This window comes from Aythya fuligula, chromosome 1 (assembly GCF_009819795.1).
Source record: "Aythya fuligula isolate bAytFul2 chromosome 1, bAytFul2.pri, whole genome shotgun sequence".
Taxonomy (NCBI): domain Eukaryota; kingdom Metazoa; phylum Chordata; class Aves; order Anseriformes; family Anatidae; genus Aythya; species Aythya fuligula.
Genome location: NC_045559.1, coordinates 197,732,337 through 198,020,694, shown reverse-complemented (window position 1 = coordinate 198,020,694; position 288,358 = coordinate 197,732,337). Strand labels below are relative to the sequence as shown.

At 39.2% G+C, this 288,358-nt stretch overlaps 3 protein-coding genes across 5 annotated transcripts in view; 1 reads left to right on the top strand and 2 right to left on the bottom strand.

Annotated features, from left to right (window-relative positions):
• The window catches only part of GRM5 (glutamate metabotropic receptor 5), a 278,368-nt gene extending 267,570 nt beyond the window's left edge, over window positions 1-10,798 (bottom strand). For both annotated transcript variants that reach the window (XM_032208117.1, XM_032208118.1), the window contains exons 1-2: window positions 10,595-10,798; window positions 2,100-2,984 (exon numbers count right to left, since the gene is read on the bottom strand). In XM_032208117.1, the coding sequence (XP_032064008.1) occupies window positions 2,100-2,778 (679 nt within the window). In that variant the 5' untranslated portion in view covers window positions 2,779-2,984; window positions 10,595-10,798. The remainder of the gene's footprint in view (window positions 1-2,099; window positions 2,985-10,594) is intronic.
• Window positions 10,799-43,090: 32,292 nt separating this feature from the next.
• On the top strand, window positions 43,091-95,074 carry TYR (tyrosinase). The gene is made up of 5 exons (XM_032206816.1): window positions 43,091-43,909; window positions 53,937-54,153; window positions 64,148-64,295; window positions 85,491-85,672; window positions 94,851-95,074. Exons 1-5 carry the CDS (start codon window positions 43,091-43,093, stop codon window positions 95,072-95,074), a joined length of 1,590 nt encoding a protein of 529 aa, XP_032062707.1.
• A 14,942-nt stretch (window positions 95,075-110,016) lies between these two features.
• NOX4 (NADPH oxidase 4) lies at window positions 110,017-227,277 on the bottom strand. 2 transcript variants are annotated; one of them, XM_032199976.1, is made up of 19 exons: window positions 227,221-227,277; window positions 226,526-226,621; window positions 213,234-213,344; window positions 212,153-212,237; window positions 211,356-211,453; window positions 209,372-209,399; window positions 206,116-206,188; window positions 201,537-201,617; window positions 196,892-197,120; window positions 194,729-194,893; window positions 194,517-194,579; window positions 177,371-177,431; window positions 155,076-155,157; window positions 130,993-131,112; window positions 127,519-127,627; window positions 126,918-126,986; window positions 124,724-124,824; window positions 119,569-119,658; window positions 110,017-113,502 (listed from the first exon to the last, which is right to left on the bottom strand). In XM_032199976.1, the coding sequence occupies exons 1-19, from the start codon at window positions 227,275-227,277 to the stop codon at window positions 113,475-113,477; spliced, it is 1,746 nt and encodes a 581-aa protein (XP_032055867.1). In that variant the 3' UTR covers window positions 110,017-113,474. The 2 variants fall into 2 exon arrangements, with proteins under 2 accessions (XP_032055867.1, XP_032055857.1); XM_032199966.1 differs by lacking the exon at window positions 110,017-113,502 and having other exon boundaries at window positions 118,655-119,658.
• Window positions 227,278-288,358: the final 61,081 nt, after the last annotated feature.

Sequence of the window (288,358 nt, the reverse complement as noted above, 5' to 3'; positions counted from 1 at the left end):
TGAGACCTCAGGTATTAACTTAATGGTACCACCTATCTTGTCCACATCAATATAGACAGAAGTAGGCACATCTTACTGATGAAATATATCATTCACCTGTTTTTATTCACATCCAGCTCCCCTGGCATTTATTACTTTTGTCTTATAGCATATCTCCAGCTTTTATTCTTGCGTCCTTATTCACTTCTTTCCAACGCACAGTGCGAAGTTCCTCTGCCATGAGATTAACATGCCATATGTTACCATCTGCTCCAAGTAGTGTCCATGTGAAGCTGCAAAAGTATTCTCACTCTGTGCACTCAGACCTCAATGTAAGCTTGACAGTTCCCAAACTGAATACATAAGCATCCCTGCTCAATAGCAGAAGTGTAAAAGTTGTTCATAACAAAAATTAGATGAGTCATCAAAAGTCCTCGGAATACACAAACTTAAACTAATGCAGCACATCACTGGCAACGTTTTTGACCATGATGTTATTCAAACACATTTGTGCAATGAAGGCTGCACACTAAACCATGCCAAAGGCATCAGCTGGCACAGAGTAGTTTCATTACATGATATGGTGTATGGTGATTTGTACATTATTATATTAAACTGCTAATATATTCATGCATCCTCACAGAAAACAGACTGAAGTTGTTTACCAGTCTTATCATGATGGAAGGATGGGTACAACAACCTGCATCTAAATTTTAACCTGTATTATATATATATATATATATATAATATATATATATATATTATAATATATATATATTATGTATATATACACACATATTTTAGGAGGAAAATGATCCCTAAATACTTGTATCAGACCAACATCACCCCAAAAAGGCCTTTGAACATGAAGTCTGCCAGAGAAGCATACTTTGTGTGTGGGAAGGACAATCTGCTTTCTATTGGTTGTAATAAAGCCAGCAGCATCTGCTGCTGTTCAGCAATGCTGTCACCACTACTCAATCTCTTAATAACATTTTACATTCTCCAGATCATATTCTGCGCCTTCCATTTCAGGTTCATCTGTTTGAGCAGAGGTGAGATCCTAAAATTCATCACAGAATGTAATTCCAGAAAACGCATTACATTGTGGTGCCATTAGAGAGGGACTGGTAAAATTTGCTCTTAAGGCAGTATGAAATTCTAGTCACTTAGAGAAAGATGAAACCACTCAAGTCTGTCAATACAAGGGATAATGAATTCAGGCAATCTTTTCCATTTCTTCTCCCTTTAATCATACTCTTCTGAGCATTAGGCAAAAAGCTTAAGCTCTATCTCAAATAAATAAAAAGAGGGAAGCAATATAGCACATAGTTCTGATTTTCTGGACTCCTGATGGTGTGTGAAGAAGATGCAAGGAGACTTCCCTTGCTCGCTTCCAAAACCAATGACCAGATGCAGAGCAAGAAGTGGCTAAGTGGCTGCAATACTCCATGGGGTACTATAAAAAGGACAGAAATAGTGTTGATCTCAAAAAGCCAGGACAACTTGCATTCAGATATTAGCCAGAACCTCAGGTCTTCTGTTATTTGTGCTTCTGTGGCTCAGATACTACAGGAAATATTCCGGTTCAGCTACAGTTTCAAATGGTGATTTATCTCTCTTCTGTACTAAAAAAACCAGATACTTTCTTATTACACATTGATACCAATGTACTTAAAATGATCATTCCACATAAATATACTGATTAATATAGATTAATAAAAATAGATAATAGATAATTAATGTAGATTAATAAAAATAAATAAATGCCAACTACATTAAGTTAAGGTCACTTACAAAACTCCAGAGTAAACATGTTTAATAACAAGTGGCTTTGTAGACCACACAGTCCTGTGTTTCAAACTGTTTTCAGTGGTTAATCAACAGGATGCTACTTCACCCTCAGGAATGTGAAATCACTATTAACTGAAATAAAAGTCTATGCAGTTGACAACTGCCTGGGGAAAAAAATAAATAAATAAATAATCAAATTATCAACATCTAGATATTTGATCACATCAAAGTAGTTCAAAGGCATTTGTACATAATAATAATAATAATAATAATAATAATAATAATAATAATAATAATAAACAATAATAATAACAACCACCTCTTACCTTCAGTATGTACAGCAGAAACATAGGTCCAGTTATAGCGCTTGACAATGTCCACCATAGCCCGTGCTTGCTGTGCATCAGATGGCACAACTCTCATAAAATACTTGAACAGAGTTTTGTCACTTAGGTCCATGCTTGTAGCAGAATAAGCAATCTGAGGTATATTGAAAAGCTGCAACAAGTTCTGTACCTGGATAGCAACTGAGCTAGAGCCAGGGCCAATGACACCAACAATAGGTTTCTTGGAGCGGAAAGATGATGAAGATCCATCCACACATCGCACCATCCCTTCCTCTTCTTCTGATGAAATAAGAGAGTCCCTTATAAACTCAATGCTCTGCTCCAGAGCCACAGCAGAATGCCAACAAGAGTCCCTTATTTCACATCCTAGCGTGATATTTGGCAACAGTGTGGGGTCCAAATTAATTCTGTCAAGGGTATGTAGCATTGCCTCCACTCTCTGAATGCCATACTGCTCTCTTACCTCTCCACATTTCCTTTCATGAACCTTGTCAACTGTTGGTTGATGGTGGACAGAGAACAGAGCTCCAATGATAATATCACCAGGCATGTGTGCTACTACCCTTCTTTCATTGGCCTGTGCAGAAACCAAAAGCCCAACGTTCCCACAGACATCTTCCTTCAATAACAGGATTGCAAGGAACAGCAAAAGGATCATTTTAGGAAATGGTTTAGGCTGGTAGAGACAACATGGTGCAACAAAAAAAAAAATGGAGAGCTGGTGAAAAGCAGTTAAATCTTTTAGATAAAAGGAGCAGAATGCTGATGATTAACCAGGAGTTTGTATGTATTCTCTAAGGAGTCGCCATCATCTCCAGGTAGACAGCTATGCGGAGCTGCGCACGTGATCATAATCCTCATAACCTTCAAAAATGAATAAGAGAAAGAGTTTTAAAATTAGCAATAAAGTCAGCTTTGTAATCTGTTCTGAAGTTGTACTTATTCCTACTGTTGTCAATGACTGTAATACATTTCTTTCCACCATTTTCAAGTTGGAAAACTTTGTTATGCTTCAGTGTTTCACAGTCTTATGCTTGTACTTGTGCTGTTATAAATCAGTGTCTCTCTCTTTGACACTCTTGTTTAAAAACTCTTTTGTGAAACATTTTCACAAGCACAAAAGGCAGACAAGTATTACATTCCAAAGAAAGATGCTACCACATCTAATGTGTGTCTTTGAAAGCAGCCCTCTTATTTACAGGTGTTTTTTATCTCACAAATGCATACAACACACTAATGTACCTTGGGCCATGTTATCAACTACAGCACTAGGAAACTTCTACTGTTAAATAAAGCCTTTCTTGAAATATGTTAAGAAAAGAAGAATATGTCTCTTCCAAACTGAAAATGTGTTTTTTTGTAGTTGTTGTTGTTGTTTGTCACCCTCAACATGAAACCAATGATCTTTTAAAATAAGTTAAGATTAAGAAAACTGATGTCTTCATTAATATTTTTGTTCATTTCAGCAGTGAATGTTTCAGCAGAGGAACAACAGATTCTTTACAATTCTAAAACAGCAAATCAGCGTGAAATCTTTTTAACTGATTTTAAATCAGCAAAAAAATGTGGTTAATGGAACTTGAAAACATACTTGAAAATGTTCTGTACCTAACAGTGGATTTACAATAATCTGCTTCTCATTTTAAATATAATGCTTAAACAATAGTTTGATCAGGTCTTGATCACAGACCACATTAAAGTATTGTCTGTTGCTCTACTCCTACCAGTGGATCTATTGACAGTACAGAAAGTTGAGCACACTCTTAAATCTTGGAAGATGCTGAGCTAGTTAGTGAACTGCATGCCCAGTCTCATTATTGAAAAAAAAAAAAAAAAAAAAAAAAAAAAAAAAAAAAAAAAGCTGCAGAATCCTGGGGCAAAGCCTGATCTCAGTTTTACTCACATAAATCTTTCTAATGTAATAAAAAAGAATATAGGAGTTTTGATACATTTCAGATCCACAGATCCACTAGTCATTTATAATCCATTAACATAACTCTAACAGTGCTCAGATGTTGCAAAATGAAAGAAACCCTTTGCCATGGGAAATCTGCTGCTGCTGCTTCCAAGGTTCAAAATCTGGCAGGAGTTTAATCTTGAATTTACCACTTGCAGCTAGATCATTCAATACAGTACCACAATTACAATCTTCCTGATTCTACAGATGAGAGAGTGAAATCTAAAAACATTTTCCTGCTTGAGGTTAGCCTTGTTTAGTTGTTATTGTACCTTGACATCTATAGATTTTAAAGTATTTACACAGAGGAGATCATGCAATAGTTTCAGTGAGTATTCCCAAATGAAATCCAATCTTTAAAAACATTTCATAGAAATGGTCTTGTAATATCAATTGCAATATTAATAAGTTCATGTAGTATTTATTTCTAGAAATAAAAAAGTGATAATAATGAAATTGGGTTAAGACAACTGTAGAATGCTTCAACAGGTTTTTTTATTTGTTTGTTTGTGAGGAGCTGGCTTATCAATACTGTAACCCCTTGCCACTGTTGAATAACAACAGTTCAATTCAGGTTAATTACTCTCTAATTACAGAATATAACTACCGCTTATGTATTCTAGTTGTTTGTTCTGTGGCTCTGAAGACGACACTGCATAATTTGTAAACAGTCTGAAAGATGAATGACAGGGCATGTCTTTGTACGATATCATAGCTATTAAATTCCTATACTTCCAAGTAATTTAATGTTTTATCACTTTATTAAAATATTTTAAATATTTATTAACTTATTAGCATTTTAACAGACATAGTACTCTGCTATTTAAAACATGGATGCTTAATTTTCTGAGCTCTTCAAATTAAAGCTACATGTACAGAGCACAACTATATTGAGATCAAATGCTAGCCTTGCCTCAGACTGTAACTGGATATACAATTTGATGTATTTTTATAACCTAGCTGCCTATGCAGCTGCATATGCACAAATAGAGAGAGACTGGGTGGGGTGGAGTGAGCTTATGACTCAAAAAGAATCCAGTCTTTATCCACCATTTTAATTCTACAGCACACATTCCGAGGATTCTGGTCAGGTTTACTGATACTGTTCTTGGACTTACATTTTTCGGTTAAACAATTTCTATATAGGGTATATGGGAAAGAGAGGGCAGGGACATTTTTATCAGCTTCACTCCAATGAACAACTGTTTGCTCTTCTCTGTCCACTGTTGTATCTATCAGTATAAAACTACAGGATAAAGAATGAAGTAAAGCTGAAGGTATCCTTTATAATTCTAGTTCAAAAATAACAGCAGATATCAGGGCTAAGGTGTTCCTAGGGCCCAAGACCATCTTAAAAGCAGTCACATCCTTCCACTCCATGGCATCCAAGGGAAAAGAAGGGGCCAGATACTGACTGGAGTTGTTCCAGAATTAATGAACTGTCTTCTCATACCCTGCTGTACTACATTGAAATTCAATTTACTTGAGATTTTCAATGTTGTTACTAATTGCACCAAGCAAACTACTTATGTTATGTAGTATTAGGCTTAGGACTCAAAAGTATCTGAAGTCAATGTCTTCAGTGGGCTTTCATGATACGGTGAAGCAACCTGAAATTGATACAGACATGGTTAAGTGAGCCTACAAAATTACTATGGATTTGCATTTGTATAACAGAGATCTGGTTCTGTGGTCTTACTCCTGCTCTTATAATCCTAAAAATCATGGAATGGCTGAGGTGGGAAGGAACCTCTGGAGGTCATCTGGTCCATCTAACCTCATGAAAGCAAGTTCAGCTAAAGCAGGTAAATCAGAATCATGTCCATTCAGGTTTTGAATACCTCCAAGGTTGGAGACTCCACAGTTTTTCTGGGCAGCCAGTGTCTGAGCACACTGAAAATAATGAGGGGTTTTTGTTTGTTTGGTTGGTTGGTTTGGTTTGTTTTGTTTGTTTTCCTGTTATATTTAAACAGAATTTCCTGTATTTCAGTTTGTGCCCATTGCCTGTCATTCTTCCCTAGATATCACTGGATATGCCAGAGGTGCCATAGGGGTAGTTAGGTAACGTATTGCATTCTAGGACAAAAGATGGCTGAGCAGTGAGTTGATAGACTAAGCACACAAATTACATTTCCTGGAGAACTCCATTCCTCCCTGAAAAGAGGGTGGCCAAGGGATCTATCTGTTCAAATGTACTGCTATCTTATTCCCAGAGAATCACATACAAGTCATTCCACATTTTGATTCCATTCTTTCCTCCTACTGGAAGTTTATTTTTACAAGCAGTATGATTACCAGAACAAAATGAAGTAAAAATTTCAGAAGCTTAAATATAATTCCTGTGTTAAATGGGAGGGAGTTAAAAGGAGTTTCCTTAAACCTTACAGGGAGTTTCACATGCTATAGACTTCAGATTGAGAACAGTGATATCAACAGCATCATAGACAGAGAACTCTTGAACATATGCATAAAGTAGTAGAAATTGTTTCCAAATTAATGATTTACCTGCATTTACTTGTTTTCATTGATGGACAAGCAAATCAAGATGCACAGCATTTAGGGTCAAATTTATTTTTCACACTGTTTAGCATCAAGGGAGTTACTACTATTTTACTGAAAGATGGACAAAATTGAATCAGGCACTTAATTACTGGTGTATCAAGGTTCCTATCACATTTCAGATATGAATCTAGCTATAAACTAATCTTGAAGTCACAACAATAGCTGACATGCACTTGAGTCTCAGTCCTTTGCTGCACTAGCTTCACACTTGGAACAACTGCGGAAATGTTAAGGTGAAAATATAATTCTGCCTATCTGGTCTTTGTGTACTCTTGCTCTAGTTGAAAACTTAAGGGCTACTCAGGTGACTGAAGACACAGATATGATGAAGCATTCAACACATTTCTCTAACCTTTGTTCTCCCTGGCAGGAAAAACTTTATGCCAATCTCTGTCAGGAGAAATTCTCAGCTGTTCCTTTAGAGCAGACTTCCAGCTACTTCATGTTGAGGTTTAACTGAGCAGAAAATGAGGATCTGTAATATTCCATGAAAGATCATCTATTTCTTAAAATGCTTTATTTCATCCTCAAACACAAGTCCATCTATAATTACTGTCTGTATAGACCAAAACAAACAGAAAGAGCTCTAATATCCAACTGTGTTAATTAAAACGTGATAAAAAATCCCACAGCAGTTCACAGAGGGCTAATTTCCACTATGTTTGTGGCTGAGAATTTATACATGGGGCACATCTGACTTTTCATAAGGTCTTCTACTACAGCAGGTGTAACTGTTTAAACCCTTTCCTGTGACTTACACTATTATAGCAGCGCCCACTAGTGACCCCAGAGTGAAGGACCTGTCTTTTTTTACAGTGAATTCTTTTGGCTGTGTGGTTTCTACAGGTAAAATGAAACTCGGCAAAGGGAGGTTTTGATTTCAGGTATTTTTTATCAGGAAAAAAAAAAAAAAAAAAAAGGAGCAAAAGAGAAATATTTTCTTTCAGACTTCTTATTGGTTATATTTTTGTAAGCTTATAACTTGTAGTTTATAGTCTCTAAATCTTCAGGCAGATTTAAATAATGAAAATAAAATTCAAGATTATTGGACCACAGAACAGTGCTGTGATGAAATGAGAACCCAGGGCCTGATCCAGGAAAGCACTTGGAAATATGCTGCATGCTAAACACATGAAGAATGCTGATGATTTATCATCTGTTAAAAAATACATAAGTTTAGCATCTCCTTAAAGGATTTCCCCAATCAGAAAAATCACAAAAAAAAAAGATGGCCCCAAAATCCATTGATTTTCAGTGACAAATTTACTTATAATCTATGTATATATAGCCTACAACCATGTACCTGCCAATGAAAGCCTTTCTAGGCATTTATTTACAGCACGCAATGCAATTAATTCTGTGCTATCAGATGTGAGATAATAAATATCAATATAGGCATAGATATGAATAAAATCAATATGTCCCAAGGAACTAAACCAGGTTCCATCATCATAGAAGACAAGCAGGCAGCAACTGAATTACTGGTCCAAAGTCAGCCCTGATACTTTTCTTGCAGTGAAGATCTTTGGGAGACAGAAGATGGAACAACCTTAGAAAAGTGATTATATAAGTAGAAAGACCTCTCAGCTCTTATCAACAGGGAACAATGGGAGCAAACAGTGCACATTTAGGATGCTAAGCTTTTGATCAATTCTTATGACAATTGGCTTTGCAAACACTAAGCATTGGGTTCAAACTATTCTGGCTACCTTATTCCCAATGTTATAAAAAGGTTCAAATTCCAGAAGGTCCCACACACTCACTCCTCAGAGGTAATTCTATTTGTTCACACAAAACCTGATGCACTCTTTAGTTGCAAAACATGAATATGAACACACTAATATGTTTTGAGACTGCTACTGCCACTCAACTTTTCCATTCACTAAAAAAAATTAATAATAAAATAATAAAAAAATTCAGCTCCATGAATTACAGCAGGTTTTGGATCAAGCTCTTTGACAAAAGAAACAGCCTTATACAACAGGAGAGACTATGAAACAGTTTTCTGCAATTTGACTTAGATATAGAAGAAAACTAAGCAGCACAGAAGATTTCTAACCATTTGGTCAGAGCAGCCACAGAAAATAACAGACTAGTAGGCAGATCTCATGCATGCCTTCATAGATAATAAACATAGAAGGCTATAATTATCAGCAAGATCCTTGGCAATCAGAGGAAGTTCTTCCCTATATTCTCACACGCACACACACTTTCTGGTTAATGAAATATTTTTTTTTTCTATTGTGTAGGTGCTTAACATCACAGTAAAACTTGCAGTTCTGCTGAATATACTACTTATTACTGCTATACCACATGATGCAGAAACTAATAGCTCTGGTGTGATTTCAGCTGTAATCCGAGACATTTTAATAATTAGCAAAACTGTATGATCTGGAGGAAGTGATCAAGGAAAAGCAATAACAATTCCAAAAAAGAAAAAAAAATGCCACCACCACCACCACCAAACAAACAAACAAACAAACAAAAAAAACATCATAAGAACATCTATCTTCTAGCAAGTCACAACAAGAGTAGCATTGGAGTGGCATTCCAGTACTACCACAATATAAAACAAACAAAAAGATGATACATTGGCTGGCAAATAAAACAACAAAGAACCTATATAGAGACACCATAAATATTCTCTGATCAGTTGAAATAGCGATTAATGCTGGCGTCCCTGATCATATAGCACATATATTATCATGTAGTTAAAGTCTTTGAAAATGCGCAGAATGTTAGTGTGTGATAGAGATGTTTAGGAATACTGTGATAATAATAATAATAAAGATATAGAGAATGAAAAGAACTCAGCATTTAACTCCATTATACACTTTCTCATTTCAGGGTTGCTTAAAGTGATGTAATTTCAAAACAGTCCTCTGACACTGTGCTTTAGAGCTGGTCCTCCTGCTTTGTCCTCAGGACTAGCAGAAAAAAAACGCTCGGTCGCTCCCCAGGTCCCAGCCACCCCTACCTACCAGAAAGCCCTTGTCGAGAGGGGGAGAGGTCGAATGGCAGGAGCACGAGGGGAGCAAAGGAGCCCCGCGGTGCGGCGCAGCGCTGCTGCGGGCACCTGGCGGGGCGGGCGCCGGCCCCGGCTCTGTCCATGGTGCTGAGCAGCACCAGCACCAGCGCTCACCTCATCGGAGGTTTTTTTGGGGAAGGGGTTAAAAAATAATCTGAAAATCAACCAGTGGTTAAAAAATGCCACGGTGGTCACTGTTGTTTTGCAGAACCACTTTTTGTTATAAATGCATTGGGTGCTCAGAGCTGGGTCGGAGAGGAAACTATTGGACAAGGTTAACTCCCGGAATAGCTACCTGTGCTGCTACAACTGTGTGGCTGGGCATGCACACGTATATGTGTGCATGCACACCGGTTCTTAGGTCTCTGTCTCCCCAGTGGTGTCACACTCGGTTCGTAATGTATCATTTTTGCACGTAGAGGCATTAGCTCCCATTATTAAATAAGGATCAGATGGGAGTTGCCAAGCAGAGCCAAAGTGATTTGTCCCAAGGTCACACAGAAAAGTCCACGGATGGGCTCAGCCTGGCTGTCTCCGAAAAAAAACAAATACATCCCATTTTCATTCTCCCTTTCTGGCAAGGCAAATCCCCAGCGGTGAATGGAAGGGATATATCACACGCATCACCAAGCCCAGGTATTGCAGCACCCCAATTACCTTCTGCCCCACATACACCCCACTCCTCGGGAGGGGTCAGTGCCCACTGCCCTCCAGTGCCCCAACCTCCAGGTACCTCAGCAGCCTCTGAAGGTGTGCCCCATAGGCTGCTTTGCCTGCCCCTCAATAGCCTTGCTTGTCCTCCGGCAACCAGGGCACGGAGCAATAGCAGGAAGGAGGGAGGGAGGGGAAAGAGTTCCTCCTGCATCCACAGGGTTTCTGTCCGCAACCGGGGGTTCACAAATCCCTTCTCCCACCCCGCAGGATTACCTTGTCTGTGGGAGCAATCGTTCCTTCCTACGGTGGCGTCAAAGCAGTCCTTTCGGTAGCAGCAATCAAGACGGGTAGAGGTAGGCACCTCCTATTTTCAGCCACGGCAGAGATAGCATTCCTCGCAACAGACCTTCTGGAGCTGAATAATCCTCAAATGCCTCTGCAAAGATCACCAGCAGGTGAGCCCCACTCGGCTAGCATTGTCACTCCTCCAGCTATGGGCACATCCTGTTTTCTTCTGATCACAGGCAAACGCTGAGCACCGAGAATCCTTCCCCCGCGCATGCATGCACACACACACACGCCATGCAACACGCTGCTCGCTCAGCATCGCCCAAGTCTCATTTGCAAGAGGCGTGAATGGTCCCTGGATTTAAGCGGGGAGGAGGGGGAGCGAGAGGCGTGAGGAGGAGGAATAAACAAACAAACAATGAAACAACAGATGGGGCTTTGCTCCCTGCCACCACAGCCTTGGTCAGCCGAAATACTTGCTGCGGCTGACCCACCGGCTTAAACACCTCAGCCCCTCCTCACTTCTAGACGGCAGCAACCTCTCTGCATTTATAAGGGGTTAATCCTGCTTTTTGCCCCGCAGGGAGATCTCTCCAGGTGCTCGGAAGGTTGAAAGTCCCCCCACCTTTATGGACACCTCCCTGCCGCACCCCTCCTTTCCTGTCAGGCGTTCGGCTCCGAACACCATGACCGAAAAAAAAAAAAAAAAAAAAAAAAAAAAAAAAAAAAAAAGACCTTCTTCGGGAGAGTCTGTTTTAAACCGAGTCGAGAGGAAGAGCTCACCCCTTCAGTCTCGGCGGGGTTTTAGGGAATTCACTCCGCCAAAGTTTCGCCTCCCCTCGGGGACCGCGCTGCACGGTGGCTCCTGCACCTGCGGGGCTGGGGGGGGGCAGAAGGGGGGCTCGCAGGGAGAGAGCCGGGCGCCAGAGCAACTTTTTAGTGCCACCAAGTGGCACAGATCCCTCTAGGAAAGCGAGCAGCCTGCCAGTCCTGGGTTCTGCCTGCTGCTCCTTGGCAAGGGGAGAGAGGGGGTGCGAGAGCAGCGACCCCCTCCACATCCACCCACGTCCAGGGCTACCAAGCACAAAGGAAGGGCTACCTGCCACTGGAAGGGCAAGCTGCCCTCTCCCTTCCTTGTCTTGGCTGCAAGACGACAGCACCAGGCACGGCGAGAAGAGGAGCAGTGCACCGGCCAAGGGCAGCCGGGGCTGCCAGCCCTGCCGGAGGGACGTGCCCCCCTGCTATCTCCCCACCCTTCCGGGCTGCCTTCGTTTGTCCCCACGGCAAGAGTCATTTGCACCCTTCTTGTTCATCTCCTTTTCCCCCCTCCCGGAGTTCCCCCCGGGCTCCCTGGACCCCTGGGCGCTGCCGTTCACTGACAGCCCCCCGCCTCCACAGCCAGCACCCCTGGAACCGTTCCTGCAGCCCCAAGGGTGGAATTCCTCGTCGCCTATCTTCTGCCCCCGAGCTCTGCGCCCTCCATCTCTTCAGCTTCCCCACCTCCCCCCAAAAAAACCCTCAGCACCTCCCTGTCCTGCTAACTACGAGCTTCCCACACATGCACCTTTCCTCGGTTAGCCCTTCCCTCCCGGAGCCGGCTGAGGCTTTACTTTCCTTTCCAGCATCCCTGCATACTCCCAAGGCTTTCTCCCTCCCTCTCTCCTCCTCCTCCTCACGTCTTAGCCCTACACACCCCGGTCCTGCTCTCATTCACACTCAGCTGTCCTGCTCCTCTCCCACCGGCTGCAGCACACTGCCCGGAGCGAGCAGGGACCCACAGCACAGGGTCGGGCAAGATGGTTCTGGAGGGATTTTGGAGGTGTGGGTAGGGGTGTGAGTGCGTGAGGGGTCCTAGATGGCCTGAGCCGCAACAAACTCATCACCTCCCAGCACTCTCGCAGCGGCAGTGGCAAACGGCAACAAACCATCGCAACACAACGCCGGACGGAGATCATCTCTTAATTCAAAGATATTCTTAGTAAATAAATAAATAAATGTAAAATAAATAAATAAAAAAGCAAATGCCATTTAAGTAAGAGCTGATCTGGCATTTAAAAGGCTGCTGGGTCCAACCATTTATTAGGCTGTATTTGCAGGGGAGGATTAGCTCGTGCATCCATTTTCAAGAATTAACAGCCATTCTCTGCCGCTGCACCACAGTTTGGCACTCTCTGCTGGTTCCCCCCTCTTTGGGTTGCTGCTTAAAATATTATATATTATTTATTTATTTATTTATTTTTTAAATGAATACTGAATGACCTAAATCCTGGCTGCTACTTGTCATGGCTCCCACAGAATGACTGCACTGATGCACTGACACATTCAAGCTGCACCTCTGCCCAGCTGGGGTAGCTTTGATAAAGTTGTTGGGGAGCAGGGGAAGAGGGATTGTCTTGCTATGGCTCCATCTATGCTCCTAATCCTGTGATCCTTTTACTGCTGTCTCTCTAACACCAGATTCCCAGTTTGACCACCCCTTTCATCCCAAGGGGTGAAGGATAGGAATGCCATTTGGGCTTGCCAGGTGCAGTGCCTGGCCTCTTTCTCCTTCACATCCTCCTTCAGTCCCAGCCTAGAACTGGCTGGAAGCCCATCAGCCAGCACCTGCTTCATATTTTCCCTCAGCTTTCCTGGCTTCTGTTGCCACTGACACCATTGCAGCAGCCACCCCTTAAAGCAGAGGGCACTGTGAGCATGTGTGCATGTGGCTCCAGCCATTTGTTTCCCCTACTCTGCTCCAAGGGACTTTGGGGGGTTGCCTCTTGAAGGTATGGGGGTAGATTATATGAGAGGGGAGAGCTCAGTAGTTACAAGGGCTTCCCACTACTGCTAGTACCCTGGTCAGGTGATGAAGAAGGAGCATCCTTATTCCTCATCCCCACACCCATGCTGTTCTCAGACATCATCTTCCCACCCAAAAGAGTATGAGCTGTGAAATTAATGGAAACCCAGCAATTTCAGGCTGGAGACAGATTAAAATACGGGCCAGATACCTATAGAGAAGGGGCAGATATCTACAGAGAAGGCACAGATCAGAAAAAGGAGGATAAGGATGGGTCTGTAGAAGGGGAAGGGGAGTAAAGTGTAATTCCAGTGCACAACATTCCTGGAAAGAAGCAGTGTTAGGGATCTGCAGAAAGGGGAGATGCTGTTGCTCAGCTGGGCTGTCACAGCAGTTCTTGGTCTCACAGAGACCGTGTGTGTGATGAAGGATTCAGAAAGCAGCCACCTCTCATTGGTAATGGAGACACCCAGCTGGCTGGGATGATGGTGGGTGGCTGCAGCAGGTGAGGGAGAGGATCCCCACACAAGCAGAACACACAGATTCACATGGATGCAGCGACACTGGATGCAAAGCAGCTCCCACACACATATCCCCAAGGACTCCCCGTGAGTCAGAGCCCAGAGTTCACTGTGCCAGATGTTTGGAGCAGCTGGATCAAGGATTAAAAGAGGCAAACAGAATGGATGGGGGTGGCCATGGCACTTATATTCTTAATGCTTCACACTGACATTTTAAACGGGTTCCCTATAAATACAAATATATAAGGCTCTTTACCTTTGCTCTCTTCCTTCCCATCCTCCTCTCCCTTCATTATCATCTATCTTGCAGAACCCATAAAAGTAGTCACTGCCTTTTCAACTGATGGTAGATTATTTTTTCCCTACCAGGAATTTTTTTCCTCTTATTCTGATACTATTTTAAAAATAAATAAAACGAAAGCTTCCTGTGCCACTTTGTAACGTCATCAGTAAAAAATAAGCATATCAGTACCTGGATGAAGAGATATAATGACTACATTTTCTGAGCCCACTACTAGCAACGTTCATTATTTCTGCAACAGTAGCATCTATGGACACTAACACATTAGGCAAATCTGCACATGCTCTGAAACTCCACTCTGAGGAGTTGATCCATACAGAAAATCACAGAGGTAAAAAAAAGTATGAAGTCTCCAGGTATGATCAGTATCTTCAAAGAGCATTCTAACCATTCCACCACTCTAAGACTAAAAGCAATGAAGCTGAAGGACTACTAATTTGAATTCTCTTCAGTTCTAAAATTAATAAACCTGTGGGACACTGGTAGCACAAAGACAGAGTGTGGACAAGAAGGTGAGATCATGAAAATGATCCAGATGCTGCTTTTTTACAAAGTTGTCTGTAATATAGGCATAAGCATAAGCATAATAAGAATATGATTTTATTTATATATGTAAAACCTAATCAAAACAACACTATTTACTCCCTACTAGAAAAGGAGGTGAAGATGGAGCAAGGTGGGAATCTATCAGTCTAGCATGCTTATAGTTCCTGATATAATTAAAATCAAGATAATTATTATTGGTTCCCAGGAAAGTGTATGAATGGCAAGTCTACAATGCAAAAGGAGAGTTTAAAAGTGCAAATTATGCTTTACAACACATTGTAAAAGAAAATAGTAGTCGGCCAGTGCATAATAAGGGTGCTACTCTCAGAATCCTTATTTGGTGTTGCCCTTCAAACCTCAAGGAAAGTGATGGTCTGGCTTTATATGTCTATTTTGTAGAGATTTGCAAATAAACTATATGCTCTCTTTAGACTAAATATGGGGAAATAGGTTTTTGTAGTGTGCAGTTCACCTGACCTACCTTAAACATTTATTTTAGGGTGATGAAGAAAGAGGCATGGCTGCTTCTCTTCACAGATTCTGAGGGGTACCTATTCCTCATAAGTATATCTGTGTTGTGCTGGTGTGCATTTAAGGAATCTATGAGTAATTTTTGGCTCTTGGCTGTGCGTAGGTGTAAATGAGGAACTGAAATGCCCAATGCTGCCAAGACTGTTCTAGTTCTGTGCAAGGAAATGGCCCAGCTCTTAGTATCTGGGAAGACTCAGAAATCCCAGACTGAGCCTGGCTGTGACACTACTTCAGTGTTACGCAGTCCTTGGGTAAGTATCCTTATGCTTGCAGATTGGAGGTGTCTGTCCTTTCTTGGTCTGTCTCTTGTGTCCATTATTAGAAAACAGGGCAAGGGAGAGTAAGACCAGAATACAGACCTCTGAGAAGGATTCATGCAAGAATAGTGTGAAAAGAGAAGCACAAACTTGTACATATCTACAGAGATTTCAGTGAGTAATGGGATGTGTCAAATACAACTAAAAGATGCCCCCAGATTGGCCTACAAATCATTATTTAGGAGAATTAAACCAGTTTGCAGGACATCTGAATATAAATCTAACACAAATTTTTTAATTTATTCTATGGAATTGTTCTAGATGTCCTCCCTTTAATTTCTTCTTTGCTCTTTCCATTCCATGTCTAAAGTGGCAGGATTTGCCAAAATGGGTAGAACTTTCACAGCAATAGAGCTCTCAGATTCATATTAATTCAGGGTCAGTAACTCCAACTGAGGAAATTTGACTTACATTTTACCTTTATGAATAAAGCTATTATTCCTATTAGTCAAGGTCTCTATGAAGTTATTTTGCTATAAACATGTTCAATTTTGTAAAATTAATTTTTAAATGTGATTTCTTCTGCTTTTCTCTATTATTTTCCATATCTTTATGTTAAATATGTATGCATTTTATGTCTATCTACCATCTCAGAGGCAATTCCCATCATTGTTTTCCACTAAAGGATTCCAGTGCCCTTGAAAAAATAGACTTAAAACTCATGTATGAGGATTTTAGTTAAAGGCAATCAGAATGGAAACATTAAAATGAGAGTTTGGGGTACACATAGACTTCAATACTGAAATTTGCAGAAATGAAGGTGACTCTCCATTAAAAAATAAATAAATAAATAAATAAATAAATATTAAAAAATTGTGTCATTCAAAATCTGAAACTGGTTTTCCTATTTCTATTCAGCGTGTTCAGATCTGAGTGGGGGAGTGCTTCTAATAAGGTTGGAAGAATGTGAAACCTCCAATTATGCTGCCATGTGATATGCTATCATTGCTCTGCAGTGAGAGTAGAGTATTGAGTGAGTGAAACTCAATTGGTAGGTTCCTGCGTGGTTTTGAACTCACCACTGTTTACATCTGCACTCCAGACCGGCATCTTCTGCTGAACAGCAGAGAGATGATGGGGACAGGATTTTTGATTTTGCAAAGCCACCAAAACTATTCATAATGACATCAGATCTTTGCCATTGTAATTGATTCATATGAAAACAGAGCAGGGGAGATGTAGGTTCTGAAACTGGTTCTTCCATGGGAACTTTGTTCATCACAGTACCCAAAATTTGCTCAAATATAACATATATCAGAGATACAGAATATGTTTTTTATAGACGAATTTTATTTCCATTGTTGAGAACCACCCTTTGGTTGAAGAGACACCCTCAGGACTACCCTGCATGGAAACAAACATAACGGAATGAAAACATGATGACTTTCAGGTGAACAAAACTGTCCTCCAAATGAAAGTGGCAAAACATTACTGCAGTGATACATACTAGTCACTCCACTGGTGAATTTCAGCTGAAGCAGTGTTGTTTCTAGCTATTTTTGGCCAGCTAATTCCTCCCGCTGACACAGTGGTTTGATTCCTGTTCCCTCCATGAACAAAGGAGGTTGGCAAAAGACTGGGAAATACGTAGCACAAAACAGTCTTGCTCCAGCAGAAACACAGACTAGAATCAGCACGTGGCTGCTTGGCAGTCCACTTACCACAGAAGGTGACTTGGAGCCAGCTCTGCCTCCTTCCTTGTAGTTCTTTCTGTGCAAAACATCAGGTGGGAAAGATAACTTGTAAAAGACACAAGAGACATAGTCACAAAATAATTTCAGCCTTTCTCTCCTTCCTGTAGAGCATCAAAGGAGATTAAAAAAAAAAAAAAAAAAAGAGAGAGAGAGAAAGAAGTAAACCCATCAGTAACCAAAAAGGGTCATATGTTTGGTATGCAGCCTGAAATTACAAATCCCCAATACTGCTTTTCCAGGTAAACAATTATTGTAGTTACCATAGGAACACTGAGTGGACAAAAAGTCTTTGTATTTTGAAGATGACTACTTCTCTGACACCAACAAAGAGAATGTATGTTGTTCAGAAATTTATAGTTTCTGCTCAAATTAAGTTTTTGCATGGCCCACTGAAGAAGCAGGTTCACAGCTTTTTTTATTTTATTGGCATGACTTCAAGCAGTGAGCAAGCTCTTGAGATTGTGAACCAGGTTCATTCCAGAAACGGAAGAGGTTGGAGAAGTAAATGAGTAATTACATGACTGTAAACTATAGTTAAATACCAAATGTATTTCTGATCACTTACATATTGATCTCTTTTTCCCATTAGGTAAATCTATCTATACAAGCAGCCCAAAAGCTTGTTCTGTCAAAGTGTGTGGTGCTCACAGTAGCCATCCTTTCTCTATGTAACAGGATAGATTTTTTTCTTTGAATATCATTGCCAACTAAAAGGAAATATAACAAAAGGAAAAGCAGCTTGGGTGTTGGGTGCTATATGATATTTTATGTCTAGCACAGCTTTGTTAAAATAAATTAAAAAACAAACAAAAAAAAAAACACAGTAGGACAGTCATTTATAATTAGTGTTTTCTCAATATCTCTTCTGTCTTCTTCACTGATGGTCAGAACAGTTAAGCCATGGTACTGTGCTGGCTGGATAATTTCATTGCTCATGAATCAAAATTATTTTCCAGTAATGTCTGATAAGCTTAGGGATTGCTTGTGGGTACATAGTGGGATTCTCCCCATCAAACATGTACTATGGTAATGTGATTTTCAACTCTAGTTGTCCATACTCCCTTCATAATCAATGGAGAACTGGTACTTGGGTGATGCAATTAGTCTCATTCCTGTGCAGGTTTCAGATAAATTTACCATAAAAATGACTGATTTGTGGAAGCAAGACTATCTAGCCAAGGAGCAGCTACTTCCATTATGAATTGGTACAGTTAGGTGACAGGAAGACCTAATGCTAAATGCTTTTCATTAAACAAGAGAAAAAAAAAGCATTTAAAAATTACCCTGTTAAGCTGTGGTGGCTTCACACTGATGACTAGCTAAACCCCACCATACTGTTCCCTCACTTTAACTCCTCAAAAGAACATCTGATGAAAATATGATGAAAAGGGTCTTAAGGGTTGAGATAAGGACAGGGAGAACACTCAACAACTATCATCATGGGCAAAACAGACTTAGCATAAGGGACATTAGCGTAATTTATTACCTATCACTAGCAGACTAGATCAGTGAGAATTAAAAGCAACATAAAACCACCCTCCATCCATGTTCTTCCACCTCCTCCCCCCAAGCGGCACAGGGGAACAGAGAATTGGGGCTGCTGTCAGTCCTTCATGCTTCATCTCCGTTGCTCCTTCATGGTCACTCTCTGCCCCTGCTCCATGTGGGGTCCCTCCCACGGGATGCCGTCCTTCCTGAACTGAGCCTGTGGGGGCTGCCCACAGGCTGCAGCTCTTCAGGAACTGCACCCACATGGCTTTGTACCACAGGGTCCATCCATCAGGAGCAAACAACTCCAGCATGGGTCCCCCGTGGCTGGGCGGCAGCTCCCCCCAGATCCCTGGAGTGGGCTGGAGCTGGCTCTGATCTGACATGGGGCAGTTCCTGGGCTCTGCCCACAGAGACCACCCCTGCAGCCCCCCTGCTACCAAAATCTTGACATGGAATCCCAATATATAGGTAATTGTCAATATAGGTATAAACTTCTGTTTAGGGGGAGGAGGAGTGAGCAGAACAACTGTCTGCTTTTTCCCCAGCATGGGCCACTAGCTGAATATGAAGTTTAAATGTTCACTTTTCCACTTTTTCTGTGTTTAAACATTCGGCTGTGGAGTAAAGTAGCTCAGAGACCTAGTGTACTCAAGAGCACTCCAGTGTTCATTTGAACAACCTACCCAATCGTTCATATTTCTAATGCAGCTACTCCCACAGCATTAAGCTGATAGAAGTGCTTATCATAATATAGACCCACTGATATTCCCTATATGTATTCTGAAACCATATGAGAAATCCCACTGTGGCCCCAAGAAGTTCTGAGACAGAATTTCAGACTTAAATATGATGAAAAAAGAAATATATGAAAAAAAGATTTGGTTAGAATTTTGACTCTAGAGAAAGGTTGATGGATGGACATTTGGATCATCTCTGAGGACAGTAGAATTTTAAAAATTGTAAAGAAAGAGTAAAGGTACACCGAAACCCTTCTTTCTCCCCCTGTGCTTTGGTAGAAAGAAATAGTCTCAATTTTAGATCTAAAAAATACCAGTACAGATCTATTACTCTGATATAAGAAAGGTACAGGAAATTCACAAAGTTTTCTAGTAGCTACCTAGAAAAGGCTAGATGTTTTTATCATGCCAGTGAAAGCACGCTGATGAGGGTAAGGGGAAAAGAAATGAGTCATTATGTCAAGTCAACAAAGATGCTTATCATGTACATTTACTGCACCCTTATTTATTACACTTATTTATTACCCTTATTATTTATGGGCCATATACACGTAGTTGCATAAAGCAAATATCCTTACTGTAGAGGAACTGTGCACTCCCTGTTTCCTACTCTTTTCTTAAAGGAGGTAGTTTCTTGTTAAGAAAATAAATTTAGAAAGGAAGTAGTCAAAATCTGCCATACCCTATTTACCTGATGGGAAGCTGGAGTAAGAAGAACACATGCCTAGCTTAAATTTCATAATATCCACAGCCTGTGCTAGGACAGAAAAATACTTATTCCCATACAGGCAGATGGTTTCTTCATTGGTCCTGTCAGTACCCACTGAATAAATGAAAACAAAGAAAAATAAAGGACCAGATATGACAGAGAGAAACAGCTTCATCTCTTGTGGCTGGAGGACATGACATGCCATTTGGTTACATGCAATGATTAAATTGCCATAACAGCTATGAATATGTTGCAGGAAAAAACAAACCAAACAAACAAACAAACAAAAAAAAAAAAAAAAAAAAAAAACAACAACAAAACAGAATTGTTTTAAGCAGAGATATAACCTTATGCTGTACAGAAAAATAAAACAACCCACAACTTTCAGTCAGCAAGTCAAAGTTCAATATATAAAGTGGCCTCAGAACCTTACTTTGTCCACTGGTCTATTCTAATCACAGTGGAAGGAGTAAAACACAAGTCTCATAGCATGGTCAATTAGTTTGTTAAGACCATGTTTGAGCAGACAGCTTCATTCTATGGTGATGCTTGTAGTTTTCCATTAAACAGCTTCAGTTTTCTAGGCTTTTTACGAATACTGGTACTACTTATATTTCCAAATAAAGCACCATGAATTTGCTTACATGGCATTTAATAGTTTGGAAACCAAGGATGTAAAAGCTTGCAGCCTGTCTCTGAGATTGACACTACTGGCATTATTCTTTCAGTAGCATGAGGAGACCTGTGAATTCTCCAGAAATACTCATTAACAATCTCAGTCAAGAAATAAATCTAAAGAACAAGAGTTAAGTGTGGAGGAAGACTGTGAAGACACTGAAGATAGTACAATCAGTTTGGTAATGATGTGCTAATTTAAAGAAGACAGAGAATATACATTGCCAAATTATCTTTGTAATGCGATTCAAGAAATTCTTTCCAACTGTAACAAGTTTGTTGCTTGTGTTGACCGAAAACAAATTAGTCCTGTAGCCAGAAGCTTATTCTTATTCTAAGATTATTTCTACAACACATGAGAGAGTTTTAAAATAACATTAGGAAAATCACTTTAGCCATCAAAATATTCAGGACTTTGTCCTTACAATTCAGCATAGTACCTAAGCATGCTACCAGATCACTTGAACTGATAGGCAGTATTTATCTCACCTCACTTTGGTCTTCTGTAATATAGATTCTTTATTTTTTCTACAACTCTGTTCATGCCAAGATGCAATGTCAAGATATAATTAAACAAACTACATTCCCTTTTCAAAAATCATAAGCTATAAGACACAGAACTTTGCTCTGTTGCAGCCCTATAAACTGCAGTCCTCTGGGGTTTTAATATCACAACTGTCCATGTAAATTAAGTTTTATGGGTTTGCTACTATTCCAAAGCCCTGCAGATTATCATCTTGCTGTGTGACCTTCTCCTGAACCTGTTAAAATAATCAGGATTTTGATATAAGTGGAAAAACAAAATAAGAAGTAGTTAGCTCTACATATTTTAGAGCTCTCCTTTTCCTCACTTTCATATCATTTCTGTGATTTTCATGGGGACATTGAAATGTCAGTCTTTCAATGTTGTCATTATTTTGGGGGGGATGGGGAGAGAGGAAGAAGGAGAAAGGAGAGTGGGGGGAAGACACAGGACACAGATGGATGCCACTATCAGTTTCCAGAGTATGAAATGAAAAATGCTCAAGTAGACCCTTAGATAGTAAGCAGTAGAATCTCCCCCCATACACACACACAGATACAAACGCAAACACACATACACACACACACACATAAATATCAAATGTGGCAAGTGCAGATAGAAGTCCCTATGGTCATCAGGAGGCAGAAGCAGTTAGTACATCTTCATTTTACAGAACTGGGAACTTAAACTCACTTTACTGGTCAACAGAATAGCAAAGAGATTACTCCAACCTTCATCTAAGCCTACAGACCAGTTATACAAGAAAGCATGAACCTTTGATTTTTGGAATTAGCTTCTTGTTTATAATTAGGATGACAAAATTAATAAATTAAATCAGAAAACTTGTCTTCCAAAGCTAAGACTGTAAAAATGCCCTTCTATTGTAGTCCCATTAGTTTGACCATGTTGTTTAGGATTGTCATGAAAAAAAAAAAAGATTTTATTAATTTTACTTAACTTTTTGCCTTAACTGAAATATAACATACAGCAAGAGTCATCCCTGATTATCCCTTTTAATGGACACACTGTAAAAGAACTCCAGAATTTCTGGGGAAAAAAAAAAAAAAAAAAAAAAGAAAGAAAAAAAAAGAAAAAAAAAAAAAGCCATTTTTATATCGGGGTTCCTTTTAATGGAGACAGAACACTGAGCCCAGTCTGGCAGACTCACTGTATCTTTCCTAAAAGCATTGAGCTGCTGTCAAGTGCTTACCATCCAAGGCTAAGTTTGTATGGAGGAACTGATATTATTTATAAAACACTATCATGGGACATTGTAGATCTAGAGTTGGTTTCTAACAGTTCATAGCAGTTTTCTATGTGATCTTTGGTGTGTCATCTTTTTTTAGTTCACTTCATAACTCAGTGTCTGTAACTCCATAGAAGGAATTCATCTAGAGCTCTTCTAGACTTCAATCATGATGATTTTAAAGGATGGCTTCTTAGGTTTTTTGTTTGCTTTTGTTCTGTTTGTTTGTTTGTTTTTATGTTTGTTTGTTTGTTTTCCCCATAAGAACATGCAAATTACACAGATTTATTAAAAAAAAAAAAAAAAAAAAAAAAGGGTTTTAATTGGTTTTATATTTAAAAAAATATTTTTTGTAATAAATCCTAAATAGGTAACAATTGCAAACAATAACAAACAATAATGAAATAAAAGTTAATAAATTAAATACAGCATTCCAAAAGAGTTCAGAAACTGAATATATTCAAAACTTACAGACAATGGATATGCTGGAAATAAAAGAATGACTCAAAAAAATGTAGCAGAATAGTAAAAGTCTGTTTACACTTGTTATTCTACTATTTACTGTCTACTCCAAAGGATAGTATTGTAAAGCAAATATATTGACGAGTTTTTGACATTCAGATGCTCTAGAGATAGGAGGCATACATGGATATCCTGCTCTGATGAGTTCTCCTGTTCTACATGAGAACACAAAGTTGGAATCTCTGAACCTTCTTACAGTTATGGTTGCAGAAAGAACATGCAAAAGTTCTTTTAACATTTAGAGACCTAGTAATTGTGTTTTCTTGTTGCCTCTTCCCTAGACTTGTCACAGAAATAAATATATAAATAAACAAACAGGAAAAAAAAAAGACTTTTACTCAGAATGAGTACTGAGATGCAGACCTCAATATATTTTTTCCACGTGTACGAAAAAGCCATTTGTTCTGCAATAAAAGCTGTTTGATATGTTGCCTCAAAAGCACTACAAGAAAGCTGATAACATACTTCACCATTTTAGAGACAGCAAGGACCACGCATGCTCCATGCAGTTATCACCTAGGAAACAAATGATTGCATCTTATTTTTGGCATAAAGCTGTAGGTGTACGAAAGATCTGAAATGTGCTCCCACACAGTACTGAACTCATTCCTCATGATGCCAACAAGAGTAATGAGTGGAGCTGTTGGGAAGCACCTCCTAGCGGTAGCCAGAGAACCACCCACGGGTACTAGACATTATGTCAGGGCTCCTCACCGCATGCATTCCCCAAGAACACTGTGTTACGGCCTGCATAATGCAGAAGTCAGGCCAGGCAATCATAATAGGCTCTTTGGGCTGAAGATCTCCTAATAAAATCTGTGAGGCACCCAGAAGCAGCGTGCATCAAGATGTAAAAGCATTCAAATGGATTTTAATGAAACAATTAATTTAAGTGCTCTTCAGATCTTGATGTAAATTGCCTCTGCATCACAGCTTTACAGCGGGTTGCCTAATAAATTGATAGATTTTAAGGCCAGAAGGGACCATTACAATCATCTAACCTGACTGTTTGTATAGTACAGGTCAGAGAATCTCAGCCGGAAATTCTGTAAGTAAAGCCAGTAATTCTGGATTAAGCAAGAGCATCTATTCTTGAAAGCCTTCCAAATTTAATTTAAAGATTTTAAACAATATCCACCAAAAGTCCCAGATAAATAGAGTAATGAGACTTTATCATAACTCAGTGTTAGCATCTTATTTTTAATCTTTAGTTTCTGGATTTTTACCTAATGCATCATTTCATGCAAACAGCTTGCAATATAACTAACCTACCTGGAAATAACTTGATTATGAAGTCTTGTGCAGATCTGCCAATCACAAACTATGTATGTTTACCTTTCCCTCTTTTTTTTTCTTTTCTTTTTTTTTTTTTTTTTTTTTCTCTGCCTGAAGAGCCATCTCTATAACATTCTTAACAGAGACAAGTTTGCCCTCACTTTGGTTCTGTGGATCAGGTTTTACTACAGGGGGAAAGTCTGCAAAGCAGTATCAGGCATAAATTTATAGGGAAATGGTTACTTTACACTGTCTGTCCACACGGGCATGTTTAGCATAATAACAAAATGGTGATTAATTCCTCTTTCAGAAAGGAGTGAGCTCCTGCACTACTCATTCACAATATTCCTTATTTCACAGTGGCTTTCCTCCACAGAAAAGCCCACCATGCAAAACTATGTCTCAGCCTAACCTTAACAAAAATATGTGCCACCTCATAGCAGGAAAGATCACTTAGGATTTGTACCCAGAAAGAAAATAGAGTGACCCCTTCTAGAGAGCTGCACATTAAAATGGATGATGTTTTTATTGAATATAATAGAATAATAAAGATAGGTACCATTTAATAACATAGTCTGCCACCATTATAATTTGTAGAGTTCACTCCATCTGCATTGTGATGGTCCTTCCGCTAATAGGAAGATGAACTTTTTCTTTTTGTCTATACAGTGCCTGGCACAACAGGATATATGATTAGGGATAAATGCATGTTGCTATAGCAGAAATAAAAAATGCTAACCATAGTTTACTTCATTGGGACTCAGTGTACACATATGGTCTGTCCATATGGAGCTGATTTCTTGATGAGTTCCTTTATGTGGAGAACCTTATGGGTTCATCGATAGAAAATGTGAAATTTTCAGTAAGGGAAGTAAGTAGAGAAGCAAAAAGTAAAGCTGATGGCCAGAGGCCATAATGTTATTTTTCCTTTCAAATTTCACAAATTAAAAACAATGAAAAAATCAGCCACCCAGAAATTAAAGTCATGACTGCCTTGTTGATCATTAATTTTGGATACCACTTTGTGTCAAACAGTGTTAATGCTATAACCAAGACATATGCTAATAGAATTAATAGCTACAATAAATGATCCAGTGTGGGGAGGGCCACTTCTCTTTTTAAGCAAAATAATAGATAGCTCTATTCCAGCCTGATAATATTTCACAGCTTATAAACTACTGCTTGGTAGGCTGAGGTTAAAGCGAGCATCTAAAAATTCCATGTCCTGAGACATCTGCAAAATGGTTTCATCTTTGCAAAAGAGAAAGCACACAAATCGATGTTAATTACAACATTCATATTTCTGACATAGTCAAATGCCTTTGAAGCTTAATGATAACAACAAAGCTGAAATGAGCACAGGGAATGTAGCAAGATGGAGCTGAAACAAAGATCAAGTGATAGGAAAGCAGAATATTTCTGGCATCTAAACCACCACTTTGAAAGTCTCTGTCCATGGAAATAAGCTTGACCTCCCTCCAGAATGATTTTGCTCCTATTTTTGCAAACAACTCTCTTCAGAAAAGCTGTGCAGCTTTTCCTGCTGCTTCAGTGCCGGGTTTGTAGTGAAAGTGAAGTTATCACAAAGTAAAGATCAAAGACGATATTTTTACTTGGACAGTGATGACTTTTTATGAAAAGCTACAAGCTAAATAACTAGAGCTCTGTAGGTAGGTTTGAAGAGGTATAGATGTATATAATGGGTCACAGCTAAGATGTCTGCCTCTGCAGCCTTTATTAGAATTATTGTGTATTTCCATACATGCCTAAGTAAAGCAGACTCCAGAAATCCCATACTAGGACTGCAGTTACTCCTATAATTAACGGTATTTGTTCATTTTCATTTTGACATTCTGTTGTCACTGTTTACAGCAAACTGTCCTAACCCCCTGCTTTTCTTGCAGTTTTCAAACTGCCTTAATGTAATTACGTTAAAATTGTGTTACAACTGAAAACAAGTCACACAATACTCTTTATTCCTGAGTCAGATTTTCTTCCTAATCCCTTGTTTGAAATGCACTCAGCAGAGTTATTCAGAAGCATCTGTCATTTACATTCATCTTTCAGGAACTATCACTTTTCAAGTAAAACAGCTTCAGAAGTGACCACCTAGTTCTTGCCCCTGGGCTGTTCAACACATACCTATATTCCACAGAGACGCTTGTATGGGATACTGTGAAACCGGAGTATGTGAAAGACAATACAAAGATGTCCACCTCTTGACAACCCTTATAATTAATATCTATCTATCTATCTATCTATCTATCTATCTATCTATTTATCTATCTATTAAGAGAGAAAAAAAGGGGAGGTGAAGGATACCTGGTGTCTGACAGCACATTCTGACCAGCACCCACACACTGAAAGACTGTCATGCACAAGCACAGGAGATTTCATGGCAATGGGCATGTTTTTCATGTACATGTATGTGTGTTGTGATGAATGCAGAACTGCTCTGGTTTCATATTGAATTTCATAATTATAATATTTAATTTTTTGTTGACTTTTTGCTTAGTAAGAGAGATGGATTGTAAAATGTCTCCTCTACAGTAGCCAGAGTCATAACATGTATTAAGTGAAATGATCTATTACACAGGCCATGGTACTATAAGACTGGAAGTGTCACTTTGTAATTAAAGTGTCAGAACAGCTGGGAAGATTTATAAGGATGATATAATGAAATTATTATTCTAAGGTTTGTCTGTTTCTTGTAAATTTTGTCTGCCACTGGCATGTGCATTAGCCATGTGATATTTATAGCATGGGCTTTCCAAGCATAGTTTCAGGGATTAATGTATGAAAAATTAATGTATAAATCTTTGAAAATCAGATTAGTAGGATACAATAATAAGAATATTGTCAAAATAAGAATAATGGCCTGGCTTCCCAATGTGTTAATTCTATTTTGTGGGGCTCTGAAGACATAGCACAGGTTTAAATGTGTTATGCCTTACACATAACACTGTTGGATCTAGCTGAGTGCAGATTCATTTTGCCCAAGGGAGTCCTCCTGTGGAGCACAAGCTAAAAGCATTGAGGATGTGGCAAAGCAGAGGGAAAGGTGAGTTCACAAATGGTGATACTTATTGCTCACAACGGTGCTTCAAAGCTACACACATAAGTAAATATACATCACTTCTTTAAAGGATTTCAAGCTCTACTCTGAGACAATTCTTCATGCAGTTAACATGTTCAACATACATGTAAACATGGTGTTCTACTTATGTCACTACTACAACGTATTTCCAAATGCTTTTCAAGTGCTGAGTTTATTCTTCACAACTTATAAACACCATAAAAAAAGAACATAAACTAGTTAGTAAGATTCTGTTTCAGATCACGACTCTTTCATGTACATATCAACACAAGAGCTGGGTGTCTAACTTTCTTCCACTTCTGCCATGGATATGTAGGGCAGGAGGCAATTGTCTGCAGATAGGTATCTGCTAATATATGGAAAACAATGGCGTGTTTGAGACTGCACTGGTCTGGCAAAACAGCATGGGAGGTGAGGGAAGGATGTGACAGTACACCACTGGGATATCCTCAAGACTAGAAAGGCACTGGGTGCCTACAGTTCAGTGGTTGAATCTCTCCTAGTCAATGTGTCTGGTGGCACCCATGGAGAGATGAATAGATTCCTACAGACATATTCAGTTGTTCAGAAAAATGGCATCTGGAGCCATTTGAGAAGCCTTAGGCTATTTCACCAGGTTTCCAGCTGCTTTTTGCAGAAGGTGCCAACCTGCCTGGTGGCATATTCTTCTAACCCTCTCCATCTAAAATTGCTCAGCTACATTCAAGGAACTAAATCCTTACCTTACCCATGACACCTCCATAGAGTTACCTGTATGCAGGTATCTAAATTCATGCATCTTAACTTGCAAAATAAATTGCATCTGTCAGATATCATTCTTGTTTTTCAAGAGGCCACACAAGCCCTTTAAATTCTAAAAACAAACATTGCAAGAAAATGTCAAAATAAATCTGTTTTAATTTGAAACTTAGCAATTTATGAAACATTTTGCACATGAGTTTGCTTGTGTGTTTGTTTGTTCTGAAGCCAGATTGTGTGTCTTCAGATCTCTGAACAAATCTTTAAAAGAAAGAAAGTCATTTTTTTCTTTGATAAATATAGATTTGGTCACTCCATACCAAACACAATTTCAGTTTGAATAACAGTGAAAAACATAAGAGGAAATTAAGACAGATCAAGATTCATGTTGAGTATTTTTAATAAAATATGTGGATTTTTCATTTTCAAATGGCATTGCAGGCAACCTTTCAATAAACTGAAATGTAGCAAAACAATTTTAGATGAATTGTGTTCAGCCCAAAATGTAATGAAAGGTTTGGGATTTTTGTGAGAAAAAATAATTTTATTTCTTTTTCTTTTGAACTACGGTGAATTATTTTTTTTCCCAATGGGGGAAAGGGAGAATGAGGGGGGATGATTCCCTGCAAAGAGGGAAGAGAGGTGGAATACTACTGAAGATAACAGTAACTATTAATTATACTTATCCTCCAAAAAAGAGGATCCTCAGCCTTCTCTATATTGATGTATTTTTAATGAGCCTTTAAGTGAGCCCTCTTCCATTTTAATTGTTCTCAAAAGTCTCTCCTCTATCCCAGCATAATATGTGAAAATGTGAAATAGCACTAAGCAAACTGATGCAAAAAATAAAAATAAAATATAAATAAAATAAGTAAATAAATAAATATTAATGGTTCCAGGCATAAAAAAGTGGTAATGTAGTTATTATTCTATTTTCTACATTCCCAAGAACTACACAGAAACTGCAAAATCAGTCTCAAAAATCCTGATTCATCCTTGTTGTTTTTTTTTTTTAAGATAATCTTTAGACATTTACTAGACATTGCTTTACACACTATAATATTTAATGAAAATTACCTTTTTTTTTCATTTACACAATTTTTATGAACAACATATTCCATATCTTAAAAGCTTTTTTACTTTTTCCAAATATTACCTCTTCCAATATAATTTTTACTAAATTTAAATTTGAAACCACTGTGACATATTTTTATTTTTGCCAAAAATACTTTTTTAAATATATGTTTTCAGTAACTGGAGAAATGTCTTGGTCTTTAAACATACCACAAAAGCTGATCAATAAAAGAAACAAACCCTCTGGATGATTGCATTTTATTGATTTATCAAAATACTAATTATTTTCCAAGTTTTTCAGGATTTTTTCTTCATCTTTAACAATTCAGGTTTGTTTGTTTGTTTGTTTGTTTGTTTGTTTGTTTGTTTTTTAAACAGGCACAGTTTTTCTGTGGAGAAACAATTTGTACATTACAGATTATCTTGTATATCTACCTATTATAAGTGACATAGTACATATGGTAATGTTTAATGGTACACACACAGACACATATGTGCAAATGTAAATGTGCTACAGACTTCCTTTACAGTAAACAGAAAGAAACAGGTTCTTATAGCATGCAATACAGATCATCATGAAACCATCTGAAAAGGTCATACAGATTACAACTAAAATTGTCCTTATGTCCTTATGTGTCCTTATGTCCTAAAATTGTCCACTGATTATAAAACCTTGTAGTAACTTACTAAAACGTGTGCTTCTACAGTGCTAGCAATACATGGTATTTTTTTAAAATGAAAGTGATTTTAGCAAATAAATACTCCAAATTAAGGCTATTCAACATTATTAACCTTGGGGGGGGGGGGGGGGGGGGGGGGGAAGTTACTTATGCCTTGCCTTGTAATCATAATGGAGGGTGAGGAAGCTGAGGAATTAAAATGACATACTGGAAGAAGATTCCTATAGAGTTCAGTCTGAAAACCTACTGCTGTAGCTCTCAGCAAGGAAAAGACTTGAAATGAGTCCAGGCGTGAATTTCAGCTTGGCACTCCCAAAGATATCCTCTTTGTTTGTTGTTTCCATAGTAATTTCATTCTGAAGTCAACATATCTATGTACTCTTTCCGTGAAAAATGGATATTTTAGTTTAAATCATTCTTCACATCTTCAGTAATATTCTTATAGATTTTTTTTTGTTTGTTTATGATATTGAGCTTTTCTTTCTGTTTGCAAAAAATATACTGTTCATTAGAAGGAAAGGCTACCTACCTCTTAATACTGTTTGTATTCCAAAATCTTGTCTAGAAACAAAATAAAGATTAAAGAACAAGTGATACTACAGGAATCTGTCTCCTCTGATTTGTCAGTACTTAAAAGTATATAGGCAACACAGCTTGCATTTAAAAGTGAGAGCATTTTTCTAGTCATTAAAAAGATGATTTGTATAAAATTGATGTAAACTGATCAGTATAGCTAAAAAAAAACGCACAGACAAGTTCATTTTTGTGATAGATGTCTTGGGCAACTCAATCAACAGCTCATTCAGGGTTGTTTTTATTTCTGTCACTTTTAAGAAATAGGAAAATGTTTCAGTGAAGCTGAATGGAAAACAGTTCCATAATGGTGGGCAGCACATGGCATCTTTGCTGGATTCAAGGACTGCTTGGGCTTGGTCTGGTGAAGTAATGCATGGTTTAATGCAAGGTTAAGATCACTCTTCTTGCATCAGATGTCTGTGTTTTGTTTGAAACAAAACAAAAAACACCACTGCTGCACAACAACAGCTGGGGGAGTGAGAAGTCAGAAGCAGCCTTGCAGACCTTGGTGGAGCTGGCTGTCCCCCTGTGGCCCATGGGTCCCACATGGAGCAGATCTCCACACTGCAGCCTGTGGAGGAGCCCCCGGTGGAGCAGGTGGGTGTGGCCTGGAGGAGGCTGCAGCCCATGGAGAGCCCCCTCAGGAGCAGGCCCCGGGCTGGAGCTGCAGCCCGTGGAGAGGAGCCCACGCAGGAGCAGGAGGTCTGGGGAGAGCTGCTGCCCACCCATGGGGGACCCATGCTGGAGCAGTTTGCTCCTGAAGAAAGGACCCCGTGGGACGGAGCCATGTGGGCGAAGTTCCTGAAGAGCTGCAGCCTGTAGGCAGCCCTCGCAGACTCAGTTCAGGAAGGACAGCATCTCCCTGTGCTTATCTGAACCCTTGAGCCCTTTTCATTCGATTTTCTCCCCCTTTCCCTTTGAGAAGGGGAAATGAGAGAGCAGATGTGGAAGAGCTCAGCTGCCCAGCTGGGTAAAACCAGCACTGAAATTTGAATAGTTAATATAAAACATCTAGTATGGGAAACATCTCACCAAATTTTGGATGTTTATAATGCAGATATTGTAGAGGTAAATAGCCTAAGATCCCACAATAAAAAATGGAATTTATAATAATGGTATAATAATTAAAGGTGGATGTGTATTTCATTTACATTATTTTAGGTATTTGCTTTATTTTATGATGAGGTAATTTAAATTCTAAAATATTCCTCAATTCTTTGTAATTTTGTTATTGTTATTAGTTTTGCTAAAAATTCCTAAACTTAAAAGAGGATTTGTGTGGCCTTGTGACATGTTGCTTCATCTCTCTTCACTTCAGTTTCTTTACCTTTAAATGAAGGCAAAATAACTATATGGTATGCTAATACATAAAATAAAATATATTTATACTTCTTAACCATTTCCAGTTCTCTGGGTGACATAAATTATTCAAGGCACTTACAGGAATGTGTTGATCACACCATGTATGAATGCATACAAGAACAGTTAAAAAATGTAGTGCACTAGCAGACTAGTTTGGTGATTATTAGCTTTTCCTTGTCATGTCCAAGTATATGAGCCTATTATTAATTTAGCTAATATAAACTTTGGCTCAAAAGAAAAGCATCTGGGGTAACAAGGCTCCATAGAAACTCATGGCTACGTATTTGTAGTATCAGGAATCTGTTCTTCCTTCTAGATTTTAGTTAGCACAAATTTATAGGAATTATCTGTGGCCCAATTCCAATGAAGCTAATTGGGACACCTTAGAGGTGCAACCTGATTTGATGTATCAGGGTGAAAGGACTAGTAGAGTTCAACCCCACGGTATTAAGGATGACGCAGGAACCAAAGGGTAAAATCCCATGGCTTAAGTTACAGAAAAGGTCAGACAAGGAGACATTATTGCCAATTTAGTCTTCAAAATGACAGAGTTCTGAGGTTTTCCCCATGGTATCAAACTGTTTCAGGCAGCAGTTTCACAACCCATATAAATGATATAGATAACAAGAAGGAAGAAAACACAGTGAGAGCAAAAGTATTGTTCTATCACTTCACTGCTGTTACCATATATATTTTGCAGAAGTGGCAGTGTGTATGGGGCATGGGAATGTGTTGAGTGAAGGGAAGGAAGGATTTGCCTCTTCGCTTCCCTGATAAACTATACTGCAAGGTCTGTATGCTAAATACAGTTGCAGAACTGACATGCTTCTTTGCATGGATGAATTCTATCCACTAATCTTCTAACATGCAGGGTATGTGAGCAATAAAAAAAATAAAATAAAATAAAATAAAATAAAAGTAATCCATGCAAAACATCAGTAATCTGACTAGAAAGGCTCAAGTCTGAATTTTTCAAGCACTGAAAGAGAAAAAAAAAAGCTTTGCCCCCATGAAACAACGATATTCCCAAAAGCAGAGGAGAACTAATGCTTACTTTTAGTTCTAGGAGATCCCAAAATATCAGACCTAGAAAATTTGAGACATCACTGCATATAGAAAAGCTAAAGGAAAATGTTTTTAGGGATTTCCGAGCTTTATATATTTTCCATAGTGGAATCTTATAGCAGAAATCTCGAAGGACCCTGAACCGAGGCTGTCTAGGCTTTTAAGCAACACGTGCAAAATAATCAATATAAAATATCCAAAAATATGGGCCCCTGAAGTAATAATTTTTACAAAATAGATTGAATTCCAACTCTCTCTTCACTGATGTTTGACCAATAGTGGTGTAAGTGGGGCAATTAAAATTAATTACATACATATTGTCAGTAATTTTCATGCTATGGCCCCACTTTTGGTACTCTTCTCATGGTGTTCTCATCATTCCTCAGTGGTGAAGATTTCTTTGTTTATGCTGAAAGGCATATGCATATTGCTTTGCAGTTTCCACATGTTTAAACGCATTTTTACTGACATAACATTAAATGTGTTTTTGTCCTTTGTGACTGGAAGACCAAGTTCAAAATAAATCTGACTCAACGCTAAATCAAACTAAAATTTACTAACATATGTGAAGCTTCTTCCAGCAGAATCTTCTTGGTGTCTGATACTGAATTTATTTTCAAAGTAAAATAATTCGTTTCTGTTGTCAGTTGAAATGTCTCTAAATGACTAGTTCTACATCAGTACAAACCACTAAAATTTAACTGTTACTGAAATACTATTCTTTTGTCATACTCCACCACTATGTATCAGCTTGTTTTCCCCAACCACCTAGCAAACACAAGCAAAACATAGTACCTGTATGTTTAGAAAGTAGATAAATATTTCATGTAGGGAGATAAACACATTGTGTCTATTTTATCTAAGGACAGGAAAATTGGTGACAAAAAGATCCAGGCCATAAGCATGAGGATTTTGCTATGTTTTCTGTATTCTTGTAAACATATAAGGAATTATATAAAGTTCCCTTCAGAAATTCACTCTGAAGTCTTTACTTCTCTCACTTCCCAAGTGATCCGCTAAATCACTGCTTTCAGAACTCAGTCAGTCCTTTGCACTTACAGAAATTAGCCTTTTGATGCTACAAGGTTTTTTGATTAGCCACAAGGTTTTTTGATTAGCCACAAGACTTTTGATGGTCTTGACGGATTTGCCTTTTTGTCCAAACCATATTTTGACAAAAAGACTTTAATGTTTAGGCCAAGTCTATCACATGTGACTAGTCACAAAGGTTAGTTTAAACATTCTGGTTATAAGAATCTCTTACACATATATCAGAAATACTAAACATATTTTCTCTGAAATCTGTTTAATTTGTCTCAATTAATACCTTAGTACTTTGCACAACTGATGCATCCCTTGCTTCCCAAACTGTTTATTTTTGGTTTCTTCTACATGTATGTTCTCTGGCTTGAGGAGAAGAAAGGACTTCAAGAAACATACTTGGCCATTCATTTCTTCCAACTTTCTTTCTAGATAAATCTCCAAAGACCTGTAAGTGGTGCAAAGATAGTTATAATATCAGTGTGAATCACTTGGAAGAAATCTGTTTTGCTGGCAACAAAAACTATTTTTTTTTTCATCCAGCTGTTTGCTTTTTATTCTGAAAAAATGAAAATAGGCCTACTTTTCATTTCTAAAAAAAAAAAAAAAAGAAAAAAAAATAACAAATTTTGTATATATTAATTATTCAAGGATCCTTGCTGTTGAATATGAAGGAGATACATGTTGTAATACGTGTTTCCTCAGAGGGATTGTGGAGTCCTTCAAGAGCCTCCCGGACATGGTCCTGGTTACCCTGCTCTGGGTATCCCTGCTTGAGCAGGGGTTGGAGAAGGTGGCCTCTAGAGGTCCCTTCCAACCTCAGCCATTCTGAGATTCTGCGAGACTTGTGTTGTAGTAGAGACCAGAAAAAAGGATGGTGAACTCTGTGCTAAACATAATGCGATCTTCAGTGGGGCAGTATTTAATTTGTATTTGTCATAGGAGTGGTCAAACCAAGGGATTGCATTGTTCAGTATCCTGCCCCTACTACGGGCTGTAGCCAGCAACACAACAATGCCTGAAGAGGCATTTCTCTGGGGTGATCTAGCATCCTCAGACAATTTAGAGCTCAAAGTCTTCTGGAGCCAGAGTTAGTGTCTTTGCACTGAACTTGGCTTCATAAATTTTTCTTCCTGAATTTGCCTGGTCAGTTTTTCTACTTATGAATATTTTCATTAGCAAAGGATCTAGCATATTAACTATAACTTACATGAAGAAAGATCTCTTTTTGCATTTTTTGAACATACTACCTCCTAACGGCAAAGAATGAGAAACATAAAAAGTCATTCCTAATTTACCTCTTTGTAACTCAAAACCATCAGCTATTATCAGAATCACTGAACGTTACTCTGAGGATTTTTTTTTTCCCCAAACTCCAAGACATTTTGTTCTTTATTCAGAAAGTTTGCAGCATGAGAAACTGAGTTTCCTATCTGCAATTTGCATTAAATTGAAATTGAATGTCAAGGTCTTATTTATATATTTATTTAGCTGTGGATTAATTAGTGAAGTTCTACAAAGAAAGTCAAATTCAGTACAATTTGATTCTTCATTAGTGATTATTTGGATGTCGGGTGGAAATCAGAGACTACATCTAATATTTGAGTCTTTTGTGTAGCTGGGCCTTTGAGTATTGTCAGACATTTATGGAAGGTTAATAAGATTTTTTTGAATTCTAAACAATGTATGTCTTTTTCCTTTATCTTCCATATGCTTTAGAGAGGTTTAAATTAATAGAAATGTGAGTGGAGCTATTATAATTGCCTACTTTATCATCTGCATTTTCTCTCTGCAGTGATCTGGGACTGAAGAACCACATGATCTTCTCCACTCTGCAGAGCATGGGGAGCAGATGTGGGCCATTCTCCTGCAGGCACATTGGACTTGTAGGTCGGCTTGTTCTTGTCCATTGCATCTCAAGAGGCCTTTCCTTGAAAATCTTGCCATAATAAGCAGATATGCAGGTAGCAGGCTGGGAGGTTAGGGAACATTTATTTTCCACTGATTCTTACGGTGGCTCAAGTTTCCATGTCTGCTGTGTATTATAGTCTCAGACAGCCTGGTTTTATCTGATCTGGTCCTTCTACTGCAGTTACAAACATAAGGGGGGGGCAGGTAAAGCAAAAACTATGGACATTAAGAACCTATTCAAAATAAAAAGACGTGATGTTTAAGGAGTTCTGTGATGTACCTGAAGATTTAATCAGCCAAGGTGCTCTTAAAGCCCAAAGGAGATAAAGCTTATTACAGATTAGGACAGTATTCAAAGGAAAAAATCAGAGTGCAACAAATGAGATTAATTTCTTCTGTACATATTTTCTCCATTCAAACTAGCCACATTTAATCACATTTCCAGTACTTTTTATCTTTAAAAGATATTACATATATTATATATTATATGAAATAGTCCATTATCTTTTCCCATCCAAAAAGTTTGGATTTATACTGGCAAATCTCTGGAATACATTTTAAAATGGCTGTAGAACTTTCCTCATCATTTTTGAGTGTTCAAAGGAACTTTTTTTTTTTTTTTTTTTTTTGTATTTTGAAAGGACCGATTTATAACCAACATGAAGTATGATTAAACATAAAATAAATAAATAAATATATGTGAACTAATCTGATGCATAGGTGGTCCCCCATCTATCTGCAAGCAATGGCAGGGCTTCATGGAATCCCAGCTGTGCTTGGCTCAAGAAGTTATATGAGGTGAACTCCACCTCAGAGAGTCCCAGCTAGTTTGTACACACATACCTGTTCTGACTGATTCTCCCATTCCTTTCCCAAATTTAGTTTTTGACACTAAAGAACTGTTTGTCTTACTGCCAGGAGTATCTGAGACCTGCCCTTGTGCTAAATGTCACTCTTGTGTTTTTTTAATAAACCATTTGATTAACCTTTTTTTTTTTCTTCTTTTTTTTCTTTTTTTTTTTTTTTTTTCCCCAATACATGCACACAAACAACAGACAGCTACTAGTAGTTTATTACTCTTTCCTGTCTCTGCAGAGCTGGATAAATGGAGCAGGACAAGCCTGTAAGAAGGGCCTAGAGGCATCCAGGAATAGAGTAGCACTTATTACACACAGCTCTTTCTGAAGAGGAGCCAAGCACGGTGGGCAACCCCAGAGGAAGGTCTGTTCATCTGTCCCACAAATACTGCCCCCACACACAGGTCAACCTGCAGAGAGGTAGGTTTATCAGAGAATACAGAAAAGGAGGAGTAAGATGATAGGTTATAACAGCAAAACTAAGATTCTGCAGCTGATGGAGACTCAGCAGTGGGGTACCTGCCGCAAGGACTAAGAATGCAGTTTAGCAGAATGGGAGAGTTAAGCCTGAGAGCTCTCCAAGAGAGCAAAGTCTGGCCTTGTTTCTCCTCAAGCTGTTTCCACTGCTGGTTTTGCATGAGTTAGAGTGTTTGTCTGACCCCTCAGCAGGGCAGTTCCCCTTGGAAAATAAGCAGAACATTAACCCAGCAAAAAATATTGATAGTTTCCTGGCAGGCTGCTGAAAACTTTCTGTGCTTTCAGCCTCAGTGAGCTGTTAGATGAAACGGGGATTTCCTGAACCACCACACTATTATCCACCTAGTTAAACCTGGGCCCTAGCCTGCTATCAAGGCCAAATTCACGTATCAGCCAGAGTAGTAAAAAATTGTTCGGTGTTTTTCATCTGAAAGCTCACTTACCAAAATTTCCACTCTTCCCAGCATGCTCCCAAAACACAGAAACCAGTCTGTCTTTCAGCTCTGAGCTGAAAGCAGAAGTATAAATGGAGTGTAACAAAATTATAGAAAATATTCAGAAATTCTTCAGCATCCCCCTTAGCTGCTGTCTTGTCATCAAGACTGATAGGTATCAGATAGGTTTTGTGTAGCCCGCAGGAAAGATCGAAATCATATAGATTGATAGGGTAGCAGCCACTTTAACGCTGTCCACAGGAAAACTGATCTTTGTCTTTTGCTACTGTTTGTTACTTTATTGCTCTGATTACATTAACATCTCTTCTCCCTTGCTTTGGATAGCAGATCAGAGACTCCCTTTTTCATATTCCTACATATTTACTGTAATCCTCAGCCAATGTTTTCAGATCAGTGTGAATTCCTATTTTCTGGTGCACACTGTCTCTAGTGTTCCCAGTATCAGATCAAAATACCATGGGCACGTTAGAAAAGCACTGATACAGTAAAACTCATTGGTTCAATGTCGTTGAAATTTGTAGACTAACTTTGTGCCAGCAGGCTTTGTACCCAGTCAAGTATCATCTGTCCAAACATTTATGTTTCTTCTAGAACATGTATTTCTCTTCTTTGTATGTAATATAAAACCAGCATATAACTACAGCACTAGCTCCATCTTCTCTGTCTGATTTAGCAATGCTGAGACTGGGGATTCATGCACAGAGCAGGATATGTTGTTATTAGGAAGGGGGTTGATGTAATATTGCAGTGATTGCACTTATTAAAATTATGTGATAACATAATTTTAGCCTGGGAAACCAACTACTTCTGTGGATTCTTCTTCAGGAATTCAGGGCTAAGGCTGGCATGGGGTGGCAGGAGTCCTTGGAATTGCTGCACAAGCTAAGCTTAATCAAACTTCGTCTGCACTGAATTTCAGATTTGGGGCCTGTCATCCCACTCATGACTGAATATACCCACGGGTACGTCCGTCAGACCATCAGCTGTGCTGGCTGGATATTAGGCATGCTGCTTTTAAGTTAAAAGTTGATTATTTAGGGCATAGCCCACGGCTATGCTCCTTTCATACATCTGAATGGGTGTTTAAGCCTTATCTTCAAATATCATACCAAAAAGGGTGTGGAGATATTCGTCTTAGGCTAAAAAGCTTGTGGAATTTGTAGTCTGCTTCTCTTAATAAAGAGCTTTGATTCATAGGACTGAACTGAGCCAAATTCTTATTTTCTAATCAGAAACTTTATTTTTTCTCACCTAAGTATTTTAATAAATAAATAAATAAAATAATTAAATAAATAAGATTATAGATAGAAAGTGAATATTTTCCTTTTCCTTGTGTAATGTTTAAATGCCTAGCTTTTTAATGGCTTTTAATGATAGTCAGGACTCTTCTTAAACTTATCTTACTCATTTATCAACAGTTAGAAGACAGACATTTAATTCTAGTTTTAACCACAAAGTAGTATCTATGACATATGCAAAGTCATCATCCTACATCCACCAATGTTTTGCTTCTTCTGGGGGCTAGAAGACAGATTTGGCTCACTGGCAAACCACCGGGAAGAATAATAGCTCCATCTGGCACATGGGACATGGGGCAAGGGGAAGAAAAAACAATGTTTTGTCCTTCAGCTACCTGAAATGCAAGTTCAGCAGGAGCTCAGGCAAACCTCTGAAACCAGGTGCCTTGTGCAGTACATAAGGATGCTGATGCTGAACAACAGCATGTAGCAGGTAAGGATCAGAGAACACAATTTAAGCTTATTGGTTTGTCAGACTGAATTTCCTGGCTGGCTAATAGGCTATCTTTCCTTCCATTTGTCAGTGCTCTCTCATTGTCAAAAGGTCCTTGTACTCATCCGTCTCAAATAGCCATGTATTATTTTACTATTTCTCTCTTTAGAGAAGTTTTTCTCTCCGCTGGAACTGAGCAGCACCAACTTTCTTTGCGTATCCAGCCCTTGTTTCTTAACAGTTTTATACCTGGCTTTTAAAATATTTACAATTAAAAGTGATTCTCCACTTTCCCAACTGAGGTTTCACTGTTTCCCTGCTCAACATAGACAATTGGACCTTAAAAAACACCAAATCTCTAAAAAGTGTTAAGAATGATAGAGATACTATCTTCGCATTATTATGCAGGTGCTAGAAGTTTTTAAACCCCACAAATATTACCTGAAACTTTGATTGCCTCAGCATCAGCAGCCTGAATTTGAAATTTCCTGTGTTATCTTAAATACGTAAAAAATTATCATTTGGAAGATCATCCCTGTCAGACCTGAGGAGGCCAAGAGTTATTTTTATGAGCTGATACTGTTTGTGATTTAGATTGTTCCTTTTCTTTGCCCTTAACTACATAAGAAATCCATGGGTGGTGTCCATGTGAACAGTTTGGTTTAGCAATAGCAACATAGTGCTAAAAGCTGATTCTCACACCACAAGAATGCCAGCATGAGAACTTCAAGAAGATTTCTCACCATGTTTGATGGTTTTCTTACCGATAACTACTGACTTCTCCAGAAAGCACTTAATGACCTTGTAATGAAAGCACAAGTTAGATATTAATTGTGTTACTCCACTAGACTGAAAGAGATACTTTACTGATCTAGTTGCAAAGTTTAGGGTGGAGTTAAAATAAGGACATGAAATAAAGCCCCATGCTAGCTTGTTGTCAAAGACTGCTTCCATGAGACACAAATATAAGGTAATTCATGGTCATTTTTGTTTTGGAATCAAGTAAACTGGGATACAGCCATCAAGCTGTTGTCTTGAGTGTTTTTGGATACAGAAAGCAGCATGCTTTAGCCGTGCATTTGACCCCTGCTCAAATGCAGAGACCCAGATGTGAGAATGAAATCTCTTGGTGCATGCATGCAGTGTGATGATGCTAATCCACTGGAAGAACTCAAGAAAGAATTCTTAGTCAAAAATACTAAATTCAGCTTGCATGAAAACTTCAGCTAGATATGTATTAGATGAAGAGTACATTAAATGAGTGCTGGGATGAAGCACAAGAGGAATGGAAAGTCTCATGAGGTCTTTTAAGTGACAAGAATTTTGCCTGGATGCAACATGTGAGGTGTGATTGGCTCGTGTTTTGGTGATTCTACAGTCATGCACAGGAATAGGAACACATATTGTCTTACTTGGTTAACTCTTATGGCTGCTTATATATGGAAAGCTTGATTTTCCAAATACTATCTGAATCACTCACAATTAATCAAAAGAGGCCTCTGCTCAGCAGTAGGTCAAAAAAGACGTATGCTACTCCTCAGTCACATTTCTCATTCAGAATTTCTCATTCATACAGTTTCACAGGGGATTCCTCTGTTAACTAGCTGTTTCAGAAACTTGTCATATGATAACTGTCAAGGCTTGCATTCTTTTTTTTTTCTTTTTTTTTTTTTCTTTTTCTTTTTAACACTGAACATTAAATCTCCTTTGAATATAGAAGTAAGATATTGAATGTATTTTTTTGTGTATGGTTGTCTGCATGTATTTGAAGGCTTGTCTGGTTCACTCTGAGGCTGTGCCTCAAGGCTTTCCCAGTTCCTCTGGCTTTTCAATGAAAGTTAATATATATATTTTTATCATTATCCTCAGAGATGGGTCCCTTCTCATGTATACCAGTTTTGCACTAGCCTCCATGGGAAGAACACTAAATGAAATAAATTGCAGAGGTTTCTGAAACAGCCAGGCAGAGAGAAAATCAAATAAATCAAGTAACATTTCTGTGATTAAATCTGTTTTACTAACATAGCATGGAAACCAGGGGAATCGGTCAAACAACAGTAAGTATCAGCCTGTGGTTAGAAACTTTTTTTTAAAAACAAAACTAAATAAAAAACAGCTCTTTTCTCATTGTTCTTCCTGCTCCAAGTGCCTCCATCACTGGCTCCCCAGCACCAGGACTAGGGGATAATCTCCCTGAATATCTGAGGCGTAGAAGCCAACAGGATTAAAGCACCTCGTGCTCCTCAGCACGGTCATGTGGTGAGCTGCTGATCCCAGCAAAAGGATTTCTCAGCAGAGTTTTCACTTCATTTCCCTATATGTTGTCCCTGCCTTCCTGACATTCTATGTACCATTCTCAACCATTAGGAAATAATTCACAGTGCCATTAGGAAATAATTCACAGTGCTTTTAGGAAAATAAATTAATTAATTAATTAATTAAAACACTCCTCTAATAACAACGACAGCCGAAGAAAATTGGAAAATCCATGTGCAATTTGCCCAGAAGGAAACCAACTGTTATCCTTTTAATTCAAGGGGCAATTTCAAAGTATGTATAATGTCCAATGTCTCTCATATCAATCCATTAGCTCTGATCAGGCTTTCTTAGAAGAAAAAGGAGGTGGGAGATCTGGAGTAACATACATGTATTGAGCAAACAACATAGATAGGGGATTTTCAGACTTCACAGTGGGAGAAAGACAGAAGTCAAGGCTTGTTTTCCCGGTCTTGCTGAAAGTACTTTTATCAAGTCTGTTGGCAAATTGCCTGTATTCTCCAAAAAACTGCAGAGATTCAGGTGCAGATTTGAGTGTAGTCTTAACCATTAATGTGCTATTGATTCCAGTGGAATTCCACTATTTTTGCTTGAAAAGTTTGTCAGCTCTCTTGTGAAGATACTTTGTCATATGCTAGCCTGGGAAATGTAGCTGATGCTGAAATATGAAAAATGCCATTCAAAATCATTTATTTGGTTTCTGCCCTATATGCACACTTAATATGACCCCAAATTTGTTTGCCTTTTCTTAAAAAAATAAAATGTAGTCTACCCCAAAAACATTTTTTTCATGTTCATATTCACTGTGCTTATTTAATTGGTCAGATTCTTCTGACTTTTTTTAAACAATCATTTACACCAAAGCATACTAGCAACTATTTTGAAGACCCGACAGTTGTTTCTACATCCAAATTTTAATTTTACTTCCTCTCCAATTGCCAGAAGAAAGCAATCATGTGCTAAGCAGAAGATTAAAAATTTGTAATAAATGCCTTTATTTTGAAACCTGTAGGGGGTGGGCGAAAAAGTCAGTTGGCTTCCGCCCAGAACATGTGATAATCAGATTAACTATGAAGTGTATTCTCTGTGTAAATGTGCCCAGGGTAGGAATGGGGAAGGACATTGTAGGGTGTAGTGTAGCAGAAGTCAGCAGTGAAGCGTTCTCAGCAGAAGGGAGAAAATTCTTTCATACCCAGGACATTGCAGGGGTCAGAGAGGGCTCTCCATGCACTGAAGCATAACACTGATGTTCTCCTGCTGTTCTGTGAGGATGTCTCTGTTTGCCATGGGTTTCCTGCTAGTCATCCTTCAGCCATCCACCGGGCAGTTCCCCAGGGCCTGTGCAAACACCCAGAGCTTGCGGAGGAAGGAGTGCTGTCCTCTCTGGGATGGAGATGGGTCCCCTTGTGGAGAGAGTTCCAACAGAGGGGCCTGCCAGGCCATCCTTCTCTCTCAGGCTCCACTGGGGCCACAATTCCCTTTCTCAGGAGTGGATGACAGAGAGGACTGGCCTTCTGTGTTTTACAACCGGACCTGCAAATGTAAAGGTAACTTCATGGGATTCAACTGTGGGGAGTGCAAGTTTGGTTTCTCAGGACTCAACTGCACTGAAAGGCGACTGAGAACAAGAAGAAACATCTTCCAGCTCACCAACAGTGAGAAGGACAAGTTCCTTGCCTACCTTAACTTGGCAAAGAACACCCCCAGCCAGGACTATGTCATTGCCACCGGCACATATACTCAGATGAACAACGGCTCCAACCTCATGTTCAGAAACATCAACATGTATGATCTCTTTGTGTGGATGCATTATTATGCTTCTCGCGACACACTCTTAGGTGGGTCCAATGTGTGGCGGGACATTGATTTTGCCCATGAAGCCCCTGGTTTTCTGCCTTGGCATCGTCTCTTTCTGCTGCTCTGGGAACGTGAGATCCAGAAGATAACAGGTGATGAGAACTTCACCATCCCCTACTGGGATTGGCGAGATGCAGAGGACTGTGTGGTCTGCACGGATGAATACATGGGTGGCAGACATCCAGCTAACCCTAATTTACTCAGCCCAGCATCATTTTTCTCCTCCTGGCAGGTAAGGACAGGACGAGGGGAAAAGATGGGGAAGAAGAAGAAGGGGAGGACAAGGGGAAGGGAAAAGCTGATTGTGTCAGAACTATCCTACCTAACTTTAGGTACTTAATTGAGGTGCACAAGCTGGAGAGAACAAATGATTTTACATGGACTTGATCTTCATTTAGAGCTGTTCATTCATCTCTCTGTCTCTTCTTTGACTGTAGGACTTAGACAGCTTAATTAAGAATAAAAAGTTAGTCTAGAAGGAAGAAAGTCATGATTTTGTGTCCAAGCATGACCTCTAGCAGGCTAAACAGGCTCAGGTCTTCTGAAGCAGCCAGCAAAGATTAAAAAAGGATTTATGTGTGCAAGTTGCTAGCATGTAACCATTGCAAGACAGCTGGTGACTGAATAATGGAAATAGAAGAAAACAGTTCTCAGAGGCTCTACCCCTCTCCGGGTATCTTCCTCCCTGCAAGTGTTAAAAACTATCCAATTAATCTTGTCTGCTTTCAACTTAAATAAACAAACAAATAAATAAGTAGTCTTTAGAGCATGGAAGAAACAGCTGTGTTATTCTCCTCTGTAGCTTAAAAGAAAAATAAGAAGTGATCTCTGTTGCTCAGAGGAACTAAGAAATAAACTCAATAGCTATTCCTGCCACTTAAAAGCACTGCAAGTTAGTCCCTAAACCAAGATTACTGTATATATTCACCTAGGAGATATAGTTGATATTTACCTAGGTTTCATGTATTTGAACTGTGCTATTCTAACAACGGAGGCTTCTAGATGTTTTTAGCCTCTTGCTCATTGCTACCAGTGCCTAGTGACATAAGCTTCCATAGACATATACAATCTTGACAATAGAAACAGTTCCTTCTGGTGCTGAAGTCTATGAGTATATTGGTGTAAATCTTGCTTTGTTCTATTTATTTCTGTACCAGTAGCCTAAACGAAGGTTGAGCAGTTTTAGTGATTTAATGAAAAGTGAAAGAGATACAAGACAGCAGCTCTCAGATTACAAAGCAATGACTAACAGGGCTTAATGTACTGGTTTTCTGTGTTTAATCTTGATTTGTGTCCCCTAAACAACATAGACTGTGTCTATACCTGTAAACTCAATTATTCCTGGGTACTGTAACATACCTATTTTAGGACATTCTTTGGCATACATTTTATATATATTATAAAAATATATGTAAGTAAATATATATATATATATATATATATATATATATATATATATATATATATATATATATATTTATATGTAGTTCTACCCCAAGCAGGTACTTTTCAGGGACCATTTCTGGGAGATTGTTTGCATATAGTTAAACCGTTTGGGAGACAAAGATGGGTTTGCTAGCATAGACGTGGATTGTTCTGTGCCATTTGGTCCTAGTGCCTGGGAACATTCCTGGCCACATTTAATTCACCAGTGTAGGCTTAGCCATAAAATGCATATAGCCAAAACCATGTATTTTGATCCTATATGTAAAGTTTCCACTCATTTCTAACAGTATTTATCTAGATGAACTCTACTAATTTAATTAGATTGCATTACCGGAATGAAGTGGATCTGATGTTGTTCAGTGCTAAACTAAATAAAGAGTTACACGGAAATGGTACAAGTGTTAAAGTGGAATAAATGAAACTGGAATTGAGCTGGCTACCTGTGTCAAGTGAAGCTATCAGTGCAATACACTGGATGAGATAACCAAAGTAGTAGGAGACAGGGACTATAAAGGAATCAGCAAGTTGCAAGAAGTGTTTTCTAAAAGCCCTGGAGGGATCAGATAATTACGTGTAGCTTACTTTTTCAACACTATTATTAATCATATCCAGATTCTTGGAATTTCTCCATCCTTGTAATAAATACACAGACACCTTACCAGTGGTAATGAATATATTTAAGAAATAGTATGTTTATAACTTCTTATTTAAGGTCATTGTCACAAATATACTTGGAAAATAATTGCTTTTTTAATGAGATAAGTTGATTTTAAAATATATTTTTATAACTTTAGTGGGCACAACAATGAAAATTGTGCTATATTTAAAACATATCAATGTCAGCATGTAAAAGCACCTAAGTATTTGCTGAAACTCTCCAAGTAATTTCTGCAAATTGTTGCTTATCACTTACATTTTTCAGTCACTTCTGGAAATAATACACTTTCATCAAAATTTCTGAAACAGGATTATAAAAAAATTTAACTTCAAATAGTGACATTCCCATTTAACTTCTTCTACCTGCTGCCTTATTTAGAGAAAGAATGAACGAGATAGATCAGAGCTGCATTTTCAGTCAGTTCAGGATGAAGATACCACACAAACTGATATTTATTTATTGGCCTTGAATTCAAATTTAAATAATAGCATATGATAGAATAACTTAGTTGATACAGTTCCTTCAAGTAGCACAAAATAAGAGATCAGAATCTCACTTCAGAAAATCAAAAGGGAACAAAAATAGACTTAGCTTCAGCCGGAAAACAGCCATAGACTTGCTGCAGAATATGTTGACTATCCAAGCTCTGTAGCAAAGAAAAAAAAAAAAAAAAAAAAAAAAAAAAAAAAAAGGAGGAGGAGCCAAATATGTGAAGGAATTTAGGCTTTTATAAAACATTCAAAATAAAAAGAGGGCAGAAGAAACCTATTCAATAACACATCTATTATATGGTATCCTTTTATAATTTTAAGTCTCTTTCCAAAGCATAACAAAATAATGTTTGTTACATTAGGAAATTCTGCACAAGATGCAGTTATGGATTTATTTAAAAAAAAAAAAAAAAGCAAAGTGCTTATTTGCAGAAAAGCATCTCTCTCTCTCTCTCTCTTTTTTTTTTTCTTTTTTTTTAAGCCCTAAAGAAAAGAGAAAATACTTTATTCCATTGAGAAGTTGCCATGGCAACATGGATATCCGTGAATACGTGCTGAAATTCTTGCTTTTCCCTTACTTTTTCTTCGGCATGCTGCTGTTACCATTTAGCTGAGTGAATTATCTGTCCCCATTTTTCTCATGTTTGTTATCTAAGTGAAACTTTTGATTTCTGACTCTGTTTTTACCAGCAAGACTATCAGAAATCATTAGTGTTTTTGTTTGTTTGCTTTGTTTATGTTTTAGGGTGGGTGGGAAGGATTTTTTTTATGCTTTCAGTTACTTGTTTGTGATGATTCAAGTGTTGCATTTAGATTTATTTAGGACTGCATGACACCTACTAATGCTTTACCAAGTTTTGCAATTTCATGCTGATTTAACAGAAAGTGAAGTGGCAAATACAGATTTTCCATGACATTCTGAGAGGGTTTTTTTTGTTTTTTGGTTTTGTACTCATTTGTATAATTATTCAAGTTAATGGATTTGCTAAAGAGAGTTATTATGCCTCACTTAAATAGCAATAGATGAAATTCTGCTCTCCACTACACCAGAGATAATTTGGAGAAATTACTGAAGTCAATTAAGAGTTTTCTGCAATTAAAAGCAGAATCTTTACATTGGAAGTTAGCATCAGAGTTTTGGGGTTCCCCCCATGTGCTGGAGAGACAGTGAGGGAAGTGCTGCTTTAGGTTTGTAATAGTGGAAACAAGGCCACACCACTGGCTTCATCCCCCTGAATTTTGTCTCTTTCAAAAGAAGAGTGCCTTGAGAGAAGTAATTATACCGTGTAGAGAACTGTCTGCTCTCAGCCGCACTGGTGTAAGCCTGGAGCCAATTCTTTGCTGCAAGCACCAAGAATTTCCCTTAGCACTTCATTCCATATCACCCTGCTTAGTGATATTTCATATCACCCACTTACACAAACACAAAGCTAGGGAACAAGTTACACAAATAGCAAACGGATACAAGGCTCCTGAACTAATAATGGCAGTACTTTAGATCCATTACCTGGAACATGACTTCATAAGAAATATGAATTTCAGCTATTCAGGTGCAGTTATTTAATTCTAAGCACAGTTTACCAAGGAACTATAATAGTCTGAGGGGAATGTTTGAAGCTCTGTTTTCTGTTCACCATTAAAAGGGTTAAAAAATTTCAAAAATATAAACACCAGAAGCCAACACTTCTTAATTCTTAAACCAGCCAAGCCCTACATCCATCTGCTTGTGGACAGCTGAGTATCTCACAAATTATAACATCCAATTTTTATTGCAACTTATAGGTTTTAGTGTCATCCATAGGCTGGTAAATATATGTATATATATGTGTATATATATATACATATATACACATATATAAATAAATAAAAAAGCCCAAATGGAGCAAATAACTATTAAAATAGAATTTATCAAGACTGATCTCATGATATGCTATCCTCCTCCCCCCAGGGAAGTGGAATCTGCACCCAGCAGGGACAAACAGTTGATCATCCTCTGCCTTTTTATGTTATTATCATCTGAAAGTAACTCCTGTGCTTCCATGGGATCATGGATGGCTAAAAGCAGAGTTTGGCATGTACATGACACTTCTCTAAAATATAGCCACTGTTAATCAGGAATTGTGTAGTGTGAAAAAATAAGCATATTCCAAGGTATAGAAAGAAATAGCTAAGGAATTTCACAAAAAAAAAAAAAAAAAAAAAGATTTTGTTTTGTTTTGTTTTTAATAATGCACCAAAAAAAGAACTTACCTGTAGAAAGATGGGTTTTTGAGAATTTATGTTGGATGTGAATACAACAACTCTAACAGGGCACAGCTTGGAGACAAATAGAGATCAGGGAATCACATTCTGTCAAGCCATTATATTTCATCTGTAATTGACAGCAGAGTTTCCTACTCCAACCAAGCACCATTCTGAGGTGTTGAACCAGATGTAAATTATCCACTAGTTTTGGGCTGCCTCTGAGCAGAGATTAAACTCAGCCAGCCTTTCCTGAAGGATGAGAAAATACCTTGGAGGGCTCGGGTTTGTTTCAGTGCTGTCACTTCATGTTTGTCTCATCTCTTCGAAGCCTGAGTTTTGTAGCTCCTCCAGTAAATGCTTATGCTAGAAGGGTCACAAAGATAATTACATTTCTTTAAAGTTTAACTTCACATTTTATTTATTTATTCATTTATTTATTTAGTTTGCCTGTTTTACTTTTCAATTCCTGGTAATATTCAGGAGTAAATGAAGATTCAGTTATAAAGACACACTGTCTATTACAAACCTTTTGGGCTACTATAGGTACAACACCTTTTAAAGTTCTACCTAAAAAAGTGATATCCCAAAGTATAGTATTACAGTTAGTTCTATTGTAGATCATTTGGGGATTTCCTTGTATTTTTCTCATTTTGTGATTACATTGGCTTCTGCATGCCACTTAATTAGGATTAGATCATGCCAGGCCCAAATGCAGCCAAAATAAATAATTAATTAAATAAAAATAAAAAGTTAACCTCTTTACAATTGCCACATGTTTTAAATCTGGAATGAGGGCTGCACTTTAATGACATTCCCAAGCAAGAACATGTGAATAAATGGAGAAAGACAGAGCAGAGAAAGGCACTGAACCAGTACAAAGTCTCTTTTCAGACCCAGTCTCTTTCTTTTGGGACCCAAGGCTCTGATTTAGGCATCTAGACTTGTTATGGGACAAATAGACACAGGGGAGTGCAGCAAAGAGGACCTGGAAATGCCCACATCCCACCCTTGGGAGAGGCAGGATGTGTCTCACAGACAAGCAAGTCAAGTGGTTGCTCTGGGTGCACTTTGAAGTACATATGTTTAGGCTAGATTAACCTGGAGCATAACACCATGAAAACATGCTGATAGAGCTTCTGGAGAGGTGTGGATTTGGGCTTGGTGAACTTTTGGGTGGTCCTCTGTGGAGTCAGGAGTTCGTCTTGATGATCCTTGTGGGTCCCTTCTGACTTCGGATATTCTGTGCTTTGATTCTATGCTACCCATATTGCAGGTCCCTATGAGCACAGATCATACAAAGCAAGCACAAAGAATTTGTCATCAAAACCCCCAAAGCTTTGAATTTAAAAATAACAGACATAGGACTGAACACTGCCAAAGATTCCTGTAACACAATTCCTTTTATTTAGGCACAGGGTCTGGTCTGTGTAAGCAGTATCATACTAAAAGACAAAAGGGTTTCCCATTTGTGAAAAGGTGCGAGACAGCTGCAACAGTTCCACATGCTTACAGTCTGTTTTCTAAGAAATGATACAAAGAGCTGTGCTAAAGATCTCAGCTGCAGTGCACCAAGGGATTTTTTTATTATTATTTTTTATTTTTTTGGGTGCTACGAGGCCCAGGAATGATGCTGCATATTCTGGACTGCCATCTACTGGCATTTTCTCTCCTAGCTACTTACATACGCTGATCCCCAGAGCATCTTGCTATTTCTCTGGAGCATGTGGATTTATGAATGCAGAAGAGCAGACATTCGGTCTGAGTATGAAACTTTTTACAGGGTGAAGAGATAAATTTGCTCAGGACTGTTCCAAAATGGAATTAGAAAAAAAAAACAAAAAAAACACGTATTTAAGCAGTGTTTTGCTACCAGAAACACCTACTGAATGACAAGAAGGCAATTATGTGACCTATTTTGTGTAAACTTTATGCAGATTAAATCTAGAATAAAAAGTTTGATTGGCCTTTGTTCTGTTACAACTTACACGACACTTTACTGATGAAACAGCAAATAATAGTTTCAGGATAGAACCATATTTTGTAATACCTCAATTATACCTTTCTGGAAAAGCATCCTGGCTAACTTTATGGCCAGCCTTTAATTTGTAGTGCAGAACAAATGGCAGAAGGGCACAGATAAGCATTTTCATTCCTTCCCCTTATGCTGTTATTTCATGAGCATGAGTTAATGGATACCTTATAGCATCTGGCTTCTGTTTGGTTAGTCAGACAGTTAACAAGGGCTACACTGAGACATAAATTGAACAATAACAAAATAAATAGACATTTATAAGCCTCATAACATTAAGAGTTGCATTAAATCACGCTGAAACAGATAAACAAAACACTGGGGAAATGTTCCTTTTTTTAGTATATTTGAGCGCATGCCTGAAGATTGCCCATCTGAATATTTGAGTTTTGAAGGCAACATGAGACTCCTCTTTAGAACGCAACAGGGATGTGTCTCCATGGTGGTGGGAAGAGGATGAAAAGACAGGAGATGACAGGGCAGAGAAGCCAAAAGAAGATCTACATAAGGACTGGAGAAAACAGAGCTAGACAGAAAGCTTGCATGCATGTAGTTTCCAAGCCAAATGCAGATTGGGGAATGGGTTGAGATCCACCAGCCAAGACTCACTTGTTTTCTTCACTAGTGCATTTCTAAGGACATAGGACTGTCCATTCTTTATAAACAAATTACTAGAGCATTTCCCACAGCCTGAAACCCCTGTTTTCCTTTTAACTGTGTTGAACTACAAGAAAACAATCATAAAAACAATAGTATAGCTGTGCTTTGTGTTTATAAATGTAGGTCTTTCCATCTTGCTACATCTCCCTTCCTGGTGAATTCGGAAAAGAAACTTCTTAGAGCTGCCAGGAGGGATCGAGTTCTACACACATGAAACTCTGCTGGATAACCACCTATAGCCTCCAAGGGCATCTCACTAGTTTTAAGAGACTGGGGCAAATATCAGTTAAGAGAGCAGTCTCAATGGATAAATTTCTCTGATAAGCTTTCTTATCTCTTCCAAAAAAAAAAATAAAAAATTATTCATGAGATTCATATTCATAGGAAGCTTATCACTTAAGAACTCCAGCTCCTTAGGAAATCTAGGTTATATCACCAGCTCTGTCACATATTTTCTGTGAATTTGTGGTCAAATCACTTAGAAAAAAAGATATTTCTTATCTCCTTCCAGTCATCCAAAAGTTCATTAGGCAGCAAGGCAGCAAAGCAAGTTGCTTTTGTCTCTGTCTTTAGTGACTTCAGAGGCACATCCATGCCTCCAGGGTGTGATTCAGCCCATCCTAATGCAGAAGCAGAACATTAAGTTGAACACTCTTAATTTTGCTTTCCTTGCTAACTGCAGTATAGAGACAGTTTTAACATTGATTTTTTTTACACATTTTCTTTCATTGACTTAATCAATGGAGAGAGTTTGGTACCCCTTAGAAGTATGCACACCTCACCTACCAGACGTCTGGTTTCAGAGGGTTGAATCACAAGTGGAAGATGCCACTCTCTCTCTATTGATTGCAGAAGTTGCTCTAAAGCTCTGTTTCAATCCAGCAATTTGTACACAGCTACTGCTGGCAAAGTGAATCTCCCACTCAATTCTTTCACTAACAGAGAATCACATGTTCTTCTACCTCATTCACAGCAGAAATGACTGCTTTCAATAACTTTCTTCATTGTTTCTGTCCATGAAACAGGAACACATCTCTGGGATGAAAGAGTTCTAGAGGTTTTAGTGTTACGTATTTTCTCTTAAGATATATCACTCGATATTAAGATCTGTTATTTTTCCATACGGTTTTCTCAATAACCGCATTGATTACCTGTTAACCACAGAATCCTATATTTTGAATAGATCTCTGCTTGTTTGGAGCATTGTTTGGGTGTTTTGGATTTTTGTTTTGTTTTCAGAAAAAAATAATGCAAAGCACTAGATAACACACTTTGTTCAGACTCTCAGCCTCATCTGAGGTACATACGAAACATCTACTGGAAGTTTTGAGCGACCATTATTCTTTTTAATTTTTGTAGACCCCGTCAGCTGTGTCACAAGACAGGACCACCAAACCATCTAGTCCGATCTTCTCCTTGTTATTGTGTCATTATCTTTTCCTCCATCCTCCATTCTGACTGCATGTCAGGCAGGTTTTCCTGAATGTAAAGAAGAAATGGGTGGTAGTACCTGTACTAAGCGCCTACGGGTTTATTTTAGCAGAACATGGGGAAAAAATTAAAATAATAAAATAAAATTAAAATAAAATAAAATGAAATAAAATAAAATAAAATAAAATATAAAATAAATAATGTCCAAGCAGCGGATGCAGTGAGAGCTAGCATATGAGAGTTCTTACGATGACCATGATATTTTCATAGTCATCAGAGGACCTACATCCTTAGGTAACTAATAAGTTGTGGCTTTTAAAAGATTCTGAGCAACACACAAGTAACACTGATGGTCCGTGTGGTCACTTTTAACCCATAGCAAATGTGAAGGAGTTTACAATTATCTGAGTATCATTTAAAGTAACATTGAGCTACTAGTTACTTAACTACTGATTTGAGCATTCTCAAAGTGGACTGGCAGTTTCCACTTCCAGTCATCTGATGGTCATCTGATTAATAATGACTTGTTATGTCATGGTACTTCATGAACCCAGAACATTTATACAAACAGTGCTAGATTCTGACAATATTTAATACTCATATCCCTCTTTCTGCCTCAGGTCCTTTTCCAATACCCATGACTATGGTACCTCAGATTCCAATATAAGTACGTCTCCATAATATTCCTGTGAGGAACGCAGTATTTTCCCATTCTGTACATGAAGTGTCATCAAAACATAGTGAAATTAAGTGATTTGCCCATTTAATCTGACAAAACACAGATTTTTCAGAACAGAAGATAACTTTTTTTCATATTCCAAGTCAACAATTCTCTCCTTCCCACATGGGGAGACAAATCTGCAATTATGGCTTTGTTCAGTAGTCTGCTGAAGCCAAAAACCTCCATTAGCAACTGCAGAAGAAGATTTAACTCCATTTGAGTCCTGCTGCACTGGTTGGTAACACTGAATTTCACTTCAGTGAGCTTTCAAGTGCATAAATACGAACTGATGCCTTAGTCCATATGGACAGCTTCAGACACCCACAAATGTATTATTTCAAAATGTGCACCATTATTAGAGATGTCTTCTGTGAAATATATAATCTCGTATTAAAATCATTCATTAATATAATTAAAATTAATGTATATTGTTGAAAAAAAATACATTGTACATTTCCTTTACTCCTGTCTAAATAATAATAATAATAATAAACAAAGTACCTCTTTTCTGTTTGTTTGTTTGTTTGTTTTTTCTGTTTTTACAACTGCAACTCTGCTAACATAAAGTGTTTTATACAGGTAATCTGTACTCGATCTGAAGAGTACAACAGCCAACAGTCTTTATGCAATGCCACTAGTGAAGGACCTATACTGCGAAATCCTGGGAACAATGACAAATCAAGGACTCCAAGGCTGCCATCTTCAGCTGAAGTTGAATTTTGTCTGTCACTGACTCAATATGAATCTGGATCCATGGATAAAATGGCCAATTACAGCTTCCGGAACACTTTGGAAGGTAACATATTTTATTCTGTTTTGCCATTTCTAACAGTAACTTGAATTCCTATAGGATTAGTGCCTTTAAACTTTATTTTTAGCTGGTTCCATGAAGCAAAACTAAAGGAAAAACTTCCTTCTGTAATAGCAACATAGAAAGAACCATGTTAAAGTTGATAAGAAAATAGAAACTGCAGGCTAGATCAGACCCTAAATCCATCTATGAGATACTGTGTCTGCGATAGTCAGTACCAGGCATAGAAATATAATGTTGCATAAAAAGAGATCCTCTAATAACCTACTTACACATGATCATAATCATGTCCATTTAGGTTACAGGACTGTCTTGGGGTCAACTTTATACCTAAAATGTTACCTTTAGTATCTCTTCCTAAAGCGTTTAGTTATTCCTCATAGTTATCAAACTACCCATCTAGTTATAAAGGTTCCTAATTTGCTAAGAAACATGGATACTTTTGTAAATGGAATAGTTATTCTTAATCATCTATCAACCCAATATCATTTGGATATTGCTAAATTGCTAATAAACAAGGATAGCACATTATAGCTATCAATAAACATTGCTTCTCTGCTGTATTATATAACTACTGAATCAAATAGGACATATTTACATCAATATTCCAGAGCTTTTTGCTTTTGTATTGTAAAAAATACAATATAGGTGTTGGTGTGAGGATAAGAAATCAAAGCTTTTAATATGTTCAGTATTGCTCTTAATGTAGTGTGGAATGCCATAAAGCTGTCTAGGGAGTGGGGGTGCAGTTAATGCAATTATTCCATTAAAAAAATAAATAAATGTGGAATTTGTGTGCTGAAGGCAAAAGAGAATATAGACATTGATTCCAGCTCTGGATATAGTTTTGCTTTCTACCCTTGAAAACAGAAAACAAGTGAAATATGACAAAGAAAAAGGTGACATGACTGAGAAGAATTTTTGTGCATTTTTCTCTATGAAGTATGTAAACAAATTCAAAGAGTAGAATAGAAAGAGTAGAGAAAAAGGAATTGAAGTAAACAAGTCATGAAGTAATGACATGCTGTCAGTATTATAGACAAAAACATAGCCATAGTCTTTGGAAGTTAAGCAGAGCTATGGATATGTTTACTGAGTGGGCAGAATCAAAATGGACTCCTCACTTTCAAAGGCTATATTTCAGTATCATGACTGCTCATTAAATAAGGATAATTCAGTACTTGCATAAAAAGAGGAAAACCTGTGTTTGGTCAAAGTTGAGTCTAAACTGACAGCTAAACAAAGCCATAGATCAAGTACAGCCCTTTGAAGCAAAAATATACAAATAACATTTCCATATTAAATCAACAGTAGCTATTTGAAGAGAAAAAAAAAAAAAAAAAAAAAAAAGTCAATAACATTTGACAGAAATGTACCTACAGCTTCCAGAGAGCAGGAAGTTATTTTAGTTCTAAAATCAGAATCAGTGTTCTGTCTGAATAATTTATCAAACCCTTTCCCTATCATTGTCTCTTTGTCATGTTAATTTCATGGCAGTCATGGTTGATCATGGCTTTATTGCTGTCATCTGTCAGTCATACCATGGAGAGGGTCATACTTTAATCTGAATTGTGGCAATGTTACTGCATCTGAAAGGAGATCTTGTAGATCAAATTTTCCTCTAAGTTCTGTTCTGTTTAACAACCCTTCAGAAGCTGAAGAGTGTTCAGCTTTCTCCTTAGTGAGATGATGAAGCTCCATCTCACCTCCACAATCGTTCAGATGCACTAGGTAGGCACTGTTAGGTTCAGGTGGATTTCATGTGATTTAGACAATTCTTCCAACAGACTGGAGACAAAACTACATGTTACTGAGGAAGGACACAAGTCAAATGTTATCCAGAAGCTTAGGTTATTACAGAAGCAGTGTATATTATCTTGGGTATATATTGCGTGGCTTCTGGATGCATCCATTTAGTCCAAAGCAGGGGCAGAGCAAATTCATTCCTGTCTTATTGGTCCATCCAGATGTGCCTTCCCTAGCATGCACCACAACCCTTTCAGAGCATCTGTATGATCCTTCATGTGATTCAAGGAGGGAAGAGAAGAGATGGAACTCCTTTTCTCTGGCAGTGAAGGCCATTTGCAAGTCCTAGAATCCATATGAAGGGAAACTGGGAGGCTGCAGAGAACCTCAGTAAGGAATGACTGAGGCAATGAATGTCTCCTCCTTAGAAATTTTGTAGACATGAAACCAAAAACCAAAACAATCCAATACTACAGTGCTCTCTCTGCTAGGGGAAATCCTGTTAGGTGACCATGTCCAGCTTCTAGTCCAGCTGCCAGTGCACTTACTAGATGCCTTATGGTTGTTTAACAGCCCAGCTTAAGGAGATCTACAGTGCTCAAGAGCTGTTGTGGAAGAAAATAGTGTAGAAGGCAGAAGTACTGCAGCAGAACATAACTACATGAAAATAACTCCTCCTTTTTCCTTTTAGCCTTATGGTATCTTTTATACTCAAGGACCTAGTCCTAAGATCTGTGGCTCTGTTTGTTTCATGAAAGGCATTTTTTAACCCATTCTTCTAAAAATTGATACTGAAAACTCCAAAAGAATAAGACATTCCCTTCCAGTACAACTACCATTTCCCTCCGTAGTGCTTCCATGGCGAAAGCTGTTTCAGGGCGGTGATTCACTTTAAGGTTTTGGTTTAGCTATTCCTTCCTTCCTTCCTTCCTTCCTTCCTTCCTTCCTTCCTTCCTTCCTTCCTTCCTTCCTTCCTTCCTTCCTTCCTTCCTTCCTTCCTTCCTTCCTTCCTTCCTTCCTTCCTTCCTTCCTTCCTTCCTTCCTTCCTTCCTTCCTTCCTTCCTTTCTTTCTTTCTTTCTTTCTTTCTTTCTTTCTTTCTTTCTTTCTTTCTTTCTTTCTTTCTTTCTTTTTCTTTCCTCCTTTCCTCCTTTCTTTTTTAAGTAAGACAAGGATTCCCATCAAAATCTTGAATCACTCCTTTTCTTCCATATATATAAGCAATTTTGAACGAGTCCTTGTTATAAGTGTAATGTATAAAAGGTAAGACACTAAATGTGTATTAAGTGGCCTCATGGTGTGAAAGCTCTTCTTACCTCAATATTCCACAAGGTTTATCAGCCATAAAATGTCTTTATTTCCATTAACACAAATATGTCTCAATGTACAGGGTTGGACCCCTCTGTTTGTTCTCAATTCATTAAGCATTTTCTTATGCTAATGAGATACATATTGACTTTAATAGTGAACAAACACAGAAAAAAATAATGGCTATGAACAGAATTAGGGTGAGGACTATAACTTGTCCAAATTGACCTACTTTGACAGCACTTTCAGGTGTTTGTTTGTTTGTTTGTTTGTTTGTTTGTTTTCCCAGGTACATTCCTAATTTGTTTTACAATCATTAAAATAGAAAAGTAGCAATAATTACAAAACAGAATTTCAGAACACTAGGCAGATTTTGTCCATCAAATTAAGTTTCCGCCTTCCTGTGTGCAGAAGAAGTTGTAGGGGAAATATACTACTAGTCTCCTGAATATTTTGAGAGACTTTTCTATTCCAATATGCAGCTAACTTGTCTATGGTATCACAGGCTGAAATTCCCCTGTACTACTAGAACTTTAAATAAAGTGCTTTTGATTTTCACTCTTGGTATACAACAGTATACAATAAGCACTCTTATAGCATAAGAGTGCATAATAATAGAACTCTGTTTAAAGAGGTCATCTAAGTTTTTGAAAAAGATAGGAAATAAAACATCTCAGAAAATATCAGCAGATTCCAGAGGACAGTAACCATGATATTACATTTCTTTCCATAAGAATATTTAATTAAAGCTAGTGATTGCTGGAGTGAAACTTTGCCCACAACATTCCATGATGTTGTGGTGATGAGCCTGTCAAAGTGCAAGCCAGACCCATCTCAATAGGTGTTTATCTGTGTTACTATAGTGATGAGCTTATTCCATCAGACATAGTATCGTTCTCAGATTTTTTTTTCCTTTGAGGATATTTTATTTTGGACCTGATGTATTTCAACACTTAATTTTATACTGCAGGTCCATAAACACTTCAGTCTATTCATCTAAAGAGAGACTGAACTGCAATACAACGTCAAGAATATATGTTTAAGGATGGTGGGAAGTTATTAAACTAGCTTTACTGCCAAAACCAAAAACAAACAGATAACAACAACAACAACAAAACACAAAGCCCACTGCTGCCACCAAAAATAAGCACACATATTTTGTTTGCTCCTTTCTTACAAGTGGTCTATTTGTTGTTGTTGTTGCTGTGTACTTTTGCCAAGCTTAAATTCCCATTTTGCTTTCATTGTGCCAGTGCCCACTTCTGTGATGACATTTCTCACAAACCTCCTAATAATCTGTAGTTCCTAACGTTTACTTCCTTTGCTAAGTGAAAATCTTTTCAATCCTTCTTTACTTGTTTACACAAGTTTGTGCCAATACACCTAAGGTCAAATTCTAATCTCTTTTAGATCCAAATAAATCTAAGATAACTCCACTGACTTTAGTGGAGTTACTCAAGACTTACAAAAGATGACCTGAACCGGGCCAGTGACTCTAATGGAGTGGTTCTTGATTTACATTAATGAGAGTTTTGCTACTCAGTTTTAGTTCTGTAATGTAAAAAGCTGTGATCACTTGGAAGAACGAAGCCAGAGTACTCCAGTCCTACTCATGTTGTGTACTTCTGGGCAAAACTTTATGCTCTTCTATGCCTGTTCCACATAAACTGGAACAAAGACAAACACCTTTTTACCCAAGAGGTAGTTATTAGCACCCTTATGAACAGGTGCCAACAAGGCATGATAGATCCTTTTTTAACTAAGAGAAAATAGTGCTATATGGACACAAATGATGTAATTTAAGAGTAGCCATATCTATGTACAGGTAAGGTCAATATTGTTCATCAAAGCATTACCCCACTGAATATGAGCACACAGGCTGTCCTCTTAATCTGGGACAGGACAATTTCTACTTTGACTGAAAACCATCAGGTTAAAGGCAGGTTGCACATTGCTCCTTGAAGAGTAATATTTTAAATAAGGTTTGCTTAAATGAGAAGCACTTTTAACTGTATCAGATACTTCACAGATTCAAGAAGAGAATACAGAAAATCAGTCCACCTTGTAAGCAACAGGTAAGATCAGAAATAGCTTAGCTGACTGCACTTGGAATAGTTGAGCTTCTTCTTTATGCAGTTCAGTTTTGGTGTGACACATTAATACTACCTCCTAAAATTTAAAGATGACCAAAAAGTTTAGAATTTCCCTTTTTTTTGTGAGATAATTCCATATTTGAAAATAATTTATTTATGAAAATTTCAGATAAAAATTAGTGCCTCCTAAGTTTCGTTTTTTAAATTCTAAAACTGTATATCACTTTCATTGTTCATGAATTAACACGTGGTATCAAGTCAAGCCATGTCATAGCATTTCATTGTCTGTCACAATCATGTATCGTTACTGCTATTCTGTCATGAAATAATGGAATAAAACATCAAACACTTCAAAAATGTAATTTTATTTTAATAGGACTTTTTCTGAAATGAGATGTTTTCATGTGGAAAATTTTCTCAGCATTTTCACTGTGATCCATATAGCTAATGAAAAATGGCTTCTCAAAATGAAGTCTTCCAGTAGAAAACTTCTAATTAAAAAAGTTTTAGCCTACAGCCAACATCCCTCACCCAGCTCAAATTCTCAATCTCTGGGTAAATTTATGCAGCACATTGTTAAAGGGCTGGCAAGTCACAGAGGGTCATTATCAGAGAACCAGAAAATCTGTTCAGCCCAGACCACAATGAAGCTCTACAAGAATCATTTTAAGTAAAAACTAGATGGTGACATGGTCTAAATTAAATAACCACAAACTTTCATTTACTATAGCACCTTAGGCCAAATTGCTGTTCCTGTAGATACCTTACTCTGGAAAGATTACAACAATAATGTTGCTTGAGAAAATATGTAAGATTTAACCCTGAAAATTTTCCTTTGACATTGCCAATGGCTGAAAAACATCAGCCTCATAAGCCAAAAGAACATCACTAGCTTCAAAGACAAGTAAGGATATGGCCTTAATTTTTTTATATCTGTATCTTCCTTCCTGTTTTAAAGTAGGTGTATCTGTCTGACCTGAACTTATCTAAAATGTAGAATTTAGACAATTCTAAATTTATTTAAGAAAATATAATCCCCAGGGAGGGTGGGACTAAGTATTCCTGTCGGTTGGAATTGGACGTGCAACAAAGCAACATGCAAAGCAGAATTTGGCCTTTAAAGTTTCTGTTTCCACAACCACAGACCTAGAAAGTCATACAAAACTAAATTTTATTGTATAAGAAAGTCAGTTTTGTGGTTAGGAAAGAAAAAAAAAAAAAGTTTTGCAGTTAACAACAAAAAGGCTAAACTGCTATAAATATCTCAGTGATATTAATGATGTCACAGATTTTAAGCAGTCCCACTAAAACAATCAGAGGAGATAGGATTGTTGGACTGGTTTCTCCATTCCTGTAGCACTGAAGGCTGCTAACACTCTGAAAATTCTGAATACCCTCTGCTAAACATATAGCACTTCGGCCAGTGGCAATGAGCACTTAAGGAAAACACTATTTGCTCACAATATATAAAGCTTTACCCTTGACTTTGTACATGGACTTCTATGGCCTCTTTTATTAGACAGTAAAATCTGTAGTTACCATAATTAAGTACTCTATTAAAGGACATATATCTGCCCCAACTGCACGTTTAATGAGAACCACCTATATATCATATTAAAAATGTTAGGCAGCCTTAATTGTGATTGACATAATTAGCTCCTCCTATAACAAACTTTGTGCTAACTCCCAATCTGATTTAATTTGGCCTGGCTCCAGTGAACCTACTTCAACCTCACTGAATCACTGTCAATGTGATTGACAAAGCTATGAGCAGGAGCAGAAAGTGGTTGAGGCATTGAGCCTGCCAGAGTTCAAGAGCATTTGGACAACACTCTCAGACACATGGTCTGATTTTTTGGGTGATCCTTTGGGGACCCAGGATTTGGACTCAATTATCCTGGTGTGTCCCTTCCAGCTGGGGATATTCTATGATTCAATGATTCTATGATTCTTAAAAAATGTGATTCTTTTCTCATTGAAAAAGGAGCACTGGTAAAATTTTAAGTTACTTCAGTGATGTATCCCCTACTGGCTATTTCTAATACACCATAATTAAATGAGAGTTTAGAAGGATGTCTGAATGTTACAGCTTCCAATACTGGCCAGATGATTTAATAGCTCACTACCACTGGGGGCAATCCTAATTGTCTATGCAATCTCCTCCATCCTCCAGTCAGTCACTTTTTTGGTACCAGCTCCAGTACTCATTATAATCTTATATAAGATACTGTATCTCAGTAGCCTAGAAAATGAATAAAAACAACCCTCAGGGTAGTTTTCTGCCGGGTTAGTGAGTTCAGGGTGGGCCTGACAAGAGCTGCAGTTAATACATAGGAGAGGTGGTGAAGGTACAGCATGGGGCAAGGCAGGCATATGCTCCATTTCAGCTCACTGCTCCTTGTAGATCTGTAGCCTTACATTTGCAATAAAGGTGATTTTTCTGCAGCTACTTCAGCAAAGTGTTCTGTACTTTGAAAAAATTCTCATGTTCTCACATATGATTTTTAATTGGCTCTACCCCACTTCATAGTGTTATCCTGTACAGCTGATTGTCCTGAAGTCTTTTAAAAAGTCTGAGAGAAAAGACTAAGACCTAGGCAAATAAAATAAAGTGATATCACATTATGTTTTTATTCATGATAGCTTTATATGGAGTTTTCATAATAGGATATCATATATTCAAACTTCTCATGTGCGTGGTTAGCCATGATGTCACCTTTGAGACTGACTGAATGCACTCCAGTTAATTGGGAGGTAGGGTTATCAAAGGTGTCTGACTTACAAAGCTCATGATCATTGCAACAAATTGCAGAAATGCAGAAATTCCATTGAAGTTGCCCAGAACCAGAATGTTCTGTATATATTTTTTTTCTAAATTACTAAATAAAACATTTGTAGTGCAATAAGAAATTTTAAGAAGTATCCACATATGGTATAAGACATCTAGCCTTCTGCTTAGACTCTGCATAAAGTTTATATTACCTTTAATATATCATGATGTAGCTGCATATAAGTAGAAGAGTGTTTCAGAATGACATGCAGATAGATCTTTTTCAGTTAACATTCACAGAGATTCACTTTTAAGAGGTATTGCTGCATCAGATGATCTCAGTGATCACCTGCTGTAGCCATCAGTAAGAAAGGTCAAAAACGTTGCCATCAGTTCCTATAAATTCTGGTTAGATTGTCAATGTACATTATTCTTCACAGCATGCTTGGTAATATTTTATCCTATTATTTCCCCTGGGTGACAGCTAGGTAGCATAGTGTTCACCATCAGACAATTTTCTGTGGGCAAGAGTTTCCCTTTGAGAAATTCTGCTCATTGTTGTTTATGTCACCATGCAGTATCTTCAGTAATCCTGTTACACATCTGATGTACTTAACACCTGCAGTTATCTGTATGCATTGACATAATTCTCTCTCCAAAACCCATTAACCCCATCTTGAAGTCTTACAAATTTCATCATAAGCCAGGTCTATCCCCTCCAGCTCTCCTGATTATCTTTTCTTCTCTGAATTCCCTTGAATTTCTCAAAATCCTTGTGATAATGTTGCAATCAAAAAAGATGGATAGTTGTTATCGTATATTATTTCCTAGGTACTATAGCTATGATTTGATCCTTAGTATGATTAGTAAAGGCTTTATGCCAAAAGATTTTCCTCAAGGAGGTTAATAGACAAGGCAAAACCTGATGAGGGAATTTAGAGGTACAAAGAGATGAAAACATCTCACATAGCAGATCAGTCTCAGTGGGGTCTGAAACCCAGGTTTCCAAGTTCATAGAATATGACTCTTCCGATAAAGCATCTCTGAACATGTATCAATTAATAATTTGTGTGTCACAAGATAAGCAAATTCAAAGAGCAAAACAAAACTGAGTACCTGACTTTCATATTATATATGAGGGTTTTGATGAAAAGGTTTTTTTTTTTCAAACTAACTCTAGTTCAGTGCTGTGAATTGAACACCCACTGATGTTAGATTTCCTCCAAAAGAAATATAGTACTAAGACAAAAATTGCCCTGTGATGTGAGTCATTGCAGGAAACAGAAGGACTGTTAGGAGGTTCACTTCAAAAGAATACTGCTGCTCCTCATACAAATGCTAGTTCTTGGTCCAAATAAGTAAATAAAGCGTGTTAAAAGTGTGTGAGGCATTTTCTAAGGAGGAGAGCTAAGAGTCTGGGGGCTGGTCTGTGTGACTATCTCAAAGCCTATATTCTAAGTAGACTCCAAATTAACTGCAGTCCACAAATTTTTAATCCTGCAAGTCTGAATGGAGAAGAAGGTTATTGGTCAATTATTTATTTATCTTTTGTAAAGATAATAGCTTACATTGGGTTGGCACTTATAGATGAAAGAATGTATTCTGTAGAGAAAAATGATATTAAATGACTGCATATGTGATGAGATACAGTAGCCTGTTGTAACTTAGAAATGTGTAAGTATAGAGATAAAAAATAATATTAAAAAATGAATAAATTTACTCAACCTGAATAAATGTATATACATAAATGTCTCCAGGGATTAGGTTTCCTTTTAACAGTCAGACACAATGGACAACAAAATTTAAAAACATAAGACAATTAAGCAGTACATTTGCTGACATGCTGCATTACCTACATGGCAGGAGTTTTAATTTAGCTTATTCTAATTTCATCTTTGCTACGCCTTTGAAATATATTAACACTCCTTTACGTGTTTTCTGAAGCTCTTGTCTAAAAAGCTGAAAGTAAATGAAGTGAAATTAGCTACTTTGATCTTCAGTCTTACTGGAGAAAGAATTATACGCATTGCCATATCAACATATGATTTCCTCTTGAATATACAGGCTTTGCTGATCCACGCACTGCAATATCAAACATATCTCAAAGCGGTTTGCATAATGCACTTCACATCTACATGAATGGCTCCATGTCCCAAGTACAAGGCTCTGCAAATGATCCTATCTTCTTACTACACCATGCTTTTGTTGACAGGTGAGTTTAATTCTTCTTGGTAAACCTAATTTATTTTGTATTTTTACAGTGTAGTTTTCACCTGTATTTCAAAACTGCAAATATTTTACATGCCACTACATGCACAGCATTTTCAGACATGTAGAACCAAGCTCTTATATTACTTGAGAGTGTCTTTCCTAATACGTATTTATGCTCACTGTATTAAATATCACTTGAAAAGTTGACAAATGCATTCAGCTTTTATTACCAAGATAAAAATAGTCCTGCAGTGATGTCACAGTGATTAATATATATGGATGTGTATGTCAAGAAGTTTGGCCCAAAAGTGCATGACTCATTTTAACACAACTATAATCAGTTGGAGTAATTCCTTTACATTCTAAATGTCAGTGCTGTTTTAATTTCTATTCCATAAGGAAAATCCGAGTGTGCTACCCATAAATACAGATTAAAAAAAATAATAATAATAAAAAATCTGTATTTTATTGTGACAAACAAAATTGTGACTGTCTGTTGCTGAAAGAGAAGACTACAGCTGTGCAGATGGAGAGGAAAGCAAACAGAAAGATGTCATGTTTATTAATAAGAAAGGATAGGGAAGCACAATTCTGCAAGAGGAGAGTGAAATTGCTATGCTAGGGAGAGTATTCCAAGATTTAATGGTCATCTTAAAAATTTCTGTATGTCATTATAAAGTATGTGAATGGCTACAATTTGCTGTGTACTGTATTTCACAAAACTGTGAAAGCCAAAGAGTAATAAAAATGGAAGTTGACTAAGCAAGACTGTAAGATACATACCAAAAAATATATATATAAAAATTTAAAAATACGTTAAAAGACAGATTTTTCTAAGCCAGGTTGCTGCCCAGGTAATTTTGAGCAGTAGTAAAGCAGTAATAAAATAATAAATAAATGAATAATAATAAAAAGAACATTCTCTTCAGACCCATTTGTGCAACAAAAGTAAACCATTTTTACACTAATCCAAGATCTAGCCGTATAAAAGTTTTTTTTGTTTGTTTGTTTTTTTTTGGTTTTTTTTTTTTTTTTTAATAGCAGTGCTCCTTTTCTTCAAAACTTGGAACCATTCTCCCTGAGAAATGTTCTTATATGTGTGGAATATTGGCTTGTTCAACCCCCTCTCCCTTTTTGACGCTTTCTGTTTTCTATTAAATTACTCTGTCAAATAGCTACACTATAAAGTTGCACGTTACAGGTTCTGAAGCATTTCATATTTTCTTTCCAATCTTCCTGTACTTTTTCAACATGCACTGACCATACCTTGGCAACTGCAATGCTTAGAACAAAAGAACTGTGACCCACTACATACTTTTGTGAGTCTTTCATCAGTTTGTGTGCTCAGAAACCTACTGAGTGAGACCCTGCCTGCACACAGCTAGACACTTATTCAGATGAAAAAAAATAAAATGGTTTCTTTCTTTGGGTTGCTGAGGCATGCAGCACAGGAGGGATGCAGATTACATCCTCAACACATCATCTTGCAGGGAAGTTCTGTAGTTTCAGGGAGTTTACACCAGAATTCTTATAACAACAAAAAAAATTACTGTATTTGACCAAAATATAGTATATGTGTAAAACAAATTTGAAGTTGGGCTTTTTCTCCTCAGAATACATAATTAATGAGCTTAATGGTTGTGGTTTTTGTACCCAAAAATAGGACATGAAGTCTAAGCAGGTCACTGAGGCATCAGTGGAATGGTTCCTTCAAAGGGTAACCCACCTGTCTTCTGTTCCTTATACACAGGTTATAATTAGCTTTCTGGAGGTGTCAGCTTTGAAACTTTTCTTTGTGGAAAACTTTTGTTCAGAATATTTTTAAAGTTAAATAATGTTGTTTAACTGTATTTAGCATATCCACCCATTGACTGTTTGACAGGATGGATGCACAAGGGTTTCAGGTGTGGTTACAAATTTCAGGTTTGGCACCTGGAAATTAACATTCCAATGTCTAGGCTATTAAAAATGGATCTGTTGAAAATTCAGAGAAAAAAAAAAAAAAAAAAAAAAAAAGAACACAGAAGGGAACACATTATGCTCTGCAATATCAGAAGACATTGTTTTCCTCAGATATTCACACTTGTATAAGACCTACGCATGTCTTAGCTCCCACTCAGTGCAGGGCTTAAGTAGCACCTTGGTCTTCATGCTGACCCCTCCCACATTGGAATTTCAGTTATAGTCATTATAAAACCCTGGAAACACTTTTCATGACTGTAATTGTTATCCATTTTAGAAGGCAAAATTATTTACAAAAGATAACATCATTAAATCCCACTAGTGTTGAGGAAATAAATCACCACACAGGCACCGTGGGGGCAATGCAGAAATCCATGATGCAACCTCATCTGATCTGTGGCAGAAGGAACATTACCAGTGCTCTGCAGCTGCTGTGTACATGGGTTTCAGTACACACAGATGTAAAAACTGATGATAATGCTGCCTTTTGTATAAGTGACAGAAATGCATTAGCATGATTAGGGTTACTTAGCAGCCTTATCCATGACAGATTAATCATGCTTTTAGTTATAATTAATAAGTAGGTGACTGATAGGTACATACAGTACATTTAAAAGAACCCCATTCCTCTCCTACATAGACTTTAAATATGAAGCACTGCAAAGAAATTCTGAGAGGCAGGCAAGAATACAAAGCATAGAGGAAATGGGAGAAACCGTCTACATAAGAAGCAGCATTTTATATTGTTTTTTCATATCAACTTTTCTCATCTGAGGTGGCTTATACAACTGTACAACTGTCACAGCATAGGGCCAGTGTGTTTTTAACTATATAACATTTAAACTAAATCTTCCAGGGAGAGTATCCCCTCCAGGACTTGGTACAGGCATAGAGGGTTGTGAGACAAGGGTTTACTGACAAAGGGTAAAAAAAGACTGGAGTCCAGGAACCACATGTCTGCCAGGTCTTGCAAAGGCAGGGAACAGTTCTGTGTCATGAAACCAAGAAGAGCCTAGTGCTCGGAGCATCCACATAGGACCCAGAAGAGGGATTCCTCACTCTGCTGCAAGTTCCTTGAGTAAAACTGAGCATGTAGTTTTGCTTTGCCAAGATCACATCTGCCGGAGAAGTGTTTTCTGCCCATTGATTTCAACAAGAGGTGCCTAAAGACTTTTGAGGAGCTGTTGATCTGAGCTTCAGCTAACCCATCTGCAAAGTGGGTGATATTAAATGCCTACGCAACAGGGACACTGTCAGAGTAAATGCATTAACGACTGTGAAATGCTCAGTTACGACCATAATAGGAGTGATAGAAGTAAGGCAATAGATCATTGGGACTGATTTTACATAGAAACATATGGTACAGAGGAGGATAAACAAGTGTATACGGAGTCTGCTGACAGGTGTGAGCCAAATGTTAGGAGCTGCTTTCCAAACTGAGCAACAGTAAGCCTCCCATCTGCCACCCCCAGCCTTTCCTGCCCAGGCCTGATACACTAAATGCAGGAAGGATGGAGAGAGCATAGGTGCAGATGAGAAGATCTTTCAGGTGAAAAACAAAGCATTTGTGTGCAATTGTTCTTCTTTTTTAGGTCATTCCCCTACAGCAATGCAGAAATATGAAGGTACCCAGGAAACAGCTTTCTTAGCAATGATAGATCACGCTCCTTGCCCTATTTGCTAGCTAGCAGATTGAGGGATGAAATCCCAGGGCTTGGTAAAAACAGGTGACACCCCTGAAAATTTTTAATTGTTAATTGAATCAGCTGAAAGAAAGGAAGCATGTAAGCAAGCAAGAAAGACAGACAGACAGACAGAAAGACAAAGACAGAAAGACAGAACAAGAGAAAGAGAGAAAGAGAGGAGAGAAAGAAAGAAGGAAAAAAAAAAAAAAAAGAGGAAAAAACTATACATTCAGCAAAAATTAGAGCTTTTTTAGCTCTGTGAAGCATTTCTCTTAATTGCAAATCTCTCTGCCATTCAGATATGCTCTATAGTCAGCACAAGGGAATAGCAAGGGAGGAGTCAACCCACTCAAGCTGGAAGGAGCAGCTGCACAAGCAGTGAAAGCAAGGGCCCACAGTCACAGTTGAGCTCACAATGGTGTTTTCTGTGCTCTGAAAAGGGACCCTTTTCTGTGATGACTCTTTTGGCCTCTACATCCCTATAGTCCCATAGTGGCTTTTTTTTTTCTCCCTGCACATCTGTCCTTTGAATGTTTCTTCCATCTTTCTTCTCGTTTCTGCACTTCAGTATTTTTGTACTTCTCTTGCCCTTGACTTTCACAACTCACCCCAACAAGTTCCCTTGCAAAGAGGAAATAAATAAATAAATAAATAGAGGGAAAATAAGTTGCAATTAAAGATCTTCACACTACTATATACTTGTACAGCTGCTAATTCAATAGGGTCCCAGTTTTCATCTCATTTCTAAGTTCTGCAGTATGGGACAAGGCGCATCATAAGAATACATGTGACTTTCAAAGGCCCTGATTTTAGTACAAGCTCTTTAGAACTGATTTTCTAGAGACATGCAATATGGTGTAGACATTCGTTCTCATGTATCTCTAAAGTTTAGTTTTGTTAGACTACTCATACAGCTAGACAAAGATTGTCAGTTTTAGTATTGCCACCACTGTAGCACCTTTTTAGCCAACTTTCATGAGTAAACACACAGCTCAAAATACTTCTGCAACCATCACTGCATTAATCCAATGCTCTGAACAGATATTTTTCTCTGTTTGTACCCTTCTACTCTTTTGTCGTTCTCTGTCACATCAGACGAACTGCTGTTTTCTATTTTTAAGGCCCTTCATTGCCTGTCCCCAAATCATATCTTATGCATTTCTAAGGAATTCACTTACCCCTCCAATAAGTTTGTGATATCAATCCCTGTCTCACATCTGTTTAGCATTCAGACAAGTCCCTCCATATTCTTCATTGTGGGGAATTGTCCACCCTATACATCCACAGATTCAGTCACTGCTCTCCCTTTTGATGTGAAAATTAAGACATTAATAAGCTGAATCCTTCGCAGTTTCACTGGTGAACCATTGTGCCCTCACTGCATCTTTGTCTAGTTCTCCTTCCATCTGTCTGCATTTATCTGTTGTCCCTTATCCCATGTGTAAATTATAATTATATAATTATAATGACAGTCCCTCTGTCATTAAGGGACTGTCTAATTGCTCTCATCTGTGCAGTGTCTGGCATATTCTTAACCTCTGACTATGATTTTCAGGTATCCAAGCAATAAGAGCAGCAGAAAATAGCAATTGCTTCATTTACAGTTATAAGAAATGTCAATGACAAGAGAGCTGAGCATCTGTGCATTGATCTCGGTTCAGCAGTGACTCCATTGCTTGCTACCACACAGGACTTAATATTTGTATCAAAGAGAGAAAATGTTCAAGTGTTTGTTTGCATGTCTGTGTATATGTGTGCACATGCACTCTGCCAAAAGCAATCCAAGTTAAGCATAAGGACATATAGGGAATGAAGACGCTTGAAATTTCAGACACTTATTTACATACACCCAGCACTCCAGAAGGGTGCAAGAGAAACTCTCCTGCACATCAGCTTCAGAGATCCATGAAAATGCCACTAACTCTGCCTGATCAAGGCAAATTTCCCTGTGTTCAGCAGCATCAGCTGACATAGAGTCTTCTGCAGCATGCTACAACAACACCCACTGCTGCAGTGGCAGAATGGAGCTGGGAGCATTAGGAAATGCCAGACCATGGCTTATCCCAGGATCTAAAAATAAAATGTTCCTTATCACACTGAAAATCAAGTGTTAACTTGGAAAGCATGAATGTAGCAATCTGTTCAAAAGTATATTAGAAACCAAAATCTACACATCCTGAATTGCATGCCAGGAACATCCTATTGTGGACACCGTCAGCCCCTGTGGACTCAATATACTCACTTTCATGTCAATTCTTTCTCCCTTCATTCCTCCCCAAAAAATAGTTAGCATTATGTCAAAAGTGATTTTGTTGGAAAATACTTTAACAAGAGGAAATTTGAATTTCATTCCCAGGAGATGTCAAAATAAAAGCCTCTTATTTTTACTGTGTTTAAGAAACTGAACATTTTCATTTTCTCTTAAATGTTATCTCAGGTTTTGGAAACCAAAAAAAAAAAAAAAAAAAAAAAAAAAAAAAAAAAAAAAGCCATGAGAAAACCCATGTTGTTCTCTTGTTTTGAAATGTTGACAGGAAACAAGAATTTTTTTAGCTCTTAAAAACTATTTGCTTCAAGAATTTGGAATATTCAGAGTGAAATCATTCAAAAAGAATCATTAGAATTTCTTGTAAGGCAAAACTAGGTTCCAGACTTAATACATGAAATAAGAGGCATTCCTTATCCTGAATTGTTCCCAGTCATTTCTTATCCTGAATTGTCTGAACACAAGTAAAGTGTGAAGCCAAGGAAGCATTAACCCCACTATGTATACGGAAACTTTGAGACAATGAAAAAAATGACTTATAGCTGAGATGGAGATTGCAATAAAATGATATATCAGCTAATAATAAAACCATGTAAAAATGGAGAAACTGCATAAACACTAAGCATATGATTAATTTCCTCTCTTGACGTGCACAGCAAGACCTTATTGCTTTCTGAGGTATGTTTGCAAAAAACAATGGCATAGGCTAAAAGTCATATCTTTCTGGAACTGAATGAACTATGGCATGAGAAAAAAAAAAAAAAGAAAAAAGAAAAAAGAGACTGTGTGATAATTGTTAGACAAAGGCAGGTCGAGAGGCTGCCATTAGCAATACACCTCCTCACACAGTCCTTCTGCATCATGTCAGCTCAGTCATGTCATGTCATGTCATGTCAGTCACAGGGTCTGTGCCCAACGCTGTACCTCCTAAGTGCCCCTGTAAAGGCAGTGGATGAGGTGAAGTCTGTGGCATGAAGGTGAAACACGACTAAAGTCCTTCCACTCAGAGAAAGCATGAACATCATAGATCTACTGCAATTCCCAAGGATAAACTAGTACAGCCTTTGTGGGAGAAGCCCCTGGGATTTGCTCCTGACCTTGAGGTGTTCTGCACCACTACCAGAACAGAGCTGAGATGATGGTGTGTAGCAGGACAGTCTGTAATGCTCCAAGATATTACTTTACTTCATAAAAGCTTGTGTTTTCATAATATAGCTTTTGATATTTGACAGCTAGGTGAAACTTTGTGGAAGCTTGTGGATGTGACACTCATCTCGTACTTAGGATACATATCCAGAAATTTCCTTTTGGAAATAAACAACTGGATTACAAAGTGCCACTGCACAAAGAAAGGTATTGTGTTTACAGGGCTGTAGAGATGAGTGGGGTAGGACAATATCAGTGGGAGCTGCATGATTTCAGTGGAACTGTATGCATAAGCTGAGTGTGTGTAAGATGGATAAAGAAAGGGAAAAAAGCTTCAGAAAGAAACAAGGGAAGCAGCATGAAGGTGAGGAACTCTGTGCAGATTATGTTGGCCCTCCTGCCCCAGAGAGTGCTCCAGACTCCTGAGGGAGCAATGAGCACTTACTAGTGCTAGTAAGTACTAGTAGTACTGGAGCTGATACCCTGTCCACACCTAGGCCTGCATCAGAGACAGCAGAAATACTATTTTTTCCCTCTATGGAAAGACACCTTCAGCACTGACTAGGCCGTATTCTTCTTGCCCTACAATGCAGATTTCTTCTGAGCCCCACTCATAGTCAGTAGAGACTTTAGTCTGGGAATCACTGAGCAGTGACCAGCTCAGCTGCAAACATCCCTGCTGAGGTACCTTTTTGTCCTTGGATCAGATGAATCCACTCAAAAAAGTCCACTTTTTATCTGTCTAATACCTAGTACAGAGGGTTCATATAAACTTAAGTTCAGAGATACAGACAACCACAGCACATGGAGTACTTCAGGTATAAGTACTTACTCCTTGTGTACATATGACTGAGGCTGACAAAGTTATCTCCCCACTTTCAAAGCTCTCAGGAGAAATGATTGCACTTCAGTACTGAAAGAGTGGGAAAATCAAGCAAAGAATATTTTAGAAATTATAACAGGGAAGGAGCTGTCTTAATTCTACTTTCCCTCGGGGGCATCTATAAATCTGCAGGAGGACACACACTGCTTCTGTTACCACAAGCCAAGGAGCTGCCCTGGGCTGGTGCTGAGCTGGAGCTGTTAAACCTCACCTCCTAACCTCTTGGGGCTGGTACCATGTTAACCAGCTACTCAGCTTGTTTGATGGAGCTGACTCACTCAAAGTGGGCTCAGTATGTGGGTAGCGTGAGTTCACATCTACTGCAAAATACCATATAAATACCATGGAAAACAGAGTGTAAGTGGGAAGGTTGGGGTGTTGCTGAGAAACACAGCTCCCCAGTATTTCTCCTTTGATATTCCTGTGTCTGGGCTGAAAGGCAAATCACACAGTAAGATACTGAATCTGTACTCTAACTTCTATTTCATTAAGGAAGTTGGGCAGATCCAGCTACTGCAATTGCAAAACACCCAAATGGACACAGAAACAGACATGGAGGGTCACACCACAGGCTCTTCTAACATGTATCATGGCACCAGTGGTGGCCAGAAGCAGAAGGGAGGGAGATGGTTCAACCATCCTCCAGAACACCCCCTTGCATTGTCCATTGAACAGAAGAGGGCTGAGATATATAGTGCACTTGACGCTGCACCTACATCTTGAGTAACCCATGCTCAAGTCCTCTGGCAATCCACAGGTAGGTCATAAAGAATCAGAGGCAGAAAACCAGTAGGAACAAGGAACAGGCTCTGGAGATAAATGCTCTTGGTATCGATTGAACGTATATAAAACCTAAAGTGCTGCTGATCTACCTTGCTTTGGGGAATGGTGAGACAAAGGTTAGACACCTTCTGGATTGCATGTGAAACACAGCAGCTGGCAATCTCACCTGCTATGTCATTATTTAGGCTAGATGTTTCTAATGACCCATTCCGGTCTTAAAAATCAATAGTATAGGAGGTTCAGTTCAAATAGTCCTATTTAAAGTACATGTTTCATATCACTCTTACTGCAAGATTTCGGCTCAGCCAACGCAGTTAAAGAATGGATCACTTTGTACATTACACATTATGCAAGCTATTAGTAGTTTTTAAAAAGAAAGGTTACTTCGCCCTGAAACTTGGCGAGAGCCACATGGTTAGTCTTCACCTATTCTCTTAACACTGGAGGAGGAGAGAGCTCTCTCTGTGACACAGTGATCAAGACAAGCGCTGATGCAGACAGCTAGCATAGCATTGAATTTCCTTCCTGCAGCACTTCTGCAATAATAGCTGCCATAATTGTTCAAATTGTAAAAAATCACAGGAAAACATGGTACTTTTCTCACCCACGTGTACCTACCTTCTATTCATCAAAAGAAATTATCACTTTGCTGCTGTAGATGTGATTTATATATTACATGCCCTTGTGAACCTCAATAATGACAATCTTTCATTCTCCAAAGAAATGAATTACAGAGCACAGGAGTGGGTTACAGTCAGTCCAGCTACTGCCACAGCAGTCCATTTTAATCTGCTTGTTTGCTTTCTCTTCAGGGGAAACTAGGAAACTAGTTATTAAACTTCGGAGCAGCTGGCATTTGTACTATCTCTTATTTCAAGTGATGTTTTTCTGTTAGCTGCAAACAGTGGCAATGACGAACTTTCTCAAGTTAACACAGGAAACATAATACAGCAACAGTTAGCCACCCCCCTTCCCCCCCCCTCCCTCTCCCAGGCTTTTTTTCTCTTCTTCCATGCAAAGCATGGTTACATTTCTATTTCCTTTTTTTTACATTGGACAGAGGACACATCATCATTTCTTATATCTCTTGGTTTTTACAGTGTTGAGCAACACTGGATACCTGCATGTGAATGAGAAACATATACTCAGCCAAAAATTACTCTGGTTCAACAACAAGAGGTGAAACAAAGTTATTTTAAGGAACAAAAACTTATCTTCTGCAACTAGTTAGAGTCATTTCTGACTTTTGTTGGTATAAAACAGGCTGGCTTGACTAAGAAAAGAGTTAAGAATTTAGATCATATATCTGACTGAATCTAACCCCTTCGAAACCTGACGTAAACTCACTGTATTTTCTAGCATAAGTGCAAAATAAGCTTCCACAGGAGATAACTTGCTCTATCAATAACTGAATTATCATGAGGCAATACCTAGTCCACACTAGATAATACTCACATTCACTTTCTACTGCACAGATTCCTACACGATTTCCAACACTCATCTCCTGCCTTTAGTTTCATGAGCAATGTGTCACACTCAGCCTATTGTCTCCTTCTGCAGTTGGAATGAAGCTCCATCAGCAACCCATCAAACATAAGCTGGGCTCAGCACTCCTTGGTTCAGCCTACCTAATTTTCTAAGAAGGGAGAAAACAAGAATCTTTCAGTGAGATTTGTTGAGTGAGAAAGTGGGTTGCAGGGATACTGGCAGGTTAGGGTTTGTGGTATGGGAGCTGTGCTCTGGGCTTATACACAATGGGGTTGGAGCAGCTCTCCTCTTAGAGAGGATCAGCACTTATTCCTACACATGCAGCAGCAATCTCTGCTCAGGACTCTTTTGTCTAAATCCTCTTCAGGTCTCAGGTGTCTGAGCAGCTTTTTCTTACAATAGACTTTGGAGGATCTGAGCAGCCTTTTCTTATTTTGGAGGATCTGCTGCTTTTTGTATTCTAGAAGAAAAACACTTGGAGCACTATGTGATTATTGGAGCAATGACCGGAAGCTGCACAGGCCTTTGCACCCAACTGAACACACTAAACAACAGTGAGAGTTCCAACTGTGTTCTCCAAATGGCTATGGATACTTAAATTTTTTTGACATAAAGAGAAACAATTTCAGCTGAAAAGACTGAAAAATCTTTGTCTTCCCCTAATCCTTAAGAGGTGTAGAGGGCCTTTTTAAAAATAACAGAAAACTGCTCTAAATCACAGTGGAGAGAATATTAAAATATCTCATATCCCCAGCAATTGCAATAGCCTTGAAGATTTCCAAAAAGTGGGACATGAGTAAAGTGGCATTGGTTGTCCTGTAGATGGGGCTGGTCATGATGGACTATACTTTTACTGTCTACTTTCCTCTCATTTCCTCTGTCTGACACTCTCCAAGCACTGAGATTGTGCAATGCCATAAATTAGAACAAAGGAGGTGGAAGGAAACACAGGTGCTTTTGTTGGGATGGTGTAGCAAAGCAGCACCAAGATCCTCAAGCACCACTTGTTTCCCCAGCCCTGGTGGTTCTGTACAAATGATGTGAAGGTGTCAGCATGGTGCACATTTTCATGGCTCATCCAGTGAATGTTCTTTTTGGAGGCAGCCTGCAGTTGATGTTACTTTGGCTGGATAAGCAAGGGTCTTTGTGTTATCTGCACATTGCTCCTCAGCTTTAGAGGTGGTCTGGTCTACTGTGGTCCACAAAAACAAAAAAAAATTCTTTGGCTTAGAAGGTGGAGTAAAGGAAAACAATGAAGCAGGCCAGACCTTCACTGAAAATAAATATTCATACTTCAGAGATACATAATAGATTTACATGATAACATATGCTCCAAGAAAAAATATACAAGCACAGCATTACATGAGGGAACATCTCCACTGGGCTAAAACATCTTTTTTCTGTTTTGTGCAAGTCTGTGTTTAAAGCATGAGGGACTGCCAAATCTGGTAGACCACTAGAGGTAAGTCTACCACAGCTCCATGTTTTCAGGTCCAAACTGTGCTGAGTCTGAACATATTTTCCCAATAGGCACACATACACACAATGCATACAAATGTATTTATATATATATGCATATATGTCTGACACAGATCAACACAGAAAATACAGCACTCACAGATGCCAACAGTACGAACAACCTCATCCTCTTGTCCTCTCTGCTTGACGAGGCTGAAAGCCTGTTAGTCAAAAAATCAGACACATACATACACGTAAAGAGTCTGGATCCCCCAGTAACTGACCTTGGACACCCAGTTTACCCAGTCTCCGGATCCCTTGGTCTCCCCATTGTCTCTCTCACAAGAAGATGCACACACTGGTCTCTCCACTAGCTGGTCCAGGAATTGGCAGAGAGGCAGTGGTGTCACAAGGGCTGGTGGAAGAGAGTCATGCCCAAGGGTGCACATGTACACTGCAACTTGGAAGTGATGGGGGAAGCCTGAAAGTTCCCCAGCAAGCAGGGCTGGGACACAGAACAAGCAGTGAAACCCAGGGCAGTCCTCAGCACTGTTTCAGTGCAGGGGAGACACAGCATTGGAAACCTTGGCTGGGTTTCTTACAATAATTGAGGGCAGCAACTTAATTTTTAATCAGACTTTTACATTATGATAGGTTCAATTTGTTTACAAGCAGCCTGAGAGTCCCTGTACGGTCTTTAGTCAACTAAGAAGTATAAGAAAAAAAAATGACCCTGCAATACAACTGCACACACTGGCAAATAATGCCTTGACTTTACAACCTCAGCTTTAGTAGCTCTTCCAAGACTGAAGCACCGATGCTTCTCCCAAACGCTTGGGATGGGAAAGTACCTGAAGTGATTTTGTAATATCAGGTGACTAGTGCCAACTTTTAAACTGATGACTACTGTATAATCACAGTCCTTGGACTAGCATCTCAGCTTTCCTAAATTTGTTTCTTTTTCATTCTTTTACAAATGCAAATACATGTTGCTTGCCAGATTTCCTTTACAGAATGTCAGGTCTCGTGATAGTGAAATAAATTGTTTAAACGAGATCTACGTAACAACATTCTGCCTTCCTTTTACCATAGTCAGTCTTACCTTGCATTAGTATCACAACAGTAAATCAGGAATGAAAGTCTATATGTCAAGACTGGTGCAACCAGTGATGTGGTACATATTTGAATGTGATAAAGTTATTAGTGGTTTGCAAAGTTGCCCTGTAGCAGCTAAACCCTTAGTACTGGCTGTGTGCACACTTACCAGAGGTTCATGGATTTATCAGGCTAATGAGAAACACAGGCCACTGTTTCACAGCTGCTTTTAATCAGCTTAATCTGGTTCATAACCACCAAAATAAACAGTCCTGCTCACCTCTTTTGAGCATCTGGATGTGCTTGCCCCTGTTCCTCTATTGTACTGGTACTGTCCATTATGCAAAAGCATAATGAATCAGGTCTGGGATTTTATCTCACCTCAGCTATCCTGGAATAAGTGAAAACAAATGAGAAGTTTGGATTTAAAATAAATCAGTTCCTTAATCTTAGTTATAACAAGGTTGTGCAAACACTTATAAGAAATGTGAGGACAAGGGAGTAAGAGGACAGCAAAATTGCATCCTGGGACATACGGTGGCTATGAATCTTCATTGTCTTCCCACTGGGGACACTGCAGGGTTGCATGTGTTTCTGGTCCCCTGGCAGAACTTGTATAAAGGTACCAAACCCTCTTCTTCCCCCCTTTCCTTCTCTTCAGCTGTTCTTAATTGCAAGGTAAAATACACCGGCTTAAACATCTCCTAGAAAAGTTTCCCAAATGGCCAGTTAGGTTTACAATGTCTGTCAGTGTCTCTGCAGTGGTTCAATACAGGGAAATCTTTAATAACAGATATTGGTCTGGTTTCTCCTCCTACACTGCAATTGGTCAAATGTAGCTCTGTGCCTGACTGTGGAGGCACACCATTCGAAAATGGCTCCTAGCGGAGACTCTTCAAAGTCATAAAGAAAATACCTACTCTCATTGTTTTGTTTCACTTTTTTCCAGTTTTTAAGATTTTCTTCTTGCAAGCAGCGTCTCTTTTTTTTCAGATCACACATTAGCTAGAATAGTATGAAGTTATACAGCCTACATATAGCAGTGCTGCTTATACTCTGCTTGATATTTCCCACTGGTAACATAAACCCATTTATTTCTTGACTCATCCTTTCATTAGCTATAATCCCATTCCATATATTATTCATAAAATAATATGAATCCAGAAATATATGTATTGGTGGCCTTTTTTTAATCATCTTCAAATCAATCTTATTGCCTCCACCCCCTTTTAAACCAAGTTTTTTTTTGTTGTTTGTTTGTTTGTTTGTTTGTTTTCCAAATTAATTTTCTGCTATGGCTCATTTCATTTCACTTTGTATAATCTGGTATGTATGAAGCAGAACAAGGAAAATACTCAGGTCTATTTATATGCAATCAAATGAAAGTGATATATCCATATCTTTTACAGATGGCTTTAATTTTCTCTGTTAAAGCACCTTGATGTACTAAAATTCATTGTGAAGGCAAAGTATATTTCCCCAGAATGAAAATTTAAACTACCAAAGCATCAACATACCTGGTGGGAGTCTTTATTACTTTTTACAATATACCAGCTCTTTAAAATAGTAGTACTGGGGAAAAAAAAAAAAAAAAAAAAAAAAATCTAACTGAACTGGAGTTTAAGTGATAGTGTATTTATCATGTTGTTTCAAGGTTTAAATAAAAACTCAGAGCCTTATTTTAGCCTAATAATGTCTAAATCCATTGTATTCTATGACATTAAAATACTGTTTCTTATCATAAAAATAATTTTTGCATAAGCCGTTGATTGTCATAATCTAAGAGTTTTAAAACCTTTAATATTTACTGTAATAAAATTCCAACTACTCTGGAAGTGTAATACAGAGAAATTGAAACTCATTGGGCTTTAAATGTAAGACAGGACCTCTTTCAAATTTCAAATTATTTTCCTATCCCTTCTGGTTCCTTAACCTCTTATTTGGATATGCAGTTTGGGCACTTTAATTACCTCAAGAGAAGGAAGCAGCCTTCCAGACAGAAGCAGTCTTTGCTCTAACCTAGATACACTTAGTTCTTAAGGCCTTTAAAGAAAACCTCTTCCAAGTTACTTTTGCTTGCCATTGAATGAGAATGAAGGGTGTTAGGGCTATCACAAGACTGATTTCCATTTCAGTTAGTCCATTTCCATATTTTAATTTTCTATTTCTTAAGTTCTGATTGTCTGTGACCTTTCTAGGCAGGAGCTGTCACCCTGGCTCCCTGGGTAAGATACCTTCTTACCCATTGCTTGTGCAAAGTACCTCTCACTAAACCACCAAGATATAGAAAGCCAAAGGAATTTGTTTGGGCCACAAGCAACAATTGTTTGAGGGGTTTGGAGAATTTGTTGTTTGGGGAGGATGAAGCTACGATTTAAAGATATGATTTCTAAATATGAAATCTTTCAATGTCTGGATTTGCTCACTCCTCCAAAAGACTTGTGATAGCCAAGCTCAAGTTCTGAGTTCTTTAATCCTATGAAGGATTAAAGAAGGATTAAAGAACTAAGGAGGGAACTGACTTAGACAAAAGGATTTTTCTCTGCACAGTGCCTAGGCGAGTGACCGTGCATTTGTTTCTTCTTTCATTTCCTGTAGCCAAACTGATGTTAAGCCTTGTGTTTCACACAGAAACACTTCTTCCTTTCCCTTTTCCTTCCCCTCTTCTAGTTAATGAGGATTTACTCTCTCTTTTACTCTCTTAGATTCCAGGTTAGGTTCTCCCCATTCACACACCCTGAATAAAATTCCCAATGGATTTCGATTAGTTCTCTCTTTTCCTGTATCCCACTTCATATATCCCACCACTCTCACATCCCATCTGCTCTTTTCAGCATTGCCAGCATCCCCCAAATGACGCCAGTCTAACTAGGAATGCATTGCTAAAAATGTCTCCGTATCTGGAAAACATTACTGCGACCTGTGCAAGTAGCTAATTAGTTGCTCGCCCTCTTTGTCTATGTGGTGAGGAAGAAAGAAGCCGACTAGACTGCTGTAGGATTTAGACAGATATTTCCCTCATTGAGCTTCTGCCCAGTAGCTTTTGGGAGCAGAAGAAATATGGAGATTGGATATCACAGAGTCCTTACTCATTAGACGTCTTTTTGTTACTTTCAGTCTCATCACGACAAAAAAGGAAGGCAAAGTGTAATAAAATGGCCAGTTGTCATTTCAGTTGTCATTTTATTGATAGCCCTGCTTTGTTAGACTGTGGGGCAGGGGAGGATGTAGAGGTGCATATAAAGAAGACATAAAAGCAGTTTTGCCAAAGTAACCAAAAAATCCAAGGAGTTCAAGTCTGCCATTCCGCTACAAACTTGGCTTTTCTACCAGCAACACTGTCACTCCACAAACGGACCAGCTAATTGCATCAGCACTTTGCCTTTTTGTGTGAGCTTTTACTTCTGCACTTCTAAGCTCTTCTTCCAAGTTTGCAGCTGTTGTAAGCATAGAAACATGGAATATGAGAATATATTTTCAAGATATAAGGAAATGACTTACAACATGGCTGTGTTTAAGGGAAGAAAACAAAACCTTCTATCAACAGTGAGTGGAACAACATCTGATGACCAAAATACTGATTTCTCTCTACCACAGAAACCACATGCCCACTATCTGATAGAGCAACCATTTCTGTAGACCAGGACACATGGATGAACATTCAGATGACAAGGAGCTGACAGAGATCTTATGGGTCAGGATTAAAGGGAAGGCAAGGACAGGCAACATAATAGTGGAAGTGTGCTACAGGTCACCTCCTCAGGGAGATCAAGCAGCTGCGGCCCTCTATAGACATACAGAAGCAGCCTCATGTTCACATGCCCTGGTCTTCATGAGGGACTTCAACCACCCCAATATCTGTTGGAGGGACAGCACAGCAGGGCATAGGCAACCCAAGTGGAATACATTGATGACAAATTCCTTCTTCAAGAAATAGAGGAGACAATGAGGAGAGGTGCTATGCTGGACCTCATTCTCACCAACAAGGAGGGGCAGGTGGGAAATGAGAAGCTCAAGGGCAGCCTTGGCTGCAGTGACCATGAAATGGCACAGTTTAGGATCCAGAGAGCAGTGATGAGGCAGCACAGCAAGCTCACTCCCCTGGACTTTTGGAGAGCAGACTGGCTTCTTCAGGGATCTGCTTGAGACAAAGCCCTGAAGGGCAGAGGGGCCCCAGAAACCTCACTAATATTCAAGAATCATCTCTTCCAAGCTTGGGAGTAATGTATCCCAACAAAAAAAATGTTGGGCAAAAACACCAGGAGGCCTGCACAGATGAATAAGGAGCTCCTGGCCAAACTCAAACAGAAAAAGAAGGCCTACAGAGAGTAGAAGCAAGGACAGATAGCCTGAGAGGAATACAGAGACATTGTCTGAACAGCCAGGGATCAGGTTAGGAAACCCAAAACCCTTTTAGAGTTAAATTTGGCCAGGGACATCAAGGGGAACAAGAGAAACTTCTATAGGTACATCAGTGATGAAAGGAAGACTAGGGAAATTGTGGGACCTCTCTGAAAGGAAATGAGAGACCTGGTCACTGAGGATATGGAGAAGGCTGAGGTACTCAATGACTTTTTTGCCTCAGTCTTCAGCAGCAAGAACTCCAGCACATGGCCCAGGCCCAGAAGGCAAAGTCAGGGACTGCGAGAATGATGAACCTCCCACTGTAGGAGAAGATCAAATTTGAGACTATCTAAGGAACCTGAAGGTGCACAGATCCATGGGACCTGATGAGATGCATCCATGGGTCCCAAGGGAAGAGGCAAATGTAATTTTAAAGCCACTGTTCATTGTATTTGAGAAGCCGTGGCAGTCTGATGAAGTTTGCACTAACTGGTAGAGGGGAAAGAGTATTTTTAATTTTTAAAAAGAGAAAAAAGACCCAGGGAACTACAGGCCAGTCAGTCTCACCTCTGTGCCTGGCAAGATCATAGAACAGATTCTCCTGGAAACTCTGCTAAGGTACATGGAAAATAAAGAGGTGACTGGTGAATGTATGAAGAGAGTTAAATGCATCGGTCATGGATGGTCATCACGGGAGTCATAAAATGTAACTCTCTGATAAAAAATTACCTATGATGCCCAACAAGAACTGTTTGGATTTTACAACAATATATATCTTGTTTCACTCTCTCCATGGATTTTCTCTCCAGCTGAATGAACTGGGAGACTTATTTTTCCACCCAGCTGGAAAACCTTTCTTAAAAAGCAAGTGTAAGATTCCTTCTTTCATAACTTTTCTAACAAAATATGGTTAAACCGGGAAATGGCAGTTCATCCTTTTAAATGGAGAGATACAAACAGATGAGATAGTTAAAAAAAAAAAAAAAAAAGGCAAAGAAAAAATATGTATCAAAGATATCAGATTTTTCAGGCAAAAGAATAAAAAAAATGAAGATGAAGATCCTCACCAAAAATACAGAGCATCATGCATTATCTTGCTGAGAAAAGAATGAGTATCGTGAGCCCATCTTACTGAACAAGCTGGGAACAAGCCTTTAAATGGAAAGAATGAATGCAACTTCTTTGAATTACTTTATTAACAAGCAGAATATGATCCTAATATTTCAAAGTGTAAAGAAAAAAAAAAAAAAAAAAGCCAAGGAAATGCAAAGATAAATGCACAAGGCCAGCTATTCTGGAGGGAGTAATGGAAAGTGTGACTCTTAAAACTCAAAGGGCTATTTTTGAGATTTTTATAGTGACATACAGATATGTTAGAGGAAACATATTTATGACATTTTTGTAAAGATTATATTGTTTTATGTTGGCTAAAGGAGGGAACTATTCATAAACAACTCAATTAATTGTGCAACATAACTTATGCATCAGCACAAATCATCATATCATTAATTAGAGACATATGATTGCATCTTAATCTAAGAATCAGCTGCAAGAGCCAGTAATTCAATGCTCCTGCTATGGCTAAGAACAGCTTGGTATCTTATGTGGGAACCACACTGCAAATGAAGGAATCCAAAGCACATATATTCATTTCCATGGAAATGCTTTACATTTGCATTCTATTTAAAAGATTACTGGCCTAAGAATTCTTGAAACTGCTTATGAAACTGCAACGTTTAAGTCATCCAGGGAGAATGCTGCATTTCAGGGCATGTCATGCAAAGCTATTTCAGGTGAATGACAACTTCTAGCTCTGAATTGTGTGCTCATCAACCCTTCAGATTTTTAAAATGTGGTTGCTGAATGTAGCTTCAGCGTTTTCTGAAAAACAGACCCCAAAAAGTACCTCAGACTGAGCATTCAAATGTTAGGGTGTGGACCTTGAAAATCTCATCTAAGTCCTTTCTCTGCCTTCTTAAATTATAATCACATCCTTATAACTTAAGTGCCTCTGTACCTCTAGCAGTCTTACACTGTAGAGAAGAGCTATCTCAGTTCTCATCTACAACTGCTAGGAAAAACAAAAAAAAACAAAACAAAACAAAACAAAGCACTGACAGTAAGGGTGCCTTGCCCAAAACACAAGAGGCAAGCAGTGTAAGGACTGTAGTCCAACACCCTCCCTCTCTCCCACTCCCAAGCTAAACTAGCAGCCTGATTTCCCATACATTGTATGCCTTTTTAAATGATTACTGAATTTCTCTATGCCATTCTCCAAAGATGTAATCTGATTACAGACTTTCTGTTCAAACTTTCTCATAACTGCAGCTGAAGCCTTGATATCATTGTTTAAATTTATCCATTTGAAAGCTTCAGCTGAGCATTATTATTCTGACAAGAGTTTTTCTAGACAGGGCTGATGAAATTAACTGAAGATGAGAGCCACAAATGAAAATCTTAATCAAGATTAATACCTGCATTGTTAAGGGTTGACAAGGTGGATGAACATAGTGATGCTTTCATCTAATAAATCTTTTGATCCTAAAAAAGAACCAAGGTTCTGGCCCAAGCTCTGTTTTGATGAGGGAGAGAGGGTTTTAATTTTGATGGAATAATCGAAGTGTTTCTCAACATTTCTGCCAAATGACAGGAGGTAAAATTCTACCTGCAGAATTCCTGCACGTTCCACTGAGATCCTGATGCTTCAAAGCACTTGCACTTAGGGTCTGTTTTTTGAGATAACTTGAGTCCCTGAACAACTGGTTATTAATTACAGGGGTATGGGGAGCGTGTGTCCTCCAGCCAGTGGCTGGTGTTAGGGAGCAGCCCTTTTATACATGTAAAACACCTTCAATCCTGAGCAACTGTTGAGCCAAGGTTCCAAATAAAGTATAATCTACAAGTCTCTTTAGATCCTTGTATTTTTAAATCCCTCATAATTGATAAATGAGTTCAGTGATCCCTCCCTGAGCTTGATGTCAATAATGCCCTTCTACCGAGTTCTTTTGATGAAGTGTGGACTCCCTTATATTTACATGTAAGATGCCTGCATCTGTTCCCCTGGCAGCACCTTGCCACCTTCCCTGTTCTAACGTGGCATATCCAGGTGTTTGCTGACAAGCCAAGGTGTAAACACAGTGTAAACAGTAGGGAATTTGGGAAAGGTTCTGAGGATTGAATCAAGGTGAAGAATTGAGCAGACAAAGCTCAGGCACAAAGGGAGAAGAACTGAGAATGCTTTGGAGGGTTGTTAATTTTGTTTTCCAAACACATCCAAGAGTTGACTTGAAAATATCAATACAAACTGTTCTGTTTCTATACTGCAGCACTTAAGCTTTCTCCCTCCACATTAAAGAACAGACTTACAAACCTGTGCTAGGAGACAGCTAAAGGAATGAAAATGGAAAAGACCAGCTCAGGTCAGAAGTGTAGATCAAACCTATGGTTACAGAAAGCATCTTTCCTGACAGCTGAACTCCTTTATCAAGTTTTTGGCCTCATATAGCACATCCCTTCTTCCTCAGATATTTCCAGCCCCTCGGTGGTGTCCAATCAGTCATGGTGTAACCACAGTTTAATGCAGGACTGAAAACCTCTAGTTACAGTGGGGAAAAAAAAAAAAAAAAAAAAAAAAAAAAAAGAGAGGGGAGGAGGGAGGAGAGTGAGCAGCTGGGGACAAGACCATCCAGAAAGAGTCAAAAAGTTTCTGAGAGTGACAAGCAAGGACTGAGGTCTTTAAACCTTTTCTCTGTATCCCTCACAACCATATGAATTACTGAACAGAAATTACAGTCAGGTCATAGTGACACAGTGAATTGCATTTAGGGAATTTAAAAGCATATTAGCATATTCAGCCTCTCTAAAGAACTGTAGTCCTTTGCTTTCCAGAGGCTTGAACAGGAACTCAGGTCAAAATAGCTAAACCTAAACTACTTGGAAAGTATTATACAGATAAACAACAGACATTGAATGCCTCTCTGTCTCCAGAGGTCAAGAAAAATGCATCAACCTTTTTTTTTTTTGTTTCTTCAAGAAGAAAATTTCTGTTAATCACCACCATTAATAGACATGTTTTTTCTTCCATAGCATTTTTGAGCGGTGGTTAAGAAGACACAGGCCCATCCTAGAAGTTTACCCAGCAGCCAATGCACCCATCGGCCACAATCGAGAAAATTACATGGTCCCCTTTATTCCTCTTTACAGAAATGGAGAATTTTTTATACCATCAAGAGAGCTGGGGTATGACTATGAGTATCTACAAGAACCAGGTAACACTACAATTTTAAGTCGAATTTGTTGCTTATAACATGGACAGTGACTGCAGAATGACTATATATATATATATAAATATATGTATATAAATCCTTCTATTCCAGTTTTTTTCCATAATATAGTCCTAAGTTGTACCTTCTTGTTTTCATATTTCTCATCTGGTGATATGCAGAGTCAACATAAGACCATTAGAAAAATCCCAATCAAAAATCAGTCACTGACATCATTCTTATCTAGCCTAGCTTCAATAAGGGCTGAATATGACCCAGAGAGTCAACTCATGATTAGAAAAGGGAGGAAAAAGTGCTGGATTTTGAGTCTGCTGTTTACCCAGTGTAGTGGGTTTACGTGGCAAGGTTTTGGTAGCAGGGAGCCATAGGGGTGGTTTCTGTGAGAAAGATCTAGAAGCTGCCCCATGTTTGGGAAGGGCCCCATTGTTTTCCAGATCTGAGCCAATAAGCGATGTTGTTTACGCCTCTGTGAGAGCATATTTAAGACAGGGAAAAAACGCTGCGCCAGACAGCAGCCAGGAGTGAGAGAACAGCCTTGCACGTGCCAAGGTCAGTGTAGAGGGAGGGGGAGAGGTGCTCCAGGCGCCGGAGCAGAAGTCCCCTGCGGCCTGTGGTGAGGACCATGGTGAAGCAGGATGTCCCCCTGCAGCCCATGGAGTACCGCGGTGGAGCAGGGTTCTATGCTGCAGCCTGTGGAGGAGACCACAGTGGAGCAGGTGGCCCTGCACCGACGGAGGCTGTCGCCTGTGGAAGACCCCTGCCGGAGCAGATTCCGGGCCGGACCTGTAGCCCGTGGAGAGGAGACCATGCAGGAGCAGGTGACCTGGCAGGAGCTGCTGCCCGTAGGGGAGCCAGGTTGGAGCAGTTTTCTCCTGAGGGATGGACCCCGTGGTACGGACCCATATCTGGAGCAGTTCTGGAAGAGCTGCTGCCTGTGGGAAGCCCACGCTGGATCAGTTCATCAGGGACTGCATCCCGTGGGTGGGACCCCACAGCACAGGGGACGAGAGTGACCGAGAAGGAGCGGCAAAGAAGAAGTGCTGTAGACTGACCATAACCCCCATTCCCCCATTCCCCTGCACCGCTCGGGGGAAGGAGGTGGAACAGGGTGGATGGGGGGGAAGGTGCTTTTGTTTTTTTTTTCCTTTGTTTTCTCACTTCTCTCACTTGTTAGTTGTAGGCAATAAATCTTACTATCTCCTTATGCCGAGTCTGTTTTGCCCGTTACAATAATTATTGCGTGATTTTCTCGTCCTTATCTCAATCCTTGAGCCCTTTTCACATATTTTCTCCCCATTCCTCTTTGAGGAGGGGGAGTGAGAGAGCGGCTGTGGTGGAGCTCGGCTGCCCACTCAAGCGGAACCACGACACCCAGCTCAATTGATAATGTGCAACATAAATAGAAAAAAGTTGATTTTCAGATTCTAGATGATTTAAGGGACAGCAGATCCAAAGCTCCTTTCTGGTTTACAAATGAAATAAAGCTGATCTCTTAAAACTCCAAAGTAAAATTAATCTGCATACCGAAGACCAACACAGTGTTTGTGCAGCACTTAAAATGGAGACCTGTTGGCCTTGTGCTTGTCCTGTGGTTATTTATACAGCATGCAACTGAATCATTCATAATGTAAATTTAATTTAATTGATTGAGTTTTGCTCTGTTTGGTAATGGTTTTGACTTGCATTGCTGTTCAGAGATGGCTTTGATTTGGGTGTCTTAGCCATTCTCAGGCACTGTGAGGAAAGAGGCCTGTGGGGCTTCAGATACCGGGAAACCTCAGGTAGATCAGATCTTGTGCTTAGGGTAGGGGACTTCATCAGTTTTGCTTGAGTCTCTTTATTGTCTAAGGTAAGGGCTAAATTCTGCTAAAGCTATCAAGTTGCCCAGAACTTAGGATTGCTTGGATACTTTGGCCTAAATCCTTTATAAAATTAGGCCATTGGAATGATCAGACACGTCTCACTGGAATGATCAGACCTGTCTGATGTTCGCCACCACCAAAAGCTACCAGGGTAGTGGGATGCGGTTACCTTTACAGAATATTGGCCACTGAAGGAATAGATTACTATGCATGTTTGCTTCTCCTGTTTTAGGCAGAAAACTTTCTGCTAATGTGTCTCTTCGGTTAAGAGGCAATTAAGAGCTAGAAGTCCAATAATTATAAAGCAAAAGCACTAGGGACATTTTAGCAACACTTAACATTCTTGTTGCTTTTTTTTTTTTTTTTTCTTTTATTGAAATTATATCAGTTCTCAGAAAACCACTGCTTTTCTTATGGATTTTGCTTACCAGTACTGTGAGTACTGTGCTCTCTGTGTACTTGATAAACTGTGAAATCAGGAATTTAGCTTGTTCATTCAATTCTCAGGTAAAATCCAGCTTGCAATTTACAGTCATCCAGAAAATGCATTTTTTTAAACTATTTTATGTGTGAGGAAAGAAATCTTCAACTCTCATAGATGAATGTTAAGACGTTATTTTCATGAAAACACAGAGAAAGAAGTCAATATTTCACCTAACACACCATAAAATATTTGGTCATCTCCATTTATTCAGAGGGAACACAATCTAATAAATATTTCAAATATAATCTCAAAATTATTATTTTGGTCTTATTAGATGCATTTTTGCCTTTTTGCTCATGTCACCACAATTTAGTTCCTAATCAAGATTAGAAATAAATATATATATATTTTAATGAGAGTCACCAGTTTCTGAAAAACACATTATTCCTAGAATCATGCCCCTAAAAAAAAATAAATTTCAAAGCACCATGACAGTCAGAAATGTTGAGTACTGAATTGGTACTGCAAAAGAAAGAAAATGGTAAATTATTTACCATGTAGCAATTCAATTCTATTGCCTCCTGATCTCTTGCCTTTCCCTAGAGGAGTACACAGTCCGTGGAAAATGAAATTCTTATTAAATTCGGCCCACGTTTTTAACACAGAGGTAAGGAAAGTACTTTCTTAATTATTTTGTGAAAAGATAATTCAAAAAGAGTGAATTAGAGAAAACAGTGAAATTCAACCTCATTTAGAAAACCCAGATAATCCTCAGACATTGTTCAGCCTTTTGTTAATCTCACTGACAAAAAGAGAGTTTAAGCTATTTCTTATCTGAAGGGAAGAACTGGTTAGAAGTGGAAAATGGCCTGGAACCACAAAATGCAGATATGGATTTTCTTAGTACTTCAGTGTTTAAACCCATCCTGTTCTCTAGAGAGGAACAATGGGTTAAGAGAAGTATTAGAGTAAACAGGAATTTCTTGATACAGGAGCTGAAGCAGGAAAGCCTGCCAACCCCCCTTGAAATCTCCCTTGTACTCAAGGATGCACAGAAATTTTATGTCTTGGCAGCAAGGGGTTACTAGACAGATAGGAAAAAAAAATAGAAAGAGAAAAACAAACAAACAAACAAACAAAAAATACATACTAGCTGTAAAAATCTGGGTGATCAAGAGGAGGTAACATCTCTGGATGCAGATCATCCAAATGAGGAGGAAGAGGACAAGCAGAGGAACAGGGATAGGACAGAGAGAGGAATGAGCACACCAACCAGGTCTTTTAAAGAAAGCAGCTGGAGGCAAGCAGCAACAGCAGCAGTTCTGAGATGCGGCACCAGCAGCTTGCTAGAGAACAAGTAGGACTATACAGAACATGATGGGGCTGGTTACAAGGAAAAAAAAAACTGGGAAAGAATCCAATGACAAAATGGTATTTTAATGCTAAATTATATTGTTGATCTTCTCATGAGGAAAAGCTGGTGCCTGGAGCCCTGCTTTCCACTGAAAAGCAAATCAATGTGTGACAGTATGTGGCTATTTTAATTGCAGTTTCATTTATTTTTATAAGTATGACAGCCCTGAAGCAGAAGTGGTCACAAATAGTGTAGATGGAAATCCATCCCTCGGGAATCAAAAACACATGTCAGAGCCTGTTTTCTGGGAAGCTGATTTGAGCAGAAACTGAAGCAGACACCCAACTTTGCTTGACATGAGAACCGTGAACTGTAAAACTGCCACAATTGGCATGGCTTACTGAAAATGAACATTTGTTAGCATCAATAAAAGAGATTTGGAAGACTAACGGCACCACCTAGCAATAGCTGTCAAAACAATTTGCTGTGACGAGAACTGTTCCAAGCACTTATCTTTGAAGGTCTAGACTAAGTATTTTCTTTATTATTGTTGTTGTGGTTGTTGCTGGTTGATTTTGTTTCTTTTGTTTGTTTTAGAAATAAGAACAGATAAACTCATAGACACAGCCCTGACTTTTACCCAGAAAATCTCCCTCTTTTAATGGGAACAATTTGATGACCACTCTAAATGTTGCTGGGTGACTCACTTTTTTTTTTTTGGACATTTTAACTAAGGGGCCTTGACACTCAGGGCAAAGAAAGGGATAAAAGCATTGTGATTACAATGCAGAAGGCCAGGTTGCTCATGGATATGTTGCAAGAGAGAGCTCAGATCCAGATTTTGCCTGCAGCTCATTTCTATTTCTGGCTCTTCAGCAGTTTTGTTGCACAATCACAGCCAAGCAACTAGAAAATGTGGCAACTGGCAAATATGTCACCACCACAGAGGGGCTGGGCTGGGTCCCCTTTCTCAAGAGCACACATTGTTGGCCAAGCTGTGAAACAGTGACATTGTGCATGGAAAAGCTTACGATAAAACTGTGGTCTGTGCAACAAAATGTGGATCCTGGGACAAGAGAATGCAATTAAAGGTGACAGTACTGGAGAAATGCTGTCTTGGGAAGTGGTTTACATTTCTGAAATAAATAAAAGATGAGAAGAGTTTGGGTCCCATGATTTTCTTCAGGCAGAGATAAGGAAGTGTAGAATAAGTTTACTTAAAACAGGTGAAACAACCAAAGAAAGCAAGAAGTAAAAAAAATATTCTTTGGAAAGAAGAGTATGAGCAGATTTTTTAACATTTATGTAACAGTGCTTAATGGAGGAGCATAAATATGTGTTTTAAAAGCTGCTTTCTTTTTTTTTTTCCCCCCCTTGGAGCCATTTAGATGTAGGAAACTGTTTTTTGGTGAGTTAGTAACAACTTAATAGCAGATAGCAGATAGTGTTCTCATATCAGGTAACCTATGGACATATCTCACCTTTTTTTGAGAAGTACATGTAAGAAAACTGTGAAAGAGAGGTCCAAGTGTTAACTGAGGTTGTCAAACAAAAAATAAATAAATAAACAGTATTGCTCTATAAATACACTTAGGAAATGTTTATTTATCTTCTTTCAGTACACCAAAGTAATCTGTTTTTACCAGTAATCCACTCTGCGGATGTGTCATCGTTGCCAGTGAGTGGGCAGGAATGCACAGCAATGTTACTATGCAAAAGTAACAGGCAGAGACAACTCTAAATGACTTCAGCATAGAAGGAAAAAAAAAAAAAAAAAAAAACCTGTAAGGCTCTTACCACTCATCTTACCACTCATACAGAAATGTTCTGGTTCTCACTGTTCCTACAGCCAGCCACATGATGTACGATGGGATGGATTATAGTTTTCAGATTTACCTGCCTTAGACTCAAAGTAGAACTGAAAGGGAACAGCTTGAATTTACATCATTAGATACTGTGGTTCTACTGTAAATAACCTACTAACACCCATTGCAGAGCATCTCTTTCTTCCAAGATAGTGGACAATGTCTGAGTCTTTAGACTATCTCTCGTCATCAGAACACATTATGAAAAACTTTCCAAACTAAGAATAAGAAAAATCTAATGAAGTTTGTGAGAGCTGTGAATTTTCCATCACAGCGGGTTCAAATGATCCTACATTAAGGCTGAGGGAGTCTATAACTTGAAATCCCTACCAGATCATCTTCCTTGTTGTTGGTTGTGGAAGTCTCACTAGCATTTCAGTTTGATCATCCAAAAGGATAAAATCAGTGAAACCATCCATACCATATCAAGGAAATGGCAGCAACTAAATGGAAATAACTTAATCACTAAGATGAGAAAAAAAATTGCAATCTTGAGCTGATGTTTGCGTTGTCTCAAAGTTTGCATTAAAATCTGGTGCTCCTTAACTGCCCACTTTAGGGGTAGAAAAGCATACCAAATGGAAGAGAAAGACTGCCAATATACCAGTTGGACATATGGTGATAGAAAATGATAGAAAATTTGTTTATTTCTTGGCTGGACATAATTTTTATTTTCAATTTGTAGAATTATCCCTTGACTTTTCCTTCCTCTAGTTTACATAAAAAGAATATCTAAAATATATAAATATTCTTTCAATAATATTTAAATATTAACTTATTTTTTTCCAGCCTTGGGATCCATTATATCAATAATGTAGTTTGAGATCACCACAAAAGGATGAATCAATAAAAGTTTACATTATTACCCTAAATATAGGAATCACACATTACTTTTTTTCAAAATTACAGTGCTGTAGTTTCCTACTCTCTCAATGACATCCAATGATCTGGGCAAAGGGGACTGTTATTATTTGTAAATTAAAAAGAAAAGTGGGGGGAGAAGAAGGAATAAAGGAAGGAAAGGAAGGAAGGAAGGAAGGAAGGAAGGAAGGAAGGAAGGAAAGAAGGAAGGAAGGAAGGAAGGAAGGAAGGAAGGAAGGAAGGAAGGAAGGAAGGAAGGAAGGAAGGAAGGAAGGAAGGAAGGAAGGAAGGAAGGAAGGAAGGAAGGAAGGAAGGAAAAGTGGAAAAGAAAAAAAGGAAAAAAATGAAAGGGAAAAAGGAAAGAAAAATGGAAATGGAAATGGAAAAGGGAAAGGAAAAGGAAAAGGAAAAGGATCTGATGTATTAAGAGTGAGAAATGTTACGTTGCTGTTACCTAGAGCTAACACTCTTTGAGAAGAAAGAGAACATCAAGAGTGGAATGCTAAGACCGTGATGGAGGTTAATCACTGCTATTTTCCTATCAGAAAGAGCAAGAAGAGGTATTATTGGTGTTAGTCACTAATGGAAGGCTAGATATCAAGCACCAGCATGACCTGGCTTGCTCTTGCTTTGTTATGAACCTAATGACTGAAAGGACAGCTTTAATCAATGGCCATGGCACCTTCCCGTGAGGATTATCCTTTGACTCCAAGCACCAATACAGAAGGAAATGAGCTGGCATTGGCTAATATCTCCCACAACGCAGCTACATGGGAGCTTCACTCCCTTGACACTTTTCCCAGATAGTCACTGTGCTCTTGGGCCTTGCACAGTTAAAGATTAAGGCATTATGGTAGCGTAGTCCTCTAAATTCCAGTTTGCAGGATTTCTGCAGGGCAGCCAGGCCAATCATAGGTTTTTGGTGGTATTTCAGTCACAGACTACAGATTATAGCGTGCCCTGGGGTGCTCCATCCGCTGACACTCAAGGGTTGCCATGGCAACTTTGTGATAGAGAAGACAAGCATCTTTTGTGCAGCAAAAAGAAGTAGAAAATAGGCAGTGGATGCCAGGAGGTGGCTGTTGCCTTTGAGCTAATTACAGAAACTGTACAGACTGAGGTTGAAAGCAAAGAAAGACATGTTTGACAGAATATCAGGATATAATAAAATACATAAATTTCTTCTGAGAGGTACTGCTGTGAAATGCGACAACTCTTCATCTCAAAGTCATGCTGTGTTTTACCAGTGAGAAAGTATTTCAGGTTTCAAAGTTATATTGATGGAGGAGAGAGTCTGTTGAAAGACAATATACAAATTTATGAAGTCACTTAAAAATCCTCACTTACAGATAAATTCAACAAGATGTAGAACTTTGTGATAATTCTTTTTCTATATTATAAAGACCATATCTGTTATGTATTAACTTTCATCTATCACATGCATTCTCCAGTTTGAATAACCAAATTGTTTCTAATTTAGTCATGTTTACAATATAAACCTGATAGATTTGCATTAAAAAACACTGGGATTATGGAGTAAAGCACACAAAGTTAAGAATTGCCAGAATTGTGCTTTTAAGTCATAGTTCACCCTCTAGGCCTGTATCTGTGTACTATTTTTAACTGCACACTATTTTACCTAGACCCCCACCTTACTACACAACCTATCTAGCATTCATTAAGAACCAGATGTCCAAGCCTTTTGAGTTTTGATTTTCTTTTTCTCAGTTAAGCAGTGTGTAGCCTAATATATGATTTATTGAACACTCTTAAAATGTTGTCCTGAAAATGTGTCATCTTGCACTTTTCTTTGTGACAATCACTATAGCAGCTGTGTCCTGCAGGAATATTAATTTATATTCACAATGCAGAGGATTCAGTGAATGGTACCATCCTTCCTTATTTGACAGATGAGAAATGAAGGATTAAAGAGAGAAGGTACCTCATACACAGAGGTTTGCAGAACTATTTCTGAACTTATCAAGAACCTATTTATTTATTTTTAATTCTTAGTGTTATATAGCATTTAAGTGTCTAATGAGGACAGAAACAGAAGGCTGAACATGCAGACTCTTGCAAATCCAATCTCAGAATACAAAATTGGATTAACTTGAAAACAAGGACCAGAAAAGTAAAAACAAAGCATTCCCCAAAATGAAGCCTAGTTGAAGGGAAAAACCAACCAACTCCTGCCTAAAATCAGCCTAAATTGGAATATATCTCAGAAAGTGATTCAGACATCAAATGTGGTTTAAATTTGAAGGTACCCCAAACCAAAATAATCTTTTCAGAGGGCCATTACTTCTACTGAACTGGAAGATGGCAGGAAAATATTTATAATTTTAGGGGGAAGCAGCTGGGGAGAGGTACCGCAGTTGCCAGAGGCTGGGTAAGTATTTTGTGAAAAGATCCTGGTAGGCTTAACCTGTTCTTAAACTCTTACTTGTACTCAGCTTTGGTTATTGTTGTTAACAAGATGCTAACCTAGCAGGACCTTTGGCCATACTTTTTCAAATTGCTCTTGGGTTACATTCTTACAGCTTTCATAAAACCATAAGGAGCACTGGTGATAGTGAACTCTGCTCCTGTCTCGAATACAAAAATGGAGAAATTTTAACTATAAGGACTGAAGGTATTTGTTTAAAATTGTTTTTAACATTCAATTTGTAACAATTTAATATCATTTTTTTACTCTGAACTTTCCAGTATTATCTGTTATACAGCTTCTGTAAACTGATACTACATTGCATCACGTAAAACAACCTCTGTTTTTCTCCTTTTTTTTTTTTTTTTCCAGCACTTGATTCTTTCCAGGAATTTTTAATACCATACCTTGAGCAAGCCCGTCAGATCTGGCCCTGGCTGGTTGGTGCAGCTGTGATTGGAGGTATAGTTACTGCTGTGCTCTCTAGCCTCATTCTGGCCTGCAAGAAGAAAAGAGCAGGAACTTCTCCAGAGATACAACCCTTACTCACAGAAAGTGAAGATTACAACAATATATCTTATCAATCCCATTTCTGAAGACCTCCAGTAACTCAATGATGTTAGTAAGGTGCTAATCAAGCATTCAGTGTTTGATTCATGTTTACAAACACCTTGTTGAGGTGTGCTGTAAAAGCAGGCTGGACAGTTTTGTTCCTCATGCCTCTTGTAATCTCCAGTGTTCCAGTAACTTATCAGATACACTACTCCAAAATCTCTCAGATCCAACATGTTACCATGCCACCCAAGGAACACCTTGTATTTCCAATGCTTGATTAAATAACGCTTCTATGAACCTGACTGCCTTGTGTGTTGGTTATTCAAATGTATAATTCTCTGCTCTTTTATTTGCTTTCTTACATCTGTAGACTCTGATCTTATAGGCCAATCCATGTGAAGAAATTCACAGGGCACAAGTAGGTGCATGGATTTAGTGAGAGGCACCTGACTGCAAGATCAGTGCTACATTCATCCTGTTCTTCAGAGCCTCATAGTTTAGTGAGAGAAATGTGCTGTGTCTCTGAGCAGAGTGAATGACCCAGAGACACATTTTTCTTTTAGGTTATATTTTCCTTCCAGCTCCAGTAATGCCCTGTTTGTCCTTGATTGAACATCAACAGCAGCAAGCGGGCTCTAAGGAACTGCTTCTCACTTGTCTCAAACATTCCAGTTAGTCTTCTGCTATATCATTGTCCATTTGTCTGGGGTGCAGAGGGGTTTTTAGGAGATGAAAACTAGTCTCACTGTGTATATTCCTCTTCAGTTTGACTTATAGTTTTTTATATCATGGTTGACTTATGGTTGCTCAGCATGCACATATTCCATACAAGCAATACATACATGACAGGTATGTAAGTACATGATGAGCCTTAACCCAAAAGGAATGCTAATTTTCAGGGATGGAGACACCAAGTGGCTTTCAGTAGTTCCAAAACACATCTCTAGCAAAAAGTGTAAATTCACACAGTGGTCCCTGTTGCGCTTTAACATTGTTAGGTAGCCAAGCATCACCATGACACTCTCTCACTCCCCCTCCTTAACAGAATGGGAGGAAAATACGATGAAAAAAACCTCATGGGTTGAGATAAAGACAGGTAGATCACTCAACAATGACCATCATGGGCAAAACTGTCACAGTGAAAGGGACATAAATGTAATTTAATGCCAATGAATACCAGACTAGAGCAGTAAGAACTAAAAGCATCTTAAAACCACCTTCCTGCCCCATCCATTCTCTTCCACCTCCTCCCCCCAAGTGGTTCAGGGGAACAGGGAATGGGGGCTGTGGTCAGTCCCTGATGCTTCATCTCCGCCGCTCCTTCACGGTCACTCTCTGCCCCTGCTCCACTTGGGGTCCCTCCCACAGGATGCCATCCTTCCTGAACCGAGCCTGTGGGGGCTGCCCACAGGCTGCAGCTCTTCAAGAACTGCTCCCACATGGCTTCGTATCATGGGGTCCATCCCCCAGGAGCAAACTGCTCCAGCACAGGTCCCCCATGGGGAGCAGCTCCTGCCAGGCCATCTGCTCCTCTCCACAGGTCATTGGGGAATTTCTACTCCGTGACTGGAGCACCTCCTGCCCTCCTTCTGCACTGACCCTGGTGGCTGCAAGGCTGCTTCTCTCAACATTTTCTGACTTCTCTCTCCCAGATATACCTTGCATGTAAACCCAATACAGTCCATAAATGATCTATGTAGTGAGTCTGGCTCAGAGAATTCCCATCACTGCCTGTTCTTCTTTTAAAAAAATAGTGGATCAAGATAAGGTCCATGCATGTGGTGCTGGAGTGACCAGCTCTGCCAATGGCAATACTGTCATCTGAATTTATTCCAGGCATTCAAGATAGTCTTATGGTGAAAGTGGTATATTTAGCCTCTGGGAAATGAAGTCATGAGCACCTTGAAGGATGTGAGGAGTCACAAACAGGTCCAGGGGAGTTGTGAGAGGGCTCAGGGAGGGAAGGTGAGTGGGAAGGAAGTGCAGACACGGCCTCATTGTAAAATGAAGTAAACATGTCCTTTGACCATTGGTCTGAGTGATATTTCCTAGTCAACAAATGACAAGGGACCTCTCAAATAAGCTATTTTCTCTCATAACTGCCTACTGTAAGTATTGTTATGGACCTTTGAAATACATTATTTTTGTATTTTTCATCTGGGCACCTAAATTGATTCATTTCCATTTGGGGGTGATTGCACTGTAATTGGTTTCTGAAGTACAGGAACAACAGTCCTGCTTAACAAACTTAATTTCCTTTTGTTACAAATTTACCCATCTGGTTTATCAAGGGAAGCCAGTAGATGTGGTCTTTTTGAATTTTAGCAAAGTTTATGATACTGTCTCTTACAGTGTCCTTCTGGAAAAAATGTCCAGCTGGACATGTATGATATGCAATGGGTGAACAATTGGCTGATGATTGGGGCTCAAAGGGTTATAGTAAATGGAGTTACATCAGACTGGTGGCCAGATACTAATGGGGTTCAGTGGAGCCCCATTTTAGGGCCAGTTCTATTCAATATTTTTAGAAATGAACTGAATGCAAGGCTCAAATGCATGCTAAGCAAGTTTGAAAATTAGGAGAAAATGTTGGCTTCCTAGAGGGAAGGGAGAGGACTTGCAGTGAGATCTTGACAAATTAAAGAGCTGGGCAATCACCAACAATGTGATATTTAACAAGAGCAAGTGCTGGATTCTGCACCTGAGATTGGGTAATCCTGGCTGTTCACACAGATGTGTGGACAAGTGGCTGGAGTGTAGCCCAGCAGAGAGGTATCTGGGGGTTTGGTTGGTGGTAAGCTCAGTATGTATCAGCAGCGTGCCCTAGCATCCAAAAGAGCCAACTGTATCTTGGAATGCATTAAGCACAGTATAGCTAACCAGTCAAGTGATGTGGTTGTCACATTTTACTCAGAATTGATGTGGCCTTACCTTAAGAACTGTGTACAGTTTGGGGCTTGACCACATAAGAAAGATATTATTGGAATGAGTATAAAGGACTGAAGGAGGGCTACAAAGATGGTGAAGGGTCCATATGAGGAGCAGCTGAGGTCTCTTGGTTTGTTCAGCCCAGAGCAGAGCAGGCTGAGGGGAGGCCTCATGGCAACCTGCAGCTCCCTCATGAGGGGAGTGGAGGGGCAGGCTCTCTGCTCTCAGTGACAGGACCCAAGGGAATGGCATGGAGCTGGGACAGGGGAGGGTCAGGCTGGGTGTTAGGGAAAGGTTCTGCACCCAGAGGGAGGTTGGGCACTGGGACAGGCTCCCCAGGGTAGTGGTCAGGGCACTGAGCCTGCCTGAGTTCAAGAAGTGTTTGGACAATGCTTTAAGATATAAGGCTTGATTCTGGGGAGATCCAGTGTGGAGCCAGGAGTTGGTCTCAATGATCCTTGTGGGTCCTTTCCGACTCAGGGTATTTTTTGATTCTAAGACAACTCTTTATAGGGCAGAGACACAGAAACAAAAGGGGCTGGGAACATTTGTTGAGAAGGGTCCTCCCAAAACAGAGGGTTATATAGAGGATGTGCTTCTGAGATTTCTCACATCAAAGTGTTAATAACCCTCTACTCCTGTGGCAATCCTGCTTTCAAGGAGCATACAAGGACATCTGCAGTCTCCCAGCTATCTGTCTCTGAACTGTAACAATCGCATAAACTGACCAAGTGGAAGGTGGAAATCCCATTAACGAGAGAAGGAAAGCTCACCATTGACACCCTCAAATCTAACCATATCCCATCCCCAGGAGCTAAGTGATTGACTTGTGCCCACTGAAGCTGCTCCACTGCTCTGATTAAGGAAGGCATGGACTGAAATTGCCTCCATCTCAGCAAAGCGAAAGCCTTTTGTTTTCCTTTGTGAAAAACTCTGGTGCCAAATCCAAAAGATTATTTTCCTATGGCTTATGACCGATGAGCTGAGATACTAGTAGATGAATGCTTTCCAGTATCTTAGAAAGTACTAAAAATAAACAGATTGCATGGAATCTTAAATGATTCCTGGCATTGAGGCACAGAGAGGAATAAAGGAATTATATTATGATAATATTTCAAATGGTCAGTTCAGTCATTTAATTTATATTTTGTATAATCCAGAATACCCTATTGGTAGAAATAAATACTAGCAGCAGAATTTAAACAGCCATATTTAAATTTTGACTTCATAAATGTTAATTGGCTTTGAAGTCTGATAAACAGAAAGATTTTATGCAGTCTATTAGAGAATTCTCCACAAATTCTACAAGTAGCAACTATTTGTTTTATTTCTCTGAAGTACTTTAACTAATTAAAATGTGAAGAAAAAATGTCTGATATGCCCATGTTAAAAAAAAAAAAAAAAAAAAAAAAAAAAAAAAAGCAAACAACCTTTGGTTCTCAGTGATTCCTCTAAAAACCTTGCTTGATGTGTTCAGCAACCAAGGTTTGGCTAAATATATCTTTCTTGACTCTAGTATTTTTATCCTTCTGAACAAATACAAAAAAAAAAAAAAAAAAAAAAAAAAAAAAAAGTAACTATTTCTGTAAAGATCTCTAGGTGCAAAGAAGGGTGGAATTAAAATTAAAAAGTGGTTTTATTTTATTATTATTATTATTTTAAGCTGTAACTTTTTGCAGACACCTAAGCAGCACAATAGTTTAGGAATCCTGGACTCCACACTCGGACTCAGCTCTAGTGGGCAGATGGAGAGCTGGGAGTACACAAACTGTGGAAGCCACAGCAGAGTTAAGATCTACACACTTTAAATCTATGGAGGCAGCATGAAAATCCCATGAACTCCCAGGGTCTTTGCAGGCAGAGATATATCTCCTGCAGAAACTCTGCAGCTGGTAAAGTTCTGTGCTTCCCCTTGTTTCACTGTGGTTTATTGTTTTATTGGAAGTTTGTTGAAAGCAATGCCCATCTGCACAATATTTCCGTCAGTAAAATGTTGTTTTTATTTGGAAGGATGTTCTGATTGAAAAATCCTAACTGTATTAAGCAAGTTTATCTTGGCCTCTGCAATATTGCATGGGCACTTTATATCTGTGGTGATATAAAGGCTGAAGAGGCTACCTCATTTTTCATATCTGCTAAGGTCATTTTTAGCAAAAGTCAACCCCTTGAAAAGGCCATGGCCAGCAGGCATTTCCGATCCAATTCCTCAGTTGTTGGTGTCTTTGCTACAGAAAATCTTCACCAGCATACCACCCTTGACCACAGCAACTCCTCGTGTGCGGAAGGATGAAAGTGAAGCTTTGGATCACTATGTCTTCTAAATCATTTTTTCCCCCCTCTCAGCTCCTGGCCATCTCTTCATGCCCCAAAGCACTGAATTCGTAATTCATACCCCATGATCAAAGCTTGTGACCTACAAGTAAAGATCTCTTTATACTCTACTCATTTTTTTTCCAGAACTTCTACCAATTCCCAGGCAAGCTTTTTCCTTTCCTTTTTCTTCAGAGGAGGATCTAACAGCTTCTTTTCTGCCCCCCAGAAATTTCATCACAGAGACCTCACGCTAACACCAGGTGATGAAAGGGAATTTGTTTCTCTTTCATTCTTGTAGACATATAGCCTAGCCATTTTCCCCTTTAATTCCCATTCTCTGTTTGACCTGGAGTTCATGTCTGTTTTGACAGGGGACAAACAAGGTAGCCCTGTTTCAAACAGTCAACATGTTCTGTGGCAGGGACTAAACAGTACAGTGTCTATTAATCTAAGTAACTAGAACAAGGTTAACACAAGCAACACATCCCTGTTCTTTCTATTATTGTGGGGTTCATACTTAGACCACTGTCTCAATGATAGTTTGGAGACAAAACTCTCTGTAAGCATATCTGACTCTGAGCAATGTAAACCCCACTGGACCTCCTTCTGATCAAGCTGTTCAGATTCTTCCAGACTGAGAAGTGAACACCACTGGGAGGTGGGGATTCACTTAAGCAATATTAAAGCAACTATTCTGGGACAGGATAAATTGTCTTGCAGACATGCATCCTTCCCATAGACTTTTTGGAGGACCTTAGGTGCTACCTTCAACCTGACACCTAGTTTGAGGATGGTTCAGGAAGGAGAGGATTCTTAAAGCACCTTGGCATGAAAAGTTTTTTGGCACACCTCACCCACACTTGCACGGTATGTGCTTTCTACCTACAAAGTGAATAGCACATTCCCTTTCTTCTCAGGGCCATGTTCAGGCTCATGCTTACTCCTCAGACATACATACATAAGTTACATGTTGAAGGACCAACCTCTCCTTTTTGTAGATGCTTCTCTGAGATGAATGTAGGAGCTCCTGCTTTGCTTTAAACGGGGATTCTCTGAAGGTACTTGTCAGATGAGGATCACACCAGTGTCTAGGGATGTATCATGTTGCTTCACATAATGAAACAAAAATACTGTATGGCTGTCATTCAGTAATCTATAGGATACTTACCTCGCTACTTCATTACTCAGTACAGTATGGCTCTCGCCTTTGTAGGAGGAGACTGTTACCTCTGTGGAGTCTTCCATTTTCTCTCCTTCATCTCTTTCTTTCCCAGAATGTTAAGAGTCACATTTTATCAAGACAGGACTACGAGCAGCTGTCAATATTTTTCTTTCTGTTTTCCCTCCTGCCTTTTCCCAAAATTTGTTTTTAGCACCTGTCCTCTCCATCGAGCTACATCTGTAATTCACCATCTGTGTATACAAACGTGTGTAGGGATGCAAGTCATTTTGAATTAGTCTCCATAGTGAGCTGAAAATTGGCAGCAATGAGACCTTGTCATTGCAAATGGTCTTTTCCTGTAATTTTTGTAATAAGCTCTGAATTAGAAATGAAGTTGCTATTATGAGTATAGAAAACCAACCTATTTCTGCATATCCATCTTGCAGCCATTAGGCTTTCTGATAACCCATTTTTTAATATATGAACAGTTCCCCATGAGTCTGCCTGCTACCTCCTCTTCTTGAGGACATCAGGCGGGCAGAACTCATGGAGCCAAAAAGTTCTGGAAATCATTGGATCAGGGAAAATAAACATGGAGACTACTTCTTTTCCTGCTCACAGAGAAAAAAAATCCCCTTTGAAAGAAGAACAATTCAGCAATAAACATTAATTATAGACCCTAGCTTTGGCCTGGCACTATGGATCATCAGCCTTTCTGCACCTTGATTCAGACTTATGTGGCTTTACTCTTCTGTCACCACATGCTGCACTGATCTGTCCTTCAGAGATGGGCTCAGTGGTGGAATTGTCCTGCCTTACTGAGGTTGGTATGGCAATGGCAATGCAAGGCAGCCCACAGGGTTGGTCCCTAGCCATTGCTGTCTGAGTGAGAAATATAGGTTTTAAAGGAATTTGGATGTATAAAAACACCTCCCTGGTTTTTATTACTGTTTTCAAGTAAAAGAGCCATGCTCCAGCAATAATAAGCAAACAAGGTATTTTCAGGTGGATTACATATTGTGGACAAATTTTCACACATTTTTCTGCAATCATAACAATGTTAAAATGCTTCTGGTTTGAATTGCTTCTCGGAAAAACCTAAGCACAACCATTTTACAGTGCTACATTTTCTAACTGCTGTACATCTTTCCAAGCACTTCTGACAACAGTGTCATAAATATGAATAAGGGAAAATAGTCTGCAGAGCCTCTTAACTCTTAGGGCAAAGCCATGCACCAGGCTGTCCTTGCCTCGCATACCAATACAACCCTCCTTGTAATCAGATTCTGTTTTTCTCCACCAGCAACTGATGCTGATGAGCTTCTTTACGACATTAAGGATATTACTCACCTTCATTCCTCTGTGCAAGCCATTATAAATAAATAGTCCATACGCCCCAATGAAGAAAATACATTTCTGGAAAAAGTGCTAAAAGCTTATGCTCTTTGCAAGCAAAGACAAGAACACTGCAAAAATGTGCTGGCTATTTTGTCACAGAGCTGAACATGTCAGGAAGATCTCCTAATAAGGACTTGAAGGCTTGGGCTGTCTTCTCATAAATTTACTGGGAGATTGGCATGGTGGAAAATACTAGTCTATTAATGATGCTCTGTTAAATTTGCTGTGGGCTGATTGCATTGTCAGGTGACCTGACTATACCGAATGAAATATATATATGGTTAGATAGCTGGAAAAGTATCAAATGGCTGAGATCATTACAGTATCTGTATATGGAACTATTTATTGGTGCAATTATGAGCCATGACTTTTTTTTTTATTATTTTTTATTACTGAAGCCTGAAGCACAATGCATATTTGTTTACATGGCAAGGTTTTGGTAGCAAGGGGGATGCAGGGGTGGCCTCTGTGAGCAGAGCCCAGCAGCTGCCCAGTGTCAGATCAGAGCCAGCTCCAGATGGCTCCAAAAGGGACCCACTGCTAGCCAGAGAAGAGCCATGAGTGACACTGGTTGGACCTCTGGGACAGCAGAGTTAAGGAAGGAGAAATCTGCTGTGCTACAGCAGCTGTGAGAGTGGGGTGAGAGCTGAGAGAGAAGCAACCCTGCAACCCCAAGGTGAGTGCAGCAGGAGGGCAGGAGGTGCTCCAGGCATGCAGCACAAGTTCCCCTGCGGCCCGTGGAGAGGCCCCTGGTGGAGCAGGCTGTCCCCCTGCAGCCCATGGGTCCCACATGGAGCAGATCTCCATGCTGCAGCCCGTGGAGGAGTCCCCGGTGCAGCAGGTGGATGTGGCCTGGAGGAGGCTGCGGCCCATGGAGAGCCCCCTCAGGAGCAGACCCCGGGCCGGAGCTGCAGCCCGTGGAGAGGAGCCCACACAGGAGCAGGGGGTCTGGGGGGAGCTGCCGCCCACCCATGGGGGACCCGTGCTGGAGCAGTTTGCTCCTGGGGGATGGACCCCGTGGGACGGAGCCATGTGGGAGCAGTTCCTGAAGAGCTGCAGCCTGTGGGCAGCCCCCACAGGCTCGGTTCAGGAAGGATGGCATCCTGTGGGAAGGACCCCACATGGAGCAGAGGCAGAGAGGGACTGTGAAGGAGCAGCAGAGATGAAGCATCAGGGACTGACCGCAGCCACCATTCCCCATTGCCTTGCGCCACTCCTCGTGGAACATGTGGAAGATAATGGATTGGGGAAGGTGGTTTTAGTTTGCTTTTAGTTTCTCTCTGTTCTAGTCTGCTAGCGATAGACAATAAATTACATTAATTTCTCTATGCTGAGTCTGTTTTGCCCTTGATGATCATTGTTGAGTGATCTCCCTGGCCTTATCTCAACCCTTGAGTCCTTTTCATTGCATTTTCACCTGTACTTTCTTTGAGGAGTGGGAGTGAGAAGGCGGTTGTGGTGGATTTCAACTGCCCAGCAGGGTAAAACCACCACAACATCGTAATGTGATAAAGCTACAACCATTAGCTGACAGCAAGAAACATACATTCATGGTGTCAGAGAGGTGCTATATAAATGTATTTTTACTATTTTAGTGAAAGTTGTACAACATGCATGTATATATGTGTGCATACAGCTGTATGTGTGTAGACAAGCCCTATAAGGACTCTTTTTCCTGCTCTCCTTTCATATGGGTGACATTACAGACATTGTATAAAGAGAAGGTGAATCTGGTTTGTCAAATCAGAACAGTAGCCATTTGTTTTCACTCTGACCTTGTTAATTAATGCCACAGTGACCACAGGAGACATAGGCCAGCAAAGAATCTGGGCTTCATGTCCTGTTAAAGCACCATGGACTTGAGAAGCTGCTTTAAAATTCTTAGTAGTTTTTTAATTCTACAGTCTGAAGTCCCAGTTATTTAATCCAGAGGGTTGACTGTCAAAGTACCAACCTCCCATTAGCATTCAGGGAAAATCAGGCTCTCGACAACTCTCATTTAGGTGCCTAAATCAAAATGAGACATTTTTGTCTTCCATTCTGCTATCAGACAAGTTGCTTGGAACTTTTAAAAATGAAGTCACTTATATAAAAGAAGAACTTACTCCTTTCAGTGGTACAAAGATGCTTAAATCCACAAGGCTAGATAGCCAGGCTTAAAAATTATGGTCTTTTGTCTCATCCTAGGAGACATGGTATTCTAGCACCCTGAACAGGGATGCCTTCAGGGAGGTTGCCACTTTAGAAAATGTGTATAGAGGTATGGATATGCGTGACAGATCAGGGAATCACTGCAGTCATCATAGTTAAGGTGCCATTATGCTACAAGAAGATGCATCACTGTATATAGTTAGAGGAAGGCTTGTTTGGAAAATGTATCTAAAGAAATATCAGAAACTTTGAGCTAACAAAATTAATTTCCAGGAAAAGCAGAATGGTTTTTGAGGAGGGAGACAGGACAAGTTGTTGGTTATTCAGACCATCAGTCATCTGTCAACAATGCACAATTTCATATTAGAAAGTGCAGTTATTAAGCTCAGTCTAATGCAAATGCATATGCTAAACAAGACATCATAAAGGGTAATGACAAATCACGGAGCTATTCAATTCATGGGAATTAAATTTGGGAGGAGTTGGAAAAGGGAAACAGATGAAAATTGCAGATTATGTGAACTCATCTCACATACAAAAATGATAATGGGTTTTCAAGAGAAACAATCCAAGTTGCACTGACTGCAAATTATTTCAGTGTGCCAATCTTCAGCCTTCCTGAAACATCCAGTTGCATTTAATGCCTTTTTGGGCACATGTAAGTTTAAGTATTATGCTCACTGCGATGAACAGGGCTCTAATTGGATGGTATGGCTGTTCACCAGCTCTTAGGAGTCTGGTGGGACCAGCATCAGGGTACAGATCCCTTTCACCTCAAAATTCAGAATCAGAAACAGGTGAGGAACCACCTGTGTGTGCTCCTCAAATACTCTCAATTTTGTAACATGTACTCACTCCTTCTTCAGCTGATCCTCTGGATAAGATACTGCAGGAGCTAGTTCACACCTAAAGATTTTGTATCCTGAAATGCAAAAAGCCAGGTCAAGTGAGCCAGACCTCCTTGCAGGTCTTCAAAGGCTTTCACATCTCCCTAGTGGTTATACAAGAAAAGTGTTCATTTACTTTAGGAAATCTGGTACATTAACTAACTGAAATCTGTGAGAGGTTGGCACCTGAGCTAAGGGGACAGCTGCTGTTCAGCCCCTGGCTGCTGTTTTTTACCTCTAGAAAGGCTCACCTGTTTCTGTGAGCAATCTCTGCCTGTCATTGCCCACCCTTCTGCTCACTGTGATAACAAGAATTTATCATGATCAATGATGCCTATACAGAGGTGAAAAGGAGACGAGGAAACAGAATATTTGGCTTATGATAGAAAAACATCAAAAGGCTGCAGAACTTTGCTTGTTGTCCAGTGCAAGGAGAGCTCCCCTTGTTGCTTCAGCATTTTTAGCTAGGCTTTGTCAAAATAAATAGTGGCCCAGTTTTTGTGCTCCCCCTCCCTTACTCTTGTTCCAACAATGAGATTTTCCTCCTGACCAAATGCATTTGTGAAATGTGCCATTTCCCATAAAAACTCTCCAAATAGCAGACAGAGAATCAAAGCTCATGAGTGAAAACACATTTTTGCCAGACCTCATTACTTGGCCAGGGTAAGGTGAACGGGGATATTATTCTAAATGAAAAACACTGTAATTTGAAAATATTGGTATTTCCTATGATAACTCTGCCCAGCATGCCATCGACACTGTGTTAAGTATAAACAAACACTTTATCCATTTCCACTGCTCAAAACCTCCTTCACTGGTAATGTTAACTTCCTGTACATGTTTATACCATAACAAATGAGAATAAAGGAGAAGGAATTGAAGGAATTGAAATATTTTTTTTTCTTCTCATCTTGCCACATTTAAACTCCTCATCATGGAGGGATGGTACCCTTCTGTCAGCATTTTATCAACACCACTCTGGAAAGAGAATGTGACAAATACAACCTTGAGATTGATATATGCAGTTTAATTGTGTATCCTTACTTCTCAAAAATAAATAATGAACCAGAACTTTTGACAGCAATTCTGAAAACTCAAGAGTCTATACACTTTTTTTTTTTTTTTCCACTGAAATAATACATGTTTTACATGGAATTTTCATGAAAAAACATAACACTGCCAATGCAGAAATAATTAGGTGGACAGTTACCAGGACATTCAACATTTTGCAGAGTGATTGAGTGGGTGCCTTGGACCTTGGTGCACCACCAAAACTCCTAACAACATTTCTGAGAAGTGGATTATGAATTTTAAAACAATTTGGTTTCAGATACGCTGTAAAATCGGCAGTGTCTTGAAGATCATAGTAAAATATCAGCTCTCTATTAAGTTCTATCAAAAGCAATGTGGTCTGAGCAGGTACTTCAAATAAAACACACTGTAAAATACTTTACCAGACTGAGCAGACTAAAGCAAATGCCCACTTTGCTTCACTCAGTTAGGACCTCAAGTGCTCATATTAAGTCAGAAGGATTTCTATACACTTCTGGTATGGGAGGGAACTTCGTTCCTCATTGATTTTAGTGGGTTCATGCAGCTACTGTTTTCTATTCCCACTGTGCTCTAAAAGGGCAAAGACATGATGCAGAGTGCAAGGGAATGGTGTTCTCCTAAGTTACAGTAGCAGCATGACTGCGTATGAGAATTAAATAAATTCATCCTGCTTCTGGGATGGTCACACAGTCAGAGATACAAAAGGAACGTATCTGTCACAGTCCTTCATTTCAAATGATTTATCAGAAACTCCACGAGATGGCACATGAAGTAAGCACATGACTAAAATGTACAGAAAATGGCTCTGGGTGACTAAACAAGGGTGTCTAGCATCATTTTGGTACTTCTGGCTTGCTGTTCCAGAGGATCATGGGTGTTCTGTAGCATATGTGTTTAAGCAGTGAAATCCCATCTTCCCCTGACAGCAGTAATATCTATGCATATATGCACATACACAATGCTTCCATGATTAAAGCAGTATTCCATTAATTAAAACCAGGTCACAAACAGCAACTCAACCATGTTTTGATCAGTCTTGGAATGCTTGTTTATTCCAAAGTCATGAAGCATCCTGTAAAACAAATACCTTGAGAGTACAGTGCTATAATTACATGACAAGTAAATGTATGGTGCTTTGTCAAATACAATACGAGACATAAACTCAAGTTAGGGCGTCCTGCTAGTATAACAGAATGCAACAGCAACATCTGAACAGCAACAGAACTCAGCAGCTGAATACTTTACTTGCCAGCATTGCCATTAACATAAAATGGCTAACTCAGTCTAATATTTTTGGAAAGACTCATCTTTTCCTTACTGCAACCAGGATCTTGCAATTTAGCTAAACAAGTTTGAAAAGAAAAACTAGGGATTCACAAGCACTTGGTATAATAACAGGCTGTGATGCCAGGCAAAGTCAAGTGTGACCGCGGCAAACAAAACATGAGATTTTAATGCAGCTGGGTATCAAAACTTCAGAGAATTTGGATTCCTCATGTTTCTGAAAATCTAAGGAGAGTGGTTGGTTTGTAAGTTAACTCTACAAGAACATCAGATAGAGTCCTGGATTCCTCCCTGTCTTATCTCTTCTTTAGCCAATAGTTTGCACCTGCCCTCACAACACTGTGTAATTAAGAAAGGGGCACTAAGGGAAAAGATTTCTCCATGACTCAGAAAAAGGAGAGAGAATAATAACAAAACAAAACAAACAAGACTTTTTATGATCAATTTTGTACCTGTGCCTTGTTATACATCTAACTGGTAAACATTTTGCTTCATTTGATGGGGACACGTAGAGTCAAAAATCTTATTGCTTACAAGAAGGTCTACTAGGCAGGCGCTCATAGTAGAGACTTATTTAAATGCTTCCAGCCAGTGAAACACAGGTCCTGTGTCTTGCTGGGGGGCAGCAAACTGAAGCTACAAAACGGGGTATTTCATATGACAAGGGTATGACTTACTATTGGCAGGAACCCTCTAAGTACTACTCTTGTTCTTAAAGCCAAGCCTGGGGGAAAAAATATAAATTAAAGTTCAGGACCAAATTTTGCTTTCTGTTCCACTTGGAAACTAAGCAGTCATTACCCTTCAAAGAATCATACCACATCCTGATCTATAAAAACATATGAACAGATTGAAATTGCATTAATGTAAACAGGGATCTCTGAAAAGAACACTGAATCCTTACAAGCATGGATATTTATTTATTTACTTTCCAAAATGGTTATCTTGCACATTGTATACAGATAAAGAGGTAAATGTCACCTTCCTTTTTAATACTTTCTTTTTAATTCAGCTCTAGTAGGAAAATTAAATAATTACAGAATTGGAAATTCAGGACAAATTTTCTGGCCTCTTGCTTTTGGGACAGGGAAGAGACTGCATAAGAATAAGGGAAGAATATGGTCCGTAGTGAAACAGTTTTCCTTTCCTAAAAGGAAAACATTGGGAAGTTGAATGTTATTTATTGCCTTTTCCAAATTTCAGTGATGTAGATATTTTCATCTAAAGTCAATCCTTCCCAAGACTGGATTGTGGTTAATTATTTTCTATCCATGTAGCAAACTGGTCCACTGAAGTCATTTAACAGTGGGACCACAGGCCAAGGTCTCCACAGGACACCCAAGTCTTGTATCAGTGCACCCCAGCTCTTGGACACAAGCCACATTAAGCTCTTCCACATCTTCTGAGTCCCAAAGTATCCGAAGTGAGATTGAAATTGTCTTCCTCCTTTCTATAACTCTATATCCTCATCAACTCACAAGCCATTATGAGGTAACCTGTGGCTGAAGACAATGCCCAACACGCTGCCTGCCCTCAGCACGTGTCTCTTCCAGGAGGTCTGGTGGGTGCCAACAAGTCCAGCAAGTCCCCAGCAGCCTACTCATACCTGGGCTCAAGTTATAGGGCAGCCCAACTCGAAATGTGTCACAAATACCATCTTGAGGGGCCAGACAGACAAATTACTAAAGGTGCTTTGCTTTAAAAGGCATTCACTTATCTAAGCTCAGATTGTGGTAGTGCCTCGTGTAGTTTGAACAGTACTTTTCATCAGTGAAGGCTGGGAAGAAAAAAAAAAAAAAGCCACACACACACACAAAACAAAACAAAACAAAAAATCACAAAGAATGTTTTGCCATTAGAAATTAATAGTTTGCTGCAGCTGAATGTGGTGTGTGCTGTTTTCCAGAAATTTCTCCTTCTCAAAGAAACTTCGAAGAATCTTTTTTTTTTTTTTTTTTTTTTTTTTTTAATAAATAGAGATGTTTGGGACATGCTGAAATTTCCTAAGCAAATAGTCGGTGGATTTTTTTGTTCTGAAAATAGTACATAAATACTGTAAAATCATAGAATCTTAAAGAAAACCACGCACAAGAACATATGCACATTCTGAAATAAATATAGCTGGCCCTATCTATGTATCTCAGTTTGAATAAAAATGCCACAGTTATGACTTTTCTCCTAAATTCTCACAGACCAAGGAAACCTTTCCTTACCCACATGAACTTCATCAAATTTGCTCTTGCAAGTGACTAGAAGGAACATGGGGAGGGAAAAGCTCGGTAGGATTAAGGGTCTCGCAGCCTAGCACTGGTGCGCTAAAGCTAATTAAAACTAAAGAGAAAAAAAAACAGTTAGTAAGCCGAGAGCTTCAACAACACAAGAATCCTGGAAGAAACTCTTTGTTGCCTCTGAATCTCAGTAAAGCTCTGCCCTTCTGCAGCTGCAGCAGCATCAGTGCCTCCTTCTCAAGGATGCAGAGCAGAACATATGTATTGGGAGTGGTCTGCTTAACAGCACAATCCTTCTTCTCTCTCTTTATAAACAATGAGCTCTCAGGCTCCCTGAAGCAAAGGAACCAGGTGAGGAAACATTTAATCAGTGAAAGGAGGAATTTATAGGCAGTTGATAAACTAGGAGCTGTATGGAGATAGAGGATGTCATTGTAAGAAGCAACCACTTCCATCACTGCCCACTGTCCTGCAACACCTATGCGTGAAAGCAGAAACATGTCAGGGATGGCCACAAATGATCTGAATTTCACCAGATGGGTTCCTGTTGCTCATACACCAGATGATATAATCTTTGTTATTACTTGTTTTTCCCATTTTCTGTTTTCCCATCATTGTGGCACTGCCTCTCTTCCCATTCTAAAAAAAGTATCTTCAGGTTTAGGATCCTGCATCCCATCACTTACCTAAAGCTAGTCAGAGTGATTAGAAGACCCTCCGTGGATCAGGTACATTATAAGAGTTACAAAGGCTAGTGTCTATGGCCATGACTATGGCTATGACTAAACCAACCTCAGCACTTTTCACAGTAGAATTTTCCTGAGTTAAGAGACGCAGAGGATGGGAGAAGCCTCAGACACAATGTGTGCTGTTGAAGCAGGGAAGTGACAGCAGAAAAGGAAGACACTAGATGATCTTTAAATGTCCCTTCCAACCCAAACCATTTTGTGATTCTGTGATTATATGACATACAGATGAGTTTGTTTCCAGTAATCCAGAGGTGAGAGCACCACTCCATACACCAACTGGAGGTATGCAGAGAGAAAAAGATGGAGCTGAAAGCTCAGCTTTCACAGAGTGGGAAAAGGCTGAGATTAATGAAAGCACCAATGCCTCCAGCTCCAACAGACAATGATACTTCACTGTCGGGTGGAGACCCTTTGCCACACTGCATCTAAGCCACATTTTTTATCTTTCCTTTAGGGCATTATGTTTATTAAGTTTATCTCAAAAAGCATGAGTTGACCAGTTACAAGTGTTCAAGCAATCAAAAAGAATGCCATGAGTGAGTCTTCCTATTAATTTTTTTTTTCATCAGCTAATTATGTTGTTCTGACACAACAAAGGAAAAACATGGCACTTGTACCTTCTCGGCAGAATTCTCTCTTTGTTCCCTGTGAACACTAGTACAAATATGGGTGGGTTATATACATTTACTGATGGAAATTGGCACTCATCATCCTTACCTGTTCAGGTAAGGTTTCCTTACTAGGAAAGTACATGTTTTTGAGCATCTGACCCCTAATGATAACTCCCTGCTCCCCAGTCACTGAGCAACTTGCTTTTTCAGAGCCAGAGAAATACAAAGGGTGTGTCCATACCCTCAGTTAGCCAGGCATCTGAGACTGCACTCGTGTCTGAGACCAACTCATCACCTATGGAGTTTGCCCTCAGGTATGACAGGTCTAGGCTGCAAGCTGGACACTGCACACAGGTGGCTAACCCAGCTGCATTAAAAACTGTTTTCATCTCACACTGCAGACTCAGTCTGAGAGCCCTCAACTTTCCCCAATGCTAAGTGTACTTTTAAGGTAGGCTCTGACTCAGCACCGTGCACAGATGTGATAGTCAATGTTGTGACATGGCCTCTTTCTGGCTACAGATCACGTATCACTGTTGTGCTTCTCCTTAAAGAGTTGTTATCTTCTTTGCCCAAACCTCGTTTCCTTCTTTCCACCAGCTTGCACAGTTTCTGTGCAGCACTGCTAACCTGGCTGCACTGAGAGCAGCTCAGGACACAGTCCACTCTGCATGCTCTCTGGTATTTTGCATTTCTCCTAGATTATTTAAGGGAGAAGAAAGGGCTCAGAGGTGTTATTTATTCAGTTCAGAAGCGACACATTATCACTGTGCTACATTTATAACATGCAAACACCACTACTCAGCACCAGCAGAGAATCCTTTATCCCTGAAAAAGAAATGACAGGCTCTTTGGAAACAGACAGAAATGCCTTGCTGTCGATGAATATATTATTGGCTACAGCACAAGGAGGAAGTTTTCGATCTTCCTTCCCCACCTCTCCTCCAAATTTCTTCCCCAGGGTTGTAGAGTATGAGACAAGCAACACGACCTTGCAATGACAGAATTTTAATGTGTGACTGGTGCACCAAAAGCAATGCAGCAGCATCCCTCTTCTCAGTGTTGCTATGTACACTACACATTTATGTAACACTGCTTCGCATCTTCAAGGCTGTCTGTACCTAGGGTCACAACAGCAACAAACACAAAATGTATTTATTAAACTGTTAAGGCTCCTGACAGCTAGCATGGAGAACTATATACTCCAGGAATTTGGTGAAAAGGAGTTAACACAAAAAGCCATACCCAACCCAAAAGCTGCAAAACAGAAGTAGGTAGCTCTTGAAACAGGTTAACTAGAAAGTGACAATGATAGATTTATTTCAAAAATTACTTATTTTGAAGGCATTTACTAAAATATACTAGTTTACTTCTGTGCTTAGCTTTGAGTTGTGCACTGAAAGGCTATCTCTGCATACATTAGTTCTCAAATCCCAGGGAGACTTTGCATTCACATCAGGCAATGGAGTTTGCTTTCAGTGTCTGGAATTTAGGAGCCAGGAAGAATGACTCCCTCCTTCCCTTTTACTTCCAGGTTCTAAATATTTCAGACTGTTCAGTGCTGGAATTTATCATCCTCTCCTGCCCTCCTTGGTTTGCTCCTCAGTTGACAGCAATTCTCCTGAAGCTTCAGGAGCTACTCATGACTTCCCCCTCCTGGTGTGACAGTGCGGATCATTAGGAAGATGGTGCAGATTTCAGGACACTGGACAGGCAGGAAAAAAAAAAAAAAAAAAAAAAAAAAAAAAAAGCAGAAAGAGCAGTTGGAATATTCTTAGCATTCTTGTAAGGTCTGACACCCTCAGAAACCCAAGGGTTCTGTTAAGAGACAATCTACAATTGGGATGAGTCTCTTCCACCAGCTTTCTCCCTGTATCCTCCAAATAATGGGAGATCTTTTGCTGTTTGTACAGCATACAAACACAATCATTCTGGAGAATATAATGCTACACTACAAACCTTGAGCATCCACTGCAAGTTTGGAGCTATTCATAACCTTCAGAGGAAGTGCACAGCATTTCCACGGGACCAAAACAGATCCCCATGTCTCTTACAACGTGGGTGATACAGCTAGCAGAATACTAAACCTTTACAAATGTTCGGCCAGCTCTTGAAGAAGCATTTGTTGCTCAAAACCTTTTCTAAGAGCATTCATTATATTTGTGAGTCTAGCAGAGGACTCAGGGTTCAATCTTAATGATGCTGGCTAAACAATCTCCTGTACCTATGAAGGAAATTCCAGACTTCTGGGATTTAGTGTGATTAGTTAAGGTACAGGTTCTTCATGGGAATTTCAAAAGTCTCATTTCAGTTCCATGTATGTATCCACTAGTGCACCATCACAGTCGCTTTAATGAAATACACCAGCAGCAGAGATGACTCAAACCCCAAATCACCATTCAAAGTTGAGACCTCAGCTGTATTCTATATATCCCTGATAAATGTACATTCATTACAGAAAAGCTCAGTTCAGCACAAGCGCCAGTGGCATTTTGATTAAACTTTGCTGTTAAATCATCTTTGTTAAAACAATAAAACTGCTTTTATTTGTGAGGGGTGGGAATTTTGCAGACAAATCTTCTCTGCATAATCCAGAGAAGAACAGATCCAGCTTGTCTTAAATCACACTGGCATGTTTATGAAATGATTGCCAGGCTGAAGTGAAAATTAATCTCCCTAGAAGCCCTTTTATTTTTTAAACAAGTAAACATTGTATTTTAATAACTTTGTGTCTGCTCTGACTTAAGGGGCTCAGGCTCCTACTGGCAATGACTAGTTAGCCTCCTGCCGGCTTCTCTAAGCAATGGCTTAGAGTTTGAAACTATAACCTAGCATGTTAGTGTTGTGTAGAGGCTTTTCTCTTAGGCTTCTGCTCTAAAAACAAATTTCTTACCAAACCATTGCTTCTCTGATTTTTTAGTTTTTTTACAGCCGAATTACTATGTCCCAAGGGGCCAGGCTACCACTCAGATTATTTACCCCTTCTCAGCTAGCTCCAAATCTCTTTCTCACCTATGTGCGAGAAGCATTAGGGGCAAAGGGACGATTCTGCACCTGTTTGTATTGGCTGCACAACACGCTCACAGGTTGATCTGTGCTTGTATCAGACTCTGCATGCATGCAAGCATATGCAGTACCTCTCTCACCTGCAAGACACATCTAGCAACAAGACAGGTGAAGATCTGCAGACAAGAATAATGCTGGGGGCTGAGTGCTGAGGTCGTAAGCCCGTGACAGCAATGCAGCGTGTGCACACCGCAGTGCTAGTGGAAGCTGAATGTGTGCAGTGCTTTCATACTCATCTTCCATCCCATCAGGCTCTCGTGGGCAGGAGTCTTCAAACAGAAAGAGGGCTTATCTCCTTTCCCTTAACAGCAACTGTTCTCTAGTTTGTTGTGGCAAAACAAACAGCATTTTGCAGAAAAGCATATTTGGCTTAAACTTTCTACCAGGTCCATAAGCAGCACAGTCATCAGCTAAGAGGCTGTGGTACACCCTGGTCTCCTGATCCTAGCCCAGGTTCAAGGTTGCATGTACGGGTCTCTCATATTCCTTTTAGTGCCATCCCCTAGAAGAGCTGATAAAAGACCAAGGAAGACTTTTCATGCACTCAGTACTATATGCAGAAACAGGGTATGTTAGGCAAAGTGCCACTCCAAATTGCTGGAATAATCATCATGGAGAGAGAAGGACTGGCCTTCAGACCTTGGAGGTGAAGGTCACTCCCCATCAGGCATTCCCACACTCCATAAGGGCTCACCTCTGCAGCCCTTCACTAGGGCAGTGAACATTTACTCAGACAAGTAATCTCAGTGCTGTGAGAACAGGATTGCTCGAGTAAATCTGACTCACTACTCAGCTGTTAGCTGTGTAAAGGTTTCATACTGTTGTATGAGGGCTGGACTCTCCTTGCAGAGAAAGGGTTTGGCTTCAATCATGGCATAAAACCCTCCCGTTTTAAATAAACATTTATGAATCATGAAACATTTATGATGAATAAAACACAAAGACCCAATGAGTGGTCTGAAGATTTGGGACAACTAAACAAGAAGTGGCATAACACAGGGTGGGATCCTTCCCCTGCCAGCAAGAAGCTTATGACAAACTCACTTCCAGGACTCAGTTTAATGCGTAAAGAGACATTCAATTACGTAAATCCGGTTGATCTGTAAACGTGGAATTAAGTGCTGTCAGCCTTCACTTACTTGTCTGGCACCAAGTTAATATTTTCATGTACGCTTGGCTTACAGAGAGAAACACTGCATAGTTTAAAAGCAAGCCCAGCTCAGTTTTGCAAGCTAGTGACACATGAAAAAGCAGCAAGGAGAATGCAGCCTGACTGCCTTTATCAGTAACATTTGCCATTCCTGAAACCAAGTCACAGTCACTAACCCTTAAACTTTCTGCTCCTCTAAAAAGCACAGCACAAAGAAAAGGAAAAGAGCAACTGAAGCTTTTAACCTTTCCCCAAATCCATACTTATCCGGTCTAGCAATACTCACACAAGCAACAGAAAGGCTCAGTCAAACAAAGCTTTACGAAAATAAAACACAAACACTGTTGAATAGCAATTACACAGACCTTTTCACTGCAGGTGCACTGAAGTGATCCCGAAAACATTAATTACGCCTCACAACACTCCAGACAGGTAGACAGTCCCCAGCCTGTTTTACAAGTAGGTCAGCTGAGGTTGGCATAGGACAGAGGCAGAAAGAGGAGAGTGTGCCTCTGCCTGCATCTTGCTCTGACAGCATGTAACGACAGGAGATAACATTCCTCCACAGTGTCAGCTTCTGCTAGTACTCAGAGCAAGAGCACAGGACTATTATTATTAATTATAAAATACTACCTATGTAAGAGCTGAGCCAGAAAACATCATCTGTTTTAGCACAGAACCAACTACAAAACTATCTGCTCATTATACAGTAATGGAACCGATATCTATGAGAGAGGAGATGTGAATCCACAAAGAACATCGTGATTAGATGACTCTACACTGTATTTAAAAATCATTAGACACTAGATCCTAAAACGAGAGGAAAATGATCACTGTGTGGATGTAGTTAACAGATGCAGTCATGATTGCAGTCATGCTTTAAGCTAACTGCAAACAAACACAAAAGCTGACAGTGCAGGCAATACCTGACATTTATGCATGTTGCCATCAGTGTTATGCTTATTATGAAATCCATGCATGCACTATTAGAAATATTAGTGATTAAAATGATCTGACACTTTTCTGCATACCTCCAGTTTTACAGGGACAGATGAAGGAGATCCAATAGGAAAATAATGATCCTTCCAGCCTCAAAAAAAAAATAAAATCAGTAGCTGCAATGTAGTCTCCAATCTCACACTGCATTTCTATTTTGGCTTCTGTCTCCTCTAGGCTCCTTTGAGAATTCTCATCAGTAGGAATAAGTCCATCTCTGGCTCTTTCTTTCCCCTCTGAATTTCAAATTGGGCAGAGCCAGAGGCAGGAACTTCCTGCAAAGTCCAGGCACTAAGAAACACATCCCAGTGGGGCTTTGCTGCTGCACTTGGGGCAACTCCACAGCAGAAGCTGCCAAGGCAAAGATCAAACTCATCTTCACTAGTTACACTTACAACATGCCAATACACCACCTACCAGAAAAATGCTTTCCTCTGAATACTGATACTGATACTGATAGAGAGCTTGTGCTGTGAGGTGAAAATTAGTAAGTCTTTCCTACTGAAATGAAAAATTCATTCATTGGAAAGCAGTAAACTGAATCAAATGCACTGTTCTAAATACAGGTGAACCAGAGGTATGAGAGATGATGAGATATTTTACATGAGCTTATTCTGCAGATGCTACAGGCTTTGTTTCCAAGCTTCTGCTGAAGATGAAGGGCCAGGTTTTCAGCAAGTGTAAAGCAGTACTGTTGTACTCAGATGCAGTAGAATGATTGCTGTTAATGCCAGCTAAGTGTCTGGCGCAAGCTTAAATGTCCCCTTCTCAGCAAAATAACATAAAAAGAGTAAAGAGAAAATAAAGGAAATTGGATTGGCTATTGAAATGAGGGAACAAAATATTGCTTCTCAGAACCAAAAAGTTTTCAAGTGCTTGTTTCAACCCCTAGCCTTTCCTTGGCACCTATCAGCAGTCAGAAAAAAAAGCTTTAATAAGGACAGGGAATAAGAACTTATGTTTGAATATTTCAGATCCTCCCCTATGGAACATACTGAAAATATAATAGAGAGCTGGGGCTGTTCAGCCTAAAGAAGAGAAGGCTCCGGGCTGACATCACTGTGGCATTTCAGTACTTAAAGGAGGCTTATAAAAAAGATGGAGAGTGACTCTTTGCTCAATCAAATAATGACAAGACAATGGGCAATGGTTTTAAATGTAAAGAGAGGAGATTTAGCTAAGAGGTTAGGAGGAAATTCTTCACTCAGAGGGTGGTGAGGCCCTGGCACAGGTTGCCCAGAGAAGCTGTGGATGCCCCATCCCTGGAGGTGTTCAAGGCAAGGTTAAATGAGGCCCTGAGCAACCTGATCTAGTGGGTGGTGTCCCTCCCTGTGGCAGGGGGGTTGGAGTTGGTATTTAAGGACCCTTCCAAACTGAGCCATTCTATGACTCTGAGAAGTTTTGATCTGCACACAAGATGTCAAGAGCCACAGAAATTAAGGCCTCACTCCTACTCTGCTGTAGATCTGGCCTGATCCTGCTTTTAGGGCCACCAGTGTGACTGAATAAACAAGCCCGACTCCAGTGATGGTTATCCCTGGAAGTCTTTAAAAGACATTTAGATGTAGAGCTTAGGGATATGGTTTAGTGGGGACTGTTAGCGTTAGGTCAGAGGTTGGACTCGATGATCTTGAGGTCTCTTCCAACCTAGAAATTCTGTGATTTTGTGATTCTGTAATCCAAGGATCACAGTCAACCACAGACAATCTGCAGCTTCCAAAACTGGTTTTCAATCTGCTTCATTGGAAATTAATCAGTAAGAACACCTGAATGCTTTAATAAGTATTTGACATTCAGGGCATGTGAGTGCTACTTCCATGTTGAGCATGTGGTATACTAAAACATCATGTCCTCCCATTAATTACTTTTTTGCCCCATATTTCTGGCTGCACAAATCACACTTATTTTGCAAACTGCTGAATGCTGAATTGATGTGCCTAAATTCCTCCCTTTCTTCCATTCAAGGTGGGAATACTGACACCCATGACAGAAGCAGACTAGAGTAACACTGTATATTTGAAATACAGAATCTCAATTCCGCAATGCATAAAACCTGTAGTATGGAGTGTCTCACCCCAAAGCCATAAGGTTTGTATACCAACAAAAGCAATAGGTCTTTGAAATGCACTATGTTTTGCCATTTGGATTAACCTGGGGTTTAATTTACTGATCCAACTTCAGAGGGTTGAAGTGGAAGAACATTCCACAGATTGTCCTTCCATTGGCTTTTAAAGCAACTGTGTCTCTCCCCAGTGTTTGTACTTTTCAATTAACAGAAACAACTCCAAAGAATCACTGCTGCCACAAATATTGTGTGAGAACATTTGGCTTTGAGCATAAGCACTTATTATTTGTTGGTATACTGCCATGTCCATCATTTTCCAGACTCTTAAATAATCATAAATAAGAAAAACTGTGCTATTCTTTGGTACATTTCTGTCTGTTTAAACCACAGCTGAACTTTTAAGTTGTACAAACAAAAAATTGCACTTTTATCTTCTAGAGACTCTTGCTAGTCCAACAGACTTTCAGCTGAAGGATTCCTTATTATACTCAAACCTTGTCCCATAAGAGTTGCTGCTGTTGCTCAGTTTATGAAGTATCTTAGAGATTTTGTTTGGTCCACAACAGAAAACTCCAATAGTCTTCCTGAAAGGGAAAATAAAATAAGTTATGACATTGTGAATGAACACTAACTTCTAACAATTGACAGAATTGGGTTCTGCTTTCATAGTATTATAGAAATGCCAACTATGTACAGATTTTAGGGTGAGAACAACTCATTAGGTCATGTAGCTGGTATTACAGAAGCCACTAGATCTCTCCCATCTTTCTCCACATCACATCCTGTTACTTACTTGACTAAGATGACTCTTGCAAAAAAGAACCTCATCTTAGTCTCAAGATACCAAGCAAGGAGAAACTGCTAATTAATCACTTTTTTTTGTTTGTTTGTTTGTTTTTTGGGGGGAGTTAAAAAACGTGTCTTACTCTAACAACTTTATTAGTGTAACTTTTGATTTACACAAGTAGGAGATCAAGTCACTAACAGGGATTTGTTACAACAATGAAAACAGAGCACTACTAACCCACGATTATTTCTGGCAGCAGCAGAACAACTTTACCACATTAGTTTCACATTAGCATGAAATCGTTCCTCCAGTAGCTGTATTGGAAAGCCTTGTGAAAAGCTAAACACAGAAAAAGATCCTTGTATCCATATCCAGCTATCAGGCCAGATCCATTACAACAACTCCACTGACAGCACCACTTTGCACTCTGGTCACCTTACACAGAAGCTTTAAGTCAGACTCACGGTCACACAGCATCTAAAGACTCTGGGCAATAGTTAGCGGTAGAACAGGGCAAATACACAACAGCAGAGCTGAGCCACTCATGATATTCATCATCTCCCTTCCCTTGAAAGATGAGGAGAAGAGTAAGGAAGGAGCGAGAAAAGAGGATGTGGTGCTGTCTCTTATATATTATTTTAAAAAAAGTCTTCATCTTCCTGCTGAAATTGTGCCACTACACAGAAAAATCTTAAAAGAATTAGTGGGATGGAGAGAGAACATAAAGGGGAACGTGGCTCTAACTATTATCATTTACAGCACTCACCAGGAGGCTGGAGACTTTGAGTTCTGGTCCTTGCCTCTAGGACTGTTTCAGTATTTTATCCAGTGACTATTTAACACAAAGTATCTTAGCACATGAAGATACTCAAATGCACAGTTTAAAGCTGCCTGTGTATATGTTTGGTGAAAAAAGGGAACTCATGCCTATAAACAGAAATCTTTGATGCATACTGCCAAGTGTATGTCACTGATGTCAAACAGCAGTGCAAACAGCATGGCAGCCCATGGTATACAACGGGACACAAACACTGGCATGGCACACCTGAGGACTCAAACATCAAAAGGCATCACAAAGTTACAGAGGTAAGTGCAACCGTGTCCTTGTGCAGGCACCTCACAATGCTGACATTTTAATTGACATATATTACATCATCTCTTATATCAATCCACGTCAGATATTCATAACTCACACTTTTCTCATTTTTATGTATATCTATTAAACTTTCATGCCCTGGCAGAACTCCTCTTAATGGCAAAGGGTGTTGCGTTGGTGGCTGGATTGGCAGAAATAATGAGCACACTATTGCTTGTTGGTCTCAAACACGATTTCTCAGCACTTGCAGAATCTGAACATCCTCTGTTCTGTGCACAGAGGAAAAAAAGGGTATGTAAGCTGGCAGCAAGAATGTTTTCTACTGCACATTTAATTGATGGAATTAATGTTATTGCTTTCATCAGTCTAACTAGTATAGACAACTGCTAAATAAAAAACAGAGATCATCTATCTCTCTCCTTCTCATTATATATATATATATATATATATATATACATATATATGTATGTATGTATGTACACACCTCCTAAGCACAGGCATTTCCAAGCTGCACATACTGCTAATGTACCCCCCATCCTAGCAACAACCTTCTAAGGTTCAGAGAATTTTTGGGCAGTAAACAAAATCACCAAAAGGTAAAGTGCTTTGCCTAAGCTGTCATAAGAGGTTTGTGGCTGACTCGGAAGAGCTCCTGGCATTGCCCCATACAGCGAGCCAGAGGTTCTCAAGTGTTCTTCCTACAGATACCCAGCATCAGCAGCTGAATATTATGCTGCGTAATACTTACCTCCCACAATTCACCCCACATGTCCTCCCCCACCTACACCCACCACTTCCCTGCTTGCAGATACTTTCCTCCTGCCTGGTTTGCTGCAGCACAGGCTGTGACACAAGCAGGCAGGGAGCTGAAAGCAGCTCCTGCATGGAGCAGTACACTACTGCCTCAAGCTGACGGGATTTAATTGCCTATCACTTGTTTGGGTCAATGATTTACCTGGTTGCTCAGAGGAAAACAGCAAAGTGTTGCTGGGACATAATGTCTGAAAATCTTTTAAATACCACTAGCATGTTTACAATCGGGGAAGCTGTGTTATAGGCCCCTCTTTGGAATAATTATTAATATAGGATTTTATTCACTCAAAGCGTTACATAAATAACTACCCTTTCAAGACTTCTTAATGTTCCTATTGGATGAGTAGGTCAGCAGTATTCTTACATCTGTTTTTTGAACAGTGGGAGCTGAGGGAGAGCTGAAATATTTTGCGACCTAGAGAGGACAGACTCAAGACTTGAAATATTCCAGTTTTAAATCCCACATCCATTCCTAGAGAGAGAGTATCTCCTTTACAAAGCATGAGATATGTGTCATGGTACTCCACGCCTTCCTCTCCTACAGATATTCGTCTTTTTCTAGGTCAGTCTCCCATCTGGAAAAATGCAGCTATTTGAACAAAGCAAAACTGAGAAAGCATTTCTGCAACAGCATGGTGTAAGCTTTTCACTCAGGACACAACTGAGCAGAAACAAGGCTGCTGCTCTGTCCCCAAAAAGCACGAAAAACAAGACCAATAATTTATTACATAAACCATCATAGTGCACATCCCTGAGACTGCAGGTGTCATATAAAATATCAACAGTAGATGGCATGCGTCTGCTCCAATCAGTTTGGAGGGAAGAGTTAGGAGCCTGAGGCCGGGTTGTCCCATGTCATACTCCGAAGCTCTGGCAAAGCTCAGACACTTACAAATGCACTTTGGCTATTTGGGACCCAAGCAGCAACAAGAGCAACAATTCACAAACCACAAACCAATCAGATGGCTGAACTGATGAGAGGTTTGCCAGCTGTGTGTTTACTTATGCACAGCTTTGACTGAAGTCACAAGATAAAAAATGGAAAATATCTAGGCTTCTTGGCTGCCCATAAACAAGCCCAAGGGGATGATTGCAAATACATGTGAACATCTGAATGCTGGCACCAGATGCTGGAAAAAAACTTAGTTGCCCAGCTCTTTTTTTGGTCTCCATATTGCAGCGTGGTTATTTAGGTAGAAAGTTACTCAGAAATAAGAACTGAAATAAAGTTAGCAGGAGACCAGGAATCAGACTACAGAGAAAAACTGAAGTTTCTGTCTTGTCCAGGGAAACAGAATATTCATCTATGATATCCATGTTTCTGTGGTATAGTTGATTTACAGGTTGCACTACTGTTTATCATGTTACACGTAACTACACCTATAGAAACAGACCTATATCTATATATTGTGATAAGGGGTGACAAATGGTAAGAAAGCCTACATCTTAGCAAGCTGCAGGATGGTGAAAAAGAGGCAGAGAATTATTTAGGTAATAAGAGACACCTTGCTTGGAAATGGTGGTATAATTTAAAGACCTGGCGTGAAAATGCAGAGGAAATGGCACTTGAAGGTCTAATTAGGCATAATGCAATGGAAAGCGCAAAGGAAAAAGCAAGCATGACTACCACTAATAGCTTCATCTGTATTATGTGCACTTGCAGCCTTGCAAGGAAGTGGCAGAAGCCTTATGATTTTCATCTTTTGAAACTGGATTCACACAGTTAAGCAAAAAAAAAAAAAAAGCCATTAGAATGGAGCAAAAAGAGGTTAGCAGACCTCTGTGCAGGAGCCTGAGCCAGAGTCAACTTGCTTCTCTGCCCTCCCTATTTCCCCATCTTTCCCATGGCTCTTTACTACTGCCATTCTTGAAGTAGTATTCGTTTGCTCTGCAGCAGCCTTTGGGGCATCCTTTCCACAACATCCTTTAAGACCTGAACACAAGATACATGGCTGCAGCAGCTTACACTGCCAACAGTGATACACAGTGGTGCTCAATATTTCTTAAGATACAGGGCTCCAAATCCCCTAGTCATATTCAGCTCCAGAAGACTGGAGAATAAGCCATGGGCAACAGTTCACAAGTGAAACAGAAGACAAAAAACATTTTGAGGGAAAAGGTCTGTAGGTGAAAAGGATCGTGAGAGCACCTCTCAGTCTGGTGCAGACAGATTACCTTCAAAAGCTACTGTGGGTGGCTTGAGGCTCCGACCCTACTGACTTTGCCAGAAGCAGATTAGGGAAGACTCACACAATCCTGTCTACCACATCAGCTTTTAAGTCAGGACACTGCCAGTAGGGTGTAATATAACCAACCAACAAAGCTGGATCTGGAAAAAGACATTCCATAGTCTAATTGCATGTCTTCTGTTTTACAACTGTCTTGTTTTAGACCATAGTATGTTCGCCTAGCACAGTAAAAAGGCATTGCCAGGACTTAACAAAGAATAAAAACTGCCAGGAATCTCTGAAGACAATATATCCTCTGAATAAAAACAATATAGGACAGCCAGATTCTTCCTTATGCATTTTATTTGTTTTAATCCAGTACAATAAATCATTAAAATTATATGAGAAGTCAGTGACTTTAAAAACCTGCAGCTTTATATATAGAAACAGCCTATGTTGCAAGCAAGATACTGCAATGGATAAAAACACATGCAATCCCAGTGCAATGAGATGAAAATCTATTACTTTCACTTTCTGGGCCACTGAACATCCTAAGCTGCATGAAAAGATGAACTATGCTGAGTTTTTTTGTTGTTTTATTTTTAATGTTTGAGTTTGTGCAGGCTATCTCTCAGAGCAAAATACCAGCTAATTTCAACATCAGTAGCTTGAACATTGGAGTCCAAGATAGAACTCTAAGAACATTTTCATACAACACAGAGCTGCAAAGACCTAGTATCCCCATCCCTCAAACAGTGGCATCCCTCTAGCAGACCAGTACTCACCGCCTGTTACACTTTGCTATTTCATCGAAGAGGAGCTTCCACCGGGGTCGTCCAATCAAAAGCCTCGAGTTTAGGGCTTGATATTTCTCACCAATTATTTTCTGCAAGAAACAAAAAACTGCAAGCTGCCTGATTTGCAGATTGCCTCACATCACCCAGGGCTCCCATTTCTGACATTGCTTGACTTACCATATCGCTGAGGTGTAAAACCCAAGCCCAAGTATCAGGCAGTTGTGATTAAAACTGAAGCCATTTCATACATCAATACCTCTACTCACTGCCTTTTTCAATGGCTCTCCTTGGTGTTTATTATACATTGTTCCTCTCGCAGCTGCTCATTAATCTCCCCATTACTTTTAAACCAATTTATTTAAGCCATAAAACAATAACTACGCTCCTATTATTCATTCCCTCATTGGCCTTTAATGCTTAGCTGGAAGAAACACTGCTGATGCAAAAATCATATTTCTGTCTGAAGAATTTTTTTTCGATTACATACAAGGTACTATTAAGATGACTAGGCCTGAAAAAGTAACAAGGGAAATCTTACATTTCTCCCTGAGAGTAGTTTGCCAGCTGCTTTGTGCTGCCTCAACAGCAGAAAGCAGCCAAAACTGGTCCCCAGATGGAACCCAACCCACTGCAGCAATGCTAACTCACCAGCAATTTTATAAGGTCAAATGCCCTTCCACTGCAGGGCTATTACCTTTCCTTGGTTCTTGTGTCCTAACACAACAGGAAGGCAGAGAGGAATTACATCTTTAGCATCCCACATTCTCTCTGCTGCAGAATGATCTGAAACATGGCTCATACCAATGCAAACACAGAGCCTTAGCCAACTCATCCTCTCCCCTGGCCTTCTATATTCAAGAGGCATTTGCTGAAGGAAGGGATTGACTCCCTGTTGCCACAAAAGCATACTGCTCCCAAGCAAAGGGAGCACAAAGCGAAACTGCCCTAATTTTGGTAGCAGTCAGCACTTGGACTGACATCAGTGAACACATAAGCTGTAAGGCAATGGAGAGTTGAGTTTAACACCCCCTTTGAGAAATCATCATCAGCATTGTAGTTCATGCCAGCTTTGTTCAACAGCCACAAAAGAAAAGTGACTTTAAAGAAAGACTTAAAACAAAGTTGACTTAAATAATAAATTCAGTAGCTGTTTGATACACAGGATCAGAAAACTTGCTTTGAATTGGCTGTCATTACAATCTTGCTGTGTCATTGCAATGCAATCCTGCTTCAAGTTTCATTTTTAACCTAACCAGGTTAAAATTTTAACCACAGCAGGTTCACAATTAGATATTTTCAAGCACACCATTCAAAATGACGTATGTCATCCAGGCATTAAAGCTGTGGAGCGCTGTTCATAACTGCTGTAGCTATCACATCATCTAGAATACTGGATAGCATTCCTACCAGAGCTGGGAATGTTATGCTGTCTCTACCTGATACCAGGCAGATCAAAATCCTTTGGGCATGGTTTCTCACTGCATTTCACATTTTGTAGTAGTTGTTAGGCTTGGTCCTGGGCCCACTGCAGTGAATGGTAAAGCTTCCAGACGCAGCTGGGTAAAGAATCAGGCCTAGGTTTACATGCTAAATAATGTAAAATGAATATCATAAGCATCTATATCTCTGGGAGGAGATTCCAGGAGCTGAGGAAAGAGAACATTTTTGGGGCTGACAATATACGACAACTGGCAGTTAACTTACAGTCTCATACATCAAGCACTTTGTAACTTTTTTTTGATATTTCAGGCAAACAAAAAAAAAATCCAGAGCTTTTAAAAATAGCCATCTTCTCTCAAAATATTTGTTTTAAAGGAAGATTTGAGCTTGCATGCTGCTACAACTATCCTGTTTTGATTCCTAGCCCAGCAATGATGCAGATTTCCCATCAAACCCTGCCAACTGTCTGGTCTGTGGCCTGGCCTGGAAGGACCTCTTTCCTAGAAAAAGAAGATATGGATTTCTGCCCACATATAATCAAGTTAAGGCTACTAGACCAGATTCTTTTATGCGGTGGGGATGGACTTGCTCTCTTGCCCTAGCAATGAATCAATCACTTGATCTTATGGCCTCATTCCTGTTTTACCATCTGCAATAATTCTCTTTTGCATATGACTGACAGTTTGCATTGTCTGCTACCCCAAGGTCTAGTTTGGTTTACAAACAGCATTTAGCCACATACCTGTATTCCATCTGTTTGACTGAGGTACAGCTGGATATTTATATAGTCTGGTCGATTCTCTTGCCAAAGCTGGGAGGATGATAAAAACAGCTAGTGAAATAATATCCCTTCTTTAAAGGAAGTATAAAGTCACTTGTGCCTACTATGCTGATGGACTCAGGTTTCAGCATCACTGAAGTAAGTTTTTTAATGAAGATGTGTTTACATAGCACCCCTTTGTGCATTACGGAATGTTGCACATCATGCTGTGTGCAAAATATTATTTTAGAAGGCCACATTCCTTTTAAAATCCACATTAAATTGTAAACCCCCTCCCTTCTTAATCCGTCTACGAGCCAAAAGGCAAAAGGCCACTCAGACTCCTCAACCTGTATGTTCCTCTTCCATCTCATAAATTTCACAGAAAGCTGTCCAGCAACACTGTGCAATGAAATACCAGTGTGACATACACTGGTTTATGCAGCTTCAAGCACTAATGGAGGCCAGGTAGCCTAGGCAGAGCTGAAGTTTGCTGGTATTCTTTATAGCATGCCATATGTGTTGTGTGGACATACCCTGCATTTATTACATTATTGGCATCCCTCCAAGCAACACCCGTTACCTTGTCATGCAGCATACAGAGCAAATCTGCAAACCAGCGGAAAGATTCAACATCCCTGCACACCCAAATGAAGTAGAGTCTTCTCAGCTTGTAGCGTTTCCAGCCATCACTTGAAAATGAAATGTTTGGGGAATTAAAAATTATTATTTTAAAAAGGCAACGTTAACTAAGTTGCTTCATATTCATTAGTGGAAACGTGAATTTCTATTAGAAGCCAACTGCTAAGTTGTTCTTCATCCTATGATACATCAGACACTGAAATGACCAATGTGGTCTATAAGGATGATTCTGGGAATATTAAATCTCTAATGCAGAGCCAACACCCCTCGCAGCTCCCTTTTCTGCATTAGGAAGTTGTCAACTATATAGATGATCTGGGCTGCAAATATAGATTCATGTATCATCATCAGACTTTTATTTCAAAGCAAAGCAGACATTCGAAGTTTAAGTGTATTATGTCAATTCTTTATTAGGTTTATAAAGCGACCCATAAGAGGAAAATATTGACAAATGCAATAATGTCAGGACTAAATTCTGCCAGTATATGTGAAAGGCTCTAGTTGATTATAATTAATACTGCAGCAGAGTCACAAAGACCAAATCAAATCAGAGCTCCATTGTGTTAGGCAACTGTGAGATATAATACAGTCCTCTGAAAATGCTGGTGGGTAAAATGCAGTCATGGACAGATTCTGACATTTCGCTTAGAAAAACAAGAATCTTATGTCAGATTTCTTATGCAAACAAAATGCAAATATAGCACAAAGGAAGTATTGGAATAAACTCCAATAGAAAATAGAAGTGAAAAAAAAAATCCTGATGATTAATGAGTTCAAACCAAACAAAAATATCCAGGAAGTCTTTTCTTAGTTAGCCAATGCTGTTTGTGTAGTTCACTGAAATGGCCAGTGAAAAAATTGTTTCCTCCTCCTCCTAAAATAATGTTCAGATAGAGAAGACCAACGAATGGCAACTTCAAATACCAGTCCCAGGAGCCAACTCCAGCAAAAAAGCTTCATAACACACCTCACCACTCCCACTGTGCATTATTTAAACTCTAAGGCTGCCAGCATACTCAGACATGGTATTGCACTAACAAATACACATAAAGGATGGCTCCAACCACTGTCTCACCTCTCCATGCTATTAACCTCCACCATAAGCATGAGGAGCAAGGACGGAGACATTTTCAGCAGCATGCCGCAGCTGAGAACTCACCTTTATGTGATCCCTCCCTTACAGAGAGAAAAACATGCACTAAGACTGGGAAGGAGTGTCTTTCAAGTCCTGACTTCAGCTTTTGTGTTTGTAAGCTGTTGACCTGTAGACTAGGATTTCTTCCATCTTCTTCTGTCTACCTCTAAGACAAACCCTTAGGAAGGGTCACAATCTGGTCAGATGTGACAAGATAACTACAAGCAGTAGCAAGGAAAATAAGTGCCTTTCATCATAAAACAGACAAAAGAAGAAGAGAAAAATGCAAGGAATTTTGTACGGAATTGCTGTAGCTCAGTAATTTCAGAGACAATCTCCCAGGTGCAGTCTCCCATTATAACCACATCCACGTGCAAATAATACTTCTTTCATTAAATATTACCAGTGCCCATAATAAAAGTTGTTATTTAAGGATCCTCCCATTGCAAGACACTAGCTTTCAAGCCACTAGCTTTTGTTAATGTAAGTCATGACTTCTTAAAAATAGGTGCAGGGTTCAACAGTTAAGTGCAGTCAAGGGCAGGGGCAGAAATTAAATTGTGCTCATACAACAGGAACATAATTGAGCCAGAAACAAAATGCCTCTCCATCTCGACAGGGTTCTGATCTCCCCCAGAACTGCCTGTCCTTGACACAACAGGACTGGCCCCGCTGCTCTGCAGCGCTGGCATCATAAGGAAGTTTGCATTTTCACACCTGCCAATTTCTGCTTCTCAGCCAGGGTAAACACAACAGGCAGCTCATCCAGTACGCTTGTGATTTGTTGTAGATGTTTAAATACTGAGAATGAAAGCAGGCTGAGATTGTTACTTTTTTTTTTCTAGAGTCACAAAATTATTCCCCAGCATAATGCTACAGTGCACATGAGGAAGACTGGCTACAAAGCCAGATTATGGATTGGCTGCTTGGAAGTAATTTATGGCTTTAACCAAAAGCGTGGATTGCTCAAGTTTTTGGATGTTAAGCTTCTATGGCAATGTCTGTGCAAGTTCTTATGGCTTCTAATAACACTCTGGTTGGGGTAGCCATCTCATTAGCTGCTGTTGGCCCATCATTATGATCTGTGACATTTTAGCTAAATGCTGTCAAGGATAAACCATCCCAAGAAAAATGGTCAGCTTACCCATCTGGACTACAGGCTTTCAGCAAAATTGTACCCAAGTTTCACATTCTTTCTAACTTTGAGAAGATGATCAATACACTAATAGGAAAAGAAAATGAGGGAGCCCAAGATGGTCTTTGAGGGCTGCACTATAAGACAGGTGAGGCTGATTATTTTCTGAAGTGCTCAGCATTGCCAGGTCCAGCCCAGATCAAGGACAGAAGAACGTGGATGGCATTTAAAATCCAAGTTTTAATTTTGGAGTTAGAGCTGGCTATTGGCATTACATCTTAGAACAAATGCTTCAGCTGTGCATTGCAAAACCTTCCCAAAGGCAGCTAGCCTTTCTACACTTCAGAGAAAGATTGCTGCTTTGGTTGGCTGTTTATACCGTGCCTATGAAACAGGGGTGCTTAAATTGTGACTGGAGCTCTTAGCCAATGCTCCAGCAATAAAAATCAGCAGCAATCATAAAAGCAAGTCTACATCATACAGTGTAAGATTTGGTGGAAGCATGTTGCCAGTGTGACAGAGAAACAGGACATGAAACCTTCGGTCTGAACATAATTTCAAAGGTTTTAATTAAAATAAAGGGGAAAAAAAGTAAAGAAAAAATTCATACTTAAAATTTTAAAACTTCAAATAGAGTCAAACATCCAAACATGACCTGAATCCAAGTCAAGCCCATTCCTTTAAACCCTAAGTTTACACTTTTACAAAATTCAAACAGAACTGGAGAGTTGCCCTGCATTTCCAGCAGGATTGTCATGACCTCCTGAATCTCAAAAACACACTACCATGGTGCGTAGCCTCCTCTAAGCAGAGACCAGGGAACAAATCTAGCTGAAGGGTCTGTGACTATAGCAATCAATAGTCGCAGGTGAAGGCTGGTGGTAGGATATAACACTAGTCCAAGTGTCCCAGCTCATGTGCATTAGTGGCACAACTCTGCCAGAATTCTTTGGGTTACACAGCTTGTATGAGATTATGTATGCTCTCCAGGGGACATCCCGGTTCTTTACCTTTCTTTAAGGAAATTCACTTGTGTTTGCTAGTAGAAGTTTTGAAATACTCTCAAACCCCATCTGACATGCACTACTACGGTAAATTGCAGGGTGGAGGGAAGAAATGGATTTTAAAAGCTTGAGCTCACTTACAGCAGTGTGTTGAGTACTGATGCGAATGGCGTAACTCCAATACCACCAGCCACGCAGAGGCTGACCTCATAGTTCAGGGATTCCTCAAAGGGACTTCCAAAAGGTCCATCCACATACAGTCTTCAAGAAAAGCAAAAAGAACACTTTTAGAGAAAGCTGCAAAAATCAAAGGAGAGAGTGAAGGCAAAGAGCACTGGAATTAAAATTCTACAAAGAATTTGTTTCAATTTTTTATTACTCCTGGGATGCAAATTATGAAAACCTTTGTGCTTGAAAGCTTGATGTGGATGACTGTGGAGAGAAACCAATGTACAGGTGGCATGAAAAAATTGTGTCAGATAAAATCTCCTGGCACATTCCATGATTAGACAAGCCTTTTTAAATCAAGCAGTGTAAATGACTTAATTATTACTGTCCTTTGTGTCTGGTATTAGAGGACAAAGAAAGTGCTCCACTGGAAACAATAACAGCTCGGTGGGTCATATGCAGGAAGACAGAATTTGGCTAGCCGTGCTTAGAAGGTTCCTTGAACATCAGAAACTGCTGAGATGGACAAAGGGTACAAACATCTATTTCTCCTGGCTTCTCATAATGCTTTTCAAGGACCTCCAGAAAATAAAGAAGTGATATTTATCCATCCTGCAGTATGTAAGAGAAATGAATTACCACCTGTCTACTCCTTCACTTCAGGTCCAGACTCTTGGGAATGTGAATCTATCACAAATATATACCTGAAGAGGGGAAAAAAATCAGAGATGTACCCCTTTGCCTCATGCCTCTCATTCTTAAAATAGTTTTGTCTACCTGTTTATAAAGATCGCTTAAGAGACTGAGTTCCATTTCCAACCCATTCTGAGTATTTCAGAGACTGCTGAAAGGTCAGCTGACTGTAACTAGAAAACAGGACTTTAGGCAACTTCACAAGTTTGACCTCCAAATATTCACTACTTTGCTGAAAGTCTGACCAAGGCCACCCACAGACACACCAAAGTTTACAGACAGTAATTTTTCTACTAAGATTCACATAACCCCCCATTCTACCTACATAAAGCAAGTGCATCTCCTGGCTGCAGTAATAGATTAATCTTTACAAATAATTATGAAGAAAACTTGAACAATACATTCCATTAAGGTGCATTCTGTGTATGAATGAATTACTGGATCATCACGTTTTAGGTAACCAGTGGGACCAGCGCTGTGTTCAGCAGCTCAGTGACAAAGTATTTGCTCACAGCAAGGCTGAGTGAGATCAACCTTTGGCATGACTCCAGAAAAAAGCTCCAACATACACGTTTTTATACATACTTGTGCAATTATGCAACCAAGCTAGGCACAGTGTACACCTAATAAATGGACTAGGCTTCTCCTTTATAGCATCAGCCAGAGACTTAAACACTGAAGAGGCGTCTCTTTTCCCAGACAATGTCTTCCACCCCTTACCTGATTCTTTCCTATTGAGGGCTGGCTGTTAGTTATAAATTAACATCTTACAGCCTGATTCCCTTTCTTTTAGCTTTGTGGTCTGACCATTGGCATCTTACCAGTCAAGTCAACATCTTGTCTGGGTTATCTTCAGCCAATATAGTCCTCTCTGGGAAATTTCTTCAGACCTTTGCTATTACCAACATCTCAATGCCTTTTATGTTAGGCTCCTTCTTCTAAAGTTTCTTGTCTAAAGATGGCTAACTACCTAATTTCTGATGGATCTAGAGATAAATGGCTGATCCCTATCTATGCTCTGTCTTATAAACTCCTTTCTTGGGTCTTGCTGTCCTACCTGGAGAGAGAAATAGAAGACAGGGGGCCACCCACACCTATCATCAGAAGGCATGAGAACTCCTGGCAATAGCATATAGTTAAAATGCATCTGAAATTCATAACTAATCGATCTGAAAACTAAATATGCTTATACTTATTTATGTCTTTATATTCTGAAGTCACTACCGTGTTATCTTATTTAAATAAGCAGCAGGGGCAATGTAGAGAAACCCAGCATAGAAAGCTGTGTGGTCCAGGGACATTTTGAGAGAAGGCCACAAATGTTATGGGTCTCAGATGTGTGTCTCAACATAGATCTGATTTGGGGATCTCTGTGTGGGCAAAAAGGTGAAAAATCTGTACAGGATTACCAAGACCAGCAACTGAAATCCACTGCCAATCCTGGCATACCTCTTATGCATATGTTACCCTAACCAGGTCCTGCCTGGAAGGTCCTGCCTGGAAGTGAAATTTGGAAAATCACTCCCTATGGTACTAAGGATATAAGTACAGGCATGAGGGAAATCTCTTGCACTCTACATATGAAGCATTAAGTTTCATTTAGATACACAGGCAAAGCCAACATTTTGGGGGAAAACAAGCAAAAAAAAAAAAAAAACACAAACGCAAACCAGCAAAGCAGATATTCCCAGAAATGTCCACAGCTGATCTGACTATAGTCATACTTTGTAAAGGTGCCACTTTGCACTTGAGCCTGCTTGAGGACTACCTCAAGTATGTATGCCTACTCTCACATGGGACTAAGCAATTCCTGGAAAGTCTGAGTGCCACTGAATACCACTAATGTGATCATAAGTTGAAACATGCAAAACCTCCAAACCAGACAAGCACGTGTCCTATTCCGTGCCAAAAATTCAAGAAACAAGCTTCAATTAAACATGTATTTTGATTAGGCTGCTTCAGTTCATGGCCCATTAGCCAAATCTGGCCTGCAAAATATTTTTATCTGCCCACTGGTTCTTTCTCTGAGGGGGTGAGGAGCAGTTGTTTGGACAGCAAATGCAGTCAGAGGAGCCAAGGGCTTCCTGCTGTGCCTGCATGTGGCCCAGCACAGAACAGCCAGAAGTCACCACTTCCAACTGCAAGAAAGAAAAACAGGGAAAAAGCTGGAGAAATATTGCTACTGCATTAGCCCACTCTACAAGACTTGTAGAGGCTGATTCCAAGGATAACATAATCTCCCTGGATGATTTTGTTGAATGGATGTCATAAACACGCTATTTAACCCCAGCATGCTATGGAATAATTTTTAACGAAAGAAATGTGTCTCTGATGCCCTGATGAAGGTGGTCTGTTACGGAACTGATCCTTCTTTCATTCAAGTCAGAGGAAGGAAAAAATCAGATGCCATATAAAGCAGTGTGGTGAAGAACAGAGCACTGATTCAGCCATTGACTTGTGCAGGGATTATGCAACTCTCACTTCCTGTCAACATGCTCTTCCTTTCGTCTGGTAGAAAGGAAAAGTTCTGTACAGAAGTGGCTCATGATTGCAAATGAAATCTCACAGCATTCAATAAAAAGACAGATGAGCCAAGGGGAGTAGGATGTCTTTTTGTTTCTTGAGTTATGTCCCAGATATATCACACTACTATATTATGGTCCTCCCCCCAAGCTTTAATTTAATTAACCATGAAGGAAGGAATAGATTTTAGTAAAAGTTTAGAAATACGCCCTTCAGGCAAACTTATTCAAATAACGAGTTGTTCTTTTCACATGTATTCATTTCTTGTCTTTAGACTGCTTCCAGTTATTCTGGCACAATTTCTCAGCTCACAAACAGAAAAAAAGCCCTTCAAAACAGAATGCATCACAAAAAACAGCAGAGCACAGTATTAAACAGAGTCTTACAGATAGCTGGTGAACGTATTTCCTGTTTTAAAGCCCAGTACAGCAGGACATAAGTATTCCAACAAGCACCAAAACAGCTTTTCCAGCACTGGGCCAATGTATCTGCAGTAACACGTGGCTATCCCTAAACCAATGGATGCTGTCTTGGGGACAGGGGCAGCTGCACTGCTTTTGAGACCCTACTTGTCATCTTCCATCAGGAACTGCAGAGTGATGTTTGAGAGACCTGCCCACACCTCTGCTGGACTTCGAAAAGCTTAGTGCCTTGCCTTGTATTTCACTGCTCAGCTGCAGCTTTGGGAGCTACCGCGAGACATTATCACGGATATTAGTGGAATAACAGATGGCTAGGGGTGTTAATTCAAGAGCTTGTAGGAAATTTTAATAAAGAAGCATCGGCATTTGCAAGCTGAACAGAATGACTGGATACTAAGTGCTGCACAAAGCACAGAAAGTACGTCCTCATCTGACTGAAGTCAAAACTCTTGCTAACGTCCGCAGAGCGCAGATTTCACTGAGCAGTATATTTCAATATCCATGCAGCAGTAGTCAGTTTGTTGCTAAGACCCAAGTGTAGATATCTTTGTATAAAGATATACTAAGTCCCCAGTACAGTCAAAAGAGATGCAGATTAATCTATTCAGGGTGTGATGAACTGCTTGCTCTGTGTCTACTGACTGTACTGACTCAATTCAACAGGTCCTTGGAGATAGGTGTCCTTCTGAATGGCTGCTAAAGACCAGGCAGACCTAAAGTGGCATCAGACACCTTGCCTGAGGCACCTGAAGCCAGGCACAAATCTCCACGGAGGTAACTGGACATCAGATACCCAGTTCGCACACAAACACCTGCATTTAGGTATCTTCAGCTGGAGCTGAATTCCCTGTGAAGAGCTGGTGTCGTCCTTGGATTCAAAAGATTTTGGATAAAGTTCCCCAAAATCAAAACAAAACCAAGTGAACAACCCTCTTCCCACATTTGTTCTCTTTAATTTGCTCTACCAAACCTCAGCTTGGAACCACCATGGTGGATACAGCCTCAGACCTCTAAGGAACTGAATCTCTGCTGGCTTCAACTCTCCTTGTGCTCTCCTGTGACTCTAACTCCTCTCCCTTCTTATGCACCAGAGGGATGCCACCCACCTCCCTCTGACAGCCCACAACATCAGCTCCCACCCCCATGCGATAAATATTCCAACAAGCGCTTTCATGTTCCTCCCCCACTGCCCTTCATGCCTGGGAGGAAATTTCTGTAAACATCTGCAGAGCTATTTCATTATCTCCCTTCAAACTCCTTCTTAAGGCTCCTCTCCCTGGTTTCTCTAATATCTAAAAAAAAATAAATAAATAAACCAGAAGTTTACAGCAGTCAGTCTGCTGACTTGCTTGCCATAGCTCAGTTATATTCTGGTCCAGTACCGTTTTTGCCCTTTCCTGAATTTTGTTGTCTGATGGTATCCATCTGTTGTCTCCTGTTCTTCAAGTTGGCATTGATTTGGTCAGGGCAGTCTCTGCTATGTGGCTGGGCATTATCAGGAGGGCTTCCTGATGTATGGTTCTTTAGGGCACTAATAATAATGCAGATAAATAATACTGGAAACCATCCAATTCTGAAACTTATATGTGAGGAAATCTTTCACATGCTAGGCTTGCATAAAGCAAAATGGACTGCTGAAGTCTTCCTGCACACTTTGGACCCAGGTCTCAGTTCACAGTTCTTAGTAAAAACATAGTTACAACAAATTTTACTTTTCAAAGACACTGTACTTACTAATATGCAATATTTTCAACCATTTTCTGCATCAAAAATCCAGACAGCTGCTTCATCTTTTGAAGTCATGTCAATATTTAAACTTCAAATAATAAGCATATACTCTGACATTATTTTTTCCCGAATGCTTGTGATTGTTGAAAGCATTTTTAGTACCAACATCCTTTTACAGCTGAAGAACCAACACTTGAACAAAGTATGACATCTTGGTTTGGATGGATTTCCAAAACTACTATGGCTTTTCAGGGCTTGTAAGTGTAACAAAATGTGACATCTGGCATGTGAGATCAGAGGTTCCCATGTGTTCTTTCTGACATTGTGAAGGACGATGTTTTTCATTACAAAAAACAGCACTCCCTTGGACAAGTAAGCTTGTAAAACCCAGTGGGTCCAATTAAATTTATATACTATTTTTGCACGAGATTGCAAAGTGTTTATCATTCTAATTCAGATTTCATTAGGCACTCATCTTTTTTTAAATATCATGAGCTTAATTTATGATCGCACACTTTTTTTTTTCTTTTCAACTTCAAACAATATTTTTAAAGTGTACTAGAGCTTCTAGAAATTTTCTTTTCTCTTCCATAGCAGTTGCTTCCTTTATCTGTTGGTGCAACAACCAATTGTAACAAGGTAGATGGCTTAAAAAAATACTGAATCATTTATTACCAGATTTTCTTCTCATAGTAACATGGCAATTTATCATTATTTTATTTAAGTTCTAGTTAAGCCATTGGATTTAAATATCTCAGTACCATTGATTTCTCCTTGGTTAGGTAAAACAAAATGAAATCATCTGTTCTTCAGGTTATTATATCCTCAAAAGCCCAGGGATGACTGAAGAAGAATTTCCATCTGAGATGGCACTTCCACTGAAGACAACAGAAAACAGACACTACTGATGGACACCCTTGCAAGTATGGCTATCCCTTCTAGAACTCTATAGCACTCTACAACTCTGCAATTTAATATTGCCTTCTTTCAGACCAAGTTATTTTTCCTCAGAACTGAATAAAATTGTCTAAATATTTCCCAAAAATATTTATGGACAGGCTGTGTTTCTCATTGCTGACTATCACAGGAGAGAAGCATCAGTTTAGACCATTCACTTACTTCATTAAAAAGGTGTGTAAAACCGTTATAAGAACTACAATCAAGTATAATTATGTATTCAGACAACTTTGTTCTCTCAAAGAAAGTACATGTACTTTCTGTACCAAATTCTTGGTTCAATATTCTTAATTAATGTTACATTAATTCTTCTCCATGGCAGCCTTTTTACTGTCATTTTTATAAAATGTTTCCAAAATGTATTCCTTTGATTAAAGATCACACTTGATTTAATTTTATTATAAGAAGAAATCCAATTTTCTACTTACTTCGTTAACAATTACGGTAACTTTTATGAGGTGCCTTGCCTCTGTAAACTTGTCTCCTACGGATTCTGCCTCCAGCTAATGAAGAAAACAAAAAGAAGAGTATTTGTAATGTCTGTACTGCCTATTTTTAACTTGACTTTTGAAAATTTAGTTTATCATTGGGTGATAAGATACTGCTTCGGACCAGCAGCAACAAACTAGGTTGAACATGTTGGTGGCCAGGTTTCACCCCAACTCATTCAATGCCAGCACAGGAGTTTATCTGCCCATCTCATGGTATCTTTGTTTTGAAGTAGTCAAATTCCATATTCGCTCTTTTGTGTCTTAATAGTTGGAGCTTTTTCTTGCCTGTATTGGTGCCATTGGTGGCCATTACAGCATTGCCATCTAGCAGACAGCATGGGTCCTTCTCACAGGGAGTGCTGATGTTAGCATTGAGCCCTTTTCCTCCCTTAGTAAATTATAGTTGCTAAGATGGGATTTCCCCCTTTCCCTGTGTCAGTGGAAATGCCTGCAACCTCCAGTGTCTCAAGGGTACTGTGGAATACCTAAAGCAACCAAAGGAGCTGGATTGCCAGCGTCAGGTGCTGATTCAAGTTTTTTCGCACCTCTAATTATTACATATGCTTTTTTTGAAGCTTTTAACCAGTGCTAGAGGTCTAGCATAGTTCCCTAGCCATTGTTCAGATATTTTCAAATTAAGTTTCAAAAGAGAAAAAAAAAAAAAAAAAAGGTAGAGGAAAAGACTGAAATATTTACATGGCAGTTTTGGACTCAAGAAAACCTGGCAGTATATACATAAGACATAGTAGCCCCCCATGGAAGCTGCTTTGAGCTTACTTACAGATACATAAGATAGGAGCATACTGTATCAAAGGTCAAAATACATTTTTGGTAATAGGCTGGGGGAAACAGCAGAACACTTTAACAAGACATCCACACTGCAAGTAGGCTTTCCCAAAAAAGCTCTAATACATCTTAGGGTTTGGGGAAAGAAAAGTTGGTACCTGCTGGCAAATCTTAAGGATGACAAGTGAAGAAATTAAAAGCCTGGCTAGGTAGCTGGAGAAACAAAAAGGGAGGAGAGAAGAAGCTGACTGGTGTGCCAGAAGACACAGTTGGTAGCAAATCCATCTGAAGACAAAGTCCAGGAACTCCACAATCCATTCCAAATGCAGCTTGTTCTGGCTCTGGACTACATTAAGTAGAAATGAAGAATTAAAAGTGGGAATAAGCAGAAAGAAAGAAAGGAAGAAAGGAAGAAAAAGGATAAATCACACAACAAATCCTGCAATTTAAATGAAATAGTCAATCCTGGAATAAAATTGGATCCTCAATACAGAGTAAACCTGAGCAGAAATACACTATATAGAGTGTGACAGATCCACGTGAAAAAATTGCCATGTCACAGTGTTGACTCTTTTCTGCCTTTGGGTGTACATTGTGTAAGCAAAGTAATTTAGTGCAGACACAAGCCCATATTTTCTCTGGAAAACTCTCTTTGCAAGGACATGTTTCTCATAACCACATTCTTTAAGGAACAATGCTCTCCATGAGCCTCACATCCTATACAGGATTGTTAATGTGTCTATAGGGGTAGGTTTCCTTCAGTGCAGCTACATGAAGCAAATAAGCACTGGTTTGGGGATCTGTAAAACATCTCTGCTTGAACTTAGCTGTCAGGAAGCCCACAAAGAAAATCTCCAAATATTGCCCTCACGGTTGAGAACTGAGGTCTGCAAGATAATGGAAAGGCAACTCCAAATGGCTTCCAGATGTTCACTGATGGTCAGAGAAGCTCATTTCCTTAGATGGGCAGCCTCTTATCTGGAAAGGGCTAGAGAAAACTTGCAAAGCAAAAATGGAAAGAAAGAACACCTGCTGAAAGCTAGAGGGAACCACAAACAGTTGCAGTAAAATGTCAGATTAAGGATGAGATCACTCAGTTTAGAGAAAGAATTTCTGAAGTCAATATAAGCCTAACAAGGATTGTCCATACAAACTCACAAGCAGAAGCTTATCAAGCTACCAGAGAATATACTGCATTACATCATAGATGAGCTCAAGCCAGCCCTGAACATCTTGACCTCTTCATTGTTTTCCTCTGAATATGCTCCAACTTCTTATTTCGAGTTCTGTATTTAAAGTGAATGGCCCATTATTGTCTGCAGTGTTCCAATTTCAGTCCTGCCAAGACTCTATATAATAGCATCATTATTCATAGGTGGTAGTGTCATTATTATTACCTTTCTAGACATACAAAGATAACTCTGTACAGCCCTCTGGTCTCTTAGGTTATTCAAAACAAAGAACTTTTAATCCCTTCAATTTTAAAATTCCTTCATGCTCTTCTCTTTCTGTGTACTGTAAGAATATCCATGATAACAGAGAGAATCTTATTTTTAGCATTTCTGTGAGTTTTAAGAAGCTGAAAGAGAATAGGTGACCCCGAACAAGACAGACGAGCAAAAGACTTTGCAAGAGATGGAGAGGGAACGAGTGTTTAAGTTCACACCAGGCACTTCAAATAATGAAATTCTTCTCATAACCTTTCCCACCTTTACTTTTCACAAATATCCTGAGGGTTGCAACCCACTGGGTGCGAACAATTGCTATAGGGCACAGTAGCTAGAAGGCAGCGAGGAGAACAGAGGCTGGATGTCACTGCAGAACATATCTGGCACAGATTCAGGGTCCAAGACGAAGGCACCCTGGGGCTTTTTCTGTAGGCCTGATACCAGTTCCTACTGATAAGGCACTGTGAAGTTGCTCCATGAATGCACAGAGAAACTACAGTGTGTGTGTGTGCCTGGTCTTGTCACTCTAGGGGCACATGGGAAATCTGACTTGTGAGATTTCTTGCATAAAATCAGTGTCCTGCAGCTCCGTGCTGGCTGCGCGGATCCCTGTCATGTTCTCTGTCACTGTGAAATGCAGATCACAAGACAGTGCCCCAGGCCTGACCTCAAATGACAGTTTTGATCAGTCTGAGAGGAAGAGAAGTCCTCCTGCCTTTTAGTCCCATCTCCCTGATCTACCCTCCTTTCCAGAACTCCATTCAATTCCTCAGCCATGCTCTTCCTTCTGCTATACCAAGGTAGTAACACTTGCTCAGATTCCCACTTCAAAAGCTTAATTTAATAGGTTAAATACTCTGATACATGCAGACAAAAGGCTGCTACAAAGTGCTAAATACGATTCTAACATTTTTTTCCCCCAAGTCACTGTTTCTGCTTCAATTATGATAAATTGTCTCTTGGTGAACTGAAATTTCTGCCTATTTTGACTCATCTTACTTTTCTTTCACCCCTGAAATTTCCCAAATAATCTAGAAACTTCAATCCATCTGCTCTGAAATATACTATCCTCCCTGGCTCAATATCATTGGAGGATTTAATTAACTTGATGTTTACATTTCCCTCCTTGTCATTCATTACTTAATATATTGAAAACAACATGTCCCAAGATGAATTGCTACATATCTGATAGCTCACTCCATTTAAAACTGTCTGTGTGAGAATTCTTCACTGGCTGCCACCTGCCAGCGGCTGACTTTTTCATTTTTTCATTTTCATTTGAATATACTGTGCAGAATTCAATATTTTACTAAATAATTCTTTCTTATATAAAAAAAAAAAGTCTGATTACAGGACAAAGAAGTGGCAAAAATAACACTGAATTCTATGACACTGGGATTTAGTTCTGCAGGGCTGAAAGAGATATTATTAAGCAAATATAGACTATATAGTCTATACTACACTCATGCTATCTACTTTTTACTAGTCATGCTGCTATGGTACTTATATTTGTAATTAACTACAGAAGGACATGGGCAGTACACAATGGATGATAATACCAATGCTGTGGGTTCTGTGCATCTACCAAACCTCATTTTTCCAAAGATCTCATTCTATATCCATCAGCTGCAGAGTTTTAGGTGTTCCACATACCATTTACTTTCTTTCTGCTGCAGGGTTCCTTCAACTGTACATTTAACAAACTGTAAAGTAAAAGAGGACGGATGAATACAGCAGCTCAGGTGATGTTCTGGGACTGAAAGACCCTCAGATCAAACCTGCTCTCTGCTGTGCCTTCCTCAGGAGAAGTTGGGTATGTCAGTTTGGTACTGCGTGACAGCATCTACCTGTCACAGAGGAATAATTAGATTTCTCAAACACAGCAAAGTGACCATCACTTCATTAAAAGGCTGTCGGGCCTATGGATACATTTATAATGGTGGTCATAAACCCAATCAATATACAGATGGCAGTATATACAGAATATACAAAAGGAAGGAAGGACAAGTAGAGTGTTTCTAGAGAGTCATTGTTCTATTTTGTCATGTAACTGATGGCTTTTATCTGCAGACGTCTCAGATACATTTTAAATAAGGCTAAGTGATAGCTTCCAATCATTGAAGAACTCTTGCCAAGCCAAACAAGAGAGGGTTAAAGATGACTGTAGATAAAGGCACCAGCCTGTAATTTCTTTGTTAATTCTATTTCATCAGTTTGGTTAACCTTAGTTGGCAGTGTTCAAATACTTACTTGACTGAACAGTGTTTTTTTTGTTGTTGTTCTGTTGATTTTGTTTGTTTGTTTGTTTTTACCACTGATGACCTAATGATAATGAAACCATAAATAGTTTAAGAATGCTTTTGACGTTTTTTTCTTTTTTTTTTTTTTCTCTGAGTATTGTTTTATAGTGCAATGTCCCTTGAGTTTTGATCCTCTAAGGAAACTTCAGGGCAGAGAAAAACAGATCCTAGCTTCAGCAAAGACAAGACACACTTCTAATATTTAGACACACATTAAGTATTTCAAGCATGAGTCTTCTCCTTGGACATCATAAGATGGATGGATGGACAGAGGGAAACAAGGTCAAATTTAATTGTCTCTTAATTGCCATAATATTTCTATGTGGTCCAGATGTTACTCACTGGTGCCAGAATTTCAGGGCAGGGTCAAATAATTAACAACAGACTAAGTTAATACAGTGAGGGGGGTTCATCTGACCAGGTACAGCTGGCAATAGGCAACAAAGAGATAAACTGATTTCTTAAACTCCAGTGATGCTCTTTAGAGTTGCTTGCAGCCAACCTGCTCTATTTTGCTATCAAATGACTTCAGAAAGCCAGCCCAATTTTTTATAAACACCATTTGCACAGATGCGTTAGCGTGGATTCCTTAACTATAGTGCAATTCTGCACCAAGACAAAGAAAAGTTCATCGCCAATACCTCTGCAAAGCTAGATCCTTTCATCTAATAATATGAATGCAAAATGCAGAGTTAAAAAAAAACAAAAAACATTCGGGCAGAAAAATGCTGCTGTGGATGGGGCAGTAAAAGCCAGTTTTCCCCACCTCGGGAGTGCTGCTTCTGCTGACTCTGAAAGAGGGAAGCAGGGACTGAGCCCGAGGGGACAGCCCTTCTGCTGCAGTTACAGCTTGGAATGAGATGCTCAAGTGCATGCTAATGGCACCATGGGCCAAAGAAGCCTTGAAGACACCAAACTCAGCCTGTTTTCTCCTGGGAACACAGCGATCAGCAAATAAATTAGCCAGACATTCCTTAAACCCTCCTCTCCAGCAGAGGACAGAAGGAGCTCAAGTTGTCAGTCAATACCAGCATCACTTGCCTGTCACCAAAGCGCCCAGAGGCTCTCATTACAATTAGAGTGTTGTAAAGCTGAACAAGCTCATTAAATTCTGCTCTGCTGATCCCACAAGGTAAACCTGTTCATTTGAATTAAGGTATCTTTCTCCATGTAACGTGTGGACTGTGTGCAAAACAGAAAGCTGCATCTGTCTTTCCCTCCCCTCCCACCCTCCTCTCACTCAGACTCAATATCCACAATATTCAACATCAGTCTGCTCCCTTCCAAGACGTTCAGACATCAAACTCTAATTACAGAGCATTTTTTCTTTTTCTTAGGTTCACCAGCAGGTTTGACTTATGTGAGCTGAAGCAAAATTTCATGTCTTCTCCTTGAAACAAAACAGGGCTGACAGAGAAGCTGGCGTGTAGTGATTGTCCTTCAGAGAAAGTTTGCTGTTTCTGAAGGGAAAGCTGCATAGCATTTCACTTGAACATAACCAAAATATGTAACCAGTGACTTTTTACACTACAGATCTGCTGAGATCCTTCAGGACTGCAGTGCCTGCCCTTTCCACTCAGAAATGCTGGCACAGCCACTCAATTTTCCTACTGAAACACCTTAACCTAATGGATTTCGGTACTTCGTAGTCTTTCTTGCAGATTATACTCAAATTTTTATGGAAAGCTTGAGTTCAGTTCACAACTATCCCAGATTTTATGTTATACCAGCTTGAATGAAATGCCAGTTTCCTAGATTTGAGCAAAGTGAGGGGTCTTTGTCCAACACACTTCAAACTCTTGCTGATGCAGTGATGAACTGAAATCCTACTACTGCTTCTTTTGAAAACTTTGCAAAGACACAGACAGAGTTTCATCTTCACGTGCCCAAATGCCCAGAATTCAAGGTTTATGATGCTTTCACAAGTTAATTCCATGTACAATGTGCCTCATCCCAGTTAAAATGGCATACTATGGTACAAAAAATAAACTACTAATAGCTTTCAAAATCTTTTGAGGTTTTTGTAGGGATGCAAATACTTATTTTGCAGAAAACCCTAGAAATAAATGGACTCATTTCAAATACCATTCAGGAAGATTCACTTATCTAGGCAAAAAGAACAATGTACCATATTTAAAGGATTTCAGAACCGGTTTAGAAATGGGATAGTGGTATGGTTAAGAGATTCAATATATGGTGATTTATCTAAAAGAGGAAGTAATTGTATCTTAAACATTCCAATCTTAGAAACCACCAACATTAATACATTTTAAAGGTATCTCATGCCTTAAAGATATAGTAACAGTGAAGGGAAATACAAAGCTATAATATCATTAGGTAACATCGTGAGGCACCATGCAGAGGTAAGCAAGAGCCCAGTCTTGTGAGTGCTGAGATAGTTGGCTTTAGGAACTTGAGTATTTTCTGAACCACAGAGGACACACAGAAGGAACACTTACGCTGTACAGGTTGTAGGACAGCTTACAGTCTCAAACTGATAAACTAGAGTTGGGGTAGGAGCACTGACCTTACTCGTATTGTGTTTTCTTTGTTGTTGCTGGTTTTTTGTTTTGTTTTGTTTTTTGGAGCATGCAGCAATTTTGCCAGCTACAAGATCCCAGAGGAGTGAAGAAAGCTCCTTGCAGAGTTTGGTTCTAAATGAGTTTTTACCATGCACAAACTTAATTTAAACCTTGTACTACAGACACCTTGACAGCAATGGATAATTAAGTCATAAAGAAAGTGCTACATGAAAGCCATTAGGCTCTAAAGCAAATGATTTTAGTATCTCTTCTTTCCAGTCGGTGACTATAACACAGCTTCTGCTATTGCTTTGAGGGGAGCAAAAATGTCATTACATTCATGATACCGAGGGAAAAGCATTGCTAGGCACCTCACTCCGTACATGTAATGTCTCACTTCAAGTGCAGATACTTACACTAGTAATTTTCTGTCAAATCTATAACCCACAAATTTTTTCCATTAAAAACAACCACCAGAAACTCTGAATATCACCCAATTTATCCTCCCCATGCAATAACTCTGTACAAATCTTCTATTCAAGCATCCTTTGTGTTAAGACTTATCTACTTTCGTCTCCAATTCTGCTCGTGAGCAGCCTCAGCTAGCTGATTAGGCAACACTCAGAACGGATTTGGCAGCTAATATCACAGGCCATTCCTGCTCTGCAGCTGCTAACAACGTTTTCCAGCTGCTGACTGTCTGGCTGTGCTAAATGACTTGTGGGTCTTACAAACTGTGGATGTAGAAGGATTTTCCTTGGGGCAAGACAGGCCTACAGGTCACCATCTCCCAGGAGCCAACGCCTGTCCCCATGATTAAGGATAACTGACTACTGCAATAACACTATTGGACAAGATGGATTCTCTACTACTGCCAGTTTTTAAGACTTGAAAGCTAATTCTGAGCTAAGTTCTAGCCTAGGTGCTGAGACATGTTCCTCCATGAAGCCTATAAGTCTACTTGGAGATATTCAATCTAGGGTGGTCCAGTTGGTATCCCACAGCCCAGAGCTCCTATTCATATCTCAGACGAGATAAGGGATGGCTGGATGGCTGTGAGATCAACATGGGCCTCTCTCCGATCTTGATTAATACCAAGAGCTTAAAGCCTGACTTACTGCCTGAAAAAGAAATGTGAAGTGTGTCTCATACATAAAAGAGCCTGGCACTCGGAATTGAGCCACTCTGTCAGTGCTGCCTGACAAAAGGTTGCTAGAACTGAAATCTAGGCTCACGTCCTGATAAGAATCATAGAATCATTAAGGTTGGAAGAGACCTTCAAGATCATCTGGTCCAACCATCCCCATGCACCATGTCTAACCTTTCCTTGACCACCCCCAGGGACGGTTATTCCACCAATTCCCTGGGCAACCTGTTCCAATGCCTGACTGCTCTTTCTGAGAAGAAACATCTCCTCATTTCTAACCTAAAACGAAGAGACCATGGTTGCCCACTTTATGCAAAACTAGACCAGCTTAACTGCCTCCTTTGGCTTGACGGTTTGTGCTCCTCTCTCCTCCTAGACAGAGCTTATACTTGCTCGGCTACCCCAGGGGCAGCCCTAGTATATGCTGCTTTCTGAGGTATTAATGTCTTGAGGAAGTACAGTTGAGATGCTGATCTAACAGCTTTCCTGCTTCTTCAAACCTTGTTTGGGCGAGAGCCAGAACAGCAATGAGTGTTGCTAGATTTCTGCCCTCCTTAGAGACCAAGAAATACAGTTTTTGTTTATGTCTTATATGAAATATAAAGGAAGACATGCTAGGCAACTCCTTTTCCCCTCCCAGTTTTTTTCCACATGTTTAGGAGCACAATATTGTCCATTGTCTCCTTTGTTATAACTGCAATTCACATCTTTCTTTTTTTTTTCAGCAGGACTTACTAACAAAACACCAACAAAAGATGCTGGCTCCATTGACAGGTTCTGTGACAAAAAACAGTTTCAGGGGTCCCCCAATGAAAGCCCAGGGCCAAAAATTAAATTGCTAATGTGCAGGTAGGTGTATAGGTTTGAATGAATGAAGCAGTTCCCTTTTGTTCATAGACTTAAGGAGGAAGTCACTGTTGTCAACAACCATGATTTGTTAGCACTTTATTTTTGCTCTGAAGAGCCTGGTGCTTGGATCTCTGTAACTATGGTAATTGTGAAACTCTTTTTTCAACTATTATAATCCATTATTTTTAAAACTATGATAAAACTAGATATAGGCCAGAAGGGATCATTGTAACTCTCTCTTGCATAATGAATCAAAGAACATCACTAATAATTTCTGCATCAAATTACTATAACTTCTGTTCAAGCTGTTTTAAAAAAAACATCCTTTGAGACATCTGGTGACAGATAATTCCCCACAGTCTCACATTGCTGCTCAGTAGTAGGCAGGTATATATTAATTAAATCAACAGGCTTTATCAAGAACCGTGCTCATGCTCCCAAATAGCAAAATGAAAACCAGCTGCAATGTTCTGTCTTATACCATTCACTTTGAACAAAGTAATGATTTCACCTCCTAAATATTTTGAAAGGTTTAGGAATCTTTTATTTTCAGCCAGCCCTTTCCCTTCTCAACTGGGAGCATTGCAATGTTTTGCATAAAACAGTTCATGACTGCTAATGAGCCACAGCTATGCTATGATAAACAGAGCTAAGTTGAACTTGAATTGTAGATTGCTTGGTGCTTAAAAGAGAATATATATGCACACAGAGCTTCAATTTTGCATGTATGTTCCTGCAGAAAACTCCCAGAAGACATGGGGTTTTGCCCACATCCCTCTACATCTGAAATATTTGTACTTGTTTCTTCAAAGTTTCTTCAATTTCAGGTGAAGTCTGGGCTCTGCTGAAGTTAGCAGCAAAATCCCCCTTGACTTTAAGGGGACCCGTTCAATCCACATTGCCAGTACTTGAACTCAAGGCCTTTGGAAACAGAACAAAAGTGTCTTTATTTTGCACTAGAAGTTACTGGGGCATTGTACTGGTACTATAAACAAATACAGCCTCTGTCTCAAGGAATTTATGACCCACATTTGAGTTTAATGTGCCATTTTAAATATTTCAAGATACTGAGTTGGCCTTGCTTGATATTATGTGGATATATCCACACAAGTCTTTGTAGGATCAGAGCCCAAAAATGCAGTGTACAGAATGAATTACTGTACTCTTTCCTTCTATCTTATTTATGGTTTAACCAAAATCCAGAGCCAATACTTGTGTTTTTATTGACATGATTAGCCCTATCACATGATTGTTGTTTTTATAAAAAGCTACCAGCCTTTACTCTACTGCCATTGTTGTTCTTGCCATTTGGTAAAAATTCCAAATGACAGGAAAATGCCCTTTTCCTATACTGAATGCTTTATTGTCATGCAGCTCAACCCAGCACTAGATTGCAAACTCTACAGGATAACTTACCACTGCAAGTAAATTTAAAAAAAAAAAAAAAAAAAAAAAAAAAAAAGAGAAAAAGAAAAGAAAAAGAAAAGAAAAAAGAGAAAAAGAAAAAAAGAAAAAAGAAAAGAAAAGAAAAGAAAAAAAAAGAAAAAGAAAAGAAAAGAAAGAAAAAAAGAAAAAGAAAAAAAAAAAAGAAAAAAGAAAGAAAAAAAAAAAAAAAAAAAAAAAAAAAGAAGAAAAAGAAAAAAGAAGAAAAGAAAAGAAAAGAAAAGAAAAGAAGAAAAGAAAGAAAAGAAAAGAAGAAAAGAAAAGAAAGAAAAAAGAAAAAGAAAAGAAAAGAAAAGAAAAGGACACAAAGCATTAAAATCATCCCAAAACATTTCTCTCTATAAACAACTTGAGTTTCTTTTAAATGACACTGCAGATTACTTAAGAATCTCTTTTTTAGCTACTAATCAAAATGCTCTGAGTTCCCCAAGAATCACCTTTTCTGAGGACTCAGTGCTGCTGGCGAGATAGCTTCATTTTGAAATAAATCTTGGAGCACTTAAAAAACAGTAATTTTCATGCTTAATGTACAACAGTACACAAAGCGCTGAAGTGCTTGTGTGGGCAAATGGCTCCTTCGCTTGGCACCTTCCCATTTGATTTCAGGAATGTGGGCAGGCCACGTGTTTTTGCAGGAAAACAGGATGGATGCTATTTTAGATGAAAGAACCAATTGCACAAAACTGAAAAGACTGTAGATGACCTGATTTCTATTTCTGTCCTCATCCCCAGGAGAGCTGGTCCTGGGTGACACTGGTAACATACATCAGTTGTTACCTCGCCTCAGTTTCCCTTCTGTAACAATAGAGAACATCTTTTGTAAAGTGCTTCAAAGAAAGACTTTTATAGAAAAAGACTCCATTAAAGTTCTTCCCCTCTTTTTAAAATTATAAGCCTCTTTGCCTGTACAATGAAGACCAAGTGACAAATGCATAGGTCATGATTCTTCCCCTTGCTGAATGTCAAGGAAGACTTTGCCTTTGCTTCTAATGTGAACTGAACTGGGTTTCTGTGACATGATCCTGCTAGCTACTCCTGTGCATGCTTAAATCTGGGCTACAGAAGGAATCTCCATGGATGTGATACGTTTGTGCATCGTAGCTGAGCTGCATGCCAGAACCCACTGCTTTTTCTGATTACACACAAATTAATTTTCTCTCTAAAACACTCTTAAGACAGTTACAAATAAGATACAAGATTTATTCCTGGGCTATTATTTATGAAATATCATAAGCTTCTTGGCTTGGCTCTCAAGCTGTAGTAAATTGGCATGGATCCATCATAGATCCATTATCATTAAAATGAGTAGCAATTGGGGACCAGATGGCACAACAGTTAAGGGCACTAACTTTCTGCTGCCTATTTGTCTAGACTACTCCATGACGAGAATTGAATAACATGATTTGGCTCTGTTTGAGCTAAAAATTTCAGCAGCTTTTCAAAGATGACCTTCAAAATATATTTAAGCAGACATTATATATATAGAAACAAGGATCCTGGATTTTCTGGGCTTTGTGACATGAAAATGACCAGCACTTTGCTACACACACACAAAGTCTATTTTAATTTACCAAGAATATATGCCAAAGAAAGGTTTTTAAGCTTATGAAAGGTGGAAAGCAAATGTATTTGGAAGATTCTATTACACCTGCTACATTCTAAGTTCATTTTTTTTCTCCAAAGTTCAACACCTTGTCATTCCATTTAAATATAAATAATAAGATAATATGAAACTTACATAGTTTCTCTGACTACAAAGAAGTGCTGCTATTTCTGTGTACAAACATTAAGGAAACAGTCACCAAAATACTTTCTTAATTCTTCTCCATGTTGAGAGAGAGAGAGAATCTACAAGTTTTAAAAAGAGAACACAAATTATTAGAGACCTTTTAAGTAAATCCTGCCCTGTAATAAAGTTTTATCTATTTAATATGTCTGACAGAAAGATATGTTTTTAAATGATCTCTAACCATTTTAATGGAGGTGTCACTGCAGATGGTATAGAACTCCTTTACTTAGCAGAAAATGATAGAATTAAATAACAGAGATTGGAAACTGAAGCTAAGGAAATTCATTCTATACATATATCAAATAATTAACAATTGAAGCAAGCAGATCTAGAAGTTTGCAAATTTTCCAGTTTTTAATGTCTCAATTTAAGGATTGGATGTCTTTCTAAATTAATGCTCTGGTTGAACCAGAAGCTTGCTGCAGGGATTATAGGGTAATGCTCTATGGTTTATGTTAAGAAGGGAACTCAAATTAGCTAGAATATAACAGTTCCGTCTGTTCTTAAAATCTGTGAATCATCCGAGAACTTTTCCACCAAGCCCACAGAAGATAAGAATGAAGACTGCAAATATTTCTGAGGGAAAAAAAAAAAAAAAAAAGCAAATAATCCCTCTAAAAAACACACACATACTTGAGGATTTCAGTAGTATCTTGAAAGTATAAAGTGCAGCTGCACCCTCAAGTTTCTTGCATACTGAGAAATTTGCATTAGAGCTGTAACACCATCAGGGTTTCTGGCCCATTCTTCACAATCACAGTCACAGAATCACAGAATGGTTTGGGTTGGAAGGGACCTTGACGGTCATCCAGTTCAAACGCCCCCTGCCACGGGCAGGGATGCCCAGGAACCAAGCCCAGGTTGCCCAGAGCCTCACCCAACCTTGCCTTGAACACCTTGAGGGATGGGGCATCCACAACCTCTCTGGGCAACAAGCAGAGTTTCGTGTAGAGTTGGCCTCTCTCCTGCTTTTTTAACCTACCGAACTAATTCCTCACTCTCACTCTTAACATTTCCCTTACCATTCTGTCTCTTTTTGTCCAGTTTGACATACCAGGCCCATCTGCAGGGTACTGGTCAAGGCCACCATGCGATCTCCCCTGGAGCTCAGAGAGGAAATCACCCTGGTTCCAGTCAGCAACTTAGGCCCATACTGCTGGCACTAAACTCACTGCCACGTGCAGGACCCTACAGCGCTATTAATGACCATAACAATGTCGTCTTCGTCACGATCAACACCCTGTAGCATGTGTCAGCACTTCAGCAGTTCTGGCATTTTATGAGTAAATTCACATGACAAATGGTATGAACCTCATGGCCTAAGCAGGCAACCAAGAAAAGCATAAGCTTGATACCAACTTGAGGAAAACTCCTGTAAAAATGCTCTAAGCTCTATTTTTAAAATGTTTTAAAGAGATTTAGGAGCCCTAATGCTCAGTGTCAAAGCAACTGGTCAGGAATGAAGACTCATTGCAGCAAGTTGAATTTGCTTACAGCTCTGATTGTGTTGGTGTAGTCCACCTCAGGGGCTTCAGCAGGCTCATGGAGCTGAGGGAATTAAAGAACAAGCTGCAAGCATGTCTGCAATTTGTTTCAAAGGCCGAGGCTCTTCCCAGGCGGGTACTATTCAGAGGCTGTTATGAGCCCCTGCCGGCTTGGCTGCCCACAGCTGAAGGTTTATTCTTAGTTTCAGGAATGCGAATCCTCATGGATGTGGTGATGGTTTCAATTCAGTTAGGAGATCAATTTTGTCCTCCAACATTTCTCTCTGTGGATAGGGCAGTTTCCTGATGAGGTGGGAGAGGGGTCAAGTGATGTCTGATTTTGTCCTCTGACAGTCACTTGAGGTATGGAAAAGACTTGCCTGGATTAGACTGGTCCCCCTAGCTCAATAACCTGTGACTACATGAAGTGCAGAATGCTACAGTAAAAAACGCTAGTGTAGGCATTTATGGGAGAACATACTTTCCTATCCTTTCCCCAATAATTGAATTCCCCCAACACAGTTACACAGTTCCATCGTCATGTGAATGAAGCACAAGGCAATACTGAGCTCCTTCTGCTCTGCAAGCTCATAATAAAAAGTGAGAGAAAGCATACTGCTGGCCAGGCTGACTGCTGGACGAGGTGATCTTGGAGATCTTTTCCAACCTGAATGATACTATGATGCTATACAGATGTACTGGTGTAGCACTGCATCTAAGCCCATAGGCTGGCACTCATGATGACACGCTACTTGAGACATATACTGATAAGTCACGGAAGCACTGTGATGTGCCCAGTGGCTTTACAAGCTTGAAGCTTAGTAAGCTCAGGCTTCTCCATAACCTGCCCTATGTACCAAAGCACATACTTGCTCTTTGGTTAAGCCATGACCAGCAAAATAAACTCAGGCAAACACAAACCATCAAAAGATCTGGGATTTCTTCCCACATCAACAAGGATTGCAAAGAATATTTCTTTGACACATTTACCCAGCAAATCCAGAACAATATGCATGCATATTCTAGGAAACTACTTCCAGCCATTCCGATGAATAGACATTTTCTCTGAGAACAAACATGGACCCTAAACTACCCTGCTGTTCCGTGGGAAGGCAATCAGATCTTAATATAGCAAATGTACAAGAACATAATTCAGCCCAGAAAGTCAAGGTTTCTACTTCTTTCAAAAACTGATGGATTACAGTTTACTCATTTTGCCTGTAACTTTTATTACTAAAACTCTGAATATCTTGAGAGATGCTGAACATCTATCTTTCTTTCCCATGTCCTTTCTTTAGGAATATATTTCCCAAATACGTACAAACTTTTGCCCTTTCTACCTACCAAGCCCTGCTAAACTATTCAGTTAGGTCATTATTACAATTTCCCTTTTATTTTTAACCTTCCATATTCTTAGGAAGTCCTTAAGCATTACAAGCTCCAGCTTGTGCCCCACAACAAGGCCTTGTTAAAATGACCTTGCTCCTTATGTAGTACAAATGACTATTGCTCAGCTGAAGTCAATGAAGGAACACTGATTTATGACATCAGTCTGTTCATTATCTTGATTTCTGTTGACTGACCTTTTAATGAAAATGAGCATACAGAGGGAAAAAAATGAAATGGGAGTAAGACAACATATATTATGAAGATGAACAGTTTTTCTACCTTGCTGAACACAAAGATTTCGCTTACAAGAGAACCCCTGGGGAAATTAGGACACGTCAATAGTCTCCAACCAGCCTGTAAATAAACTATAATAAACGATGAATTTCTGTAGCAAGCAAGCAAATCTGCACCAATTAATGATAATATAAACAGAAATCTATTGCTTATATATGGCTTATATGCAAACTTTTCTTTCAGTTAGATGCCAAAGTATGGCTGATTTTCTTTATTAAGGGAATCACAATCTGGCCAAATAATGTGGCTGAAAACAGGCATCACTTTGTGACACAAAGCCACCATAATTTCAAACAGCTCCATACCACAATATTGGTTGTATGATCTTGAAGGAGCTGGAATATCCCATGAGCAGATGGCAACAGACACTCATTCACCCATAGATCTAACAATACTACTATACTCCATACTAGCCAACAATGCTAGCAATAAATTGTATGCAAAAATTTAAAGTCAGACACCTTAGGAATGATTTATACAGACGGGTAGAATAAACCAGTTTCTCAGACCAGTCTGACAGCATCCATACCATACATGAAAACATCTAAGCCAAGCAAAGCATTTTACAACTGTGGAAAAATAACTGTTTCATGCTCCAAAGGGTGAGGGACCAAGGTAGTAAATGGAAGTTTTAGTAAATGGAAGTCGTAGCAAAACAAGCAGAGCAGTCTATCAACTTAAGGTATCTCTGGGAGTGACATATATTAGACCTGAATGGTATTCCAGAAAAAGAATGACAATAGATAATGCAAGCACTAAAACCAGGGGGATAAAATCCTGTCTCCCTTGAAGTCAGTGGAAGAGTTTCACCATCTTCAGAATCAGGATTCACCCTTGAGTGCTTTTATCCTCAGATATTTACAGTGAAGAGGTAACTGGTTTTCAGCACTCAGCTCCTTTATTTGCTGCATGCTTTTAAAAGAAAAAAGAAGTTATAGGATTTTAGGAGCTATATTTAACAAATAACTCCACTGGCCTTTCATGCATTTCAGGAATCAGTTAACAATAATGATTAAAATAAACAATTTCACTGATTTTCATTGTTGTTGCTGGATTGTCTCCAAACATTTCTTTTACTCCCTCTTTTCCTCCCATGCTATCTTCCTTCCATCACTCAGTCTGGCCAAAGTTACTGCAAAGAGACTCTCTTCTTCATTTCCCTTCACTGCCTCTTTGCAAGACTTAGTTGAAAGTCACTGTTTCTTTTAACCAATACAACAACAAGCAGCATCTCTTGTTTCATTCAGGCATGTGAATTTAGAAAAAGAATAAATTTAGTCCATGATACTCATTACGATTACACCACCTAAGAACTCCTAAACACACAACATTGTTCTTTTGGATTGCTTGCATGTTTATCCTTAAAAGTGGCAGGGAAAAAAAAAAAAAAGTTTTTAAGTGTTTGTAGGCTTTCAGAGAAGAGACTGTTAAAATCCAAGGAAATCTGTCACCATAAATGATGGAATCCCACAAGACAAGAGAGGGATTAGCCTGACAAAACATCTGCCTGTGTCAACACACAGTGTCAAGTGAAACAAAGCTCCACCAGGCTCTGATCCAGGCAGCTAAATGTCTGCACTCTGCCACCACCTCCCCCCGACAGCTGGGCACGCTTGCAAAGTATGTCTGCTTCTTCCTGACACTGCTGAAAGACTGCAGAGCTCAGCGTAAGTGTGGTTCCTTGACAGCTCTGCCTTAGGACCTCACAGCAAAAGCATGCACAGAGCTACAAATTCCTTTGCTGCAAATAGATAAAGATTTTATTTCTCCCAAGAAGGCAATCTTACTTACTTGGGATAGCGCCTCTGCTGAAAGATGGGCAGAATCTCTGTGTCTTGATTTGAATGCAGAAGCAGTAAATCCCGAAATCTTTCTGTCAGGACAAAGAAGAAAACAAAACAAAAACAAACCCAGGCTGTGACTCTGCAGTACATGTTTATGCTACCAGTAAGCAAGCAGTAGTATCAGTGAATTCTCTTGTGCAGCACTGATTAGCAAAGGGCCAAGCTACATTTACAACAAAGAAATTTATATATATTCATACACACAAAACTAAGACTAGAAATTACTCTTTCTTGTAAACCCTTTTACTAGTATTTCAAAATGTCATTTTTTAAAAATCTAGTATTGAATTCAAGTATGGCTTATAAATTTCTGAGGCCTGTGTATAAGTCTTCTGGGTATCAGGGACAGGAAAAAACCCTGCCTGTCTTGAAGAGTTTAGTCTAAACAGAGTGAGGGATAACTAAGAATTCACCAGGCTTTCAAAAATCACAGTAGTCTAAATGAAGATAAATTAATTAATTAAAATTAAATCACAATATAAGTCCTTAGATAACTGATTCATGGATATTTCCAAGGAGGGCTGAAAGACTGGATCACTTTTTGTTAACAACTATGAATTTCAAAAACTGCACTGTAGGGTCATCTATAATAGATCAGCTTTTCGTAATGTAGCTTCTCTGACCAGTGGGTTCAGGGGCAGCTGTTTTGTGCAACACGCAATGTGTAAGTGCGATCTGTAGGAGTTTCTATCAGAATCAATTTCTCAATTTCTGGAATATATGGAAACCTGCTCAAAACTATCTCAATATCTAGATTTAGGGATAGAAGGGAATTTCCTATTCAGGTCAAATCCCCTCAGCATGCCCCTCAGCTCTCCATAGCATGGGACGCGCTCTGCTTCCTTCCATCATCTGCAACTTGTATTTAACTGGACATCTAGCAGCATGGAGAAACCTTGGACCCTGATGATACCCTTTCCCACCTTTGCATCTCCTACTTTTCCTGCAATACCATGTCACTGAGGCTTGAAAGCTTTAGCTGCAGGTTTTAAGCCTCACTCCTTTGCTGAGCCACTTTTTGTAGTCTGTGGTGTGTGTAGTAGCTGTACCATGGGTTTCTCTAAACTAGTCATCTCTTCCATGTATGTTTCTCATTCTGGGAACTGAATTGTTGAACAAATATAGTCCTTCCTTCCTCTGCATTCCTAGGTATCTCAAAATATCCTCTAAAAAGGGTTTACAGATAAGGAAATCAAGGGAAAGAGAATTAACAAAGCTGAATCTTCCAACACCAGATCATAACCACCTTCCCACTTCTTGCAGTTTACTATATGATGGTTTTCCTAACATCACTTTTTTATGTAATATTGTGTCACCATAACTGCATCAATTTGGATACAATTCTGTTATGTAGCCATTTAAATGAAAAAAATAAAAAAACAACATACTTCATAAAATTACATTAATTTGAAGAATTTATTCTTCAAAGATTATTCTTCAAATATATTTATTCTAATAAATTCAAAAGGTCAAGCATCTGTGACGGTCTGATCTTGTCTTTTATCAGCATGCTAAGATGTTTTGCAAATATCCCACAGAAAACTCCAGGATCCACCAGTGATGAAATGAGAATTAATACTTAGTTTCTTCATCCCACATCTGTTCAAATTCAATTTTGAAAACGCCTGTACCTACAAAATTCTTACCACATCTCCAGAATCCAAGTTCTTAGCTTTCCCTGTACCTAACTGGGACAGAGACTGGATGTGATAGACAATGATAAATGCAATACTGTAAGGATGGAAATGAAATTCACTTGGCGCTTCTCAAAGGAGGGCCTGCTCATTGTCTAGACAAAAAGCTTACCATTACAACTACTTTTTACCTGTTTTTGAACTTTTAGGAAGATGCAGAGATTTTTTTTTCCCCACTGTCTGGCACGTGGCAATGTGCTGCATGCAGGCATGCCCTGTCACCCTTACAGATTACACGTTATGATCTTCAAAAGACACAGGACAAGAACTGAAAGATTTCAGGAAGCTTTAACTACTGCAAAATATCTAACTGTGTATGTGTCAGAGAGAGCACTTTAACTTCTACCACTACCATCTCAGGAATCTTAGTGTATTTTTCATGCTTCCCAACACAAGTCAAGTTACTGGTGCCAGTCTAGGTACCCTTTATACATAGGCTTTCTATGAACAGCCTTTGAACACACCTGGTAGAGGAGGGAGAGGAAGTTTTCAATGGCAAACACTGAACTATAGGACTTCCCTCTATGACTTAAGGGTTTTGACCTCCAGAACACGGTGCAAGTAACCACAATTAAGGATTTGTTTAATACAACGTCTTCTGGGTGTCTGATTTATGCATTTTTCAGGGCACATAGCCAGGTGCTATAGCAGTGGAAAGCACTGGGAGACACCACATTACATTTAAGTGTGTGAAACCGTTTTGGCAGATGTTGCAAAGGGCTTACAACTCTTCAGGAGAGACAAAATACATCTCACCAAGGGTGCAGATGTGTCCTGTGCCGTTGCCTGCCTGAGACAGACAAGACCCAGGCTGAGAGCCGTAGTCTACCTCCAACCTTTGTTCCCTGACTTTTTTTCCTATGCTGCTGCCCCTTCTCCTTGATCCAGGCCAGACAGATTCATTCCACTATTCAATTCAACAAGCTGCGATCTTGAAAATATTTTGAATAGTAATGTGACAGGGCTGGCCAGAACTGGAGTGAAGGCAGCCAAGGCATCTGAAACTGGCCTAAACAGCTCCCCTACTGGATCATGTTCTAGTTAAAGTCAACTGTTGTTTTGCTGTGTGGTTTTTTTCTTCACTATGGCAAATTTCCCAGGCAGACGTGTTTTCTTTCCACCATATGACTTTACTCATTTTTCCACAGCAACATTTATACTATATGGTAGCATTCCACCTCATCTCACATACATCCTACAACTTCCTCCTGTACGTGTATCCTACATGTCCTGTAAATGCTCTTAAGAGAAACATCACACTGAACAAAAGCTTTTAGGATTAATTTATCCCGCAGGATCCTGATGTACATGATTCTCCCTTCAGGTCTATGATATTCCCATGGGAATATCATATCCCGTTCCTAGGAAGCCTGTCCCAGCATCTGCCCACCCTCACGGCACAGGAATTTTCCCTCATGCCCAGGCTGACCCTCCCCTGGTGCAGCTCCATGCCGTCCCCATATGTCCAGCCATCAGTCCCAGGGAGCAGAGAGCAGCACCTCCCTTGGTGCTTCCCTCCTCAGGGGGCTGCCAGGCGCAGTGAAGCCTCCTCACAGCCTCCTCCTCTCCTGACTGGGCACTCCAAGGCTCCTCGGCCTCTCCTTACAGCACATGCCTTCCTACCCTTTTACCAGATTTGTTGGCCTCCTCTGGAGGCTTTCAAGTAACTTAAAAATGATCTTTTCTTTTAATCCATACTATAAGAGATGAACAATCTGAAAATTGATGAAACTAAGAAAAGCATTTTTAGACTACTTTTATTTCCAATCACTATTTGATCAAGAGACATAAACCAAGTCCCAGACAGTCTTATCATTACTCAGATTATTTTAGAGAGACATGCTGTATTTCCTGTTCTTATTTATTATCCTTTCCATAATTTAGGATGTTGAAACGTCTCCCAAAATTGAGTGTTTTCTTTCACTTCCTACGGTTTAGTACATAATATTTTTTTTCCCTGCTAGATGTTGGTCTGGTTTGTTAACAAAACATGAATAAGATTTTCTCAACCATGTTTACAAAAACTTTTGAAAAACTGCAATCACCTTATCTTTCTCTCATTCAATGGATGTATTTTGCATTAGTTTGTCCGTATTAGTGTCCTAATTATTATTATTACTATTTTCAATAATAATTGATTATTTGCCACTCTGCTCAGTGTGACACTATAGATGTCACTCTCACCAAGTCCTCCGTATGTCTGCCCACAGGTCAATATTCTCATCAAGAATGCTGAACATCAAGAATGGTTTCACAGTCCCGTCTTATGCCCAGACTTATCCTGTCAACATACTGAGTGTCTCCACTTCTTTCTAGCTTTCATTTCAGGTCTACAGTTTCTTCTAGATCTTTGCTTAGCAAGAAGTCCTCAGTTAATTTTATGCCACCTCACTGGGATCATATATGTTTAGCTGAACGTGTAGCATAGTTAACTGTGATGACTAGGACTGGATGTAGTAACACAATCCTATGCCCTGTGAAGGTTGTAGACTCTCAAGGAGGAGAGAAAGTTTGTCATGAAGAGCTTAAGAAATTTAATCTGTCCTCTGATATATATCTCTTCTTCTTCTCTCACATAATTCTTCTTCACTTTTTCACTCTTTGTTCCTCCTTTCCCACCTGAGCTCAAAATATTCACAAGTCAACTCTTGAATCTCAGTATAAACGCGTCCTAGTATTACAGAATTACAGAATTGTAGGGGTTGGAAGGGACCACAAGATCATCGTGTCCAAACCCCCGGCAAAGCAGGTTCCCTAGAGCAGGTTGCCCAGGTAGGTGTACAGACGGGAAATATCTTTATAAAATACGTTCTGAGTTTACCAACTTCCAAGGATAGAAGAATGCATTTCATGTGAAATTTTCCCTTTGAAATCTTTATATGTATGCCAATGTTATTCTTAGGTAAGAATGGGTGTTATGTTTAGTATGGAGAGCAAACAATAATGTCAGAAAAATGTGAGCAATAATGGGTGCATGGTCTGAAATCCACTCAAACTGGCTATGAAATTAAGTTTCCTTTTTTTCTAGCATACACTGTTAGAGAGGTGGAAAGAGAGATGAAGGGAAATGTTATGATATTTTAGTATCATAAAGAAATATCAAAGAAAAATAATTTGTATGGAAGGTCCCTGTGAATTAAAACACATTACTATTGTAGACATAGATATCAGACATTACATTCTGTAGACATAGATACTGTCTCACAGGGAGCAGTGGCCTTGTTTTTCCAAGATGTCATGCCTCTGAAGCTCTAACTCCTTTCACACTTGCAAGATGATGCCAAAATAACTTGCCAAGTAATGCTCTCTGCAATTGTATCAGGTTTGGCTTTAAAAGTCAGGTCTTGCACATCTTGTTTCCTTGCTCCTTTTCTTGTTAAAAAATACCTCACGGAAAAAAAATAGCAAAGTCACTCCACTGAGTGCCAAGGGTCTTGAAAAATCAAATTCCTGCTCTTTTGGAGTTTGACGGGTCTTTAAGTATGGGGGTCATAGCAGACATAAATGAAGTCTGAGATATTACTGTCTGTTTATCCCAAACACTTTTTACCCAGCAGCTTTAGACCACTCTGATACTCTAATAAAAAACGTTGAATTCCATATAATTAACTCAATTAGGAACACTGAAAAACTGACAGTAATTGCTTTTTATGGGATAAGGATTTTTAATATTGGTTTTATGCATTATTCTTTAAAATCAAATTTAATAAGAATAAACAGAAATGTGATTAGAAAGCAATACAGGAATGGAAGAACAAAATAACCTCATAAATTATAAAGAACAGAACATTGTGATCTAGAAGCCTATTTTGTCTACTAAAGGTCTATCCGTATTGCTATACACATACCTTTGAATATTTTGCAATCACGGTTCAGTAATTAACCTTAGCACTTCTGCTTTCACTGGAGACACAAACCTCAGTTTCATCTTTCACTACATGTGCATTTGTAAGCCCCATAATTTCTGCCTAAAAACATCTGCCTGGTTTTATGCAAAATGCAGATTGGTCTGGAGGACCTTCTGTGTTATCAATAGCTCTTCAGCACCTTGCAATAATAAAAAAAATAATAATTAAGCCAGCTTTTGAAAACTGCCAGCAGCATTATAAGGATTTGAGACCCACTAATCTGCCTTGTTCCCAAGATCTGTAAATTTGGAAATGCTGTCATAAGTACTTCCTCAGTGTGTTGAAAAAAAAAGAAAAAAAAAAAGGAAAATTATTTAGGAAGATGCCTTTGCCAGTGAAGGGCTATAAAAAACATGCTGAGCAACAAGATGGCATAGACTGAAATGTCCAATATTTTACTTTGACCTGCGAGTTGCTAATGGCCAAAGTTTCTCAAGCAAAGGAAGTGTCACTTCTCTCCTCTTGTCAGAAGTCCATGCTGTAGATATCTTCCATCAGATTAAAACAATTAAGTAATGTTAAAGGTTCCAGAAGACTTCATCATAAACCTCAGAATTCCCCTAAAACATATACATGTATATTTTGCTTATATAAAAAGCCTGTCTTTTTGACCAACAAACTTCTGTGATTCTCATTCCATTAAGCTTGCAGTTTAATTCTTCTGTTTCTGTACTACCATTTCCTTCCCTCCTGATTAGTCATTCAGAAGACTAATTAGAGCCCACCATTTACAGAACTACTCAAAAATTAAAAGCTTGTGAAAACCCAGAAACTTGAAAATTATATTAAAAAGACTTGCAGATTATATTTATTTAAGTAAAATAGAGAAGCTTTCACAGAAAGGAGAGTGGTCTCTTTATTTTTTAAGCTAGGTTAATAAACAGACATCAACCCTCTGTTCAACATTACCTTTAGCAAGATTTTAGTTTATTTAAATTGAGGGAATAAAATAAGGAAATCAACTAATCGTTACACAGGGCAGCAGTGAATTTGAAACATGAAGTCTCTGCACACTCAGCTTTTCTTCCTAACCTGCATTTACTTTCTAAGAAAGCAGTCAGCTCCTCCTCTTTCTCCAGCTGTGTGCTTACCAGCTGGAAATCATTCTCACTCCCTCATTCCAGCTTATCTGCTCATCCTTTCCCTGCAGGTGCTTTCTTATGTCTTCAAAATGCCTCACCTCATACGCCAAAATTAACTTGGACAGATTTATTTCTCACGAGACCTCCCTCATTTCCATTACAACCGCACATACTGCATGATTACTGTGCATGCATACTCGTGTATCAGCCAACAGAGTAAAAGGCAGTAAAAGGCAGCTCTTGTTCAAGGAACCTTAAAGGTTGAAAGGTGAATGATGGGAAGAAAAAAGCATCACCTGCTTTGTTTCAGCAGCAAAGGAGATGCTCAGGAGCATATTTAGTCTATGCTGTGTATGCCTAACCTGAACTGCCAGACAGTGAAAGAAGTGACACAACACCAACCATAAGCAGTCTCAGTGCTCGGTACTGTCAGAAATCCTTCTAGAGGTTACACAGCAGCTCCCGGCACAGCTGGGAATTAGCTAGACATCCAAGTTAAAACCAGTATCTCAATCACGAGACTTCTTTTTTCGTGGATGTGTTATATTTGCAAAACTATTTCTTTCATCAGAGGAGAGTTATCCCTCAACATGGTGCTTACACAGTGCTACAGTAAAACAGGGTTCATTAACAATAATAAAGGTAACCTTAAAATATCTTTATAAATACATTGCTATGAAAGAAACGTTATTGCACTGAATTTTGTAAGCACTGAGTTCTCCAATTGCTTCCTTTAGCCAAAAAGGGCTGTACTTTGTTCTTTGAACTCCACAGGAGTCAATACAGGGACAGCTCAACTACCTTTTCTTTTTCCACTTTCCTCTTTCACAACGTGCCACAAGAACTGGTAAGCACCAGGTCTACCCCTTTTTGGCTTTAATGTAAAGTCATGAAACTTGATCTAAAATACCTTACCTTCATAAAAAGACTCTCAAAATTATGTATGGGCAGGGGGGGACTCAACTGGTTCTCTCTTTGTAATTTGCAACGGATACAGGAACTAGCAAAAGCTCAAGCTTTAAAAACTACACAGGATTTTAACACTGAAATGGAGCTACATCCAGCTGTGCAATCATGGCAATACTACTGCAGCAGGTAAAAAGCTGAGGAAAGGCACAGTTCATCAGAACAGCTGTATTGGATCAGACCAAGGGCTCCCTACCCTGTATCTTGCTTCACACGCTTCACCTATGGAAAATCAGCATAGGGCAAGTCCATTCTGCTGTCACTTCCTAGCCTCCAACCATTTCTACCACAAGTCATCCCCTGAGCTTTACGTGGTTCGTATTCTCTTCTCTTTGTCTTCTTTGACTTCTCCCTGAAGTACTTGTTCAGTCTTCCATGTAAACTTCCTTGTCTCTCCCCCCAGCCTCTGTCAAGGAATCCCAAGGTGTTTCTCACCCTCCTGAATAAAGAGCCATCACCTTATGTTTGCTCTGAACTAGTGTCTGCATTTGACTGCCAAAAGTTTGGCAAAAACTGTGGTCAGACCCTACCCACTTCCAGCATGATTTGGTACTCCGCTGTTATATTTTCCTGAATTCTCTCTTTTCCAGACTAAAAAGTCTTCATATACTGAGCTGATCTCTGTTAGAAGCCTTTTCAAGTTTTGAATATCTTCCTGAAGCTTGTCCAGTTCTAATGTAACCTGTTTGAAACAAGAGGGCCAGACCTGCACACAGGATTCAAGGCTTGGGAGCACCACAGAGGTACATAGCTGCACAGTGATCTCCTCTGCTTTATTCTCTACTTTTCTCCTAATGATTTTCTTTTCTTCACTGCTGCTGAGCACTGAGCTGATGCCTTCATGCAAGTAACTGTCATGACTCCAGAGCATCATTCTTGGGCTAACAGTCACATCATCTCCATCCATTGTGTGCATCACCAAATCTATCAAACATCAATATGCACCACACGCATATGTGTACTGGTATTTTTAGCCAGTTCTGTAAGAGTTATACATTTTATACATATTCATTTGAACAAACTACAAGCATTCTTAATTAAGCTTATTTAAATGTCAACCACAAAATAATAGAATTAATCCCTTCCAAGGCTAAAATTTTGCAACCACTGTAACAGAAACACCACCAGGCACTGGGAACTTCTTCTGGGGATTCTGTCTCTGTATATTTGGTCTCAGTTTAGACCCTATGTATGGGATAATTTTAACCTCTTACTGCTACAGACACAGCTTCATTATTACATTCAACTATGCAAATATTTCATTGTATAATAATTTGGAAGCATCACAGAATGATAGAGGATGGGAGGCACCTCTGGAGATTGCCTAGTCCAACCTGCTGCTTAGGGGGAACGAGAGCAGGTTACTCACAGTCCTGTTTAGTTGGGAATTGAGTATCTCCAAGGATGAAGACTCCACAACCTCTCGAGGAACCTTTTCCTGTGTTTAGCACCCTCACAGTGGAATTTTTTTTCTTATATTTGAAAAGAATTTCCTGTACTTCACTTCCATTGTCTCTTGTTCTCTCAGCGAGGAAAATCCGTCTCCATCTTCTTTACTCCCTCCCAAATAGAACGATAGAAGGAAATAGGATGAGATTTTGGAGGGAGCAAGTGGATACTATGAGACTTGGATTCAAGACCTAATGAACCCATCCCCTCTGCAACATAAGGGGTGATTTAAGGTAGGTAAGATTGTTTTTTATCTTCAGCTACTGTTTTTTTGTTTGTTTGCTTTTTTGGGGGGAGGAAGATGATGCACAGAATGCTTTGCATACCCAAAACACAAAGCAGGCCAGTCTTGTACAAAGCACTTCTATTCCATTACACTAGAACAGGAGGGAAGCCCTAGCAGATTTTGGCCCAGCTGAGGGTACCCCTATATAGACATCACTGCTAAGTATGTTCCAAGTCTTTGTGCTGTCTCTTTTCTTAAAAATCACACTGAAGTTCACTTACTGTTGCATCAGCAAGTCTGGGTATTGGGGTGTGTGTGTAAAGGATGCATTTTTACCCTGAATATCAGTATTTTGTGCTGTTGCCATAGTCTTTGTGCCAGCTGTGCTGGCTAAACATTGTTTTTTCCTAGTTGGGTTAGGGAAGGGAAAATGTGAAGACCAAAACAGTTTGCAAAAAGTTTCCTTTGTTAATGTTTGTTCACTCTCTGCCTTGTAATGTGAGGTAGCCCTGAGATTGCCCAGCCCTTGTCCTGTACCCTCTTCCCTCAAAACACAGCTGAGAATGATGTTGCTAATTGTTGAGGCTTAACCCCTTTTAGTGAGGTCACTAAGCATATCAAGCTTCTTTGACCTCAGCCCAGCATCTGTTAGATACAGACATCAACATTCACTTTTTTGCAGCTAAGATGTGGGAATACCTACCCTAAAGGTGCTACCTTGCTCTTGCAGCCTGTGCTGAGAGCCAGCCAAGCTGAAATCCAAAGAATATCCAGATGCGTGTTTGGACACACCAGCACTGATGCACTTCCTTGGGGTGGAAATACCTTCAATCCCTGTCTAGCTGACCACTTAGTTAAACCAAAATGCTGCAAATAACAGTAACAAGGCTCTTCGTCCAAGAAAAGATGAAACAAAGTACTGAGGGACTCCATTTATATATAAAAATCATTTCTCCTGTGATTTCAGCCGCCTGTCTCTCTCAGACAAGACATGCAAGTTCTTTTCTTGCACTGAAGCATAACACCGGATAAAGCGATCAGAGCTCAGCTGGATCCTATTTTCTATATAAATTTTGCTAGTCAACTGGGGATGATCCACTGGGAAGAAATGCAGAATTCTTCCGAAGATCTAATCACATCTGAGGCTTCAATCTTATAACATCTCTCAAAGGGCAATATCAAAACCTTAGCAGGAAATCATTTGAATGACTGGCAAATGAAATGAGCCATTAGATACTGTTTTTTCTCTTTTTCTTTTGGATAGGTGATAAAACCTAATGCACACAGGATATCAAGAAATGTACCAGAAGTTTGGTTTAATTTTACCCTGCTGTGAGCAATCCTGTTATTTCTTCTTATATCTGAATTAGAGAAGCCATTCTCGAGTACTTAAGCCAGCCCACTCCTTGAAGATGAACTACTACATAGGTTATAACCTATCTGAGTCTGAGTAGTTTTATTTTACTTTTTTAATAAGTTCTTAAAAAGACATATATTTGCAGTACAAGCTATAGTGCAGATTCTTAAAATCTGCTGCAGGATTTTCTATCGGTTTGTTGTCTCAACCTGTTAAATATAGTGTTATGAATGTCATGAAATACTAAATAAACATGTGTTTACATGACAGAAAGTCTGTTACTAAATGTCTTAGTATATCAGGTCAACCAAACAATTATTCCCAACCCTGAATGGGCCAGAAAATCTTGAAAATGTTACTATATAATACTACATTTATAAATATTTTCCAGAACAAAGAACCAGTGGTTTAACATGATTTACATCTCACAGTTCCTCATATCACTGTAAGGAAACGTTTTTAGTTGTACTTTACTGAAAAAAAAGTTATTTTGCCAATTCTTTTAACTATGAGCTGCCCTTAGATATCTGAACATTTGATTCCTTTAGTTACCAGCCATGACCTGCACATAGCAATGCATGGATGCACCATCACCACTTCAGCAACACAAAATGGCACAGAAGCAATAAAGCCCTCTGCATGCAGAAATGGCACATGGTTGCACATATGTCTTGAGAGGTATGGGAGGCTTTTAAAGTATTATTGTTAAACTAGTTTTTTGGATTAATGAAATGCTACTTTATTTGGAAACTACACTGAGAAAATTTCATTTCCATGCTCATTAATAATGGGGCACAATTAGCATAATCTCTTCAACCCATTACAAAAAAATGCAAACATCAAATAAGAGAAGTTATAAAAACTTCTACCTTTAGATATATATTATTCTGTTTTAAACCCATCAGAGCTAAGCTCGAGAGACAGTCAGCTAACACAGTAAAAGTGAAATCCTGGAGGCAAAGCCCTGTGCTGTCAGGCTGGCACCAGCCACTTGGCAGAGCACAGTAAAGCATCTCAGATTCCTCTTTGAAACCATGTGTCCATGGCATTTTCCTTGAGGAAACGGCACTTACAGAGCCCACAGTGAATAAGGGAATGTTAAACTGATGGGAAGGACTGGTCCTACAACTTGCTTCTTGCAATGACAAGCACAAATTGCCACTGATGTATTGTCATTGCCTGGTACAGGAGGAGGCTTCTCAGACACTCTAGGTGTGCTAGCTACCAGCAATGGCCCACTAAAATCATCACAGCAGCCACTTCAGCAAAACTCCAGCTACCAATAATCACCAAAACTCCTCTTCTCCCCCAATCTACCCTTTCAACACTAAAAAATCTGTCAACAGCCCTATATAAACTCTCCTCCTGAGTGAGTTCCCCTTGCCCAACACCTACAGAACAAAACCATGCCTATCTGGCTTCATAGTCCTGGGCTCTCTCCCCCAGCAGAGAAGCTTTCTCTCATAATCAATTAGAACAGCACAAGTCAAATTTTTCCAGTTTCAGGTAAGTCACAGATCCAAGCAGCTCTCCATTGTTTATCAGCTTCGACAGAGAAAGGTTCCCCTCAAACTACTAGAAACACAATCATGCTTTGCATAAAGCACTATCCGAATTTTACTCTCAGAGATGGTCAAGCATTTTCAATCCAAACTTGTTAAAGATAGCATATTGAAATCTTAAGAGGAAAAAAAAAAAAAAACAACAATCAAACAAAAAAACCCCACAACATTAAAATGTACTAAAAAGTCCAAATGCTGAAAGTAGGAGAAAGTGTGTGTGCATGTATATACAAATAAAATTTAGTACTTCATGCAAGTCACAGTGACCAGTAGAGTTTTCCCATGTGTTCATCTCTTTTCCCAGTAGCATTGCCCAGACTGTATCTAGCATGATGGAAGTGCTTTCCCTCTCCAGGGGAGAGACCATAACCTCTTACTGCAAATACACTGTACATCGGGAACCCAGCCAGGAGAAGATAAAGAAAGCTGGAGACATACAAATCCTAATAGGCAATGGGGACAGCATTTGCAAGTGATATTTTTGGCTTTCAGACAGTATTTTTGGCAAGATGAATTCTTGGAAAAACAAACAATATTTTGTATGGAAAAGGTAAATCAACTTTATAAAAACTGAAGGGGGAAGGAGGGCATCTATTAATTTACCAAGCTGTTCTAATGTGTACATTTCTCAAGGAAAAAAATAGCTTTAAAAAGTAACGGGGAATATTATTTCATTCCCTGCTCATTGCTTTGAATTTGCTGCCCGTTTGTAAAACCTGCTGAAGGCTCTGCATGCCTGAAAGCCTGCCTGTTTTTTTTTGTTGTTGTTGTTGTTTTCCATCTGTTTCTCATTATCTAATAAAAGATATTACCTCTCCGTACAAAACTTGCCTCTCATGGAATATTATTCTGTTATCATGTACATTGGACTAATCTGGTACAAATGTCACAAACTATATAAATAAAAAGCATCATGATATCCTTTTTTTAAGCAAGCTCTGACACTTTATCTCTATTCTTACCAAGATGTAGTTTAAATAAAGAAAAAGAGGAACAACAAGACCTCAGCTGAGCTGCAGAAATGTGGGTTATAATGTCAGTGAAACAAAATACAAGCTGCACCCTGCCTATCAGCTGCTGCACTTCATACCAACACACCATTTATTACTGTCATGACACACTCTGTGCCACACATCCCAGTGCACAACATAGCAATCCCATTCACATTTCGGCTAAGTGAATTCCCTCCTACAGATTCTCCTTGAAGCATATTAGTTAATAATTAGATAATTGAGTCATTTGTCTCATTACAAAATGCCATGTTCAGCATGTAATGTGCCATTTCACATTTTATTCATGATTCAGAAATGCTAGAAATTTACCTTGCAGCTTCTCAAACTTTATTATAGAGTATTTACGACATTTCTGCCTTGCCTTCTTTTGAAATTTCAAAGCCTGATTAAGAGATAAAAATCAGGTTTTAGTTATAAAAGAATTTAGATCACTGATGCTCACAGAAGGATGCTCTTTTGTGAACAAATGGATTGCACTGGCAGTCTCACTCCATTCCCATTAGGAATGTGTCCCCACAGAGGTACCTGCTTGAGGCACACAGAGGTTCACACAACTTGAGGTTCACAGCCCAGTATAGAGCTCTGCTAAACACGTATTTTTGTGTGTGGATTAAGCTCATATAAAACGTGTAGCCATAAAGGTATCTTGTAGGTACCTTGTAGGTATCATAAAGGTACCTTGTTAGGTAAATGTTTCTACTCTGTTTACAGCAGAAGCCAAAATATCTGTTGTGACAAGCATGGAAACTGCTGCTGGCCCAGTGTCATGACATGATGCTTTCAGTGCATATTCAGAGGTTTGGTTGCTCTTTCCTTGAAGGAAAATGGGTAAGGGACATTTCTGAGGCTGTCACACACTCATTTTTTCCATATAAATCTGATTTCTGCAGCTGATAATTATATAGTTGGTTGGTGACTGTTTTTTTAATAGTCTTTACGACAGATCTCCTGGGGAGGCCTGGGACAGAGAAGAGCTGCGCTTGCAAGATGCTCCTCAAAAAGTGTTGTATCACAGACTGGCTGCAATGCTTCACAGAAAGAAAGGAAAGAGAAACAAAACAAAACAAAACACAAATTCTCCAACTAGTGCAAGTCAAAGTTCTGGAAGGAGCAACAGGAAAGTGTGTGTGGCCTGTGAATGGAAAGCTGGGTTGCCAGGGGCTGTAGGGAACTGATGCAGAATTGGCCTCATCTGAAGAAGACTATCACTGATGATAATGCAGTTTGAGGAGATTTTGCAACTGATAATTGCAGTTTTTATGTGGTCAGAAGTTTTGGGTGAGGACACACAACTGGTCAAAAGTGGGGTAAATATACTTACAGAGTGAAAAAGAAAAAAATGTAATAAAGGAGAACATTAATATCATTCCAACAGAGAGTTATACAATATTTTGTATGTAAATAGGATGAAAATGTAACTTAGATATTACTTGATCATGGTAACATTTGCAATATTATCACAGATTTTACTGAGAACCACAACTGTCTTATACTAAGCATAGAACAAATTCAGAACAAATGATGTTCCCTCTCTCTTCCCATCCAAGTGTTAGCTAAGGCACTAACAGAAATAAGCAGATAGGTAAGAGAGGCCAAGGAATAAAAGGCAGCATAATAGGAAGTCATCTCAATAGCCCAGGAACCACCAGCTGTTGGCAGTCTTTACAGCACAGGAGTGCTGAACTTCAAATCATACCACAGCTCACATGAATAATGACAATGCTGCTGAACGGTGAGACTAATTCTGTATTTAAAAAGACTGTTAAAAGTGGAGAAGGTGTATAAAGAGCCAAATGAATCCAAGGTCTCAAAACTTGAACCTTGCATAATAGATTGACTAAATGGACAGCTCAGAGGTACAATGCTCATTTTCTGTATTTGCACCAAAAGGGGCAACAACAAAAACAACAACATATTTTCCAGTGGTGGTGGTTCTTATCCTGAAAAGAAGGAGGGAAATAAATAAAATATTATTTTAAAAAAGACAGAACACTGAATTTCGGGAACCACTCAATTTCGGGAACCATCACAAAGCTGAACTTTGTTCACAGAAAGGTCCTATGTTCATCCAAAGGTTGAAGCTGAAAAAAATCTGCTGAGTAATTAAATGCCAAGTTTTATTTCTGGCTTATATGAGCTTCTGCACAGAAAATACTATAAATTACTATAAAATTCTAAAACATCATGCAGGAGTTGGGAGCACATATAAGTAACTGTCCCTGATCATGAAGTCTATAAACATCAACAGTTCCTATAGCAGCCATTCCTATCCTTTTAATGTTCCCAATCTGAAATACTCTCTTTCTATTTCACTACAGCACTTTCACAATCTGTTAAGAAAGGATCCCAGAAAGTAACCCTTTAAATCTACCTTTAAGATATTTTAAATAACACATGTTACTAACTATTGTGATAACTCACAATTTCAAGACTGATTTGGGTCTGCATTTTTCTTCTGTCCGAGGGAGAAGTTTCACTGAACTGGGAACAAAACATTAAGTTGTTTTGGAAGGGATTCCTCACCAAAACTTGAGTGACGTCCAGGCAAGCAGATTACTGCCCCCAGGGAAGCACAGGCATGGATGTAGAGCTGGCATTTTGTTGTGAACTCTCCCACACTCTGGAAACCATTACACACCTGTTAAATGTGCTCATACAAAGGAACCAGAAAGTCCAGCTAGACTTCGCTTATTAACTGCAGCCATGTTCTTCTGCACAGAAACTGCCACAAGAAAGGGACTTCCCTAGGCATCAGGACAAAAATTAGCAGAAAAACAGGGAATGGGCAACTCCAGAATGGCAACTTTGTATTCTTAACTAGTCAAAGACAACATATAAACAGTGATTACAAAAACAGAAATTTGCTTAGAAGCCCACTCAAATGGGCTCCATATGTCCTGGAGCCTTTCTATTTTGTGATTCTATTTTTAGGTAGAGAGAGGTTTTTATCTGTTTTCACTACATTCATTTAGATGCCAGCAGCTGCTACACACTAGCGTGCATCCCAGCCTTCATTCCTGTAGTGCATAAGGGTACTTAAAACATCTGAAGCATGGCAAGGAAACATTCAAACTTTGTATTTTTGGATCAGCTCCTAACTACAGCAATATCCAGGCATCCTGTGTATATTATGTCAAAACATAAAAGTAACTTATACCATTCAGACATGTCATTTTCCATAATCATTACACAATTAAACAGAAGCTGAGATATACAAAAAGGCAGATTACACAAAACAGGATGCTTGAATAAAGTAGAAGTTTTCCTTCAAGGGAAACTTCTGGCCTAACAATTTTGATTTTTTCCCCTGCAGAGGTAAAAACTCATGAACTGCTCAACTCAGAGTTGACTCAAGTTATACCAGTTTTGGTACTAAGTCAGCTGGGGTTCAACTAATGTCAAACAATCCAACTCTGAAGTCAAAAATTCAGACATGTTCATCCTCAGCATTAATTCTTTACTCAGAGGAAAGGGTCTTTCAGCATCAAGCCAGTGAACCAAGTGTTATCCTCCTTCTCCATTCTCTTAATCCTGCCTTTAATGAGCTTGTTTACAGTCATAAATTAAAAAAAAAAAAAAGAAAAAGTTAATAGTAATAAAGAATAAAACTAGTATTCCTTATGGCATGCTCTGGCTCATTATATTAAGGTATTTTAATCTCGCAGTAATGTAACAGTATTGCTTTTATTACTAACGTCAAATTATATAAAAAGAAACACAAACCTTTTTAGCACTCAATTCTGATACCTTCCTCAGAAGCGTATATAAGATTTACTGGGAAGATAAGAATCAGTAGTTGTGAAGTTTAGCAGCGGAAAAATAACATCTATTCAATCCCTGCCATCGGCATCCAAAACCACATTTGGATTTTGCTGGAACAACCACCAGTACCTCATCATTAACACCTTTACTGCCAGGAATTTTCATGGAATAACTAAATGCAACAAAATCCACATTACTATGAAATGAAAGAGGCCCAAATCAAACAGAGCTTGAGGTAATAGAAAAAGAGTTGAGCAATAGCTCACTATAAGTGACTAGATAGCTTTAGAGAAACTTGGTAGTAATTATCATGATCCTGGGACAGCCTTGTCACATCCTGCGGGCATACTTTGTAGTCATATTACTCCTCCTTGTCATCTTCTGCTTCACACTCCTCCAGTCTGAATCAAGATCCACTGAGAATACAGTTGATACCGACTGAATGATCCACTACTTCAATATCTCTAAAATCATCCCCTGGGTTACTGAAAATAAAATACTGTTTCTTTGCTAGCTCCTATACCTGCTGATAAATCCCTGCTAAGTGCAGCAATGCAGAGTTTTGGGAAGCTTCAGATCTTCTCTATATTAGGAGTGGCAAAAACTTAACAGGGTCATGAAGATTGTCCTCAAAGATTTGACTCCCTGGCCAGGCAGTTTAGGTCATTGCTCCTTCGGACACTTAAAAGGCATGTTTATTTTTCTTCTGGAGAGCATTCAAAAAATCCTTACTCCATCTCCAGAACGTCAAACAACTGCATTAAAAATTATGTCTGTTTAAAAACAAAAAGGTTGTGTTCTGTACTCAGGTTTTAGTCCACAGGGAGTTAAACAAGAGCCATGTTTTCATACATTTGCCATGTTCTGTAAAAACAGTTTTGTTGTTTTTAACTGAAAAATGTTTTTTCCTGAAACTTCCTGCTCCAAATCTGAACCTTCCAGAAAAAGAACTGTGACAATATCTGGCAAAAATTCCTATCAAACCACATCACATTCAAAATAAGATGGTCAGTACCCCAAGGACCTCCTGACCACATATATCCTCATCTCCAGCAGGAAGAGCCAAGCAAAGATGTATTTTCTGATGAAACCAAGAGTTTTCTACATAAATGCTTTGGTATGCTAAAATATACCTGTTCTGGTTCTAGTTAAGCACCTCTGGCTGCCACAATATGGCGTATATATCTATGGGACAAAAGTCTCAGATTTAATGTGTGACATTAACGTGCAATTATGATGCCCTCATAAAAAATACCATGTTGCTCAGAGTGGTGGACAGGCCTTGCAAACACCTCTAGGATCACACACAACTGAAGAGCAGGCTGATGTCACTACAAGATAAAAAAATACTGTAGAGCACAGAGCAGCAGCAGTGTTTTAAACACAATCCCCCATCAATTTGTACCAGCACACCCTGCAGCATAACAGCGGTGTTTTATGGCCTTAAAGCACACAGTTCACCTCAACACCTCTGAGTGCTGTCTACTTGTTTTCCACAAAAACATGCTGCATGGCTTCAGAAGTCTGTTGTTTCAACATCATCAATATTACTTTCTGTCTAGCACCCTGAAGTTTGTCTAGTGAATGAGGCACATTGTCTTGATACACCGCTGTGTTTTTTCCACTGCTGCTGAGCGGCTGGACACATCAGGCATGGTCCACGGTTTCTCTTTTTCCCTCTGGAGATGCCAGATGGAATGTCAATTTCAGACTAAACAAGCAGTGGTACTTGAGGCAGCAGCAAGGACGGAGGAAGCACAAGCCTGATAGGTGACAACACCGAGGACAAACAAGACAGTAAGCAGGGAAAAAACAACTTTCAAGAAATCCTTCTGTAAATATCAAGCCAGCTAATTTTTCAAAGCTAAAGGAGACAACAGAGACATGAGAGAAGCAGAAAAGAAAAGGTGTTTAAGGGGAAGTTAATAGCAAAATCAGATGTTTATCTCATCTCTGGATCTCACTGGTTTGATCCACACACAAGCCCTTGCAGGGCTCTCAGTGATCATTTCGGGTTTAGGCTCCCATCTGCCAGCTCACCAGCGGAAACTGCCAGGCAGCTGCACAGTAAGACACACTGGCGTAGCTCAGAGGAAGAGCTAGCCCAAGCTGCACGGCTTCAGTTTTGCAATTACTGGAGATCAGCCACTGGAAACCCACTGTAAATTGAGTGCCTAAGTCCTAACAGGCTACCTGAGCGGTCCACAGCCGCAGGTTTTACCTCTGCAGTACCAGATAATTGTGTTACTAGCATGAGCCACCACAATGCCGTAATATGTTTTGTTAATACAACAGGCTCTGACTTAATTAATCATGTATCTGTAAGAGTAATAATTACATTATTATGAAACATTCTTTAGTGGGTTTGTAGGAGCTGTACCACTATGCTCAATACCTGTTGCACATGGTGAAAATTGGAAAAATCATGTCAGGAACCTTTAGGTGGGAAAAAATCACAACTAACCATCAATTAACTAATTATCTCTAAAGTATAGATGCATATCTAGTCTCTCTTTACAATCAAAGAAGAGAAAAAGGCATGCTTGGGGCCTGGTCTGTCTCATCCTAAAAAAGACACAGCAATAGGTCAGAAGTCTACAAAGGGAAGTTGTTCAGGTGAAAGTACCTACATAGGCATCTAAATGCACGTTACAGGAATACCAGTGCCTGTGTGTCTCTGTTTTCTGTAATGAACATGAAAGCTAAGCACAATACAGTTACCAATACCACCATAACACAGATGAGAAATGAAACAGCTCAGATCTGTATTGGAAATTTATCTCAAGAATGCTGCTGCCTATATAGTGGGATGAAATGTTGTGCCTTCATTTAAATCGCTCTTAATAAGGGCAGGTTCTCAGCTCTTCTAAACTCAGAGAGCACCATTTTATTTTGACAAAGCAAGAAATACATCACTTAGGGGTCTGGATTACTCTCAGTTTTGCAAAAGACTCAGAGCTATAATTTCTGAGGTTTCTTCCTCTCTTCCCTACTTCTGTCCCACATTTTGTGATATTCAAATTATTGCTTTCAAAAGCAAATAGTTATACTATCTGAAAATCTACTAAATACCTGTTCCTGTGGGGAAAAAAAAAAAATTCTAAAGTGGCTGCTTTCTTTCAGAAGCCACTTCTTGCAAGCTATTGGATATCTACAATTTTATGCATTGGGATATGGACAATAAATGATTTTCCCTTAACAGCAACTTCTCATCAGTAGTTGACAATTCGATTACCTCTTATCTTTCTTCTTGACGTGCAGTTGCTTTCCCAACCTATAAAACAAAGTCACTAAGGCCACAAGGTATTCTATTCAATTTTCAAAACATGAGATTCAGTGTCAGAGACTTGACCTGAAACATAACTCGCAGAATTGGTTTGCCAGCAGTTTGTATCCTCAGCTCAGGTCCTTATGGCTAATGGAAGGAAATTGTTCCTCCTTGACATCTCCGAGGTGCAGGCGGCAGAAGCTAAAGCCAGCAAGAGGAGCAACATCTCAAGCAAACCAGTCCTCTGCATTTCACAGCATATCTGCACTCTTCTTGCATCCCTTTAATTTAGGCTTGTAATTGAGTTCTCTGAAATAAATTGCTAACTCTCTTTGGTGTCAGGCATAAACTGTCAGGAATGTGAAAATGTGATACAAAAGAGAATCTGAATAAATAGGATAAAGGCTGAGAGAATAGGTTGTGAGAGGAGCTTAAATGACAGCATACTGCATGAAAACTCCCCCAGACCAATATCATGTCTCCAGGAGAGGCCATTAGAGCATACTTAAGAAAGATTATAAGGAATGTGGCAAATATAATAATCCTTCCTCAGTATCCTCCTCATACAGCCAGAGAATTAGAGACCATTAGCTGTCACAGGGCTTAAGGGAATGAGTGAGAAGAGGGCTCCATGGTACAGATGCAGGGTAAATGGCTGGGTAAACAGCCTGATTTCCAACAGTATGTTTGACCCAGGAAGAGATGTCTTTGTGTAGCCAAACTACAACAAATGGTCTCTGTAACATAACAGTGTCCTAAATCTTACACAATCCTACCTAAGGCAGACCTGCTTCATAATGGAGAATGTAGATACTGAGTCGGAAGAAATATCTTTAAATACTATTAAAGAGCAATTTACACCACAGAGGCAAAAAGCTTTCAAAGATGCCATTTTATTTGGAAAACCCATTTAGCACTTCTCCACCCTACTTGTTCCAGTAGCCTACTGTCCTCTCCCAGATAGGAATGGTGTGTAATAACAGCATATTGGGGCAGAACCAGGGATAATCAGGCCCATATCCTGCCTCTTTCTTGCCAACATCCTACATTTTATGGAAGAACAGAAAATCAGGGTAATTATGGATTATACTTGCACATGGCATTACCCTCTCAACCCTTGCCTATTAAAGTTTCAGAGACTTCCACAACCAAGGAAGGACTTGAACCAGCAAGTTGAACTTGGACGTTCATGGACTTATTCTCCTTGAATTGCTCTAAGTCCTTTTAGCGTGACAAACTAGTTTGACTCTGTTCCACAAAAACATGAGCTGACACAAATTAACATAGAAAACATTTCTTCCTAAGAAACGAACAAGATGGTGTTGTGTATTTATTTTCCTTACAAGGAAATGCTATGCTAAGCAAGAAGAAAGTCAGCTGCCAAGCAATGATGACAACTATCACTTGAGCATAGAACTGTGACAGGGAGCAGGAAATTACCATTTTGCTCTGCAGGGAATCCTGGTTTACACCCCTGGTCTGGAGGACATTCAGAGACCAATGGAAGAACATGGAAGAACATGAAAGCAACCTATAATCTCACTGTACCGTGGGCGTTAATTAACCTGGCAGCCATCCAAACTGCTGGCATTAAAATCCTCTTATCTGAGAGCTGCACATTTCAGCATTTCTGCAGTCTCTACTGTGCACAGAGACATTGTACAGCAGCAGCGGGCTACCAAGAAATAAGAAAAAGAGGCAGAAACCGAGGAACACTGCAAAGTATTTAGTTGTGATCAGAACATCTGTTAGTAGTTGGAGAAACATGCTATCTCAAGAAATGCACAACTAAATAAAGCAGGGGTTGCATCAAGAATGTAATAAGAACAACTTTGAGAAAACAAGCATAAATGATCTCTAGTGAGAGTATGTTGCAATCAAGGTAAAATCGTGCTGAAGCCAGAAAGTTCAAATAAAGATACTTGTCTCTGAAAAGGAATTGTTTTTCTACATACCTGTCCAGTCTCCTACTACTTTAAGGTGGACCCCAAACGTTGCTTTGGTATCTGTAGGGCACTAAAAATATTAAATATATTAAGGACCACTTCTGAGTAACAAGAAAGTAATAAAATGCATTCAAAATACAGTTGTTAAGACAGAACCTGGTGTAAACAGGTCAATCCTGAGGAGCCATACCAGCAGCTATACCCTTTAGAAAGCAAGTCTAGCATTAGTTCTGTTCATGAAGCCAAGCATGGCTACTTTCCACTTGCTTTTAACCCTTTCTTCTGGTCAAGGGAGTTTGGGATGGATTCGTCTGGGGGTATGATTTGGAACGACCACTTCACCAAGCATTACTCAACAACGGTTTCAACGGAGGATGCAGCAGTACGGAAGTACTGCCCCCTCCTACCAACCTTTCATTCAAAATTCATTCAAAAATCAGGAACTGCCCCATCATCCATAAACCATTGAAAAAAACATATTTCCTTTAAGACACTTCTGCTTCTTGAGTGTCAGGGCTCATAATTTCAAGTTATGTGATCATTCTCACAACTGTTGTTTTCTTCTAAATTAATACCAAGATTTTGCTGCCCTTCCCAGGATCTTAGAGTTCAAAAAGGCAAAACACCATATTGCATGGCATACTATGAAACTGCTTTGCTGCCACTATTCTCTCACTCTGCACCTATGCCCTCACCTTGGTGCTATTTAGTTGTGACTATCAATAAATGAATTGTTATTTACAGTCTTATCCACACCATGATACCTAAAACCCTCCAGTCAAGCCATGTCAAAGGTCTGAAAAGCCTTCTCAGATTCATTCCTTATTAAACCCCAGGAGACTTCTACCTCACTGGCTAGACAGCTTTTGCAGGTACACTGAATGGTTTCACACACAAACAGGACAAGCAGCTACTCCTTGAACAAAGATTCTTGACTTTCCTTCTATAAACCAACGTGAATTGGTTTCCCTTTGTCAAAAAATATTACTACTGCATTTTGATGCCTTTCTTAGAACCAACCTTTTAATGACTGATCTAAAGTCCATCATGAATCCAACACCCAACCAATGACATATCTGTTTCTGTTTTTCTCCTCCTACAGACAAATATGAATGCTGAAGAGAGGGATGAGATTCTAGGAACACAACTACATTTTAAACAAAGGAGGCTCCAGGAGTGAACCGAAGCCTCAATCATCCACCATGCTGAGAGAACATTTCTTGGCTCTGGTCTGGACCATTCCCACGAGCTTTCTCAAGATAATCTCTTGTGGAGTGTGAAACCACTGGCCTCAGGGCTGAGGATCCATTCCTATCCCTCCTTATTTAGTCGTAAAGAAACAGATAAAAGTTTAGTATTCACTACATCTTGGCAAACCTAGAAGGATTACAATGTCCCAGCTAGTCACTTCATTTTTATGAAGGAGAAGAGCATTCATGTTAAGAGTACTGATCACTACACAGACTCATGTAATTCCTCGTTATGTTTCAAATTTTCCTACAAAATGTTGGTACAGATACTTATTTCAGCCAGTCTTAGCCTTCAAAAATAAGGCATTAAGGGAGGGATTCAGGAAAACTCCATATAACAAGGCCTATGTTCTTTGTGGCTGGTTACACTGTCCTCCAGAACAAAAATATATGGAGCAATTCTCAGCATGAAAGTAGATATGCTGCCTCTCTGCTAGAAAGAAGTATTCTAGCTGCAAAAACATCTGTTCTCCTGGGGATCTCTGTAACAGCCTTTAGCAGAGTTTATTTTTCAGTCTGGGTTGTCCTATCGTTCCCTGCGTTTCGCAGGAGACTAAGTGATTTTCTTAGTCCGACCATGAAAAATCCCAGGTCAGCACATCTTCTATAAAGCTGTCTGTCATTCCCTCCTGCCATTACAGTTAATGGCAGGATACCCCTTGACTCAAGTTGGATAGGTTCAAACCTATTATCCTTTACACTACCCTTGGGACTAACTCTTTTCTGCACTACTTTGAAAAATTATCCAATAAAAAAAAAAGAGAGATTTATTTCTCTTTAGCCTCTAGGAAGCCTATTCTGATATTTATAACTGGTTATGAGGGTTCCTCGGAGAGTTCTGGAAAAATCTTATTGTGCTACTAAATCTTACCCGAGGAAACACCCATCACCAAGGCAACACAGTGTGAAATTCCCCATGTCCAAGAGAAAGAAAAATTGGAGATGGTCCAGCAGAGGGCCACCACAATTATTAGGTTGGAGAACCTGACATACACAGAGAGGTTCAAGAACATGTGTGTTTAGCCCCAAAAATGAAGGCTCAGAGCAATACTCAGAGTGATCACTGCCTTCCAAAATCTAAAATGAAGCTATAAAGATGGAGATGCTCTCTTCACCACCATGTGTGATGGCAGGACAAGGGACAAAACTGTTTCGGGGAAACTCATTCTGTATATAATTAAAATATTCTTCACTGTGAGAACAAGTAAGCATTAGAATAGCTATTCCAGAGAAAAGGAAGAATTTTTCTTGCTAATTCAGCTTCACAGATCCCTGGATAACCTAACCGAAGACCCTTGCACCAGAAGGTTGGGCCTCATGACCTGCAGAGGCCCCATACAGCTTAAGACTGCTACAATTTGAACTTTTGTAATTTGAACTTTTAAATTTTTATCTACAATTTTATGCACAGAACACTTATTTTATGTCTCTCGTCTCCATAAACACAGTAAGTCTCCCAACTGTAGCTTTTTCCAAACCATTAAAGAAGATTAAGAAAAATATTCAGACAGCTTTTCAGAAGTTGAATGGTAAGATCAAGTTAACTTTCATATGTCATTGACAGGCCATTGAGAATGTGAAATTAGGTGCAAGGAAATTTTCTTCATGGAAGCACAGAATCATGGAATTGCTGAGACTAGAAAGCACCTCTGGAGACTGGTTAGTTCAATCCCCCTGCTCAAGCATGGTCAGTGAGAGACAGTTATCCAGGGCAATGCTCAGTCGTGTGTTGATTATCTCCAAGGAAGGAGCCTCCACAGCCCTTCTGGGCTATATGTGTCAGTGTTCAACCTCCCTCACATTAAAAGTCTTCTTATGTCCAGATGGAACCTCTTGTATTTCAGTTTGTGCCCACTGTCTCATCCTGTCTCTGTACACTGAGTCTGTCTCTGCTTTCTTTACGCCCCAGTCAGGGAGCCCCAGCTCTTTCAGCCTCTCCTCATAGGAGAGATGCTGCAGTCCCTTGATCATCTTCATGTTTGTGCTCCCCTCTGTCCATGTCTCTCTTGTACTGGGGAGCCCAGAAGTGGACACTCCAGGTGTGTCTCAGCAGTGCTGAGCAGAAAGCAAGGATCAACTTTCTTGTCCTGCTGGCAATGCTCTGCCTAACACAGCCAGGCCTTGTTTGGTGCAAGGGCACATTGCTGGCTCACGTTCAACTTGGTGTCCACCACGACCCCCAGGTTCTTCTCTCCTGAGCTGCTTTCCAGCTGTCAGCTCCTATCATGTACCTGGGTTTATTCCCCAGGGTGCCAGGAGCACGACTTGTTTTCAGCCTACCTCCCCATCTATTCATTTAGTCCATGCTTCACCAATCTCTCTATAAGGATCAGCGTCAAAAACCTTGAGAATTATTATGCCCATTTCACATACCTAAGTCTCTGATCACCTATTCCATTTGATTTGCAATATTTCATCTTAAAAACACTGCACAGCTAAACACTGCTTCATGATCCTTATTACTGTCAGCTCATACAGGCATTTAAACTGACATCTATTTATGTTCAATAAAGTAAAAGTCAAGCACAAGCTGAAGTGCCCTCTTGAATTAGAAATCAAGAGAATAAGTACACGAGCCCTGGTAAAATAAAGGCTATTGAGGTGGCCTCAGCAAAATGCATGACGTCCTCTCTGCAGCTGTGAACAAGAACAGTAAAATTGCTTTTAAAATGTGTTTTGGCAAACAGTGCTTGGATTTCCCCCAGCTCCTTTTAGTCTGAAGAGTCCTAAAAACAAGCTAGTGACTACTAACAAAACTGTGGCAGGAGTTGCATGCAGCCCCTTATCACCTCCTTATTTCCCAGCACACCAAGAGAAGATTATTAAGATTAGCCAATCCTGAAATAAAAACTGTTTTCCAAACTGGAAAACTGTCTGTAGTAAGAAAGAACACTGGACACTATTAAACAAAATGTCACAAGTTTTTCAGTAGTTCTTTCTGCACTTTGGAGAGCACTGCTCTGTGCACTTTCTGCACCATAATCAACCTCATTTGATGCACTCATTTGATTAAAATGACACAATACACAAATTAACTGTAGCAGATAGGTATAATTATGTGAAGCTCTGTTAATTTTATTCTAACCTCAAGCTATCCGTATCTTCAAAAAGTGAAAGATTTTACAGGTAGGAACGTCTATGCTAATCAGGTTATCTACACCAGCATTTGGCCAGCCTCCAAAAATAATGAAGACCAAAGGAATTCTGATAAATTTAATAGAACTGTGCAGATTTACACCCCTGGAGAAAACAAACTATGCTCTTAGCATAATACGTTGGTAGATTTTCACAGAGCTGTTAATCACAAGTGAGAAAGTTTATAATACATATTTTTATTGTAGTTTTTGCATGTATTTTCAGTCAGAGCAGTGAAAATAGTACTTTGTACATAGAAAAAAACACATATGGAATACAGATTATTTTGTATCTTGACAAAAAAAAACCTTTAAATATATTTTCTTCCTATTTTTTTCCCCAAGCTAACTGTAATACAAATGCAAATTATCACATAGGGAATTAGCAACAGTCCCTGGAGAACTTTATGCTTATAAATCAGCAGATGAATTACACTTACCAGTGGTTGTAACTCTACTATTTATGTCTATACTGAGATAAAATATAGATGATAATTTTAATTAATAATCTTAATAATTTAAGTAATGAATGTTTAACTCAGTACTAGATTAATACATACTTGAAATGTATTTTATCAGCTTTAAAGACTGAACACAATTCTCTGCTGTCCTCTATGCCTTGCTTTTATGTGAATATATAAAGTGAGTGAACTAATCACTATGAGATCATAGTGGTAATACTTTACACCAACTTTATATTGGTATAAAAGTCTCCTGGAGGTGATGAGAAATGGAGAAATCTGTGCATATGAGAGCACGACATATAGCAAATGAAAACTATGTTGTCGGCATCCGTGTTTCCAGCTTAGAACACCCCAAATATTCATCACCACTGGTATCCATTCCCAGTCAAGAATCCGGTCCACAACAATAAACAGAACGCATCTTATTGAAATATTAATGACATTAAAAAATACTGGAGTATTTTAAACACTTTTTTAAAACACTTTTTTTAGACCTTGGGGTGTAGGAGAGTCAACAGCAAGCTAGCAAGAAAAAAGAAATAATAATAATTCCAGAAACTTTCTAGCTCTTTTCTACCTTTGTCCATATGAATTGTGAAGAGATGTTTTTTTTTTTTATTACAGTGCTGTCATGGACACACCAGAATAACACTGGAAAATATCTATTATCAGGAAAAAGGAGAAGAGGGAAGGGGAGAGAAGAAGAGCAGAAGGAAAGGGAGAAGAGGAGAGATCCAAGCTATGTACCTCCATGCAGCTGTGTGAATAAAGTTCCTTACAAGTTCCTGCACAGCTGCACATTTATCTACAGGCTGGGCAATGCTGGAGATACTGCACTCAAACTGATGCACCACAGCAAACATCAACTTCTGTCTTCAGTGCTGTAGCACTGGTGGCCTGAATTGTGCCCAAAGATTTTAAGATCTGTGCCACAGCTAGAAGAGCAAAGAAAAACCTCATCTTCTCCAGTGTCAAGAACTATAAAGATCACTGCAGAATTTGTTCAAACAAAGGGAAAGCCCTTCAAAGGAGGCTTTCACTTTGGGGAAAAAACAAACAAACAAACAAACAAAAACAAACCAACATGATATGATTCTAATATGGAGTTTGCAGATATCCTGGCAGGCACTGCAAACACTGCTGAGCCCCTGCTCTGCTTCCACGTTTCTGCCTGCTTGCCAGGGAGAACCAGCTGTGCTGCAGCCCCCTGCTCCTTCAGTCCATCCTTGTTCCTGACTCAGACAAGCCCTTGCACAGATCAAGGAAAGCACATAAAAGACATGAAAGAGGCAAAACTTGTCAACTGACAAGAAAACATGAACGTCAGGAGCTCAGTAAGCTGTAGCTTGTCTGGCTTCATACAGAACTGATATAAACATTCCTGGAATGATTCATCCTGACATTGGAAAATGAAGAGGAGTTATGACAAACACAGGCATGCTATATAAAGGTAGCCAAAAAAATAGTAGCTAGACTTCAGTCTGACTCATTGGAGGTGAACTCTGTTACACTGGGCTACCCCTCTTTTAACTAATGAATCCCATACAGAGCATATTTCAAGGGAAATCAAGTTCACGTGCAGCATTTCTCTTTTAAACACATCTCTGCCTCAGAGGCTAGGAGATTGTCTAAAATGGCTCTGTTTATTTTTCTGCTTAGGGTTACTTTACAGCTTAGATTTTGTCTAACAGCTCTCACTGTTAGAGACTTGGCCTTGCAACTAACCTTACTGGCAGACACTTGCAGACATCATAACATCTCCGAATGTGGTGAAATCCTAACTATGGAACGTGATTTAAGTATCAAGGGTGTCTGGGTGATCGAGACAAGACCACCAATGAATACTCACTGCCTCAGCCAGAGCCCTCCCACTGCAGAGCTGACTTCTTGTAAGCAGTCCAGCTGCAGAAACATATCCCAAGCACTTTTCCCTTTTGCTTTCCATTCCCTTATACTCCTTGTTGTCCAACCCCAGACACCTGCAGGCTGGCTAGTGGAAAAAACACACCGCAACGCTGTGGGATGCTCAGGATGCATCAGTGGTCAGCTGCAGTGCCAAGAAGGCTCATTCTGGTCATCCGGGGTCTAACTTCTGTAATGTAAACCACAAACCCACACCCTCTAATTCCTATGAGTCCAGAGTTCAGTATTTGCTACTTCACTCCCAGCAGCCTACAGTTGTTAAATTACTCTCAGTATTCAAAACATTTTTTTAAATCTCAATCTATGAGCATTTGTTCCTTGATTTCACTCTTGGGCCAAGGAAAAACATGACTTTTTACTGCAGAAAATGCCTTATGACTGTAAATAGACCAGTAATTGTAAATAAAATACATATTAACTTTAAATAGCTCTATTTTTACACAGCAAGTGCCAGATTTCAGAGGTGATCAGCCCCTGTGGCTGTGAAATGTCCAAAGAGGAAGTGGAGATTCAAACACAGACTTTGGAAAAGACTTCTCTGAGGTCTGAGATACCTAACAGATTTCGTATTGCCTTTCAGAAATTGATGTTCATATTAATTAAATAATAGGCAAAGACTTTGTTTTACAGTAAGCTTGCAACAGATTCACCCTGTAAATTGTTGCTGCTATGGATGCACTACTAAGCAACACTTAAACTCTGCAGCTTAACCAAGGTAAAAATCTTGCAGTCTACTCCTTCATCTCCAACAGATGCATTACGCTTCCTATAATGTAGTAAAAATATATCAATCCTAGCAATATTCAGCCCATATAATTTAGGCATTTCAAGTTGCTAGCTAGTGGTTAAAACAAACCACAACTGTACTGCAGGCATTTGTTCCTGACAGAGCAAAAGGCAGCCGAGCAGTGTTTCTGCCCAGGATTGCCTCTTTGAGTCCTCCAAGGGCAACCAGACCTAGTGCCAACCAACAGCGCCCTGAATTGACAAATGCATGAGCAGGGAAATGGAATGGCACCACAGGCTCCTTCCATCATCCCTAAGCAGACACTGTGAGCTGCCTCTTGATTTTAAGACAGCAAGAGAGAGGGTGTTCCATTTCCTTTAATACTTTGTCCACATATTAATCGTACTAATGCTCAGAAATTCCATTTTTCTTTTTCATCTTGAGGTTTCTCCTTCACTTCCTAGACCTTTCTATAACCTAACCTAGAAACTAACCTAGAAGCACTGCCTCTGATGGGAGAAAAACTTCTCTGCTAAAGTCAGTAGAGACTTGTTATATCTTGTAAATTTACTTTTACAATATCAGAAAATAAAACTGCTCCTGAGAGGGATCTGACACCTTCTGTTTAAAGCATCTGCAGAAAGAAGGCATAGGATTTAGTGAACTTGGATGTAACAATTTCTTTGTTCCCTCAATCCAAAAGAATCAGATTTAAATGAAAATGGATGTTTACTTAAGGTTTTTATACAGACCCCAAAACTATTAAGCCTAAAGCCAAACAAACCAAACAAACAAGTCTAAGAAAGTACTTAAAGGCATCTGAAAGATTAATCTATTCTATTTTTGTTTTACTTAAATTCTTTGTCAAGCAGCTGCTAGATTTTCAACTTCTATGAAGAGCAGACATGCTCTAGGGATTTCTGCAGTTTGCCAGCAAGATACTTCACAATATCTGCATCTCCCTAAACATTCCGTAAATCATCTTATAAAGCCAAGTTTCATAACCATTTGCATAAGATATTTAACAAAGCTTACTAGAATGTCATCATGTTAGACTGTTTTTATTGTATTTGTCTGTCAATATGAACTTAGCTCTTGATGTCCTTACATACTTTTTACTCAGGCAAACTTCCAATAACTTCTCAGTTTTTTTGATATAGTTATTCACAATCTTGCTCCTAGGCTCTTCCTGCGGTGAATAGTTTATGGTACAACGCATGTATTTCTTCATCAACTCCATAAACTGTTTGTACCCTCACTGATGAATTCTAGATTACCCAAGGATAAAGACAATCTTGGCTCTACAAAACACCGTCTTTCTTTTATAAAATCAACGATGTTACTTGTTGTAACATTGTTGTTTATACTCATGTACTATTTGCTGAGACCTTCTTTCTAACAGCCCCAAACTGTAAATGGGCATATCACAGCTATTGGCTTGTAATCCCATCCTGACCAAATTCATTTGGTATCTGGATTTAAACAGAGATAGGGAGGGAATAAGGACAAGTCATTCACTGGGGAAAAAAATTAAATAAATAAAACTTACAGGTAGAAAATGTACAGATAAACAATGGCTTAGAGACATGGAGGTTCAGTACCATAATTTGTCATATACATGCAGAAACCTCTTTCAGCTAATTCTCCTACTTATTCTGAGATGATTAATGGACTTAGGAGTTTCTCTGCCTGGGGTTCAGTAATTATTACAGTTTTAATTTGGATATGAATCAAACAATGTGCTCTTCCTCAGTAACGTATATTTGGATTTTTTTTTTCTGTAAATCTGCATATCTGCATATGCAAACTTACCCTCTCCCTTCCTCAAAATTCAGCTGTGACTGACTAAAAACACACACATGAACTGTCTCCCTCCCCCAGTCTTGTCTGGTGTAGTAAACGTCATAGCAAAGACTTGGCCATCCATGCACATGAGTGAAGAATTCAATCCCTGTGTAGTTTTTCATTTCTTATTCATACTGAACTGTATGGTGGAAGCAAAGGAAGAAAGATGTTGCATTACGCATCCTCCTCACGCGATCTGCTTCCAATTAACCATCTCTGAAGAAAGACAGAGACCAACAAAAGGACAGAATTTCTTGAATCTTTTCATTACCACTCTTCCAGATTCAACTTCAGTTGGATTTAAAAGCAGTTTTGTTATGCAGCACTGATGTGGGAGAGATCAGAGCACATTATAACACAGGAGAGAACTTCCTGTTGGAAACAGAATTCTACTTGCTGCTGGTAGGTGATCCTCTCTGCAAGATCTGAAGCAGCAGCCACTGATGTTAATATAGAGCAGGTATTTCATAAAGACATGGAGCGCTGAGTGCTCTGGTTTGGTTTATTTTTTTGTTTTATATGTGCCACTTCCATGCCATCTTCCTCTGTTAATTCTGTCTTGTGAACTACTCATTGGAGAGGATACGCAGAGTACATTTTGAACACAGACACAAAGAAAGCTCCACAAGAGTTTAGGCAAGCTTTTGAGTATCAGCAAGATTAACTTGAGATACATGTATGATTTTATTTTAAGAACAAGTCTCTGAGGGACAACTCCAATACTAAAACAGTACCATTTGAAAAGACATCAAGCTCAGGATATATATCTTTTTCAATGACAAATGAGGTCCTGGACAGCTTTCTAGAGGCAAGTGAAGTATGGAAGCATTCACTCAACATATGTAAGGTTCCACTGTTCTCAGGATAAAGGAGGTCATACTCTTCCTCTACAAAGAGAGTCAATTTCTTACAATGTAGATGAACATCTTTAAATTAACTATTTTCTCAATAATGGGTGACTTTTTAGCTGTTTCCAAAAGGGATTCTGGATGCGTAAGGGGGAATTGCAGGAGGAGAAGAGGAATCCTATCAATGGTGCTTGTCAGGACAAATGATAGTGAAAGGAATGAAATCTCTACATGAAGTCAGGCAGTGAAGGCTGACCTACATAGACCAGGTAATCCTTTTCTCTGCCTGAACTTAGTGGGCTAAGATTTACAGTTTTATCACTTCCAACAAAATGATATCCTGAATTTCAGAGAAATTCAATACGGATTAGTTGCCTGAGTGACTTTATTGAAGAAAGAAATTGTGGTCAGGTCACTGAAATCACTAGAAAATCACACAGTACAGAACTGAGATCCCAGAAACTCCTAAAGTCTCCCTCCTCTCCAGCACCCACAGCATCTCCGGCATGCACTCTAGCACCTTCACTAGTCAATGCAATTCATTCAGAGGACTTAAGTTCTTGGCTTCTGTCCTGAATGTCTCTTGAAAAGGTCTCTCTCCCTCATACCACAGAAGAATGGACAAGCCAAAAGCACTTCCCTTCACCTGTTCCTGTACACTGACAGTGCCACTATAGAGGAGGTATTTCCTCAGTGTCTACATACAATCATACACTGCATAAAACTCTGAATTCTTGTTTCTTGGGTGCTAAGGCAATACTTTGCTCTTGTTATGGTGAGGTGTCAAAACACCTGAAAAAGCCTATTAATTTATAATGTTTGTATATTTTAATTTAGTATACACACATGCAATTGTCAGAAATGAGGCAATCCTTTGAAACCCAACATTTTAGCTGAAAAACAAACAAACAAACAAACAAACAAAAAACACAACAGTATTCCAAATAGTAGATCTATGTTGTTGCCATAAAACAAAATTTAATGAAGGCTTTTTATAGCAGTTCAACTTCAACAAAGAGCATACTGCAAACTGAGTCATTCAATCACTGCAGTTCTTGCTAGGCTTTCTTGCATATTTGCCACCATAAAAAGCAGCAGTAAAGAAGCTTTGATGAAAGACTCAGTTCACTACTCAATGTACCATCTGGACTAAGTTTTCTTTCCTCCTCAGAGGCGGTACTTCTGGTTTAGAGATGGTATCCACTGAAAGAACAGTTTTGAAATGTTAACACTGTTCTCTGCATGCACCAGAGGGAAGGATTTTAACCTTTAAGCTATTCAGCCAGTAGTTGAAACGAGCTCTGAATTCACACCACAATAGCAATAAAGTATCTCCCACCATGCAGTGTAGATTTCAATTCCAAAAAGAAATGGAAGTATGGAAGTAGATTGTGGCTATCAAAACCATCACAAATATGGAATAGAGGATTAATTGATCCTGCATTTGAAGATGTTTGTTGCAGAGCAGCTTTCACCAAACCTCAGGTGTCAGACACCTCCAGATTTAGAAGAATTCAACTCTTGTTGCTGTCATTTGGTCTGTCACAATCTGAGTTCCATCTGAAGCGATGTAATTGTTTCCTACCTTCTTTTGCCACAATCAAATCAACATTGCTATGGTTCCTGAGCTTTATGAGGTGCTGGGAATAGACACGAGTCTTAGCAGACAAGCTGTCAAAACTGCAGAGTTGTGAGAGTTCGTGGCTTGCACCGACTCTGTAGTAGAGACCACATGAAAGCACCTAGCACATCTTCTGAAGCACTGAACATCTGCAAAACACAAGGCTATTTCCAAGGGGCTTACTGCCAATTACTGCATGCCAATGCAAGAAGCAATTCCAAAAACGTACAAGAGAAGTCACCTTTTCTGGTAAGACACTAATGTATATTTTAAGTGGGAATCTACTTCTGAAGTCATTCATTAGCAAAAAAGAAAAGGAAGCATGCAGCCATAAACGGTTTCTTGCTGCTGCAAATAATCAGGAGTGTGGTTAAGTGTCTGGAAAGAGAGGGAACTCAATACGTAGTGGAAAATGTAAGATGGGAGTGGAAAGAAAATCAGTGGTACCATAAACTACAAGCCTTAGTCTCTTCTTATCAATACAGATTAAAATGAAGAGAAACCATAATGAAGTCAGAAGAACTGAATGCTATCTAAGATGTAAAACATCAACAGCAAAAAAGGAGAAACTCCAGAAACTCAATTTGTTTTAGTTTTGGAAAGAAGTGCAGATTATTTCTGACCCTTGTATACTAAAGAAAGTGGAAGTAATGTTTTGGATACTTGAACTGCAGTGAAGGGCTATCTGACTACTAGATGTTGGTACCATTACTGACGCATGTTTTCTTTTCCACGGGCCTTAAAGAATGCTACAGATGACAATATTTAAACTGTATCCAACAGCAGATGAGTTCTGCACTTTTCCACAGAAATAATGTCAAGAAATGTCAGTCTGGAAGCATAACACTAATGAGAAGATGTTTCTTTAGGTTCCTCTTATCAGGACAGACCCAATCTCTTAAGTGGTCTGATCTCCAGACCATATTCTACACTTGGTCTGAAAACCAAATCTCCTCAAATGAGTTCATCAAATAGAAGCATGTAAAATTAATTTGTCCCTTTGAAAAGCCCTGCGTAGATAAAAGATTGATTTACTGAAAATATTTATCTCCATTATGGACTGAAATATCTTGGGGCTGACTATATTCTGTTCAGATGCAATTGTAAGATGCAATAGTATCCTAACTAAAATAAGTAAAGACACAAGGGCATACAAATTTTACAGTTATACAGAGAACAGTAACAGTTGTGTGTAGTAACAAGGAAACTGGTAAAAAAAAGTAAATGTTTAAAAGAAAGTGTTTTGTTAAAGTGAAATCAAATCAGATGGAACAATGAAGACAATATGAAGAGTAGCTCACAGCAATACCTAGAATTGGTCAGCAGGTCACCTGCAGGAGTTGGGTCATCCTATGTTACCATTCAAAGCTTTTTCAATGGATAACAAAGTCAAGGAATAAACACAGGTGAATAAAAAACGGTGGAAGCATGCTTCAAAAACAGAGCTCCAACATACCAGCTTCCACAATGACCATGAGAAAAATGGGATCTCTGAGTGCTGAACTTTAGAGTGGATGAGTGACATTGCCAGCAGGTTGAGGGAGGTGAGCCTTCCCCTCTGCTCATCACTGGTGAAGCCACCCCTGGAGTGCTGGGTCCAGTTCTGGGCTCCCCAGTACTAGATGGCCATGGAGCTACTGGAGAGAGTCCAATGTAGGGCCACCAAGATGATGAAGGGCCTGAAGAACCTCTTCTGTGAGGAGAGGCTGAGAGAGCTGGGGATGTTCATCCTGGAGAAGAGGAGGCTCGGGGGGGAATCACATCAACCTTTCTAAATGCCTGAAGGGAAAGTAAAGAGGATGGAGCTGGGCTCTTTTCGGTGGTGCCCAGTACCAGGACAAGAGGCAGTGGCACAAACTGCAACATGAGAGGTTCCGTCTGGACATCAGGAGTCACTTCGTTACTATGCAGGTGAAAGAGTACAGGAACAGGTTGCCCAGAGAGGCTTCAAAAGCCCCCTGGGCATAGTCCTGGCCAACTTGCTCTGGGTGTCCCTGCTTGAGCAGGGGGTTTGGACCAGATGGCCTTCAAACCACTCTAGGATTCCTTCACACAAAGCCTCTAACAGCAGAGTCAGGTCACAGGTTAGCAAGGAAACCAGACTGGCAGCTCTGAGTTCAGAGGAACAGAAGTTTTGTTCCTCCAAATTCCTGTGTGCCTTTTGCACCAATTACTTCTGCTCATTCCTTCCATCAGGGTGAAGAATGCTTTCAATTGACAAAAAGGAAAAGAAAACAAACACCACTGCACACATTTCTGAACAATGCCTACCTCTTTACGTTCACTTGGTTGAGATTCAGAACTCCCTCTGGCTCTGACTGAAATCCATGGGAGCTTTGCCAGAGTGTGATGGGAATAGGTTCAGGCCCTTTACACAGCCTCCCAGTGTTTTCCTCCACCCCGGCGTTATGTAAGAAACTGAGCTAAATTGTAAATATTACATAACCCCAAGAAGGGAAGGGACTAGTAAAACATCTGCACGACTCCTTCATGTCGCCTCACCCCTTCCTTTCCGCTTTGCTTACAGTCCCCGCTGTGATATGCCTGAACCGGTCACTTCTCTATTAAGCACGCTCCAGGCAAGATGAGATGGTTTAACAGCTTATATAGGACATTACACAGAACCTAAGCAGGACAGTGGTGCCAGGGAAGAAAGCTTCGGCCTTCCTGTAGGTTTGCTGCAGCCATCACTGCACTGCACCTCAGGACCTGAAGCCCCACACTCCCTCACACTTTTCTCACTATGTCTCTGAGCCCCATGCTCCTAACCCCAGCCAAGAAAATAACCCTGGCATTACCATCACCGAATAAAAGCAGCAGTAGTAGTTTTCCAACTTGCTTGGTAACGACAAGTAGGTCAGGTGGGAGTAGGAAAAATATACCAAGTTAAGATATTGCCTACACACTCTATAAGCACAGTCCCATGTCTGGCACAGTATTAGACCAAAAAAAAAAACAAACAAAACTTTCTAAGCAGGACAGCAGCCCAAGGCATATTCTGTGACCTAGAAAGACATATGGAAATGACTGTCCCCCTCCTTAAGCTGGGCAAGAAGACTGCCATAAACCCAGGCATTTCAAATCCTTATGATGCTATAAAACAGCCATTTACCCAATAATAGTGTTTTCTCCAGCACAGTTGACAGTCCACTGAAATATGTTTGTGGCAATAAAAGTGAGACTCACTAACCTACCAGTAATTTCATATCTTATAATAGTTAAAACATGTACACAATCTTGAACGATATACTGTGATGCTGACAGATATTGCTGCACTTCAAAGTATAAAGCACTGAGCATGAACAGAAATTGCCAGGTAGAGTATTATATATTTAAAATATAATGCACTGTGGAAATGAACTGAAAATTGCCAATTCTAATATTACATATTTAATATAAGTGTAAAAATTACACCAACCGTAATTTTTCAACTAGTTGTGTATCTAACTGGAAGAAACTGCATCATATCTGAATATAAATGAGTTATTTATATTTACTCAGAAAACTCAGAAAAAGAGATGTTTTCCATAGCTCCTAGATCGACATTTTTGTTCAAAACTCATTTTTTATAACATGCAATATTATACTATGCCATTTTAAATAGCAGATGAAATCCTCAACTCATGCAAAGAATCTAACTTTAATACAACATCCTATTTAAGTTAATCCTGTGATCTAAACCAATAGGTTCATGTCAGCAGTATTTTTTTCTGACCAAAAAAATCAAAAATCAAAACCAAGAAGTTTTGCCAGAAAAAAAGACTACTGAACCAGGCCTAATACTTTGATGACATTATTTCTCAAACTCAGTGTCACACTATCCATTGCTTTAGCAGTGTCCTAATATAAGCAAGATTAGTCTTCGTAAGAGCCCCGTATTTTCCAAACTGTGCAATTATTACTAATAATCAAATTATAACAATTATTTAAACTTCCACTGAGTTGGACAATAAGAACAAGATGTTTTGAGATTAGCATTTAAATGAGATGTGTCCAGTGGTATAGAACGGGCGCAGCTTTATTAAACATAGCTATGCTAGCGCCAAATGAGTGTAAAGAGCAATCTGAGGTTTATGCTGAGTGCTTTAAATTTATCTTCTGATTGCTAAACAAATCATAAATATAAATATATACCAATTGACTCATTCTGCACAAAGATCCAGCTACCATTCCATCAGTACTGCAATGCACATCATTTTCCAGCATTGCATATTTAGTTATCTTTAGGGACTCTGTAGAGTGCCTTAAAAATTGCCTACTGGAGTTAACAACAGATAAATAGCACACACCTCTGCTTTCTACTGGTTATGTGAATAGCCAGAAAAATTCTGCAAATATCAGGCTATGTAAGTGTCAATATTGCTTGGCCAAGTTATATAGAAGCTGCTTTTCCTAAGTGAGATTCACTGCCAGATTTACAGCACAAAATCTATTTTTGTGGAAATCAGTGTGGATTCACCTGTGACAGCACTTGCCTGCCTGCTTGGCATTCAGATAAATCAAATCAAAACAGAACAAAAACAAACAAAGCCAAAGAACTGAAAGTGGACAGGACCTAGTTGTTTATTGCCAATGAAAGGACAACACTGTCACTAATATTCAGACTTACATTGCTTTTTATAACAACATAGACAGTGCAGTATTGTAATATGGCCATACAAATTCCAAGGCCTCTGCACTGTTCACTCCTGGAGAACTTCAGGTGTATTATTTATTTATTTACAATTTCAACTTATTCCAGTATATCTCCATAGGGCCCACTTCCCATTCTAGATAAATTGAGCTGTTTAAGTAATAATCCCATTATACGACTTCACTCATATTATTTTAAGTCACTAATATCTCTCTTAATGTAAAAATAAAGCATAAGTCTATTTTAATACTTTTTTTTTTTTTTTTTAAAGATGTTTGTTTGTTTGTTTTAACTCTGGAAAAGGCAGTTGCAAGAATCTCTTTCCATTTCACTTAACAGGAAAAAAAATAAAATTCATTAGAGTTTGTGCTCATTACATACTAAGGTCTACAAACAGATGGTTAAAACCTCATTTATGAAACTGAATAATCAAAATCACATGGATTTTATTTATTTATTTTTTATCGTTTTCCACTTACGGAAGACTTTGAAAAAAGTTTCCATTATCATTTTCTCAATAGTGAAGAAAATTAAATATGTATTCAGTACTGTCATACATAATAATCATTCCATTTCATATTCATTGGTACCCTCATAAATGAAACATAAAAACTATTCTGAAGGGAATTTTCACCTTGAAAGCAATAAATGCCATTTGCTTACCAAATACAAATAAATGGGAAAGTACAGAAAAAACTCTTATTTCTCACCATTGTAAGGGTGAATGGGTGGCTTTCCAGTCCAGACACTCTCGGACAGTGTAGAATAACATACTGAAATAAAACAGACCAGAAAAGAGTAAGAGATAGAAAAGACGTCCAAAACACTCAGCGATCGGTTAGCACATAGAACATGAAAGTTATCCCTGAAGACAATGCTATGTGAGCAAGAGTGATTTCTTATCAGATGCCCATAAACTCACCTGGCCAGGCCTTGCTTGGAAGTCATCTTTGATCATCCTTACTTCAAGGACATTGGAGGGATGGCTTATCACTGAAGTTATTGTGACCGGCTTATTGCTGCGGATGTAGCGGTACAGCCGTTCTACACAGTACAAGCAGAGAGGTCCAGAAATCCAAAACCAGGTCTATGGGAGAACAGCAAAGTTACCTCAAGGGCTTTTCATTTTGTGTTTTCTAGCTTCAAGGCTACATGAATGCCTGCAGAACCCGATTTCTCATCTACTGCAGAACAGTGTTTGATCACAAGAAATCTCCACACCCTTCCACATGCAGAAATCCAAGCATGTTATGGGGGCTTAGTCAGTCTAACTGGCAGCATCTTCCACAGGCACAAATGATTTCAATCATAAAACTAATCAGGAAGAAAATGCTAATGACCCCATTTGTGACCATGTTACTCTGGTTTTATGTAGTTGGATTGCAACTGGTTTCAGCAGGGAATGACACAGTACATACCCTGTTTCAAAATCTAGCAGACCGGAGTACTATAAAACTGATTAACCTTTAAGGAAGAACACTGTCTGATTTGCAATATTATCTGACTATTACCTTCTTTTTATCATCTCAAGTATAGGCAAAAACATTAACGAAGAAGCAATCCTCGTGCTTTAGGATTTATGCTTGTATTAAACGAGACAAGGGAGAAAAAAGGGCATTTCTGAAGCACAGTTCATTTGCCCCTGTGGAAGATGTGTATGGTAGGCAAATGGGGCCCTGCAAGTGCCTGTGTCTCTGCACAGACTACATAGGGAGCCCGGGGTGACCAGCTTAGATGGAGACATTTGCGTCTGATCGCCAAGATCCCATCCCCAGAGTCAATTATTAAAGGGCTAACTACCAATTCCACATCTGCTCAGTCATTCAACCCTTCTCAAATCTAGAAGCTACCCATCAGCATCTCTTGCAATTAGTATCTAATTTCCACAAGCACCTCTGGCCTTGAGAACCTGAGTAGCTCACAGGAGCTAAGCACACTGCAGAGCTGTTTTTTCAGAGCTGGTATCTCTAAGTGCATAAAACTTTCAAATATATCAAAGTTCTCGGATACAGTTACAAGCTGCCAGGAAAACAGAGTGGCCATTTCTTTCCATGGCTCCTTTTTCCCCCAGAGATCACTCTATAATAGGCATCATAAGCCCCAGGGAAAACACTGCCTGGGTCATATGGAGTCCGATACACATTGCCATTATTGCCACATAATTTGGTATTACCACAACAAAATACGAATCCAAAGGACTTTGTTGGAAGACTTTAGTGTAGCATTGGCTGTTTTTTATTATGAATACATGATCAATAGTAAAATGGGTTCCCCCTGCAGCTAGTAAGGGATATGTGTGATTCACACAGAAAACAATGATAATAATAAAGAGAAACTCCTGTGAGGTCTGTTACGAGGCCACCTTGAATGGTGGGCCTTAGGCTTTGTGAAGACAGCATTCCCAAACCTCCTCAGCCTACTTGCCAATACAGCCCTGCTCATCTTTTCTTAAAAGAAATGAGTAAATTTGGATGAAGTAAAAGCTGTTTTGCACAAAACATAAAGAAACAAAAGGAGGAAAAAAAAAAAGGAAAACAAAAAAGATTCTCTACCCCCACTGTCATCATATTCATTTACCCATACTGCGTGTAGTATTATTCTCTACAAACAGGCTACACAAAGCCAAACCACAACCAACTGCATCCCAAAAATGCATATTAGGACTTGCATCCGCATGGTGAAAAAGAGAACAAATGGAGTTTGATTATTTCAATTTATTAATGCCACACAATGCATACAAAAGGGCCTAATGAATATGTTATATAAATGTTTGCTCTGAAGTACTACACTGTAATTTAAAGTCACATTTATAGCAAGACCAATACATCTCTTACCATGTTGTACAAAAAAAGAACATTACAGCCAATCTCTTGATATTTTTCCAGCCTATTCTAGGCACATTATAATGCAATACAACGTTTAATAGAGATTGTTTTTCCCCACCAAATCTCTGAATGCCTGAGAAGGTTTTAATAATATTTTCCATTATTAAAACATCTGGTCTGGGAAAGCAATAATTAGTGGTTATGGCTGACTGAAAGACTTGGCATGGCTTGTAATACCTGAAACGTCGGATCATACAGACCTCTGGGAAGTGTGACTGGAACTTGGGTTCCTCAGAACAAATTCTCATAAAGTTATTTTGTACAAAGGGTTCTGGTACTGATAAGTCCTCTGGGAAAGGTTCAGTAGTATGGTTAGGAAACGGCTCTTGAAAAGCCTTTGGCACTGTCATGTTCTCTCGGAGTGTTTTGTTAGGATTAAAGCAACCAGGAGGGTGTTCCTCTAAGTTGGTCTGGTACTTGAGCACACCCCTGCAGGAAAAGAAAAATAACAAAGACACTGAAGTAACGGCCAAAACGAAGCCACTTCTTTTCATTTGGAGAGGATTTTAGAAAGCAGTTTTAAGGCTCAACTTCTGTAAGGATTTTTATTCAGTTTGCTTTCAGGACTTTTAATCAGATAGAGGCTTTGCAACTGCAGAGCCTTCTGTTGCTAGAGGCAAGGTTCAACTTTTCCAGCTCACTTGTCCCTTCCCCACTGAACAGCCTCAAGCTTAGTATTGCTTGAAAGAGGGAGATATTGTGGGAGCCTTGAAGAAAAAATAAATAATCACATTTCCAGTTCATTCACGCTCAGGCTGTTTTCACTCATTCTCCTTACAGTCGGGAAGCCCCGATTTTTAAGGCAATCAGTAGCAGAAACATCTTAAGTTGCCACATCATAAACCACAGGAATGTTCCCACTACCTGGTGTTTATCAGGTTTGCACACAACAGCCTAATTTGTGTGCACTGCAGCTCCTTTGAATACTATCTTGTCAAAAGGAAAGAAGGAAAAAAGAAAAGTCCTGCACAATAACCCATGAACCTCTCTTATCCTGCGAATTATTTAGTGAGCTCTATGCTTGTTTTTTATGATGAAATTAGATGTATACTAAAATGAAGTGGGAATTTTGCAACTGCACCTAGAAACTATCAAGAAAAACTATCAAGGAAATCTGTGACACTCTGGGATATTTCAATGTGTGTGTGAGTCACTGAAAGAGGGGAAGAACCTATAATAGTACGTCTGAGGAATTCTGTTACTATTATTTCCTCCAAATATAAATTTCTTAACAGGTAAACCACAAGAAGGAATATTAAAAAATAAATGAGGAACTAAATGACAGCCAGATAGGATGGTGCTGCATGGGAAATAAGGCCCATTGGCACAATGTCTGATGAGCAATAGGACATGGTGAGGGCTTACCTCAAGTACACAATCACGTAAGAACAAATTTTCCTCTCCTCTCCCCAACATACACACACAGCAGCAACGGTGACAGTCTAATTCACAAGAACAGAAGGAAGTAGGATATATACAACATTCCTAGCTTAAATGGGCTCTGACAGGCTACTGGCAACCTTCCCTGCTGAAATGCAGCCCTGACAGCTATAACATGCTTCCCGTATGGTCCAGTGAGTAACGTTCAGCTTGGAATTTAATCCTGCTCACTCTCAACTCCACGTCCAACCCTGGAAGAATCACTTGGGAAGCATTCGCATGCTTACACCCATGCTTCTGTCTGTATTTATTGCCCAATCATGCCTATCACTTGCATCTGCCATCACTGTTGGTCATTGCACAGTTGCAAAGTGACAGATAACCTGAGCATTATGCTAGCTCCCCGCTCCATAAACATTATGGTGCCTCATGGATTTAGCTGGAAATCACAGCACATGTGATATTTTTCCAATCAACCTCATGCACATGCCTGCCAGCTACTCGCACAGCTTATCTGGCCTCTGAACATCCCCAAAAGAGGATTCAAAGTTTTTCTTGTGACACAAATAACTGAACTGCAAACATGTGCATCTCCGCTAATGATCTCTAGCTTGTTTAAACTATTACAAACATGCTAGCTGAGTGGCAAACAGGGATAACAAAGCTGCCTGTAACAGCAGCTGCAACGACTTCCATTTCTGAAGATGTCAAGGAAATGCAAGTGGTCCTACACACCCAAGGTCGATACCCAGAAAGGTCAAGTTCTGCACAACTCTTAGGGCCTAAGACATATCCTCATATATTCATTTAGTACAATATTTGAATCTATAAAAACTCAGTAAGGATGTCACTAAGCAGGAAAAAGACATCTTTAGCAAACAAAAATGGGAGAGAAAGGAGAGATGAGAGACACACAGAAGCAGCAGATACGCTGAGCATGTAGGCTATTCGCATGGGCATACATCAAACTCTGCCCCAGTTTTCCACCCTTAAAACAGAGACAATGTTCACTTCTGGCTACAGCTGGAAACCTTATATTACTATTTCTTTAGATTTTTATGATGACAAGCTAGATGTCAATGGTCTAGAGGTTTTTATAGGTAATTACACTGTTCCTATCCTCTCATCCAACTTGCACTGCTCAAATCAAGGTGAGTTGCTTAAGGGGTCCTCACTCCACTAAAGGTCAATGTCTGGGTAGAATCTTAAGGATTTTCTCCCTTCCAAAGATAAATCCTTGGATAACTCTGGTGACAGCACAAAGACCTTATTCTCAGCTCCAATTAACCAGCATAACCTGTTAAACATCACAGTAATACCAAATTAAAACTGTCGAAGATTTGACTCCAAATATTTTGTAGGTTTTATAGTTCCTTATGTTGGTAATAGAAACATCAAGCTTTTATTTTACACAAACTATTTTTTGTTGTTGCTATTACAGGCTTAAAATAGAGTTAATTTAATGTAGATATGCAGTAAGCCCTTAGCCACTAAAATATTTTAAAGTCATGTTGGAAGGAGTACAAGAGAAAGGAAAGTTTTTAAGGATAAGTCTCTGAAAGATTCCTCTCTCTCTTAGGGTAAGGATGAAAGAACACACCAATAACAAATGACAGATGAATCATGCCACTTTATATATGGCTGCGAATTGCTTCGCTACCCAGGAAAAGAGGAAAGAACATACCCATAGTAATTTGAAACAAAGCAAGAATACAAGAATACTGTAAAAATACTCAAAAGGAGACATTCCAAGACAGGTAAATCCTTATCCAACCTATCTACACCATCCAGTCACAGGAAACAACTTGCTGTGTAGAGTAACTGACTATGCATCTGCAAATCTCTTAGATTTGCCACGTAGGAGTCAGTTGGGAACCTACACAAGGGAGCTTAAATTTCCTTATTCTCAGAAGAGATCTTCCAATCAATATAACCAATGGAGCCCAAAAAACTCAATTCAGCTCACTTGAACGTAGATCTGTGTAGCAGCAGGTTAGCTGAAGCATTCTTCAGGCTCCATTGACTATATTTCTTAGAACTCATTTGACTATAATGGGAGACAGACACTTAGAGAACATGTAGAGACCTAAATTTAGGCAAGTTAAACTTGAACTGACTCCCACTCTTCATGACTCATCTTTCTCTCACTTTTATCTGCCACTCAGTTCTTTTCGATGCACACTGAAAGGTTTTCCACTTCAATATGAAGGAGGATCTGTACGAGGAGATGCCTGTTTAGTATTTGCTATATTCCTGCAGCCTTGGTTTGCAAATTTCTCCAACTAGACTTCTTCCTTCATGAACTAGCAGCATGGTTGAGAAGACAATGGGCAAAGGAAAAGACAGTGAAGATGATTTAAAATGGGCACAAAAATACTCAGAAGTTAATCATTAAAACAGATTGCCTAGGGAGGTTAGAAGATCTCAATCACCATATGTTTTCAAGAAGAAATTAGAATAATGTAGTGAAATTTCATCCTGACCCAGGAAGGTAAGAACAGTTTAAATTCATTTTCTTCAACTATGAATAAGAGCTATGCCACGGTAAAAAAGGAGGAAAAAAAAAAAAGGGGGGGGGGAACACACAAAAAAAAAACTGGAATTGCATCTAGGAGTTTCAGTGTTTTCAACTCATTATTTCAATTCACCAGATCTCAAGCTGCATTTATTTTGTTCAACAACATATTCCTACTGTGATCTGGCTAGGCCTAATTACCTTTCACTGTTTAAACAGCAGTACTCAGCGCTGTGCAGACATTCCAGCACTCCATGCTGCAGTAGATACTTGATGACATGAAATTAACCTTATTCCAACACCCCTTCCCTATACCAGTCTCTGTGCCTATATCCCCAGAGGAAGCTCTGCCGATATTAACGGACCAGATTTTCACACTGCATAACTTGTGGAAGCTGTTCTGCCTTGCAGTAGAACTGGGCTTGTTTTATCCAGTTACAGACCTGACCGAAAGGAATCAGCTTGATGGCACATCAACATCTGATGTTTGTGAAAATAAGATGAAAAACTAGTAAATTTTGTAATATAGCAATAAGAGATAATTACTGAGAGGCTGTTCCTTCCACCTCCATAGGAATCAAAATGGAAAGAAGAGAGGAAAGAGAAAGGGATGAGTAACTTCACATCCTCCTCTCAGCAGCCAGGTTAGAGAGAGCAGAAAGAAGTAATAATGTTATCTTGATTTCCCACAAGAAAATGGTAAAATGGACAATAAACAAACTTGAAAGCGAAGAAATTTGTGCTAGCTGGCTGTAGTAACACATGATTCTCCAAGCTACAGTCTGAACGTTATTTAAATAATAACCTGCTGAAGAACTGAAGATGACTGATGGCATCTGGATAAGAGGTTGGCCCTTTGTGCACAAGCAATCTCAGGAAAGGTAACAGTCAAGGGAACAGGTCTTTATGCCGTGCTTAAGGAAAAGGGACAGTGTTTTTCATTTACTTACCCTGAAACATGCAGCATCAGCAGCATATAGAAGACAAAGAAAAGGTTGTGTGTATACCAGAAGATGTCATAGTTTGAAATCCTGAAAAGAATAAACCATGGTTCAATGCTATTGCACTCAGACAGAATCACTGCTAATTAAAAGCAGATCTGTGCACACAGCACATCATTATTCAGCACGGAGTCACTGAATAGTCAAAGCCCAGTTTGTATTCCTACAGAACCACTGCATTTGCAAACAGCTAAGCGTTGAGAAGAACAGGTGACTGGCACAGAAGTAAAAAGCTAAGGAAGAGAGCAGGACATGGAAGCTCAGAGCCAGCTGAAGACCTCTCCCCAGATTAGGAAACTTCCCTACATTCGTAAGTCATACAAAGTCTCTACCAGATCCTTACTGCTAGAACAGTTCTTCAGCCTCTGGGCTCAGAAGTCAACCTCTTCACAGTGAGTGCCTCCTTGTGTTCTCCTTCCCCTAATACAGGGCTGCAGCGTACTGTGCCCCAACTGAATACTAACAAGTAGCAGCAGAAAGGCTGGTGGGAAAGGAAACTTCTGAGGATATGGAGTAGAAGGAGATACAGGAGAAAAGGAAATAGACCAAGAAGGCAAAAAGAGGACAGGCAGAGGAATTTTGGGGGGCTGGAGGGCTGCATATGGTGAGTCTCTGGGACTTGGGATGAACAGAAATACTACCACAATTAGGATCAGGACAGGGGAAAGGGAAAGAGGATTTCCTTTCATCAGTAATTTGTTAGGAAATTTAAAAACAACCAAAGACCAAAGAAAATGCCCATCTGGAATTGTTCTGTGTTAAGACCGTTCACATTTTCTTGAGAAAAATAGTCACCAAAAAAACCCACAACCAAATGGTTAAGAAAATACTCTACTTCATAGCACACAAACATCTTTCCCACTACATAGTATGGTAGGAGTCCCTTCCAAAACAAAAACCCTACCCTGACTCAAGCCAAAGTAACTATTTAATAAAAAGCAACTTTAACTCAGATAACATTGTTCAAGAAGCTACTCTTCAGACATAACTTTCTTTTTCAGATATTTTTCTCCCTCCTACAGTCTTTTACATAAATAGTTAGCTACACTTGTTTTGATACACCTGAAATGTACACTTGATTTGTTTCTGTCAATACACAATTTGTGTCCTTTTTCAAGGCAGAAAAAACAATTTGATAATCTGTTGGAGGGCAACCAAGAAGAAAACCCAAGTAAGAGCAGTTCTAAGCAACCCAGCAGCTGAAAAGTGCTTAGAAAAAAAAAGCTCCTTCATCCCACCATCCTTCCCCAGTTGAGCATCATACTAACTTTTTCTTCCTTGAGACTTCTCAAACTATTTCTAACTACCCGCACCCTGGTAGGCATTTCCATGTATTTATTCATCAGTATCTCGAAGGAGCTGTGAGAGTGAGTATCAGTAAGATGAAAGCAGAGAGAATATCCTTTATGCCCAGACCGCAAACAGGTCTTAGGACTCTTGTTTAATTTGACATCTTGCTAATATATCAGAAGCTACACACCAAACTCATTTTCATTGAATCTTGAGCACTGTTTTCAGAATGAACCAAGTTTTCAAAATTTCAGAGATGGACAGTTGGACAGTCTATTCCAACTTCTGACAAGTTTTCAACACTTGTCATTAACTTACTGTTATCACTGATTAAAATATACATATTCTGTCTGAATATGTCTAAATGTCAGCTTCCAGACATGGGCATTTCACCTTTTCTTCAACTTTCTTGCAGATATCTCTGTAATAACACGTTGGTTCTTTACATGTGTCAAGTTCCCCAAATGTAATCAAGTCCTCTCAGCCTCACCTACTTAAACTAAAAGTGTCAAGATCCTTGAACCTCTTACTGGGACATTTTAATCTTTATATTTTTCTTAATTGTATCCTTTTTAAACTGTGTCCTTCAGATATATGCAGTATTCTAGTACATTCAACAATCTACATCGTAAAACTATTATATTTTTATAACTCTTCAGAACATTGATTATTTTACATACATTCTTCTTAGGGCTTAAAATAAATACTAATTAAAGAAGGAATGTTTTTCCTAGCCACCCAACTTCCTGAAAATCGGAGATCAAATTGAATATTTAATTTTAATTTTGGTAAACCTACTTTAGAATTTGGCAGATGAAGGTCTGCAAGAGTTAACTTGAAATGCATGAGAAGACTGTGGTGCTTTTAAAGGGATACAGTGAACAGCACAGTTCTGGAAAAAATGTTTCTAATCCTGTTACAGATAGTTTTGAAACGGAAGATATATGTGGTAGTTTAGAAGATGGAACTGAATACGGACATATTTGATTATAAAAAGAAATGGCATTGGAGCCACTTACATTTCAATGTTTCTTTAAATACATGATTTCCGAAATTACCAGCAATTATATTAAATGGAAATGCTCTTGAGCAACATTTATTTGAAAGTTACCTGAAATGTCAACATTTATGCACATGATTTATTCAATTTTCTGGTAACTTCATAACCTTTCCAACAAATACTGAAAAAAATGGTGGTCTGATTCTCAGGTATGACATGGTAAAAAACCTAGGATTTTTTTTTTCAAATGACACTGACTTTCCCCCTTTAAACCATTAGCAACTAATTTAATCCTCCTAATACTTATTCATACAGTTTACTGAACAGGTAAAGACATGAAAATGGAATGAAAATCATGCACAGAAAAGTTTCAGAATGTACATGTAAAGGAAGAAATGATTAAGCAATTTAGTGTGCAAGAGTGGACTAGGGCTGAAATCCAGGATAATATAACACACTCAAATACTTTTTTAAAAAGTTTTGGATAAGCAATGAAAGTTTACAGTTAATTTTCCTAAAACCTTAGCATGAGTTTAGCCATTACTAGGTAACTGAGGAGATTGAGAAGAGACAGACAGATGCACATGGAAGCTTGTTTTCTTTGTAAAACAGACTACAAAGACAAGCTTGAGCCATACGCCTGAGGGAGAAGCCAGGATAAAATTTCTAAGTAAGAATTACTGCTATAGTAATAGGAGATGCAGATGATCTGTTCAGGGTTTTGATTCTGCTGGCTAGGTGGCAGAAAGACAAGAAAGCATTTGCAGTTACAGTAATTGAAGAAGGAAATAACAAGCATGTAACTTGGAAAGATGGAAAGCTTTTTTGCATGAACCGTAAAATTATTATTTCCAAGAATACGTTTACAACTACATATATTTTTTCCTAAGTTTCCCAATCATTAATAAATACTGTGGGGTTTTTTGTTTGTTTGTTTGTTTTTCTCTAATTTATCATGGCCTTGGAGAAAACAGGACTTTGTTCTGGCTCACTGCTGCAGTGTGAAGTAATTGTTTCATTTTTCCATCTTCCCAAAATTGGCTTTCTTTTGCAAGTAGAGGCATCTGTGTGAACTATGTAATGTGCAACCAAGCCTGACATCTTGCGTAGCAGTCTTATCCTGTATTTCTGTAGCCTCCAGTTCCTCACAGAAATCTCAGTTCTGGAAGTCCCCTTGGCTGGGAAGTTGCACAAGTATTTGCTGAACTGCTTTCTTTGACCAACACCTTATAACACCGCTTCTCAGAGAAGATAAATTAGTTCAACAAAGTTCAAATTAACTAGCTCACAGCAGCAGAGCGTCTTTTAAATTTTAAGATACTGAATCAAAATATCATGCAGTGCTTGCTGAATCAAGATGATGTACACGTATAATCAGTCTTTGAATTCACCAAAATTGCTTCAGTGCCAGAAGCCTATAAAAGGCTGCCACATTGGCCTACATCCTGCAAGATAGTGGTCACTTAACAGCACTACAATGTATGTTCAACAATGCTGGTGCAGAATGTGAACCCACCGGAGGACGAAGCCTCTAGAAATCCCTGCAGTTACTCTGAGCCAATAACACACTCAGCTTCAAAAGCATCATCTACGTTAAATAGAACATATTTGATAACCAGAAGCAGAGCTTTAAAATAGCAACATTCAACTTAAGCAGCACAGTTCTGTTTTGGTTAGATTTGCTGGTGTTTTTTTGTTGTTGTTTGTTTTATTTTATTTTTAATTGTTTTTACTTTTCTTTTTGTTTGGTTTTGTTGTTGCTGATTTAATTCGTTGTTACAAATAATTGATGAAAATAATCAAGATAAAAATATCATCTTGTTTTTCTTCCAGACGACCTAATTTATACATTGGACAGAAATTTCCATATGCTTGGTTATTGCTTCCTGGTACAAACTAAACAAGAAAAAGGAACTATTCAAAATTTTAAAGGTCTACAGTTTTAACTAAGCATGTCCCTTAAAAAAAAAAAAAAAAAAAAAAAAAAAAAAGCTTTTCTCTGAAGGCAACTGAATCAGTTTTTGTAAATTTGGAAATAGAAAAATCACTGTGCTAATTTACCTGCAAACTAGTTAAAAAAAAAAAAAAAAAAGGCAAGAAAACGTATTTTTAACATTCATTTAAATACTTCTTGCCTCATATTACACTTGTACTTCATCACTTCATCCCCTCTAATCAGTACGAGTATATGATTACTTAAATGACATTTTTCAGCGTAATGATCAGTTTATATCTTACCTGATGGCATACGTAGAAGCTGTACACATTAGGAATAATACTAGCACCATAAAGACTCCAGTCAGACCTGGAACTAAAAAAACATGATAACTTACATTTGAACTGTGGGGAGGCATACTTGTCTCCCATTACCTTTTAAGAAAGTAGAAATTATTTGAAATACAAATCAAGATTCAGTCAAACTTTACATATACATATTTCTTGCAGACAATTCATGTATCAAGCTACTGTTGAGCACATGGTGCGAAGAATTGTCTTATTTTCCACCTTGCAAAGAGAAAAATACCCTTTTCCTTGCATTTCACCACACATCACAGACTTCCCATTAGTCTTTGCTCCTGTAATCCTTTGCTCATAATATTAGTCTCCAAGCAGGTAACTAAGAATTAATCCTGTCTTTTTATTTGTAAGACTGACTGTACAAGTTTCTATATTTCTTTTTTACTCCAAACCCTAAAATCTGTTGAACACTGCAATTATAAACCTGGTCAGGGACTGAATTTCAGGCAAATCAATTTCTATGCAAGCTGTCACTGCAATTGTTTGCCAACCTATTTCATCCTGGAATGAGAAAGAGCCTGAAATTATTCTCTATGGCATTGTATCATGCTAGAAATTGTTGCCTGCAGAGCAAGGTCTGTGAGAATGACAGAATTTGAGAAGGTTAAAAACATTAAGGATTGGACTCATCTGCTCAAATACGGACTGCTATATCAGAACTAGTCTCTTCTGGGCTCCTTTTTAAGTCAAAGGAGAAAAATAAGTATTTCTAGGGCATGATTGATCCTAAAGCAAAATCCTACCCCAAAAGTAGAGTAAACCATCAGCCTGAAGATATATTGGACAATCCTGACCAGAGTTACCACTTTAATGATAAGCTCCTTATCTTCAAAACTGCTACACCAGGTAGCAAAAAATCTGAATTAAGAACTAAGAACCTAAGAGCCATGAAGCATTACATTGGAACATTTTACTTCTTGAAGAATGTAAACTCTTAAAAGTTTTTAAGCATAGCCCCTGGTCACCCTAAAAACCATGTGTTCAGGTTTAAGCAAAGTCAACTATTCCAATCACTAAACACAAAGGTAAATAAGTGCTATTTTAGTGTCAGAATATAAATGTCTCAACCTGCTTTCCTAGAAGGAAACAGTGAAACTATAGATATAAAGGGTTCAGGATCTTTTTCTTGTTCTTATCTATAGTATATGATCATGTTAATTTTCTAAAAATAATTACTTGTGATTTTTAGACTTTTTAGTGATAAAGAGACATTTTGCGATCTTATCTTTTTATAAACTTCTCATCACCTGCTTACTAGCAAGTTTGATAATCAAAATCTGACACAGCCCAAAGCACTCCTCAGTTTTACAAACTGTAGGTAAAATCTTGGTCCTACAATCAGTGGAAGTTTTTTTCACGGACTACATTAATTTCATCCCTTCGTGGAAAAGTTAAAATTAAAAGCAGTTGCAATAAAAAATGCTTTGAATAAAAAATTCTTTCTGCTGCCTCCTTCTTCATTTCTACTGCTTTAATCTAGTTGTACATGCAGCATGCAATCAATCTTTGACAAATACTTCTAATCCACTTGTAATACAGGGCTTGTTCTAGAATCCTACATTGTCACTCAAGCCACAGAAGGTCACCTTTTACATCCAGTTCTTCAGCTCTCCATCAAACTGAACACATGAAATCACTTACAACCTTGCCCTAATTCATCAATGCATTTTTAGAGAAAGGGAGGAGAGCAAAAACTATTTTCCTCCACTAACTATAATTCTTGAATACTTGTTCCTCCCACAGTAACCCTCACACCCTCAGGCAAGGAGGTTTCTTTCCTGGACTGATCTGAAAACCCAGCACACCATAAATCCTTCCAGCTCCTTCTTATTCCTTCTCTTCACTGTGATAAAAATAAATAAATAAATAAATAAAAAGTCAATAAATCCAGTTCTGAATTGTTTGGGAAGTGAGATCCTATTTTTGCTTTTTGTACAGCACCCAGTATAGCAAAATTTTGGTCCCTTTCTGGGCACTCTCACAGTACAAATAATCAATATCAATTACCAGTTGTTGGGATGGGGAGTGATCCAGTCATTTTAAATTGAAGATAACTTGCAACCACTGCTTTTTGCAACACAGTGCTCAAACTCTTGAAAATCCAGTATTTTCTTTACTGTCAGTGGATAAAGAGTTCTACCTTGCAGGTCCTCTGCTCAACTGCCTATGTCTCAAGGTGTACCCAGAAGCTAGGACAATATTTAACGGAGCCTCTGCACTGTTTTTTCTTTCACCCTAAGTCTTTCTCCTTCATCTAAGACTCTAAATATAATCCTGGCTGCTTGTTCTGATACTCGCCCTCTCCATCTTGTAGTCCCTTCTCCACAGGTGACCCTCTTTCAAGACACTGATTCACTAAAGACATCAATTATCCAATCTATTTCCAGTTTGCAGTTCACTCATACACAAATTTCTATTATTTCAGTTTCTCACTTCCTCTGCTTTTAACTGATCTAAACGTCACCTGGGGGGGCTTGGAAAGCACTTTCCCAGAGATGGCTAATTCTAGTAAACTGATTTGGATTGACAGATCTACAACCCAATTCAGCAACCCAAATTCACCACTGTTCAGGCAGATTCCTTTGGGTCTTGCTCTAAATGTGACCAAGTCATTAGTTCTGCATGTGGTCCAAATAAGGGTGAAAGTGATGACATCACGAAGGAAAGACCTTTATCTGCTAGTAAAGCACCACAGCTCAGTACAGCAACCCATCCACACCCAAACACTGCTCTCTTCTAAATTCCTGCACCAAAAATGTCTTTGCTTATTTACTCTTTATAAGCGCTTGATTCCTGGGTAACAGTTTAGATTTCTCTGAAGTCAAAACAACCCTTCAGTAAACCAGCTGAAGCAAGAAGACAGCTCTTTAGTTATGTTTCTTTTTCTAGAAATTGAATCATTTAGGAATTTGCTTTTAATATTATGCAGAATCTCTGTTTGAAACTAACGATTTTCCACTGACTCATCTGTACAACAACAGCTTTGAAGATGTTGCTCATCCTGCTACAGGGGCTTATGTAACTCCTCCCTCCTGACTATTGGATAAGCAAACCCAGGTTATATTAACACAAATAACACATCTCAACCTAGCTGAGATATAACAAATGGCATGCAAACAAAGGATCAAAATGTTTTGTCTGAAGAGTGATGACAAGAAGCAGCAAACTTTCTCAGTCAGTTTTGCAACAGACTTACCAGTAGCAAAAAGCAGTTTCCTTGGGTCCTGAAAAGCAGTCAGGGGAAAAAGAGTCAACATAAATGATTTACATCCATTTAATAATGTAATAATAATAATAATAACAAGTAGCTCATAAAGCTCACACACTTGATAGCATAAGTAGCCTCTAATTCGGGATGCAGAAATGGATTTGATAAAAGTTTACAGTGACTGCAATTCAACATAAACTAAAACTTTTGCCCTTGTATTCCTTCAGTGAAGATAATTCTGATCTTTTATGAAAAACTGGGATTCAGATGATTTTACAGATAATTATTTGTTGAAAGCCTAACTTAACTCAGTTACCTCATACCTTTGGGAATACAGAGAGCAGAAGAGTGAGAGATTTGAAAGTTAAATGAAAGAGAATTTTACTGCCAATTACATCACTAAGAGATTTGCAGTGGACTCCAGTGAAGCAGGACTGAACTCAAAGGAGCTGACAATATAAGGCCAGATGTTCCTGTATCCTTCACCACAATTGAAAAGATGGAAGCAGAGAACTTCTCTGAGGAGGGGAAGAGGAGATTTGTCATCGTCATAGAAAAGTGCCTCACTCCAAGTCCTAAGCCTCATGAGATTTTTGTCTTCACTGTGGAGAAGAGCTTTAAAAAAAAAAATGCAGTAAAACCCAGGGAAGGGAGATGGCAGATTTTCACACAGATCAGGAAAAACTAAGCATTCATCTCCCTGACCTCTCTGCATCCAAATGTAAACACACTCTTCCAGCCATGAATGGAAGATGACAGTAGCATCCAGACTGCTCACAACAGTTACCAAAATAGGTTTAAGCAGAATTTACTCTGAGATATTAAAGAGCTATTAGAATACCTAAAATCCAGGAGGTACCTCATCCTAGAGGTACTAAAAACTTGCTGTGTCGATTTTCTGTTGAAAAATTCTTAGGTCTGCATAGTACAGGCTGCCATGCACTCCCTGGCATGTTCTTGCCTGAGGAAACCCTTGCAACCTTCCTGATGAGAGTATGTCTAACTAGACCACTCCTAACACATGCAGACACTTGAGTTCAATCCAGAACTTCAGCACAATAGTTGGTGTTGGTATGTCTGTCTCCCATAGAATAGCTCTGTGATTAGGTCATTCACCAGGGAGTAGAAGACCTTGGTTGTTGGTCCTTCTGGGCCAGGGCTGACTCAAGCTCTCCTTTTCCAGGAAAGGATGCAGCTGGGATGGGATCATTCTAAATCTTTCCCAATGAAGCTGGTAGACTTGAGACTAGAATGAATATAAACAAGACAGAACCTGATCGTAACCCAAGGAAGAAAGTTCTGGACTCTGTTCTCAATTCTGAAATCTGCAAATATCTCTCCAGTGCCAAATGCAGAAGCAAGCACCTGCAGAAAGGACTAGGGCTCTGGTATGCCTTCAAAAGATCTGCATCACAGGCAGACAAGTCACACAAACAAAGTATTTCGTAAGTAGAAATCAGCTTGCAGCCCAGTTGATGTAGACAATTCCACTCTTAGCATATACTACAGTTCCCGTTGCAGTTTAAAAGTGCGAATTAGTCTCAAGTCTCACTGTCCTCTAATTCCCAGCATATATTTATATATCACACAGCATTATATCCTGAATGCTGGAAATGCAGAATGGGTTCTCCCCAACAACAGAAGCCTTTCAGCTAGGTCCACTCAAGGAACAGAGAGAAACAGGAGACAATAAGGAGAACAAAGAGCAAAGTGAAAGGACTTGATGGCAATATTTTCCACCTCATAGTCAAATAGGTGTGAATCCTGCTGGTTTAACCATATTCTTAATAAATGTTTTGTCCAGAGGAGGAAATAAAATCCATAGCATATAGATGGCAGCGTATTTTCACCACACAAAACCAGCAGTGCTGTGTAGATCACAGGATGGATCATACAGTAGAATTGGATATACAAATGCTCAAATATTTAAATTCTATAATCAAAATCAGAATATAAAAGATGGCTGGCTCACCTCACCACGGTAGTGTGCTGCATTTATTGCCAGAAAGTCTTCATTGTAGTTCTCAGAGAAGTTAAGAGCATTCACCAGATGAGCAGCAACATGTAGGACTAAAAAAAACAAAAAACAAAAAACAAAACACACACACACACAAAAAAAAAAAAAAAAAAAAAAAAAAAACAGAAAAGCTGAGATCTATAAAAAAGAGGCATACGTTGCCCTGAACAAAAGAAAAGCAGCTACTCAAATGCCAAGTAACAATCCCATCACCTGCATGAGATGCATCAGGGCCTATGAAATATTTTTTCTGTAGTAAATCAGGTAATAGATATTCCTAGCATGCATTTTACGATTTATTTTTTTTTTTACACTATAAGCAATCATTTCTGTACCATCATGCTTCAGCTGGGAGACAACATTCAAAGCTGTCCACCAAAGAATGTTTCTTCTTCGCTGAACAGGCTATTTGCCTCCACTGCAATAAAATCTGTAGCACCCTGCCTCTTCACTCAAATTCCTGAGGCACAACCTAGAATCACTCGGCAGACTTTGACCTGATTTCATATACCTGCCTCCTCCTTCCAGAAACTGGAATTTTAAGGAAAACCTCAGCCCTAGAATGTAAGCTTATGTGTTTAAAGGAAAAATAAGACAAAACCCACACACAGCTGAGAAAGCATTCACAATTTGAGGCAGGGAAGCACAGAGCAAGACTACCCCCAAACGTACTGTAAAAGAAAAACCACAAAATACTGCTTTGTTTAATGTGTTTCCCAAACAAGGTGCTGCTCGGCACAATAAAATCTTACCTGAAAAGATGCATATTGTTACACCACATGTCACATGGAAAGTTTTACTTTTGTCTATCAGCCTTCTGGTTTTCCTGCTGGCAACCTAATAAGAGAAGAATTCAAGCAATCTCTCTTCTAAAACAAAGCAAAGAAAAAAAATGCTAACAGCAAATGCGGCAATTTAACAGCACCTTCAGCTTTTACTAGGTTTAATAACCTTGTAAGAACAGTACTCAAACCTAAAAAATACAGGACTATAAGCACAAGGCAATTTTGAGGTCCTCATGAAGAAATTGAAGTTACTATCTATTACAAAGATGTTAAGAGCCCATAAAATAATGTCTATTCTGGCCTTAAAATTCAAAAATTCTTGCACTAATTGTTCTAGGAGTCACTGACTTCTTAAGTGAGCAGAACAGAGGAAAAGAGGTGTACACCTATGATCTACGTATAATTGCATCTACAGGCACCCGATCTTACTGTTACTGTCACACAATGAATAGAACTGGTGGGTTTGCAGCCATCTACATAACACTTGTTTCCCAAAAAGCATTACGTCTATTTCTGTCAGAGTAACTGGTGAATCATAAACAAGCTCAACTACTGTTTACTGAATACGGATATAGAAAACAAGCCCTCTTAGATTTCCTGAACTTTTATTCTCCCATGGTAACTTATATATCAGCTTGGGTATTTTTATTTAAAATTTCATCATCTCCAGTGGGACGCTTCAGGTCACACAGAGGTGAAGCTCATTTCACTCTTGAATACTACATTGAAGCAGTAGAGGGGACACAGATGGCTTTAACATTCGAGTTGGGAAAGAAGGAGCAGACCTCATCTGGTCATAGTTCTCAGTAAGTCTACATCCCTCAGAAATGACCTCAAGAAACCCACATTAAAAGTCCAATCAAACCAGATAATGCCAGCCAACTCCAACTGTCTTTAAAACTGTCGTGAATCTCTGTGCTACCTGCACCATGACAACATATACTGTGTAATAAACAGTGGTGTAGCAGTTTCTGTCTATTATTATTAGACTTTATATAAACCAAGGCCCTTTTCTTCTTACCTGTTGTGTTCTGAGGACAGTGCTTACCTTCTGAGACCCTCGGAGGAAGGCCAAGAGAACACGGCACATTGGTAAAAGGACCAGGCAGCAGTTGAGATTGAGGACAGATGCTGAAGCTCTGCTAACACACAATCCTAGCTGAACAAATACAGCAAGAGTTAGATAATAAGGAGAGAAAAATGCTCTTAACAGTTCAGGCACCGGTATTAAAACTGCTTTCCATTCCTGCTTAAACAGCTCCCGTGTTCTCTTGGCTGATCAGAATAGTGGAGTTACACCATGTTTTACATGTACAACTGTATGCCTGGCATGCTACCCTGTTCTCTGAGAGGAAACAGCTCTCGCCTTTGCATCAAATAATAATATTAAATAATTTTGTTTGTGGGAAAGGATTGGCCTTGAAGACCCTAAAAGAATTATTAAAACCAGACCTTAAAAAGAACTAAGAAGTATAGAAGTATGTGGCTATCATTTCATGCAAGAAATGAAGGAGCAGGTTTTGTCCCCTGGTTTTCAGTGTTTGCATTTTGATGCTGTGTCACAAGTGCACTATAGCAGCTACCTACCATTCACAACAGTTTTTTCCTAGCTGCATAAGAGGAGAATAAAACAGAGACAGATAATTTCATCATTAGCTTAATTCATAAAGAACTGAAACTGATATAAGATTCGAGTTCAGCTGAACTGCACCAGCTCAGAAGTAACAGCAATAATGTCAGCAACTGACAAATTTCTTTTCAAAGAGCCGATACCCTCATCAGTGCTCACAACCACATGCAACAAAACATACCTAAGACAACAGAAGTGTCCCCTGAGAAATCACCCCAAAGCTTCAACAGATATCATTAAAGTAGGAAAGAGGGATAAATACTGTAAAGAACCTAGAGAGCCATACAAGAGAAGTGTAATGATTTTCCAGTTAGCAAGCCAGAAAAGCATGTAAAAAAATATTGATTTGTTTAAACTGAAATGGTAATATTATTCCAAGGACCATTAGGTATCATCACTGAACTCCTCATCCATTCACACTATTCAACGTGATATTTGGGCCCAAAGAAAGCAGGTTCTCTTAACTACTCACTATCTGGGAAAATTATTGAAATCTAATTTCACTAATGCTTTTACTGGTATATTTGGAACTTACATAATTAGAACAAAAACACTTGTCAAATAAATGAACAAAGCATGCATTAATGTCATAACCCTGTATTTTTTCAGCTTATTATAGTTCCTCATTCATTTATGAATTTTAAAGAAGTTAGCAAGATGCCATTGTTCTCCCAGCTATTAGGCTGAATTACCATTTTATTAGCTTTTGTAAAAGATGCTTTTAGAATATCAACAGATTTCTAGAATGGTATGTCTTACAATGTTCTCTAAAACACAATTTTTTCAATTCCTGAAGAAATTAATAAGAAAACAGCATAATTCCATAAGATAACTCAAATCCTGAAAAGGTGTTTTGAACATATACACATCATATAATTAATAGTTATTAAAGGTTTATCAATTTTCCATTATGGAACTTCATGTAAAGAGGGCATCTACCATTTCTCAGTCAAAAAAAAAAAAAAAAAAAAATCAACTGCATTCACATCTTTCTTATCAAGAAGAAATAATCAGAGAAAAACAATTTTATTTTATTTTATTTTATTTTTTTTTTTACAAAATTATTAGCAAAGCCTTTTTGTTTGAAAATTCCTAGTGCTTATTACATGCTTTTTTACAGACTTATCTATGTGTTACAGAAATGGATAAAATACAAACTACTAAAATAAAGAAAAGTAACAGGAATCCACTACGTCTAGCAAGATCACTAGCACAAGGTCATGACAGGAGGTTCTCAGTATCATAAAATATAAAAAAAAAAACCACCACACCGTGAAGGATTATGTTGTATATAAATTGTTGGTTTTACCATTGGAAGGGAAAGCAGCTTTGTGCCTGCTCTCACAATTTGTAACCCACGTACCCTGTCTTCTCTGCAGTACCTCTGGGCACAAGATCACTAGGTAAACAAAAGCTAAAAGATGTTCAACCTAACTGAAGAATCAAGCTCTCCACCCAGATCCCTTTCCTCTTCTGGCTACTCTATGTTATTTAGTTAGACCTGAGTACTAGGGACTGTCTCACCAGACATTACCAGCTTCCACAAAACAAAGTAGTCATAAGAGCACCTTCTCGTAAAGCTGGTCATGTGGAATAGAAGCAGTTACCCTAGAAAACATGTTCTACCTTGCTGTCTGCCACATAGAGCGTGATCTCTGGCAAATATCTAGTGAGAAAATCCTACAGAAATTACACCAAGTGGGATGTTTATAACAGAGGCATCTCCAACCTTATGAGTTAAGGAAAATAAGACTAGAATGGACCATATAATCTAGTCCATTCCTACACTCTACCCCTCCTCTGCTATTTCTTCCAATAAATTGTTAGTCCTTTTTCCTTTGCATAAAACCTCCCTTGCTTCTATTTCATCTGTAACTTCATTCTGTTCCCAGACGGAAGTATATTCTCTACCCTCCAGCAGTAACTCTTCATATACCTGAGAGCTACTAATTGACTCTTTGGTTTTCTATCCTAGAATCATAGAATGGCTTGAGTTGGAAGGGACCTCAAAGATCATCTAGCTCCAAGCCCCCTAATGTGGACAGGGATGCCACCCACTACATCAGGTTGCTCAGGGCCTCATCTAACCTGGTCTTGAACACCTCCAGGGATGGGGCACTCACAGCCTGGGGAACCTGTTCCAGTGCCCCACCACCCTCTCACCCTCTGAGTGATGAATTTCCTCCTAATCTCTAATCTAAATCTCCCTTGTCTTGTTAATATCTGATTGAGTAAAGAGTCACTCTCCATCTTTTTTATAAGTCCCCTTAAGTACTAAAACGCTGCAACAAGGTCTCCCCAGAGCCTTCTCTCCTCTGGGCTGAACAGCCCCAGCTCTCTCATCTTGTCTTCCTAGAAGAGATGTTCCAGCCTTCTGACCATCTTCACGGCCCTCCTTTGGACTCTCTAACAGCTCCACATCCTTCTTGTGCTGGGGGATCCAGACATGGATGCAGCGCTCCAGCTGGAGCCTCACAAGGGCAGAGCAGAGGGGGACAATCACTTCCCTCCACCCGCTGGCCACTCCTCCTTTGATGCAGCCCAGGATGCATTTGGCCTTCTAGGCTGCAAGCAGAAGCTGCTACAGGCTAAACAATCTTTTTTCCCAGCTACCTTTCCCCCATACACCACGTTCTTTAGACTTCAGATCATCTTGTCTTTCTTCCTCTGGACTCCCCAAGCTGGTCCAGAGCCCAGGTGACTACATCTGAGCACCAGCTACAATGACCATAACCTCAGCAACTGAGATGTTACTGAATACCAAATCTCACTTTCCACTTCAAAGCATGGTTTTAAAAAATGGTGTGAACAACCACAATAAGTATTTCTCCATCTTTACCGACATTAGCTTAAAGTGACTTTAGAACATCAATAAATATTTTTGGACTATTAGAGAAAATAGCAGTACCCTTGAAATCATTAAACTTAATAACAAGTAAAATGTCTCTATAATGTGCCACTTGCATATACAAAACTATCTCTATTTTCATTAATTATTCTTCCTCTAAAGGGAAATGTAAAATGAGCTATACACCTCATAAAAGCAATAAATCCAAACCATGGTCATTAGAAGCATATAAGCAGTTTTATTAAAGCTTGCTGATGTGCTACAGCATTTCAGTGATTAAATGAGCACGGTTTGAAAAACAAGAATATAGAACATTTATACAAAACTCAGAAGTAAACTTAACAGTTCTTGTAGCTCTTGGTAAATGCCAAAAAAAAAAAAAAAAAAAGTGATACTCTAAGTAAAGCAATTAGAAATTGATAGTAATTTCTTTTATACGACCTAGTCGCTACTACTTCATTTGGTCACTTATTATATGATCCAGTCACTATAATGGGGTTCTACAAGGCTCTATTTTAGGACCATTTCTTTTTAGTATTTTCATAAACCTGATTTAGTGGGAGTTGTCCCTGCCCATGGCGGGGGAGGAGGTTAGAACTAGATCGTCTTAATGTCCCTACCAACCAAAACTATTCTGTGATTCTATGATTCTGTGAAATAACTTGGACACAGGACTTGAGAGTATACTTGTAAGCTTACAGACCACACTAAATTGGGAAGAGCTGTTGACTCCATTGGGGGTGGAGAGGCCTTGCATAGAGATCTAGACAAATTATAGTGCTGGGAAATCACCAACTGTATGAAGTTTAACAAGAGCAAGCGCTGGATTCTGCACCAGGGAAGGGGCAACCCTGGCTGTATGTACAGTCAGGGGGACAAGAGGCTGGAGAGCAGCCCTGCAGAAAGGGATGTGAGGGTTCTTGTTGCCAACAAGTTGAACATGAGCGAGCAGTGTGCCCCAACAGCCGAAAGGGCCAACCCTGGGTGCATCAGGCATAGCACTGCTAGCTGGGCAAGGGAGGGATTGTCCTGCTCTGGTCTGGTGTGGCCTCACCTTAAGAACTGCATACAGTTTTGGGTGCTGCAGTATGAAAAGGACATAGTCTACTAGAGTGCCCAAAGGAAGGCTACAAAGATGCTGATGGGTCTAGAGGGAAGATGTATGAAGAGCAGCTAAGGTCCCTTGGTTTGTTCAGCCCAGAGCAGCGCAGCCTCAGGGGAGGCCTCATGGCGGCCTGCAGCTCCCTCTCAAGGGGAGCGGAGGGGCAGGCACTGAGCTCTGCTCTCTGGACAGTGACAGGACCCGAGGGAACGGCATGGAGCTGGGACAGGGGAGGGTCTAGGAAAAGGTTCTTCAACCAGAGGATGGTAGGGCACTGGTATAGGTTCCCCAGGACAGTGGTCATGTCATGGATCCTGCTGGACTTCAAGAAGTATTTGGATAACACTCTCAGACATAAGGTCTGATTTTTGGATGGTGCTGTGTATAGCCAGGAGTTGGACTCCATGATCACTGTGGGTCTCTTCCCACTCAGGATATTCTATTATTCTATGACCTACATGATACATCGTGAGCTTCTGAAAAAAAATGTTTTCTTCAAGTTTAAACATAAACCAGGCAAAGTATCAGTTATCCAAGACTTCCTTTATCAGGCACAACTATTTTATTTGGAAAACTTCAACTGAATAGTCTGATGTGGAATATTCTGAAGTAGAGTTACTTTTAAAATATGTATTATTAAATGAATAAAACAACTTCTTGTAAGAAATAAGGAAAATGACACAATTTAACTAAAAATTTTTGAAGCGTCTGTAAGTAGAAAAAGATTAAGGAAAAACTTGGTTCCAGCTTTTCAAGTTCTTCCACAAACACAAGGAGACTATAGCATGAAATGTGGCTAGAGAACTTCTTAAAACAAGGTTTTCTGAAAAGATAGGATTGTTTTGCTTTTTAAATCTAGCCTGGCTTGTCCATCATTAGTTTTGCATTACTTGTCATATAAATCCAGTTTTTGAAGAAAAAACTATTGTTTCAAGTTACTGGAGTCACACTTCGATTTCACTGGTAATAAAAAATTCGTGTTTTGTGTGAACAACTCACAACATGCAACTTTTAAGTACACAGATAGACAATGGAGAGCAGCAAAGGGAGAAGGAATATTGCCCTCCACTGAAATACAATATGCTGTAGTGAGGCTGTCAAAGAAGACATCCTATTAACCTTCTTTTGTGTTTTGCCATGCCACTATTTAACAAATAGCACATATTCATTCATAATGCCATTCCTATGGAACAATGCCCTAACATTAATTCTAATTAAATACTATCAACATATACACAACAGGGGGAAAAAAAAAACAGGAAATGAATTTTCCCAGTAATGCAGTGCACTTTTGGGAAAGTGTGATTGAGATAGTTTCATGAATGTCCAATTTTATTTCTTCAGAGTAAAGCTTAAATGAACCAATGTTTGCTGAAGCAAGCTCATGAACAATTTGAAAACAATGGTAAAGAAATACAGTCAGCAATTCTTAGAATCACAATTCATGCAAGACCCAGAAGAATAACAGAGTACTAAGTTTACTCTTAACATATATCCAAAGGCTTAAAATATCCCCATGAAACTAATTCTTTCCAAATGGTTTCCAAGTGGTCTCTTTCTTGATTTCCTTTGCATTGCCTGGGTGGCATAGAAACAAATTAACATAGTGCATTGCTGAATTGTTAATCAACAATAGAATGAAAAGAAGATATTTTGCTCCCAGGCAACTCATTGCTTCTAGAAGAGAATATATAGCCTCATTATAGCTCAGAAGTAAGAGAAATACAATCCTCTCTTCTCCCTAAGATTATCATTGTGTCAAGAAAAAAAAAAAAAAAAGTGTTATTTCACATTAGTAGCATATGAAATTGCTTTAGGATCAGAAAGAGAAATAAAACACATTCCCAAAACCTCTGCTGGACGCTCTCCTTCATCTAATTTCACTGATACCAAATCTAAGCAGTTGACAATCTCCTTCTGTACTCTGCATACCCTGTACAACACATGTTGTTATCCTGTTTCATGGAGGGGTAAAGAAGCATAGAAAAACTAAGGGATTAATCAAATTCACAGAGGAAACCTGCAGCACCCATAGCACAGAACTGGACTCACTATAAACGTGAAGCTGGTACCCCAAAAACTAGGCAAGATTTATTCTCCAGGCAAGTATAAAGCAATCAGATTTTTCCTTCTACACAGCAGCAGAAAAAGGCTCCAGAGATATATAGTGCATGTACTCTACATATCACTGCATGCTAACACAACATGCTAAGTAGAACAGAGAAGCAGAGAGTCAGTTTTCATCACATGTTCTGAGTGTTGCCAGTAGCAAAGTTATGAAAATGTGCTTCTCCATAGCTAGGCAAAAACTTTGAGTATTTGTTTGAGGGCTAAAATACTTTACTGCATACCTCAGAATTGCCCCAGTTTGTTAGCCAAACAGTGAATGTAAGATTCAACTGCTGTGCAGAAAAATCCAATATTCAATATGTGGCTGCAAAATGCACTGGAGAGGAGAATTTAGAAAGACTTCAGCATATATTACCCTACCTCACCTTTTAAGACTACCTTGTAAGAAAAAAAATGGCACACTATCACAAATCCTTCCCTAAGTGACATTTCTCTGATTCTCATGCCTTCACTGTTTATGTGCAACAATCCTAACCAAGTCATGATGGAGAAGAGACATCATACCTGATACTGTCTCTCTCTCTCTCTCTCTCTCTCACTAGACCCTCCACCCTCCTTTGAACTTCCTCAATCTTCTAGGAGTTGAACTTGATGATCCCTGTGAGTCCTTTCAAACTTGGGATATTCTATGATTCTAGGATACCGAACAACTTCAATGACTGTGGGAAGAGCCATAAGCAACATGTTCTATTCTGAAGATCATCTCCCCAGATCAGTACCAGAGCTGCTAAAAATATTTATTTTCATAGGTGGGATAAATTGTGCTGCACACTGTGCCTCCATCTCACCTGATTTCCTTTTCTTCATAGAGTATTCCTTGTTTTGAATAACAGAGCACAGAATCTAAGATGAAGGACAGATCTTAATTGCACAGGATAGAAATATTACCCTGTAGGCATGCCAAATCTAGCTGGAGATTTAGAAGGAAAAAAAAAAAAAAAAAGCAGCTGAATGAAAGAAAAATGTAAGGGTAGTAGAAATCTATTGGAACATGTGAAAACTTCTAAAAAAGTTTGACTGGGTCTTCTTCGTGAAGATGGAAGGTTTCAAGGCAGGACTACGTTAAATCACATCCTGTTGTACTGCAATCCTTTAAAATTACTTTAAGATTAAATAGTGTAACATATTTGAATCACACTAGTAAAGAAAAATATATTACACATAAACAAAAAAAACAGCAGTTCTTTTAAAAAAAAATCTCAGTTCTCTATGTCAACTCAAGTCCCAAGCTCAGTTTTTTCTTATGTATTTGTGAATCAGAACTTGGATATGACATTATAGAAATGGAGAAATATCAGGAGTGGATGGCAACAGCATTTTTAATTCTTTAATGTAACATGGTTTATTTTCCCTGCACTAATGAGAATCAGTATTACCACTGTTCACTTAAACCTCACCTATCAGGTATTCCTTAATGACTTTCCTTCTCTATCTGTTCACATATTTAGGTCATGTTCTCATTTCATATACAGTCCCTTTGTGTTAGATACACTCCTCATTCTGCTTAAATCAGTCACACAATCTGAAGAAAGCAACCACTTTAAACTGGAATGTTGTATTAGCTTTCAACTTCTCAGATAATCTCCAAAAATAGTGCATTCACTTAGACCTCAGACTAAATGTTCATATTTATTAATCGGTTAACTTAATCTGTTATAATCCTGACCCCAGGAAATTTAATAAATACTTTTGTCAGTGCTGCTAAATTACAGGTTTATTTTTGTGCCAGGCAGAATGACACACTCAAGGCCTGGAAGAGATTACAAGTTATCTTCCAGATCAAGTGTTTGACTCACCATTTTGCAGCGATATAAAAGTGTGACAGCATTTTATGTGTTAATTTGCAACAACAGCTTGAAAGGTTGATCATGCAAGATGCAAGATCTCAACTACTGAAGGTCAGTCATGAAATCTAGAGATTCAGAATAGTTAAGCCCCCCAGGAGGGCCACAACACACTGCAACACAGAGCCACAGCAGTAAGTTGCTTATTGCCATATCTGAGTCACAGCCACACAGAAGTGATCCTACACCTGCTACTAAGGCCCCCTTTATGCTGAATGATTTCCCCCTACCATAACACAGTGGATAATATGGTCTGTAAAAACAGTCTTCTAGAATGTAATGAAGCTATTTTAAGACCTGCCATTGCTGGCCTACTACAGGAAACCTACAAAGAAACATTTTGGCCATAATTTCGCCCTGTTCTACAAAGTATTACACCGTGATCATCTTGGAAGTAGGAGCAGTGATATCAACAGGACACAGTATTTTTAACATACACAGCAGTAAAAATTCCAACACTCATTTATGAGGTAGCTCTACTATACTCCCAACTGTTAAAAGTTTCACAAGAAGTTCTTCAAAGGTGGAAGTTCTTTCATAAATGGTAGCAATTTAGATGTCCTTCACAGGACAACTGCCACTTGACCTTAAAAAACAAACAAACAAAAAAAAAAAAACAAACAACCACACAAACAATGACAACAAAAAACAAGTAAATACAAGAACTATATGTCACAAAATAACATATTATAAACACATTGGTTTATAACTGAAACTAATCGTAGCAATAATGCTGATCTGTGGAATGTCCAGGAAGGACAGAGGGATGAAAGAAAAATGTTTTAGCAGACAAGAAATCATGAATGAGGCAAAAAGAAAGTAAGAAAAGATCTGTTTATAGTTCAAGGGGACTATAAAGAGGTCTTGTGGATTAATGGCCTCAGTCTTCACAAGGAAATCCTGTTTACATACAGTTCCATAGTAACCTAACTCTATTAGTAAATATTTTTGCTACATGTAGCACCTTGAAAAACAAATCCCAAATAGACTACTTACAAAACAATTAAGTAGCAGAAACACACTAACATTAAAAAATATAAAGGGTCAAGATACATAGCTCCCTTCAATGCTTACATGTGTGGGGGAAAACACGCTACACAGCCAATGCATAAGGATCAATGGAAGCAGAATTTGGCAAAATTACCAAAATCTTTACTGTCATAATAAATTAGCAGAGACAAATTTCCACTTGATGCTAGAACATCCAGAATGTATTCCAGGTAGTAAATAAAGATGACATAAATGTAATGCACAGTACAGCCAGCACAGTAAGAAGGCAGCAACCGTATAGATTAAAAAAAGTGAGAAAGCACTTTCCTTTTCAGACCCATTTTCAGTTATTCGATCCTTTTCCAAGAAGACCCTTTCTGAGAATGCGTTTTCTCCACTTCGGTGTGAAACCCAGAAGCTTATCTCATGTATTAATGTCCATTTGACTACATTAGAGTTACTTGATCAGGGACTAGTGAGGGAAAAAGAAAGAAAGAAAGAAAGACCTTTTATGCCATGACAAAATGAGTCTAATGCTGAAGTCAAGCACCAAGAAAAAGGTATTTTGTTTAACACTGTTAAAAGCAAGGTTTGAGTTCTACAGTAAGGCCAATACTGAACACGGGACTAAATTTGTTGGTCAGATGCAAGCAAGTTTTTGGGGAGGAAAAAAAAAAAAAAAAAAAAAGCCAAGATTACGTGAAGGGATAAATCTGGAAGTCTGCAAGGAAATAAATCATCTGGTCAATTTATCTGACTGAGCAGACAAAACCTCCAATAATGAAAATTCTGGACTCACATCAAGTTATCTATGAATTTTCCTTTCTGTAATTCATGTCTACTATGTCTTGTTGTATCATAAACACAGGGACATGTTTAAGTGACGGACTCGGTAGGTAAGGTTCATGGTTTGACCTGATGATCCTTGAAGGATCAACCTAAATAATTCTATTTTCCTGAGAACCTCCAGGGATGGAGATTCCACAGCAAAGAGTTCATGGCCTCCTCAGCAAGACTCAAAATGAACAAAGTGGTGATGTCTGACAACATAAATTTAACCACTAAATTTTGTGGTGTAGAATGATGTGCTCTTCCTAACCACATCACTGTCTCTGACTTATTTATTCTCTTTGGGCTCCCTGGACATCACTGTGCTATTATTGCCTTTTTGCATATGTAGAATTAAGTATCAGAAAGATTCAGAGACATATCTGAGTTCAGATAATAATTTTTAAATTGTCAAAATAATTGTAAAATAATTCTAAAACCCCATGCTAAGTATCTTGTTTAAGGTTGCAATAGATACAACTGGCATGGAAAAAAACTGAGCTTTCCTCTGTAGAAGGCTGACAGAAAGAGAACCATTTCAGTGACCACTGAGGAAAAAACAACCTCATTCTTCTTCACATAAGAATGAAGAAGAAATGGCATGAAAACACAGCAGAGTTGAATATATTCTGGATATTCAGTCCAAGATTGCATTTTATATCTTAATCTGATTTCCTACAGCAACTCTTCTTGTCCTTCGTCCTGTTACTTGCTAAACAATAAAATAAGTAGTTGTAAATCTTTTAGTGCTGCAAGTGAGCAAATTCTTAAGAAGATTTTACTTTAACACAACATATAAAGAGAAAAAAAATCTTGAATAGACCTCACTGAGAAACAAGAGACTTTTTTTAATTAAAAAACGCAGCCATTCCTTTCTGCCATTAGGTGTTGCCTTGTTGGAAAAAGGAACTAATTTTCAGGAAAGTATTTGTAAAACAAGTTCATCCTGTTAAGATAAAAACAAACAAAAAACACAACAACTGTTAAATTACAATTGAAGAATTTTCATCTAGATGTCAGAAATTTTAAACAGCAAGAAATAGCTTACAGAGACAGCACAAACCACTCACCAATGTATGGAAAAGAACTCAGGATGGTTATGGAGACAGGCCAAGAGATGGCCAGTGGCTATGCAAACCAATGTACAGAATGCAGAGGTGCAAAAATCCACATGGATTTTTAAAAGCAGCTGTAGTATGGCTGTGCTTACTCCCTGTTTCCTGAAGAGGCTAAAATTGTTTTGCAAGGCTTGGAAAAATTGAGCCCAATCTGTATGATTTATGCACACATATAAATATATTAAAAAGAAAGGAGAAACCTAACTTTGGCATCCAAAAGTTGCATTTAGACAAACTGTAACTAAGCGAGTTTTGAGAATGTTTTAGTCTTTAATGTTTTCAAAGTTTCTAAATCACTTTTGGAGCTTTGACTAAAAGTATTTTTTAGACTTCACTTTCCTCATTTCAAAAAAATGTCTAAATTTCCACAGTTAAAGATGTCGTGTTAGACAAACTCAAATACATGGCCTTCTGGTCGTCAACTCCTAACCAAGACAATGAATCTGTCGCTTGAATCATCTCACAGGTTCTGAATACCCAGATTCAACTGCATTGTACTACTTTGTGTGTTTTTGATTTTGAAGCGGAAGAAAACCAGAAAAAAAGGCCAGACGATGAGCTGGTATAAGGCAGACAAGTCTTCTGAATTGAAAGGAACTTTGCTGATTGATATCAGCTGACAATCTGGCCCAACATGTTGACCCAGGAACATTCACTTTATAAACAACTGACTTGCTCTGCCAGGAACAAAATCTCTTCCCAAATGGATGCAGTGGGCTGCAAAGCCATTGGACATTATCATAAAATTAAACATGTTTTCATGTTTTTTCCCATGAAACATCATAATCATGAAGTATTTAAGTATTTTAATTCCTGTGCTTTTGCACTTCCTTTGCTAAGATTCACTTCTTGGAACACAACTGAGTCAGCCAGAAGGGAAAAAAAAAATAGAGACAAGTATAATCTATCCAACTCACTTTCAAGCAAGTTTCACAAAAACTTATGGACCTGGTTAGCCATGGCAATGCTATCCATCATATGAAAAAAATATACCCGGGATCTACCAAACATAAAACCTGGAAGTTCTACAGCAGGTTAGGATGTGCATCATCTGTGCTTCAGCACCATGTCAACTTGACTATTGAAATCCATTACCAAGAATGGCACAGTGTCACAAAGCATCACCTTATTCCTTTATTTGTACTTGAATTCTAAAATACTGAGCAACCTTATAGAATTTTTCATAAAATTGTTATCGCTTAATCCGCCTCTTTGGTCAGAAGTCATTTCAAGCAACCACGACCGTGTAACTGGATATGGGACAGACCCCTATATCACTTCCCAAAGTTATCTTTCTGGGTTGTTGTGGTAGTTGTGGATGTTACTCTTGCCAGATTAAAATATACAAAACTTCAGTAAACCATTCAGATTCCAAGACTCTTTTCAGAAAATAAAACTAAAATTACATGTAATGACAAAGATTTACACAGAACATAGAATCCAAGAGGATGACAACTTGGTAAGTTTTTAGTTCTTTTCAATCTCATGAGTTCCTTCAGCAAATTAAGACTAAAAGGAGCACAAGCCCATAAGCCTGGCTAATGTTTTGATGACAAAAGTTGAGCTCCGGTCTGCAGAGCATGTTTGAGTCCTGTGAGACCGCCTGCAGCTGAGGACGTGGGAAGGGAGGAAAGGAGGAGAAAGTCCCACACTTGAGTGACTCTTTTTCAACACCGTCAACTTTCTACTCCTAAATAACTGTCAGCAGCCTCCCAGTAATTTCCTACTGGATCTTTCCCTACTTTTGCAGGCAGTTTGTGTCATCCTTGATTAGCAAACTCATTCTGTCCCCTTTCCCTTCTCCCAGCATCCCAACTTCCAGAGCAAAAAGGAACGGCCGGGTCACTCACCCCTAACATCTGATGCAAATAATAGTACTGGAGCCCTCGATAATAGAGCAGGAAGGTTTTCCAGAAGAGCCACACATTGAGAGAGAGCCATAAAAACTAAAAGAGAAACAAGAGATTGTCAGTGGAAGTTATACACACAAACTTTCCAGTTTTCATTTCATTAGTAAGTCATATGCATATAGTTTCATAAAGAGTTTTAACTGGAATGAGAGAACAAAACTGGCATTTAACAGAAATACTTTAAAAGCAGCACCCTAGAAGTGATGGGTGGGAAGTTTCACTGCCCCTAGAAGCCACAGAGGTGCAGCTCGGTGAGTGAGCACCGGCCACCGCCGGCACAGCTCCTGCAGTACCACCACCCCCTGCCTCCAGCCGGTTACCGCCGTTCGGGACCCTGGGAACACAAACGGGCAACAAAGCGACACAAAGGCAGGAAGAGTGCCACCCCACACCCCCCGACCTCCCTTCTTCCCCAAATTCTCCCCCCGAAGGCGGCCAGCAGCGGCATTGTCCCAAATACAAACGCCCCCACGTGTGCAGCCCAGCGGCAGCCGCACGCCTCCCGCCGCCACCCCCTAAGGCACCCCCGGCACCGGGACGGCTCCGGGCACCCCCCTTTCTCCTCGGCTCACCCCTCGTTCACCCCTTTTCTCCTCATTTCACCCCTTCTCCCCAGAGGCGCCCGGCAGCCCTACCAAAAAGAGGTGCTTGCTCCCCTCGTTGGCCAGCCAGCTCCTCCAGGACACCGCCATGGTGCCTCAAGGGGGGGGGGGAGGGCGTGCAGGGGATCTGCCCACCACAAAAACCAGCGGCAGGACCCGGGAAGGGGTTTTGGGGGTGCGACAGGAGGGCGAGCCCTCCTTTTCAGCCGGGCTCAGCCGGTCCTCCCCCTCTCCCCACCCCTCACCACCCGCCCTGTCTTCCGGCCGCCGGGGCGTGCGCTGCGATCCTACACGGCCCTTACACAGCCTCTACACGGCCCCGCCGCCCCTTTGTCCGCGGTCAGCCCGGGGTCCATCTGGGGAGCCCGGCGGCGGCCGCCCCCCCCCCGAGAGGGTTCAGGGGAAAAACAAAGAGGCCGCCCGAGGAGCCGCTCTTAGGGCCGCCCGTGAGGTCCTTGGGCAGCTCCTGCTGGTGTCATTTCCATCCTGCTCCCTCAGGTGGCCGGGGAAGAGGTGGGATTCAGGTCCCGGCACCGAGCCCCTCAGCTTGCCTCGTCTCGGCTGTGTTGCGCACAGAAGGGCTTGGGTCTAGGGGGACCCTACAAACACCATCCAGTTCCACCACCCTGCCATGGGCAGGGACACCTCCCACAAGACCAGGTTGCCCAAAACCCCATCCAGCCTGGCCTTGAACACCTCCAGGGATGGGGCACAATCCCACCCCGGCACAAGGAGGGGTGCCCAGGTTCTCACTCCTCCACCTAGCTACCAGTGTGTGATCAGGTTTTGGTTTGGCTTAGGTTTTGAATGGAGGTCGCACCGGATACTGATTTTAACATGAAATCTTTAAATGAAGCTTTGCTGCCAGCAGCTTTCACGCCTCTTGTGAGCCACCAGGGGAGCTTCCACTCCGTAGCAGGCATTGTGGTGCACAGGGCTGCTCCTTGAGATAGCAGCGGTGACAGCTGACAGCGGAGCAAGCCGGTTTCTCCAGGAGATGCCAAGTCCAAAGAGCAGCCCACAGAAGTCTCATGCAGTCCAGCTTGAGCTGGCTGCCTTCCTCTAACAACTGGGAAAGTTGCCATGCCTTATGATCCAGACAACAAGGGTCCAGATAAAACTGGGAGGAAGCAAAGCACCATCCTTTTCCAGTCCCTATAAAGACGGAGAGTGCCTGACCTATGTGTGCCCCTAAGGTGTATGAGTAGGATGTGGTTCCTATGAAAGTCAGCTGGGGGTATTTTGGTTGTGGCAGGAGCCCAGTCTCAGATAGTGGCAGGATTTCTGCAGCTGCAGAAGGTGAAGTTTTGGAAAAGCAGGACAGAGTAGAGCAGTTATTTTGCATCATCAAATGACCTTAAAAGGAGAGTTGGTGAAAGAAAAAATACGTATCTGGAAATTTAAAACTCACCAGAACCATAGTTTGATGCCAAAACAGCACTAACTGCAAATGAAATACCATAGTTTATGTATCTTGCTTGCTATTTCCACTCATTTCCTCATTTCTGTTGGAACATAAAGACAAATGGAAGCTGCTTACAGAGAACCAGATGATGAAATTTCCCTAGACAAGCATGTCAAAGCCAGAATGACAGAAAATAAAACTTGTAGGATATGTCATGCCTAATAACATGGGGCCTTGGCTATAGCTCAAGCCTGAGCAAGCACAAACAAAACCAAAATAATTTGCCTGTGCCATATGCTATACTTCAAAATACCCTTAGAAACGTCTCTGGAAAATCAGCTCATGCAGGATTTGACTGCCCACTCACATGAAGCTGATGACTCACACTCCGGCAACTGTACTTTACTGCCCACTTACGATCACCACACCGCACGTGGAGTACATGACTCATGCTCCTGTCAGCATTGGATCCTACAGTATTTCTAGGTACACAGTGAAGAATGTGCTTTTGTAGAAAATGTCTCCCTCTTTCTCCCTAGGAACAGCGAAGGTTTTTGAACTGGTGTCCCAAGTTGGCTGACTGAAAGCAGGGCTGACCTTAGGACAACTTTGTTCTTCCTCCACAGAAAATGCGGTTTGCAGGTGGCTGAATCAACATGCCTTCACAGGTGTTTCTGGAAGTTTCTGTCTTCTTCCTCTGTTTTAAACAACCCCACAGATATCTGAGCATGTGTTTTAAACTTCTTGGAAGGAGTACTCAGAAATGGCTGTAGATACTACTTATAACTTGAAGAACTGCAAAAGTTATATGACTCTTAAACATCATTTGAGCACCAGCTCATCTTTTTGTGTCCTCCTGAACATCCATTTGCCAGTTAGAACAATTTTTTGCTTTGTTCTACCAGCTGGACACACCACTGTCAAAGCAGGCAGTCCCTCTTAAGGACTGAGTACCTACTTTTTCTTGCAAGGTTGTTTCTCCCACATCAGCTGTCACCCTGACTGCACACTCACCTTCAAGTCTACATCCCATCAACATGTGCAACACTCAAATCTACTCTCCCAGAGCTTATCGAGTTACCTTACACTATTTCGCTGATGTGTTGTAGTATTAGAGATGTGTTGTATTAGAGATGTGTTATATATTAGAAATATGGCTTAAAAGGCTTTTGGTGCCTAAATTTTCCTCAAGTACCTGAGAGTGATCGAGAATCTAATCATCCAAACTTCTAGTTATCTCCATCTTTCAGCACAGTATGATCATCCTGCAAACTCCTGCAGTGACCACCCATGTTGTGAGGATGACACTGCATTCATCAAGTCTGCAGAGAGATCTGGGGACCACACTGGCTCTGTTGCAATCTAGATTTAGGAAGGCAAGCCCCTGAATTCTGCCTGCATCCCAAAGGGGACCAATCCACTCTGCCCAGTATTTATCCTTAATATTGGGCTCATGGGAAGAGAGGGAAATGTTTTACTGGTTTCACTACAGAGCACGGGAAAAATTGTTTCAGCCTAACAGCTGAAGCACTTGCCCAGCAGTGGGATAGCTGGAGCACAAATAACTGAAGCCATTGCACTCCCATCCCAGGGAGGTTTCCTAACCACTGCACTTCACCAGGATCAAGGAAGGGAGCAACCTCCAAGTGAGCCACTGTGCATCCTGGAAAGCATGGGGAGGAGCAGAAGGAAAATCAGAAAGGGAGGCTGGCCAAGTGGTAACATCATGCATCTACAGAAGGGAGATGATCATTGAGGAAGAGGAGATTTGGGACACTGGTTCTATTTTATTTTCCACTGGAAGACGAAATACTGAACAAATTAAAAATGTTCAGGAGAAAACTGAAATCATGTGAGAAGACAGAAACTGACAGGTTTCCCCATAAACAACTTGTATTTTGTAGAACTTTCTTATTAAATTTAGGCTACATGCTGTTTGTGTTTATCTATTTCCTGTTAGTCTAATGTGTAGGCACAACAAAAGTGTAAAATAGCAATCAAAATGCATGTCCCTATTAAGGTCTGTGCCATCTGAGTAATGTCCTGTGTAACGGCATGTGTTTTTTATGGCATTACATGTTGTGTCATTTCTTTCCTTTTTTGAAACTGGATCTTTACATTTGCTGCATACCACAAGATCAACTTTCTTTCTCGTATGTTTCCTGACTGACTCGGAGGCCTCCCTAGGGTGAAATGCTTCTCCAGGTTTGGGTGACAGCCAAGTTTATTAATTTCATTGAAGCTACAGTGATTCACAGCAATGTATTATTTACAGCTGCCACGGTGTCTAGGAGCGTTAAGTATGGCCCAGGCCTGCTCTTTGCCTTACCTGTCAGAAAACAAAACCTATGTACAAAGACTTGAAACAAGGAATCAGACAACGGTAAGTGGAGGTCTGATTCTCAATTCTCGTAGACATAGCAAAAGCAGCAGCAAGGCACAAGTGTAGCATTAGCAGGTCATGCTTTGCTTCAGTTGAAAATCTCCCCTCGACCAAGCCACTCAGACACCGCTCCCTGCTACAAGAAATAAGTTCAAAAATATGACAGAAGGTTCTACAGTATTTTGTCCTCAAATAACCTCCTACACATTCCTGATTCAAACAAGAAAGATAGCATGACAACTCCAACACACGGCAACATCATTCATCATGAAAGAATGCAAGCACATAGCACACAAGGAAAATGTGTATAATAAATACAGCTGGAGTGCATTCCACAACAATTTGAGAGAAATGTCAGTTACATTTATTTTTCCAACTGTTTGGAAGACCTTCTCAAACACTTGCTTCAGAACTGAACCCCATATCTAGGGATAATGAATACACAGCATCTTATACCTTTTTGAAAGGCTTTAGGTTCAATCCACCTTACACCAAATTTTGAGACTTTCCTTGATTTCAGTAGGAGTGGGAACCAGGCCTGAGAACAGTGCAGAGGTTAAAAACATATCTTGCATTGATTTTAGAGGTTAAAGAAATTATTATATCCCCCAAACAGGCATTCTAGAGATTATTTCTGTATTTGGCCAACCAACTCCGTTTGAGTTGAGGAATTCTTTTTAGAAAAATAGCTTGCCTTATTTTAAAACTCTTGCAGAGTGAAAGAAACACAACCTACCATGCTAAATGACTCCTTTATTAATTATTCACTTTTGTGTTTTTTTTTAAAAAAAAAAGGACATGGTTTGCTGGGTGATAGTGGTGGTTGGGGGATGGTTGAACCAGATGATCTCAGAGGTCTTTTCCAACTTTAAAGATTCTATGATCCTATGATTTTATATTTTTAGACCAAACAAGACTAAAACCATTATGGGAGCACAGGCATTATCACGTATTTTGATGTTACACCAAAACAAATCTACCCTCAAAAATACACTTTCAGATTCATATAGCATTATATTGTCACTTTTTTAACTGTTTCCTTGTTAACTGAATAGACTGAGCATTCAGTTCTTATTTCTTTCCTTTGAGGCAGGGTTTCCAGAGCTGAAGGTCTTTCAGAAGACATTTCATCTTCCTTTCTGAAGGGGGAAACCAACTTTTTATATAACAGTCCAAAATCAGCTTCACTAATACTATATGTAGGAGTACTAGAATCTTAATACTTCACAGGATATTTCTGTGCTTATATGCCAAGTTACTGCATTTGCCAATTTAGTTACAGTGCTGCACTGAAGATTACTAATGCTTCCAAGCCATGTATAAAGGCTATTGAACAGAGCTGGTGTGGAAAAGAAAAAAGTTATCGAACAATCATACCAACACGCCACCACTGAATAACAATCCCTTGTGATATGCACTTAATAAAAAAGTGATGTCCTTCAAAGGGAAGCCAAAGATTTAATGGAATTATTAATAACTGAGTCTTGGAACTATCCAAGAAATAAGTAAAATCTGGGCAAGAAGTCATATCAGCACAGCCACTTTTCAAGTGGAAGGGGAAAGCTGGTTAAGAGTGCACAGTAATACTCAAGACAAAAAATCAAACATTATTTTACATCTCTGCATCCAAGGTGGCATAGTGCACTCTCACATTGTACCAGGTCATCCTGATCCAGTGCCAAGACAGAAAGATCAGTGCCAAATAATCTGCACTATCCAAGTTTCCCAGGGGGCTCATCGAGAACACGTCAGTCCCAGTTAACTGAAAAATGTTAAACAATTACAGTACAAGCTACAGCTCTTACAGTTTACAGAGCATAGTTTACAGAAACTCCTGAAGACTACAGTACAAAATGCAACAACATACTTTTGCAAGCATCACAAATATCAATGTTGACTAAACATTCATAATTGCCCAATTCTTGGAAAAACTTTTTCCTTGTAATAGTATGAAGTTAAAAGAACCAAAACTGCAGATCTGAGAGATGGGCGTGTTCTTCTCCATGAACTCTGCCAAACTGGTGTCTGTCCTCTTACTACAAAGTTAGCAGGGCAGGAAAAAGATTGGAATGGCAAGGACAAAGGAGGGCATGGAACTAACAAAGGAGCTCCGAGGACTAAAGCTGACTTTTATCTGTGATCCAAAAAGTAAAATCGGAAAAGCACTTTAAAATAGCAAAATAAAAATGGGACCAAATTTTGGTCAGATATCCCAGACACTAGAAATTCCCACCAGAACAAGAGCTCATTCTTTGTTCACATTGTCACACCTCAGAATCCTCTTGCAAAAGTGTCTAGTCAAGTTTTATTGCTTTTATTTAATCTAGGATTACATTTGTGTCTGAAAAACTTGCTCGAATCACTAGTGTAGACTGCTTCCATGGAAGTTCACAGCTGTCTCTACATTGGAGAAAGAAATTCACATGGGAATGCAGAAAAGGGCAATTCAGATATTTCTCCCCTAATTATCTTAAAAGGCTCCTAATGTTTGCCTTCTGAAAGATGCCTTTAGGCTGCCTTCAAGATGAGTCTTGCCACCTCTACAGATAGGGAATCCAAAGTGTGATACATGCTATTGCTGGAGACACAAACATCCCCAAATGCCCACATGCAGCTGAAAGTTTAGAACAAAAGGGGAAAAAAAAAATCCAACATAAACAACATTTGGGACATGCCAAGCCAGTACAGATTTAAGGCAGGTTGCCACACTTACATCTGCACTTGCCGAGGAGTTGGGTAATGCAAACATGGTGAAGGGGTAAGATCTGCTTAGCCTGGAGAAAAAAGGTGGTATGGGATTCAGCCAGCCAAACCAGCAGTGCACTGCTACAGTTGGCAGTGAAAGAGTAAACACTAACGAGGGAAAGCACTCTACCACTCTTCAAATAAAGGGAAATACCAATACATGAGTAAATATTTATCCCCTGATGATTAAATTTAGCCTGGAAACCAGAAGAGGTGCAGCTAAATGCTGGAACAGAATTCCAACAAAAGGAGAGGGGGGAAAAAAGAACTTGTTAAATATTAGTGTTCTTTTGTTTTATGAAAAGGACTGCATAATGTCTTCCAGAATAAGTGGAAGGTTGTTAGATGATACACTTTCAGAAAACTTCTTCCAGTCCAAACACAGAAATTTCACAGTCATGACAGCGGCCAGGGACCTGCCACCCAGCACTCAAAGTGTCAGACACTGTCCCACTTGACCACTTGTTCCATTTTCAGTTATCAGTTCCCTGGGTAAGAACTGCTATTGCTTTATTTTCAGTAAAATATCTTCAGTTTTATTTTCAGTTTAATGTTGAACACAACATTTCTCTCTCTTTTAATTAAAATCCTCTTGAACTTTCTTGAGAATAATCCTATTATTGTCAGAGTTTTGGAGCCGTATTGCAGAATTCAACTATTTTTGCAAAAGTAGTTTATATTCTTACTTGCCAATTAACAGCACTGCAAATTAAACATCGGTTCACAAAAGAGAGTAACTCATATTCCCTGCTTCATACAACATAAAGAGCCAATCTCACCAAGTTAGAGCATCTCCAACCTCTGTTCAGTTTGATAAAGCCCAACGCCACTTGGAACCTTCTGCAGATCATGCTGCATTTAGTGCTAAGACAAGATAAACAGCATCAGGCCAGATAGTTTAGAGAAAAAAGACTCTGAATGGTATGGAGAAGATTATAAGGGATAGAACAGAATCCCATCTTTTATTAAATTAGGCTCTCATTCAGTAAAGGTTTTAAGTGCACAATTAACTTAAATAAAAAAAAAAATAAAAAATAAAGTCATATCCACTGAGGTCCAGTGTAATTTTGCTTACAGTAAGTAAAGGGATTTGTTGCTCAGTGAGGGCTTTCAGCACATATGTAAGTGCTTTGTTGAATCAAAGTCTTGCACGGGAGTAAATGAGAAGCAACATTACTGAAGTTCATGGAATTGTGCCAGTTTAAGTGGGAACAAAACATGGCCAGCATTTCTCCTTGTTCTCCCCTCTGTACTCTGAACAGGCAGAGCCAAATTTCTCAGAGATGGCCAATACATGACAGAACCTAACGCAAATTGCTGCTGGCTTGGGAGTTTTCATTTTAAAAGTGTCTAAAGATTAATAAGACATTTAAGTGTTATTGAAAATCTAGAGGTTTATGACCTACTCACATACATAGATAAGCATATAACTGACACAATAACATCTTTTTCTTTTTTCTTTTTTTTTTCCCCAGACTATTTCATTCTTTTGCAATGTATCTAGATCAAAAGTTGGGACAAGTCTTTGTTATCTGAAACTATTTTGGGCTTTCCTATCCTCTGGGAGAAGCTGAAAGTCTCATTGTATAATAAGGACTTACATTGCAGTGAATTCCTCTTAAGCCACAAGCATTATACAAAAATTTGCAAATTAATGAAATACTGCTTCTGCTGAGGGTATTTAAACCAAACCACCCAGCAGCATCATGAAAGGGGGGGGGGGGGGGGGGGGGGGGGGGGGGCGGGATGGACACTGAGTGTATGTGAGATCAATTCCATAGCTGAGAAATCCTTTTGCATGGCAGTCACACCTACTCAGAAAGTGAACTATTTCCACAACCAGTTAGTACTCCCCAACCATGCTTTATGGCTGCAGTGTTCTCATTTTCCTTATTTACATGCTGCCTCTGAAAAACTTGCTGCAGTCACCTTTCTGTATTGTAAGTCCAAAATATGTTTGCCAAAGGCTTCCCTCTGAGAACAGTGCCACTGTGGATCATGTTAAGCCTCAATGAATCTAAGAACTGCAACCAAACTCACTTCCCTCAATTCCTTCACTTATGAGAAGTATCAGAAAACAACTGAGGTCCATCAAAAAAGATTGTAGAAAAGAGAAATCTCCAGCAAAGGAGAACGTAACTGTGCCAAAAGGCAAGTGAGCCAAAGCTGAATTTTTTATAGGGCAGATTTTGCTAGATACTGATTCCACAGAATCACTGAATGGTTAAGGTGGGAAGGGACCTCTGTGTCCATCTGGGGATGGACAGATGGACACTGAGTTTCCAAGCAGGGAAACTCAGAGCAGGCTGCCCAGGACCATGTTCAGGCAGCTTTTGGAGATCTCCAAGCAGGAGACTACACAGCCTCTCTGGGCAACCTGTGCCAGGGCTCCAACACCTGCCTAGAACAGAAATGCTGCCTGGTTATCAGAGGGAACCTCCTATGTCCCAGTTTGTACTCGTTGCCTCTTGTCCTGGCACTGGGCACCACTGAAAAGAGCCTGCCTCCATCCTCTTTGCACCCTCCCTTTAAGGTGTTTATGGATATGGATGAGACCCCCCTGAGCCTCCTCTTCTCCAGGCTGAACAGCCCCAGCTCTCACAGCCTCTCCTCACAGGAGAGGTGCTCCAGTCCCTTCATCATCTTGGTGGCCCCATGTCAGACTCTCTGCAGTGCAGATCTCTCTTGTATCAGGGGTCCCAGAACAGGACCCAGCACTCCAGGTGCAGCCTCACCAGTGCTGAGCAGAATGGCAGGATCACCTCTCTTGACCTGCTGATGATAAAGATGAGCTAAGCTTATGTTTGCATGTAAGTATTGCAAGCTGAAAACAAAAGAAACTAATGAAAGAAACTGAAAAGCTGGGGCATCTTGAGTAAGAGTATCAAGACTCATAGCTGGTAAATTGCTTGAAAAAAACACAGTACATACAAAGACAATCTTTTCTGATACTGGAGCCCTTTCCAGGAAAATACAGATGTACATTCTTCATGAACAAACAGCTTTTACAATGACTTATCAGTAAGTGCTTGGTTTCTTCATGTATATTTTCTTTAAACATATTTTTCTTTCTGCAAGTCTAGCTCCAGTGATTAAAAAAAAATAAGGAATAGTGTAGATAATAATGTAATTGTTTCCTCAGTCATGTACGTTCAAAATTGTTCAGTAATTCAAATTTTCATCTCAGGGAAAATATATAAAATATAACTAGCTTGAAAAAAATGTTTTTGTTCCCCCAAGTAAGAATTTTTCTATCATTATTCATCCTTTTATTTTGTGTGTGTGTGTGTGTAAAGTATTATGAACACTTTATAAACTGGAATAGATGAATAACATCTATTTTCAATTATACCAGGGTTTTGGACTTAGAGCAGCAATTCCTCCTTGCACAGTAATTTGTTGCCTAAAAGCAGTTTCGCTCTCTAACTGTTATTAAAAAGCAAAAGGTTTTCTCTCACATACACAATTTGAAGCACATCAAATCATTTAAATGAAGAATGATATGCTGAGTATTCTTGAGCAGATTTTTGGATGGTCTTTTTATTGCCTTGTACCCTCAGTGGAATTTCAGTTATCATCATCTACTTTGGAAGCCAAAAATGTGAACTGCGATATCAAGTAAATAGTTAATATTAATTAATCTTCAAGAATTTGGAGTGGAAAATTTTATAAAGATGTTTAAAATCCAAAGGTCAGTAAACAGCAAAATTTTTCAATAATTTAATAGAAAGCAAAGTTTGCTGGTTGATTAAGAGAGACTAGGGGAAGGTGAAATATGCTTGCCAGGAATGAAACGCTTTCACATTTTCCTGCCTGTTAAGGGTAACTGACTGACATCAGAGGCAAAAGGAAATAAACAAACAAGACAGAGTCAATCCCTTGTGGAAACAAAACAAAACAAAGCAAAACAAAACATTTTTTCTCTAATTAAATTGCTCCCCAAAGGAAATACATTCTTCAGTGCAGTGCCAGAGTTTTTCATCTGATAACATTATCCATCGCCTACATCAAGAGTGCAGGAACATTACAGTAAGGACATGTTTAAATATGTAAATTTATAAAATGTTATTTGACCAGAATTAATACTTAGAATAGGAAAGAGCTTGTTCAGCAGAAAATTGTTTGTATTAGCTGGTTGGTGCTCGCTTTAATTTTCTACCCAATGTTTCTCTCCTTTTCTTACTTACTACACATTGGTAAAGGAAATCACAGACATGGTCTCATCAGGATTCTTTGCAAGTAGATCTACCTGTCATCCAGACTGTCCTGGATGCATTTTCTGTGAAGACACAGTGTTTGAGGGAACGTGGGGACTTTAGCTACTCACCTAGAACTTCCAGGGACAGAGCAACTGAACCTATTGATAGCAGTTGATTTCTGCAGAGTTCAGCTCTTTGTTGGAAGCAGGTCCTTCATGAGGAGCTTTTTGCAAGCACGATCAATTTACTCCAAGAAAGCAAAACGTGGTGGCAGAAGATGCTGGGAGCGAATAGGAAAACAAATAAATGTATCCAAGATCAGTGAGGGTCTGTTGCTTATCCTAGCTGGCATATGATGTTGGACCTAGACATTTTGTCCTCAGTCCAAGGAGATTTGAAGCTGTATTTCCCTACCACCAGGTTTTGTAGTTGGCTGGAGTGAGGATATGCCATTGAATCTCTCATCCAATGCAATAAATGGTTCAAAATTCAGGCTGTGAGAAGAAAGAAGAGAACAAGTCATATCTTGACTCTGCCACAAGTGGAGGAGCATAAGTAGAAAGTATAAATTTCCAGTTGCAGTTCCATCTCCTTGCATTGCTGCAGAGTAGCACGTTAACAAGCTAACACAACCTGTTGAAAACAGCTGCTCCTTAAATTAGTTCACCATGTGTTTACCTTCTTCTTTTGTGTGACATGTCACACTATTACAATAGAACCAGGTGGATCCATAAAATAAGATATTTTTATTAGTATTCAGTGACTATTGTAATGTGAAATAGAGAATTTCACAGCATTTCTTCTGACAGGCTGTGATATGTTTCAAGATGTGGTAAATTTTAACAAGACATTACAATATATAACCATAACAATTAAAGACAACTTTATCTTTTTCCAAAACAAGATCTTTATAATTTGTACTTTGGAGGAAATCTGGAAGGCAGTTTTCATTCTGGTTCAAAATAGAGACAGAATACCAAAAGTTTCTGTCAAATAGACACCTTTTTTTAAAACCTCTTCTGAAAGAAGCCAGTGATGGACAATAAACTAATGCTGTAGATATGATCTAAGTCTACTGCAGAATCCATGATGGCCTCAGTTCTTCTTCCATCCTTGATAGATCTCTCTCTTCCCACTCCTCTCTAGTATCTGCGTAGGCTTCCTTCTGCTGCAACTCAAAGGAGACAGAGCTAGAAGCAGAGCACACACCTGCTCCCTCCTCCCCAGGGGCTCATTCCCTTCCTCAAGCAGTGCCGCTGAGCATTTGAGATTAGCAGTCTCAGGAAGTGAGGACGGTAGAAGCTTGCAGAGCAGAGATAGTCCTGCACATCAGTCTGGATGGGGCTTTGAGCAACCTGGTCTGCTGGGAGGTGTCCCTGCCCATGGCAGGGGGTTGGAATTACATGACCTTAAAGGTCCCTTTCAACCCAAACTATTCCATGATTCTATGATTCTAAGATTCTGTGATTTCATGATTCTATGATTTAGAAAGTGGATGAGAAACAGGGAGACCCTACCAAACTTCTGCAGCCCTCACCATGAGATGAAGTTCCATAGGGATTTTTTAGTGTCTCAGCAAGTTTGGGCAGGGAAGGAAGAACAGAAAGAGAAGGCAAACTGTGCTCACAGCCAGAGGCGTCTAAAACGCTATTGAACTGCTTCTAAGACTGTTAGTATGATTAGTAAATACATAAATATATGTATATCTCAGAAGAGTTTGAACAATATCACCTGCTGCACTAATGGAAATATTCACTTCTAGCTGAAAGCAGCCATCCATTAGCATGCAGCAATCATCTGCTATGCACTGGTCAGCTAAGTGTTCCCCAGGATATACTGCAAGGCAGCAGCCATGCCTGGATGTGCATGCTGAGCACCTGCGTGGTCACCACATCCCTCAGGACACAAAAATAGGTACTCACTGAGTAGTGCTAATATTGAGCAGTGCTACAAGAGTTCAGCCCATCTTCCAGGCAAATCTACATACCAAATGAGAACTGTTTGTATAGCCACAGTCCTAGACCTACAGTCCTGTTTCACAGAAATTCATAGGATGTGTGTTTATGCATGTATAAATATATATGCATTTGCTGAAAGTATTATCTCATTGTTATAGCCACAGTGAACCAAACTATTGTGATGATAAGTTGAAAAACAGCTACCGTAAAAGGCATCTTAAAGATCCTGATTGCATTTTATATTTTTATCCATTTATTTTTTGTCCCATACTGTTTGAAAGCACCATTATTTTCGATTTTAAGTGCCTAATAGGAACACTTTTTAAATCCATTTATTTTTTTATGATCGTCGTAACTATAAAAATATATGCAATCTATCTTCTTAAATAAAGGACTCCCAGTGCTTAGAAATAAAACTATTCTCATCAAACATAAAAAAAATCTGCACCTACCACAGAGAAACTCTCATTCTTTCTGGGGAGTGTTTTGATGGTTTACCTGTTGTTCTATATAACTTCTAAGTGATAGAATTCACAATTGTCTATTGAATGCCAAGACAACATTTGACTTTAGGTTTCCCATTGAGCTTTACTCTTTGTCTTTCATTCAGAAATGAAAAACTGGTATTTAGAAGCCTTATTGTTCAGAGAAAGTAAATAGCCACATATCCTGAGGAACAGCTCTTGCTCACGCAGCCTCCCTTCTGCAGGATCAAAGACAGCACGAATGACTTGCATGTGTATGCAAGTAATTTTTATTGAAATAAAAATAAAAAAGTAATAATAAAAAAGCAGTTGGAGATTTGCAACAGTGCTCTGCATTAATTTACACAACTCATATAGCATATCCGCTTTCTAAAAGCATGAATAATTGACAAAGTACTGGTGTTATATTAACATTTATAAGCACAGTCTTTGTTGCCCTTTTGTCACTTGCATTACTTTAAGCTTGCTGAGACAATGATATTTCAAAGGTCTGTCAGACGTGCATTGAAGTGTGATCAATACAATTCTAATTTAGCTGTATATCTCTCTTGCTTTGATTATCAAACAATATAAATGAAAGAAACATAAGGGAGTCATAAACTGATGTATAACAAGTGCCTTTATCACACCATATAAAAAAGAAAGGAAACCACTACAACATAACTTTCAGAGGCTGTTTGTTATTTAACATGTTTGTTACATTAAAATTTGTCTTTCTGTTATTTCAATGAACTAGAATGAAGTAACCCTGAACACTACAAGAAACTTCCTAGAAATGTTAATTCCTTGGGGTAACCTAGCCTAGGGGCTGGAAAGTTTATTTTTGCATTGGTTTTATTCCAGAGATAACAAAGCTAACATAATGTGGAAAAGGTCTGGCAATATTATATCTAAATAGGCATCACTGGTTTACACTGAGATTCATATGTTTATGTTTTAAAAACACACTCACACGAAACATTGTCAGTGAGTGAATGCACCAGAATGACAGAAGTGTGTTATGCATCTAGGCAACCACTCCTGTTCAGAGCATAACCCAGCTAGCATAACCCTGTGACATTCCATCTTCTCCAAAGATAGGAAAGAAACAAAAGAAATGGACCGAAATGCAGGAAGTAAATATCAAGTGTATCAAGTGCACTAGGGGTATAAGCCCACCAGCACCACCACGTTCTTTCTCAAGCATGGCACTGAAGGATTTAGAGGAGGACAAAGTGGCTTTGGGGAGTTTTGCAGCAAGCTCCTTTTAGCAAGAAAGGCAAAATGGGAAGAAGCCCAGTTGCTGCCTGCTGATGAATTTGCACATGAACTGAGAAAGAAGGCTGGCGATTCACATTGTGATAGCAAATGAGAGGTAATAACTACCAAGGTAATTCACAGCCTAAGTATTTTATGTGTGATGTGTCAGTGAAAAGGAGCAATTTACCCCAGTGATTTATAAAGAAGAATTTTCCATTTGAAGAAGGACACTTCATAAATCAGTGTCAAAACCCTAGTGGTGCCAGGGACAAGTCGCACTATCTTCCCATCCAGTCAGGGAAAGGAGATTAGTGATATATCCCTAATCTTTCAACCTTCATGTAATGCAGGGAACTATTATTGTTTTTCCTAATCGTAAGGTGGTCAGAGCCATAGGAACCTAGATAAGCAGGCAAAAGACAGCTGCAGGGCTTATTTTTGTTTTGTTTTGTTTTCCTATGGGACTAATACCCATGGCTCTTTATGTCAGCAATTTAGCAGACGAAGGCAGTTTAAAAATAAAATAGAAAAAAACTAATTTGACTGTGAGACAATTAAACAACAACAACAAACTACAAACACCTCTATATCTGTTTTTAGATTCAGACATCTTAGACATCAAAGACTTTGGAGCAGAGACTGGAAACCTTATTGCTGGATTTCTCCCCCTTGGCTTGGAGATTTATCTCGTGCCCTTCAGTATCCTAAAATGAATACATATGTACATAACTGCATGGGATGAAAGGCACTGCCCCCTGCACAGACTGCCCAACAGCCTGATGGCCAGCATGCCCTCCTGCGTAGCACACATGGGAGCTTAATTCCCTGAGGCTGAGGGCTACCTCCATTGATAATGCCCCTTCATCTTGCCTGTATGCTCTTATTATCAAGAACAGATATCATCTTATTCTGCATTTGAAAGCACAAATATCCCATAGCATTTTAAAAAGTTCCCAGTTTGATAAGAGTTCTGAGAAGACCTACCAGGTGTAGCCCAACTGCAGTTAAAATTTTCAAATAATGGGACATGGGTGAGAACTTGTAATGAGCAGCTCAATACCTGCTGAAAACAAAGGCCTGAGTAGGCACATAACTTTCAAGACACTTGAGACTTGCCAGTGTTAAAAGTATGCATCTAACTGAGCACGGATTAGTGAGTAAGCATGGGGAAAATGGAGATATCATCTTACTGTGCAGGGAAGAAGAGTCAGGAACTGTGGTAATTAGGGCCACCTAAATGCCATAAGACATTCAAATCCGTAATCATGAAAATGGAGCAGCAACAAAATGAGCAGGTTGGGTACAGCTGCAGGGAACAGACATTTGTGTAACAAGGCCCAGAAACATTTCAGAAACCTCAGAAGATTGTAAAGACCAGAGGACAGATATTTGGAAGAAAAAGGAAAAGGAAAAGAGAAAGAGAAAAAGAAAAAGAAAAAGAAAAAGAAAAAGAAAAAGAAAAAGAAAAAGAAAAAGAAAAAGAAAAAGAAAAAGAAAAAGAAAAAGAAAAAGAAAAAGAAAAAGAAAAAGAAAAAGAAAAAGAAAAAGAAAAAGGGGAGAAGGAGGAGGACGAGGAGGAGAAGGAGAAGGAGAAGGAGAAGGAGAAGGAGAAGGAGAAGGAGAAGGAGAAGGAGAAGGAGAAGGAGAAGGAGAAGGAGAAAAAAAAAAAATGGTAGCAGACCAGCTAGTTAAGAAAGGGAAAAAATAAAAAATAAAAATTAAAAAATTCCTAATCTCTCAGAAAAAAAAAAAAAAAGTAAAAAAATTATATATATATGCCATTATGCTATCTCTTTCACATTAAACCAGATCCACTGTAGGAAAAGTTGTGGTAATCAGGCTTTCTTTTGTCTTTAAAAAAATATATCTCTACTCTTAATATATTTTTTTAATAGTTCATTTGTTGGAGAATGCTCAGCAACGCTCAGCAAATGAAGCATCTTGCTGTTCAGAATTTTCATCCTTCATTCAGTATGTGGCTTCATATTTCTCTGCATTGCATTGCATACAGAGGATTGCGTTTCCTAAGGAGCTTTTTTATTGTGTACATTACCGCAGATAATAAGCATCTTTAACTTTCACAAATTTGTATGCAGCCTTTGCAAGATGTACTCATTATATGCATAAAAAAATAAAGCAGATATTTGTCCCTAAAATGCTTCCTGATGCTGAGTGGGCGAAGTTCTTCAGTTCCTACATCCATCAGTTTTTTTCCTTTTCTGATCTCCAGTTATGTTGGCTTTTCACTTGCTATATTTCAAGCTTTGCAAAGACCAGTGGTCCTCCTCATCTTTGTGCCTTGTCAGTGCTAGACAAACAAAGGAGGATGATAGAAGAGAATATTTTCTCCCACACAGATTGAGAAGGAATTTGCGGTTCCAGCCATCTTTCCAGGCACATGTCAAGTATTAGTTAGGTAAACAATAGTTTGTGGAAGAGTGAAAGCTTGGACTCTCACTACCCTTTCCTTGCTTCCTCTTTTTCAAAATAGCTCTGTAATCCAGGCTATGCAGCACGCAGGCAATGGGCTAGATTCAGTCCACAAGGCAATTCCTTAAGGACTATGTTCTCTCCAGCCCACAAGTACATGTGCTTCAGTAGACTAAACAGACCAGATACGTCTCCCAAACACTGCAAACAAAGACAGACAAGTTTTTAGAGTTGACTGTCCTGGAGGCTCCAGTTTCTGTGTAAAGTTACATGACCCGAAATGCAGAAAGAAAAAATACAATTTGTATTATTATTTATTGTATTCCAAACAGCCAAGTTATTCAGGATTGCAAAAGCCTGAAAAAATGCTTTAACATGCAATATCCATGTGAGGTCAGGCAAGTGTCCTCATACACTGCCTTGTCTCTGAGGGCAGCCGGGGACAGATGTCTAAGGAAAAACGCCAAGCACAATGAGAATCTTATGGATAACTCCACAGAACAATTTTCTTGTTTCTTGCTATCAGTGGTCCAGGGAGTAGGTAGAATCATAGAATCATAGCTCCTGAGAGTCAGTCTTTTATTTAATCTTTGAGGTGTTTTTCCTAACTTTGATTGTCCATTACTGTGAAAACCATGTAGATTTTCAGCATCCACTGCCTCCATTGGTAAGAAATTCTACAGCTGAACTTTGGATGAAGAAATATTTTCTATGCCTACTTCAGACCACTCACCCACCAGATTCACTTGCTATCATCTCTTTATTATTTTAGAAGCACAGTTATTATGTACCAACTTTTAAAAAACACTCAGGATTGTGAAGACCTGTATAGTCTTCTGCCCAAAGGTGTGGGTTCTTTTGTTTGTTTGTTTGTGTTTTTTTGTTTGTTTTTTTTTTAAATTTGTTTGTTCATTTTTTCATGGACAACTACCCCAGATCCCACTATTAGTAATTTCTCAAAGCTGAATCACATTGCTTGCTTTCTCTATTGCTCTCACAGTTGTACTATAACCTATTGGAAAGGTGTGCACACAGTTTGTATAGCATTTGGTTCAATGGAGCTCCAACATTGTTTCAGGACTCTGTAATTCAAACATGTTTAATGAGCAAAGGTTTATATAGAACAAACTGATCATTTTAGAAATAAGTGCAACAAATTAGCACAACCTAAGAGAATCTCTGAGTTTGGTCAGAATAGACATATTCATTAACATGTTCATGGATAAGCAGAAAAAAAGAAGAAAAAAAATATAGTAATGTGTAAATTTTTTACTGAATATGCAGAAAAAAAATTACTGCAAAATATGGAAGAATACTGTCACACATGAGCTCAATTTATGAAATGTTAAAATGAGCAATTGGAAGTAAAAAGGAAAGGCTTCGTATTTATTTTTAATAAATATTAATAAATATTTTTAAATAAATATTTAATAAATATTTTTAATAAATATTTTTTCTAAACTAGAAAAGACATGCACCAACATTTTGGTAGCATCAAGGAGCTGAAGGTGATTTAATGAGCTGATTTGGAATCACTAGAAGTTGCGGTGACCTAAATTACAAACATTCTGGATGCTTGTGAGCCATTTTGCTAACTACTAGATCCAATGACAAGTCCTGCTTAACTAAGGAATGGTACAGTATGGCCACACAGAAAGAGAAACTAAAAAGATAAAGAAAATGAAGCTTCAGAAATAATGAGCAGTGTCAAAAAGTATCTGAAAATAGAAACAAACTCTGAAAAAATTATCGAGAAGGATGGTACATCAGAGATCTGAAAGAGGCTGAAGAAGTACATTGTGAGAAGAGAGTGAGGAGAGATGTGTTACTGCCAGCTTGAAAGAAGCTAAATTATGAGAGCTTCCAGTCACATTGTTGCACAGAAGATAGCTAAATGCAAACTAGGAAAGGAAAATGAATATGATTTAATTTTCTCAACAGATCTGGTTTTAGCCTCTTCTGAAGACAAATAGAAGAAAGGTCATCTGAAAGAATGTGAAGCTGCTAAGAAAGAAAGGAAAATGGTAAACAACATTTAAAAAATAAGAAATAGAAATAAGGAGAGGAAGAACTCCCAGTCTTGTCCTTATTAAAAGCGAATTTGTCAAGTTTAATTCTGTAAAACATTCAAAAATAACAAACAATCCACAGAAAGCATAAAAACAAAGACGAGACTGCTGCAGCAGTTCATAGAGTGAGTCATCAGGCCTGGCCCCCCAGACCAACCAAAAGTTGCATACAAGAGAAGAAAACTTTAACAAGTTTCAGCCAAGCCACCCTAAATACTGACTTGGACTTCTGTATCAGTAAGATCAAATGAGGGTTTGTCTTGCAAACCCAGAGACAATGTCAAGCATTGTAAGACTGACAAAGTCTATATGGGTAAATATTTATGTTATGATCTTTTTTTTTTTTTTTTTTTTTTTTTGAAGCCATACAAAATTTCACAGGGCACATCAAACCGTGATGGGAAAATATCAGATCAGACTGTAATGCGATTGCCTTCATAACAGGAAGGTCATCCTGAGGCAGACAGCAGCACAACCGAACCTCACTGCATTTTAAAATGCAGTTCAGATTCAGATTCATATGAACAATGTTCATAAAAGTCATTGTTTGATAAATCTCCATTACTATGGAGGAAGAACTGAGAGTTCCTAGGGACTTCTCTAAATTATCATTTGCATTCAATGACATCTTATAACCCCCATGTGCAGGTGCAGAAGGAAGTGAGAGCAGCTTCCAAAGGCTCCTGGAAATCTGCAAATCTGAGTCTGCACCTCAGAGAAAATTAAAAAGTGTCCCAAGTGCTAGCTAGGACAAAACATCAGATATCAGCAATATGTGTTTCTGCAACTAATGCTTTCTTATATCAGGATTTCTTTTCTAATGTGTTTCTAATTTTGCAGCCAAGAACTGGATCTCTTGCTCTGCTACAAATCGAACTCACATTTTGAACTTCATTTAAATGAACTCAGATGAATCTGACCAGTAAAGGGCTTCTTTCTTGTGGAGCAACCAATTACAATAAAATAGTGCTATAAATGTGTTCCCCTTCTGCTTCATACAATCCTCACTGTGTTTCTACTGCAGTGACAGCAAGTGGTCACTGCACAAGTGACAGGGACAGAGCCAGGATATGGGAAGGCAGACACAGCTGGAAGAGGAGAGCAAGTGGTCCTCTTCATGATTTCATAAAAGATTCATCATTTGCAGTGGCCATAATGCTCTCCCTAAGACATTCTAGATCATTTTACTCTCAAAATAACTTGATGGACAATGATACTGGACAATGTCAGGACCTTCAGCATCAACAAGAATTCCTAGAAATTGTTAAGCATTTTTTTCTCCACTCTATTACTACATCTAGCTCCATTCTTTCCAGTTTTTCAGGACATGTTGTGAAGTACTTGGAATTATTCCCTTTTGACTGGATCACAGTTTCAAAAGAAAGATGACATTCGTCAGCCAATCTTGATTTCAAGAGATCCAATTAAGAAATTCTGTCAAACCTGATATATGATAGACTGGGGGTTTCAACAGCACCTACTTCCTCCAAACGGTCAGCATTTTAAAGGCAATGTACTATTAAGGTCATCCTGCTTATTTTCTGAGTATGACAGTATAAGGGACTTTACTCAGCAATTCTTACATTGAACATATAGAAGAAACATTTCATGCCAAAGCCATTTTTGGTAAAGATATCCACTCTTATTTAAACATTCAAGTGATAGAAAGTCTTCTATGGCCACTGGTAATAGTTCTTTGCAGTTTACTAACATCCCTGTTCAAATGTTTTGCTCTTCTCTTATTTGGAATTGATCTCAGGCATACCTTGCTCTCCAAAATCAAAGAGCATGTATTGTCAGAGTTCTTCTCTTCTGTTGGTATATCTAAAAGGTACCTTCACTAGTTTTGTAATAGTTTGTATTCCAACTCCTACCTCAGAATCACTTTTTCCAGGAGACAATTCCTCACTGTGTATGTGTCCCCATTTTCCTTGGCATTCTACATGGCTTTATTAAACAGCAAATCATTCATGGGTACACTCCTTATCAAGCTGTAGAAACCCATTTGTATGACTAACCTGTCCTCCAACTTGCATGTTACTTGAAAACTGTACATGTTTTCATTTCAAGTTTTCTCTTCAACCATTAATAGCAAGTTCAGAAGCACTAGGACAAGACCATTAAGAGGAAAAATTCGATTTTTGATACTTTTTTTTTTTTTTTAAATAATAGTAATATTTTTATCACTTAATATCTGCTATGCTTAGGCATATATGAGCTTAGTTCTTAACTAGTCCTAAAGCAATGAAAATTTATCAATACATTGTACATAACTGCTATCATTGGTTTCCTGGAGACAGTCCTGGCAGAAGTTAATAAACTGCACACTGAACAATTTTGAAGACTAAGCTAAGTATCTTAAGTATCCACACTTCGAGATTTAGGATGTTTAGATATTACTACTACTTGAAGTTTAAATATTGTTACCAAGTTTTTAAACTCAAGTTGAAGAAGAGGAAACAGCCAAAGAGTAGAAGAAAAACAGCCATCAGTCATTCCAGCTGAGATAAACAGAGGCTGAATAACCAAGTCTTAATATCTTTTTTCCTGGCAAGATTCTCTGTTTTGAATTTGCTGGGCCAACTTGTTGATTTAAAAGAATAAAATAAAACCATTTGCCTGTCTGGGGAGAGATGCACATGAACCTCAGGGAAAAGAAGATGTGCTCAGAACAGTAGCACAGCATAAAATGTTCAGACACTGGAAAGAGATGACTTCATCCTACTCCTGCCTGAGCCGGCTGGTTGTAAGAAATGAGCCAGCCATGCATCTGCTCTAGTAATTCTTTGGAGAACTGAAGTTCACCACTAAGAGGGGCAGTGCTGGTCAACATCTGACTGAAAGTGAGCCAGCAGTGTGTCCAGGTGGTCAAGAATTTCAATGGCAAACTGTCCTGCATCAGAAATAACATGGCCAGCAGGACAAATAAGGTGACTGTACTCCTGTGCTCAGCACTGGTGAGACTGCACCTAGAGTCCTGTGTTCGGCTTTGGGCCCCCCACCACAAGCAGGTTGTGGAGTTGATCAAGAGTGCAGGGAAGAGCAGCAAAGCTGGTGAAGGGACTGGAAAACAAGAGTTATGAGGAGCGGCTGAGAGAACTGGGGCTGTTTAGTCTGGAGAAGAGGAGGCTCAGGAGAGGCCTCATCACTCTCTACAACTACCTGAAAAGAAGCTGCAGCGAGAAGGGTGTCAGTCTCTTTCCTCAGGTGAGAAGGACACAAGGAAATAGCCTCAACTTGCACCAGGAGAGGTGCAGATTGGAGATCAGGAAGAATTTCTTCACAGAGAGGGTGCCCAGCATTGGAATGGGCTGCCCAGGTAAGTGGTGGAGTCCCCATCCCTGGAGAGACATGTGGACATGATGCTCAGGGATGTGGTTTAGTGATGGGATTTTGTAGGTCATGCTGATGGTTGAACTTGATGCTGTTTAAAGCTATTTCCAATGTGGAGGATTCTATGATTCTATTGTTACAGTTTGTCTTCATCCGTGTTAATACAGTGGGTTTTCTGGAAGCTTAAATTGCACAAAAATTTAAGGAAACTGAAAGGTTATCCCTCCCACATGAACATGCTTCCTAATAAAAACTTCAGACTAACTATGACTGCCTTTTTAGCAAACTGGGAGAAGGCCATGCAGTATATGAGCTAAACCAGTCTTCTTGTCATTATGCACACCCAGAACTGTCTACATCATCTGTCCACATTCATTGATTCCAGCACAAAGCTTCCCTCACCCAAGCTGGGACATTGATTTCTCCTTTTTTGAAGGCAATGAGAGGAGCACAGGTTACAGACTGCAAGGGAGCTGCACATCTCTGTCCTTGTTACAGTAAGGCATAAGTATACATATACATTCATAACCTCTCCAATGTTTTGACAGAAAACGCTACCAAAACATATTTCCCCCAAATATTCCAGATTTGCAATTCATGTTTTCTGTGAAATTATCAAAATAAATGTTAGTACTATCCCAGGAGGAGTTTATTTTGGGGTTGGGTTTTATGTTTGTTTGGTTTTGGTGGGTTTTGGTGGTGTTTTTGTTTTTGTTTTTTTTGAATCATGACTACAGGCCACCATCATGTAGCCTATAAATATTATCTTCTTGGCAGCTCTTTACAAGTGAAAAATGTGTTAAAATTTTAGGGGAAATATTTGTAAGCTTGGAGCTAAATTCTGCTGCCATTTCTTCAAGCCTCATCCAAAACAATTTGAGTAAACTTGGTCATGTTTCTCTAGATCACCCAGTGCAAATGAAATTCAGTTTGACTCCAAATCTGTAAGTTGTGTTTGCAGTGTACGCTGACACTTGTGCAACCAATTTTTTTCATCTTGCCTGAAGGGTTTGTGCTGAAGTGAAGGTGAAAGGACTGCATATCCTGATCCAAAGTTTGTGTCACAAATTCTCAGTGTGTATGCATAACCAGCTGACAAATTTTGTGGGGATTTCAAGGACTTCCTTCAGCACATTCTCATCTCTGATAGTAAAAACTGGTTTCCATGAGCTGCTGCATGTAATGGAAGAGGTTTACATTACACATAAGGTTTCTAGGTTACATGAGCTCTGTAATGACAGTGAATCACCTTCTAGACCATAAAGCTGAAAGCATGATGGTTTCTTCCAGGGAAAACAGAACATTTTATGCATAATGTGTAGCCCTGTTAAAATGTTTTTTCCCAGTGGGGCAATAAAGTAGTTCTGCACAGTCATAGAAGACAGGAAAATGTGTTTCCTTTTTGCCTTTGCTTCAGAAATAGCAGCTGTGCCAAAGACACAAAGGGATGAGAAGTGGAAAAATGAGCAGATTTCGGCTGCTATAATTCAAACTGTAATAGAGAAAGATCATAGCCACTGTACAGAGACACAAGGTTTATGAATATGAATGAGTGAATTTTATATGTAATTAATTCTACTGAGATGCATAATTAGTTAATGGTATAATGGTCGGGAGATTGCTGCCTCCTGTACACTCCCGAGCAGCAGGGTGCCAGGCTCCCTGATACACCCTTACAGGAATTTGTGTATTATAAGACGCTCCATTGCTTCACAGAGTTTGTACCCCCTCAGACTAGTTTTGCAAAGGTGTAAGGAGAGTGGGCATGGCATCATTCTGTTCAGAGTTGGCAGAGCCATATTGAGGCATTTCAGGCCTTGGGGCAGGGTACTAACTTGCCTTCATCTCCCTGCTCCAGCTCCAACCCAATTTTCTCCTTCTAAGCCAGGTAGATCCTGTAGTAATTAATGCTTTGGTTCTGCATAGCCTGTGCTGGTACCACACATATGAAAGGATGCTCTTACAGATGCTTGTATATAACTCTATTCCCGGTAAGATATCATTAACTCCAATTCTTTCTGGGAGTTCAAGCTACATTTTCTCAGCTGTGGGAAAAAAAAAAAAAAAAAAAAATATGGTCATAGAAGAGTTTGAATCTTAAAGACTGTATAATTCCAACTCCCTGCCATGGGCATGGACACCTCTCACCAGACCAGGTTGCTCAAAGCCCCATCCAGCCTTGCCTTGAACACCTCCAGGGATGGGGCAGCCACAGCTTCTCTGGGCAACCTGTGCCAGTGCCTCGCCACCCTCTGAGTAAAGAATTTCTTATATCTATCCTAAATCTCCCCTCTTTTAGTTTAAAGCTCTTACCCCTATCACCACACTCCCTGACAAGGAGTCCCTCTCCAATCTGTCCCCTTGGCATTTACAAGTAATATTGCCTTGGACCTACAATGTACATTTTCTTGGAAATTCATATGGTACTTTACTGTGTTTCAATTTTCTTTTAGTACATTTTCATGCTTAAGAGACTATGAACAAGGTACAACTTTCCCTTCAGCAAAAGAAAACTCATTTCATTAATACTGGACATTTTACAGATCCTTTCTCGGCAACTCTCTGGGTTCTCATATTTATTTTGAAGTGCTTATCAACAAAAAGGTAAACTTATGAGCAGCAATGTTCCTGTGGCATCCTCTCCATCACTGACTTATTGGCTGACTTCAAGTATAGGCAAAATAATGTGAGCAGAAAGATCTCAAACATCTTTTTATAATTTATTTCCTTACAGGAGTTCAAAAGCAGAAAGTTCTGTTAATAAGGCTTCCTCAAGCATGAAACTTAACAGTCAAACCCCTGCACACCACTGACTTTGATTTTTGGTGTGACTGTGGAACAAATTATTTCAGTTTTGTGGGTCTTAATTGGTTCATTCCATGCAAATAAAAACAAAAATATTTTTGTCACTGCTTTTAGAGAAATGTCAGGTCCTTGAACTTAAAAAACTACAACTACTTAGAAGATCATTCATGGTTTAAAATTTTTAACTGCCCCATCGTGTTTTGTTTACAATACACTTCTTCATCATCCTAACTTGTTAGTAGCTGAAGAGATGCTGTTCTCATTAGCAGACAATGATAATTTTTTTCCCTATGTATTAAAAGGAGACTTTGGGGCAAGCTGTCCTTTTGCTCTTAGTAAATTTGTCGTTGTCTTAATTGTATGTTGCAGTTCTAATTCTTCAAATGCTGCAAGAAGGCACCAGAAGTTGTAATGTTGTCGTGGTTCCGCTCGAGTGGGCAGCCGAGCTCCACCACAGCCGCTCTCTCACTCCCCCTCCTCAAAGAGGAATGGGGAGAAAATATGTGAAAAGGGCTCAAGGGTTGAGATAAGGACAAGAAAATCACGCAATAATTATTGTAACGGGCAAAACAGACTCAGCATAAGAAGATAGTAAGATTTATTGCTCATTACTAACAAGCTAGAGAAGTGAGAAACAAAGGAAAGAAACCAAAAGCACCTTCCCCCCCCATCCACCCTCTTCCACCTCCTCCCCCCGAACGGCTCAGGGGAATGGGGGAATGGGGATTATGGTCAGTCTACAGCACTTCTTCTTTGCCGCTCCTTCTCGGTCACTCTCGTCCCCTGTGCTGTGGGGTCCCACCCACGGGATGCAGTCCTTGATGAACTGATCCGGCGTGGGCTTCCCACAGGCAGCAGCTCTTCCAGAACTGCTCCAGGTGTGGGTCCGTACCACGGGGTCCATCCCCCAGGAGAAAACTGCTCCAACCTGGCTCCCCCATGGGCAGCAGCTCCTGCCAGGTCACCTGCTCCTGCGTGGGCTCCTCTCCACGGGCTACAGGTCTGGCCAGGAATCTGCTCCGGCAGGGGTCTTCCACAGGCGGCAGCCTCCGTCGGTGCAGGGCCACCTGCTCCACCGTGGTCTCCGCCACGGGCTGCAGCATGGAACCCTGCTCCACCGTGGTACTCCATGGGCTGCAGGGGGACATCCTGCTTCACCATGGTCCTCACCACAGGCCGCAGGGGACTTCTGCTCCGGCACCTGGAGCACCTCTCCCCTGCCTTCTACACTGACCTTGGCACCTGCAAGGCTGTTTCTCACTCCCTTGACTCTCCCGGCTGCTGTGTGGTGCAGCGTTTTTTTCCCTGTCTTAAGTATGCTCTCACAGAGGCGCAAAACAACATCGCTTATTGGCTCGGCTCTGGAAAACAATGGGGCCCTTCCCAAACATGGGGCAGCTTCTAGATCTTTCTCACAGAAACCACCCCTATGGCTCCCTGCTACCAAAACCTTGCCACGTAAACCCACTACAAATGTTCCAAGCAGTTGGCAGACAGGAAAGAATTTTTAAGATAAATATCTGTGAAAATAGGCATAAGCAGCCGTTCGGAGCAAAGAACCTCATTTTGCTTTGTGTGGACTTTCTATAGATCACAGTGGACACAGTCATGCCATCACTCAATAATGGAGAAGATCTCTCCATAAGTCATCCAGTGACCAACGATATAGAACTAGCTAATTTGGCATAACTTAGGTATTTCTCATTATTTAGGGGAAGACTGGAAAGGCTGGGATGTTCTGCAAGAAGCTGGAAGGCAGAATAGTAAATAAGAGACCAAATCCAAATATAAAGTGTAAATGGCAATTGTCAAAGCTGATGAATAATATTGTTCTCTGTCAAAACCAATCCATTCTTAGCCCATGGAAAAAGAATCATAACATGACTCAAAAGAACTTTTTCAGTCAGCGAACTCAGACCTTCGAGGAACCACTCACTGAGGTTTTTTGTTTGTTTGTTTGTTTGTTTTTATAAATTGGTTAAGCTTTGTCTTAAAATTCATTCTCATTTCATTTCATCTCCTCCTGTTGAACAATCATCACACAGCTCCATTGTTCATATAGCTAGAAACTTTCTTCTGTTATCCAGCTTAAGTGGATTTGTGTTCTCTGAAACTCACACTGAATATGTTCCATCTAAAAAAAAACTTTTATCTTTAATTTCTTTTATTTTGTGTTGTTTTCCCAGTTGTTACTTCCCAACACACTTACAAGTAGCCATGACCTGTCCAAATAAACTCTGCTTCACTAAGCCAAACATTGGGCAGGGATATTCTTCTGGGTAATCTGAAATTTTACATCCCACAAGTGTACCAAGGCTGTGTTATGACTCCTTGCTGGGAAAAGACTGCAATCACACACAGGTTTCCAGAGCCTTGGTCAATGGCATTAATAATTCCTTAGCTCCAGTGGAAATGTTTTGTACAATATATCATAACATTGTGTTTGTTATTTTAAAATTCTTTACTGAAGCCCAGATAAGGGAAATTTATTGCATTTCCTTTATTTGGATTAAAAAATCATAAATCTTATCACAAAAAAAAAAAAAAAAAAAAAAAAAAAGTTTGAGTTACTGAATAATGTTTGTTCTTGGAAAACACATCTTGCATTTTCTCCATTTCCCATACACCATCCCACTGGTAAAAGATTTTCTTCAAATTACATTGAACAATTTTTCATATAACCAAGGTCAGTCCAACACATTCAAATTCTGTTTTATCCTTTCTGGAAGTTGCATATAATCCCTCATGTCTCCCCTTTTTCTCCCTGCATTCGTCAATAATCCTCATTAATACACTCATGTTTAATGCACTCAGACTATCAGAACTCTGAAATGAAATACATTTCATTCTCCCCATACTTTCTCATAGATGCTAAGCATCTTGAGATTAGCTTCCACTTCAGTTGTGGCAATTCTCATTTCTGTTACCAATTTAATCAAGATATTGATTGAATGGCATATGAGTTCTCTCTGTTTGTAAGATAAAACCTAAGCTGTTCCTTGGAATTTCTGAAAAAGAAAAAAAAAAAAAAAGTTTCATATGTCAGGGAGCAGCAAAAGGAGTGCTGCTGCATAGTGGGAGAATGAGCTGGGAGCTGCAGGTGCATGCAACCCAGACATAGTGTGAGTCCCACATATCTCAGCAGAGCAGGGTGATGCTAACAGGACAGAGCAGGGTGCTGCTAACATAAGCAGCCCAAGATAAGGTGAGGTGATGAATCCAGTCAAGCAGGTATCTAAGGGGTTTAAAGCAGCTAAACAGAGGCAGGAGAAAGATTTATAGACAAGTCTGAAAGATAGGTTCAAAATTCAGGCAAGAAACTGGGATAGATCATAGAAATATAGAATGCCTTGGGTTGGAAGGAACCTTAAAGTCCACCCAGCTCCAACCCCCTGCCATGGGCATGGACACCTCTCACCAGACCAGGTTGCTCAAAGCCCCATCCAGCCTGGCCTTGAAAACCTCCAGGGATGGGGCATCCCTGTGCCAGTGCCTCGCCACCCTCTGAGTAAAGAATTTCTTCTTTATATCTAACCTAAATCTCTGCTCTTTTAGCTTAAAGCTGTTACCCCTTGTCCTATCACTACATACCCTTATAGAAAGTTGTTTTTTTTTTGTCAACAGGATCTCACCAAAGGAACTATAAAGTGAAAACATTGCAATAATGTTTCCAGTTCGTTGGTAAAGCAGCATAAGATAGACAGATACATAACGATAGGGGATACATATTTGGGTTTTGAAGGACTCCAGGTTTTAAAGGTGGAAGAGCATGGCCTGGACAAGCAGGTAGATGTCCTACCCTAAGCACAGGAATGCTGATGGCAACTGTCTGGAGTGTGTTTGGCAGAGAGGGGTCAGAGGAGGGGGAAGCAAATGAAGTTCTGTCAGACAACTACCTCTCAAAAGAATTTCATTTTTCCTCGATGGCTTATACTGTATCATTGGCATTTTCCAACAAAAAGTTGGAGCTAGTGCAAAGGGACATGGTTTAGTGTGTGACATTGGTGGTAGGGGCATGGTTGCACCAGATGATCTTGAAGGTCTTTTCCAACCTTAATGATTCTAGGATTCTATGATTTTCTGATTGGTGCTTCCAAATTTCTGTATGCTTTTTCCTCTGTTTCTTAATTCCTCTTTCCCACTCTCTGTTGACTGCTCTGGCACAAGCCTTTGACAGGTGTTACTAAAACTTTCATCACTGAAATATTTTACATGAGGAAGTTCCAAATCTGGTGACATGAATCTAAAGCATGACTGCAATCACAGTGCTTAACAATTAAGGCAATGTTGATGAGGGAGCAGTTTTATCTCAGCCCATGGTATACACAGGATATGCATTTTATAGCTGGCTACAGCTTCTGTCAAGAGAAAGCAGATGGGGTTGTCACGATATTGTCATAGTGAGAGTCCTAAAACACACTACGACTAATAAAATAAAACAAAACAAACAAACAACAAAAAACAACTAATGATATACAGACTGCTAATATTTCCCCACTCTGTGTGACACAGCTTTAATTAAATATATTCACAGTTAACTAACTGCAGATTGAAGGGAGTACTGGGATTGAAAGGTCACCAGTAAAAGACCAAAGTCACATTAAAAAAGAAAGCAGAAGAGCACTTTCTTCTTGGACAGTGCCTAGGAAAAAAGACAATTTCTCATGGGTAATCTACAAGGTACTCCACATTTCTGCTACTTATAGTATAAAATAGCAAACAAAAATAAATAAATGCAACCAGCAGCCCCCAGCAATGCCGAATTTCTGATTATGGAGGTTTCAGCTACAGGGCAAAAAAGATTCCCAAGACAGCCTGGCACTGTGCTGAAACATCACCTATCTCCCTCTTCATTTAGCTTCCTCTCGAGACTTGCCAAACCCAGTAGCATTTCCTCCAGAAGAATTTTTTCATATGCCAAGGAATTACTCCCAGAGGGAAAGAGCCTTCATTAGGGACTAAAAAGGGCATCTGGTTCAAATCAAGTCCTGGATCAGAGAGCAGGAATACTTTGCCTTTACTGATACTAGATTTCTGCAGTTTTCAGGGAACAGAACAAGGCACAGAATGCCAATTCAATTAAGCAACACTATTGTTTCCTCTGATACCAGCAGGGAAGTCAGCTGCTGCAAGGCAGAGACTCCTGGGAGCCAATAGTTCCTTGCTATGTGACCTTGGGCAAGATTCCTCATATTCTCATACCTCAGTTATCTGGCAAGAGTGCTGAAGTCTTAATTAACATTGGAGAAACACGGAGATGATTGTAGGAAAAGTGCAGTTTTGTCATTATTACTTTTGCATTCAGGCTACCTGTACACAGCTCAATCACCTTCCAAAACTGTTTTGGTTTTAAGAAACATTTTAAGGAGTTTGAACTGATTAAATCATAACGTAAGAGTTATGCTGCAACTAATCTAGTCTCATATGAGGGACTACTGTCTCTGAAAGGGGCAGTCCTGACATCCATCTTCCCTGTGCTTGAGTGTTTCCTTGGGCTCATGTTCTCCTGACTTCTCCACAAGCTGGTAGTGCTCACTAAAACTGGGGAGAAAAAACCATTCATCTCCATGAAATTAATAATTTTACTGGAGTTAGAAAGCAGACTCCAATCAGACAAGCTCTGGACACAGCACACAGGGAAGAACAGGAGCCCATTTCCAGGGAAGTGGGGTGGGGTAGGACAGGGAACAGCCACTTCAGTCTGTTCTCAGCCTTACTCATGAAACCTCTCCTCTGTCCAAGCAGACTTCCCCAAGAAGGATTCAGTTTTCAGAAAAGGAGTGCAGTGACATTAAAGTGTCCATTTTCCAGGAACCTTTAGAAATTATGAGGACTGAAAATTCAAGACTCGTTTTAAAAGCAACCCCAAGTACTCCTGCTTGGCACCCATTGGCTCTGGAATCCCCTTTCTCATCCTTTCATTTGCTTACTTCCTTCAGCAAATTTTCCAGAGAGACAGGGAGTTGAAAAGTGAAACTGGAGGAGTTGCACAGGAATGTATAAGACTAACTTTCATGTCTCTAATAAATATTTAGACTGTAAGTTCACGATCATAGTACCGTATCAAGAGAGTTTGGGCATTAATCTCCCATTTTTCCTACACTGTTCCATCCTTTTCCAAAAAAGGGGAGAAGGAAAAGAGAAGAGAAAAATTGCCAATTCACTACAAAAATAAATTTTATTCTGTATCATAATTGTTAAACTTTCCTTGAAAAACTGTGGAAAGGGGAGAACATGTTTTCAAGATTTGGAATTTGTCTATTTAATTAAAGCTATTTCACTAAAAACTAGATGTTGTTTATTAACAAAGTAACCTAGCAGAAGGGAATAGAAGAAAAAATTGTTATATTGTTAAAGTGAAAATTTCCCAGCAAAGGAGAAAAAACCCTCTACCTTATTCTAGCCTCTTCTGATCTTTCTTGTTCATTGACATCCAAAATATCTCTTACAACTAGTGATGAATTAGATGAGTAATTCTGCTGTGTGCAGGCATACTAAAATGTGATTTCCTTTCTTTGGTTCTTGCTTAAGAGTGGTTATTTGGTGGTATCTAAAAACTAGAAATTGTTCCTTCTCATGATGTCCCTTGCTATCAGAAGGAACCTGGTCAGAATCAAACTAGATTTCCTTGAAATTCTTTTTCTTCTTGTTGTTCCCACTCTTTTTTGGAATCCTCTGAAGTTGGAACTTCTCATATTTGTTATATAATAATTGAGTAATCTCCTATTTTTTCAACCCTTGATTCTTATTTTCAAAGTTCAGCCACTAAGTGCTGTAAAGGAAAAAACAAAGCTCTCACTGTGGAGGAGACACATTGGATTGATACGTTGAAATGTCCTGACTGAACACCGTGAAGACAATTCTATGCTTCACCTTAAAATAGCAAATCCAGGATGTTTTACCAAAATGTCAATTAACGTGAATTCACACTAATTGAGAGAACAGAAGGCATGTGTCCTTCAGAGATCTAGCCTCTCATCTTCAAGCCTGAGTTTGAAATTAAGTCTAATTAACTCCAGGAGATAAGACATTTAGCATCCCACTACATCAATCATGAATGCCTTGGAAGGGAGGAGCTAATAAACATGTTGCCAAATTAAGTACTTTTCTCTTTTAGCAAGGAGAGAAAGACCAGATATTTCCTGACGGATATTAATAGCACTGTAAGGTCAGTTCCCTAAACAAATATAGCATGCTGCCCAGTCCCGTGTGCGGTGGCTCAGGTTGCCAGCTCCACTGGAAGCTGACCAGTTGCCCTCCAGTGAAAGTAAGGACATATCTGCTTTGTTTCTGCTGCAGCAGAGCTGTTTTTGTCCCATGCTGTGCATCCACTCCAACCCAGATGGTGCTCCACCACTTGTTGGCTGCTGGGCAATGCCAGACGCAGAGCTGATCAGTACAGCTCTCACACAGGAAAAGTACCACAGAAGATCAACACAGTGATTAGCTGAGCACCTTCTCCTGGAAATAGGGTAGGCTGTTGATCTGCTTCTGAGGGCAGATTCTCAGCAGGGCTATCTCATCTAGTCAACTGGTGATCTGTCTGCATGCCTTTTCCTGCTGTTGTCAGGCTCTTTCCTAAACACTTTTTGTATTCTTCTGTGATCTGAGACTTCTGAGGCAGAATTCATCCAGACAGAAGGGAAGGGGGCTGTTACAATTATCAAATAAACCAAGCAGCCACGATGACTCAGACCTTAAACTGCAGCTCATTTTTGTGTAAACTATAAAATTTTGTAGGCATAAGTACATTTTTAGTTTTTTTTTTTTTTTTTTTTTTTTTAACTATACAATCTTTAAAATACCATTGGTAAATCAAAGTCAAAAATCCCTGCGATATGGGTGGTCATTTTGTAATACAGGATGTATACAATTTTAAAAGATATGGGATGTTACTACATTTTAATCACAGTCAGACTCACTAGGTTACAATGGCCATGGGATCAGCATGGTTACAATCTCAGCCATGAAGCAGGACTGTCTGGAGTCTGTTTGCTTATATAGTGATGAGCCCCATGCTACTCTGATAAATTATTCCTTGTACTCCAACCGATTACACAAAAGCAAGAACAGCACTGAGGATGGCTGACCAAGTCAGTCTTCCCAGCGTCATTGCCTCTTCCAGCAGTGAGGTGGCCCAACGGCTCATTAACCCTGTGCATTAAGAGGCCAGCTTACTTTTAATGTGCTGAGACTGACAAAGAGAATTCATCCTGCTCCATCCATCTTGCAGGATGGACAGGAAAACAAAAGGGGGCAGAAACTTCATTGGCCACCTTAGGCTTTGCCACACTTACTCCTTTTGGGATCTGTGTGATTTTCATTATGGGCATCCAAGGGAACCCACCCCAGAAATGTCTAAGACACTTGAATTTCATTAACATGATTGCTGTGGATAAAACAGTTCATGGGGTTGCAAATTTAAAGGGAGCTAGATAACTCATAGCTTTATATAAAACATGGGAAGCATTACAGCTTTTTAATGCAATTTGAAATTGAGATTTTTTTTTTAATTTAATTTATTTTTATAAGGTAACTGGAATGCCATGACTGCCATCAGAAGAGTTTCTTCCTTTTCAAAGGCACATTTAGGGGAAAAGTGCTTAACATTTGTTTATTCATAGTCTCAGTTACTACCACCTAGGATGACTCATGTTTACAGGATCTGTGTGATTCCCCAGGCCACCACATAGCTACTGTACAACTTTTGAAAGTTGCCACAACTTGTACATTTTACATCAATAAAAAATAAGTAACCAAATGATCCTACACTACAGACCCTAATGCTTTAAATGGAAGCAGTGCCACTGACATTACTATAATGCTGACTTGGATTCACAATATAATGAAGCACATGTCAGAGCTTTACAGCCTCTGCTCACCCAGGATGGGTCAAAACTTCCTTTTTATTAAAAATAATAACAACAATAATAATAATGATTCATTTTAATGCACTGAGTATTCTTTTGTTGTATCAAATTTCAAAATTAGGGAATCTTAGTCAAATTTAGCAGATGCTCAGATAAACATCTGTAGCTCTTGTTAGAATAATAAAAACAAAATTTGTTTTCTTGGAAGGTCAGCCTAAATGTCATCTTCTGTCTGCCTGATTCTCAAAGATGGGATTTCTTTAGAGAAACAATTCATGTGAAACAGTTCAATGTCATAAATTCCCAGTCCCAAAGCTACCAAGAGTGTCTCCTGGCTGAATATCATACCTGGCTCTAGTACAGATTTTCTGATTTGTCTCACGCTTTAGAAAGAGCTCTGTCATTGTTACCTTTAATATCGAGAAAATGTATCAATACATACAAAAATGAGAGCTGGTGCTACTTTGAAAAGCAAGCACTTACATTGTACTCTACCTAAGCATACTGTACACATTGAAAAAAAAGCAATATACAAAAGGAACAGCTTGGGTAAGGCTGTGCATACAGAAGCGATTTTATTCCTGCAGCATAGCAGTTTACTGCTTTTTAGTCATAAAACTGAGGTAATTTACTTCCCAGTTGCAGACATCTAACAGTGGTTATCAAGTCCATCACCACCCTTCAGCAGGCAGGTAGCAACCACAACAGAACTAATCATTTTTAATTGTACAACCAGACTTTGAAGAATCTTGGCACAAACATTGAGGCAAGAATTCCTGTGGTCTCAGCATCTTATCTACACTGTGCTCCGCAACTGACTGTACAGAAAATAAGTTAGCTTGGCTGCAAGAAGCAGTCTGGTCAAGTAATGTCAGAGCTTGACATGGGCTAATTTCTCCTGCTGAGAATCCCAATACAGCTTTAGAAACAGAACAGGCTGCTAGATCAGATCTCTGTCTGAATTACCCTGAGTGTTTTGAGGATCCAAGCACCCAGAGTAGGTCTAGACAAGTGAATCTTTATACAGGATAGTCACAACCCCATGGATGCCAGGGAGCCTTTTTGACCTTCATTCTTTATTTTCACTATTTTAATTTTCCCAGCGGACTATTAATGCTTGTTTAATTTATAGAGTTTTACAAGCTTTTTGTATATAAAATATTTTAAAATATTTCAGATTATTACAACAGAACTGTATGAGAAGGCAATCTTTTTCTATTTTCATTTTTAATTTAGATTGTCAGCTTATCAGGGAAGATGGAAGTACAGTATCAAGCCTGTGGGGATCCCGATCTAATCAGAGATTTGTAATAATTATTGCTGTACAAATAATAAGGTAGAGTCTGGATCCCTCTGAAGTTTTGGAACTGCTGACTATTACATATTTTGTCTAAAGACTAAAAGCTTTAGAAGGTCAAAGTGATCAGACCCAGTTATTTTAGAATCATAAATAGGTGGAAGAAACCATCCATGCATCCATTACCAATTGTGGAGTTGTTCAGTGCTGCAGCATTCCCATTGCAGTTCCCAGCTTGCCTTCAAACACCCCAAATGTAAATCTGTCATTGTGTATGTATCAGAATATTTTGAGCAGTTTGCCATGTCCTTTTAAAGAGAGTTTACCTAAAGGTAATGCAGTTTTAAAGCCATCTTTTGTCCCCAGTACAGAGCAAGTGCTTGTGGAACATCTTCAGAAGATTTCATTGTAAGCAGTCTTTTTAAATACATGCTGCCAGCCAACACCACAATGGTAGCAAAACTGTCAGAGCAAAGTATTCCGGGATGATGACTTAGCTAAGTACTTCAGCTTCAACACAGAAAAAGACTTTAATAACTGTTCATATTAAATAGTGATGCATAAATAAGTGCATTTAGTGCAAAAATCTTATAAGCATTAGAAATATACAACATAAAATAGCATCTTTCTGATCTGTTTGTCAGTTGGAATAACACTTAATGAAATAAGGAGATAAAGCAGAAATAAAGATATTTACTAATAAAATGTAAGTGAGCCAAAGAGAAGATCTTTATTGACTTCATTACTCAACTCATTGCAACCTACTAATCACCCTCTCAAACACTACATATTAAGAACACAGACTAAAGTCAGGAACTGGAGTAAACACTGGAGCTGGATTTTAAGGCTAACTAGTGATAGGCTCTCGTTTTGTGCCTTCAGTGCTTAAAAGGCAATATTTTATTTGCCTCCAGCATCAAATAACTTAAAATTTGCCACCTGGATTGGAATGCAAACATCATCAGCATTACTGCTAGTGTTTAGTTTGCAAAAGAAAAAAAAAAAAAAAAAAAAGAAATGGAAGTCAAAATACAAAGTGATAGGACGTACACATCTGAGTTCACAGTCATGTGGCAAGCTTACTGTGTGCCCTTCACTTTTCACTTTATGGAAGAGAGCCAAAACAATGTATTCTCAGTTTATATTTCATCAGTAGCTTTCAGCAGCTGCCCATTTCTGGCATGGTAGGTTTAGCTAGTATATCCAGTTAGCTCGGTTCTCAGGGCTCTAGGTGATAAATTATTGTCCACTGGTATTATTCCAACTCAACAGGAACAGCCTTGGCCAGAGCTTTTGGTCCCCTCTGCCCACAGATGTATCCTAAATCATTATCAGATTATCTATCCTTAATGGGCAATCTGTTGACCTGAGGAGGCAGTATGTAATTTGTCTGCATAATATTCTGAGCCCATCTGTGGGACTGATAACATGAGCTCTTCAGATTTTGCCAGTCTTTTCCTGATCTGTTCCATGAAAAATATATAATGATTATAGAGGGGTAGAATTTAGGACAAATAAACTATGTTCTGGCCCCTGAGATGCTCCGATAATTCAGATAAACTAAAGTTTAGAAGGTTGATCTGTCAAGAATATATACATACATATATATATATATATATTTACCCGGGGTTTTAAATTTAATTGAAGTATTAACAGGGAGTAGAGATACCTGGCTGCCAGGTTGTCAGTTGTCTTATCCTGATGACATCTTTTAATGGCTATCTTCCTAAGTGTATTAGAAAGAGTAAATACAACATAGAAGCATATGAGAGACTTGTGCCTCTTTTTAGGCATAGGATTGAACCAAAAAAAAGATGATATAAAACTAATTTTGATCAATGGTTTATTTGCCATTTTCTCTTCTTTCATTGATCAAAGTTAGTCCCTGTTCCAACCTGCAATACAAATTTTGACAAATTTCTGAAAGAACATTTGATCTGTTAGGTCTTCATAAAGTTTTCTGGAGAAAAAGTTCTTTTCATAAAGTTCTGGGGAAACAATGGTTTTTAACTGTGGTACCACTGATCAAACATGGAATTAAAAGGATAGTAGTTCATACTGTTCCAGGTTAAATAAACTGGATTAAACCAAATATTTGAGATCTAGGATAGAATAGGAACCAAATAGTACAGCTGAATACATGGAAGTACTTAGCCCACTAAGAACCATGCTCTGTCCCCCGAATCTTTGTAAAATTTCACCTCTCATTCATAGTGTACATTGCTCCCTGTGGGGCCAGAATGACCAAAGACAGGGATTTGTTCTAGCACCAGCAAGGTGCTAGCACCAACTGATTCTTTAATTCTAGATGTAATTAATGGTCTTGCTTATGATATTCTTGGTTCACTCTCTAGGATATCAGTGTGTATCACAGCAGTCACACATTCAGTGTCACCAGAAATAAAAGTTAGGCCAAAAAGGACAGGTCTGTAAGGAGAAAAGTTTAGAAAGGGCTCCAGTGTTCAACAGCTCACCTCCAAAAGCATTGCTAAAGGACTCTTTTTCACAGAGTGCACTGATAGGACAAAGACTAATGGTTGTAAACCAAAAGACAGGAGATTTAGATTAGACATAAAGAAGAAATTCTTTACTCAGAGGGTGGTGAGGCAGTGGAACAGGCTGCCCAGAGAAGTTGTGGATGCCCCATCCCTGGAGGTGTTCAAGGCCAGAGTTCTACTTTTTTTTTTTTTTTTTTTTTTTTATTATTTCTTTTAAATAGATACAGATTAAATTTGCTAGCATATGAGATGTTCAGTTTGCATCCCTTTTCAAGCCATACAAGTGCAGATTCCAAGCAAACACACTTCAAGGCTATTGATGCAAAATTCATTTGACTCTTTCTAGTATGGGACACCAAGTCTTAGCCCAGCAATGCCTTAGCCCAAAAGTGCCACTGTGCAGGTACAAGTGATACTGGAAATATTCAAAGTCATAACATTTGTGACTGACATTTACATCTCATGCATCTCTGCTGTGAATGAGCTTGCAATTTGAGCTTGCAATTTCCTTTATTATCAGTTTTCTCAGTCAGTAAAACTGCCAAGAAAATGCAGTAACATCAAAGTCCTCATTCACCTTGTTAAAAGACAACTTATAGGCTGAGGAAAGATACCAGACCATTCAGCAACCTAACAGCAACAGAGCATATGTTCCTATTAAAATGGATTTCTTTCATATCATCCAAGTTTGCTTGGTAGCCTTATTTTGATCTCCCCATGTACAAGCACATTTATAGAGACGGACCATTTCTACAAAAATTCTCATCCATACACAGGTAGGGCAGAAATCACTAGAATTACTGCAAGACTTGCTTGCTTGCTTGCTTGTATATATGGTACAAAAATGATAAACAACATGGGATGCATTAGGCATCCACAGAGAACTCCATAACCATTTAAATCAGGAGCCATTAAAATCAAGGCTAAAACTGATAAAACTGACAAAATCTTCACTGCGTGGATCATGAACTCACCCAGTGAGTTCAGGGTAGACAGGGTATCCTGTCAGAGAGACAGGGTATCCTGAGTAGGCACCATCACTGGGTTATATTTGTACAGAATGTGCAAAAACATGTATATTATCCATTGATATTATCTGGTCACAATTTCACTTGTTGAAAAATTCACCAGTTATGGTATATAACAATGACTGGACTATTTACACTTCTCTGTCCTTCACATAAGTATCACTGGGTTGCACTGCTATAAATCAAGGGCACTGCTGAAGCAGTAAGTGAGAGGAAAAAGCAGCAGGTGCAGCAGAGAGCAGAGCATGAGGTCTAGCAGTAAAGAAAGCTGTCCTTGTCCAGAGAAAGGAGGCAATTACCTTCAGTACTCTGAGGACAGACAGAGCACTGTAACTCTGGCTTTGTCAGCGTTGGCAATGCTTGTTTCCCATTCCCTAGGGATCAGGAGTCATTGCTCAGTAGAGACATGGCCATTGAAAATATTTTGTTCTTGAAAGTAACACTTTTACCACATCAAACAGTAGGAAGAGCTAGGTGGCTAAAATACAATCAATATAGCAGAAAACAGACGTTTTATGAGTGAGTATTTTACAAGACTCGGATGTAGGACCGAGGGACATCACCTACATTAAAAGCATTGCCAAGTTTGTTTAATTTCATCTGTTATCTTTAACTTGAGCAGTCATCCAGTCATCCCTATTGTACTTAGTTTTCTAAAAATTAGGCTTTCAACAGCATGTACATTATTGCTTTCACCTTATAAATGAATTTCCTAACATATCAGTACAAACCATGATTTATACGATTACTTTCATTTAATTATTCTAAACAAAAACAATATAGGAAAGATTTTTATGTCCTTCTGAACTGTTTATAGAAATTCTTTAATGTATAGACTAGTCTAATGCTGTTAATGTTCAGACAGCATCTGAACATTATATAATAGAGCCATTTTGTTCTGATGCATTGTCGACTTTGCAGTACATGCATGCATCACCTTTGCACTTAAGTGTTAGAGAGCGAGGCACTGTGGATCCATGGACACAGGTTTGTATCAGTACAGGTAAAAACTTCCTTTTCTCAGACTGAGCGAAGAGCCAAAGTGCTGCCTTCCAGGGAAGAGAGTTTCAGCTTTGGAAAGCAAGAACAACACACAGATGGAGATAGGCTCAGGTTTCATTTGTAGAATATGAAAAAACAGACAGCTCCCAGGCAGCCTTTTTCCAAGAAAGTAAATAAGCTCTGGAAAGTGGGTGATGCTTCTGGTACTGAGCATTTTCATTTCATCTCACCATTCTGAACAACAATCTCACTCACTGTTCTGGGGCTGGGAGGTATCCTTGGGAGTGATGCAGTGCATAGCCCAAGTTTTTGTCTTGTTTCTTCCCAAGCCAGTGATCCAAATGGCAAGTTGTATTTTAACAGGTTCCAGTCCTTCAACGTTTCTTTCAAAGAAACATGGGAGTTAAGAATGCAGGCCCAATTCTTCTTAGTTGCTCTGGGTTACAACAACACCAAGGAGCTGCAACTTGCAATCTTACTCTGTTCATTACACAAACCCTATGTACAAAAGGTATCATACTCAGAACTGCAGTATTTTACACAGTGTATAATCCATAGGTATTTTCGCAAACCAGAAAGCTGGAGGAAAACCACAGACTCCATTTCCTTCAAAATGTAGTTGTTAAAGGAGGAAATTGGAAACTCTGTCATGTCTGTCCTTCGTCATACCCAGATAGTGTCTTGGATCATCTCTTGAAGAACATTCCTCCACCAAGGAGAATAAGAATTTTCATATCCCAAAATGGTAAAATTAGCCCCCAGAAGAGGAACTGACTTTCAGAAAAGCATGTTTTAACCTGAACTTCAGAGTTCAAGCTATCATTCAGTTTATTGTGTCCAGAAATTCAATAGCTACTCAGTTATTCCTGTTAATTCAAACCTTAGTAAGTATTTAGATCGAAGAGCTATCTTGAGGATGATTTTCGGACTAAGAAACTGTTGAGATACATAAGGTAAAGAAAGTTAATTCTCTCTCTTTCTACCACATATTGAAATAGTCCAGCTTTGTACCAGGTACTAAATCCATAGTAGCTAACTTACGACCACATCAAAAAGTGTTTCAAAACTCTGACAAGACATCTGAGAAATGAGACATATCCAATGCTCTTTCTATCCCATGCAAAAAGAGCTCAGTTTTCACCTTGTTTTGCTGAATAAAAATGTTTTTTTTTTGTTGTGTTTGTTGTTGTTGTTGTTGTTGTTTGTTTGTTTGTTTGTTTTTTGTTGTTGTTTTGTTTGTTTTGTTTGTTTGTTTGTTTGTTTTTTTCTCAGCATAGGAGTTATGATAGTCTTTTGATTTTACCTTTGGATGACAGTTCAGTTAGTGCAAAACTGCCAAACCCAAGCATTAAAAATACATCTATGAGTCAGCTCCCAAAGAATGCAACTGGCAAAAAGTAATTAAGAGAGGCAGATAGATTCTCACATCTGAGTATCTAAACTACTTTGAACATGTTTTGGAGATTTAATCTATAAACATGAAATAAAGCCTATTTTTTTTTTTTTTTTTCTTTTATTTTCTTTTCTTTTCTTTTTTTTTTTTTTTTTTAAGGGAAAAATACATTAAAATTGGGACTTTTATTCTGAGCAAAATGGTAGCTGTTTAATCAAATTCAAGAGCTGACAAAAGGTTAGTAGTAAATTCCATGCGGACTTTCCTTGGCCAACATCTTCTACCATCACAGATCATTTAAGTCTTAATATACTTATCCTCACATAGTTATCCCTTTGAGGCAGGGTAGTAATTACATCTGAGTTTCCCAGTGTCTCACAACAAGACTAGGAGCAGAACTCTGGCATTGTTTGCTCTGTGACAGTAATTTCTTCATGAGAACACTTTTTCACATTATACAGTTATTTTGTTTTCAGCCCCACAACGCTGATTAAGCCAGACCTTGTTTACAGTTTATCCATCAGAACTGCTGAAACCAAGGCACAGGAATAATTGTTCAGACAAAACTGAAGAAAAGCATCAGTCAGAACTAGATCCCAGGGACCTTGCCTTCCATAAATACATTTTGTTCTCAAATCAAAGAACCTGCTTGCCAAGAAAAGTAATAGATACCATTCAAAGGAAGATAAGCTCTAATAAGATGAATAAAATGTAATTAATATATTATAAACACACTATATATAATATAACATATAATTAATATAATTGATAATATATAATAATAAATATTATAAGACAAGCTCTAATAAGATGAATAATATTATGGAATAAAAAAGATGATCTCCATCTGAAGAGCCTGTTAGTATTACTGTGTATAGAAATAACTATGAGAAACAGAGGGTATATGAGGAGACAAGTGGATCACTAAGAGACATTGGCTGTAGTTCTATGTCCTCTATGAGCTTAGCAAGGCTTGCTATCTGCTTGATACTTCCATTTTCTCTCCCAAAACAACTGGAATGGTGAAACTTTTCTGGAATTGAGCAATTCTTTGAAATCTGAGACTAAAATGTGCCATACAAAGAAGACCAATGTTTTCAACTATTAAGTTCAACTATTAAGCTTTTTTTTTGTTTTTTTTTTTTGTTTTTTTTTTTTTTAATAAATATACTCATCTGGGAGATGGGAAACACATACTTTAAAACAGGCAGGGCACTTGCTTGGATCTGGATTTCTCCACATCACAGACAACTGGCTGAATCTCCAGATTAACAGCTTTATCTGTAGCATTATTATTTACATTGATTTCTGGAAATTAGAAAAGAAAGCTTTACTGAAATTAATATTTCAGGTAAAACACTGATTTCAAACAATAGATATTTCCAGTTCCCTGTCTTCCACTTCAGTAACTCACACACAGAGAGTCCAAAGCAGAAATAGCCTGACATTGCTGCCCAGATTTTGAAGCACACACACGTTCAGAAGAGATGTGCATGAAATATGTCCCCAGCTTTTGCTGAACCACAGCAATCAACGCACTGTCTGTGTGCTCTCATCTCAGTCACATATCTAGGTGTCATGGTTTTGGCTGGGATAGAGTTATTTTCTTTGTAGAGGCTTGTATGATGCCATGTTTTGGATTTTTGATTAAAATGGTGGTGATGCTTTTGTTGCTGCAGAACAGTGCTCACACAGAGCTGTCCATTGCTGTAAAACCACAAATTCAGCTTCTAGTGATGCCCTGCCAGCAAGGTACCTGGGGGTGCACAAGCACCTGGGAGGGCACACAGCCAGGAGCTGACCCAGACTGGCCAAACGGATGTCCCACACAGTGTGGTGTCATGCTCAGCAATAACAGCTGGGGTTAAGAAGGACGAAGGGGGGACATTGGTGGTGATGGCATTTGTCTTCCCAAGGAACTGTTACATGTGATGAGCCCTGTTTTCCTGCCTGAATACCTGCCTGCCGATGGGAAGCAGTGATGAATTCTTTGGTTTGCTGTGCTTGCATACACAGCTTTTGCTTTACCTGGCAACCTGTCTTTGTCTCAGCCCATGAGTTCTCGCACTTTTACCTTTCCAGTTCTCTCCCCCATCTCCACTGGGGAGATGGAGCAAGCAGCTGTGTGGTGCTGTGCCTGCCAGGGCTAAACCACAACACTAGGAAAAGTGGAAACACAGGGATCTATTGATTCACATCATATCAGCCCCTGTTGATACAATATCTAGCACACATCTGCACTCTAATGTATGTTTTCTCCCTCTTGGAGGGACAGTAGCATCACAAACCAGCTGTTAGCCCCTTGAAGAATGAAGTTAAGACTGAAGCAGCATGCATTAAGCAATAAGAATTTCAGGCTTATCTGATGCTTGCTTCAAACCTGAGTATCCATCCTCTTACTCTAAATCACCAAGCACACCTTCAAGTCAAGAAGAAAAGCAAAGCAATAAAGTAAAAGTGAATTCATGACTGTAACAACATTTTATGTACAAGAAATCCAAATCTCAGCAGAAAATCAGGGACTTCTTCAGGAAACAGGGAGTTCTGGAGAACCCTAAAATATTCTTTTCTGATTTGCAGCCTTACATATCACTACAATAATAAACTTACACAGAAAGTAGTGTTTCAGGGCAACAGAGAAGGTATTTTGACTACAGAGAAGAAATACAAAGAAATGATGAATACTTAATACATAGGAACAAGGGGTAACTAAAAATGAATCCCTTTCTTTACAAGACAGATAGCCCAGTTATCAGACAATGGGTCTGAATTATTCTTGATCAATGATCCAATACAGAAAATAAAGGCAGAATGAAACCACACTGAGATTTTAAAGAGAAAGGGATGTAAGTAAGCCAGAAAATCTAGTGAAAAATCATGAGTTCCTAGACTCATTAAATCCTCTGGAAAAACACAAAGAAAAAGTCAATAATAACAACAATCTAATGGGCCATGAAATCTAATATTAGAAAAAGTAGGACAGTGCTGTAAGGAAAACTCAAAAACTCAGGAAAATACATGTACTATCTAAAAGAAATCTAGGTAAAATCATTAGCAGCTTCTATTGGATAGAAATGATATTGTGCACTGATATTGTCCATATCACAGATTGCATCAGATTTATGTGGGAAGGATTTAGTAGCAGTGGGACTGCAGGGGTGGCCTCTGTAAGAAGAATCCAGAAGCTACTCCATGCCAGACAGAATTGGTATTGAGCATTTCCAGCCAACTTGAAAAGGGATCTGCCGCTGGCCAGAGCTGAGGCAATAAGCAACGCTGGTTGTGCCTCTAGGAGACCAGACTGAAGGAAGGGAAAACCTGCTGCACTACAGCAGTTGGGAGAGAGGGGTGAGAGCTGAGAGAGAAGCAGCCCTGCAGCCCCCAAGGTCAGTGCAGCAGGACGGCAGGAGGTGCTCCAGGCACAAGGCAGCACAAGTTCCCCTGCGGCCTGTGGAGAGGCCCCTGGTGGAGCAGGCTGTCCCCCTGCAGCCCATGGGTCCCACATGGAGCAGATCTCCACGCTGCAGCCCGTGGAGGAGCCCCCGGTGGAGCAGGTGGATGTGGCCTGGAGGAGGCTGTGGCCCATGGAGAGCCCACACAGGAACAGGCCCCAGATTGAGCTGCAGCCTGTGGAGAGGAGCCCATGCAGAAGCAGAGGGCCTGGGGGGAGCTGCCGCCCATGGGGGACCTGTGCTGGAGCAGTTTGCTCCTGGGGGATGAACCCTGTGGCATGGAGCCATAAGGGAGCAGCTCTTTCCCCATTGCCCTGCACTTCTCGTGGGGGAGGAGGTAGTAGACGGTGGATGAGGGGAAGGTGTTTGTAGTTTCCTTTTAGTTCTCACTGCTCTAGTCTAGTAGTAATGGGCAACAGATTAATCTTCTGTAAACTGTGTCTTTTTTGCCTGTGACAATACTTTGTGAGTGAACTCCCTGTCCTTACCTCAGCCCATGAACTTTTATATTGTATTTTCTCCCCTGGTCCTTTTGAGGAGGAGGAGTGAGAGTGATGGTGTGTGCTTAGCTGTCTGTTGCTGTTAAACCACAACATGGATGAGTGGTTTACACTTAGTAAAGAAAAACTGCCAAGATCAAGAAGAAAAGGTAAAAGAGAAATGCAGTGCAAATTGAACAAATATGCTCTTAGGAAGGAACTAGGAATGTAGAAATGAATCCAGAAGAAAGAGATCAAAATCTCACAGAGAATGCCCTTATACATGCACACGAAATGCTCTCAGCAAAATTCAGAAGACAACTTTCCTGTAAATATTCTGTTATGATGGGTGAAAATGCAATGTTCAGTCAGCTATCTCAGTTTAGACAGAAAACTCAATAGATCAGATTTCTTCAAACCAATTCAAGCACAGAAGAGACAGTACTAAAAACAACTACAAAACAAAGGATCCACAGCTGATCTCACCCAAGACAGAAAAAAAGCTACTGCTAACAGTTGAATACCCCAAAAGTACAATTCATCTGCTCAAAACATCAGTATCAGTCATATTCATCTTCTCACATTTAACCTACACAGCCCTCTTTGCTACATGGTGAGGTGCATGAGGTGAAACGCAGCAAAAATAAAAATGCTGCCAAATTTAATCAAAGCTGCATCTCTGAAAGAAGATTTAGTATTGAACAACACTAACACATCTCCATGCTTCCTGTGAAACTACTTTCTATGGAGAACAGCATGCAGAGATTCTCCCCAGAACATCCCTGTTTAAGAACTCAGTGACTGGTCTCGACTGAGTGACATGCCTGGTGCTGTCATCCTGACAGACCGCTTCCCTGCAGAATATGAAACTCAGCCTTGAAACAGAATACAGGAGTCAGTGATACTATCACTAGCAAAGGAAATCCCATCTGTGACCTAACCATAACAAAAGAAATGGGGCTAGTAGACAAATGTGCCCAAATGGGCACATGCATTATATACAATGGAGAAAAATGCTAAAGAGAGAGCTCTTGACACCAACCAAGTTCTTTGTCTGAAAACCACCAAGCAACAGCTCAGGGATTTTTCTGCCACGTTGTTTCAGTGTGGCTTTGATCTATTATTTCTAAGAATTAAACCCTGTCCTTTCCTCTAGGTCAATACTGGCAAATAAGATACGTATCTCAAAACCTCAACCCTATCTAAAATTGTTAACAACAGCCATTCAGCACTGTAAACACCCAAGTTCCTCTCTCTCTTATCTCTTAAAAAGAGCTTGTGATCTAATTGAGACAAATTCTTGGAAGCGGAGGAAAAAAACCCTTCTTTTTCATTGAAGCATTTGTGAATTCATTTACCGTAAGTGCATCATGTTACCGTGAAGATGTCAGTAAGGGCATCAAGAGCAAGACAGGGCAGTGCATTTTAAATTGATTGTTTGGGAGAAATATCTTTAATACTGCTACACTGTTCTGAGAATAAATTAAAAAAAAAAAAAAGCAGAAGAGCTGGATCTCATGTATGCTTCTGTAGAGGAGCCATAAATGTCAAGTACTGTTCCACAGTCTTGGTATTCACTGCAGAGCTAAAAGACTTAATTACATAGAAGCTTCTTATATTTGGTGTTTGAACTGAAGAACAACCATCAGTCAGAGCTCTAACCACACCACACCACAATAGACTGGACTAATTGCATCAACAAAAAGTCTTTAGACACATAATGAGGAACAGCAGCAGACAGAGAATTTCTTCTGTGGTTACCAAATGATCAAGGAGATGTCTGGGTCAAAAGTGACCAGCATGCTGACCAAGTGCCGCTCATACTTACACCAGATTTATGCCAGCCAAAGAGGGCATTATGGCTCATATTTCCAAGCAGTATTCACAGCTCCCAAGATGGAACTGGTTCGGATCCACTCTCATATATGCAGCTCCCATTGCAGTTGATGGAAACTTTATCTGTGTAATTTCATCTATGTAACTAATTATAAATTTAGACTTCCAACCCAATATTTCATTTGGATTATTGTAGCAGTGCTTAGCTGATAAACTGTGATACCCTTAGTAGTTGTACATATTTGAATAAATGCTTTGAAAGAAACAAAAATAGTATCACCATAAGCCCCCAAATACCAGACAACTGAAATTCTACTTCAGCAGCAAGAATATATATGTCCCTTCATACAGGTACCCTGTGTTCTACTAATTTGGAAGATTCACTGACAAATCAAATTAAAGCAGAGTGAGTCCTCAGATGAGCAAGTAAGAGTTGAATTTCACTGTGTTCCCATCAAACCTCTGGATCTGGATCTCTGTATTTCTGGAAAAAGTCTTTAAATCATGGTAAGTATGAGAATGCATAAAAGAGTAAAAATGACTCTGGATGAGCCACATATGTTTGATTAAAGATTTAACTTGGCCTCTTGTATGCAGAAGCAGAATTCATTTTAGATTTTTTCATGTCTCAAAGAAAAGACAGCTTAGGGTCACAAAGCTTTTGTAGATTTTCTGCAACAGGGTTGCTTTATTTGTGGCTGTTCTCAACAGAAACTGCTGATTGATAAGGCTATAATGTCTTCTAACAGACCTTCCAGCAGCCTTTCCTTCCACACAGGTAAGAATGCATATCCCGTTAACTCCAGAGAGCTCCACAGCTACAGTTCCAGAGTCCTGCAACTCCCTCTGCTTTCCCCACTGATTTGGAGGGCCAAGAAGATACCACACTGCCTAGGTCCAAGGTACCAACCACTTCAGTGGTAGTAAGGTAGCTCCATTCTTCAATGATGCAAAAGAGAGAGCATCAGCTGTAGGACCTATGGAGCTAAGTACAAATGAACTGATTAGCAATATTGAAGTTTGAGAAGACACTGTATTAACAACATGGCTGACCTGCGAATCTTCAGTCAGTTCTCCACTCCGCATCATGAAATTTGGAATACAAATTGACTCAGATTATCTGCAATGGGAATAACCTGTACACATCCCAGTCAAGCATGAATTTAACAGCAATGCTGAGTTTTCCCATTTGTAATACTCTAATACTGACAAGGCAACATCATTTCACTCTACCGACTACTATACTGCAGATAAATTTTGCCCCAGCTTGACATTCTACCAATTATTCAGTCTTCCAAAAACCTAACTTTGTGAATCTCTGGACTAAGAAACTTCAAAATCAGGAGGAGATTAACAACTTGTGACTGTATTTCCAGAAGTAATAATATTATCAGAAGTAAGAACATACAACTAACGTTAAAAAAATGTGTAGGAAAAACTTCAGTTAGACAGAAAACAGCCACTTAAATTTCTGGCTTACCTGGAAGTTGGGAATCTAAACAACAGCTTATAAACTCATTTATTTCCAGTCATTTTATTTCAACAGTTAGCAGTAGACTCATTTAGTGACAAAAGCAGCTATTTTCCCCCACAGCCTGACACAAAAAACATCAGTTACCTTTATAATATAATGCATGGAGTTTAATATAATGTTACTGAAGCAGAGGGCACCTGCAAATGAACCAGATGTTGTTAGAACATGATGATGACTGAGCAGTATACTTTTGCATGGTTCTCATTTAACTGTTAGCAGTTGGACAGAACATCTGTTGCTGGGAATTCATCAGCCATTCCTCATCAACACACTTTGTAACAAACTGGTGTAGGGGTGACTGTGAATGCTGATTGGTTTTCCATAAATTCCAGGGAAATCATAACAGGTACATGGGCTAGAAAGGAGGAAGAAAAATAATGTAGGGCTGTGAACAGAATAAAAAAAAAAAAAAAAAAAAGTAAAACAAAACACAAGGAGTATTGGAGGCAGAAAAGGCACATGTAAAAACATAAACCAATTAAATATATTTTAGTGTCAGAAACTCTAAACTGTTATGAGAATATGTAAACTCATTGTATTATCTCCTTTTAGCAAATTAGAGCTCCACAAGCAGCAGTATAGAAACATCACATTATAGCAGACTTGGGATATTCATTTATTTCTACCTCTGCAAAACTTCTGTTACATCAGTCTGCGCTGGCAGCCTCGTAATTACTGTGTTAGCTAATAGGCCAGCATCACTTGCACCTCTGCAAAATATGGAAAACAAAGAAGAGATGATTCTCCTGCCGAGTATGGTCGTGTCCCTGAGCAACAAATTCCTTTATTTTCTACTTCATCATTAAAGAAGGCACGAGGATTGCCATGCTTGAGTCTACACCCACGTTTGACTGGAAGAGCAGCATTCTAAGCAATTTCAAGGATATGCTACAGGGACTTCGCTCACAAAACCCTCCCCACATGACTGATGACTGAAGAGTTCATTTCTAATCATTAATCATCTCTAGGTATTCATCAGTCTGTTTCAGTGCTCCCTCTCAGGGGAATTTAGGCTTTCAATGTTGCAAGTAATTTCTTTGTTTAATAATTTATATTCTTGCATCAATACCTCCCCTCAAATTAATGGCACTGGCACTGCTTAGCATAAAGAGGTTTTTAAACCACAGCTAGCCCAGAACAGGAAGACTGAGTAGAGACCTCAAACCTGAAAATACTAAGCAACATCAAGTCAGTTCCTGCAGTGATTTGTTCAGTCCATGCAGTAGCATAGGAATAACATTGAAACTGCTTAAAAGAAAAATGCCTTAAAAAATCCAAACATTATTTAATAGGAAACATGAAATTCTGATAGTATAAGCTTATGGAGGGCTGTGCTCCATGCAATGTTACATTCCCTTGTTAGCAAAAGTATATTCCCACTTCCTCCTAACCCAAATTATTATTTTTTTAATTCCAGTTCATGTTGTTAGCTTTCAACTCCATGCACTGCCAATCTACAAATACATCAGCTAATTTTTTGTAAATGTTATCCATGCCACATGGACTAGCCCTTCCACTAGGGCTAGTACTAGTAAAGTACTGCCTTTAGTGTTCTGTGCTGAGTTAATGGGCATCCTACTGATTTCCAAAGGGCTTGCAATAAAATTATGCAGACATTAGTTGAATATGTCAAACCTACCCCTTTCTGACGTATCAGTATTAACAGACCTAGAAGAAGCCGGCAACCCACCACAGAGTACTGCTACAAAGCCTCGGATCAGACAGGCATACAGCCCCAAATTTACCTCTAAATTATCTGCTATGAAAAATACCATCCTCCACCATCTTTGAAGTTTTCTTATATTTCCTTATGCTTATTTTTAACATTGTGTGCCAGAGGTCACAATGAGCTGCCAAATCCTCCAGGGTATCACCTATTTTACCATCCATAAGTGTTCAAAAATATTTCACCTAATTCTGTGTGGAGTCCCCCTTTACTCAGCTCTGGTGAGGCTGCACCTCGAGTACTGTGTTCAGTTTTGGGCCCCTCGCTACAAGAAGGACATCGAGGTGCTTGAGCGGGTGCAGAGAAGGGCGACAAAGCTGGTGAGGGGCCTGGAGAACAAGTCCTATGAGGAGCGGCTGAGGGAGCTGGGCTTGTTCAGCCTGGAAAAGAGGAGGCTCAGGGGCTACCTTATCGCTCTCTATAGGTACCTCAAGGGAGGCTGTAGCGAGGTGGGGGTTGGCCTGTTCTCCCACGTGCCTGGTGACAGGACGAGGGGGAATTGGCTTAAGTTGAGCCAGGGGAGTTTTAGGTTAGATGTTAGGAAGAACTTCTTCACTGAAAGGGTTGTGAGGCATTGGAACAGGCTGCCCAGGGAAGTGGTGGAGTCACCATCCCTGGAAGTCTTCAAAAGACGTTTAGATGTAGAGCTTAGGGATATGGTTTAGTGGGGACTGTTAGCGTTAGGTCAGAGGTTGGACTCGATGATCTTGAGGTCTCTTCCAACCTAGAAATTCTGTGATTCTGTGAGTCTGGTGTTCCCATCTTTCTTCTCATCAGAACTATGCACTAAAGCCTCACTGAAATCAACTGGAGGATTGGCCAAGGGGAAGGATCTCTTCCCTCAAGTGCTGGCTGTGCTTTGCCCAGGATGCCATTAGCCTTCTTTGAGACAAGGGCAAATTGTTGACTCACATCCTTGGTGTTCTTTAGGCTGTTATAATTTAAGTTCAAGTCCAGGAAAATATTCAAAAATTGTTTTGCTAATTTATCTTTACAGTCCTTGGTATGGCTGTAGGCCTCCACAGGACGTCCATCAGCTCAGAGACAGCTGACTCTTTTCCTCAATATTTAGCTTTTGGCATCACACTTTGGCTAGTTGAGTTTCCACTGCATGTCCAGGACTTGCATCATTTCTAGGACAATCTGTTTTCTGAGAGTAAATTCTTCAGTTTTATTAGACTTGGTTGTCTGAGCTTGGCCGTTAAGATACGCTTTCACACCTAGCCATTTATTTGTGCTACAATGCTGAAGTAAGAAACTAAGCTATCCTCAGCTGTTCATGTAAGCTGGGACATCCTGACCTCTGGCCAAATGGCCCTCTGTTTAAGCTTTTTTATTATTACAGAATTTTGTAACTGTGCTTTTCAGCTTGCCTAGACATTTTGCAGTCATCGTTCAAACAACAGTGTTCAAAGGGAAATCATTTTTTTTCTTCTTTCTATAGTAACAAAGATAAAACGATCTTTGTATTGTCTGAAAGCATATCCACTATTTCTTCCGGATTACAATAGGTGAGTCCTAACTCGTAACATATCTTTGTGGCAACACACTTTGTTTCTAGCACTGGGGTTATCTTCCTGACCAGAAAGAGAAGATAAATTGAAAATAAATAAGGCAGAATAAGAAATTGTGAAAAAGCTAGATGACGGTATGCATTCGATGCTGCTCCTGTATTGTAAGCATCTCAACCCTCTTGAACACAAGAGGGATGAAAACAGATGAAGGCAGTTTCCTGGTTTACAGCAAACACTTTTCCAGAAATCTTCTAATCCATTCTTCACACTTCTAAATCTGGATTGATTCTTTCTTCCAAGTTTGTTCCTTTCTCCACCTCAGTTTATCACCTACTGCAAATACCCTTCAAAAGGTTATTCTAACTACTGAATGTCATTATGTCTTCTTCTGTTTTGGGTGAAATATGTGCTTAACTGTCTTTTATAGCTATTTTACATGAAAGGCAATGATTTAGTAAAGTTTGCCTTAGCCTTTTAATTTGTACTTAATTGTTTACAGAGTACTTAATTGTTTACAGAGTAGACTCATGTAGAAAAGTTAATAAATGCAGTTCTAAATTCTCTGCGTTGTCAATATTTTTTTTCACAGAATGATATTTCTTAAGCACAATATCATATTAAAAAATCCTTTCTTTTTCAAACTTACAGACAAATGCCAGCTGTTTCTACGAAGCATCAGAGAAAGCTTTTACCTTCCAGCAAAATCCTGCACTGTTGAGCTCAGTATAGGTGTTTTATTTCATCCAAAACATCAAATGCAATTTAAGGGAACCAATGATAAAATTGGTGTATTACCAATCACACAGGATATCTGTCTGTTAGAATAGCTACCTCAGTCAACCATACTCAAGCACAATGATCCAACTGATTGATGCTAACAGCTTGTTCAAAAGAAAATGACAGCTACTTCATACTTTAGTTAATGTCTGCTAAAGCACAGAAGTCTCAGCTTCACAAGGGTGTGGTGCAGCAGAACCCGACTCCAGATATACTGAATTCATAATGTAATGGATACATCATCTGCGAGTGACTGACAACCTTATCTGGGGTGTCAGATTTTGATGAAGTTCAATGACGGTCAGTTTGACTGATTAAGCACAGCTTCACTTCTGCCTGCACTTCAGTTTTCCACAGGCATGAGTCTAGAAGCATTCCATTCTGTCAGACTAAAGACTATAGTCTACCGGCTGTGTCTCTTCCAGGATACCTCTTTACATGTCTGGTATGTAAAGTCTCTTAATTTTCCACATGGCAATCCAGAAAGGATATGTATCAACTGGAAAGTTCAGGGAACAGGGCTAGAAAAAAGACAACCAACATTTAATAGAAGAAAGGAGAAAAAGGAAAAAAAAAAAAAAAAGTGCTATTTTCTTTAGAGAGGAAAGACTAGAGTATATTCACTTTCCCACTTTTCAATATATTGACGTATAATGGCTTTTCAAATATGTAAGAGGTAGCTAGAGAAAGATAAAGATAATCTCCATGCATACTGTGAGTAAAACCAGTATCAGTGTGTTAAAATTGTAGCAACTGAGATTTCAATCTGCATCAGAAGTTAAAAGCTTTCTATCGATACAGACAATGAAACACAGGAGCAAGCTGCCAATCAAAGTTGGTGGAACCTCCATCTCAGAAGATTTCAAAGATCTGTTGGATCTTTTAGGAAAGAAATCCACTTCAGCTTTACCTATATCATTTTCTTCTGTGCTTCTTTCCAACCCTATTTTTTATGACCAAGTCTGCCCTTTAAGTTGGGTTCAAAGCCCTCTCTACTTCAGAAAGCACTTAAACATGCCTATGACTTCTGATGTACTTCCAACCGTAACATTTTCAGGAAATATAAAAATGTTTCAGGTGAAAATTCATTGTTTGATGTTTAAGTCATAGATTTTTCTATGGCTCCGCAATACAATTGCAGCATCTCCAATATATTCCATTTTTCTTCTCTTTAGACTTCTTCATTGATTGGGTAAAATAAGACGGCTATGGAGTCCCAGCTAATGACTCTCTTTTGCTACATAGATACCAAGTCTAGGAAGGGTTGTGTGGTAATTGGATTTTAGCAGTTAGGCCATAGGATTTTGATTATGTCCATGTTAATTCTCTAGTTTGCCATTTTTATTTTTTTTTCTGCACAAGATCCAAATATATCTGTACTCAAATTTTTATGAGGGACAATACTATTATAAAGTTAAATAATTGTTTATGTGTTTTTTTTTTTGATATCAAAATTCCAAGCTGCCAAGATCCATCTGAATGAGTTCTGGGAAAACAGTAAGGCTGTAATAATATTATATTTTTCTAGTCGCTTGGTGATTTCTTTCATTAACATAGCAATTTGATCTAGACCCTTAAATGATGACCATAAAGTACAATCAGCCACTAGTTCCCTCAATGTATGTCAAACTGTATTTTTGCTAACGAACGAGCAGCAGAACACTACATTACAGAAGAAAAAGTATTCTGTAGTGCCTTATACAGCTTAATCCAATGTTTCAGTCCACCTACAATTAAAAAGTTGTGCTAATACTCATCTTGTCTCTTTGCCACTGGAAGCTACTTGCAGTTCTCTGTTCTTCATGCTACCCTGGCACTAGAGAGGAAGATTACCTACTTAAGCACTATTTTTTTTCAAACTCTGAGGCCACTGAAAATCGAAGAAGCTTAAAAGATCTGGGGTGATTGAAGATCTAAAGAAAAGAGCATTAGTATATGTATTTTTTACACAAAATCATGAACTTAGAACAAATGCTTGAGCATCCTAAATAACAAACACAAGCAGATACCCATCTAAAAGTACAGAAAGTGAAATGCAAGCCTTTTAGGATTTATTGTAGATTCTGATTCTACTAAATGCACCAGTTAGTCAAGGATTGATTTTCCAGGGCAAGCAGCTCTACAGGGTATGTTTCCTGAATGATCAATATGTTATTGCTTATTCAGTAAGTGATGATGAAGCTTACCTTCCTGACAGAGCGTTATTGGCCTAACTGGAAACACGTCTTCCCTGTTCTCTCTGATATGAAGAAGGGCCATGAGCAGTGGACAGATGTGACAGAAATGCAATCCACAATGGCATTGCCATTATCACATTATCCCTAGTTGCTGGATCATTCATGTATGTCACTGGCACAAGCGACTGGAAAAAAATGCTTCAGATTAACCTATATGCTCTTTTCTAGTACCACACTTCTTCCATTTTCCTGGCACATTTCCCTGACTTTTAGCATAGTATTTATCAAGAACAATAGAAAGAATCAGCCCATCTCCCTGCCTAGTCATTCTCTCTACCCTCTCTCCCCAAAAGCTGCATAGATTTATGTCAACTGCCCTTAAAAGCCTTCAGAAATGATATTATGTCCTCTCTGTGAATAGTCTGTTCCTGTTCTTCATTCATGAGCTCAATAATTAGACTGCCTAGAAGCAGCCATACCAGGTCAGCTCAAGGGTCCTTGTGTGGTGGTTTTACCGTGCTGGGCAGCTAAACCCCACAATCGCTCTCTCACTCCCCCTCCTTTAGATGAGGAGGGGGAGAAGTAAAGCAAAGAACAACTCACGGGTTGAGATAAGGATAATTTAATTAAAGGGAAATAATTATAATAATTAAATAAAGACTACCATGAACTAAACAATTTAACTAAGGGGAAATAAAAAGGGAAAGGGGAAAAGGGAGGGGAAAAGGAAAAATAAAAAGAAGGGAGGAAAACAAACAAACAAAATAAATGAAGGCTATATGGAAGTGCAGAGGAAAGAAATTACTCTCTGCTTCCCACAAATGAGCGATGATTGACCATGTCCTTGAAGCAAGGCCTCAATGCACACAGCCAGTGTTCGAGAGGAGGACCGACGTCTTCTCAACAAGAGCCCACCCCTCCCCTCTTCTTCCTGTTTCCACCTTTTATTGCTGAGTGTGACATCACATGGTATGGAATATCCCTTTGATTGGTTTAGGTCAGCTGCCCTAGTGATGTTTCTCTCCTCACTTTTTGCCCACCCCCTAGGAGGGTTAGAGAAAGGCCCAATGCTGTGCCACTGCTGCTCAGCAGTAGACACAACACAGGTGTGATAACACTGCTGTTCCAGCTACAAGTACAGAGTACGGCACTGAATGGGCTGCTGCCGGGAAAGTTAACATTCCAGCCAGACCCAGTACACCTTGTAGTCCAGGATTTTATCTCCAACAACTATAAACAAAAGAGTGGAATAAAAGAACAAACACACTGTAGTAATTCTTTGGACAATGTTCACTGGTTGTCATGAATTATAGCTTAGGAAGTCACTGAGGCAGTGTTGCACAATATTCTTCCTAACAACTAACCTAAAATTCACCTGCAAAGGGTAGATTCTATGCAGAATAAGGAAAGCCTATACCAAGGAATTATACAGCCTAAGAGTAAATTCAAGATTCAGTCTTGCAATATATATTACAGTGAATATCAGCTGAAATTCGTCAAAGGTATTCAGTTAAGTCTCAGATTTTATCTCCCACTTCACCTCTCCCGACCACTACCACTTTCTCCTATGGCTCTTAATAGACTTCAGTGTGCTCTGAATTGGACTCAGGAAAATATTCAAGTCCCATATTTAAGAAATTTGGCTGCCTAGATGCTGGATCCGGCTGGGATGTTAACTTACTGTTAACTGTTAACTGTTAACTGTTAACTTACCCTGCAGCAGCTCATACAGTGCTGTGCTCTGCACTTGTAGCTAGAACAGCAGTGTATGGGCTGCTGCAGGGAAAGTTAACATCCCAGCCGGACCCAGTACAACCTACCACACTAGAGTAAACCAACAGTAAATTAAAAATTTTTACAATAGGGGATTTCCTTCCCTTTTCCACTTGGAAAGTTTCTTTTCCTCTCTTTTGTTTTCCAAAAGGTAATCTAAATGTAGTTTGTTTCAGGATATTTTCACTTTCAGGTAGGCAAAAATGAATGTGTTAAAAAAATCTGGAAAATTATGATTTCAACAAAGAAAGTTGAACAAAAAAGTAACAATTGCAATTTTTTTTCTAATCTTTTGGAGTAAAAACATCTAGCCCCCCCCCTTTTTTCAGGAGTTTTCATTTTCTTGTCCAGCTTTTTCTCATACATTGCTTTCTGCTTCAAAAATATGGAAAGGAAAAAACAGTACTTGCTAATGTGAGATGATAAGCATTGTTAATCAAAGAAATACATACTAATAAAACAGGTGTTAAAGGAATGAAAAATCACGTCACATTTACTAGAAATATTGCTTGTGTGCCTTTTAAAAATCATTATTTAATTAACTTCAATCTAACATCCTAATTTTTAAGGATGCACCGCATCATACTCGTGATTTGCTTCTTTATTTTGATTTGTCTGATTAATTTCTGCCTCTTATAAAGATTAACCACTTTAGATGGCTATATTCTGCAGCAAACAAGAAGCTAGGCTGGATGACACAGCAGTTCAATACTTTCTCTAAATTCAGGATAAAGGCTTGTTCATGCTAAGAATAATTCTTAGATTTTGGAGTTTCTCTGCAATATATTCTGAAAGTATTAAAATGGTATCACATGGTTTTATTTGTTAGTGAGTGAATAGATAGCCAAAGCAATAGAATAATGTGGAATGCTATCTATTTAGCACAACAGGCCTATTGTTATGTTGGCATATTATGTTTACGTGAAAAATGTTAAATACGATGGAAACAATATAGATATTTATTCATTTTCAAATGTAGCCTTGTGAGGTCTGCATGAGGACCTTTGAGTAGTGGCACAACTAAGATAGGCAGCTGCTTAAATTGCTGATTCACAAAGGCTGCCAAAAGACAACTTAAAAACAAAAACAAACTAACTAACAAAACCATGACTTCCCCACTTTACAAAATATGTAAGTGAATGAAATACCAGCCCAAATTTCAGAATGCTCTGGGCTGAGAGCTGGTATTCAAGCCAAGTTATGAGGTGGTTTCAGAAAAGTTATTTTAACCTTCTTTGGATGTTCTCCCTTTCTTCCTCTCCCAGCATGGATCCTCTTGGATGGGTGCAGCTCATTAACTGGGATTTTAGGCTTTGAGGGAAAAAAAAAAAAAAAAAAAAAAAAGAGAGAGAGAGAGAGAGAGAAAAGGGGAATAAATAAGGAAATTTTAGTTTTGTTGCTTATGAAAGTCCTGGTGAATATTTGAGAAAAGAATACTGGTAGATAACCTAAACACCTAAGACCCCTTTGTTTAGATGCAGGTGTGTAGCTCTGAACAACCAGCTTATGGAGTTTCTTTTTATCTCTCTTGCATTAATCAAAACCACAGAAAAACAGGAGGTGATTTTTTCACATAGGATACAAAAGAGTAGGACATACAAACAATATGCGGATATCATCATATGTCATACTGTTTCTAAAAAATAAACTGAAATTGTGAAAAGACCTTTGAATTACACAGGAACCTATGCACAATTAAAAACCTGAAACTCTCCACTGAAGTCCCTATCTGTAAAGGGTAAGTGCATAAATAGTATGTTTAACTAGAGCTATATAGAGCAGCTTTGGAATACAAACCTGCTTACCTTTCCTGTCCTGAAATACCCAAGGTCTTCATTAGCTGTAAGGTGGTGCATCCAGAGGAAAAAACTTATTCTGGGGGTGGGTGCTCCAAAGTGGAAATAAAGGGCAAATGCCTTTGCAAAGCTTCAGTAATGGGAGGTTTCTTCAGAAAATAATATTAACTATAGGAATTTTAAAATGTTGTTTTAAAATACAGGAGTAAAGCAGTTGCACTTCAGTGAGCATTAGTAGAAATGATTTCTGGCTGCTTTTGAAGAAGTGCAAAGGGGTTAACTGCCTTTCTGCAAAGATCCATAATGATATGATGACAGAAGTATTGTTCTGAAGAGCAGATAAGGAAACAGGCATGCACAGTTTATGGAAGTGCTGTCAGCAAACCAGACAAGCACTGCAAGTTGTCCATGCACAAAGCATCTAAAACCCTGTAAAGTCACCATACACACCTTAGAGGAGGAAAAGACAGCCTGATGGCAGTGGCTTGCTCATTTCATGGCTACATTGAAGGAGGAATTGGGATCTTCTTCCAAAGAAAGCTTCCAAGATCATGAAAGGTTTCTGATTCTTAAGAGCTATGTAAACAGAAAAATAAATACTCAAAGAACTTTTTACAGGCTTGTCAGTTTGCAGCAGATATGTGGCACTGGGATGACTAGGTGAGGGCTCCTGAGCTCCAGTGGCTATTGAGCTCTTTCAGTCAGCCTGGGTGCTTTGGGGTACAAGACTCCATTAAGTCTTACAGTGCTGTTTTCAGACATGGATCATGCCAGTCCCTGACCCCGCATGTGAAAGCAGCTCTGCACAAAATAGCCCTTACTAGCTGTGCAAGACCTACTGAGCACAGAGTAGCTGCACAGTGAATTGGTGACTTCCCGCGTGTGCAAGATTGATGCTGCAGGCTCCAGCTGCCCTGCAAGCCTCACTGACAGCACTGGCTGTCACCACTTTGTCGCTACAGAGACAGATTCACCAACATATGCACTAACGATGTGATGGCCACTCCTTTTGCCACATTGAGAGGAAAAAAGAGCAACATCAATAATGAATTAGGCTTACAACAACATCAACAAAACAAAACAAAACAAACAAACAAACAAAATAAACAGGACAGCATCCTTGGCATTCCAGTAGCAGAAGGAGCACACAGAATGCCAAGTATCAATAGTCAAGTCAAATAAATATCTCTTTCTTGGATTTAGCTAAGTTCATCATCAGTCCTGCTTCCCATACTTCTGTGAGCTCACCACTTTCATATGGTGCTGTATTTCTGCCATCTCTGTCTGACAGCATCAGTCAAATGTGCAGTAGAAACCCTTCTCACTTTGAAGTCTTTCCCTTACACCCTTTTTAAGCCTAACAAGAGATGGCCAGGCCTTAGGATGCCTGCTTCAAATTATCCAGTTTACACTAAATAAAGTGGCAGTAAAGTTCTGGACATGCCCTTCAGCAACAGACATTGCTGCAGAAAGGACTGTGCCAGTTTCAAACTATGAGTGAAAACAGACCTCAGATGTTCGATATCTTGTGAACAAAATCATCTTATGTTGTCTCCTACCAAGTCCATGTGTGTAGCTGAACACTAGAGATGCAGGAAGGCAAACCATGGAACTTTGTTATGGCCACAGAAATGTAAGATTCAGAATGCTCTGTAAAAAAGCCAAGCATCTGTTACCATGGTGGGCTTAAGAAATTCATAAACTAAAAAATGAGACATTGAATAATGAATAAGACTACATTGAATAAGACAACTGAGGGAAAAATGGTACAGAATGAAGATGCTTCTTGAAATGGTCTAAGATTCAGTGACTCAACCCTTAATTTCTATTTAATTCTTGTATAAATTGTGTTGAATGGTGAAGAGAAATTACTTAAAAAGGCATAAAAAGTCCATTGTTTAGTGTAGTTCCCAAGGCATAAAAAGAAAAATATCAGAGGAAAGTAGAAATACAGAAAGCAGGTAACTCCAGAGTTTGGCACCAGGGAAACTGATATTTTTCCACTCTGTTTTGTCAGAAAAAAAAAGGTACTTTACTGTCTCCAAACTCTTATCAGCCAGTGCACGCCACCTCCCAGAGAAGAAAAACACTAAAACCCAAACTCATTCCACTGCGAACATTTTCTCGGCTCTTTCTACCCTTTCTGAAGAGAGGGAAGCACATCTTTGCAAAGTTCACAAAGGACTGACAGCGCTCCAAAGGACTGACAGCGCTCCTGCTAGTCAGTTCTGATGGCTCTTGTAACAAGCAGTGTAAATGCCCTGCAAGAAAGGGATGTTGGCAGAATGATAGACTATAACTGAAAATCTTTTTGAGCTTGCCCTGGCTTTCAGTTAGTGACAGCTTTAATCGTAATGGAGACTTTGTGACAAAATCCTCAAACTTAAACTACTCATAAGACATACACATGAGTCCTGGAGAGCAAAAGTGGTTAGTCCTGCTTTTAAAAAAGCTATCAAATCTGATCCTACTCTTATCTAAACAAACCATCCGAGGCAACCTTAATTGTGGGAGGGACAGCCCCATCCAGACCATGCTCTACAAGAAAACTTGTAAATCTCCTAATGTAGTGTTGTAATCCCACAAAAAATTCCCATCTCCTTAGTTTGTCAAGAGCTAACTGACTTCACTCCAAGTATGCAATTGTATATTTGAAGCAGTATTGCTGTTACTGATGAATTGCTCATTTGTTTCTTACTAGTTTCACTTCTTGGCTCTTATCCCAACTGCAATTCTCAGGCTCCAAACACTACACAGGGAAGTTTCATTGTACATGAAACAAATGCTTTCACCATTGTTATTTAAAAAAAATTAAGAAAATGAATACATGTGATGTATACAACAAAATTTAAAGCTGAATCTATACCGTAGCATCAGACTGCATTATATCAAGACTTCTTCATATAGTTTGCAGGCTTTGGCAGTTATCCTAAAATAAGTTTCAAAGAGGTGTAGCTTTACTTTCATT

Coding starts and splice junctions, on each gene's coding strand:
- NOX4 (XM_032199966.1), bottom strand. CDS start 227,277: ATGGCGGTGTCCTGGAGGAGCTGGCTGGCCAACGAGGGGAGCAAGCAC. Junction 206,189..209,371: donor GAAACTGCTTTTTGCTACTG/GTAAGTCTGTTG, acceptor ATGTTTTTTTAG/TTCCAGGTCTGACTGGAGTC. Junction 201,618..206,115: donor GCTTCTACGTATGCCATCAG/GTAAGATATAAA, acceptor TATTCTTTTCAG/GATTTCAAACTATGACATCT.
- TYR (XM_032206816.1), top strand. CDS start 43,091: ATGTCTCTGTTTGCCATGGGTTTCCTGCTAGTCATCCTTCAGCCATCC. Junction 54,154..64,147: donor CTTCCGGAACACTTTGGAAG/GTAACATATTTT, acceptor TTGAATATACAG/GCTTTGCTGATCCACGCACT. Junction 85,673..94,850: donor TGAGTATCTACAAGAACCAG/GTAACACTACAA, acceptor TTTTTTTTCCAG/CACTTGATTCTTTCCAGGAA.